Source organism: Leucopleurus acutus (genome assembly GCF_964270905.1).
Source record: "Leucopleurus acutus genome assembly, chromosome: 3".
NCBI lineage: Eukaryota > Metazoa > Chordata > Mammalia > Artiodactyla > Delphinidae > Leucopleurus > Leucopleurus acutus.
In genome coordinates this window covers 3838246-4123160 of record NC_139145.1, presented here as the reverse complement: position 1 = coordinate 4123160, position 284915 = coordinate 3838246, and the positions used below count along the sequence as shown (strand labels likewise).

The 284915-nt window shown below is 54.1% G+C and overlaps 5 protein-coding genes across 13 annotated transcripts in view; 3 read left to right on the top strand and 2 right to left on the bottom strand.

Moving 5' to 3' along the window:
* Positions 1 to 4916, top strand: part of PTPRS (protein tyrosine phosphatase receptor type S) — a gene marked incomplete at its 5' end in the record, with an annotated part of 63626 nt that extends 58710 nt beyond the window's left edge. For both annotated transcript variants that reach the window (XM_082837259.1, XM_082837258.1), the window contains 6 exons: positions 174 to 352; positions 1096 to 1222; positions 1355 to 1480; positions 3429 to 3583; positions 3775 to 3910; positions 4582 to 4916. In XM_082837259.1, coding sequence (XP_082693385.1) covers positions 174 to 352; positions 1096 to 1222; positions 1355 to 1480; positions 3429 to 3583; positions 3775 to 3910; positions 4582 to 4650 — 792 coding nt within the window. In that variant the 3' untranslated portion in view covers positions 4651 to 4916. The remainder of the gene's footprint in view (positions 1 to 173; positions 353 to 1095; positions 1223 to 1354; positions 1481 to 3428; positions 3584 to 3774; positions 3911 to 4581) is intronic.
* A 42691-nt stretch (positions 4917 to 47607) lies between these two features.
* KDM4B (lysine demethylase 4B) lies at positions 47608 to 182271 on the bottom strand. Of its 3 annotated transcripts, XM_082836020.1 has the most exons (24): positions 182184 to 182271; positions 152613 to 152715; positions 141930 to 142095; positions 135875 to 136050; positions 134852 to 134966; positions 127941 to 128134; positions 105916 to 105965; positions 101851 to 101954; positions 97349 to 97486; positions 80101 to 80297; positions 72177 to 72278; positions 71628 to 71827; positions 63245 to 63687; positions 62690 to 62810; positions 60530 to 60708; positions 58026 to 58248; positions 56303 to 56379; positions 55960 to 56015; positions 55671 to 55779; positions 51311 to 51496; positions 51065 to 51229; positions 50499 to 50618; positions 49900 to 49992; positions 47608 to 48923 (listed from the first exon to the last, which is right to left on the bottom strand). In XM_082836020.1, exons 3-24 carry the CDS (start codon positions 142068 to 142070, stop codon positions 48747 to 48749), a joined length of 3366 nt encoding a protein of 1121 aa, XP_082692146.1. In that variant the 5' UTR covers positions 142071 to 142095; positions 152613 to 152715; positions 182184 to 182271; the 3' UTR covers positions 47608 to 48746. The 3 variants fall into 3 exon arrangements, with proteins under 3 accessions (XP_082692146.1, XP_082692147.1, XP_082692148.1); XM_082836021.1 differs by lacking the exon at positions 72177 to 72278; XM_082836022.1 differs by lacking the exons at positions 47608 to 48923; positions 49900 to 49992; positions 50499 to 50618; ... (5 more) ...; positions 58026 to 58248; positions 60530 to 60708 and adding an exon at positions 61496 to 61971.
* An 8780-nt stretch (positions 182272 to 191051) lies between these two features.
* On the bottom strand, positions 191052 to 221152 carry UHRF1 (ubiquitin like with PHD and ring finger domains 1; the record flags this gene model as incomplete). The annotated part of the gene is made up of 16 exons (XM_082835935.1): positions 191052 to 191198; positions 194771 to 194869; positions 196610 to 196776; positions 196854 to 197019; positions 198885 to 199022; positions 199095 to 199257; positions 201633 to 201739; positions 202801 to 202905; positions 203166 to 203273; positions 203365 to 203488; positions 204038 to 204224; positions 204317 to 204417; positions 208755 to 208970; positions 211566 to 211726; positions 212351 to 212626; positions 221000 to 221152. The coding sequence occupies 16 exons, from the start codon at positions 221150 to 221152 to the stop codon at positions 191052 to 191054; spliced, it is 2418 nt and encodes an 805-aa protein (XP_082692061.1).
* Positions 221153 to 225978: 4826 nt separating this feature from the next.
* ARRDC5 (arrestin domain containing 5) lies at positions 225979 to 237336 on the top strand (the record flags this gene model as incomplete). Its single annotated transcript, XM_082836497.1, is given in 4 exon segments — positions 225979 to 226251; positions 226253 to 226286; positions 227688 to 227896; positions 236809 to 237336. Coding segments are annotated over 4 exon segments (1044 nt in total).
* A 15928-nt stretch (positions 237337 to 253264) lies between these two features.
* PLIN3 (perilipin 3) lies at positions 253265 to 278325 on the top strand. 6 transcript variants are annotated; one of them, XM_082837254.1, is made up of 9 exons: positions 253265 to 253315; positions 255886 to 255967; positions 258026 to 258061; positions 259763 to 259961; positions 260131 to 260213; positions 266326 to 266623; positions 272579 to 272778; positions 274579 to 274704; positions 277569 to 278325. In XM_082837254.1, exons 2-9 carry the CDS (start codon positions 255902 to 255904, stop codon positions 277908 to 277910), a joined length of 1350 nt encoding a protein of 449 aa, XP_082693380.1. In that variant the 5' UTR covers positions 253265 to 253315; positions 255886 to 255901; the 3' UTR covers positions 277911 to 278325. The 6 variants fall into 6 exon arrangements, with proteins under 6 accessions (XP_082693380.1, XP_082693378.1, XP_082693383.1 ...); XM_082837252.1 differs by having other exon boundaries at positions 277566 to 278325; XM_082837253.1 differs by lacking the exon at positions 253265 to 253315 and adding an exon at positions 255604 to 255749 and having other exon boundaries at positions 277566 to 278325.
* Positions 278326 to 284915: the final 6590 nt, after the last annotated feature.

Sequence of the window (284915 nt, the reverse complement as noted above, 5' to 3'; positions counted from 1 at the left end):
ACCGGAGTTCCGGGGACCAGAGGGTGGGGGCGGTGGTGTTCCCCTGCCTGCCAGGCCCCTGTTAGCACCCTGGCTGGAAACACACAGCCCACCCCATCCCTGGGGAAAGCAGGTTCCCAGCCTGAGGCTGTCCTGATGGTGGCCCCCCGTCCCCTCGTCCCTCGTCCCCACAGCGGCTGGCCAACTCCAAAGCCCACACATCCCGCTTCATCAGTGCCAATCTGCCTTGTAACAAGTTCAAGAACCGCCTGGTCAACATCATGCCCTACGAGAGCACACGGGTCTGTCTGCAGCCCATCCGGGGTGTGGAGGGCTCCGACTACATTAACGCCAGCTTCATCGATGGCTACAGGTACCTGCCCCTGGCCGCTGCAGGGGCCCTGGCCTTTGCCGGGCCATGCTGAGGCTCCAGAAAGGTCCCAGCCCTGCCCTCGGGGGGGCCTCCAGTCTTGCATGGGAGAGAGCTAGACGGACCTTGCCAGTCTCGGTCACAGCTGAGGTGGAGGGAATCTTTAGACATCTGTTTAAGTGACGGCTGCTGTCCGTAACATGGTTCTATCTGTCCTCCTCTATCAGAGGGTCTCAATCTGGGCAATTCTGCCACCCAGGGGAAATTTGACCGCATCTAGGGACGTTTGGAGGGTCATAACGGGAGTGAGGGAGGAGGATTACTGCTGGCATCTCGGGGGCAGAAGCCAGGGGTGTTGCTTAGCGCCCCACGGTGCACAGAACACGGCCCCGTCACAAAGAATCATGCAGTCCCGAATGTCGGTAGTGCCGAGGCTGAGAAACCCTGGCCAAGGGAGGCTGTTCCAAGGAGGGGGTACTGCCTGTGCATAGCCCTAGGGAGAGCTTGGCCTGTGCAAACAACGGAGATTAGTTTAATGGTACCTGAGTGCGGGCAGAGGGGGGACGCAGGACAGGTCAGCAGGCAGCCCTGCAGCCTCCTGGAGAGGCGGGAATCTATCCTCGGGCTGATGGTCTCTCCATGTGGAAAATGGGATTATATGGAGGGTTGAACTGGACAGGGAGGGAGATGATGCCTGGGCCGGGGTTTCCCCGTGGCCCTGGACTCACACACACCCCGCCCCGCAGGCAGCAAAAGGCCTACATCGCCACGCAGGGGCCGCTGGCGGAAACCACGGAGGACTTCTGGCGCATGCTCTGGGAGAACAACTCAACCATCGTGGTGATGCTGACCAAGCTGCGGGAGATGGGCCGGGTGAGCCGGGGGCCGCGGGGGGAGGGCCAGGGGCGGGGCCAGGGCGGGGGGGGGGCGGGGCGGGGCCGGGGGGGGGCCAGGGGCGGGGGCGGGGGGGGGCAGGGCTGACCATGGCGGCCGCCTCCCCAACAGGAGAAATGTCACCAGTACTGGCCCGCCGAGCGCTCCGCCCGCTACCAGTACTTCGTGGTGGATCCGATGGCGGAATACAACATGCCTCAGTACATCCTGCGGGAGTTCAAGGTCACAGACGCCAGGGTGAGTTTGGGGTCGGAGTGCTGGGAAGGACCAGAACCCGGGCCGGACCCTGTGGGCTGCTCACCGTTCCGCTAGTGGTCCGGAGAGGGCTTCCCTAGTTGGGGGTAGAAGCAAAGGCCCAGGGGAAGGAGAAGCCCCCAGGGCTGGTTGGAAGAAGAGTGAGTTGGCCATTTGGACAGTCACTCCCACCACCGAGTGGGGGGGAAGAGAGGGCCTTGACCCCGCGGCCTCCCCGTTGGAGCGTGCGTCACACCACTCACTAGGGAACACGGCCCAAGGCGATCATGTTCAAGGGAGTGAGTGGGGTGTTTCCCTGGAAGCAACAGCCCGTGGGAGGGTAGTAGCGTTAGAGGGCTGAAAGCGGGCTGGGGGAGAGGTAATGGATTGATGGTGCCGGGTGGTGGTCGACGGAGCCGTAGATGGAAAAGAGCAGAGAATCCACGGGTAGCGTGATGGGGCGTGGGAATGTCAGTCAAGATGTTGCCAGTGGATGGCAAAGCCCGATGGGTAAAGAGCATCGTTAGTCGTCATGCGTGGGTAGCGCATACAGCGCTGTTGGATTGGTGGAGTGGGGGGATTGGAGAATCAGTGGAAGATGTTGCTGTTGGGTGGTAGCGGAGGAGGGTGGTAAACAAGGATGGTGTTGGGCAGGAGGAAGGTGGGACTGGAGATTGGAACGTATGGATAACAGGATGGAGAATGCCAACAGAACATGGGTCACTACGGGTTAGTGAAGGGGTGACGTGTTATCAGCAACGGGTGGAGGAAGATGAGGTTGGAGAGGGCAGATGTTTGGCCGGTGGCGGATGGAGACGATCAATGGGAAATGACTTTGGAGAGAGTAAAGAATGACGAACATTCAGCGATCAATGGTAGTAGTGCTGCTGCTGGTATAAAGTAGAGGAAGGTGGGGTTGGAGGAAGGAAGTGTTAGGTGGTGGAGGATGGAGACCATCAGGGTAAGACGGCATCACTGGATGGTACCATTTTGACGTAGAGACCGTGACTGGGAAAAGGTAGATGATGAGTAAGGGACGGTGGTGAACGTCAGTGGAAGATGGTCCCTAGAGGGGGGAGAGTGCTGAATTCCTAGGGGCGGATTATGGAAGATGGTACCATTGGGTCGTGATGAATGGAAGGTGGCAGAGAGCCATGATGTTGGATGGCCCTGCTGGGTCGTGGGAAGATGGGATTGGCGAGAAGGACGGTTGAGTGGTAGGGATGGAGTACGTCAGTGGGAGGGGGCATCGTGGGATGCTCAAGGACTGAGTCACCCGCGGTGGATGGTGAAGGTTAGGAGGTAACGGTGTTGGGTAGCGCGGGTAGAAGGTGAGCTTCCGGTGGTGGCTGGTGGAAGATGGCGCCCTGGGGTGGTGAAGGATGGTAGATGCTGGCGCTGGTGGGTGGTCGAAGACAATGGGCAGTCAGTGGTGGGGGATGGAACACGGCACCACTGGAAGGTGAGGGTACGGGGCAGTGCTCTTGTACTCTGAGATGGTGCAGAGAGGAGGATGCCAGGGAGCTGGAGAATGGGACCAAGAAGGGCAGATGTTGGGTGCACTCCGGGACGGCACAGGATGGAAGACGGCAGACAGCAGTGGTGGATGGGATTGGAGCTGTGCAGAGAGGAGCAGTTCGGGGGTGGGGGGTGAACGATGGCCATATAAGGTGGTGTCACTGGATGGTGAAGTTAGAGGATGAGCATGGCATCCTCGGGTGGTGAAGACGAGATTGGAGCATCTCAGTGAAAGATGGTGCCCTTAGACAGTGTAGGACAAGGAGTCGTCAGGGTGGATGGCAGAAAATGGGGTGGAGGATGGGGAAGGACGGAGGGTGGTGTTGGCTGGTGGTGGAGGATGGGACTTTGGCGAGGGTGGGAAAACAACCGTGACCACCACTGACCTTGATAACAAGACTGGGCTCTCTCTCTTGCTCTCTCTTTGTTCCAGGATGGACAGTCCCGGACTGTCCGGCAGTTCCAGTTCACGGACTGGCCGGAACAGGGCGTGCCCAAGTCGGGGGAGGGCTTCATAGACTTCATCGGCCAGGTGCACAAGACCAAGGAACAGTTTGGCCAGGACGGCCCCATCTCTGTCCACTGCAGGTGAGCTGCTCCCTGAGCCCTGGCCCATGGCCCGGCTAGGGAAACCGAGGCCTCGTGAGGACAGCCTCAGGCACTCCCGTTTGGGCTCTTTCCATCCCTGGGAGGCATCAGAGCAGGAGGGACGGGAATCGGGCAGTTAGGTCAGGCTCCCCCAAGCACCCGCCCCTGAACTCCCACACTGTCCCCAACAGCGCCGGCGTGGGCAGGACGGGTGTCTTCATCACGCTCAGCATTGTGCTGGAGCGGATGCGGTACGAAGGCGTGGTGGACATCTTCCAGACCGTGAAGATGCTGCGGACCCAGAGGCCAGCCATGGTGCAGATGGAGGTGAGGGCGGGACGGGAGGCGGCAGCCGGGCCCCGTGCTGGCGCTGGCCCAGGCCTCTGTTCTCTCCCCTGTGAGATGAGCACAGCCACCCTCCACTCTCTGGGCGCTTGTGGGTGGAAGGTCCTCAGCCCCTCCTGCTTTGGGCTGACCTGGGATGCGTCCATCCCGGCCCCAGAGTCACAGCAAGGTCAGGCTCAGCCAGGACCCCGGCACGGGCCACGAATCCTGAAGTGAGGCCCAGAGCAGGGAGGGGCTTCCTGCCATCGAGTTCACAGGGACATTTTAACAATGTCCTCCAGAGACTTCTGTGGCAGTCCCATGGTTAAGACTGCGCTCCCAATGCAGGGAATATGGGTTGGATCCCTGGTTGGGGAACTAAGAGCCCACATGCCGTGCGGCACGGCCAAAAAAAAAGAAAAAAATTAAAAGCAAAAGAAAAACCAATGTGCTCCAAACTCTCCCGTCTCTGGGGAGACAGAGCTGGAGTGGCAGCCTGCCAGCCCCCCGGGGGGTGTCGCAGGGCATGGCCAAGCGGCCGCCGTCCTAAGAGATGAGAAGGCAGATGGAGCCCAGCGAAGGCGCAGGCTGCTCTGGGGGTCCCGGGGAGGCCTGGGCGGCTTCAGAGCAGGAGAGGCGCTGACAGAGGCCCACCCCTCCCCTCCCCCACGCAGGACGAGTACCAGTTCTGCTACCAGGCGGCTCTGGAGTACCTCGGGAGCTTTGACCACTATGCAACCTAGAGCCTTGTCGGCCCGGCCCGACTCCAGCGGCCCCGACGCCTCCCATGCCGGGCGGGCCCCGAGGCCTGGACCCCGGCGGCCGGGACAGGAGGCGGCGGCCGTGTTTCCGCAGGGTCTCCGGGAGCGACGCGGCCCCTCGAGCCCCCAACCCCCGCGTGGGCCCAGCCACCCCCCCTGGACCGGCCACCGCCTTCGCTACTCAGCACATTCCTCATTTCCTTCCAGAACGAGATTCCAAAACGAGAGATTCCGGGGTGGGGGGAGGGGGGAGGCGGTGAGCAAAAGGGGGCTCTTCCCCAGAACCGGAGAAGGGCGGGGGCTGTGAACTTGGCCCTCGTCCTTCCCCGGGGAGCCTTCCTGCCCCACAGCCTGGAGGGCGCCGGGGATGGGGACCCGATGCAGCTCTCTTTCGAACGCAGTGTAACTATCCAGTGACATTTCCTGTTTTTTTAATAGTGTATTTTTTTTCCTTTTTTTTTTTTTTAAAGAAGAAACAAACGGGGGGGAAAACAAAGAAGACTTGACAGTCAACGGATTTAAAAGGAAAAACTTGGCTTATTCCTATTCTGTTCACAGACAGTCGGTCTATTTTTTCACTGTAGCAGCCGTTCTCGTGCACCAGCTGTGTTGGCAGGCGTGCGCGGGCTTAAGCTTGCCCCTGTGGCTTGCTTTTTTTTTTTTTTTTTTCCCTACCATCTGAAGGTGTGCCTCACTCAAGGATAGGACCTTTTGCTCCTGATTTTTCTTTTTTTTTTTTTTTTGCTTCTTTTATAATGAAATTCTCAGACATATCCAGAAGGGTGAGGGTGGAGAGCAGGGGGACTCGGGCCCACCAGCGTCAGGTCTCGAGCCCACGGGCTGGGCGCTGCCACAGAGGAGATGGCAGCGACCCCCCTCCCCGCAGCCTCAGCCCCCATCCCCCGGTCTCCTACCCCGAGGAGAAGGACTGAACAAAACGGGAGGTTCTCACTTCTTTGGGGAGAGAGAAGGCATGTGCTGCCCCAGATCAGGGACCCTTTCCGCCCCCTGGGACCATGGGGCAAGTTTTGGGGCAGAAGGATGGGATTTCCCCCCCCCCCGCCCCCACCCCTGAGCAAGTAAGTTTTTCTCTTTGTACAAGAGCAGATCTGCCGTTGCTTTCAACACTGTTTATTCAAACGGAAGCAGCTGGGTGGTTTTCCCACCTCTGTGTATGTAGATAAATCGACTTTGTATTAAAGGAAGATCGTCTGACCCCGGCCAGTGGTGGAGTCTTTGTCAAGCCCCCACCTCGTCTACCCCATCTCCCTGGGGCAGCCGGGGGCCTGGAGAGCTTGAACGCAAACCCCAAGCCCTGGCCCTGCAGGGGCTGCCTCATTGATAATAGTTACTCTTGTTGATAACTGTGACCACCACTGAGCATCTACGATGGGCCAGCCCTCTGAGGTGGGAGTCAACCCAATTTATAGCTGAGGAAACAGAGAGGGCAGGCACCAATGCAAAGGCACACAGTGGTTTGAAGTGGACCTGGGATTCATACCCCAGCCAGTCTCATCCACAGCCCACAGAAGGGTCAGTGATAAAGCTGAGTTCATGGAGGGCTATTCTTCCCCACGCTCTAGGCCACCCAGTGAGTGGACCCTACTCTGAGCCAGAGTCAGACCCTGGAGGGTGGAGGGTGAGCCATTCTGGGTCTACAGCCATGCTTGGGGCCCTTCCCCGTCTGGCTTAAGACCCTGAGATGGATGAAAGATGCCCCCTGTTCTCAGAGATGCTTCAGGGATGAGAAGAGGGTCTTAGGGAAGGGGCCCAGCCTAGGAAAGGGTGGGGTCATCCCTTTTAGACGCAGTCAGATCCGGCAGTCAGTAAGTAAATCAAAAAAGTGATCACCACCATTAATAAGCTCAAATAGATTTACCAAACCCTATATCCCCACCCCTAAAATTCTCAAACACATACGGAACATTTATAAAAATCATCGTTAATAAAAACCAGCAGTGGAGACGTTCATAAATTTCAAGGAACAAATGTTAGATAAGATAACCTGATCTTGGCCCCAGGATTAGATTCTGTAATAGCTAGACTACCCTGAAAAGGCCTACAATGAGAAATTTTAAAAGCATGTTTCTAAACGAGGCATGAGTTAAAGAAGGAATCAACATAGAAATTACAAGAAACTGAACGATTCAGATAGTACCTTGTGTAATGAAACCTGTGGGATGCAGCCAAAGGGATACCCAGAGGAAAACCATAGCCTTGAACATGTTGATAAGAAAACAAATTCTGAGAACAAGTCCACTTTTAAAATATGTGAACCAAACTTTCAGTTCCAGTAACTCTAATTGGGCATGACTGAGGTTCTTTTGCATTAACAGAATAAAAACCTTTCTTTAAAAACAGCATAATAGATAAGTCTCGGGCAAGTACAGTCAAGAAAAGAGAGCATTCAAGTCCAGGAAAATGGGGGAAAAACTACAGATTGAAGCTTTTTTAAAATTGTGAGATGAGTATCAGGGGAGACAAGCAGGAAAGACAGTAGAGAGGGAGGGATAGCGGGAGTGACAACAGAGCTGACATGGGAAAAAAGTCCCTCACTCTCCCCCTGTGGGATGGTGGGAAGAGCAGGCAGTAAAGAGAGGAAGGTGAAGAAATAGCACGTAAAGGACTACATTGAGTAGCCTCTGAGTTCTGAATTCAAGAAGTAGTGGAGGGGTCCTCTTCTTAGTAATAGACTGGGGGACCAAAGGGATAGAAAAGTCAGAGTCTAACCCAAGCCTGGTCCTCCCTAAATTATCCAAGACTTTATCAACAGGCTTCTCTGCCCACAGGACTTCTACTCAGTCCTCAAAGCCCAGTACTAAAAGCTCCTCTAAGAATGCATCTCTCATTTCCCTTCTCTGTTTCACTCAAGCCCACTGAGGCTAAGGTGTCTGAATAGGATCTACCTTGCCCTCCTTGAGTGTGTGACCCTTAGTTCTGAGGTTCCTCCCTTGGGATGCTCATGGCTATAGTTGGGGGGTAGGTGGTGGCAGACGGGGATTTATGTGACGAATTCCTGGAAGAGGAAGGCCCTGAGGAATTGCCTCAACCCACTAACAGGAACACCAAGACCTTGACCCTCCATAGGATTCCATAACAGCCATCCCCCATTTATTGGGCATTTACTGTATGCTTGGCTCGTACAATCTCAACCCTTCTGACAGTGCACCAATGGACAGGTGGGAAAACTGAGGCTCAAATGGGCCAGGTTTCTCACCCAAGATCACACAGATGGTAAGTAGTGGAACCTGGACGTGGGCCCAGATCTGGCCAGTTCCCACGGTGGTAGTGAGAAAGTTCAAGACGTCTAGGAGCTCCTCCAGACCACAGTCACATCAGCACCAAGCTGAGAGGGACAGGGTCCTAGAACAGCCCCACCTCCCATCAGCAAGGACCTATGAGGGGCCCGAGCATTCTAGTGCTCTGGAAAGCGCAAATACCCTAAATACACACTTTGTCCCTAACGAATAACGTCACTTTGAAATGTTTAAAACTAAAATACCCATGAGGAGAAATGAACAGAACTACAGTGATGCTGGATGCTGACGCTAACTCAGAAATGGAAAGACCAAACTGACAAAATAATAAGGATCTTGAGATGAATAATGCAATAGCAAACTCGAGCAAATAGATACGTACAGGACTATGTGCCCAGCAAATAAAGAATGTATGTTCTGTCCAAACACTAAGAGCCCATCGCCAAAAGAAAGGACCATGAATTAGACCATTAGAAAAAAAAAGTTCAGGCTTCACTCACTAGCCACAATGCAATAAAATTATAAATCAGTGACGACATGTAGCTCCTCAAATTTACGTAGGTGGAAGTGTTAACAAATGAGTCAAAGATAAGCCATACATAAATTACAAAGCATTTAGAACTGAAGGATAAGACAACTGCAAATTAAAACCTTTGGGATGTAACCAAAAATGTACTCGGAGGTAGATTCAAAGTTGTAAGTGCATTTATGGAGGGAGGGAGATCACTGCATATAAATGAAATATGTAGTCAAAGCAAGTACTTGGAAAATACATAGCCTTGTATGAATTTATGAGGAAAATAACTGAAAATAAACTAGTTAAGCTTTCAACTCAAGCACCCACAAAAGGACAGATAAACCCAAGGAAAGTCAAGGGAAAACATTATTAAGAAAATCTGAAATTAATGAAACGGGAAAGTACAGTAACAATAACAAAATAATATAAAAAGCCGGATCTTTGGAAACACCCGTAAAAGAGGTAAACCTTTGGCAAGAAGACAGCACAAATAAATGTTCAGGATGACAGAGGGACCAACAGTTCTTACAAGGGAGATATTTTAAAGGATGAGCATATATTATATATACAACTTTATACCACTAACTGTATAAATGATAAAACAGGAAAAAATCTAAGAAAAGCAAGTCATTAAAAAGTGAATAACCTTCAAAAACATGGAAGTGATGGTCAAAGATCTAGCCGCCGTACCAGGCACCTTCCCAGATGGTTTTTCAGGTGAGTTTTGCCAAATCTTCAAGAAAAAGATGATTTGCATCTTTTATAAGCTATGTCAGCTTACAGAGGGAAAAAAAGAGATAGTACTCAAACTGTACAGGACAAGCCAAGAAAAAAGAAATCTACCCCACTTACGTGCCTAGATTCAAAAAGGCTAAGAAAATCCTAGCGATGCAAATCTAGCGTCTCTTCAAAAGAGTAGGATGTTACGACTCAATACGGAAGGATTTATGGAATGCAAGGATGGTTTAACATTAGAAAGCCCACTCAAATTAAAGTTAGAATAAATTGCTACCTTGGAGAGCAAATTGACAGCCTCTAGTAAGCTGAAAATGTACATAGTCTTTTGACTCGATAATTCCACTCCTACACATCTTACAGAGACTTGTCTTGGGCAGATGTGGCCAAGGAGACATGCAGAGGTTTGTCCATAGTGGAATTTTTGTTTTTAAAGGACACTGTATAATACATTTTTATTATAAACAAAAAATAAATTTAAAACCTGGAAATAATATTTTTATTTTATAAAGGATTGGAATCAAATACCCACCAGCAGGAAGGGGGTGTGGAGAAAAGGGAACCCTCCTACACTGCTGGTGGGAATGTAAACTGGTGCAGCCGCTATGGAAAAACAGTATGGAGGTTCTTCAAAAATCTAAAAACAGAGTTGCCATATGACCCAGCAATCCCACTCCTGGGCATATACCCAGACAAAACTCTAATTCGAAAAGATCATTCACCCCTATGTTCATAGCTGTACTACTTTACCATAGCCAAGACATGGAAACAACCTAAATGTCCATCAACAGATGAATGGATAAAAAAGATGGGATACACACACACACAAACCTAAACGTCCATCAACAGATGAATGGATAAAAAAGATGTGATACGCACACACACACACACACACACACACACACAAGAATATTAGCCATAAAAAAGAATGAAATAACGCCATTTGCAGCAACATGGATGGACCTAGAGATTATCATCCTAGGTGAAGTAAATCAGAAAGAAAAAGACAGATACTGTATGATATCACTTATATGTGGAATCTAAAATATAACACAGGGACTTCCCTGATGGTGCAGTGGTAAAAAATCTGCCTGCCAATGCAGGGGACACAGGTTTGAGCCCTGGTCCGGGAAGATCCTACATGCCACAGAGCAACTAAGCCTGTACACCACAACTACTGAGCCCACATGCCACAACTACTGAAGCCTGAGTGCCTAGAGCCTGTGCTCTGCAACAAGAGAAGCCACCGCAATGAGAAGCTCACACGCCGCAACAAACAGTAGCCCCTGCTCGCCACAACTAGAGAAGGCCCGCGCGCAGCAACAAAGACCCAACACAGCCAAAAATAAATAAATAAATAAATTTTAAAAAATAAAATATAACAGAAATGAACATGTCTATGAAACAGAAACAAACTCACAGATGTAGAGAACAGGCCTGTGGTTGCCAAGGGGGAGGGGGGTGGGGGAGGGAAGGATTAGGAGTTTGGGATTAGCAGATGCAAACTATTATATATAGAATGGATAAACAGCAAGGTCATACTATATAGCACAGGGAACTATATTCAATATCTTGTGATAAACCATAATGGAAAAGAATATGAAAAAATATACATATATAATATATATATAACTAAATCACTTTGCTATACAGCGGAAATTAACACAACATTGCAAATCAAACTATACTCCAATAAAAGTTTTTTAAAATAACCACTAGCAGGAGAATGTATAAAGAACTCTGTTTGGTCATACAATGAAATACTATACAGCAATGAACACGAAGCAATTGGAACTCTGCGCCACAATATAAACAAATCTCAAATACACTAAGCAAAAACAAGCGGGCCACAGGAAGAAAAGTTAGTGTAACTCCATTATAGAACATTTTAAAACACAAAGCAAGAATATATTGGAGATAAATGCATAAGCGGCAAATATATAAAACTCATCTATATGGCAATACTACTCAAAGCAATCTACAGAGTCAATGCAACACCTATCAAAATCCCAATGATGATTTTTTTGCAGAAATGGCAAAGTTAATCCTCAAATTTATATGGAAGTAAGTGCAGAGAAATCTGAAGAGCAAAACAATCTTGAAAAGGGACAATAAAGTTGGAAGACACACTCCCCGATTTCAAAATTTACTACAAAGCTACAGTAATCAAAACACTGTGATAAAGCATAAGGATAGACATACTGATCAATGGAATAGAAATGACAATCCAGAAATCAACCCATACATCTGTGACCAACTGATTTTGACAAGGGTGCCAAGACCATTCAATGAAAAAGGAAAAGTCTCTTCAGCTAATGGTGCTGGAACAACTGCATATCCACACGCAAAAGAATGAAATTTTACCCCTGCCTCACACAATATATGAAAATTAACTCAAAATGGATCAAAGACCTAGATGTAAAAGAGTTAAAACTATAAAACTCTTAGAAAAACTCATCTGTAAACAAATTCAGGGTAATTGTTCCCTCTGGGCAGGAGTAAGTGGAATGCATTCAGCAAAGGGTACACATGTAAATCCAACTCAATGTATATGTTTTAATTTTCAACTTGGGTGTTAATGATATGGTGTCCATTATATCACTTTTGTATATCTGAAATAAAAAATCAATCCATGGAAAAAAGAAATATCACCCCAAAGCATTTGATTAAAAAAATAAACAACCGTTCCTTAATTTGATAAAGTAATTGACAATGCTGAAACTTTAGAACAAAAGTGGGCAAACAGTTTAGGTTTTGCAGGCCAGAAGGTCTCTGTTGCAACTACTCAGCTGGGCTGCTACAGCACACATGCAGCCATAGACAAAACAAATGGGTGTGGCTGTGTTTCAATAAAACTTTATTTATAAAAACAGGTAGTGAACTGGATTTGGCCCACAGGCCATAGTGAGCCAGTCTCTGATCTAGAAACATATCCAGTGAACTTGGAAATGATTCAAGGAATTCCATTATCATAACAATCATTTCACATAATACTAGGGACCCCAGCCAGTGCAACAAGACAAGAGCAAGAAATGAGTTACAAGTATGATAGGAGAATGACAAAGCTTTCGTTATTGCAAGAAATACGACTGCCTACCAGACAACTTGAACGAATCATCTTAAACTGTACTATAAGTAAGAAGAAAATCCAACAAAATACCAGTTAACAAAGCCAGCATGAAAAGTCATTGGCCTGGGACTTCCCTGATGGTGCAGTGGTTAAGAATCCGCCTGCCAATACAGGGGACACGGGTTCGAGACCTGGTCCGGGAAGATCCTACATGCTGCAGAGCAACAAAGCCTGTGCGCCACAACTACGGAGCCTGCACTCTAGAGCCCGCGAGCCACAACTACCTAGCCGCATGCCACAACTACTGGAGCCCACGCACCTAGAGCCCGCGCACTGCAACAAAAGCCACCGCAATGAGGAGCCTGTGCACCGCAATGAAGAGTAGCCCCCACTCCCCACAACTAGAGAAAGCCCGTGCACAGCAACAAAGACCCAACACAGCCCAAAAAAAAAAAAAAATTAATGGGTGAAAAGAAAAGGATTAAAAACAGGGTATTTGCATAGTCTCAAAGTATCTCCATACATGTTATTTTTTTAATTACAAAGGGGAAAACAGTAACTTTACAATAGAGAAATCTGGCCAACAGGACCTTAACCAAGTGATCAAGGTCAAGGCCCCCAGTGATGAGACATATCAACATCATTGCCTCCCGATATACCAACTGAGAAGGACACAACATCACTTTTGTGATATTCTTGCCCCCGAATGCATAACCTCAATCTAATCATGAGAAAGCAGACAAACTCAGCTTGAGGGACTTTCTACAAAATAACTGACCAGTACCCTTTCACGTACCCAAGAACATAAAAGACAAAGAATGAGAATCTTATCTATCACTTAGGGAATGTGATGACTAAATGCAACATGGGTCCTGGATTGATTATGGACCAGAAAAAGGACTTGAGAGTCAAAATTGCTTACATTTGGGGGCTTCCCTGGTGGCGCAGTGGTTAAGAATCCACCTGCCAATGCAGGGGACACAGGTTCGAACCCTGGTCTGGGAAGAGCCCACATGCCGCGGAGCAAGTAAGCCCGTGCGCCACAACTACTGAGCCTGCTGTGCTCTAGAGCTTGTGAGCCACAACTACTGAGCCCACGTGCCACAACTACTGAAGTCCATGTGCCTACAGCCCATGCTCCACAACAAGAGAAACCACTGCAATAAGAAGCCCGCGTACCGCAATGAAGAGTAGCCCCTGCTCGCCGCAACTAGAGAAAGCCCGTGGGCAGCAACGAAGACACAATGCAGCCAAAAATAAATAAATAAATAAATGTATTTAAAAAAAAAAAAAACTGCTTACATCTGAATAAGGTCTGTAAGTCAGTGCTAGTATTGTATCAATGTTAATTTTCTGGTTTCAATAAATGTACTGTGTTTATGTAAGATGCTAACATTAGGAGAAGCTGGGTAAAGGTTACACAGGAATTTTTGCAACTTCTCTGTGGGTCTAACATTCAAAATAAAAAGTTATAATAATTTTTTTAAAGTCATCAGCCGGTTGTACTATCAGCAATAACCAATTAGAAACTGTAAATAAAAAAAGACACTACATCATAATGGTGATTGCCAGGGGCTGGGAGGTGGGGAGAATGGGGAATTAGTGTTTATTAGGGTCAGAATTTCAGATTTACAAGAAGAAAAGAGTTATGGGGATGTGCATATATTTCACGCCACTGAGCTGTACACTTTTTTTGAGATGCACACTTTAAAATTATTACAATGGTAAATTTTATGTTATTTTAACACAATAAGAAAAGAAAGATTGTAAATGAGGTCATATAAGGCTATCGGCTTCCACCTGGTTCCCTTGAGACATTCACTTCTTGGAAGCATCTTCTCAGGATGCTCTCTTGGATCCCCACCATATTGTGAGGAAGCCCAGGCCACACAGAGAGGCCACATATGGCTGCCCTGGTCTGCAGTCCTAGCCTCCTAGCTCAGGTCCCAGAGGTCACGTAATGGAAACAAGTCATCCCCACCACTCTTGGTCCAAATGACTGAACCATGAGCATAACAAAATGACTGAAGCTTACAACAGGAGGTTGGGGGTGGAGGTTGTACAGCAATATAAACTAGAACAGAGGGCAAAGACCAGACTAGGATGAAAGATGAGTGAAAGAGAACTTTAGTTCTTATAATAATTTTGTTTTTATGATGGAAAATGCATTTATACGGTAATTGTGATTAAAATGAATTAAAAAAAAATAAAGCCCTTCCATCCAGAGACTTAGCTCATCATGGGCAGACAGCAGCAGCCCGCAAACATGAGAGCACAGCTAAATCTTGCTAACTATGCCATCTTCCCTGGGGTCCCTGTCACAATCATAGAAAAACAGCTCCTGTTTATTGAGTGGTAACTGTGGTGTTTTTACACCACAGTGACAAAGTAGTATTATCACCCCCTTTTTGCAGATGAGAAACCTGAGGCACAGAGAGGTTAAGTAACTTGCCCAAGGTTACACAGCCTGAAAAATGGCAGGGCCAGGAATTGAACAAACATTGCACTGGGAACTGGATATTTAAGAATGCATAAGATATAACCCCTGCCTTCATAGGTTTGTTGCCAAGTTGGGGAGACAGACCCATAAACAGGACATTTCTGTTCTTTTCTGCCAGGTGGAATACATGGGGTCAATGGGTACATAGTTGGGAGGGTGGTCAGGAAAGTCTTCCCAGAGGTCAAGGCGAGAAGGATTTTAATTTCTTCACTGTGGAGAGGAAAGATTCCTGGAAGAAGGCACAACTCATGCAAGGACCAGTCAGAGAGCATGGCATTTGAAAACAGCACGGCAGATGCAACACATTTTGATTGATGTGAGGGGCCCAGACAGGCTGACAATGGGCCCTCCCCTCCAAAGGACAGTTTTAATGTTCATACACCCCAGCCAGGGTTGGGGGAGCTGGACACAGACTCCTAGAGGAGGAAGAGGACTGGTGGCTGTGCCCTTGACTGACAGCTGTTATCCCAGCAATTCCACTCAGGCCCAACTTGCAGGCTCCTCCACCAGATGAATCTTTGGGAGATCATAGAGCCATCTTGAGCCAGCTCCAGGGGGTGTCAACCTTCCCCCACTATTCCATAGACTACAAACAGCTGTTTCTGAAGTGAGGGAAGTACTGCCAGGATGATTTGCCCCACCCACTTGGAGACTGCCCCTGCTCAAGCCTTTGTCCAGCCAGCTGAATCTTTCTTCTGGTTCTACACTGAGTTAAACCAGCTGGTTATGGGCTGAATTGTGTCCCTGAAAAGTCATATGTTGAAGTCCTAACCCCCAGGACCTCAGAATGTGGCTCTTTGGAGATACTGTCTTTAAAGAGGTGATTCGGTTAAAAATGAGGTTATTAGGGTGGGCCCTACTCTAGTATGACTGGTGTCCTTAAAAGAAGAGGAGATTAGGATAGGGGTCCCCAACCCCCAGGCCATGGACCAGTACCAGTCCACGGCCTGTTAGGAACTGGGCCACACAGCAGAAGGTGCACGGCGGGCAAGCAAGCAAAGCTTCATCTGCCGCTCCCCATTGCTCCCCATTGCTCACATTACCATCTGAACCATCCCCCCCATCTCCACACCCCACCCCACCACCCACCCCGTCCATGGAAAAATTGTCTTCCACGAACCTGGTCCCTGATGCCAAAAAGGTTGGGGACCGCTGGATTAGGATACAGACCCACACAGAAGGATGACCATGTGAGGACACAGGGAGAAGACAGCCATCTGCAAGCCAAGGAGAGACGCATCAGAGGGAACCAACCCTGCCGACAGCTTGATCTTGGACTTCCAGCCTCCAGACTGTGAGACAATAAATGTCTATTATTTAAGCTGCCCCACCAGTGGGGCTTTGCTACAGCAGCACAAGCAAACCAGTGTACCTGGTTTCCCAAGTTTGGGAACCAAAGCACAGAAGGTAAGTAGAATCTGTGGGAAGGGGGATGATTTTAGATGGCCCAGGGAATGGCACTAGATAACTCTGAATTGAAAATAAGGACATTCTGTTTTAATTCTCTCTTAATTCTACTGTTCAGGTCCAGGCAAAAATACACAGTTGAGTGTTACTTATCACAACCACCCCACCTCTTGCTAACCTCCTCTTATCTTTTTAAAAAATTGAGGTATAATTTACACACCATCAAAGTCCAAATATTAAGTGTACAGCTGGATGAATGTTTACATCTACTTACCCACCCAGATCAAGATAATTAGAATGTTTCCAGCTTGCTATATAGTCTGTATGTGCCCCCTCCCTTGTTATATTGAACCCCACCCCAATGTGATGGTATGTGGAGGTGGAGCCTTTAGGAGGTGATTATGTCATGAGGGTGGAGCCCTCGTGTAGGGGATTAGTGCCCTTAAAACGGAGACCTCAGAGAGCTCCCTCACTCCTTCTACCATATGAGGACAAAGTGAGAGGATGGCCATCTATGAACCAGGAGGTAGGTTCTCACCAGGCACCAGTTCTGCCAGTGCCTTGATCTTGGACTTCCAGTCTTTTCTTTGGGCCATGACCAGGGAATCCTGTCTCCCTTGCCACCCCCATATCCAGTCCCTCACCACATCCTTCATCCCATGACTCTCCATCCCCACTCCTCCCTGGTAACTGCTCCTGCTTCCTGTTCCCAGCCTCCACCTCCTCCTGTACTTTATCCATGCAAAAGTCAGAATGATCTTTTAAAAACTGATTATATTTCTCTGTTGCTAGAATGTCAGCTTTAGGAGAGTAAGGATTTTGCTCTGATTTGACCACTGCTGATGTCAAGTGGCTGGTACACTAGTAGGAGCCTTGATCTTGGACTCCCACCCTCTAGAACTTTGAGGAATAAATGCCTGTTGTTCATAAGTCACCCAGCCTCTGGTATTCTGTGAGACAGCACCATCCCCAAGAAGGTTCCCTCACACCCCCTCCCAGGCAATGCTCCCACCCCAGGAAGAATGGCTGTTCTGATTTATATCACCATAAATTAGTCTTGCCTGTTCTTGAGATTCATAGAAATGAAATCATGTAGCACATTCTCCTTGGGGTCTGGCTTCTTTCTTTAGCATGCAGTTGTGTGTTGCTCTTATTATGTGATTCCTTCTTTTTTCGATTCATCATTGTAGTATCATCCAGGATAGTTTCACCAACCTAAAAATCCCATGCACTCCACCTACTCACCCCTCCTCATCTAACCCCCAGTAACCACTGATCTTCTTACTGTCTCCACAGTTTTGCCTTTTCTAGAATGTCCTATAGTTGGAATCATAGTGTATGTAGCCTTTTCAGATTGGTTTCTTTCACTTAGTAACGTGCATTTAAGTTTCCTCCATGTCTTTCCATGGCTTGATAGCTCATTTCTTTTTAGCACCGAATAACATTCCATTGTCTGGATGTCCCACAGTTTATCCATTCACCAACTGAAGGACATCTTGGTAGCTTCAAGTTTTGGCAATTATGAATAAAGCTGCTATAAACATCCATGTGCAGTTATTTTGTGGACATACATTTTCAACTCCTTCGGATAAATACCAAGGAACACGATGGATGGATCGTGTAGTTGAGTATGTTTAGTTTTGTAACCTGCCTTCCAAAATGTCTGGAGCATTTTGCATTCCCACCAGCAATGAATGAGCGTTCCTGTTGCTCCACATCCTCGCCAGCATTTGGTGTTATCAGTGTTTTGGATTTTGGCCATTTCAATGGGTGTGTGGTGATACCTCATTGTGCATTTGATATGCATTTCCCTGATGACGTACAATGTGGAGCATCTTTTCATGTGCTGATTTGCCATCTGTGTATTTTCTTTGATGAGGTGTCTGTTCCGGTCTTTGGCCCAATTTTTAATTGGATTGTTTGTTTTCTTACTGTTTTTTTCCCCCCACATCTTTTTTTTTTTTTTTTTTTTTGCAGTACGTGGGCCTCTCACTGTTGTGGCCTCTCCCACTGCGGAGCACAGGCTCCGGACGCACAGGCTCAGCGGCCATGGCTCACGGGCCTAGCCGCTCCACGTCATGTGGGATCTTCCCGGACTGGGGCACGAACCCGTGTCCCCTGCATCGGCAGGCGGACTCTCAACCACTGTGCCACCAGGGAAGGCCCCCCGCCCCACATCTTTATTGAGGTATAATTGACAAATAAAGATTGTATATACTTAAGGTTACAACAGTGATGTTCTGATACAAGTTGCATTGTGAAATAATTACAACAATCAAGCTAATTTACATATCCAGCCCCTCACATGGTTGCTTTTTCTTGTGTGTGGTGAGAACACTTGAACTTTGCTAAGAGAGTAAATCTTAAGTATCTGATACACTATTGCTAATTATATTTGCCACTCTGTACATTAGATCCACAGAACCTATTCATCCTTAATAACTGAAACTTTGTACCCCTTGACCAATATCTCCCCTTCCCCCTCCCTGCCCCTGGCCACCACCATTCTACTCTGCTTTTATGAGTTTAACTTTTTTTTATAAGTGAGATCATACAGTATTTATCTTTCTGTGACTGGCTTATTTCATTTAGCATAATGTCCTCAAAGTCCATCCATATTATTCCAGGGATCTGGAGCAAGATGGCAGAGTAGAAGGACCTTGAGCTCACCTTCTCTCATGAGCACACAAAAATCACAACTAACTGCTGAACAACCATCAAAAAGAAAAAGACTGGAACCATCCATGTTGTTCCAAATGGCAGGATATCCTTCCTTTTTAAGGTTGAATAATATTCCATTGTATTTATACACCACATTGTCTTTATCCATTCATCCATGATGGACACTTAGGTTGTTTCCATGCCTTGGTTATTGTAAATAATGCTGCAATGAACACTGGGGTGCAGATATCTCTTCAAGATCCTGTTTTTATTTTATTTCAATGCATACCCACTTAGGATTGCTGGATCATAAGGTAGTTTTATTTCCATTTTTTTTGAAGAACCTCCATATTGTTTTCTATGGTGGCTGCAACCAGTTGACATTCCCACCAACAGTGCACAAGGGTTCCCCTTTCTCCTCATCCTGGCCAACACTTGTTATCTCTTGGCTTTTTGATAATAGCTATCCTGATAGGTGTGAGGTGATATCCCGTGGTTTTAATTTGCATTTCCCTGCTGACTAGTCACGTTGAGTGCCTTTTCGTGTACCTGTTGGCCATGAGAAATGTCTATTCAGGTCCTTTGCCCATTTTTAAAGTGAGTTATTTGGGTGTTTTTGCTATTGAGCTAAGTTCCTCATATACTTTGGATATTAACCCATCAGATTATTGTTGGCAAATATTTTCTCCAATCCCATAGGTGGTTGCTTCACTCTGTTGATTAGTTCCTTCACTGGGTAAAAGCTTTTTAGTCTGATATAATCCCACTTGTCTATTTTTGCTTTTGGGGTCATATGGAAAAAAATCATCACCTAGACCAATGTCAAGAAGATTTTCCCCGGTGTTTTCTTCTGGTCTCTTACAATTTCAGGTCTTGTATTTAGGTTTTTAATCCATTTTGAGTTGATTTTTATATGTGCTGTGAGATAAGAGTCCCATTTCATTCTTCTGCATTTGGACATCCAGCTTCCCAAAACCATTTATTGAAAAGACTGTCCTCTCCCCATTCTGTGTTATTAGCCCCCCATCAAAGATGAGTTAGCCATTGGTGCGTGGACTTATTTCTGGACTCTCCATTCTTTTTTTTTTTTTGCATTGTGCAGCATGTGGGATCTTAGTTCCCAAACAGGGATCAAACCAGTGCCCCGTGCAATGGAAGCACGGAGTCTTAACCACTGGACCACCAGAGAAGTCCCTGGGCTCTCCATTCTGTTCCATTGGTCTTTATGTCTGTTTTTAATGCCAGTACCATACTGTTTTGATTACTGTAGCTTTGTAATACAGTTTGAAATCATGAAGTGTGATGTCTCCACCTTTGTTCTTCTGGTCCAAGATTGCTTCATTATTCAGGGTCTTTTGTGATTCCATATAAATTTTAGGATTGTCTTTTCCTATTTCTGAGAAAAATGCCACTGGAATTTTGATAGAGATTGCATTGAACCTATAGGTCATTTTAGGTAATATGGACATTTTAACAATATTAGTTCTTTTTTTTCATATATATATATTTTTTAATAAATTTATTTATTTATTTTTGGCTGCGTTGGGTCTTTGTTGCTATGCGCAGGCTTTCTCTAGCTGCGGCGAGTGGGGGCTACTCTTCATTGTGTTGGCAGGCAGATTCTTAACCACTGCACCACCAGAGAAGTCCCAGGACTATTTTAAACAGAGATGCCAAAAGTGGGCACCCTTTTCTTGTTCCTGATCTTAGAGGAAAAGCTTTCAGCTTGTCACCATTGAGTCTGAGGTGAGCTTATTGTTGAGTTTTAAGAGTTCTTTGTATATTCTGGACAACAGTTCTTGGTCAGCTGTGTCTTTTGCAAATACATTCTCCCATATATGTATTTTCCTGATGATCTGTCTCGTAAACAGGTGACACAATTTGTGGCTCTTTAAGTCAGCTTATGAATCAGAAGGAGAAGGGAGTTGGTGGATCGGGAAAGAGCTGCCCAGACCCTTAAACTTGGGAGGAACATTCTGCCGAATGAAGTTGAACGCGAGGACCAGCCTGGAAACAAAAATTGTTCTTTTGAAAAACATTTCAAAAGCCATTTTCTTCACCTGCTCGGCCTGTAACCGCTGAATTCATTAAAATCCAGAAGAAAGAGGGGAAAGGAAGCTGGTGAATTCTAATTTTCTCTTTGCATTTCAATCACGGCAAACAATGGGCGTCTGCAGCCAGAGGGCTTCAGGCGAGGCTGTCCCCACCCCCGCAGTGTCCCAAATGGAGAGCAGAGCTGGACCCTACAAAGGAAGGAATGAGGTCGCTCCATCTCAGAGTTTTGTTTGCAGGGAGCAGCAGGGCCTCCCTCCCTCTCCAGCCATATTAGAAAGGGGCTCCGGCTGAATAAGCCTCTTGAATAGCAAACCTTGCTGTCTTGGGGCCCTGCTGATGGTTCCCAGTCCTGGGAGGACTGGGTTGGCTTAACTCCCTCCCTCCCACCCACCCTCGGAGTCCTCACAATGGACACCAGGCAGGAGAGCACCAGAGAGCTGGGGGCACTTGCAAGTTTCATCCTCTCTCGGAACCCAGTGGCTTTATCAACTAGATCTGAGCTCTGTCTGCAGTGACTTCCTACCTCCAGTGTCCCTCCAGGCTTATAACCCATGAGAACCACAGTGAGCGAACCCACACTACATACACTAGGATGGCTAACTTAAAAAAAAAAATATATATATATATATACGGTAACAAGCATCGACGAGAATGAGGAGAAACTGGAGCCTTCATACACTACTGGTGGGATAAGAAAATGTACAGCTACTTAGGAGAACAGTTTGGAAGTTCCTCCAAAGGTTAAACGTAGAATTATCATAGAATCTAGCCATTCTCCTAGGTATCTACCCAAGAGCGTTGAAAACATATGTTTGCACAAAAACGTACACGGAAATGTTTATAGCAGCATGATTCACAATAGCCAAAGGTGGAAGTAACCATAATGTCCATCAATGCCAAATGGATAAACAAAATGTGGGATAACCCTACAATGCAGCATTACTCAACCATGAAAAGGAGGGAAGCACTGATACTCACTACAACATGGATAAACCTCGAAAACACGGTGCTCAATGAGAGAAGCCAGACACATAAGGCCGCATAGTGTGTGATTCCACTGATGTGAAACGTCCAGAACAGACAAATCCACAGAGACAGGAAGTGGATCCGTGGTTATCAGGGGCTGGGGAGAGGGAATGGGGACAGCGTTTCCTTCTGGGGTGATGAGAATGTTCTGAAAACAGATACTGGTGATAGTTGCACAACTCTGTGACTATACTGAAAACCACTGAATTGTATAAAGCAGTGAGTTTTAGGCTATGTAATTAACTCAATTTTTAAAAAAAATTTATTTTATTTATTTATTTGGCTGCACCTGGTCTTAGTTGCGGCGTGCGGGATCTAGTTCCCTGACCAGGGATCGAACACAGGCCCCCTGCATTGGGAGCACAGAGCCTTAGCCACTGGACCCTCAGAGAAGTCCCAGTAATTAACTCAATTTAAAAAACTTTTTTTTTAAAAGACAAATACCATATGATATCACTTACATGTGGAATCTAAAATATGACACAAATGAGTATATCTGTGAAACAGAAACAGATGCACAGACATAGAGAACAGACTTGTGGTTGCCAAGGGGGAGGAAGGGGGAGGGAGGGATGGATTGGGAGTTTGGGATTAGCAGATGCAAACTATTATATATAGGATAGATAAAAAGGTCCTACTGTATAGCACAGGAAACTATATTCAATATCCTGTGATAAACCATAATGGAAAAGAATATGAAAAAGAATGTATATATATGTATAACTGAGTCAATTTAATGTACAGCAGAAATTAACACAACATTGTAAGTCAACTATACTCCAATAAAACTACAAAAAAAGGAAATTCGCTGGTGGTCCGGTGGCTAGGACTCAGCACTTTCAGCACTATCACTGCTGAGGCCCTGGGTTCGATCCCTGGTCAGGGAGCTAGGATCCCACAAGCTGTGAGCAATGCAGCCAAAAAAGAAAAAAAAAAAAATTACTTTTTTTTAACCTTCAGGGCCTCCTGAGGCAAACTCCTAACCCTCGGCCTCCCTCCAGCCCCTCTTCCTGTCCCACCTCGGGGCCTTTGCCCGAGCTGTCCCCTCTGTCTGGCGCACTCCTCTCTGGCCTGTCCAGCCTCATACCCCACACGCATCCTTCAGCTCCCAGCTCAAACTTCTTCCAGAAGTCTTCACTGACCCCCCAGACCAGGTCGGTCTCCCTTAAACCATCCTCCTAACCCGCTGTTCCTTCCCAGTGGTGCTCACAGTTGTGATTTTATATTTCGGTGCGTGGTTATTTATTGAACGTTGGTCTCCCCCTACTAGATCGTGAGGTGCCTAAAGGTAGGGATCTGGTCTCTCTTGGTCACTGCTGGGTCCTCAGCACCCAGCAGAGGCCTGGCACATAGTAGTTGCACAATAAGTATCTGTCGACTAGGTGAATGAATTGTTACTGAACCGATTTTGGGTCCCCTCGCCCGTGCACAGCAAAACCAGTCTACTGGGTTTTGGTTGAAACCAGCAGGACTCTCCTGGGTACAAAATCCCCTCTGTGTCCCCTGCTTCTTGTTTGGGAAAGCTCTAGTCTCCTAGGCTTTCCCCGAGTTCCAAAGAGCTGGCACAGCGGTTATTAATTAGGGAAGTAAGGGGATGCAGAAACAAAGGAAAAACAGTCAAGCAAGAAAAGTAATAATAGCTTAAACAATACTTCAGTGATAAAACAGTGTCTTCGTTCCTCCTCAAGGGATATACATAACAACCTGACACAATATCTTTGAGTTGTTTTGCAGAAACTAAGACCCCCACCCAGGTGGAGGATGGTGACTACATGCTGACCACAAGCACTAGACCCCAGACTGGCTGGAACCAGAAGGCTGATGACTGAAATTCCTGAAACATCACCCTGTTACCTCACCACCAACCAATCAGAAGAAGGTCCACAAGCTGATCCTACACACCACAACCCACACCCCTGACGTTGCCTTTAAAAGCCCTTCCCCGAAAGCCACTGGGGAGTTCGGGTCTTTTGAACATGAACTGCCCATTCTCCTCACCTGGCACCTACAATAAACACTGTACTCTCCTTGCCTCACCACGTTACCAAATTGACCTTGGGTCCGTTTGCCTGTCACACAGCAATGCCAATCTACTGACACCGGGTTGTGGCCCACAGCCAGCAAGGAACTGAGGCCCTCAGTCCCACAGCCCACGAGGACTGAATCCTGCCAACAGCCGTGGAGGAAGCTTGGAAGCAGCTCCTTGCCAGTTGAGCCTTTAGATGAGGTGGCAGCCCCTGACCAACACCTTGTTATAACCCGTAAGACCCTCAAGCAGGGCACCTACTTGAGCTGCACCCAGAGCCCTGCCCACAGAGATTGTGAGATAAGAAATATTGTTTTTCAAGCTGTTAAGTTCTGGGATTACTAGTTATGCAGCAATAGCTGACTGATACACTGACCACAGTGTCAGATGCACAGAAGGGGGCTCAATGGTTTTGATTATTCCTGTCATTGTGGCAGTGATGAGCCCACTCCTGAGGAATAGATGTTCTGACTGGGGACCACCCTCCACCACAACCAGACCACCACCACCCTCCACCACAACCCTCCCTTCAAAGAGCCTGCAGCAAGTCCCGCAGCAGAGTCGTCATTTGGGACCTAAGCAGTCATGTTTAATTGCACCTGGCTTCCATTTCAGGGAGCCTCTCGCTGCCTGTGGCTTCAGGGTGCCATGATGCCCTCTTTCAGTGAAGGATCTGGTCCTCCCCTGACCCCTTACAAAGGTGTGTGAGGAGCAGTCCTGGGTTGAGGCTGGGTCACCCTCTCCTGGGGCTTTGAAACTGGAACAGGTGACAGGAGGGGAGGGAGACATCATGAGGCCATGCAGCAAACCTGACTGCCCCTTATTTCCATTCTGTAAGTCCCCCTCCATATCCTACCACTCAATCCCATCCCCTCCAAGACAGCCAGAAGTGGTTTCTGTCACTTGCCCCCAAACAATCCTGTGAGATACAAGCCCATCCTAATCACAGGGTTCAGTGACCAGGAGACAGAAGCCAAGTGGACCCTAAATATTCCTGCACCGTGGGGCTGCAAGTGGCTCTGAGGGAGGCAGGGGGCCCTAAATGATCCCAATCTGCAGAGAAGAAAGGGCATCCCCTGTGGCAGCACCAGCCAGTCCCAAGTCCAAGAGGCTGGCTCAGGGCAGAACTGGACACAGTCTCCTGCTATTACACTGCATTTTCTCATCTTGAACCCTCCTCCTTCAGCCTCCTACATTTATTTTTTTCTAAATTGACGTTACTATTGCACCAGGATAAAAACAGCCCCCAATGGTGGCCCAGGTTTTTTTTTTATAAATAATCTAAATAATGTTTTGGATTTTTTTTTTTTTAAGTGGGAAGAAAAAAACTAATTACATCTTTGAGGGAGGAAAATCGTAAATCACGGAGCTACAGTGACAACATGGGGGACTCAGGCCAGGACCGCAAGACGGCAACAACTTCTTATCTCATTACAGTTTAATTAAGAATTATGTTTGAGCATCTTCTGTTTCATTATCATCGGGCCCAGCTTACTTCTAATCTTTTTTTTACCCGGCGTACAGGAGGGTCTGGTCCAAGATGCGCGCTAATGAATTTACAATTCTCTCTTTGGGGAACTTTAATAAAATTAGCCCGTGAAGAAGATGAACACAGATATGGTAAACTTCTGGAGGGAACATTTGCTTTCAATTACAGGAGTTCTGGAGTAAAGGGCCAAGGGGGTCCCCAGGGGGACTGTGGAAGCAGCAGGAAGGATGCCAGCGGGCCCTGCTGTGTGATCCGGGCCACACTTCACTCCCCTGGCAGAGGAAGGTAGGCACTCATGAGCTTCCCTATAGATTGAGCATCTGCTGTATACCAGGCCCCAGGCTGGGTGCCCCAGATACAGCGAGGCACCTTTGGGGGAGCAGGCAGATGAGACAAACGCTATTATCAGGTCCAAATAATTGTATAAGTATGGCTATGAGAATTTCTCCCAAGGCGAGCACAGGAAGGATGCAGGAAGCTGGACCAGGGGGTTCAAACTGGATGGGGGCATCAGGAGAGGCTTCTGGAGGAGGTGGCATTTAAGCTGAGACCCAAAGGATGAGCTGGAGTTGGCCAGGAGAACGGGGGGTGGAAGGTACTCCAGGGAGCAGCCCAGGGAAAGGCCTGCGAGGTGGAAGGGGCTTGGTGCCTTTGAAGAATTTGGGGGTGAAGAGTGTGGCGTGGAACAAGGTCCAAGAGGTGAAGGCAATGGATGCTGGACCTTGAAACTGACACTGAGGAGTCTTTCCTAAGAAGAATAGGGGGCCTTGTGGACGAGGGTGTGGAAGTCCCAAAAAGCACTATTTACTAGAACTTTCTGCAGTGATGGAAATGGTCTCTATCTGTGCTGTTCAATACAGTAGCTTCTAGATACATATGGCCATTGAACACATAAAATGTGACCAGCATGACTGAAGAGGTGGATTTTCAATTCTATTTAATTTGAATTAATTTGAATTTAAATAGTCACATGTGAGCACAGCGAATGGAGTCAATAGTTTATTGTAACTTTGTATGGAATATACTCTATAAAGATATCAAATTACTATGTGGTACACCTGAAACCAATATAGTATTTTAGGTCAACCATACTTCAATTTAAAATAAATAAATAGGGACTTCCCTGGTGGCACAGTGGTTAAGAATCTGCCTGCCAATGCAGGGGACACGGGCTTGAGCCCTGGTCTGGGAAGATCCCACATGTCGCGGAGCAACAAAGCCCGTGCGCCACAACTACTGAGCCTGCATTCTACAGCCGGCAAGCCACAACTACTGTGCCCGTGTGCCACAACTACTGAGGCCCATGTTCCACAACAAGAGAAGCCACCGCAATGAGAAGCCTGCACACTGCAACGAAGAGTAGCCCCCACTGGCTGCAACTAGAGAAAGTCCACGTGCAGAAACAAAGACCCAATGCAGCCAAAAAATAAATAAATAAAAAGACATACATTGAAGATATGCACTCTTTACTGTATGGAAAGCCTCAGTTAATTTTTTTTTTGCTTTTGGAAAAAGAGAATGATCTGATGCCAAAAAAGCACATGAAAAGATGTTCAGCATCATTAGACATTAGGGAAACGTAAACTAAAACCACAATGAGGGGCTTCCCTGGTGGCGCAGTGGTTGAGGGTCCGCCTGCCAATGCAGGGGACGCGGGTTCGCGCCCTGGTCCGGGAAGATCCCACATGCCGCGGAGCGGCTGGGCCCGTGAGCCATGGCTGCTGAGCCTGCGCGTCCAGAGCCTGTGCTCCGCAACGGGAGAGGCCACAACAGTGAGAGGCCCGCGTACCGCAAAAAAAAAAAAAACTAAAACCACAATGAGATACCATTACACGTATTAGAAGAGCTAAAACAGAAAATGGTGACGATACCAGATGCTGGGGAGGCTGCAGGAAAACTGGATCTCTCACTTGTTACTGGTGGGGATGTAAAATGGTAGAGCGACTTTGGACCTTGGATCGGCAATTTCTTTAAAAACCAAACATGTGGCTGCCATACAGCTTGACAAATGCATTCCTGGGCATTTATCCCAGAGCAATGAAAACATATGTTCATACCAAAAAGTGTACACAAATATTCATAACAGCTTCACTCATACGAGCAAAATACTGGAAACCAAATGTCCTTCAGTGATTGAACGGGTGAACAAATGTTGGCAAACCGATACCTGGAATATTACTCGGCCATAAAAAGGGAAAACTGATCGATACACACAGCAACCTGCACAGACCTCAGGGCAGTCACGCAGAGCAAAGACAGTCGATCACGGAAGGTTATGTGCTGTCTGATTTCATTTATACAATATTCTCAAAATGACAAAACCAAAGAGATGGAGAGCAGATTAGTGTTTCCTGGGGGCAGGGGAGCACAGGTGGGGTTAATATAAAAAACTAGTGTGAGAACATGACCCAGCAATCCCACTCCTGGGCATAGACCCAGACAAAACTATAATTCGAAAAGATACATGCACCCTTATGTTCAGAGCAAGACTGTTCACGATAGCCAAGACATGGAAACAACCTAAATGTCCATCGACAGATGAATGGGTAAAGAAGATGTGGTACATATATACAATGGAATACTACTCAGCCATAAAAAAGAATGAAATAACACCATTTGCAGCAACATGGATGGACCTAGAGATTATCATACTGAGTGAAGTAAGTCAGACGGAGAAAGACAAATACCATATGCTATCACTTATATGTGGAATCTAAAATATGACCTAAATGAACTTATCTATGAAACAGAAATAGACTCACAGACACAGAGAACAGCCAAGGGGGAGAGGGGATGGGGAAGGGAAGGATTGGGAGTTTGGTGTTAGCAGATGTAAACTATTATATATAGGATGCATAAACAACAAGGTCCTAGGGACTTTCCCGGTGGCGCAGTGGTTACGAATCCGCCTGCCAGTGCACGGGACGGGTTTGAGCCCTGGTCTGGGAAGATCCCACATGCTGTGGAGCAACTAAGCCTGTGAGCCACAACTACTGAAGCCCATACGCCTAGAGTCCGTGCTCCGCAACAAGAGAAGCCACCGCAATGAGAAGCTTGTGCACTGCAACGAAGAGTAGCCCCTGCTCGCCGCAACTAGAGAGAGCCGCGTGCAACAACAGAGACCCAACGCAGCCAAAAAAAAAACCACCAAGGTCCTACTGTATAGCACAGTGAATTATATTCAATATCCTGTGATAAACCATAATGGAAAAGAATATGAAAAGAATATATATATGTATAAATGAGTCACTTTGCTGTACAGCAGAAATTAACACAATATTGTCAATCAACTATACTTCCATAAAATTAAAAAAAAAAAAAGAAATATTATGAGAGAATTGCTTTGTGGAGTTGGAGAAGTAGAAGTCCTGGATCTTGACAGTGTTGATGGGTACACAAATCCATCTATGGAATAAAACTGCATACACACACACAGGTCAAAAAATCAATGAAATCTGAATATCATCATCTAATTAACAGTACTATCCCAATGTCAATTTCCTGGATTTGATATTGCCCTAGAGCCATAAAAAAATGTCAGCACTGAGGGAAGCTGGGTGAAGGGTACACAGGACTCTATGTACCATTTTTGCAACTTCCTGTCCATCTATAATTATTATTAAAAAAAAAGTTAAAAACCCAAAAGATTAGATATGATTAGCAATGGGTTAAGAAACAGAGGCTCTTGGCAAGACTAATAGACCCTCACGTGTGTGTGTGCGTGTGTGTGTGTGTGCAAAAAGTCCCTGTGATTATTAGCACCATAAAATCAAAGAGGCAGAGAGAGGTGTGTGCAGAGAGAGGGTGCAATATGTTGGGAGAAAAATATGCCAAAATTGTCCCCAACAGTTGATGGTTTCTTTTACTTTACTTAAAGATTCGCGCATAGCTGCAAGACTAAAACTGTACGGACCATAGGATAAAACAAATTGCATATTTTGTTTTCTAAGATAAATTCCTTAGTGAATGCCTGCAATTATGTGTTTCAAATTCTGGCACCTGATTTGTGTGGATGTTCTGTCTGGTGGTTGGTAGCATCTTGGATCCTAGATTGCTTAGGAAGGCTCAGAGCTCCAGGGGCTGGGAGCTTTCCAACTTGTCCTAGTCGGCTTGAGCTGCCATAACAAAATACCATCGACTGGGCGGCTTAATTCCTCACAGTTTTGGAGGCTGGAAGTCCGAGATCAGGGTGCCAGCATGGTTGGGTTCTGGCAAGAGCCCTCTCCCTGGCTTGCAGATGGCCTCTTTCTTGCTGTGTCCTCACATGGCCCAGAGAGAGAGAGAGAGAGAGAGAGCTCTGGTCCCTTCAGCTCCTTAGAAGGACACTAATCCCATCATGGGGGCATCACCCTCATGACCTCATCCAAACCCAATTAATTACCTCTAAAAGGCTCCACCTCCAAATACCATTACACTGGGGATTAGTGTTTCAAAATAGGGATTCGGGAGTGGGGGATGGACACATTCAGTCCATGGCAGAATTCACCCTGAAATAGAATCACAGGCCCACATTCTCCCTCTCTTCCAAGGGCTGTCCCTGGGGCCCAGGAAACCACCTCTGAAAACAAAAACAAAACAAAACAAAACACCCTGGGATGTGGGGTTTCCAGGACAAGCCTGAATGGAGATCAAAGATGCTCTGAGGGGCTTCCCTGGTGGCACAGTGGTTAAGAATCCACCTGCCAATGCAGGGGATACGGGTTCAAGCCCTGGTCCGGGAAGATCCCACATGCCTCAGAGCAACTAAGCCCGTGCACCACAACTACTGAGACTGCACTCTAGAGCCCACATGCCACAACTAATGAAGCCCGTGCACCTAGAGCCTGTGCTCTGCACACAAGAGAAGCCACCGCAATGAGAAACCCGTGCAACGCAACAAAGAGTAGCCCCCGCTCATCGCAACTAGAGAAAGCCCCATGCGCAGCAACGAAGACTCAATGCAGCCAAAATAAATTAATTAATTTTTTTTAAAAAAATTAAAAAAAAACAAAGCTGCTCTGAGTACAGAGAAACTGGATCTCATGTTCTGTTGGTGAGAATGTATAATGGTACAGCCCCTGTGGGACACAGCTCAGCAGCTTCTTAAAACACAACACATTTACCATACGATCCAGCAATTGTACTCCTGGGCATTTATCCCAGAGAAATAAAAACTTATGTCCTTGCAAAAACCTGGACATGAGTGTTTGTTGCTGCTTTATTCATAATAGACAAAAACTGGGAACAACCCCGATGTCCTGCAACAGGGATTCACCCATTAAGCAAACCATGGTCCATCCACACCAGGGAATACTACTCAGTAAAGAAAAGGCACAGACGCTTAGATGAACCTCAAGGGCATTACTCCGAGTAAAAACAGCAATCTCAAAGCACAACGTACTGTACTTTTGCCTTTATACAACATTCTTGAAATAACCAAAATTATAGAGATGGAGGAGAGATCTTTGTGGATATGGAACAGATCTGTATCCAGATGGTGGTTACAAGAGTCAACACACGTGTGTGATACAATTGCACAGAATGAGACACAATGTACCCATGTCAGTTTCCTGGTTTGGATATTATACTAAGGGTGGGTTATGTAAGATACATATAATCATATACATAATTGTATACTGTTTCTCTCTGTACAATCTTGGCAACTTCCTTTGGATCTAGAATCATTCCAAAATAAAAAGTTAAAAAAAAACAAAAAAGAATGGGCTGAGGTCTGTGGTCTTATATATGACAAATCTTCCCAGCAGCAAAGACTCACCCGAGATCACATGACTCCCTGGGAGACCCCAAGCACTAAGAGCGAGGCAGCTCGGGTACCTCTGCAGAAGCCACTGCCCCATCTGCCCATAAGGGGCGCACGGAACTTCAAGGGTTAGGAACCGACGCCTCCTGCATTGCCCATGACCCTGGCAGAAGCTGAATTGAAACAATCAGCCTTACCAACCACAGGGTGGGCAGAAGCACGATCTACATTCGCTGACTGTTCTCACCATGCTCCAGGGCCCCGGCGAGCGGCCACGAGGCACACATGTGCAGTGTGATGGGGGCAGAGTGACGGGCACCTCCAATGATTCACGTGTGCTGCGTCCAGACACACGGAGACCACAGACCGCTTGCCCGAAAGCCTATTCTGGCAAGTCCTGCCTCCAGGCCTTTGCTCGGGCTGGTCCTTCTGCCTGATAGCCCTTCTCCTGTCCCACCAAGCCTTTTCTGGCTTGCATCCTGGTCTACAGATGCATCTTCCTCTAAGGATTTCAGACTACCTTCGCACAGTCAATCAACACACCCACAGACTGAGATCTAAGCAGTGAACACAGCTGTCCTCGGCAACCAGGGCACACAGAGAGAAGGGTACATAACACAGCAAAATCAGGGGGCAGGGCAGGCTTCCTGGAGGAGGTGACCTCCAATTGAGAGCCAAAGGAGAAACAGGAGAGAGATAGGTAAAGATGAGGGGTCCAGCATCCCAGGCAGAGGGAACAGCAAGTGCAAAGGTCCGGAGGAGGTGAGTTTGGGGGCCTGCAAGTCTTGCCTGGAGTATAAAAGCAGAGAAACAGGGAGGTGACGCCACCCAGATAGTGACATAGTTCATTCCCGACTTTGCTCCCTGTCACAAAAACAACAACTAACAGCTATTCATGGAGAAGGAACCATTGAGAATATCCTAGAACATCCAGTTAAGGCTGAGCATATCCTGCGCCACAGAGACCAAGACAGGCTGCATCAGAGGGTAAGAGAAGCAGCGGCATACCAACCGCATTGCCCCTCCCTCCAGCCAGCACAGTACCAACCAAGCGGGCTCCTCCAGTGGGCTCAGAGAACCCAGGGTGGACACCCAGCTCCCCCAGCGTTGTGGGTTGCTTCTTGGGAGCCCCCGCTTTGGTCTCGCCCCACGGAGACTGCAGGGGCATCTTCAGGGCTTGACCGCGGGGAATAGGACCAAGATGGAGAAGGGGGGAGGGGCTTGCAACAATCAGCCCTGGGATCTCGGCAAACAGAGTTCCTACCTGCGGCGTCCAAGTAGTCATCTCAGCCAGCAGCTTTGCTCATCTGCAGAACCAGGATGGTGACAGTGTGACCAAGGAACTTGGCGGGATGCAGGTCAGCCTGACGTGGACCCTCAAAGGAGGAGCCCTGCGGGCCCTGGAGCCTCGTCTGGCCCGCTCCTGCTCAGGCAGGGATGCTAATTAATAGCCCTGCCCACCACTGCGTGGTGCTGGGGCGGGGGCCCTGTGGACCAGAAGGCCTGACTGGTAACAGCTGTGGGGCTGTGAAACCCAGCAAGGCTGGAGGGGAGGGTCTGGTAGGCAGAGCTGATGGTCTGCAGAGCAAAGCCAGTGGCCCCGTACATACATACAAGGGAACCGCCATAACACTATAGGTGGATATCTCCACAAAAACTTTTCAAGCCAGGAGAGAATGGGATGACAGATTCAAAATATTGAAAGAAAAAAAAAATGTCAACCAAGAATTCTGTATCCGGCAAAGCTGTCCTTCAGAAATGAAGAAGAGATAAAGACACCCACAAAATGGACAACAGCTGAGGGAGTTATCACCGGGACACCTGCCTTACAAGAAATGTTAAAGGGAGTTAAGTGGCAACAAAAGCTACTAATGGGAAAAAAAAAAAAAAAAAAAAAGCTACTAATGGGGCTTCCCTGGTGGCGCAGTGGTTGAGGGTCCGCCTGCCAATGCAGGGGACACGGGTTCGTGCCCCGGTCCGGGAGGATCCCACTTGCCGCGGAGCGGCTGGGCCCGTGAGCCATGGCCGCTGAGCCTGTGCGTCCGGAGCCTGTGCTCCACAACGGGAGAGGCCACAACAGTGAGAGGCCCGCGTACCACAAAAAAAAAAAAAAAAAAGATACTAATGAACATCATTAAAGCATAAGGAGGTAGCATACAACTCACTGGTAATGGTAAAAATATGGTCAAAGATTCTGTGATATGGTAAGGCTGTGTGTAATTCACAGAAAAGTTGAGTTTAAAAATTAAAAAGCAAACGTGAAAAACTAATCACAACTATAATAATCTTTTATTGGATACACAATATAAAAAATATGTAAACTGTAACTTGAAAGGTGAAGGGGAAAGTAAAAGTGTAAGGCTTAGGAATGCCATCTAGGTTCAGTTATTTTCAGTTTAAAAGTAGCTGTTACAGTTTGAAGACACTTTATGTAAGCCATGTGGTAATGAAAGGGGAAAAACCTGTCGTAGTTACACACAAGAACCGGATAAAGAAATCAAAGCGTACTGATACCAAGGCCTCAAAACACACAAAAAGACAGCTGGTTAAGAAGCAAGATCTAAAAAAGAGCTAGAAAACGATGAACAAATTGGCAATAGTAAGTCCTTACCTGTCAGTAACGATTTTAAACGGAAATGGATTAAAAGCAGAGAGGTGGGGGGCAGGGGAAGGCCAATAGGGACCAGAGGCTGAAGGCCCTTTTAAGCTATGTTCATAATATCAATAGTTTGGACTTTATCCTGGGGGCAATGGAGAGCCAAGGAAGGTTACTGAGTAATGGAGGGGCACTACCAGCTTTGTGATGTCGATGGCTCTCTGTCACTCTTGGGTTGTGGTGTACACGCTTGACAAGGGGTTCAAGATACAGCAGCATCTCTGGCTGCTTCAAGCTCTGATCGCCTCACCCCACCTGACACAGTGGTATCTTTGTACCTTTGACTCTCCCCAGAGAACTCCTGTCCTCCAAAGCCTGGTTCCATCAGCAGCTCCCCAACCAGCCTTCTGGGGTCCCCACTGCAGTCTGCTCTGGCCTCCCCAAGCTCTGACCCCAAAGGACTAGAGGTGTCTGGTTCTAGCTTGATCTCCCCCAGTCTGGGGGCTCCACAGAAGCCAGCCTGAGGCCCCCATTTCAACCAGCACAGGAAGGACATAGGGGGACATGGTTATATAACTATTGCATAAAGAAATGACTGACCAGAAATTTGCCTGTTATTGTGTGAGCCAAGGAGGAGAACATTAGCTTTGTGACCTTGGGCACAGCTCTTGACCTCTCTGAGTCTCAGAGCATGAAGGAGGCCCACCCGTTGGGGGTCAGCAAACATTTTTTGTAAAGAGCAGGGGAATAAATATTTTAGGCTTGATGGGCCAGAGGGTCTCTGTCACAACTTCTCAGCAATGTCCCTGTCATTCGAAGACAGCCACAGATAATACACAAACAAATGGGCATGGCCGTGTTTCAGTAAAACTTTACTTATGGCACAGAAATGGGAATTTCATACAATTGTCATGTGTGGTGATGTATTAGTCACCTCTTGGTTTTTAAAAATTCATTTAAGAATGTAAAAACAGGGCTTCCCTGGTGGCGCAGTGGTTGAGAGTCCGCCTGCCGATGCAGGGGACACGGGTTCGTGCCCCGGTCCGGGAAGATCCCACATGCAGCGGAGCGGCTGGGCCCGTGAGCCATGGCCGTTGAGCCTGCGCGTCCGGAGCCTGTGCTCCGCAACGGGAGAGGCCACAACAGTGAGAGGCCCGCGTACCGCAAAAAAAAAAAAAAAAAAAAAGAGAATGTAAAAACAGGACTTGCCTGGCAGTTCAGTGGTTAAGACTCCGCACTTCCAATGCAAGGGGCGCGGTTTCGTTCCCTGGTCGGGGAACTAAGATCCCACATGCCAAGGGGCGCGGCCAAAAAAAAAAAGAATGTAAAAACACCCTTACTCCCCAGGCCATACAAAAACAGACATGGGGCTGGATCTGGCTGGTGAGCTAGGGTTTGCCAACCCGTGTTCTACTTGTTTGGGTGGTGGTAACCCAGGTGTTTCTCTCTATATGCAAAACCATCAAGTTGTACTCTTAAGGTTGTAGCATCATTTTATAGTTAAGCGATAACTCAATTTGTAAAAGCAAAAGGGAAAAATAAATGCGGGTAATTCTATGGGGATTTTCTAGAAAAACAAACAAGGAACAAGGCCAAATTTCATTAGAACTGAGATTTCATCTTTGTGAAAACAGTCTCAAGACACAGTGACTGCATCTCCCTGGGGACGTGTGGACATCAGTCAACACACAGAGAACAGCGTGTAGGAGGGCCCCCCGCCAAAATGTGATAGGGTCTGACCTCTGAGAGGAGGGTCCTGGCTGAGGAAAGAGGCAGAGGGTGGAGAAAGATTTAGCTTTATGCCTAGTGTTCAGTGGCATATTTGCATTTGATGTGTGCAATTAAAAATGAATACAAAAAAAAAAATGAATACAGACCCAAGACAATTGAAAACATACATTCATTCACGAACTTGCCCACAAAAAGGAGAGGAGCCCTGACACTCGCTACAACGTGGATGGACCCTGAGAACACGATGCTCAGTGAGAGAAGCCAGACACAGAAGGACCCACAGTGTGTGATTCCATTGACGGGAAATGTCCAGGACAGGCAGATCCACAGACACAGAGAGTGGGTTCGTGGTTGTCAGGGGCTGGGGGAGGGGGAAAGGGGATGATGCTAATGAGGACGGGGTTTCTTTCTGGGGTGATAAAATGTTCTGGAATTAGAGGCGATGGCTGCACAACCTTGTAAACACAATAAAAGCCACTGAACTGTACACTTTAAAAGGCTGAGCTTGCTGACATGTGACATATTCCCATATAAACTCTAAAAGGAAAACGGTGAAATCAGAATAAGCCTTGTGCCTGAGTTAACTGTATGATGCCAATTTGGTTTGGATAAGGTAGAACAGCTCTGTAAAATAGGATGATAGGGGAGCTTGGGTGAAGGGGACATAGGACTTCTCTGTACTATTTCTGGTAACTTCTTTTTTTTTTTTTTTTTTTTTTTTTGCAGTACGCAGGCCTCTCACTGCTGTGGCCTCTCCCGTTGCGGAGCACAGGCTCCGGACACGCAGGCTCAGCGGCCATGGCTCACGGGCCCAGCCGCTCCACGGCATGTGGGATCCTCCCAGACCGGGGCACGAACCCGCGTCCCCTGCATCAGCAGGCGGACTCTCAACCACTGCGCCACCAGGGAAGCCTATTTCTGGTAACTTCTTTTGTCTTAAGCGATTTCAAAATAAAAGGTAATAATAATTATTATTATTATGGAAATAGATCTGAGATTCGGCCAGGTCTGTCTGTTCCCTGGAACAGCCTCTGGGCAGCGGAGGGTGAACCAGATCAGGAGGACAAATGGCCCCCAGACCCGCCCCCCCCTCACCTCGCCAACCCCACCCCCTGCCAGGAACAGAGGACCCAGGACCTTAAAATGGAAACACTCAGACACGCAGCAAACACCTTTTAATTCAACAGCCCAAATGGCATGAGGAGATTATTAGTTTTCTGTAAGATTTGATTCAATTAATTAGTTCCCAAATATCTGCCTATCCATGCAAGCAAAGGCAAACAGAGATAAATCCCAGCCCGGCCTTGCTTCATCTTTTAAAGGCAATTAACTCTTCATTATTAGCTTTTAATTAGGGAGTAATAATGGCCTCATTAATACGCTTTATTATACTTGTCACCAGGCAGCTGTTCTGAACGGATTCTGTTATCAGATGGTCATGACCCTGGTGTCAATATGTTTAATCCAGCGGAGGCAGGGGTTCAAGGGCTGCTCTCCACCCCTTTCCCGGGGGATGCAGGGCTAGTCCATCAGCCCCGCCTAGTTGTTTTTTTTTTTTTTGCGGTACGCGGGCCTCTCACTGCCGTGGCCTCTCCCGTTGCGGAGCACAGGCTCCGGACGCGCAGGCTCAGCGGCCATGGCTCACGGGCCCAGCAGCTCCGCGGCTTGTGGGATCTTCCCTGACCGGGGCACGAACCCACGTCGCCTGCATCGGCAGGTGGACTCCCAACCACTGCGCCACCAGGGAAGCCCCCCCCTAGTTTTACTATCGTGGCCCTTCAGGGGATTCACAGGGTCTCCTGACTCCCACTCTGGGCTGATCCTAACATTTCCCCACTCAGAATCCTTCCAGAGATCCCAGTCCTCTTCCAGCAAAATGCACAAAAGCCAAGCTCCTCCCTGGGGCAAGCTCCCTCTGTCTCCTCCCGCCCTCCCATCACTCACCCTGTTCCAGCCACACTGGTGGCTGTGAATGTCCCTGGCCCGCCCGTGCATTGTCCCTCCTCTGCTCTGCAATTAGATACAATGTTAATCATTGCAACTTTCTTTGAAAGAGCTCCATGCTGGAAACCCCAGGTGGAGAAGGTTCAGTAAGAAGCAGTGAAAGCTGAGGATAATAGTCTCATGAAATACCCACAAGCAGCTGTGGGTATGAATGAATTCATGTGGCTTCACTTGCAATCACGTATGTCCACTGACTGGTGAGCATACAAAACAAACTGCGGTCCAGACCTGCGTGGAATACTATACAGCTACGAAAAAGGAACTCCCTGCTGAAACACGCAATGAGGGTGGATCTCAAGTGCACTGTGCTGAGACAAAGAAGCCAGACACACATGGCTACATTCTGCAGGATTCCATTTACAGAAAGTTCTAGAACAGGTCACACTAATCTAGAGGAGTAGAAAACAGATCAACAGTTGCCTTGGAGCTTGGAGGGTGATGAGGCAATACTGTGGAGGGAGGGAGATGTTCTATATCATGTTTTGGGTAGTGGTTATTCATGAGAATGCATTTGCCAAACTTATAGAACTGTGAGAGTGAAGATATGTTTATGGTACGTAAATGATGGCTTAATAAAAAAGAAATTTAAAAATTGTACCAGTGGCTTGGAAGTGGTTCATTGAGGTGTAAAAACTGTGCTAAAATCGTAAGGTAAATACCTAGAAAGATGCTGTTAGCGTGAGTGGTAGTTACAGGTCAGCCCAAACAGGAAACAGAGAATCTGTATGTGCCAGGACTCATCAAGTCGTGAGCGTGAGGAATTCTCACAAGCACTGGAAAGAGTGTGAATGGAAAGTACAGCAATCGACTGGCATTTATTAGCTCTGTGGTCACTCGAGCCCTGTTCCTGGTGTTAACGGTTAGGAAATGCTCTTGAAAGATGATGTGGGGCCCCTAGCAATCTGAGCCACAAAAAAATATAACAGAACCGGACGAAATACTTTTCAAACAAAACTCAGGGACCTTTGGGCTCAGCCAAACGTTTTTATCCCACTCTCAAACTTGAGCAAAATAAGGCAATTATTGTTGTGAACTGGTTGTTAAACACAGCCATTATGAAAAATAAAATTATATAAACTTCCAATGAAATAAACTATATTAAAAACAAAGCAATAGGGACTTCCCTGGTGGCACAGTGTTTAAAAATCCGCCTGCCAATGCAGCGGACATGGGTTCAAGCCCTAGTCCGGGAAGATCCCACATGCCGCGGAGCAACTAAGCCCGTGCGCCACAACTACTGAGCCTGCACTCTAGAGGCCGCGAGCCACAACTACTGAAGCCTGTGTGCCTAGAGCCTGTGCTCCGCAACAAGAGAAGCCACCACAATGAGAAGCCCACGCGCTGCAACGAAGAGTAGCCCCCGCTCGCCGCAACCAGAGAAAGTCTGCGTGCAGCAACGAAGACCCAACGCAGACATAAATAAATAATAAATTTATAAAAAAAAAAACACAACAAAGCAATAAATATTCAAAACTCATCACTTGCTACTTATTTTACCGTGTTTTGCTATCATGTGTGTTCTTCAGGTTTTTTATATTTATTGTATCTGGTGGAAACACTATATAATGGTGGGCTACTGTGCTTCTTTTTATGATTCTGCAATCAGTGACATCAGGTTGCTAGCTTGAATTCAGCGGTGACAGTATTTACACCCTGTAAATAAGCAAATACTACCAATCCAAAGAATGAATGAAGGAAGGAAGGATGTCAAGGACATCGCTCAGCCTCTCTCTTGTAAAATGGCTGCTGTGGCTCTGGCCATCATGCCCACATTCCATATGGGAGGAAGAGGTAAGAGGAATGGGAAAAAAGGGCAGCATCAGCCTTGACTGTCCCTTTCACGAGGAAGTAAAAAACTTCTCCAGAATTCCCTGCCTATGTCTCATTGCCCAGAACCATGTCATATGACCATATATAGCTGCCAGGGAGGCTGGGAAGGCAAGTACTTTGACTTCCCAGCCTTTAATGTAAAGGAGGAGGACAAGGGAGAAGCAATTGGGGATGTCTGCTGGGTTTTTCCACCAACAGCATCTGCCTTGTTTAATCACTAAAAACTTTTTCTCTAAGGAAGGATCTTTACAATTAAGTATTTCTTTGTGAGCCACAGGGTAGCCAGGGGAAGGCGAGGTGGGGTGGGTACTCAAGGGCCACCAGCTTGGGGGACAACCAGGAGGAGCTCTGGCTACATAAATAGGCGGTCGCTCATAAACTACAAATTCCACACAGCTTTATATAGCAAAAACAGCCAGGAGCAGTGACTCGCCTTCTCATGGGGACACAGCAATGAAAATGATTATGAAACCAGTCCCATCACCCTCTTCAAGCTGAGCAGCGGCAACAAGACTCTGTCCACTGAAGGACGCAGGCATTCCTGGGAAAAAGTGCTCACGTGCATTTTTGAAACATGCGTATTGAGATATTTCTCTGCAACACTGATCATGCTGCCCACGTCTGCGGCTGTTATTTCAGGCGGCTGCTCACCAGGAGTGTGGCCGGGAGGTGTTCAGCCACTCAGGAAGCCCGGGGCAATCCCTTTGGGGCTGCCATTCCTAACTCTGAGAACAAATTGGGGTTTCTTAAGAAAATGGAGCTCCGTCACCAGAGGTCTGAGCCTTCAGTGATGATTTTCTTTTCCTGCTGGAGAAGAAGATGGATGATTCATCATGGGGGTATATTTTAAAACCACATCCAAACACTTCAGCAGACACAAATGTGGGATTCTTTGCAGCGTTAACACAACCAAACTTGGGGTGTGGAGTGTGTGGTCCTTCCCCAAATGGCAAGGACCAGTTTTTTCCAGCCTGCAGTGATAGACAGGGGTCTTTGGCAAGACATGCCTGCATTTTCCCCGTCCTAGTTTGAGATGATGTCCAGCCACCAGCCGTTTGCTGACAGTCTCACTACTTAGTAATTATGGGCTTGGTTTTTCTAATTTCACAGAATCAAATAAGAGAAGGGTAAGCCTGGGTGTGGCCCCTGACCCACAGCTCAGCCAGTGACGCGGGGCTGGATGGATACAGCACGGTGAAAGATTGAACATCAAATCAGCCCTCTCGCTGGCAGGGAATGGTCATCGGGGAATTTTAAAATTCTGTGTTTCAAGACAGTTCTGACAAAAGGCTTTTAATCATCTGAAAGGATGCTCAACCTGACTCATTATAAAAGGAATAAATGTTAAGGCCATGATCAGATATAGCTTTTTACCGATCCGATAGATGGGGATCACAGGCTAGGTGAGAGCTTTCATCCTGGAAGGTACAGGGAGGAGGCATCCTCCTCCAATGCACGTCGGGGTGCACAAGGTATTTGGGGGGGTCACCTGGCTGCAGGAATTAAAAGTAAAACGACAGAAGCTTCCACATATCAGTCCTCCCCTCCCCACCCCCGTTTTTAGATATTTATTCTAGAGAAACATGCACACGTGAGTAATAACAAAACTGCTTTGCTATAGCATAGCTCATAATTGGGAAAAATTGTAAATAACCTCCGAGTCCATCAATAGGGTATTGATCAAACAAATTAACAGTCCATTTGCACTATGGAATATTACTTTTTACCAAAGAACAGGGCAATTCTTTGTGTAAAAATGTGGACCCTTCTCCAACCAGTCATTCATGCCCCTGCTCTACTCTAACTGCCCCTTTTCAGGGTCAGCAGGGACCCCCACGCTGTTAAACCCAAAGAATGGTCATTCTGGGGCTTCCCTGGTGGCGCAGTGGTTGGGGGTCCGCCTGCCGATGCAGGGGACGCGGGTTCGTGCCCCGGTCCGGGAAGATCCCACATGCCGCGGAGCGGCTGGGCCCTTGAGCCACGGCTGCTGGGCCTGCGCGTCCGGAGCCTGTGCTCCGCAACGGAAGAGGCCACAATAGTGAGAGGCACGCTTACCGCAAAAAAAAAAAAAAAAAAAAAAGAATGGTCATTCTGATTCCACCTGATCCAGCCCCCATCATTACCTATCTGGACCAACTCACTTGCCTCCACCCTGGTTCCAGGCTCCTGACCTGGCCACCTACAGTCTGTCCTCCCCGCCGCAGCCACCAGAGGGAGCCTGTGGGCACCTGAATAAGGTCCTGCCCCTCCTTTGCCCCAGCCCTCCAGGACTCCCACCTTCCTGGGGGTAAAAGCCCGAGTCCTCCCCGCGGCCCACAAGGCCCTGCACGACCTGCCCCGGCCCCTCCCTGCCCTCTCCTCCTCCCTCTCTCCCCCTCGCTCACTCTGCTCCAGAAACACGGGCCTCCTCACTGTCCCTCCGATGAACCAGTTATGGTCCTGCCCCAGGGCCTTTGCACAGGCTATGCCCTGCACCGGGAGCTCTCTTCCCCTAGATGTACACCTGACTCACTCCCTCACTTCCTTCAGGTCTTTGCTCAAATGTCACCTTCTCAGTGAGACTCTGAACATTCTATATAAAATAGTAACCCGACTCTCCACCCTCATCTCTCTTACTTTCTTTTCTTCATGTAGCATTTATAGTCTTCTAACCTGTTCCATAGTTTGGTTATTCACACTATCTGCCTCTCCTGAGAGGCAGTAAGCTCCCATGGACAGGATTTTTTTTTGCCTATCTTCTTCCCCCGTATAGCCCAAGCTCCCAGAACAGAGCCAGGACAGCAAAGGCCCTCCGCCAGCATTTGCTGAGTGACTGAGTGTGAACGGTTTGAACGTAAACTTTCACCCCTACGTTAACTGATCAGAATTCATCTGTAAGGAAGAGCTGTCCCTTCTCCGCCAGTCCATGTATGTATTAATTCAGTTATTTATTCTATTCTATTAGGTTATAATCCAATACTATCATTTATTTTATTGTTCAAATTCTTCTAGTGTTGGTTATTGGGAGTGGCTTTGGTTTGAGTTCTGTGTCCCATATATATATTTATAAAATTTTTTAGTATTTCCTTCCTTTCTGGCAACTCAATATGCACCAGACTTGTGTTTTGCCTGCCCCAGGCATAAAGTTAATGGCTTCTCCAAGGAGTTCTGGTTCCGTTTTTTAGAGAATGGTACTTAGAAACCAAAGTCCAGGTGCCAGGTGTGCTCTTTGCTATCGGGGCATCAGAGTATCCAAGCATACACACACACCTATATTTACTATTTACTTCTGTGTCTAACTGTACTATCTGACTCTATCTACCTACCTATCTATCTATCTACCTATCTATCTATCTAATCTTTCTCTCTATATTGAGGACCATGAATTAATACTGGGACTTCTGATTCCAGCCTAGCACAAGGTTTGTTCTAGCTTCCCATCCTCTTGACTTACTTGTAATTGCTTTCTCTGAGAGGAACCTGGCTCTCATCACCTACAATTTATTTACTCATTTGTTCAACCCCGGGATTCAGATAAATGAGCTACAGCATAGCTTACCTGGGAGAACCAGTTTCTACTGGAATACAGCATTGGTGTATAGGTATCTTTGTTTCTAGCCTAACAGTATCCAGTCAAAACATTGTTTTCCAAGTTACTTTGATCAGCTCCTTTCTCTCTCCCTCCCCCTTCATTTAGAGCACAGTTGGGTTCATGTGTTACTGTTTTCCATTTGGGGGTTCCCACCACATTCTGATTGACATTAGTTAGTTATTGTTTGGGGTATGTGAGACAGGACTGTGATTGTAAGAGCCAGAGCTATTTCAAAAAGGTGTACTCAGAGCGAGTCACCCCCACTTCATTCCAGCTACTATGTTCCCCTTCCCCCTAATTCTTTTATACCCTCTCCCACCAGCCCTTGTAGGTCACCAACCATGTTCCTCAGGATCCATCTGCCTGTCAGGCCCGTGGGGGGGTGCTGATGGCACCGAGACTGTGTCCTTAGGCTCACGGGGCTCACGATCAAGTAGGGGGATGGTCATGGGACCAGAGAGCTACAGCAGGGGTCCCTGGGGCTGTGGTGGGGGAGGAGACCGGAGTGGCTTGCCTGGGGCCTCCCAACAAAATACTCTCACACCCTACTTCCCAGAACCTGTGACTATGACCTTATTTGGAAAAAGTGCCTTTGCAGATATAACTATGTTAAGGGTTCTGAGATGATGAGGCGGTCCTGGATTATCCGGGTGGCCCTAAATCCAGTGACTGGCATGCTTGTACGAGAAAGGCTGAGGGACATCGGAGACAGAGAAAAGACACGGACACATAGAGAGACGGCCGTGTGAAGACATAGGGTGGAGAGGGATGCGGCCATAGCCAAGGGACACCTGGGGCAACCAGAAGCTGGAAGAGGCAGGAAGGATTCTCCCCTGGAGCATCCGGAGAGAGCGTGGCCCTGTGACAGCTTGGTCTCGGACTTCCGACCTCCTCCAGGACCGGAAGGAATAAATGTCTGTTGTTTTAAGCCACCAGTTAATGGTCCTTTGAAACTAAGCTGAGGGCAACAGAGCACTTAAGTGTTCTGGGGCCAGTGGAGGCCACCTGGAAGAGGAGGGAGGGAGGCTGTCTTGCCTGGGAGGCCCCTCCCCATCCCCCGGAAGCTGCTGGGAGGGGAGCCATCTGTCCCCGTCACCTCAGGGAGACGCCAGGCGCCCACTCACTTCTCCTGGCCTCGCCTCCGCCGGCCGCTGTGTCACCCCTCAGGCTGGCCGTCCGTGGCAGCAAATAATTCTTACTTTCTCCATTAAGGGAGCAAAAGCACGATGTAAATCTAACCCATAGATAACGCTCCCTAGCACAGGTGCCGGAGCTCCGAGGTGAGTCTCCCAGCCCAGCCGAGGGCTGCAGGGCTCTCTGAGCCTGGCTTCAGAAAGCTTTGGGAGCTTTTCTCCCTGGTGGTGATCTCGGGGCTGTGACTCTGTCCCCGAGCAGCCTCACCGGGGTGGGGGGGCAGCCAGAATGGGTGGCCAGGAGAGTAGGGGGGGACAGCTGGTGACGGGGAGATGGGGCAGCAGGCATGCAGATTTCAGCACTGTCATAAAAGCTGTGAATCGTGACAGCGGGGGTTAGAGCCAGGACTCGCAGGCTGCAGAGGCCAAGGGAGGCCTAAATTCGCTGTCCTTCTCTGCACTGGGGTGACCTGAGGGGGTGGGGGCAGCCTGAGGGGTTGAACACAGTGGGTGTTTGGTCCTCCTGCCAGCAATCAGCAGGATGAGCAGAGATGTTCCAGGTGTGGAGGAAACAGCCCCCAGTGGATGGATGACAATTGGATGGAAGGGCCCAGGCCAAAGTCCCTTTCTTCTCACCAAGCTCTTTGTGGGGTGTGTGTGTGTGGGGGGGGAGGTGCGCTAGGTACAGAGCGCCTCATCAGGGGCCTTTGAGGGACAAGGTGGATCTGGGCACTGAGGGATGCCCCATGAGAGAACGATTCTGTCGCAGGAACAGAGCGGGTATATGGAGGCTGTCACCTCTCACTGTCTCTAAGTCTGAAATGAGCACAATTTTTTTCTGTAAAGGGCCAAATACTCTATGTCTAGCTTTTGGGCTGCCAGGTGGTCTCTGCTCAGCCCTCCCTTGTAGAGCAAAAGCCGCCATAGATGGTACTCAATGAATGGGCGTGCCTGTGCCAATAAAACTTTATTTATAAAAACAAGTGGAGGACCGGATTTGGACTGAGGGCTGTAGGTTGCGGGGGCCTTGCCCTAAGAGGCTGCGGTATTCAACACCACGCACCCCTGGCCCAAATCTGATCGACCTCCCTTGAGGGGTCGGGTCTAAACATCACCTCTTTAGGATCCTGACATCCCATCTGACAGGTCTCTGAGACCACGGCTTACCCTCTGTCTCTGCCCTCCTTCTTGTCCTTTAGGACACATGTCAAAGCTGTATATAGGGTCCCTTACATTTCCATCATTTGCCTGCTTTCCCGAACTCTAAATTCCAGAGAAGCAGCGACCGTGTGCCCCTCTTCCTCAGCCACCTTCCAGGTCCTGGCACAGGGCGGTTGATATTGGCCACCTGATAAATGACTCAAACTCCAGGGCTGGGCACAGAGCCCAGCACCACATGGACCCCGCCGCTCCATGTGGCCGCACGGTTGGGGATCCAGCCTGGTGTCTTAGCCCTGGCCTCAGTCCACGATGGCCTGTCCCGAACTGCCTCCCCATTTTATGACGTTTCAGAGAGCGCTGGGAACAGCGGGCCATCTATAGCCTTGCTGAGATCACCTGGGTCAGCCACTTGCACTGCTGTTGTCTGTGGCCCCCTCCTTGGGGCTGAGGACCGACCATGTCCGCCAGGCCCCAGGCAGGCTCAGAACATGCTGACTCACCTGGTCGATGTCACAGAGACTCCCCCGCAGCAATGGGGAAACTGAGTCCCGGTGGCTCTGTTGAGGGTGCTGGAAGCAGCATCTCTATGAAAGGGGGTCTGGGAAGTGGGGTGATGGTGGCAATGACTGGATGGAGATTTCGGGACACAGCACCCTGAAGGACACCCGTTCTGCAGAAGAAACACTGAGGCCCAGGGGGGCGCCCTGTCCACGGCCCCATGCTCCTGACTTCCCCCACGTCACTGTCTTGCACAGACACTCCAGGGCCCACCTATCCAGTAAGTATATCCCCTGGGTGCTGATTTCTCCTAAAGGCCCTCCTCTGGCCCTTGGCCCCATGTCCAGCCATGTACCTTCATATGGGGGGGATCGTGCTCAAAGCTGAGCTCCTGGCCTCTCCCCACCCCGAGCCTACCCATCTCAGGTCATGGCAAAAGCCATCTATCCAGATGCTCAGCACAGCCCCCTCTGTCCTGGTCCCCAGCTCCCACCTCACCCTACGGTCTGTCCTCCTCTCAGTAGCCAGAGGGCGCCTCCTCTCAGTAGCCAGAGGGCGCCCCTCCTCCTCGGCCCACAGCCCTCCAGGGTCCCACCTCCCTGGGGGTAAAAGCCCGAGTCCTCCCCGCGGCCCACAAGGCCCTGCACGGCCTGCTCCTGTCCCCTCCCTGCCCTCACCTCCTCCCTCTCTCCCCCTCGCTCACTCTGCTCCTGACACACGGGCCTCCTCGCTGTCCCTCCAAACAGCCAGGCCCGGTGCTGCCCCAGGGCCTCTGCACGGGCCGTGTCCCAAGAAGTCCCCATGGCTCAACCTCTCATCTCCTTCAGGACTCCCAGCTCTTCACATCACAGCTGACATCCCATTTTACGTACTGTCTAACTCTCCCACTGGTGACACACCTACTGCTGTATCCCCAGTATTGGCTGGACAAGCGACACGGTCATGAATACGGGGGTCCCAGCCTCACCCCACTGTGGGAGACCCCACTGTCTCCCATATGCCCAGCGGCCGCCCACCACAAGATACGCTCCCCGGCTCAGATGTCACAAGAACTGGGTTGAGGCTGGGAGGGCCGGGGGAGAGGGTGGCCGCAGGCTCCTGACAAGCAAGGGGTGGGTCAGACGAAGAGGGTCCCTGACTGCCTCTGATGCTGGGGGCCTGTGTGGGGCCAAGCTTCAGATGTCCAGCTCAGGAAGGAAACTTCTTCCACCCTGGAGGCGGGGAGCAGGGGCTGCGGCGCCAGGCCGCGCGCCCCAACCCCCGCCCCGCCTCCGGGTAGGCTCCTCGCCTGTTCCACCCTGGAGGGGGAGACCGGAGCCCACCCCTGCCGGAGAACGCCGAACGCCGACCGCCGACCGCCGACCGCCGACCGCCTTCCCGGCGCCCACTCAGAAAAGAAGACACTGCAAAGACCTGGAGCTGTAATTCGCAGTGCTCGCGAGCCTTTAATTCATTATGAACCTAGAGGCAGGGGAATTAGGCAAAAATACAGCGCGCATCCTTAATCTCAGGTGGGAAAAAAACCAGGGTGGGTGGGTTTGTTTTTTGCTTTCGCACACAGACACGGATGTTATCTTCGTGGGGGAAGTGTGCGTTCCCCTTTGCTGTGAGACCATCTGTCTGCACGAGTTGTCTGGGAACCCACGACCGACGGACGGGGTGCAGCAACCCAGAGGGACCGGCCACGGGGGCCGGCCCACCGCCCAACCCAGGGCCGCAGGGGCGTCTGCCCGCTTCCTTTTATTCTCTTTACAATATAAATAGCATTTTCAAACTACATATGAACACAGTGACAGCGCCCTGGGGCAGGGGCTGCTGCATGCAGAGGAAACCCAGACATTCCGCTGACTCCCCTGGCACCTCCCGCCCCACCCGCCCCTCCGGGTCACCTGCCCCCTCCCCACCAAGGAAGTTGCTCTCTGCTTCCCTTACATGGTTCTCTCTGGCCTGGCAACCGTTAGAGCCTCTTTTTTTAAATTAAAAAAAGTTCTATACAAGCAAATGACGCCCTCAATCCCCCTACAGGGGACAGCGGGCTAGCTGAGAGGCGGGGGGCTAAGAAGCACGTTTTTGCCTGGAAACTCAACCCACAACCCTTACGAGGCAGATTTCCTCTGAGCTGAAAACGATTCCCTGTCGCGCTCTCTCTCTCCCGGACACACAAATCCACGCGTCACAGAGAGGATACAGGATGTGCCAGCCCCTCGGGTTCCCGGGAAGACCCCCTGCACACCTGGGCCGTAGCCGGACCCCCCGAGGACCGCCCACCCGAGGCCTCAGCTGGGGGATGGGTCTCTCGAGGGGAAGAAGCAAAAGATGGAGCCACCAGAGGAGAGAGCGTTTATTTTGCAAAAGGCCACGCAGACAAGGGGCAGGCCACCCAGGGAGCTGCCGGTCTCCTCCCATTGGGCGCTGGCGGCGGTGCCAGCCACCTGGACCTTCTCGATCTCACGACTGGGAGAGAGTGAGTGACCAGGCGCCACCGTCCGGGATCCCTGGATGCCCCCAGGCCTCACCGCAGCTACAGTGCATCCCCGCCACTCACAGACCAGCGAGACCAGAAAACACAACAAACGAAAAGACGAGCTGCTTTCATCTCCCGCAGCAATCTTGGTTCTGAGAAAAAGGACATTTTGTCTTGTTGTTTTTAAAGCCACAAATCTAGAAAACAACTTTGGGGCTTGTTTTTCCGTTTCTTTCCTTTTCTTCCTGCATTTTTTTTAAACAATAGGTATTTATAGAAAGAACCTCACAAAGGTGATTTATGTACAGAAGTCACAATCTCAAAGGCTGCTCAGGAGGCAGGCAATGCAGTAGCACCTTTTCGAGAAGAAGAGCTTACGTGGTTTACGAATCTGGGTTGAGGGGGTGGCGCGTGCCCCCGCCGGCCCCCCAGAGCCCACGTGGCCCTGCTCCCTGAGTCCGGGGGCGCGTGTGGCGTCCTGCTCGCTCCTGTCGCCGAGGTAGCCTCTCGGGCCACGGAGGCGAGGACAGGGATTCACAGCAAGCAAATGCCTGGGCCCGCCGCGCCTGCCTTGCTGGGCCAAGGGGTCGCCGGGCGGCCGGCTGTCCTAGAACGGGGCTCCGGGCCAGCACTGCGCCTGCAGGAGGCTCTCCATGAAGGCCGGGTAGTCTGGGTTCCGCCCCGAGTCCTCCGCGGCGCGAGGGGTGCCCACCCGCGGGCGCTTGGCGGCCTTCACCTCTTCTCCCGAGAAGACATTTTCCTGCGGGGCCCCCGTGGTGACCGACTGCAGGAGATCAGATGGCACTGGGGTTAGTGCGGATGGGGTGCTGCGGCCTTTAGGTCTGTGTCCCCCCCCCCAGAGTCCTGTGTTGAAGCCCTACCCTGCCACAGTGTGATGGTATCAGGAGGTGATGAGGTCATGAGGGTGCAGCCCTTGCGAATGGGATCAGTGCCCTTATAAAGGGATCCCAGAGAGCTCTCTCTCGCTCTCTCTCTCCACCATGTGAGCACACCAGAAGGCAGGTGTCTGTAAGCCAGGATCCAGCCCTCACCAGGCGCCGAATCTGCTGATACCTTGATCTTGAACTTCCAGCCTCCAGGACTGTGAGAGATAGCTTGTTGTGTTAGTTCCAGTCTGTAATATTTTGTTATCACAGCCGGAACAGACTGAAATACAGGCTCTGCTCGGGGGCCTGGCTGGAGGAGATGCCTGCCCTGCTGGGGGTCAAGGGCCCTGGGCTGCTGACCCTCAGCCAATGACAATGTTCTGAGAAACAATGCTCACTGAGTGAGCCCCCCATCAGGCAGAGGAGGGGCCCTAAGCTCTCAGTCACTGGCTCCCTAGCAGGACGGGCGCCCTGCCATCCACAGAGTGCAGGAGGCAAGGCCAGGGTGCACACAGGCCACTCGTCTGCCTGGCAGCTCCTGTCCGTCCCCCAAGGGAACCTGGCATCTGAGACCCCCACCAGCTCTGACTCAGCTCTTCCACCCATGGCCACAGCCCCCAATCCTCAAAACCTTGGATTAAACACAAAAGAAAGAAGACAGTGAAAGGCTGTGAGAAGAGGCCAGTCTCCCCTGTTCCTTTGTGCATTGCTGACCTGCAGCTCAGATCCACGTGCAGGCGCTTCTGTCTCCTCCTCGCCGGCCGGGCTAACCCTCCCGCCCCAGACCAGGCAAAGGCCGAGGCAGGAGGTCAAGGCCACCCGACGGGTCACTCTCCCAGGCAGCAGCGCTCACCCCCACCCCCAGCCACTTACCAGCCGGGACCGGACCCTCTTGGGGAGCTCCTCGTCCAGGGTGAAGATGTCACCACGCTTCACCGTCAGCTGGGACCCATCCTCGAACTCCACCTGCCAAGGGGACACAGTTCAGCTTGCTGGCTGCTCAGCCTGGCTGGCTGAGGCCCGACACCCGCACTCTCACGGCCTGCTTGCCAGACAAGCCACGGGAAGCAGCACAGGGTCAGCAGCTATCATCTTTCTCGCTGGGATACGGGTGGTTTCTCGTCAAAGATTCCACCCCTTTCAATAACTTCTTTTCCACAATTACGGTGAGAAACTCACAACCAACTTGGTTTTTAAAAAAAACAAGGGCACTGAATTGTACGCTTAAAAATTGGTTAAAACAGTAAATTTTATGTTATGTATGTTCTACCACACACACACACACACACACACACACACACACACACACACCGGGAAGACACCTCCAAAGGGGATAATATTGGACAGTTGGACAACCTTCCAGCTTGTGCTGACCTTCTCAGTTAGTGGGCAAACGCCATCATCCCCAGCAGGACCTCGTCGAGGGCCCCGCCCCAGCCCATCCCTGTACCTGGTAGACAGGACCCCCTCACCTGGTAGATGTGACTGGTCACAGAGGAAATGAACTTGGCCCTGTAGATGTTGCCATCAGTCCACCGGAGCTCAACAAACTCGCCCTCCGGCGGGGGACCCAGCCGGGCACAGTCTCTACTCTGTGGAAGGAAGGACAGGCGGGGGGTAAGGGGCGCCCTCGGCCTCGGTCACCGCGCTCGCCTGGGCTAAGAAAGGTCCCATCTGGTAGATCTTGCCACCGGGAAGAAGGCAATGCTCTCAGCTTGAACTATCAAGGGGAGCTGTGGGCAGGTGCCCAGGCCGGGGGTGCCGTGGCCATCCCAGCCCTGGGGTATCGCCCGCCTGCAGGCGTATCTAGACTGGCCTGGCTCTCTTCTGTTTCTACAGAAACAGGTGGCGCTTTCTAGCAGGGGCCCTACAGCCTGGGCCTGTCCATCAGGGACAATGGTGACCCTGGATACAGGGGACCCCTGTGAGGGATCCGGCTACCTCCCTTCCTAAGGGCAACGCTTGCCCTGCGCCTGTGCCCGCCCCTCGCCCCACCCACCGCCACTGGCCCCGCCCCCTTCGGCCCTGCGCTGCTCACGGTGATGCTCTCTGGGTACAGGTTATCGCTGTAAGACCCGTCGTCAAAGTTCACTTCGTAAAAGGTCTGCGTGGTGGTGCCGATGACGCGGCACCGGTAGTAAAGCCCGTTGCGGTTCTTGGTGATGACCACCTGCCCTAAGGACACGGCCCTCAGGATCTGGACCTAGAGGCGGAGGGGGTGTCAGAACACAGCGGGGCGGGTGGACGGACAGGGAAACAGGGCGGAGGGCAGGAGGGCACTCACAGTGTGACCCCCCGACTTGTGCTTGAAGCAGGTGATGGAGACAACGTAGGGCCAGTCGTCTGGCTCCATGAGGACGCCAGCGGCGTGGGCGCAGGTCACGTGGAAGGAGGTGGAGCAGTGCTCGCAGGAGCACTGGATGCAGGCGCCCGACACCTTCTTCATCCGCTTCCGGCAGTACACACATTTCTGCGGGGACACGGCGGTGGGAATGGGGCTCTGGCCGGTGCCTCTGCCCCCGCCCCCTGGGGCTGGAGGCCTCCTGCCGGGCCCCCAGGTCTGTCTCCTGGGAGTGACTCTGAGACCCAGGGCTGGAGTGCGGAGTCCCGGCAGCCGGCCTTGAGTGGAGGCATCCTGGGAGAGTCTTGACCGCGATGTAGAGCCCCCCACAAACCACCCCAGGCCCACCAACCTGGCCTGCAGCTGCCCCCCAGGAGCACTTCCAAGACTGGAATAGGCACCAACAATCACACAGTGAAACGTGATTCATCCATGAAAAGGAGAGAGGCACTGACACTCGCTACAACGTGGATGGACCCTGAGAACACGATGCTCAGCGAGAGAAGCCAGGCACAGAAGGACACACAGGGTGTGATTCCACTGATGGGAAACGTCCAGAACAGGCAGGCAGATCCACAGAGACAGCCAGTGCGTTAGGGGTTGTCAGGGGCTGGGGAGGGAGATGGCAGTCACCCGATAGGGAGGGGGTTTCTTTCTGGGGTGATGGAATGTTCTGGAACTACATAGAGATGATGGTTGCCTAACTCTGTGAATGTAGTAAAAGGAAAATGTTCTCTTTAAAATGGGGGATTTTTTTTAAAAAAGAAAATAAATATATAAATAAAATGGGGGATTTTATCTTAATTTTGAATGAGAGACGCTGCAGTGTAGCCCTTCATAAGGAGGGGCAGAGGGCCCACACCGTGGGAACGCCCTGCCTGGGTGACCTGCTCTGCTGGGCATCAGCTCCCAGGCCGCCGATGCTGCACCTACGCCCACGCCCTGCCACCACTCAGCAACCACCAGCCCGTCACTCTGGGCGTTTAATAAGCGGGCCTTTACTGCTTTGTAAACCGCATTCAAAAGCCAGAGAAGCCCCACAGCAAAGGCGCTGCAGGAGTGCTGCCCGGCGCCAATCGATGGCAATGATATCTCATTATTAAACCGTCGATGCCTGATTCTCCAGCCGGCCCGCGGGGACAGGTGCAGAAGCACAACACGGCCCTTGAGGACTGTGCTCTGCGTGGCTCCACGGGGAGCGGAAGGTGGAGCACAGCTGCCCTGGCGACCGGGCGGCCGCGACCCCACAGCCGAGGCCCGGGAGAAACCTGACAGCCAGGCCTGACACGCAGCTCGTTCAATCCAGCCTCCGGTGGCAGCTCATTATTCCGAGTTTACACGTCATGAGGAATACAGGCCAGGCCCCCATCGGGCCATTTATCAAGGGCTGAGCTCGGGCTGCCTTAAGGGTAAGTCCTGTGTCTGGGACTCCCTCACTGGAGGCAGTGAGGCGGGGGTGGGGATGGGGGGTGGTACAGGGTGGGGTGTGGACATTGGTGGAGAACAGTGGCCAAGAGGAGGCCAAGGGCTACGGCTGGGTGTGCCATCAGCCATGGAGGCCGCAAGGCACCATGTCCTATGCCTCCGGCCTCCCCTCTTCCCCACCGGCCCCTGCCGTCATCCCTCACCGCCTGCCTGCCAGCCCACCCTCCCTCCCATCAGGATGTGACACCGGCCTCTACACCTCACGGCAGGGCCAACGAGAGGGCAGAGCTGGTTCGAGGCACCCGCCCCGGCAGCCTCGCAACCTGACCTGGCCTGGTGAGAGGGTGAGCGCGAGGCTCAGGCCGCCGGCAGGCTGGGGCCACCCCCGCTCACCAGGACCAGTGGCCAGGGAGTCACGGGGACAGAAAGTTGGGCGGGTGACCAGGCGTGACCGTCCCCGAGGCTGCGGCCTGCACATGCCCCAGGAAGGCAGGCGGGCGGCGGGCACGCAGGAGTTAACCACCGGCTTCCGTGCGAGGCTCCATTAGGCAGTACAAGCGAGCCTCGTGTAAAAAGATTTTTAATTCGTCGTTACAAGTGCTGGTAATGAAGAGGCTGCAAGCTGGAAATGTCAGATGATCCATAAGGCGTCTGGGAGGGAGGATCTATCACGGCAGAGCGCACCGCACCATCACTCCACCTGAATAATGAGGCCTTTCCCGCCCGTGCTCCTGGAGGAATCACCCGCAGGCGCCAGCCTCTTCCTAACACCCGTCCTTGCTGGGCGGGGCTGGCGCTGGCCCCAGTGCCCCCCGTTTCCTGACCAAGCCCCGTCCGTCCCCTCCCACACGGCTCCAGCTGGCTGCCCACTCAGCCCTGCCCGGGGGCCCCGCACCTGTGGGCTCCGCGGTCGGTGTCTTTGTGCCTTCGCTGGGACTCCCCGCTGGGTTCAGTGCCCGCAGCCCCATTTCTTTGCCTCCTGCCCACTAGAGGCCTGGAGGAGCGTCACTAGCCAGGCCTGCCCCAGGCAGCTGGGAAATAAACCAGGCAGGAAAAGCAGCCAGGATGCTGTCCATACCCCTGGGCCAAGGACCCAGCTCCCAGATGCCACAAGACACATCCCATCACCCACATGTCCCCCACACGGCCACCTGCAAACTCACAGGTGGTGATGACCTGAGAGCACATGCTGGTGCTCAGATGGCATGATTAGCGCTTTCTGTTGTGGCCCAGCTGATGCTCCCCACACAGGGGACTGTTAGCAGCCCCATTTTACGGAGGGGAAGGCTGAGGCACAGAGAGGTCAAGGAATCTGTCCAGTGTCACACAACTGGCTGGTGGCCGAGTTGGGAAGGGAAGCCAGTGTTTGCTCACTGTCTGCCTACTGCCCACTGAGCCAAAGGCTCTCCCAGATGGGGGAGGGGTGTGTGTGTTACCAGCAAGAGCAGGAGGCGTGAGCCTTGCAAGACCACACCTGCCCAAGGATGGCCGTGCTCCTTAGAGGGGCCAGTGATGGTACTCCTACAACTTAGGAGCAAAAAAGCCACCAGCCCAGTTCAAAAATAGGCAAAGGACTTGAATAGACGTTTCCCTAAAGAAAACATATAGAGGGGGCTTCCCTGGTGGCGCAGTGGTTAAGAATCCGCCTGCCAATGCAGGGAACACGGCTTCGAGCGCTGTCCGGGAAGATCTCACATGCCGCAGAGCAGCTAAGCCTGTACGCCACAACTACTGAGCCTGCGCTCTAGAGCCCGTGAGCCACAACTACTGAGCTTGCATGCCACAACTACTGAAGCCCGTGCACCTAGAGCCCGTGCTCCGCAAGGAGAAGCCCATGCACCACAATGAAGAGCAGCCCCTGTTTGCTGCAGCTAGAGAAAGCCTGTGCACAGCAACGAAGACCCAACGTAGCCAAAAATAAATTTAAAAAGAAAGAAAACATACAGATGGGCAACAGGTACACGAACAGATGTCAACATCACTTAATCATCAGGGAAATGCAAATCAAAACCACCTGTTAGAATGTCTATCATCAAGAAGACAAGAGGTATTGTTGAGGACAGAAAGAAAAGGGAACCCACATGCACTGTTGGTGGGAATGTAAATTGGTGTAGCTGCTGTGGAGAACAGTATGGTGGTTCCTCAAAAAATTAAAAATAGAACTACCATACCATCTGGCAATTTCACTCCTGAGTTTTTGTCTGAAGGAAAAAAAAATCACTATCTTGAAAAGACACCTACACCCCCATGTTCACTGCAGCATCGTTTACAATAGCCAAGACCTGGAAGCAACCTAAGTGTCCCTTGACAGAAAACGGATAAAGAAGATGTGATGCAGAAATACAATGGAATATTACTCAGCTATGAAAGAGAAGGCAATCCTGCCATTTGCAGCAATGTGAATGGATGTTGAGAACATTCTGCTCCGTGAAAAAAGCCAGACACAGAAGGACCCATGCTGCGTGGTTCCACTTCCACAAGGCATAGGAAACAAACTCACAAAAGCAGACAGCAGAGTGATGGTCGCAAGGGTGGGGGAGGGGAAATAGGGAGCTGCCGTTTAACGTGTGAGAAGTTTCAGTTAGGCATGATGAAGACATTCTAGAGCCCTGCTCGATGACCACTGTAACTGGATTGGGTACTTAAAATTCTGTTTGGCGGCATATCGCAGGTTAGCCAAGAAAGAACTGGGCAGAGTGCGGGTGGCTTCCTCTGTGTGAAAAGCTGGAAATAGAGACGGGGAGGGGCGCCCTGCTTTTCTCCGGGTACTCCCATGGCTATTCAAAGAGTAACTGCTGGCCAAACTGAAATCGCGACTTCTGCTTCCCTGGCAGCTACCCTGCATCCCTGGGGCCTAGGGACTCTCCAGGGCCCCTACCAGCTTCCACCGCTGCTCGGGGATGGCGCTGATGTCCACGGGGTGGCGCTCCATCACGTTCAGGAACCGCACTTCCGGGACGGCGATGGCGCAGATCACGTGGATCCACCTGGGGGGACGGAGCGGGTGGGGTCAGGGGTCACAGGTGCGCTCCGTCCCCTTGGGGTCATCTCACGATTGTGCGCACCGGCTGGCCAGGCGGAGGGGACCTCGTCTGCTCCTGCCGGTCCGGCCCCCGCCCCGAATCGCCCCTCAGGACACCCCAGGAGGAGAGTCCCTTCTAACGCACCTCCTGTCAGTCGTCATCTGCAGGGCGCCTCCCCGGAGGTTGCACAGGCAGCACTCCTACAGGGACCAGACAACAGCCAGGTGAGGGGTGTGCAGGGCGGCGCCGCCCGCCTGCTGCTCCGGGACCTGCTCCGTCCCCCGCCCACGGTCCTTACATTTCAAACTAGCGGCCACAGGAAGCGATGGGCCGAGAGAGTGCGTCGGGCTCCACCCGAGACCCAGGGAGGTGAGGCCGCCAGCCCAAGGTCACCCTGCGGGATCGGGCGAGCCCGGGGCCCAGGACCGGCTCCCCCACGGGCCGCGCCGGCTTTCAGAGCACCACCCCAGCTGCAGGGGCGAGTTACCGCAGTCCAGGCGTGGGCCGCGCACCGGGAACACGTCCAGCCCTCGTTGACCAGCTCTGGGCGGATGCCGTAGCAACCTGGAAGACAGGGGCCAGCGCATCTGTCACCGCGGCTGCCCGCGGGCTGCACGGAGCCCCCTCCCCCCGCCCCCCACCCCCCCGGGCGGGGTGAAGGGCGGCTGCGGCATTGAGGGTAATTGTGCTCACCAACCGCTCTACCTCAATCCGGGCCACTGCACACAGAGCCGGAGAAAGTCTGGAAACTGACGCGGGGAAGGAGAGCTGGACCCCAAGCGGGAGCCCTGCCGGGTCTGGAGGCTCAGCCTGGCCCTCGCCCCCCCCCCCCACCAGTCTGGGAGGCTCGCCCAGGCTCTTCTGAGCTGAGAGAGAGGAAGGTGGCCGAGCGGTAGTGTGAGATGCAAGGTGGGCCTCGGGGAGCCCTGAGTTCAGAGCAGCAGAGCTGGGCCCAGAGTCCACTGTTTCCAAAAGCGCAGCCAGAGGCTCTGGGTTACCAAGGTGTTGGCTTTGGGATGTGGTCCGGGTTTACAGTCGCAGAGGGAGCATGGGGGAGGGGGCATGGAGGAGGGGCGGAGGACCATGCCTCAGAGCAAGGGCAGAAGGCACAGCCTGCCCCAGGACCCTGCCTCCCCCGGGGTCACTGCCCAGCAGTCCTGCGGGGACCCTGAGCCAGCCGGGGCTCGCTACCCACCAAACGGGCTCTGTGGGCTAGAGGGGCCATTAGCCAGTGCTGAGAGGTCCCTGGGGAAAGGACAGGGAGAAAGCAAGGCAGCGGGAAGGGGGCACCCTGAGGGACGGCAAGGTACCCGAGAGCCCACACCTGGCCCCCTGCTCCATCCCCTGGGGCCCTCAGCCAAGGTCAGGCCTGGGGGTGGGCCCCTCTGTCTGGTGCCAGGGCTCAAGGAAGATGCCTGTGCTGAGGACTCTGCCTCCCAAGGGCAATGAGGGAGGTTCCTCTCCCCCTGCGTGGCTGGACCTCAGGCCCCTCGAGAGCGGCAGGGTGGTGAGCTTGGCTGCTGCCCACCCCTCCCCCCCAAGCCCGACCCCGGGGGGCCCGTCTGCCCAGAAGCACGTCTCACAGCCGGGCCCGGCCGGGCAGAGCAGACGGGTTCCCAGCCAAGAGACAGTGAGCTCCGGGCAGACCTCTGCAGGGTGGGCGCTGGACAGAGATGTACACACGCAAAATTAAGCGGCTCCAGGAAGCTTTCTCCCTGTCCTGGGAGCTTAATCTCACATTCGCTGCCCCCTCCCACCCAAGAAGGGGACAGACATCCATCTTCCTGTCTCAGGCTATGGTTGGGCCTTCAGGGGTTGGGGGAGGGTAGTCACCGATGGCAGAGATAAATCCACCCCCTGAACCACTCTAGAACCTCAGCTCTACCATCAGTTCCAACTCTGGCCCCAAAGTGTGGAGTTTAAAAGCATCACAGCCCCTGACAGGTACCTGATCTCCTGCGGCCTCCCAGGCCCTGGGCGGGGAGGGCAGGCCTCGGTGGAACCTCCCAGAAGGAGGCTGACCAGGCAGTCCTGCCTTGGCCAGGGGGAAGGGCAGGACACCTGCCCCCAAAGGTCAAGACCCCCACCCCATGACGCCAGGTCCCGCTATAGGCCAGCAGCCAGAGGAAGGGGCGAGGGTGGCCGTCTCGGGAGGGTGAAGCGGGGCTGTGTGGTGGACCCCTCGGCTCTCCCCCCTCCCCAGCACTCACTGGCATGGACCTGCAGGCAGCACTTAGCACAGGAGATCAGCAGGCTGGTCCCGTCGTCGCCAATGTAGGAATTGGCGGGGAGCGGCTCTGTGTTCTCCCCGCTGGAGGTGAAGCACATCTCGGGGATCAGCGGCCGCGTCTTCTGACCGCTTTTGGAAGGCGGTGTGGCCGAGGGGCCCTCCCCGAGGGAGGCCTGGGGAGTCTCCTTCTCGGTCTGTAGGGACTGCAGGAGGAGGGCCGCCATCAGTGGAGAGCCCAGCGTGGGGCGGGCAGGGACCCCTGACATCCTTGAGTCTATCCTCCGCCCCTCCGTCCCCAAGCAGCACACCCCAGGCTACTCTTTGCGGCACTAGCACCCCTACCAGGACACCTGCAACTGCCCCACCATGGGTGTCCCTGACGTACCCTCCCAGCCCCCAACCCTGCTTCAGAAGCCCCCGAGAGATCCTCCCCAAAGGCAGTCCGACTCTGTCCCATCCACCCAGAAGCCCTCCCACTTAGGGTTACTTGCAGACAGCACAGACACTGCCCTGCTGCCCTCATCCCTCTCGCCCTCATCCCACTGCCCCTGGCTCGCTCTGCTCCGGCCACGAGGGCCCCCTCACGGTTCCTCCCAAACGCCAGGCATGGTCCTGCCCAGGGGCCTTTGTATGTGCCGTTCCCACTGCCTGGGGCGCTCAGATCTCTGCTCACATAACCAGCGGCCCCCAGGCCTTCCTTGCTCTGTCTGTCCTCGTGGTCCTGACCATCACCTGACGCCGTGTTATCTGTGTATCTATGTGGGGCGTTCTCCCCACCTGTGACTCACACGCGCCCCATGACGGCTGTACCCCAGTCCCCCCAAATCCAATCAGATGAAGAGACTGTGATGAAAACATCCTGCCCATGGCACCGGGATCCAGCAACCCTGGGCCTGTCACAGGGTGGTGGGGCTCCCAGACGAGCCTCCCCAGCACCCAGTGACGGAAGGACTCTGACTGGCTCAGGGCATAAGGAAAGAGGCCACCAGAGACCACTGGCCTGATGCACTGTGTGTGTGTGGTGGTGGGGCCCTGGGGCGCCCCATGTGGCAACTTGGATTAGGGGACCGGCTGGTTTCCAAACAGGCAGAATGTCCAGCCACAGCCCTTCCCATGATATGGGACAAGCGAAGCCTGGTCCCCGACTCTGAGGGCTCCGGACTGCGGAAGCGGCAGCCCCGCAAGGCCCGCTGATACCGTGGACGTGATTAAGCTGAGTCACAATGCTTCACTTAGCAACTGGGATTAAGGAGATTCGCCTCTTAAGCCAGTGTTCCCAGTGATGACTTCCAGCGGCGCTGAGGAGGGGCGTGCCTAGAGAAGACGTCTGTCTGGACGTTTTGTCTTACTTGTTTGCACGACCAGATGTTGGCTCACTTAGGGACCACAGGTTCTGGCAGCTCTGAGTGGCAGAGCCCTCGAGATGGGTGTGCTGCCCTCAGCACGGGGCACAGAGCTCGGCTAGCTCAGCTAATACGTGGAAGATGCCAGGCACTAGGCTGGAAGCCGGCGACCCCAAAACAAGTGAGACCCGGCCCTGTCCTCCAAGGGCTGATAAACAGAGGGCAGGAGCAAGAGCAGAGGCGGGTGGGGGAAGCTGGGGGGCATGCCAGAGTCAGCTTGGGATAGCAGGTCCAGGAAGGCTTCCTGGAAGAGGTGGCAGCTGGGTGGAATCAAAGAGTGAACAGAAATCCATCTGGCGAGGGAGAGGCCTGGGTGGGTGTGTGGGAGATGCTGGGGGACAGCACGGAGCATGCTATGTGTGCGTGCGGGGGCAGATATCACAGGAGAGGATGGCTGTGGGGCATGTGCAGAGGCCGGGGGCCGTGGTGAGCCTGGCGGGCTTTCCAGCTGGGCCGTGCGTGGCTGTGGTGAGGTGCTAACAGGAAGGGCAGGAGGCAGGCAGTGGTCAGGGCTGGGGGAGGGGGACACGGCAGGAAACCGGTTAAGGAGGAAACCGGGAGGACGTGGTGGTGGATGGTACAGGGCAGAGTGCGGGGAAAGGCCACGATCACAACTTGGAAACTCAGGACAGAGCTGGTGGCCGCGTGGCGCCAGGCCATGCGTGGGTCTTCGCCCAGCCCCAGCCCCCCGCCGCCAGACCCCGTTCACCACGCAGGCGCCTACCTGGACCCACCCCCGGGCCCCCTGCCTGCGCTGCCCGCTGGGCTGGGCTGAGGGCCTCTCAGAGGACAGCCATCTGAGATGCTTCCTTACACTCTCATCCTCTTTGAGGCACATTGATAAATTACCTTCCAATGAAACGCAGACCCTGGGTTCTCTCCCCGCAGCCCTCACAGGGGCCTTCGTCGGGCTCTCCACCGAGCCCGCTGTGGCTCCAACAGCAAATGGGTTCTTGGTCCCCATCACCCTCCCTTCAGGGGGAAGGGACTCCCTTCAGGCAGAGCGAGCCCTGGCGCCACCGGGAGCAGGCGGATGCTGCCCAGCCCGGCATGGCCTGGGGGTCCCTCGGCACCGGCTCACCTGGCTGTACGGGTAGAAGAGGGTGCAGATGGCACAGTAGGGCTCCGTCAGGGCGGCCGCCGCGTTGAACTTCCTCTCAGCCTGGAAGCTGGCCGCCTTGTTCTTCCACTGCAGGGACAGCAAAGACCTCAAGGCCTCGGGGTCACCCACGTCCTCGTCCCCAGAGAAAGGGAAGGCTTCTGGAGTAAAGTGGGAGGGGGGAGGAGCTTCAGCACCCAGGACCCCACCCCACCCAGTGCGCACTCGAGGGGATGGGTCCCCGCTTCTCGGCCCCTGAGCCCCTCCGCAGGGAGGTGCCCTGGCCCCCCTCAGCTCAGGGCTGATCCCATCTGGGGACAGGAGATGGGATGGTCAGGCCTTGGCAGGTCAGGCACAGACTCCCCTGGGAGTCGGGCGGGGGCACTGCTGCCCCAATGTCCTGTAAGATGGAGGCCACTGACAGATGTCCCTCCCATCACCTGTCACCGGGCTGGCCTCCGCCGGCCTCGACTCCCAGCTCACTGTCCGCAATCCTCCACATCCCATTCCTGCACTTCCTGAGGACACAGGGGTGCCATCTGCCCTGGCATCAGCGTCAGCAGTCCCCAGGAACCTGCCCAAGGAGGAGGGTCCTCATCCCTGGGGCCCCAACCTTCCCAGCAGCTGGGCCAGCATGGCTGGTACCACAGCCGTCCCAGCTGTAAGGCCAGAGGCTGCCTCAATGCACGGGGACCCTGGGGCCGCATCTGATCTCCAGAGAGGCCCCTCCTGCTCCCAGAGCTCCAGCCCGAGACCCGCTTCTAGAACCCTCCGCGTCCTCGCCCTCAAATTAGGTTCAGAATCAAAGAAGCCACCCAGGCACTTTTCACACTCCGCGTGCGTCTTAAACGGAAGGCTGAAGCGGAAGATGATAAATGGGCTTAGCAGGATTTCTGCACGTAAGACAATCACTCCGACTTTCAGCCGAGTGTTAAATAGAAGCTTCTCTGTCTCTGCCCCTCCAGCTCCAGTGCCACCGCCTCTTGTTCCAACTTCTCCCAGGCGCACGCTGGGTTCAGGCAGGCAGGGTCACTTCTGTTGGGACTGGCCGCTCCCCAGTCCGGCGCTGACTTTCCCTGAGGGCAGCTTGGCCTCAGGTCGGAGATCAGAGCCCGGAGCATCGTGAGTCACAGGTGTCTGCGGGGTGACGGCCAAGGGCGAGGTTTCCTCTGTTCTCGAAGCAGCTTCTCCCACTTCGGGGTCACGCGGCCCTGTCTCCGGTGCAGGGAGCGCAGGGCCAGGACGTCTCTGCTGGAAATGGACTTGGAAATGGGCCAGTTCCAGGCCCCATGCTGCTCCATGATCCTCTAACTCTGAATCCATTTCTCAAGTCTCTCCCTGGGGGATGTGGCCGGCACCTCTACCATCGTTCGTTGCTGCCCTCTGGAAACGCTCTGCGCCAGGCATCCAAACAGATCCCGAGGCTGTGAGAGGATGAGGTGTGGTCCTCGCTCACCTGGAGGGCCAGGAAGGGACACAAACGCACAAGGGCCACGGCAAGTGTGCTGGGGGTCGTGGGCAGGAGCCTCTGCTGACGGCATCTTCTCAGTTCTCACAGGATAAGGAGGGGGCAGAGGTTACCACGGAGACTGTGAAAGCATCGCACCAGGAGCTCTGGGTGACAACTGGCCTCGGCGTTCCCGGCATTCCCAGCACCCACCGTGTGCCTGGCACCAGGCCACACACTTCACAGGCCTCAGCCCCGTGCACCTCCCTGGCAGGACCCCTTGAGGGGGGCCAGAAGACCCCATTTTACAGACGGGAAAACCGAGTCACAGAAAGGCAAACGGCACCACGGTCCCCGGCTCCGGCAGTGGGCTGGGGTGTTAGCCCAGGTGGCTGCACCTGCCCCTCAGAGGCCCCACTCGACATCTGAGGCCCTGGGCCCAGTAGGGCAAGCACCCCCGGGGAAATGGAGCAAACAAGGGCAGGGCAGGCCTGGGGGCGGCCGGGCCTGACCTCGGGAGCTGTGGGCTGGGCAGGGGGCACCTCGGCCCCACAGCATTTGGGGAGGGTCTGAGGCTGTGCCGGGGGGGTCTGCAGGCCCGACCTCGGCTGGGGGTGGCGGGAGTGGGCAAGCCGGGCGGGTGGCAGAGGAAGGCAGGGCAGGGGCGCAGCAGAGCCAGGGGCACCCTTGCTCACCCTCGTCACTTGAGGCCTCCTGCTTGACCACAGACAGCGGGGACCGGGTGGGTGGCCTGCCCAGAGGGTGGCGCCGGCTCTTCTTGATCTCCATCTTCAACTTGGAAAAGGTCGACGGAGCCTAAAATGGCACAGGAGGCCTCTGTGGGAGCAGCTCTGGGGCCGGAAGTAGAGGCAGTGGAGCCCAGCTCAGAGGGACCCCAGTGTCCTCAGTCAGGGGCAAAAGACCCCAGGCAGCGGGCAGCCAACACCCACAGTGGTTTCTTTTCTTTTCTTTTCTTTTAAATATTCGTTTGTTTATTTGGCTGTGCTGGGTCCTCGATGTGGCACATGGGATCTAGTTCCCTGACCAGGAATCAAACCCGGGCCCCCTGCCTTGGGAACGCAGTTTTAACCACTGGACCGCCAGGGAAGTTCCCCCAAAGGTGGCTTCTAAACCACGTACGTGCCGTTGGCCTCCGGGACAGGATCCACAGGGGCCGTTCGGACGAGCGGGGCTGTGGCCAGCACGTGGGGCAGGGGGACCCCCGGCCCCAGGGACCCAGTGCCCCCTACCTGCACCTCGCCGGCTCCGCTCTCCTCCTCGGGCCCTGTCAGCTCCATGGGGGCCACCTGCTCCTTCCAGGTGGGGCCCTTCTGGGCAAAGTGCTCAGAGGCCTGCTGGCAGGACACGCGGCCCTTGTCGCCTGCCGCCGGGCCGGGCCGCGGCACCACGAACAGCATGGGGATGATGGGGCGCAGCTTCACCTCTGGCTCCTCGCTGGGTGCTTCGGGGGGCACCACGTTGAGAGGCGGTGGCGGGGGGTTCTCCTCGGCGGCCTCAGGGCCAGTGGCTGGTGCCGGGATCTCTAGCAGGGGCACCTCTTCGGTGGGGAACTGGGTGGGCGGGGGCGGCGGCAGCTGGGGCATGAGCGGGTGGTGGAGGTGCAGAGGGCCATAGCTCTTCTTCTTCCGGTCGCTCTTGGCCTTGGCTGGCCGCAGCTTGCCCCTCCCGTCCTCTGTGGGGACAGAAGAGAGATGAGTCAGAGGCGGGGGCCGGGGCACCCCAGGGGCCAGTGGCCAGGCACCCCCTTCGAGCCCCCCAGCCCGAGTGGGAGCCGGCTGCACTAGTTGAGGGCCCCTTCTGGCCCAGACAGGCCTTCCCCCAAGGAACCCGGGCTTCGGGCAGTTGTCACTGCTGCCAGGTCCCCCTGCCAGGCGGCCGAGCCCTGGAGCAGCAGCACCCTGGCCTCAAGAGTCCTGCCACACGCTCAGAGCACCTTCTGGAATGAGCACGGGGCGCCGAGGCGAGCTTTCCGAAAGCAGCTGGGAAGAGACCGGCTCTGAACATCCTTTCTGAGGGGAGGGGGGAGGAGGTGGGATGCATTTTCTTTTCATGTGTCTGAGTTTCCTTTATTTCTACAGTAAACGCACACGGTTTGTGGAATTTTTAAAAAGCAAAACCTTAGACAACAAACCATAAACAAGTGGTTCTACTTGTGTGAAACAGAAGTGCCAGAGGGGCCTGCAGGGCCCGGAAGACGCGAGGGCCGGCGCTGCGGGGCTTCCTGACAGGTGACGGGGTGGGGAGGGAGGTGGACAGGGAGTGTCTTCAGCAGTATCTTAATTCAGGACCACAGCGGGCGTGCAGCTCGTCAAATAAACGGAGATGGGCGGTGTGGTTGGAGGGGTCATGGCCCCCAAAGACGCCCACACTGTAGCCCCGGGACCTGTGCATGCGGAACCTGACATGGCAGCAGGGATTCTGCAGATGAGGTTGAGCTGAGGATCCCAAGGCGGACCCCACGTACTAACAGGGATCCTTAAAAGCAGGGGATCCGGGCTTCCCTGGTGGCGCAGTGGTTGGGAGTCCGCCTGCCAATGCAGGGGACGCGGGTTCGTGCCCTGGTCCGGGAGGATCCCACATGCCGTGGAGCGGCTGGGCCCATGAGCCATGGCCACTGGGCCTGCGTGTCCGGAGCCCGTGCTCCGCAACGGAAGAGGTCACAACAGTGAGAGGCCCACGTATTGCAAAAAAAAAAAAAAAAAAAAAAGCAGGGGATCCAGCTGGGGCCAAGGGAGCCATGACTATGGAAGAAGCCAGAGAGATGCTGCACTGCTGGCTGTGAGGATGGAGGACGGGGCCGAGAGCCAGGGATGCGGCACCTCTAGAAGCTGGAAAAGGCAGGGAATGACTCTCCCCTGGAGCCTCCAGAGGAGCCAGCCCTGCCCATGCCTGGATTTTAGTCCAGCGGGACCCATGTCGGACTCCTGGCCCCTAGAAATGTCGGAGAATAAGACTGTTGCTTTCAGCCACTGGGTCTCTGTGGTCACATCACACAGCCACTGGGGATGCATGCGGGCGGGGGGCTCCACGAGGCCTGCTGTGCTCAGGGCGAGGTGTGCACAGCCTCAGGGATGCCCGCCCACAAGGACCAGCGGCTCAGAGCACAGCCTTCGGGCCTTCCCTGCCCACCTGGAGAATGGGCACATGAGCTCAGGCCCTCACTGCCTGTCCCGGGTCCCCACAGGCTCAGGACGTCACATGAGGTGTGACAGCAGCTGATACCCGGGGACGTACTGGTCATCCTACTGATGGTACCCGTGAACTGTTGGTTCCAATGCCACAGTCACAGTCTGGGTCTCTGAGGGCCGGGAAAGTAAGGACAACTCGCAGAAAAGCAGTGGTCCCTCTCCCGGCTAAACCTGTTACCACGTGACACGTGACCGGGTCTGCTGGTCCCCGCGGCATCCACACTTACCTCCTGCTATAAAAACCTGTCCGTGTCTCACCCCCGTCCCTCAGCCAAAGATAACGACACAGGTGGGATGATGCTCCCAAGGGCATGGCCATCACTTAGTCCTTGACCGGCCCTGACCCAGGAAGGGGTCAAGCAAGGGCCCTCCCTCCCTTCCTCCAGGCAGATCCCCGGCCCTGAGCGCTAGGAGGGAGCCGACCCCCACCCGCGGCCCCCACTAGGCAAGCTACAGAGGCTTGAGCCAGCCTGGCCTTCGTGGAGGGGCCCCTCTGGTCGCTGCAGCCCGCAGGGTCCGGAGCAGGCAGCCGAGCTTTTCAAGAGAGGCTCAGAGGAGGGAGCGCTTGCCAGCGCCCCCCATGCCCTCTGGCCCTGAGCCTTCCAAGGGCAAGGGTGCAGTCAGGATCCCTCCTGTGCCTTTGCTCACCTGGAGGAGCCCAGCACGCTCCCCAGGACCCCCCAACTGACAGCACCCCAGGGATAGTTATCCGGCCGAGGAAAGGAAATGGGCATTCCGCAGACAAAGCTGCTTCTCCTCTACAGATGCTGGACTTGGATGGTCCTGGCCACTAAAGGTCACCTCCCTGTCCCAGGAGACGTGGGAGAGGGGGGATGGGGGGCGCTGAAAGGTGGGGGGCGGGGAGAGGTGTGGGGTAAACACTGCTCATAAGGTTTGGTGACAGCAGCCCAGCCCCAGGAGGTGACCAAGGCCCAAGAGATCAGGCTCTTTCCTGCCGCTTCTACTGATTTATAGAAATGGCGCTGAGGCAGCCCAGAGCCCCATTCTGACACGGCAGCAGGGACTTCCGGAGAAACGGCTTTGTTCTCTAAGGAAATCCACTATGCCCTCCTCCCTGACAGCGCGGCCACCCAAATGGAAGTCCAACGACGGCCTCCCGGGCCTCAGGACAGCAGAGCCTGCGAGCTGCCCGGCTCCAGATGCTGCTGGGGAAGGACACGTCCCCGGCTCCTTCCTCACGGCCACTAGGCCCTGGGAAGCTGACGGGGGCGCACTCAGAGGCCCCTGTTAGGGGACAAGCCCAAGGGCACTAGGGACGCTGGGGGGCCCGGGCCCCGTCTGTCCTCACGCCGTGGGGACCACCGCAGGCCTAGGGCAGGCAGGCCGCACTTGGAAAGCCCCTTGGTTGGCCCGCCTGAAGGAGCCTCGAAATGGAGCTGGAGCGGTGGCTCGGACCCGAGCCGGGCCCCTCCCCAGCACACAGGGCCTCTCACCACCCCCGGTGTGCAAGGGGCGCAGAATGGCAGGGAGCCCCTCTGCCCAGCAGGGTTGCTGGGGCCCGTCTGGCACTTGTTTTCCGCGGGGAGACACAGCCAAGAACCCCCCGCTGCCGACGGATGCTACGGCCGCGCCAGCTCCCGCGGCCCCCATGCCTCCTCTCCCACCGAAGCTCTCCCAGGGGGGAGCAGGGGTGCAGGGCTGCTGCCTGGCTTAGGGACCCTGCCCTGCCTGGCCCAGCCAGCCCGCATCCCTCCCGAGCGGAGCCCAGGCCAGGCCAGGGGACTGTGGCGTGAGTGTCAATGCCCCGCCCAGCCTGCTGCTCCCCGCTGGGTGCAGCCGCCCCGGTCTTGTCCTAAAGCCGTCAAAAAAGGTGCGTGAGGGAGGGGGAAGTGACCCAGGGCGGCTGCACACCCATCCCCGGCCCTGCTCTGCCCTGCGGGGGACCACGTACTCTGGGACCAGCCCTCCTGGGGCCCTGCCACTGCCCCTGCCACCCCCAGCTCCAGAGCTGCCAGAAGGGACAGTGGCCGTGCTTGGCCAGAGCTGGCCAGGGCCAGGCAGGAGGAGGGAGCCCTTGCGGTCCCAGCAAGCCAGGTGGACACGGGCTGCCTTCCCGCCAGGACCAGGGCTTGCTGTGCCGGAGGCTGCTGATCCCATCCTGGGCCAGGCCACAGGGCAGCTGCTCTTGCAGACCCCCGGCAGCGGGAGCTGGTGGGACCTGGCAGCCAGGAGGGGAAGCAGCCCCCCTCCCCAGGCCAAGGGACCCGCAGCCAGCCGGGCCCCCTCCTGCCCCTGTAGGGTCCGGACACCTCCATCCTGCCCGCCTCCGCCTACTCCAGTCAGGGAGCTTCCTACGTGAGCAGCGGCGTCAAGCACACGCCCTCCCGACGCAAACCTAAAACAAAATGTCCTGTCCTCGCGCCCGAACGCCCCTCACACTCACAGCTCTGAGGGGCAGGAAGCTGGCGTTAAAGGGAATCTAGAAACCACTTTAACGTCTTCCACTCGTTCCCCAGACGTGTTTGCTGTCACCCCCGACTGTGAGCACTTATTTATTTGATGCATTCAGAGCGATCTTCCTCCAAGGGCTTGAGGGACAGCCCCCGACCGGGGCGTGTGGCTCCCCAGCTGTGGCAGCCTCCCTCTGTCCCCTGAAGGGACCCCTTCCCCTCTAGAGGGGCTGATGTTCCAGGAGATGTCCCAACACCCCAACTCCTCCTTCTTGGGAACCAGGTTCTGGAGTGGAACAGGGACGGGGTGTCTGGAAAAGGGAAGCAGCCGGCCGTGAGCAGAGGTGCCTCCTTGGGAACGTCCCCGCTCTGCCTGGGGTCCACAGTCACGTGACACTGAGCCCACCACAGAGCACGGAGCCTGCAGGCCTTTTGGAGAAGCCCTGGGGGTCCTGGGCTGAGGCCCTGGAAGGGGGACAGAGTGGCTGCAGATGCCAGGAAGGAGGGCACACATCCTGCAGGGTTTGGTCTACAGCAGCATGTTTTACTCTCAGTGGACACAGAGACCACCCCCCACCCCGCCCCGTTTAGGTAACAATCTGCTTAGAAAAGGGAAAACCGGAGAGGAACCGGGCCTTCGCCGTGCGTGAGCCTGCGGCCACCTCTTGGGATCCCGAGACGCCAAGGCACAGTGTCCCTGTGACGGGGCCGGGCCCAAGCAGGGGGTGACGGGGCATGGGGGTGCGGCTGTCTCTATGAACAGTCGATGGGTTTGGGCGAAGGTTCATTTTAACGCAACTCAATTAACGAAAAGAGAGCCATTATTCCTTTGCTAAGCAGTTGGGTAAACAGTGCGGCTACTCTCGCTGGCTGCCCTGCATCCGGCCTCAGGCCGGCAGCCCCTTGCGCCTGCTCGAGAGGGAGGAGAGATGCCCCTGGTCGCAAGGCATCCTTCCCACCCTTCCCAGGAGGGGTTCCGCTAAAACCCTTGTCTCTCGGGACTGTCTGAACTGGTCGGGCCCAGGAGCCCCCGCCCTGGCTGGCCCCCGACGGGCTGACTCCGCTCCTGGGAAAAGCCGCTTCGGGCTGAAGCCAAGACCCTGGGGACAGGCGTCCTCCCACAGGCCCTGAGCGGGGTGTGCGTCCTCTCCTTTTACCCTCCAGCAACCCCACTGGCCTGCCGAGGTGGCGTCCAGGGCCCGGTCCCCAGGTTTCAACCTGGACTCTTTATTTCCACCTGCTTTTTCTCCCACTTACCCCGCCCCCGTGAGAGCACCGATGCCCCCTGGCAACTTTACAAGGTGCCACCTGGGGCGGCCCGGGTGCAGGGCCCAGCCTGCTCCTGCCCCGCCCCACGCAGCCCACCCTGGGGCAGGGCAGTCACCACCCCAGTCCTTGCCAGTCACACCAGGGACACCTGCCGAGTCTCCCAACCTCTTGGGCCAGAACCCCAACCTAGCCATGTCAACAACCACTGTCCTAACCTCCCTACAGCTCACCTCCATGGCCTCTGGAGTCAGATGCAAACGCCTCACCTGTTGATGGGACTCGGGGCCCTGGATCCCGGAGCCCACAGCAGAGGGTCCATCATTCATTCACCCACCGCAGCCCATGCTCTGACTCGCCCCACGGAACTGGGGCCCGGAGCACTCACGACACAGGCACAGAGCCGGAAGGACCACGTGCCCCTCCCAGCTGCAGACCACCCGCTCCGAGGGAGCCCCTCTTGGTTTTGGCACGTTTACCTGTGCCAAACCTGTGTCTGGGGGACACAGGCTAACCTGTGTCCCCCAGATTCCTATGTGGAAGTCCTAACCCCGGGGCCTCAGAATGCAGCCACATTTGGAAACAGTCATTGCTAATGTCATGAGTTAATAAGATGAGGTCATTAGGGTGGGCCCTCATCCAATGTGACCGGTGTCCTTCTGAAAGGCAAAATGCAGACAGACTGGCACACAGGGAGAGGCCGTGTGAGCGTGAAGGTGGCCGTCTACGAGCCAAGGAGAGAAGCCTGGCACAGACCCTCCCTCGCGGTCTCAGAAGGAACCAGCCTTGCCCACACCCTGACCTCGGACTTCCGGCCTCCAGACCGAGAGACAATGAACCTCGGTTCCTGAAGCCCTGTGTCGGGTACTTTGTCGCACGGCAGCCCCAGCAGATTCGGATGCTTCCCTAAACAGTCCAGTGTCTGCCTGGCGTGTTTTCTGAACTTTAAGTAAACGGGACATGGGGCGTGGGTGCCCGTGTGACATTTGGGGCTGCATGTGAGGGTCGCCCCGGGGAAGAGCGGTGGCCTTCACTGCAGCCCCGGACAGCGTCCTTGCTCCTGCCTGCAAGCCGGCCGGTCGCGTAGCCCTGGCCTCTCCTGACCCCTGTTCCTCGGGCCTTGCTCCCTCCAGCTGTATTGAAGTCAACATCCCCCAAGGCCGCTGGCCAGCACCTTTGCAGGGAGCCCCCCCTAACACATGCAGCCCCGTTTATGTTACAGCTCCTCCTCGTCTTTCAAAAACGTCTCTTAATTTTCTCCATAAAGGTCTTTTATCTTCTGTTAGATCTGCTCCAGCCTGCATCACCCTCTGGATGCTCTCATTATAGGTAGGATTTTCTTCAAAACCATGTGTTCTGTGAACACCCACATGTGACAAGTGTGGGGCGGCTCTGTGTGTCCAGCCCGTTTCTGGCAACTCCGCTAGCTCCCTGCGTCACCAGGCCTCAGCCTCTGGGTCCATTTCCACGGGGTGATTGTGCCTGCGCACAGACTGTGCCGACGCACACCCCCTCCCCGCCCCCCGCCGCCTGTGTCTTGCCTCCCCAGACTGTCCAGACCCTCCCGTGTGGACCGGGCTGTTTCGTGATGCCCACCAGGCAAGTGTCATGCCAGGCTGTCTGGGACAGGCCAGCACGCAATTTACCCAGGAAACGTTCCAGTCTTCCCTGCCTCCAGCTCCTGGGGGCCCCGCAGGGACACTCCCCCTTCCAGCCGGTGGGAACATCAGAGGCATGCGCCTGCCCCTCTCGGTGCCTGGTGGAATGCCACATCATCTGGGACACCAGCCACGAGCACCCCGGGGAGGGCCTGACCCCGAGCCAGGCAGAGCTGTGCCGGCTCACCTGCTCCAAGACACAGTCCCGAAGAGGAACCCTCCAGCGACCTATGGCCTGTGATGGGGGCCCGAGGCACTGCTGCCTGGCAATCTGCCACCAGCCCCCCAGCCCCGCCCGGCCCCTCCTTTACACCTGGGGGGCAGCTGCTAGGTGCCAACGTGTGAGCAGCTGAAGCTGCAAATTAGGAAAGTGAAACCAGCCGTGGAAAAGAAAAAGGAGCACCATAAAACATGGGAGTGGGGAACGTTCAAACGCTCACGGAGTCATGTTCCACGACTAACGGGCCCCAGGCAGTGTAAAGGGTACGGTTCTGAGACACACCCACCGTGGTGCCCAGATACAGTTTTTTTGTTCAACGCCAGCCTGCAGGTGGGGCATCCCCACTGCAGGCACGTCCAGCATCTGGCTGCAAACAGCAGACCATCCCCTTTCCCAACCGAGCAGAGAACACCTCTGTTACGGACTGTTTCTGTGTCCCCCCAGGTTCATGCTGAACCCCGCCCCGCAGTGGGCTGGTTGGGAGGTGACTGGGTCATGAGGGTGGGGCCCTGGCTAAGGATCAGTGACCTTAGAGGCCAGAGGGCTCACTGGCTCTCTCTTCCCCCTGAGGACATAGTGACAGAGGGTCACATACAAACCGGGAGGTGGGCCCTCGCCAGCACCAGGGCACACCAGCACCCTGATCTCCCAGCCTCCAGCACCGAGGAATAAAGCCCGTTGTTTCAAGCTGCCCACCTGTGGATTCTGTTTCAGCAGCTGGATGGACTTCAGTTTCTGGGAGAAGAGGGACTTCTCACAGCACTCCCAGAATGCACATTTTTAGAAAACGCCCTCCCTGCCCACAAGACACATGGATGGGATTCTGAAGGCGCGGGGCCTGGCCAGCACAGGCACCGAGCAGGACTGACCTTCGGAGCCCTCGGCCTCCCGGCCCTGCGGCAGTGGCTGGGATTCCTCCTCCTCCTCCTCGGGGTCAGCCTCTGGTGTGGCCTCCTCCTTCATGCCGCCACCAGCCTCCTCCAGGAGGGCCGTTCCAGCTGCCCCCTCGCCAGGAGACTTGGGGTCGTCCGGCTTGGGCTTCTTGGGCTGGCTCCGCTTCCGGTGAGACCTGGAGAGGGAGGCTCATCAGACGGGAGGCGAAACAACGGAAGGGAGAAGCCCTGGGCTGTGCGCCCTGTCCAGCAGACAGAGCCCCCCAGGAGGCCCGGGGAAGCGGGGGCCCTGGGTGGGGTTGGCTCCTGGGGGCAGGGGTGGTGGAGGGAGAGAGGCCTGGGGGAGGGGAGGGGATGGCAAGGTGGGTGTCAAGCGCGTGCCGATGGCAGCTGGAGATGGGATGGCGGGACGGACGGGCTCCAGGAGCCTCTGTGTGGTGGGGCGGGAGACACGGGGAGCGTGGGCTCAGATGGAAACAGAAGCTCGTGGAAAATGCCTGCGCGACAGACAAAAGGTGCACTTACGACAGCCCCGGCCTCCTGGTCTGCTCTTTCTTCCTCTCTAGACTTGGTTTCCTCTCCTCCTCAGTCTTTTTCCAGTGTCTGTTTTCTTTCAGACTAATTTGTCTAGAACGTAAATGTCAGGGGGTTTTTCTCTAGGACTTGTGTTAACTCCCTAGACGCTTCGCCGCAGGGCCTCGCGGGGCCCCGGGCTCTCCCTGCATCCTCTCCACCTGCAGGAGCTCCGAGCCCAGAGCCCGCGGTGGCCCTTTCTCTAAGCTGCGCCCCGGCCCCCCTCACCTCCTGCCCACGCCGGCCTCAGGGGCTGCGACAGTCCCCGGACGGGATGGAGGGCGGTCCTCAGGCCCCAAGTGAGAATCCCAGCTGACGCTGAGCTGTGGCTTCTCAGTGAAAATGAGGGGGAATTGGGATTAAAAAGGAAGAAAGGAAAGCGACAAGGGGAGGGGGGCTGCAGGTTAGTGGCCAGGGCACCCCTGCCGGGTCCTGGTGGGACGTCCTTGCCGGTTCCTGGAAACTTTCCAGGGAGAGGGCAGTGCAGCTTTGAGACCTCAGGAGGTGTGTGACTGGCTCGGGAGCTGATGCAGGGGCCAGGGCGGTGGAGAGGCTCAACCTTGGGCAGGGGACACCAGGACAGCCACAGGCTCCGGGTCTCACAGCCGAGGGGTTGTTTTGGAGAGCTGTTGGCGCTGGCCGTGGCTTCCCTCCCCCAGGGAGCTCTCCATGTGGCCCCAGTGGGGTCAGACACCAAGACCTTATAGGAGACCCTACAGGGTCCCTGGCAGCCGCACCTCCAAGGACCAAGTGCTCACCAAGGGGAAGCAGGGCTGTCTGACTGGGGACGGGTGGGCAGGGAGGCCCGAAGGGCTCCAGATGCCAGGACCCGCATCTCCTCCCAGGGGCATCTGCAGCAGGACGCTGGGGGCTCACGGCTTCCTTGCTGCCTCCCTGCCCAACGCTGCTGGCCCCTGGGGTGCCTCCTTCTAACTGTCCCCTGACGCTAACCGCTAACCACTGCCGGTCCCTTGCTGATCCGCTGCCTAACTTGAGGGCCCCTGGCTCTGTGCCCTGAGCCCAGGCAATGCCTGGCACACGACAAGCCCTACTTGATGTCTGCAGCATGAACCACCCTGATGACCAAAGGTGGAAAGCAGGGAGCATTCCAGGGAGGGCGCGTCATGGGCAGAGGCATGGCATCACACACAGCATGGCGTGCAAGGGCGCACTGCGAGGGGGAGGGGTGCAGGAGGACAGGCGGGCGGGGACAGGGCAGGGGAGTCGGCAACAGATGGGGGCGGGAAGGGGCACGAAAGACTCAGGCCTCCCCTGGTACACTCTCCACACCGAGCGAGTTTGGGAAATGCCAGGTGCAGCCCCGACGCGGACACAGGCGGGAAGCTCTGGGCTTTTCCCCAGCTGTCATCGGGAGGCTTCTCTCGGCGTCTGGGAATGCTGCAGGGCCGGGTGCCCACAAGCGAACCCCCATGCTGGCCCCAGCACCCAGCAGAGGGGCACCCTCCTACCGTCAACTCACCTGGCCTCGGTTTCCGGCAGCTGCCCCACTCCTCACCCCCTCTCCGGCCCTCCCCCACCCCCACCAACCCGGAACTGGCCCGGAGGCCACTTCTGCCCCTGCCCGCCTTAGGGTCCCCAGAGAGCCCAAGCCTTCCTCGGCCCCCGACACACCAGTGGGCTCAGAGCTCTGCCCCCAGCACCAAACCCCCAGCAGCCACTGGGCCGCACCAACGCAGGGACCCCCCCCACCCCCTCAACGGGTGGAACTAGGTGCAGAGACGTAGACGAAGGGACAGGCCCTACTGCAGAGGGGAAAGCGAGGTGAACGTCGGCATGCAAAGGAGGATCTGTTCTGTGAGAACATAAGCTGGGAAATAACACCGGGGTAATCTGGGGTTGACTTGCTGACCGCTGTGGGGAGCTGTGCGCACACCCTAATCGCAGTCTGGCCGTAACAGCATCCTCTGGGCCCACTCCCCAGATGCGACGCCTTCCCCTCTTTTAGCCATTTCTTCTTGTATTGACTTGCATGTGTCTCCTCACGCTGCTGCTGTTTTTTGGTTCTGGCTTCTCTGCTGAGTTGCCAGCACAGACACTTAGGCTGTGGCCATCCTGCCCACCTCAACCCCTCCTGGCTTCTCTCCCATTTTGGTTGTGGTGAGATTCTATATTACATTTTTCTGATTCTGTAAATATAGTTCATCCGTGAGCAACAGAGCTGCTCGCACTGCATTCTTTGCTCGCTCCTTCTGGAGTCAGTAACTGGCCCCCTCTCTTAGACGCTTAGCTTTCCTGGTTTTCTCCAAGATCTTGGTGTGGCCTCCTAGGCAGGGGTCACATGCTCCTCAATGACACCCTGAGGCCCTCCTCTTATCTTGAGACTGCCTTGGACACTCCTGAGTTGGATCTGGTTTCCTTGATCCCATGTCTTCCTTGGTTGATGCCCTTGTTTAGCTGGAACACATCCTCCAGCAGCTTTCTCAGAAAGGAGGGGGAACCTGGGACTTTGCTTGTCTAAAAAGATCTTTATTCCCTTCCCATACGAAGTTGGTAATTTGGCTGGGTATTTCTGGGCTGAAATGATTGCTCCCCTGACCTTTAAGACCCTTGTCCTTTGTCTATTAGCTTGTAGCATCATGATCGCCAAGTCCAGTGCTGTTTGGGCCCCATTGACCTGTTTGTTTGTTCCAGAGGCTTTGCAATCTTCTGTTTAACCTGAGTTGTGAAAAGTCTGCATTCTAGATTTCCTCAAGCTGGCTCCCAACCCACCTCGGACATTTCTTTGCTCTTTTAAAGTTTTTTTTTTTAGTTTCGTTGGGTCTTCATTGCTGTGCATGGGCTCCCTCTAGCTGCAGCGAGTGGGGGCCACTCCTCACCATGGTGCGCGGGCCTCTCACTGCAGCGGCCCCTCCTCGTTGTGGAGCACAGGCTCCAGGCGTGTGGATCTCAGCAGTTGTGGCTTGCAGGCTCCAGGGCACAGGCTCAGTAGTTGTGGTGCACAACAAGGCACAGCCTCAACAGTTGTGGCTCAGCTGTTCCGTGACATGTGGGATCCTCCCGGACCAGGGAACGAACCCGTGCCCCCTGCAATGGCAGGCAGACTCCCAACCACTGCACCACCAGGGAAGTCCTTTGCTCCCTTTTAAATGTCCAAGAGCCATCTCTTTCCTAAAAGCCTTTTTGTTTATACAGCAGGTTCTTCCATAAATGCCAAGTCACCTGCCCTCTCGCAGAAGTTAGTTTTCTTCTGCTCACTGCATGGCCTCTCCTGTGGGGTCCTGCTTTTTTTTGTTTGAGACTCTTTCACACTGAGTTTCCTCAGGGGTTTAGGGACCCCTGGCTGTGACGTACAAGGGACTAAGATGTTCGCTGGTAGCTGTGTGTGAGCAGGGCTCCTAGAAGGGGAGCGGGCAGGTGGGAGCCCTGTCACTTCACGGGGGACCCCCAATATCACATGTGTGGCTTTGTTCCGTTGGGCCACTCTGAACCGGCCCTGCAGTTGGGGATATGTGAGGCTGGCACGTATGATCTCCCCAGCAGTAGGGCCAGCGCCTTCTGCTGGGGGATGGGGTGGAGGAGGAGGCCCTGAGCTCAGCGATGCCTCCAGCACACCGCGGTCCCCGCCCCAGCAGGCGCCCGTGCCTGAGTCCCAGGCCTTGTGGCCTGAACCAGCCCGCTCCCCGTCTGCAGGTCCACAGACTCGAGTTTTCTCTGTGCTGCAAAGTCAGGTGTCACTTGCCCCTCTTTTCCTTCCTTGAGAGTCTGTCGATGCTGTTCGTACCCTCTCCTCTTCCCTGTCCCTCCTTTACAGTCGTTTTCATGGTGTTTCAGAGGAGGGTGGACATAAACGTGCACTTTACTTGCCAGGCTTAACAGGATGTCACTTGGCGAAGATGATAAGAATCAGGTATTGGTACTGAGTCCAAATCCCTACACCGATATTTCCAAGATGGGAGCAGGTGTCCTTGGACCTCAGGTGGCAGGAGAGGCAGAGTGAGGGGGCTCACTGAGGGGCCCAGGACACACAGTCCCTTGGGCATCCCAAGGTGGGGCTGTCCCAGAACTTCTGACTCCCCGGGGGGGATCTGGGGCTTCCTGGCCAGGAGTCGCAGCCCCTTCCTCCAGTGTTCCCTGACCCACGGCGAGTAGGTGTGGCCTTCAGTGGGTTTTCTGGTGAAGTCACAGGGACAACAAGCTCTTGGGGCCGCAGGGGCTGGCAGGCCCCATAGTCATGGCCCCTTCTGAGCGGACAGGAGCTGCACCGGAGGAAAGGGCTCAGGAGCGCGCAGGGTCAGGGTGGCTGGAAGGAGTGGGTCGGAGGTGCAGTCGTGTACAGCCTGGCCAGGGCATCAGGTACAGGGGGAGAGGCGAGACCAAACTGGCTCCTGGTGGGTCTGGGGGCAGCAGAGGGGGCAGGGGTGTGCTCCCTGGCTCCTTGTTTCCATGGTGACCGAGGATGGGAGGTGGAGAGGTGGTGGGCGGGAGCTGCTGGGCTGGGCGAGCAGGGCTAGCGGGCTCTAGCCTCCTGTGTGGGCAGCTGGAGGTCCCGCCAGGGGGAGCAGCAGAAGCTGGGGAGGGACGGGCCCCGTGGGTCTGGAGAGGAGCACACTTCCCCTCCCCCACTTCCCTCCAAGCCCGGCTGCTCAGATGCTCTGCACAGAGTGCGTGTGAGTGTCCAGCAGAGCACACACCTGCTGGAACACGTGGGCAACGTGGAGCATTCCTTGAAGCTCTCTTTGAAAATAATCAGGAGCCGAGAAGAAAACGCAGCCTGCATATGGAGGAAGGCTGCTCAGGCAGGCAGGCAGGAGCGGGGGAGGGGAGCAAGGCGAAGACGCCAGCTGGGCAGGGGTCCCACCTGGCGGCGATGGCGAGGGGGCCACGCAGCACGGACAAGAAGGTCACAGGTGGCGGGGCCAGTTCACCTGACAAGATCTAGGCGTGGAAGGAAAATCCACGGGAGGGCATCCTTTTCTCCCAAAGGAGCCAACACCTGCCTCTGCTCTCAGGTGACATCTGGAGCGGGGTGCAGGGGGCCGTCAGGAAGGCTGGGCCCTCGAGGGGCGGGGGCCTGGCTGAGCCTGTCTGATTGAGGACCAAGGAACGGATGCAGCATCCCAGAGGAGAAGGCAAGGTTGCACAGGGATGGGGGCGCGGGAGGGTGCCCACAGCAGGCAGACGAGGAGCCCACCCCAATGCCAAGCCCTTGGGGAGGGACACTGGGAGATGTCTGGGGACATCTGTGGTGGTCTCACTGGAGGGCTGCTCCTGGCATCAAGTGGGCGGGGGTGGGGAAGCTGCTCAACCCCCCACAGTGCCTGGGACAGCCGCCCACAGAGGACGTCAGCGGTGCCGAGGGGAGACCCTGGTCTAGGGACAGAGCCAGATTTGCCCCCATCCCCTATCCGGCAGGAGTCAAGGATGCTAGGGTGGTGCTGCCCCTCCCCCCAAACCAACTCTCCGACGGGGGAGCCGGCAGCCCTGGAGACAAGGCACAGCTGGGCGAGGACAGGTTGGCCACGTGGCCAGGAGAGAAAGTCACCAGGGACTCCTGAGGGCCACTGCCACTGGGGGTGGGGCGGGGGCAGCGGCTTCCAGCTTGGCATTGGGCCTCCAAATGTGAGTCCCCAGTCAGCCTCTTGGGAGGAAGCCCCCCCAACCAGCGACTTTTTAAAAAGGTGGGGGAGTCAGCCTTCTTTTACATACTAAAGGCTTTAAAGAAAATTGCATCCTTGGGAACACGACTGAATTTGTTATTCAGTCCCAGGTCTGCACACAGGGAGGGGAGGTGGGAGAGAGGGACATTCCAGAAAGGAGGTGTGCTGTGCAACACGATGAGGGGACAGGGAGGGGGTATGGGGCGCTTTGTGTACAGAAGGTTCCGGCCAAGGCCCGGCGGCCAGGTCCCCGTCCTCTGGGCAGGCTCGTCTGACAGCCTCTAATCCCATTCCATCCTGGAATGACGCCCCAGTCCTTGGCTGTCACTCTGTTGACCAATTAGTCTGAGCCATCACCAGTCAACCATTATGCAAATGCAGGATCACTCTGCTCCCTCCCTCGGGAAAGACCGGGAAAGAGCGGGAGCTGCAGCAGATCAGCCTCACCGAGAAGGTGCTTTTCGTGAGGAACACACAGGACAGCAGAAAGTCAAAAGGAGAGACAACAAAAGAAATCAGAAAAGAGAGACACCTTCAAGCGGGCTGCCAGGAGCAGATGGGAAAGCACCCTGGAGCTGAGAGAACATTCTCAGAGAGGGGCCTCGGATGGGGAAAACACGCGGATGAGGGTGCGCAGAGAGGAGAACAGGCCCAGCGGGGAGAAGGTTCTGGGCTGGGAGTGACCGCTTGGCCAGGATGATTTCTCCCAGTTTCTGCAGAGCGCTGGGGTGCCACCAAGGATGCACTGCCCAAGGAACACACTGGCCAAGGCCCCACCCCTCAGGGACCAGGTCCTGGGGGAAGCGCCGTCCTTGACCAGTGCGGACAAGACCCGCCAGCAGTGACCAAGGGCTACAGATGGAAACCTCGCCCGAGGCCCAGATCCGACTGCAGCCTGTTTGTGCCGCCCACAAGCTAAGCATGATGTTTACGTTTTTAAATGGTTCAAAAGTTAAAAGAGGGCTTCCCTGGTGGCGCAGTGGTGGAGAGTCCACCTGCCGATGCAGGGGACACGGGTTCGTGCCCCGGTCCGGGAAGATCCCACATGCCGCGGAGCGGCTGGGCCCGTGAGCCACGGCCACTGTGCCTGCGCGTCCGGAGCCTGTGCTCTGCAACGGAAGAGGCCACGGCAGTGAGAGGCCCACGTACCGAAAAAAAAAAAAAAAAAAGTTAAAAGAATAATAACGTTTTGTGGCATGTGAAAATGATATGAAATTCCCACTCCAGTGTCCTTAGATAAAGTTTTATTGACACTCACCACGCTCATTGTTTACGGGATGTCTTACTGTCCAGGGCATCCGCCGTGGAGCCAAGTGGTCAAGGGAGAGCCTCCTGAGCCCCTGAAGCCCTAACACCAACACGAGGATGCTCTGGGCCGCCCCGCCCACTCCAGCCATACCCCAGGCCCAGCGAGGACCTGCCGACCGTTCCTTGGGCACCAAGAAGGAATCTGTTTGAAACCTGTCCACAGATAGCTCAGGCCCTGAGAGCCTGGACGTTTCCCAGAGAAAGAGCATGATGGAGTCGGACGCTTCCGAGGCCGCACGGCACTGCCCCTCACTCCCCAGCTCCGCCACCCACATCCCTGTGGCCTCGGCACAGATGCCAAGAGGGGCAGCCACTCTGCCCTCTCCTTCCCCGCCGGACACCAGGCAGTGGCCGGGCAGGGACCACGCTGGGTGGAAGGTGGGCCGGGAGGGGGGCCTCTGAGATGGAAAGGGGTGGCAGAGGGCGTCCGGGGGACAGGTCTCTGTAGTCACCTTCGTGTCCGCGGATTCAAGCAACCCGTTATCCGAGGCACCAGAACAAGCATCTACAGATGCAAAGGGGCAGGGGCGTGGCTCTCATGGAGGGAGCTCGGGGCCTGTGCCCCACGGCTCCTGCCATAGCTCAGAGTCAAGAAGGGCCACGCGGCCCCGACGCAGAAACGGGGCTCTCACACCGGGGATGGCGCGATAGTGAGCCAGAAGCCTGAGAGGGACAGTGTGCGGGGTCCTGAGAGGGCAAAAAGGGCCCACCTCCCAGGAGCTGGTAGACAAGGAGTGGGTGGGAGCCTGAGTCCCCTGACAACACAGGCAGCGACGGCGGTGAGTCCCCAACAGCCCGTGGAGGAAGTTAGACCCGAGAAACACTCTGCCTCTGAAAGAGGGAGAAGTGGAGGAGGGAGGGGAGGGGAGAGAGAGGAGAGGAGAGAGGTGGGCGACAGCCTGCAGCCCCACCAGCGCGGAGCCGTGGGCCGGGCTCGCTGGGTGGCTCACCTGCGCAGGAGCTTGGCCTTGAGCGAGGCCCGGGAGGCGCTCCAGGTGCTCAGCTCGGGGCTGCTCAGGGCCGTGGGCCGTGTGTGGTCCAGCACCGTGAGGTCCTTGCCCTGCTTCCACAGCTCGTAGCGCTCCGGCTGCAGGATGCGCACAAAGACGTCCATGGAGATCTTGACCATGTCCTTCCGGCATGTGCACTGCATGTGGGCAGGAGAGAGACCACTGAGCCCGCGGGCCAGTCACCCCACACCGCGCAGGGCGCCTCGAGCCTACCCCATCCTCCCTAGAAATTCTCTCACGAGACAGGAAAGGGGGTCTTCTCACCCCGATGCGGGGGAAGGGGAGGCTGCTGCATCCCCGCAGTGGGAGCCTCTGGCCTTCCCCATGGAGTCGCAGCCCCCCACCTGACCGTGGTCCACCACGGTGCCCCCAGCCGCTCAGGAGCCGAGGCCACATGCTCTGAGCTTCGGCCGCCTCCAGTCAGTTCAAACCAAAATCTGCCTCCTGTCAGACATGCGTACCCCCGACCAGGTAAAATGCACATGGAATGTCTTACAACAGCGGTAATTCCAAAGGTTAGTTAGGAAGAGAGAAAAAGCTGGCAGCCCCCAAAGAGCAAACAAGGAAACAAATGTGATCTGGAGAAGGTGCTCCCCCACCCCCGTGTGCCTGCCTTGGGCTTCGGGAGAGGAGGCTGGGGACCCAGGAGACTCAGCACCTGGCCCCAGGGCGCCCGGAACTCGCCTCAAGCCAATGCTGGCCTGGCTAGTAGAGTCCCTTGTGCCTGGGAGCTCCAAGCGTGGGACAAACAAGCATAACGAGGACGGGCTGAAATGGGTCCTTCCTCCCCATCCTCTGCTGTCTAGACCCTGAAGACGTCTCCACATGCAAACCCCGCGTCCCGGGAGCCTGTCCCTCTATGCCACAGGGTCACCGTGGCCCCCAGGACTGGGTCCCGTGCAGGAGGCACTGCAGCCATCCCAGAGGAGTTGGGAGCCAGAGAAGCCGGGCAAGGATTGCAGAAGCCAGGCTCGGGACGGCGAGCCCTCGGTCAAGGGGAGGAAATCAGACAGCCCTGGTGTCCTAGTTACCTGCGGGCTAAGGCCAAGAGCGAGAGGGAAGGAGAGACTGAGGGGACCACTGGTCTAGGGCAGGGCTGGCGAGCTGCCCACAAAGGACCAAGCAGTATAGATGCTTCCAGCTGTGCGGGTCACTGATCTCTGTTAACAATCTCTCAGCTCTGTCGTCACTTGGGAGCAGCAAGGCCGACTCGTAAACAAATGGGTGTAGACGAGTGCAGATAAAACTTTATTTACAAAAAAGGCAGAGGGCCGGATGTGGCACAGGCCGAGGTTTGCCGGCTCTTGGTCTAGACTCTAGAGGACAAAGCATCACCTGGAGGTGGGCAGCCACCTTCTGAGAGATGAGCTTCCCCAGGGATGGCTCCACGAGGGACCTCGGGGTGGACCTGACCCTGGGGGCCGAGCTCGCCTCCCTCTGAAGGGGCACTGTCCTTGCCTCCTTAGGGGGACGAACCTGTCCTGAGCATTGCGACAGGAGGCCGAGGGGCAGTCGCCCCTCAGGGGCACCCGCACTGCAGCCCCTGCAGCTCTGACTCTAAACACCCCCGTGTCAGATAAACAGGCTTATCCCTTTTTAAGCCGTTCCCCAAACCACAGCTTAAAAAGTGTCTCTGGATTTTTTTTTTCCAGGCTGCGTGTGTGTGCGTGTGTGTGTGCACGCGCGTGTATGTATTTAGAATTGCGTATGTGTTCATTTTCCATCCCATGCAATTTCAAAGGACATTATGAACGTGTCTCCGTTTTAAATGCACATCTTGCCTCTGTTTACAACCACCCGTCACTGTCACTTTCTCAAAGGAAATGAAGGAAGCGGAAGGAAAAGACTTAATCGAATGCAGCGATTATGTATCTTGCCCCGAAGAGCCCCTCCCGACTTCCCTCAATTGGCTCAGAAACAGCGAGATATTTATGACCCGGAGCCTGAGGCTGCTGGGGGAGGGTCCGTGTCTCCTGCAGCCCCAGTGCCCCCATCCTGCCTGCTCCCAGGCCGCATCCGGGAGCTCCGCCTGGGGACAGCAGTAGCCTGACCACACCAAGTGGGAGGGAATATTTATGACCCAGCGACTCCCCGCAAACTCAATTCAGTTAATGAGAAACCGCGCAGCAGAGAAAGGCTGGCGGTGTAATTTGGCTGTGGAGTGGCGAGAGCACAGATGGCGCCCGGGTTCCAGATTCCTGGCTGGCCACGGCCTCCCTGGCGTCGACACCAACAGCAGCTTAAGGGATTTGTATCAAGCGGCCTTGCAATTGCTTTTCCTTAAGTAATTAAAAAAAGCACCTGTGTGCGCCGCGGAGGGGATGGAGGGGACCCGGAGCACATTGCCTGTGTCCCGGAGCCCGGCCTGTGCCCGGGCTGGGAGCAGGGCTGGGAACACTCACCCTCACGTCTCCGTGGGGTTCTGCCTGCGGTGGGGTTTGTCGCTGGTGGGGACCGAGGTGTGGGGGGCATGGGCACCAGGGAGGAAACGGTGGGAAGAAGCCAAGGCCCCTTGGGTCGTGGGGGACAGGAGGGACAGCCCCCGGTGCAGGACACAGCAACAGTCACCTCCGTGGGCTAAGCCGCTGAGCACCACAGACCCATCGCCTTGTTTCAGCTCACAGTTTGGCAAAAGAATTTGCTAAGACCAGCGAAAAGATCCAGCTACTTAAAAGCAACTTCCAGGGGCTGAGCGCGCCAGACCCCCGCCACGGACCCTGTACCACTGTCTTCTGATTTGTGGCCCCTGCCCAGCAGAACTGCCCCCGCCGCTGTTTCACTTCAGGCCTGCGAGTAAGCACAGGGGCTCTGAGCTGCAGGGCCGTCCTGGAAATGTGGCTCAGGGAGGGCGGGAGGCTGGAGGCCTGGGGCACAACCCTCGGGGCAGTGCCCAGGGAGGGACTGGTCTTCCCCTCCAGCCCGGCGGGCTCCCAGCCCTTCCTGAGGACCTGCTGGAGTCACTGCGGCTGAGTGTCTGCTGCTTGCTCTCCAGCTCCTGAGCTCAGCAGCCCCACCAGCCGGAGACCAGCCGGAGTGTGCTCTCCCTGGGACCTGGCCTGGCCATTAGTTCTGATGGGGAAACCGGGCTCGAAGGGGAGGGAGGAGGCCTGAGGGCCCCCTGCAGCCTGAGCGCACCCCGGGGCCCTCTGTACCTTCAAGACTCAGCCAGCAGAACCGCGTGGGGCAGGGCTCCCGCTCCACGAGCAACTAGGTAATGAGGACGCTGAGCACCCTGTTCAGATCAGCCAAGGCGGGGTGGCTGGTGGTCCCATTAGTGCCGAGGGGCCATCTGGGGACAGAAGGAGTAAAGGAAGAGGAGGGGGACTGTGGCGGGGGGGGACATGCGCTGCGCATGGCCTGGGACCCAGCACCAGCCTCTGTGGATGCGAGACAGGCTGTGCTCTCTGTGGGACCCCACCCTGGGCCTGCCTGCCTGGCTGGGGGTCGAGCTCCAGCCCCCATTGGCTCAGCCCCACCCCCAGATTCTGGGCCTGGAACGGTGGTCTCCCCAGGTGATGCGAGCAGAGGGAGGTGGCGCCCCGACGCTCAGAGCAGAACTGGCTCCCTGATGCAGCCGCTCATCAAGGGGGGTCTGACAGCCCCAAAAAGTGCACCTCAAAGAGCCCCTGACGGGCCCCCCATGGAGCTGCTGGCGCCAAGTTAATTAACACGGGAGGAACGAGCTGTTCAAAGTGACAGTGGAGAGGAGACACGAGCTCCGCCCCCGCACCCCCCACAAGAGGAGGGGGGACAGGATGCCCCCCAGAAGCAGACACCAGCTGCCTGCCGAGCAAAAGGCTGGCAAGCAGGGCAAGGGCGCAGCCCTGACAAGCCACGGGCGAGCCAGCGAGGCCCTTTGCTCCCCGGGGATCTCACCCAAGGATGTGAGAAATCCAGACAAAGACCGTCTCTGCTTCATCACAGAGAGAAAAACGTGCGCATGCACACACGCATGCACAGGCCTCAGGAAAACTCTAACCACAGGGCTACCTCTGTGGACCCCCTGGGTAGGTGACAGAGCCACCCGACGGCCCTGCGCGGGGCTGGTGATCCTTGGTCCTAAGCACCGATTCAACTACAGAAACGGTCTTACAATGGATCTGTTGTCAGAAGAAATACAAAACTCACAGTCAAGAATACATTAAAGCCTCAACTGCGACCAAAGACCTTTAGGGAAAGTCAAGGTTATTCATCAAAACCAACCACGGTTCTTTCAGTGGAGGGAGGGGGGGTGTCAAAAAATTTTGTAGTATTTGTTTTTCTAAATCTCTTTACTGAGCAAGTATATCATTTAAGTTGGTTGGGGGTGGGCAGATTATGAAATCTGGCCCACCAACCTGTTTTTGTAAATAAAGTTTTATTGGCACACAGCCCGGCACACGGCCCTGCCCACGGCCACACTGGTGCTGCTACAGCAGAGCTGAGCAATTACACAGCAACTGGATGGCCCCCAAATCCACAAATATCCACTATCTTGTCCTTTACAGAGTTTGCCAAACCTTGAGTAAGTCACAAAATCATTTTCACAAGGTATCTTGAAGCCCTGACCCCACCAGTGTATCTGTATCTGCAGAGAAGGAATTAGGAGGTGATGAAGGTTAAATGAGATCATAAGGGTGGAGTCCTAATCCTGTAGGACTAGTGTCCTTTTCAGAAGAGTAACAGAGACAGATCTGACCCCTGCCCCCGCTGCCCCCATGTGCGGACACAGCAGGAAGCTGGCGGTCCACATACCAGGACTAGAGTCTTCACGGGAAGCTGACCCCAGTGGCACCCTGATCTCAGGCTCCCAGCCTCCAGAAGTGCAAGGAATAAATGCCTGTTGTTTAAGCCGCCCAGTCCCTGGTACCATATTTCTGCAGTCTGAGCCGACAGAAGACAGGTGTCTGCCTGGAAACTTACTGCAGTCCCGCTTTTTACCGAGCATAGCAAGCTGCACATCCCCACCACCTGCTGCCCGAATCTGACTCTCACCAGGTGCCAGGAAGCACCTAGAACCTGGCACATGGAGGCCTGGCCTTGGGCTCCACCTCCTCAAGGCTGCACCTGCTTTCACACCTGCAGCCCGAGCCGACCACTCTCGGGGGAACGTGCCCCCCACCAGAGCCCCTGGGGACCTGAGCAGTGGGCCTGGGCCAGCTATGCACACCCCCAGCCGGGCTGGGCCCGGACCCCACTTCAAAGGGGACCCGGGGGCCCAACAAGGGACCAGCCCCATGCTGTCTGGGGTTGCCAAGTCTCCTTCCTACAGAGGTACCAGCTCCTAACCCTGAGCCACGGATCTCACACGTTGTGCCGGGGACGGCCATAGGTTTTCTGGTTTGTTTTGGCCGCGCCGCAGCATGCGAGATCTTAGTTCCCTGGCCAGGGATCGAACCCATGCCCCCTGAAGTGGAAGCGTGGAGTCTTAACCACTGGACTGCCGGGGAAGTCCCGGTTTTCCGTTTTAATGAACTCAGGTGCTCGTAAATGGAGGAACGCGGTAATGAAGTTCCCTGAAATGACACCTAAGGAATGAAGGGGTCAGATCCTTGGTCACCTCGCCAGGGCCTATGGCAGGAGACGCAAAAGGGCCAGCCTTGGGGGTGACTTTCTCTTCTATTTTTCGTGGTGGTAGGTGTGCAGGTGGGCCCTTTTTCTTACTGAACCCATCCCAATACGCTACACCTACCAGCAGTCACATTCTGTACGCAGCTCAGAGACACGTCTAAGATGTGGCCCAAGTTCCAGGCAGGATGGATATAAGACTTCCTAGAGCTTCCGAACAGCCTGGCCCGCAGTGGAAGCATACTTTAAGGGCTTCAATTTCCCAAGGTTTGGTTGTTTAAAAAGAAAGGCACTGGGCTTCCCTGGTGGCGCAGTGGTTGGGAGTCCGCCTGCTTATGCAGGGGACGCGGGTTCGTGCCCCGGTCCGGGAGGATCCCGCATGCCGCGGGGCGGCTGGGCCCGTGAGCCATGGCCGCTGAGCCTGCGCGTCCGGAGCCTGTGCTCTGCAACGGGAGAGGCCACAGCGGTGAGAGCCTCGCGTACCGGAAAAAAAAAAAAAAAAAAAAAGAAAGGCACTGATCCTAGATTGGATCCAGCAATTGAAACCATAAAATCCCAGAGCAAAATGGTTTCTCACTTTTAGCTCACGGAGTCTGTCTTCCACGTCTGAACCATTACATGCTCCAAACTAATCAGGTTCAAGGGCTGTGGCCTCACGGCCCAGCGCCAGGCCCGGCCCTGCAGCAGCTGACAGTGAGATGGGGAGAAATAAACACACGCGAGGGGGTAGAAACACGGGAGCAGAGAAGGGCCACACCCACCCGAGGTCCGCCAGAGCCTTCCTCTTGGCTGCCAGGAACAAGCACCTACTGCGTGCTCTTCTGGTCCTGCTCATGTCAGATGGCAAAGCGGGAGAGAGGAGGCCCAGCAACCAGCCTGAAGACTATTAAACATGGTTCACTGAGATCATCCCCGACAGCTTTGTGGTTGGTGAGGCCGCAGCGCTGACTCCCTGCCCTCGGGGCTCCTGCCTGCCCTGCTGTGTGCGTGTGAGGCCAGCCGGCTGGGCCGGAGGCCTCAGGATCGCAGACCCGACGTGGGGAGGCTGGGCCAGGTGCGGGCCTGTCTTCCAGCCCACGGCTCGCTGCGGCTGGGCCCCGAGCTGCAGACCCCTGAATGTTCGCTGCCCGAGGCACCTCCACGAGGGGCCTCCTCGCACAGTTGAAATGTCCTACGTCTATGTTGTCCCCGAGATCACCACCGGCCCACGTGGCTATGAACTAGTACTTGCTGGTGTGACCGAGGTACAGGACACGTAATTACTTCACTTTAACTAACTTGTGGTTAAAGGGCTGTGCGGACCGGTGGCTTCGTGCTGGGCAGTGTGGCCGGGCAGCCCCACATCCCTTCTGCTGCCAGCCCCACAGGCACTGTACCTAAAACCCAGACCCAAACTGTCTCTCCCGTCCACCCCACTTTCTGCTCCTTGGTGTGGACTAACGCTCCTACCCCACTGCTCCCCAGGGGACAGGGCTCAACAGTGTCCCCCAATGCATGTCCGCCAGGGACCTCAGAATGAGACCTTATTTGGAAAGAGGGTCTTTGCAGACAAGTTGGCCAAGGTGAGGTCACGCTGGAGCAGGGTGGGTTCTAAATCCAGTGACCGAGGCCCTTGTAAGAAGAGTGGAAGTTGGATCCCGACAGGGGGACAGAGTCACATGAAGATGGGCAGAGACTGGAGGGATGCGTCTACAAACCAGGGACACCAAGGATTACCGGCCAAGCCAGAGGCTGGAAAGGGCGGGAAGGACCATCCCCTGGAGCCTTCAGCCACGCCACACCTCCATCTCAGACTTCTGGCCTCCAGGGCAGGGCAGGGACGCCTTCCTGTTGCTTTCAGCACCCCTCCCCTGCTGATGGCATTTTGTGACCTGAAAACACCAAGGTCTAGAACCGCCCCGCCCCCCAAGAAGCCCCTGCTGGTTGACGCTGCCTGCCTGCCCGCTGTGCCCTTCGCGGTCTCCCTGGGTCGGAGCGCTCCTGGGCGTCCTGTCCCTCATCTGTGTCCTCTGCACCTCGCCGACTTGTTCCCGTCTCCCAGCAACTTGCCGATGACCGGTGCTGAGCAGATGCTGATGTGGGAGCGACACACATGCTTCCTAGGGAACAATCCCGGGGGCAGGGGGCGCTTCAGCCCACAAAGTGTTAAGCACCCAGAGACGGGGCAGAAACCACCCTCCCAGGAGCCTGCATCTGTCAGGACCAGAGCCGGCCCCCTGTTGCTGATGTAATTACCCACACGGCAGCGGGGTACGCGATAACAAACCAGTTCATTAGGAAATCCACTGGAAGCCCTCGGAAGCGCTTCATAAACAAAACCATTAGGCGCAGGGCTCCCGGGGGCTCCCCCATCCTGGCTGGCGGGGCTGCTTCCCAGGGCTGGGCAAGGTCACAGGCCTTTGATCTGCAGGATGCTGCCCACCACCCCTCCAAGGTCACTCTCTTTCTTCCTCCACACAAAGGAAGCCTCTTCCCTGGGGCACTGTGGCTGCAGCCCGGCAGCCTAGACAGTTCTCCTGCCTGCTGTGAAGGGCCCTCCCACCTCCCCCTCTGCGCCGATGATGCTGAACCCAGGCCCTAGGTGCCAGGCACTTCCCAAGGGCGCTCTGCCCGAGGGCCCCACCAGCCCCTCAGCTCTCTCCCTTCACCCACAGCCCCTCCTGCTGACCAGGACCCATGGAGTCCCTCTCCCTCTGTTCTCCAGGCTCCGAGGGGAGCCAGCCCGCCTGACCTCTGTAACAACCTCGTCATCCGAAGCCGCAAGCCGTTTACCACGGCCAAGAAACGAACTCCATTCACAGGCAGGACGGCAGAAAAGCCCAGACTGAGACTGTGGACTCAACACATGTGGTGTGAGGGAAGCAGAACGAAAAGGAAAAAGCAGGTCACTGCCCTCTGGAGCGGACCTGCAGGTGGCATCCCTGGGCGACACGCGCTGGAGACTGTGGCAGCGTGAAGGTGACCCTCGAGGAACCTCGCCAGCCCAGGGCTCTTACCCAGGGGGAAGCCGTCCCAGGGGACACTGGGCGATGTCTAGGAACACCCGTGGCTATCATGCTGGGGGGGGGGCTCCTGGGATTGAGTGGGTGGGGCAGGGAGGCTGCTCCACACTCCGCAGCGCCCAGGACGGCCCCCAGAGATGGTTCAGCCCCAGGGTCCACAGTGCCGAGGGGGAGAAACTCTGATCTGTGGATTTTAATCACAAGCTCCCCGTTCCACCAGGAAAAGCAGCAAAGCCATGTGACAAGGGGCAGTGGGCCCATCAGTGTGAGCGAGCCCGGCGGCAGCCAGCACCCTTCTCCCAGAGCTGTGTGGCCACGTGTCTGCCAGTGGGGACCCCCCAGCGCTGGGAACCCACCAGGGAGGCGGCCGGCGGAAGCTGTACCGTGATGAGCGGGCAGCACCCCCTCCAGAGAGACTGAGGTGCGAGCACTCGTGTGCATTTCCAGGGCCCACCCTCTGGGCGGGAAGCCTGAACATAGTTGCCTGCAACCCAGGCAGACAACCCCAGGCGCGGGGACAGGAGGGGAAGTAGGAAGGAAGAGACAGGGGCTTTGGGCCGAGGGGGCTGGGATGCCCGCCCATCGCCCACCTGGGGAGAGCCGAGGTCGGCCACATGCTGAGCCACCGGCTCTCCCAGAACTACAGCAGGCGCCAGCGCTCGGCGGATGCACTCAGAACCCCGTGAAGCCAGGGAGCAGGGAAGACGCGACGGGCTGGTGTGTTCAATTGGGGGGGAGGGGGAGGCCTGCAACTACGCTTGAGATTCTTTGCAAGCGTTTCCCAAAGAGACAAACAGGAGGCTCATCAGCTGCAAAGCTGTATTGGAGCGGCTTGGGCCACGGGCAACTCCCACCAGCCCTCCCAGCCACGGCAGCGGGGAGCAGGGTGGCCTCTGAACCCCGGCCCGGGGGAAGTCCCCCCCCGAAGGGGCCCACCACGCACTCGAGTCCTGCCCACGTCCGAGCTGGCGGGAGCCCCTCTCTGCTGCCAAGGCTGCTCCCCTAGACCCGTCCTCTAGGGTGTTTTCACTCGGGGGACACTGCCCCTAAGGGGGTGAAAACTCCTTCTTGGGGGCAGAAAAGCTTCACTGTCTTTGAACAGACATGTGGTGTACCCACGGTGTTAGAATCTCACAGAGGGGCAATGGGAAAGAAAGTATTGAAGTGTTCTGTGGGTGGGTGGGTGGGGGTGACAGTGAAAAAGGCGGCGGAGGAACGGCCTGCAACCCGCCCTCTAGACCAGGCTCTCATCCAGGACCTGCCCCAGGGGGCACCAGGCCACGACTGGGGAAGCGAAGGGGCTCCTGGCATTGGGAGGGGGTGGGCCCGGGGATGCCAATGCCCAGGCCGCACGAGGCTGCTGTGCTGTGGGGAGCCCTTGCCTGAGACCCATCCTTCCAGATCCGGTGGCGCCTGTTCTAGATGGTCAGAGTTTAAGCCAACACAAAACCAAGCCGGAAGGCAGAGCCATGGCACCGTGCTCTCCACTCCGACCCTCACCGCTATGCTACTGTACGCATCTGGGCTTGAAGCCACTGCCAGGCTGCCAGGGACAGAGTGACAGGAAGCTCTGGGGGAGGCTCCAGGGGAAGCACATTTTATACGGCAATTGACTGCGAACCCCGCGCACCGGCCACCACCAGCGCCATAAATCAGGGAGCCAGCAAGGCGCAGCAGTGCGCAGGCCGGCACCGCGGAGGCGGGTGGGCCCGAGGAGCGTCCGGGCTGCAGCTCTGTTCCTGCCCTCCTCCGCCCAGCCCCCACTGTCGCCCCACCTTCTGTCACCTCCCCTCGGGCTCCAAGTTAATCGCCCAGAGCAGGCAGCAGCGTTACTGAACAGAAGGCACGCGGTCTGGAGCAGCGGAAACAGTTTGGTTCACATTTCACAGCAGTGAAGTTCAAGGTGGCCCAGGCTGAGGGGCGGGGGGCGATTTTCAGGAGAGGCCCCCCACCCTGGATGCGCAAGTGGGGGGACGTGGGGGCCGGCCCTGGAAGCGCTGCATCTGGGGACGGGCCTCCCCACCTTCCACGATCAGCAGAAGCCATGGGGGCGCAGACTTTCCCGGAGGCTGAGGGCTGGCAGGCGGCGGCCCAGACAGCGGCGGAAAACCAGCTAAGTGCGCCGGGCTCCTGGCCATTCAAGCCGGCTTCTAAATCTCTCTCGCTCTGTTTAATCCGAAGTCATCTCCTGTACCTTGTGGGGTGGCCGGGATGCCAGTGTGCCCTCGGTGGAGGAAAGAGGCCCTTGTCAGGCTTCACCCGGCGCCACCCACCGGGGGAGCTGGGAGGGACTCGTGAGCTAATCCAACGTGGCGTGCAGTCTTATAGGACTAATTTGAGCTCAGACCTAAAAAGGCTGACGTGTGCACACTTTATTTTCTCCAGTGAAGCCGGAGCATCCCTCTGATCTCTCTGGTTGGTAATCCCACTACAGAGCCTGCCTGGCCGAGCATGTGCCTGGGGAAACGGAGCACAGGCCTCTGGAGGTGGCCCCTGCAGCCACAGCGGAACCCCGGACGCCCGCCTGGGGGAGGCCGCCAGCCTGCGAGACACGCGCGGACAGAGAGAGCATCTCCCAGAAGCCCCAGCTAATTCACTTAACCTCCCTCTGGTCCTTGCAAGGTCACGAGGCCCAGAGTCAGAGCTTGATGCAGGCAAGAGCCATCAGTAAAGCTGGAGACAGACAGAGCGGGGTGGGGGGAGCCCAGGGAGCAGGGGTAGAGGGAAGGGACCGCTCACAACAAAAGCAGCAGCATGTGACCAGAGGCAGGCGTGAGGATGCACATGGCCAGTCGGGGACTTGCCCACTGCCGGCTCTGATCTCAGGCCCTGTAGAGTCCTTGTTTTTAAGGTGTCCCAAATTCCACCCCACAGACCTAATATTGACCAACATTTTGGGCAAATCCCCCACCACACACACACACAATGGGATTATACATTCATGATCGAAAACCTAGTTTTTCCACCCAAAATGCCATGCCCATCTTTGCACACCAATAAATAGTGAAACCATTTTTGTGGCTGCGTAATATTACATGGTTCACCCAGACCCCCAGCCATGGGTATAAATTTTCCACTGTGAAAATCAACAATGCAATGACTGTCCCCGTATGAGGAAGGCCTGAGGACCGGCAGAGAGAGACGCACGTGTCCCACTGACGGCAGACACCCTCTGGGAGCTGCCCCCACGGGTCCCCCCAGTGGCCCATAAAGGGGCCTCCCGGTTCCAAAACCCCTTTCCCAATGCTGTCTCCTGCTTCACAGGCTCCCTAGTGTTTGTGGACCAAGGAAGGGAGGTCTGCTTGGTGAGCACGGCATCCCCCGTGGACCCCGTGGACCCACCCACACCCTGTGCGCTGATAACCTGGTAATCCAGGCGGTAGGATTTCTTTAACAGCTTCACTGAGCTATAATTCGCATGCCCTACAATCCACCTCCACTCACAGAGCTGTGCATCCATTGCCACGATCAATTTTCGAACCTTTTCATCACCCCAAAAAGAAACCCTGTACCACTTAGCAGTCCTCCCCAGCGCCTGGCAACCACTAACCCACTGTCTCTGTGGATCTACCTGTTGTGGACAATTCCCGTCGATGGAATCACTCACTATGTGGCCTTTTGTGTCGGCTTCTCTCACCGAGCATCATGTGTTTGAGGTCCATGCACGGGGCAGCACCGTTCCGGACCAAGGGGGTGGGAATGGAAGGCCAAGTCGTGTGTGTTCTTCTTCCCACATCTCCCAAACTGGAGGATGAAGCCAGCAGGAAGTCCCCGCCCCCTCCCAGAGTCTGTAAAAGCCTCCATCTGCCATCCTGTCCCTATAGCTACCGCCTCCTCCTCTGGGGCCCAGAGCAGCCCTGCAGCCTCGCCCCTCACCCTCCCCCCACGGACTCGGGTGGTCTCTGCCTGCCCCGGCCCCACGGGCTTGGGTTCTAATTCCTTCCACCGACCCCCACTCCACATGGAGGCCCAGCCCCGGCTCCACTACCAGCTCTGCCATGTGTCCAGAAGCCCAGGAAGCAAGGGGTTCATCCACGTGCCACGGGGCTAGGGCCATGTGGTCCAGAACCCTCGGTGGGAGTCCAGGAGGAAGAAACGGGCAGCCCTGTCATCAGGGTGCGCTTTCGCAGGAGCTGTTGGGCGCTGGTTTGGGTGTGAGTGTGGATGCCGCCCAGCCCCGAGGAGGCTCAGGGTCCACTCGGGACACGGCACCCCTCCTACCCATGGGGGCAGGGGCCCAGCTCCCTCATACCCCGAACGACCCCAGGATCGGGGGCCTCTCTGTCCACGGGCTTGGTAGAGAACTTCAGATTCCTCGGGGGCAGTCACCTCTCCAACAGCTAGTTCCTGAAAGAGGACCGGTTCCTACAGAGCAGATACATCGACGCCCTGCAGAGTCCCGGTTCCCACAACCCTGCTGTCGGCCCAGCCCCCCAACCCCTGCCCCAGAGAAGAGAGGCACGTGGAGATAACGTACCCACAGCCCCAGAGGTCCATCCCTCGCTCCCTGTTAAGTGCGGGTTTGTGGCCCTGGCAACAGCTAGCATCTGTCGTGCTTAAGGGACTCCAAAACCCAAGGCTGTGGACCACGGCCACGAAAACTGCCTTTCAGTAGGAAAAGGCGGCGGGCAGATGCAAGGGCTCGCACACATGCCCGGGGGAGAGGAACTAAACTGAGCTGACGAAGCCTCACTACCAGAGTCCAAAAAGCACAGCCATACTAACCAACCACCCTCTGCGCCGGAGAGAGAAAGGTCAGCCAGGGCCCTCAGCTAGGGCTGATCCTGTCCCCAGGAGACACATGGCAATGCCTGGGGATGTCTGTGGCTGTCACACTGGGGGCTCGTGGCATCGAGGGGGTGGGGCCGGGGAGGCTGCTCCACACCCCACAGCTCCCGGGACGGCCCCCCAGAGGGTGACCTGGTCCCAAGTGTCACAGCGCCACAGCGGGTGGGAGTGAGGGTGGGCCAGAGTCCGAGGGACCAGGGCCATTTGCACCCAGAGCTCTGCTGGATCCTTATCCATTTCACCCCCTTTGTAGGCGGGGATGGTCGCTGGCCACAAGGAAGGCAGGGCCATTCCCCCTGGCGCCGGGGCACGGACACGGCGGGCGCCCCCCACTGCAGGGCGCGTCAGGCAGGGAGCAGGTGGCCACGAGGCTTTCCTCCCATGCACAGAGGGCTGACGAGGGTTAGCATCAGCGATGGGGAAGGAAGACCATCCTGGAGAAGAAGCTCTACCTCAACTTGCCAGTGCACACAGAGTGCAGACTGCAAGTGGGACGAGCGTGCTGTGCTCAGCAGAGAGGGTGGGAGAGGGCAGCCCTCTGCAGCCTCTGTCAGGTAGACGGGGACCAGAGGTGCTCCTTCCAAGGGGCTCTGGCAAGAGGCCACAAGCCTATTTTCTCCAGAGTTTTAGAGCCAGGAGGATGCTGGGCACCCCTGTGGCCTGCAGGGCAGACCTGAGCCCGAGGACTGGGCACCCTGCCCGCAGTGGGGAAGTCGGGTGGGCTCTGCAGGGGGCCGGCAGTGGCACATCGGCATTTGGCCTGGCCTGCCGGGCACCAAAGCCACCAGCGCCCTCACTGGACCCTCCGGAACCTCCAGAGACAGTGGCTGGGAGCCAACCTGCTGGAGGGAACAGCCCCTCTGATGCCGGAGACTCTGTGGGCTGCAAAGAAAAGAGCAAAGGAGGTGACCTTCAGCCCTGACGGGCTGGAGCCAGAGCGCCTGCACCCTCGATTCTCTAGACCAGGGACTGCAAACTTCCTAGTAAGGACCAAACGGCAAATATTTTCCACTTTGCAGGCCAGACGGTCCTGTTACGACTACTCAATTCCACTGCTGCAGGCAAGCAGCCCTGCAGGGCACGTGAATGAATGGGCGCATCTGTGCCAATAAAACTACTTATCAACGTGAAATGTGAGTTTCATCTAGTTTTCAATTGTCACACACTCTTCCTTTGATTTTTTTCTCCCCCAGCTCTTTAAAAATCTAAATATTATTCTTTTTGCAGACCATACAAAAATAGTCGACCTGCCAGGTTTGGCCTGTGGGCCCCCGTTTGCCGATCCTGCTCTAGAAGAAAGCACAGGAACACCTGAAATTCACACAGGCTGGCGAGCGTGAGAGCTTAGCCTTTAATGCGTCAGCAGAGGGAGAATGACAGAAACGGACGGTGCGGGGAGTGAGGGGCTCGCTGGGTGCCTGAAGAGGTAACGAACCAACAAGTACAGAAGTCTAGAATCTGGGAAGTGGACGTTCTCTCCCTTGGCTGCATTCCGAGGAATGTGCTGGAAGGCGATGCAGACGGGACGGGGCACTCAGGCTGCAGGGAGAGGCCCCTGCTCAGCGGGAAGGGGCCCTGGTCCCCCCGTGCCCCACCCCACCCCCCTCCCTTAAGTCCACAGGCCCAGCACCCCGGGAACCGAACAGTCCCCTGCCGCCAATGCCCTCAGCTTGTCCCCTGCGAGGCCAGGCGCCTGGCGGCCTCTCCAGCCCAGACTCGTTACGGGGGCAGCGGAGCTTGGAGGTCTAAACCTGCTGTCCCGTTCCACCACCTAAAGGCCTGGAGGCTGACATCAGGTGGCAACGGACGGGTGCCCTGTGGCCAATGGCCACTCCTGGCAGAAGCCGCCGGGCACCCCAGAACCCGGGCCGGCTCAGAGCAACGGTTGTCACTTGTTCGGTAATTTCACGCTCCGCCGCCTGGCGATATGAGGGTGGAGCCCCATCTAAGGCTGCGCTTCCCAAGTGCCACTTGTTTGTGAACACATGGCTGAACCCAAAATTGCTTTTAATATCCGGGCAATCCCCGCTGGCCCCGCAGCAGGGTCGGCTCCAGCAGCGCCTCCGGGACCAGCCCCGGGGCCAGGCTGATAACTCAATCGCACAAAACTCCCTGCAAACATACCCCTGTGGATCTAAAGGGACAATCCTGACACCCCCGTCTCTCCTCTTGCAGCGAAGCCAGAGGCTCTGCCAAAGACAATCCCCCCACAGTTTCCTGAATTAAGTATAAAAAGCCCAGCACTTTAAATCCCGGGGCGCCTCTCCAGTCTTCCTGGCTACAAAACCCATTTCCTTTTCTCAACTGCACTGACACAGCGAAGTTAAGAGAAACAGATCATTAGAAAGACAGAGACGAGCCAGCCCGTCTAGACCGCGCTGCCCAGTGGAGACGTGACGCAAAGCCACCTGTGAAGCTTAATTTTTCACCCCATTCAAACGTGGAAAGAAGCAGGCGACATTTGCTATAAGGATGGATCTTGTTTAACCTCACCTGTTCAAAAGCATCAGTCTGTAACCCCCCTGAACACCCCTGGTGCGGGGTTTCCTGCTCTTTGCCACGTGCCCTGCCGTGGACTCGGGATGTTGCACGCCACCGGCTCCCCTCCACTCCATCGGGCCACGTCTCCAGGCTGTGATGCCCGATTGTCACGGCCTAGACCCTCTTTTGCAAGGGTCCAAGGTCTGGGAAACACTGAAGGAATCAGGATCCGGGCTCCAAGTCCTCCAGGTCCACACTGCTCCCACTTCCGGGCCTGGGAGAAACCCACCATCTGTCCCAACCCTGGGTCCTAACTCATAACGGCTGAGAAATTCCACGGAGGAACCCCAAGGCTCTGGCTTGGGAGGCTGGTAGGAAGCTCAGCAGGAGAGGCCTCTCCTGTCCCATGACCCAAGTACCACAGTGGATGCTTGTGAAGAGCCAGGCCCCCTTTTGCAGTGGAGAGAAGGTTAAAGGGACTGAAACCTGAGAGCCGGGGCCGCTTGGCCTGAGCCCAGCTCAGACCTGGGCAGAGCTCGCCGGCTTCCTCCACGGCATGCGTGGTACCAGTCTTGGGTAGAAGTCCCCTGGTCCCGGCAGCCAAGGAAGGGCTGGGCCTGCTGCCTGCCCGACAGCCCTCCCAGCAGCTTCTCCCTCCCAGGGCCCTGCCCAGTGCTCAGCCGCTCCCTGGACTCACCACTACGGGGCCTCGTGCCCCCAAAGCTGCCCGTCAAAACCACAGACAGGTGAGTGCAGGAGAAAAGGAATTTGAGAAGGAGCGCTTGGCTCAGATGTCAAATCTATTGGCCAATAATCGGCCCTCTGGGACCAGAACGGCAAATTACTGAGGAAAATCAAAGGAGTCTTCCGGCCTTTCAGTGACCTCTCAATGTGGATAGCAAGGCAGCAGGAAGCCCTCAGGCTCGAGCGCAGGGTCTGCTCTGCCAGGGTTCTGCGCCCTCTCTCTCTCCCCCTGTCTTTCTTGCACCCTGCAGCAGAAAAGCCCAGATGGGGAAGCTGGAGGGGGGCAAAGGCGCTGGGGCCCAAGCAGATCCCATGCCTGGCCAGGTGGCCTCCAAGGGGTCAACTAACAAGGAACAAATCTTCCCTGATCCCCAGACGAGGGGGAACACACCTGGGGTCTGCCAGGAGGAGGGGAGACCCGACCCCAGGCCTGCCCAGACTCCCTTCCCCTGCCTCCAGGTGAGGAACATTCTGGGGACAAGTTTGCTGAGGATCCAGAAACAGACCCTTATGGAGAATCCCAGCCTCCGGTCGAATATAAACGGCTGCCATCCAGGCCCTGGGCTGGGTGAGCAGGTGGGGGCCGGCCCCCTTTAGACCCTTCCCCAGGGTCTGCGGGCACTCACCTGGGTGGCCACCTTGCCGTAATCAATCCACCGCAGGGTGGCAAAGTTGGTAGATTCCGCGCAGTTGAATCCGTGGTTGAATCCGGCGTGGTAGCCGTAGGGGAACGTGATCATGAACTCCCCAGCCTCCTGCGTGATCTGAGGGGCAAGAGGCCAACAGGTGAGGGGCGAGGCCCGACACAGGGCATCACGGGCTGATGGCAAAGCCACAAGAAGCCACCGAGGAGCACAGCAGGGGGACGTGGGCTCGAGGACGTCCCAACAAGTGCCAGGGAGCCTGACTTTAGGAGCCAAAGGAGTCGGCCAAGTGACAGGCTGTGCCCTGGTGCTCGCAAGGCTTGGGAAGTAGGTGAGGCGAGTGGCCAGGGCGGCAACTGGCTCCCAGCCCCGCCACTCACTGAGACCCCACTGGGCCCCGAGGGGACAGTCTGCACTCTCCAGACGGGTGAGCAGCAATGCTAGGATTCTAGGTACTGCTCATTTGGCGGGGGGGGGGGGGGGGGGGTCTCCTGCTTTGGGGGTAGGTGGCCTGGCAAGCGTCCATCCACTGTGAGATGTTCCCACACGGCGCCGGGGCTGGCGAGGAGGGCCGGTCGGCACTGGCGGAGCTCTTGGAGCCCAGGGCGGGTTCGAGCCGGTAGCACGGCGCCCAGCCCTCATGCGAGGAAGGAGCAGGCCCACCCCCAAAACGTCCCCAGAAGCTGGCCTAAGTGGCCCCGCCACTGTGAGCAGAGAATCTGTCCACTACATCCCAAGACATGGGTCCTTCCAAGTGAGGGCAAAGAGACTGAAGCGACACGTCAGTGGGCCGGGAGGACACGTGTCAAGGTCACGACACTGCAGGACGAGCGTGTTTCCAGGCCTATTCAAAATGGTCTGGACGGCCAGACTCTGGTCCAGCCTCTGCGACAGAGGCCCCAAACCAAGAAGCTGGGCGTGAGGGACCGGGGTGGGGGACCCACAGTGATGCCAGACAGAGGCTTCCAGAGGTGCCAGCCCGAGGCCTGGAGAAAGAGGCTGCAGCCTCCTCACCGGGCCCCTCCCCACTCTGCACTGACTACCCCCGGCCATCAGCAAGCGCTCCAACAGACCAGTGTCCGGCAGACGGGTGACAAAGAGCAGCGGCCGCCACCCCCACTCGCTGTGTCCCGGGACGGGAGGCGGGGCTGCTGGACTAGAGGCTGTGACGCGGGAGTGACCCTCTGGGGTCAGGAGGGCCAGTCTTCTCCTAGGCTGAGCACGTGGTGCACATCAGGTTGTCTGGAGTTCTGAGAATGGGGCCCAAATGCACCCGCCCCGCCCCCCCCCCGCCCCTCGACGATGTTTCTCTCTTGGGTTGCACAGACACGGACCGCGCTGCCCATGCTCTGCGTCTGGCCTCTTCCGCTCGGCACATCCTCGGGGTTTATCCGTCCCGCCGGGCACATGGGTCGTCTGCTCCTTTTCGTTCCTGAAGGGGTCTCCTGCTATGAGGATGTGTTGCTATTTGTTCATCTAGCCTCCTGCTCACAGGCCTGTGGCTGTTCCTGGTCTGAGGCTCTGTGAGCAGAGCTGGGGGCACCTGTGGATTCATCTTCTCCCGGTGGTTGCTTGCACTTCTCCGGAGTAAACAGACTCCGGAGGGGGCACCGTGGGGCCCCAGGAAACTGCCCAGCGGCTCTTCGCAGTGGCCGCCCGTTTTGCACCCACGTGGTGGGAAGGGCGAGTTCCCCCGCCCCCTCGGCGGCATATGGGGTATGGGGTATTCGCACGCAGTGGCCCTGTGGGGTGGGTGTGATGCTCCGGCCCCCTCCCTGAGGTCTGTGGATGCCGCCCACTGCGTCCTGCCGGTGCCTGCGCACGCCTCCTTCTGCAAAGTGTGTCTGCTCAAGCCTTCTGCCCCACTTAGAGGCTCTTCACCACTCTGTCGTAGTTTTCGGGGCCTGCTAATAACCCCAGAGAGAGGAGCAGAAATCACTGGATTCATCTAAGTAACCAACGAGGAGTTAAACCCTGGCAGGGGAGGGTGGGTGGCGGGAGGTGGCGACCGGGGGTGGGGTGAGGTGGAGGTGGGGAGACTTCCAGAAGCCAACCACAGAGTCAGAAATCAATCAAAACTGACGTAGCCTGGAGAAAAGCCAGTCCTTAAGAACACGGAGATATCTTTCTTTGCAAATAATGAATTGTACCCATCAAGGGAAGTCAGTGTGCATTAAGTAATATTTTTAAATTCCTGTCCAAGTGACAGCCGCATGCAGGGATGAAGCGACAGCAGAAGATGGGGGAGGAGGGGACATGTAGTGTCCCCAGGGCCCAGCGGCCAGCATCCTTGTTCTCAGGAAGGGTCCCCTGGGCCAGCTTCTGCTGCAGGACTCGGAGCCTCGTCAAATGAGATAAGTAAAATTCAGGTTTGGGGATGTGCTTTTAAATGCAATTACTGATGTTCTTATCCTACTTGAGCTGATTCTGTAAAGTGCTATCTCGCTTTCCAGAACGCCTCCGTGCGTGCACTGGCCTGCTTGAGCTCAGGGACGCAGCAGGGTCCCTGTCACCGAGCTGGAGCCCCCGTGGGGAGAGGCATGCTGAGGGCCTGGTCCCCCGCCCGATCCGGCCCATAAATCAAGCCCCAGAACAGGAGACGTGCTCACTTAGAGCAACAAGAAGATTATGTCCCTGTCAGAAAATCTACATCCTGGTGGCTCCATTTCAAACCCACGGTGTCTGTCCTCCGTGTCACCACCATCAACATTATCCCAACAATAAATTAGAGGGCGCTTGGGATGACGGATAGGCCGTGACGCAAAGCAATCAGTAGTGGAGGGAGCGCCAGCCCCAGACGCCAGTCACAGAGGAAGCCCGGTGGTCGGCTGCTTGTGCGAGCTCTCCAAGAATAAATGAGGAAGTCCGTGGCAGATCACAGAAATACACACTTTTAATTATTAAAAAGCTCTGCTATCGATCTGCTTTTTCTTCTAGAAGTAAATACCATTACAAAGATTTATAAGTGGAGTGCGGGGCGTCACTCTGAACGCCGCCAGGAATTCAGATGAGGGGCTCCACGTGGAGCATGACGCTGCAGGGCCCGGAGCCTGGTCCTGAGTGAGCCGGCGGCCCACGGAGGGCTCCCTGCTGCTGGACAAGGGCCTTGGGACGAAGCTCTGTCTGGGCCCCGTGGGCAGCCGCGGTGGCTGCGGAGCCCGGCCTCTCTCCAGTCACCAGCAGCCCCTCTGGGCCAGGAGGCCGCCGCCGCCTTGGGTCACGCTCAGGCATTTCGTATACAAGCTGCAGGGCCACACTGGCACTGACCCGGGAGAACGAGGGTGCCCGCCAGCTGACTCCTGCGACCAGCATCCCTCTCCAGGAAGCACCACTCTGGAGAACGTCCGCGACAAAGGGATGCGAGAGCAAGTACCTCTCACTTCCGTGAGCAATGCCGTGATCTGTCTGTGAGGTTCCTGGCAAGGAATGATGTTCCAACCAGAAGACGGGGGCGGGTGGGGTGGGTGGGAAGAGGGAAGCATGGAAAGCTGCGTTTCTCAGAGCGAAATATCCCGCTACCTAATAAGCATGAGCAGCAGCTGCGGCCCCGATAGAAAGGCGAATCCCCGATCTGTGTGCTGATGCTGCAGGTGGTTTGACTGAAATGTCAGAACAATTTCTGACCTGCTGACACCCTTGGCCAGAGAGAGGCACGAAGGTCCGCCCCCAGAACTCGCTCCTGCGCCTGACGAAGCCCTCTTCGGGGAAACCTGCAGAAGCCGGGTTCCCGGACAGTCCCCTCTGCCCCCTGCCCTCGGTGCCACGGCCCACATGCCTGTCCGGTAAGTTCCGGGCACAGGCCTCTCACCTGGACCCACGCAGGGACCAGGGCGCAGACTCCCCCGTCCAGGAGGGCTGTCTGCGGGGAAGGACCAGCCTGGAGTGACAACAGCTGGGCCCACTTCCGGGACAGAGGCGGCCTGGCCCCGGTGCTCAGCCCCCGCCCGCCCTCCGCAGGCAGTGGGGTCCCTGCCAACCCGGCTCCCAGCGTGGCCTCACCCCTCACAGCCCCACGCGGACCAGTGGAGCAGCCTCTGGAGCAGGAAACTGCATGAGTTCACAGCCTTCACCATGCGAGGGAGCCAGGCGTTTCATTTCTAAACAGGTATTTGCTCTCTCAAAGGCGTCTGCCCGGGCACGGGTGGGCAGGAAGGGACTCCCACGGGGAGCACCGGCTCCTCAGCGCTTCCTGCCGGGTCAGCAGGCGCTGCCCCGACCGTCCACTCCCCAGCCCGGCGCACAGGACCTGCCAACATTCGGGTCTGGGCAGGAAGGAAAGTCAAGGCCCCTCCTGACGGCCCCTCTTCCATCCTCACTCCCCACCCTGGAAGAGCTGGAGGCTGATGGCCCTGCCCTGGCTTGCCATCGTCCTAGAACCTTCTCCAGGGTTAAGACGCCAGTTTCCTGGGGCACTCGTGGTCACCAGGGCACAGGCCCCAGAAGCCCCTCCACGAGCAGGTGGTCTGTGCTCAGCCCCTACGTACCCGGCTGAATGGGATCCCATACTTCTTGAGGATGATGGGCGAGATGAGGGTCATCTTGTGCCGAAGGAAAGCGTCGCAGCCCTGGGAGCTCCCGGGGAAGAAGCCTAGAGCAGAGAAGACCAGCATCAGCCTGGCGGGACAGGGCGGGGCCTGCCCGGTGGGACGGGGCAGCAGGGCAGCCGGGACACCTCTCTCCGGGCAGCCCTTTCCTCCGAGGCCCCGAGGGAACGAAACACACAGGGGACTGCGGGACGGGGTCCTGGGTGACGAGGGGCGCACCCACAGCACACACCCGTGGTCGCAGACAGGGTGCGGCTGCCCAGAGACCACTGCCCACCCCGAGCTCCCCTCAGACAAAAGCCACTGCGTTGCTTCCACACAGTCACTCGGCCACGTGAGAGCGCAGCCCGGACACAAGACAGGGGAGCTGCTGCTCTTGACCAGACACACGGTGACCACGGTGAGTGGGGTCCCCCACCACCCCCCAACACTGAGGAGTCCGCAACAAAGAGGGGGGCCACCTGAGTGGCGCAGGCTCTCCACCCACGTGGTCCCACCGCCACCAGGCAGGTGAGGACACGGAGGCCCGGGAGACAACCTGCCCACCTCGGCCCCAGACACACGGGGCCAACGCAGGCTGCGCCCACAGCCCCTAACCCTCTGTCTGTGCTCACAGCCCCTATGCTCTCTGCCCCACGATGCGCCACGTAACTAATTTACAACAGGGATAGCCTCCGCGAGCCTACGGAAAGCCCACCATCAGCTCTACCTGCCCAGAAACCGTGCTTCACTAACGCAGTTCAGGGACGTTCCCACATCGCCTGTTGGCTGAAACTCAAGTCAATGACACGTGTGTCTCGTGGTTAAGAAAAAGCCTGTCCCAGGTTCTGCCCAGGGTGGCCAGGCGCCTCAGCTCAAACCCGCACAGAGAGTGGGCACAGGAGGGCTGCCACACGGCTCCTCGAGGTGTGGGATGAGTCCCCACGGCAGCGGCACCAGCACGCGCTCCCGAGCGGCCACCTCCCTCTGGGACTGATCCCCAGACGCAGGCAGCCCCAGGGCCCTTCTGGAAGCCGATCCAGACCGGGCCCAGCCTCCAGGCCAGTGCGCACCCTCGAGGGCTGCTGGTTAAAGAGGGCACGTGTGTGTGTATGCACGTGCGCACCCGCGTGGCCCCACCCACACGCCAAGGCTGCAAGAGGCTCCTAACCGCAAGGACACAATGGCAAGGCTCTGGAAGGTGCCAGGGCTGACTGAATCCAGCAACTCTGCTCTGCACTAGAAGCATTTCAATTAGAGTTACGGCTGCCTGCCGCCCGGCCCGCCGGCCTCTCTGCAGTTCCTCTTTTTAATGCACAGTTTAAGTGGCTCTCATTAAAGCTCTAATAAAGAAGCACATTTTAAGTGATTAGCACCAATAACGCGCCAACACATTAATGCTCTCCCCGTGGGCTGCACAACTCTCCCAGCGAGCCCATTCGGAGCACGGCTATTCATTTTCCATATTAATCGCAAACCCATTCCGCCCATCTCAGTAATGGAGCCCCTGACGCACACCCCCAAAAAGTTTGGAAGGGACGCCTAGGAGGGCAGTGAGTCACTTGCCCTGGAGCCTCCCCCATCCTTCCTCCGAGGAAGGGAGAGCAGTCCTGAGTGAGGGGCTGCAGAGGAAGCAGGAGGCTCCTGCCCCTCCTCCAGAGCTGACAGCCCCTTTCCTGAATTCCAGGAGTCGCTTGACTTAATGAGTCTGGATTTTTCAAGAAGCAAGGACGGGGCGGCCTCCCTGCTAGCCGACTCTTCCTCTCCCAGCCCCGGCCACTGAGCCTCCCTCAGATGCCCAGGAAGCGAGCCAGCATCCAGGTCGGGGCATCAGAAAGGACCCGGCAGCAGCTCCGGCTGCGGGAACGGAGCACAGGGCGAGCTCCAGGGACAGCGGCTGTGGCACTGTCTGGGCTCGGCGGGGGGCCCCAGAGGATCCTGCATCCGGCTTCTCTTGCTTCTCTAGTTGGTGCTCCGATCACCCAAAACTTTTCTAGTAGAAAAGGCATACTGAGGGAGAACAGCCGGGCATGGCTAAGTGCAACCCCCTCTGAACAGGAAGAACAGAGAAGCTGCAGGCAAGGCCCGGGGGTGTCACGGACGTGGTCCCCAGAGAGCGCCCGCACTGATCCCCGTGGCTCTGCAGGTATGGGGGGCTGAACAGTGACCCCCAAGACGTCCATGTCCTGATCCCCGCAACCTGTGGAAGGTCCCCCCTCAGTGGTAAGAGGAACTCTGCAGACGGGATAAAGTTCAGGCCCCTGAGATGGGGATGGGCCTGGACCACCCAGGGGGCTGGTGTCATCCGGAGGGTCCTTATAAGAGGGGGTCAGAGGGACACTCGACCACAGACCAGGGAGACAGAAATGAGAGCGACGCGGCCCCACGCCCAGGATGCAGCTCCTCCAAAAGCCATAGAAGCCAGGAACCGGGCTCTCCTCCGGGGCTTCCTGAAGGAGCCAGCCCTGCGGATGCCGTGACTTTTAGCCCCTAGAGGCTCGCTGTGGGCTTCTGGCCTCCAGAGGTGTAAGAAGATAAACCTGTGGGTTAATGGGTGTTTGCGTGGTTTGAGGTTCACGGCAAAACGGAGGGGACGTGTGTTGTTTTAAGCCACTGAGTTTGTGGTAACTTGTTACATCAACAGGAAGCTAATACAATAGGAAAAGACATTTTAAATTTGCATTTTAAAAAACGTAATGGGAACAAAATTAATTGGGTTTTATTTTCGAGCTCAGTAAGTAAGTTAAATCAGCCTTTGCCATGCCCGCCTGCACTGGAATTTCTCCCGGGAGAAGCATGTTCCTGAGAGCGGCTCCAGCCCTGTCCATGAGGTCAAGGTCCAAGTTTCCAACATAAAAGGTGACATGACAATGGCCTCTGCAGAGGAACTGGGCCCGGGGGCACCCGCTCAACTCACCTGACGGCCTCCCTCCCACCCGGGACTCTGCCGACCCCGCCAACCCGCTGTGAGAATCTGCTGGGCAGAAAGATGGGCCGTTCCCACCCCCAAGTCAAGTGCAGGCAGGGAGGCGCCCACAGAGGCCGGCAGCCGGCTGGCAGGGAGCCTCACCAACACCAGGCCATGGCTTCGGACGGTTCTGTGGCCACCTGGGGGTGCCAGCTGCCTACTGCTGCCACGGGGGTCGGGGTGGCCTGAGGCCCCGTGCTATCTCCGCAGCAGACTCTCACCCTCACCCGGGTGCTGCCTGAGAGGGAGGGGCTGTTCTTGGCTGCACAGCGAGGGCCCGCCCGCTGGGCCAGCGGGGTCTGTGAACGTCTGTCCAGGCACTGACAGCCGTCCACCCTCAGGACATGGATCTCCATGGGGACAGGACAGGTGCGAGATGAGAGCGATGGGGGGAACAGCCTGGCCCCCCATCGGGGCACACAGAGGCCTCCGCGCCCCCCAGCCTGGGTGTCTGGCTTGTCTCTAAGGATCCCATGCCCTGAGGGCCAGCCTTTACCCGGGTGGTCAGAGCCCCAGACGCAGCCCGGGACCCTCTCCAACAAATCCTGTCAGCCCAAGAGGCCCTAGCGAGGGTCTCAATCCAGGTGGTGGAGGGAGCCTGGGTGACCCGACCCTGCACGGGATTAGCAGATGGCCCTGCAGTCCCCATGCGGCCGCACGGAACAGGTGCGGACCTCCAAACTGGACTTCTCGTGTTCTAGACTGAGCAAAGAGTCCATAAAGACAGAAAAGGGTGGACGCAGCACCAGGTGCTGGGGGGCAAGGGGAGCACGGGCTGCCCCCAGCCAGCAAAGCCTGCGGTCCTGTCCCGAACTCTGGGCCAAGAGGCTAGAAAATGAGAGTGTTGAAGCGACGGCATCCGTGTGGCTTTCGTGAAGTGACAGACCCACAGCGGGGGTCCACGACCTGACCGCCAGGGAAAGGAGTGGAACACAGCCAGGACACCTGGAGCACATCACCCTCCGGGACACCGACCCCCAGACAATAGCGTGAAGCCGGGGAGGGAGAGGCCGCCAGCCCACCGCCCACCCTGGCCCCAGTGGGCCCCAGGCACCTACCGATTGCCAGACGCTCCAGGCGCTTGCCATGCTCTGGGGGGATGGCGTACCTACGAGAGAAGGGAGGCACGTCAGAGGGGAGAGCGTGTGGCCACTGCACAGCTGAGGGCCCCAGGAGACACGTGGGCCCGGCACAGGGCAGAGCCGGGCGGCTGCGGTCGGCGTAAGGGAGGGGCTGTCGGGGTCGGGGGATGCCACACGGATAGGAAGAGGGGTGAGGTGGAGGCCCAGGACCCAGGACTTGGGGGGCAGTGACACACCCTCGGAATGCCAGGAGTGGAGACATTCCCAGTTAGGCGGCTTCGAAAGCAAAGCATAAAGTAAAGAGCACTGGATTGGAACCAAGGAGGAGGACGGAAGCATCCCGGGCTGTCCCCCCAGCCCCAGGAGCCGAGGGGAAAGAAGCTTCAAGAAGGAGCAAGACTCCACTCGTCACCCACTTTCATAAGTTGTATTTTCACACGTTTTTACGTTTGAAAGATGATTGCGGCTGTCATAAATAAAAAAAGATGTAAGGTGAAAGTCTGCAAACAGATGAAGCGAGAGTGTCACCTGCTGATGCGAGCCAGCGTGTCGGGATACCAGAACGCTTTCCTGGCAGAGGGCGGTGCCAGGAGGGACAGCCAGGGGCCAGGGGTCCAGAAGTCCCAACCCAACCGACGTGCCACCCCCAGACCACCCAAGGGCACTTGGGCAAGACGGAAACCTCCAGTTTCTTTTTTTTTGGCTGCACCACGAGGTATGCGGGGATCTTAGTTCCCCGACCAGGGATCGAACCCTCGCCCCCTGCAGTGGAAGCACAGTCTTAACCACTGGACCTCCAAGGAAGTCCAGGAAACCTCCATTTTCAAGCAAAGGCGAGGCATGGTAGGGCCACTGTCCAGAGGAGGAGGGAGGGTGGTAAAGCGTCCAACGGTAGAGCTACTAGAGCATCTGAGTCCCGTCCCATCTGGGAGAAACTCCAGGATCCGGCAATCCTGCCCCCTGGGAACACTGGGCCACGTCTGACACATTTCTAGTTGTCACGACTGGGGGAGTGGTCCTGGCATCGAGGGGGTTGGGGGGATGCTGCTCCACACCCCACAGTGCCCAGGATGCGCCCTAGTAGAGAATGACCCACCCGATGTCAGCAGTGCTGCAGGGCGCGGGGACCGTGCTCCAGAATAACAACGGCAATCTCTGGAATTCTAGAACGAGGCCACAGGAGGATGTTCCCCACGGCTGCGCCCTCCTCCCCCACAGGGCAGGAAGCCAAATGGGGAGGGACACGGAACATGGAAGATCGCCCAGGCTCGGTAGCTGGCTGAGTCCACTCCAGCTGAAAGGTTTATCGTTACTTTTAATAAAATAAAAGGGGGCAAGGGTAGGAGATAAGGTGAACATTGTGCTGTCTCTAATCTAACACGATAAAAATAATTAATTTCTGGCATGTTTCATGGCCCTGGAGGTGGCCGTGGCACCTTTAATTCTGCTGTCGTCAGAGAATTGCCCATTATCTGGACAAAGAGGAGGTGACTCTTTTTTAAATGGCCTTTTATCACTTACATAAAGATGATAAAAATTAATCCCAATCCAAAGCACCTCTGTGGGATTAAGGTCCCCCCACCAAACAGGGAAATGAAACATTCTGTCCCTTCTGGGAAGATGCCCGAGGACAGGAAGGAACTTACGGCTCCAAGGCTGTGATGATTAACGCAATATCGCCAGTCTACAATGCTGCTTTCACTTAATTACAGCCTGTAATTGGGAGTTGTAAAGATAAGATTAATTGAATCTGGTGGATGTTAAAAGTTTAAAACATTGGAACGTGGCTCCTCTGTTATCGGAAAGTACAAACTGCAGGACACTGGGCTGAGTGTTCAGATGAGCAGCCCCTGGAGAGATTAGAAAGGACTCGTGGATGGGAAGCCGGCAGCCAAGGGGGACATCTGGACCCCGACGGCCAAGAGCACGCTGAGCCTCCCACGGTTTGGAATGACCCGGCGACAGCCTGGGAGATGCTGAGAGGCCCCTGTGCTCCCCCAGCCCACACCCAGGGACTCAGCAAGCTGAAAACCTCAGACTTTGGGGGAAGGCGGGCAGAACTGGGGTCCTGGTCCTTAACGAAACACACGCTGAGCGTGGGCCGTCCATTCAAAGGAGGCAGGGAGGGCGGCAGAGGCTCCATCTGTGCAGTTGTAACGGCTCCCCGAGTTCGGGCGGCAGGTACCCACAGAGCCCCCTCTCTGCCATGGCCCTCCCCTCCGGGGCCCCAGGCAAGCCCAGAGCAATGGAGGCCCAGGTGAGCCAGTCTCCCAGCAGGACCGACATTCACCACTGAAGGAAAAGTCCCCAGACAGAGGGGCCTCCATGGCAGAGCCTTGCATAGTCTCCAGCCTGGGGCCGGGGCGCGCTAACCTTGTTACAGCCCCGCCTGGCGTCACACCACTGGGTCGGGGCATCCCTGACTCTCAGGCTTGGCTCTGGGAGGAAATAAAAGAAGGCAAAGCAGCTCTTTGGGTTGAGCAGGGCTGCTCGCTAACTCTCGAAGTAGGCAAGCATCTGTCTGGCCATTAGTAAGCAGGTTCTGGGGCCGTAAAACAGAGTCGGTTTTACTGGTCGCCAATATGGGGGCAGTTTGTCTTGCTCCCTGGGAACTCCGTCCCCAACACAAGGTCAAACCTCACGGCCAAAATCAATCTGCTTTGCCCGCCTGCGACCCCAGGCAGCTGCTCTCTGTACGTGGCAGCCCGGGTCGCCTGGGAGGCAAAGGGTGCTTGCATGTTTCCTTGGACAGACGGCCTGCCCGGGTCCACGTCCATCTCACGACTGGGCCGGTGCGAGGTTTCCCAGCCGGCGGTCAGCCCTGCCCAAGCCCACACAGAGCCCCCGTGGCTCCCCCATCCCGCTCACTGCCAGCACGAGGCTGGTTTCCCACGTGTTCTGCTACACGGTGGCCGTCTCCTTGGTCCACCAGCCCCCGCCTCCTCCTGGGCTGACCACATCCCACCCCCAGATGGCCCCCGTCACCATGCTCCTCCCCAGGGACTGGGCTGCAGCTGGGTGCCTCCTGGTGGTCAACTCACTCCAGGCCAGCACAGAAGTCATGGCAGAAGAATCTGGACGTGTCGGATACAGGAAAGGGCAGAGCCACTCCCAGAATCCAGGGAGGGATGGGAGGGACAACAGACCAGGGGCTTCAGGGGGCAGAGTCAGAAATGGGGGAAACCCCTTGGAGGAGTCTGCAGAGGGTCGGGCTGCCCACACGGGGTCACGCAGGTCCCTCCGGCCACAGCACACGAGCCCCGGTCCTGAGACCGGCCAGGCAGGCCCCTCTGGACCTTCTCCACGTATGTTACCAGCCCATCATGTGCGCCCCTCCCTCTGCCCTTTCTCTCCTCTGGTCAACGTTTTACACAAAGCACTTCTGGATGACACTCAACCGGAAAGTCATGGAAAATTCGGCGCTGTCAGCTCGGTGTCCCTGGCAACCGCTCCAGGTTACCCCGCAGAGGCTGCAGCAGGACTGGACAGGCTCCATAACTCCGGGTTTAATGTTGTGGAATCGCCGAGGAGGCCGAGAGAGACGAATTCAGGCATCGTTTGCCAGACACCTTTTTCAGAAAGGCAGTCGTCTGCAAATACCAGGGGCTTCGGCGAGAAAATAAAGCAATCTTAGATCCTCTATACAGCCCAGGAGGTAACGGCAGAGGACACGAGACGCATGCAAAGCCACACAACGGTAAAGAGACCGTCCCAGTCCAGCAGTTTCACTGTTCAAACGACCGGCTGACGGGAAGGCTTCCGGAGGTGACCAGAGTCCAGAGGCCACGTTCCAGAAGGAAGTGACCCCCTGGTCTGGGGAGAGATGGGAGGGCTGGCCCTGCCAGGTGGGCGTCCCCCAGCCTCTCCTTTCCAGGTTTCTTCTTTCACACTTGATGTCTGGAGTAGTGGATGCACCCCCTCCAATCACAGCCACCCCAAAAAAGGCAACGTGGAAACCTGCACACCTGGCATAGGCCAAGAGGGAGGCCTGGGGCCAGAGCGGCCAGCGATCGCGTCCAAGACCAGCGTCCTGACACGTGTGCAGGGGTCAGACGTGCTTACAGGGGGCCAGGGACGGACTGAGGCTGGACGCTGGAGGGGTGCAACCCTGGCCAGAGGTGGGCATCCCGCGGGCCCTGCTGAGGCCAGGCCGGAGTCCAGTCACGAAGCTCTGGAAGCCAGGGGGCCGTGGGTGCTGTTTGGGCAGAGGCCTCAGTCCAGCAGGAGGGAGGCTCTTGGGCCCAGAAGCAGAGGTAGTTGAAAGGAAAACACATCCTCTGCGGGCAGGCTCTCGCCTTGGGCAGGGGACAGGCTGCGTCCATCCTCCCAAGACGCTGCCCTGGGAAAGGCTTCCTGTCTGCAGTGGAGGATGCTATTAATGGTGTCATTTTCTTGGTGTTTTGTTTATTCCCCTGGAATGGCTTGATGGATGTGAATAATTATCAGACTATAAAAGCCAGCAAATGTGCTATTTTCTATTGCTCTAAATCATCAAACAAATAAAGTGTGAAACAGCATTTCTGAATATAATTTTCCCCTCTAATGGCTTAGAATTATTATCAAGAACAATGAAAATAAATAAGTAAACGCCTTGTGAGTTAAAAATTAAATGAGTGTGTCAGGAAGAGGAACATGGGCCATAGTGGAGAGCAGGGACCTGCTCGGGGCCATTGGTTCTGCAGAAGAAGCAAGGGGCTTCAGGCTATGCAGGAGCCCGGGCCTCTGGGTGTGGACTCCCACCGCCCAGTGCCCTCTGGCCCAGGGAGTGGGTGTCCGGGACCACCTCCCAGGGGGGAGGGCTGTGCTGAGTGAGGGGTGTGCACCACGGTACCTTGTGCCCAGCTGACCCCCGGGAGGTCCAGGGAGCCCGTGTACCATTGCCCTGAGACGGCCACACGAGACCTCGGGAGGCAAGGTGGGTGGGGCTGGCCACTGCCCTTCCTCTCCCGGGCCAGGGACAGACAATGCCAGATGGGCCGCTGCCTCTCAGGCCAGCAAGAAAACCTGTGGTCCCAGGGCAAGTTGTCAAGACGAGGAACGGGACACTCCAGTGGAAGGCATCACACCCCCGACGGGGCCCGGTTGCTCGGCTGGCCGGCCACCCTGGGCTACACGACCCGTCAGAGTGTATGGAGTTCCCTGTGAGGAGGGTGTGTTGCCACGGTAACGAGGTAATTCCCACACGCTCCCGCCAGCTGCAAGGGTAATGAGAGTTGATGGGGTCCTGACTCTCAAACCCTGCTGCCCATCCCCGAGAGGCCCCCTTGGCCTCTGCCAGGGCCCTGCAGAACCGTTTTGCTCAGAGCCAGGTATGAAGCGCTATAATACGGACTGTATCTGTTCCCCAAGATGCGTGTGACTCTCCTCCGGGTGACAAGAGCACTCAGGACTTCTTCCATCGCCCAGCCTGACAGCTTCCACCGGCGCGAGGCTCGGCTCCCCGCCCTTCCTCTCTGCTGAGGAGAGCGTGCCAAGAGCAGGGGTCCAGCCAGGAGCCCTTTGGAAATGTCAGTTCAGCCCAACGCGAGTTGGAGGGTGAGGAAGTTAATTTCACAGTGTCTGCACAAGGCCGGGGCAGACAGGCCCCTTGCCGTTTAACATGCTATAATGACAGTGACGGAAACAAGAAGGCAGAGTCCACGGGAAGTGCCGAGACCACATGTCACGTTGGAGGCCACCTGGCACGAGTGAGCCGCCGGCACGGGCCCAGGAGGCCATGGCAGCTCCGAATGCCAGCGGCCCCCAGCACCCCGTGTGCTGGGCATAGGGAAAAACCGTTTCTACTGCAATCCTCAAACACACGCCCTCTCTAGCCATGCGTCAGTGGGACAGTCCTGGCGCGCTGCCCCGTGGTCTGGGCAGCCAAGCAGAACGAGCTGGTCACAGAGCAGGCTTCCCCTCGCCCCCGAGTTGCCCAGGTGCCATCTCTGCGCTGGTCAGAGATGAGCTGGGCCAGAGCAGCCTCTCGCTCTGCTCCTCCGCAGGGAGGAGTGAAAGGGCCCAGAGAAGCACGGTCACAGGCGGTGTCCCCTAATGTGATCACCACGGAGACGAGCCACGACGCGTCCAAGCACTGCAGGTGCAGCATCTACATTAAATTCCAAACCATTCTGTATAAAAAATTCTTAGGACTGCCCTGGTGGCGTGGTGGTTGGGAGTCCAGCTGCCAATGCAAGGGACACGGGTTCGAGCCCTGGTCCAGGAAGATCCTACATGCTACGGAGCAACTAAGCCTGTGCGCCACAGCTACTGAGCCTGCGAGCCACAACTACTGAGCCCGCGTGCCGCAACTACTGAAGCCTGTGCACCTAGAGCCCATGCTCCACAAGAGAAACCGCCACAGTGAGAAGCCCGCGCACCACAACAAAGAGTAGCCCCTGCTCGCCACAACTAGAGACAGCCCGCGCACAGCAACGAAGACCCAAAGCAGCCAAAGATAATAAATTTAAAAAAAAAATTTTTTTTTTTAGAAGAAATACATTAAAAAAAAAAATTCTTAGCCATCCAGGACTAGGAGGGACCTTCCCACTGTCACAGTTCAGAGGGAGGCAAGAGAGGTACTCTGGAAAGTTAGGGGCAAGGCAATCCACAGCACGGCACTGAAGACACTAGCCAGTGTAATAAGTCAAGAAAAAGATATAAGGGGACTAACAATCAAAAGGGAGGAGACAAACTTTTTCATGTCAAGTAGTATAACCTTCTACCAGGGAAAACTAAAAGAATGAGCTGGTGAATTAAGAACTAAACAGTCCAGCAAGGATGCAGAATAAAAAAATAAATAAAAATCAACAGACAGCCAGGCTTCCTCTGCACCAGAAAGACATTCACAGAAGACTATAAAACCCACTAAGGTGAACCTATCCCTTGTCTAGCGGTCCAGAGGCAGGAATTCCTCACCACAAACGAAGGCAAACATAAACCTGGGCGCATGCTGGCCACTGACAGAATCGCAGAGTCTGGTCCAGGAGACGGAAGTGCTCTCTGGGAGGCTGACACCGCCGGGAGATGCAGCCCCTTGGTGTCTCTGTCTGGAGTAGGACAGTGCAACAAACACACAGGCAGGCCTCAGAGTCGCGGCGGGCTCAGTTCCAGACCACCGCAATAAAGCGAATGCTACAATAAAGCGAGTCACACGAAGTTTTTGGTTTCCCAGTGCATAAAAAAAGTTACGTTCACAGTACTGTACCATACCATAGTCTAACAGTGTGCAATAACAGCATTATGTCTAAAAAAATAGTGCATATACCTTAATTTTAAAATGCTTTACTGGTGTAGAGTGCTAACCATCAACTGACAATGCAGGGTTGCCACAAACCTTCCATTTGTAAAAAATGAAGCATCTAAGAAGCGCAATAAAACAAGGCATGCCTGTACAGCAAAAAAAAACCTTGCCCCTGCCCACATCTTTCAGTAAAGGAGGTAACAGGTGTGACTGTGACATCGCCAGGTGACTCCAGGTACACACGTGGGCAGGACTAGTTTGTCAGGTACGAGCAGGCCTCACCATGACAGTTCAAACGTGAAAGACGGACAACTAACAGTCACGCTGACGGCAGGGTTAAAGGGGCACAAGTGGTCACCCGGTACCAGGCTGGAGAAATAAAAGATGTTAGAAAAAGCAGACAGGCTCGTCCTTGAAACATGAGGGAGCAGGTCCAAAGGCCGAGTAGGACAGCCCTGGGACCACCGAGATACCCCGCAGTCCCCTGCCCCACTGGGAGGGGAGGAAGAAGAGCTGTCACCTGCCCAGTCTGCCCGGGAGGGGAGGCTGCAGGGCACCTGGCCCAGGGGAAGAAGGGGAGACTGAGCCCTTTCCTAAATACTCAGGAGAGCAACCCAGCCTGGTGGGGTGGGTCCCCTCTGCATCCCCCCCATCCCGTGCACCCCAATCTGGCCACCACTGCACAAAGGAGCTCGACCTGGGTGGCATGGCTCCCTCCCTGAGAGCAACTGAAACTGCCTGACAGCAAAAGGATGCCTGCCCTGTTTCTACCAGGAAATCCCATCTCACCCTCCGAGGAGGCTGTTCTGCGGGGGACCGCCCCCCTCATTTGTCCAAGTGTCGGGGCCCTTTATGTGACAGATACGAACACTTGCTGGGGAGATAGGATCAGCCCAGGACCAGGGTGGCTTGTCTCCAGGATAGAACCTTATTGAGCTGCGGTGGTTTTATCTTTAATGGATCGTTTTACGGGACAATAGGTGATGGAATTTGGTATCTCACACCAGCAGTGTCAATGATTTCAAGTAATGACATTTTTATTGAAACGTGCAAGAGATAAACAGAGTCCAGGGAGCATCCACTCAGAGAAAATGGGGCGTCTCAGATGGGGATGCCAGCTGACGGGGATGCCAAAGGACCAGCCTGCTGGCAGGACTAGGTGCTCTGCAGCCAGAGGGGCCGCCCAGGCTCCTCAGGGGGCTGGGGAAGGGGGGACGGGCCCTGGGCTCCACGCTCGCTGGCTTGCAGGCCGCCCCCACCTCCCCGAGGTTCCCAGGGAAACGGAGTGGGTGAGCATCCTGAAGGCCCCCCAGCTCTAGGGCCCAGTTCACGGGAGCCCATAAGCCCACTTTAATTAAGGAACAGACTTTACAGGGTGAGCAGTGTCGAGCTGCAATGAAATGCTGAAGTGGAGGTACCTGATCCCTGGTCCGGGTTTATTTCAGGCCCGTGAATTCTTTTTGTTATAGATAGGACCGAAAATGCCAAGTCACGTGTGGGCTGGGTTTTGACGTTGCTTTTGAAGCTGTGGGGGGCGCTTCTCAGGTAAGGTTTTAAAAGGCAGGCGGGGGCTTCCCTGGTGGCGCAGAGGTTGGGAACCCACCTGCCAATGCGGGGGACACGGGTTCGAGCCCTAGTCCAGGAAGTTCCCACGTGCCGCGGAGCAACTAAGCCCGCGAGCCACAACTACTGAGCCTGCGCTCTAGAGCCCGCGAGCCACAACTACTGGAGCCCGTGCTCCGCAACAGGAGAAGCCACCGCACAACAACGAAGAGTAGCCCCAACTCACCACAACTAGAGAAAGCCCGCGCGCAGCAACGAGGACCCAATGCAGCCAAAAATAAATAAATAAATGAATAATTTTTTTTTTAAAAGGCAGGCGCCCATCAACACAATCAAAGCAGTCTCTAGTGGGAGCTGGGGAAGGGCCTTGTGCTGCCAGCGGGGGGGTGGAGGGGTGCGTGCAGGGGGTCCATTTGTGGGGATGCAGTGCCGGTGAGCGCCCGGTGCTGCTGGTAAAGCCACCGCTACCTCCCCCTCGTCGAACTGGCCTCAATTTCCACCTGTAAACTGACGGGCAGGCAGCTCCCATTTCGCCCAGGGCCCACGGCCTGCTTATGCTCCCCCGCCCCAGATTTATTTCTGCTGAAACACACAGGAGGGTGGGAACAGGAAAGAACAGAGGGTGGTCCGCTGAGAGTGCACGAGCAGGACTTAAACAGCACGGGCCACGCCAGGACATGGGGGCTAGCTGCGGGGAACTGGGGAGGGTGGCTGTGAGTCCAGGTCTGCCCTCGGGCTGAGAGAGCCAGGGCAGCTTCAATGCGGGGAGGCGCCAGGCCTATTAGATCACTTCCCGTGTCCTTGATGCTTTTGTGCTCATCAGCATGCACACCCACAGATGCATGAGGCCGCTGAACCTCGTGTGGACACACACCGACAGTGGAGGCCCCCGGCGATCGGGAGGACAGGCCCGGAACTCTCCCTGCCCCACCAGAGGGGGCCCTGGGTGACCGTGACTTGCCCCTTAGCTACGGGACTGGCTCTGGAGAGCATTCAGGTGACGGTATCTTCACAAGCAGGTCCCGTGACCAGCAGTTCCAGTCTCCACGTGTAAGACCATCAGGGTCTCAGCTGATTGCCAAGAAGGTGAAGGGCACAGGGCCCTCGGGGTCACTCTCGGGGTGGCTCTGGGCCCTGGTGCTTTGAGGAGGGTTAAGCTCACACATGGGTTAAGCAAGGAAGAGCAAACAGACCAAGCCGGAGGGGAGCTGCTGAAAGAGGGCCTTCAGCACGTCTCATCCTGGTGATGAGCCTGCTGGTCCCCACTCCCCAGCTCCCGCTGCTGCGCCCACGTGAGGGGAAAACACACCCTTAGCCAGATTTTGAAGCAAAGCTAACAAAGACTCCCTCAACTCACAGATTTGCAGGAATTTCCCTTCTGGGGAGCTGAAATTGGCCGACAGCAATCTCTCCAACACGGGAGAGATCTGCCATGAAAACCAGACCCTGCGCACAGAGCAGGAATCTACAGAATGGATGGGGAGGGTGAGTGACTCCAGGCCAGGACCGCATCGGCCACAGACCCCCGACACTTCAAGCAACCCCTCATCCAAACACAGCCAGTGGGAGGATCTCAAGATGGGAACAATGCCCGGCGAAGCCACTTCTCTCAGAAGAACTGACGGTTTCTTAGAGTGGTGGGATGGGGAAGGATTCTGGCGACTGGCCTGGTGCTCCAGACTGGAGCCAGGAACGCCGGGTGGGCTGGTTTGGCTCCTGCTGCCCTAAAGCAAAAGTCCTGCAGTCTCACAAGCGGCCTGAGCCAGCAGAGTGCTATATCGTTCCAACCCCAAAGCGCCCACTTTGAACAAAAGACTCCAAAATGAAGGGCCATCTGCTCCTGCCAGACCAAGCCAGCAGGCTGTGTGACAGGCCAGCCACGCCTGCGGCCACGAGTAACACACACACAGGAGACGACGGCGCCCACAGAGGCAGGAGGGCTACCCCGACCTGCCTGCCCAGGGCTCCCACACCCATGCCCTGGACCTTCCGTCCCGCGGCTAACATCCCCCTGGAACGGTAGAGTAACATGCGTCTCCCTGCTCCTGGCCTGGCCACCTGCCCTCCAGCGGAGCCCCTCCACGGGCTGCCCTGCTGCCTCTCCTCCCACAGGTCTCAGCCCAGCGCCTTCCCTGCCTCCATCTCGGGGGTCCCGCTGCCGCGTGCCACCCACCTGGCCCTCCATGCCCACTGCGGGGGGGGGAGTGGGGGGGCACACCATAAGCTCCTGCCCTGACACGCGGTGTCTGCCCTGGAGTGGTTCACGCTGGGTCCAGAGCGGGCACTTGGCCAGGGTTTGAGCTGACCCATCTCCTTCTACAACCTTGAAGCCACCTTCGTCCAGCACAACCACGGTAGCAAAGCTACGGCTCACCTGCCCCCTTCCAGCCCCCTACCCCCATACACGCAGTCAGACTACGTTTCCCAGGCTCCCGTGCTGGAAGGTGTGGCCACGTGACCTGGCGCTGGCCAATGAGATGTGGGCAGAAGCCACGGGCCTGCCTCCCTGGCCCACCCATCAAAGTTTCAGGAACACGGCCTCCCCCTGCCCCAACTAGACGCCTATGCCCAGGGTGACCTCGGAAGCCATGCGCTGAAGGTGGCAGAGCCTCTGGTGGCCTGGGTCCCTGGGTTTCTGTAGCATCTCCTCCATCTCCCACAAGAACCTGCCGTCTTTGATTTCAGCTCGGCAGGGCTTCGTTCAATGATGTTTTGGGGACTCTAAGAAAAGGGTCCACCCTCTCCCACACCTGCAAGCTCAGGCCACCTTTGCCAACTGGGACGCCCCCTGTCCCCACGGGGGAGCGCCTGCCCAGGCACGCACTCCCAGAACCCGCCGCCCCTTTTGATTTGCAGGAGGACACTCCGAGGGGCAGGGCGAAGCAGTGGTCAGGAATGCGGGCTCACACCCGTAGCCTGGGCCCAGCCCTACCACTCCCCAGCTCTCTCAAACCACGGTCTCACCAGTCTGGTCCCACGTGTGAAGGAGGACGGCGTGGGGCAGTGGGCGAGACCAGGAGTCACTCCAAGCATAGCCTGGCACACAAGCAGCATCGGAACGTGGCCACTGCTACCACCGTATCTTCTCACACTGTCACACTGTCACGTACAGTGACAGATTCTTACACAAGCAGCAGGTAAAAGATGACACGACGTGTGCCCCAAAGTGGAAACGGCCCAAATGTCCACCAGCAGTGGAACACGTAAACAGGTGGAGGCGTGGTCACACAGCAGAAAACGCTGCAGCGTGAAAACGGATAAACTATCACCACGCACGCCAGGGACGAATCCTCCTCGCAGACAGAGCAGAAACACAAGAGACAAACCAGTCCGTGTGTGTGGGGTTCAAACCCAGCCAGCACTCAGCCGTGTCTCCCAGGGACACAGACACACAAAGACAACGGCCCAGAGAAGCAGTGACACGCGGGCCATCAGAAGCAGCTCCGTGGGGTGGGGGGAATGGGGCCACAAAGGAAGGGGGGCCGGGACAGAGAACGAAGGGGTTCATTTCCCAGCAGCGTTGACTGGGGAGTCATTCGATAAACTGTATGTATGTATTCATCTTTCAGCCAAGTACAATATTTCACGTATTTTTCTGTACCACGTAACGTCTTAGGATAAAAACATTTACCGAAAAGGGAACACACCATGACAGACATAGTCCTCAGGTGCCCCTGAGGCTCACATCCCTGCTCTCAGTCATTCCAACGTCCCTCTCGGTGCTGCTGGGAGGGGATCTGGCTGTTATAATTAAGGCCCCAAATCAGCAGATCCTATAATTGGGAGGTTACTCTGGGTGGGCCTGACCTAATCTGGTGGGCCCTGGAAAGGCATCGGTCCCTAAGTCAGAGGGGCCAAGTGTGAGGGGACCCTCGGTACCAAATGGACCTTCCCCAGAGCTCCGGGTATGGGTCCGGCCTGCCGACACTCGACTCTGCCTCTGAGGCCCTAAACCGAGGCCCTGGCAGGCCCATGCCTGGGCGCTGAGAGCCGGTCACCTCAAGCCATCTGTCTATGGGATCAGCTATGCAGCAGCAGAGAACTAAGACTGCCCAGCTGGAGGGAAGAGCAAAGAGATCAAAACTATCTGACAGAAGGACGCCAGATCGTCCACATCTGCCCAATTTGGGTACTGGGCACTGTTCTGTTAATTATTCTCTTTCCTTTTCCGAAATTTGAAGTATTAAAAAAAAAAAGAAAGAAAGAGTACACTCCAAAGAGGACAGTACAGAAAGGGGGGAGGTGTGACTTTCCAGTAGAGACACCTGAGCAGCACGACCTCAGCCAGGGGACCGAGGTCGACACCAGCAGTGATGAGTCATGTTGACGGCAGGCACCCCGAGACAATGGACGAGATGGCCCCTCATGCTTGGTCCTCCTCCCAGCACCCAGAGCCCCAGCTGTGGGAGAAAAACACCAGACAAGTTCCCACTGAGGAATATTCTACAAAATCTCTGACCACAGTCCTCCTCAAACCCATCAAGGGCATCGAGAACAAGGAAAGTCTGGGAACCCTCCTACACAGCTGGTGGGAATATAAACTGGTGTAGTCACTATGGAAAACAGTATGGAGGTTCCTCAAAAAACTAACAGTAGAGCTACCATATGATCCTGCAATCCCACTCCTGGGCATATATCCAGAGAAAACTCTAATTCAAAAAGATACATGCACCCCTATGTTCATAACAGCACTATTCACAATAGCCAGGACATGGAAACAATCTGAATACCCATCAACAGATGAATGGATAAAGAAGATGTGGTACATATACACACTGGAATATTACTCAGCCATACAAAAGAATGAAATAATGTCATTTTCAGCAACATAGACGCAACTAGACATTATCATACCAAGTTAAGTAAGTCAGAAAGAGAAAGACATACCATACGCTATCACTTGTATGTGAAATCTAAAATACGACACAAATGAACTTATCTGTGAAACAAAAACAGACTCACAGACATAGAGAACAGACTGGTGGCTGCCGGGGGGGGGGCGGGGAGGGAAAGATTGGGAGTTTGGGGTTAGCAGATGCAAACTATTACATATAGAATGGATAAACAACAAGGTCTTACTGTTTAGCACAGGGAACTATATTCAATACCATGTGATACACCATAATGGAAAAGAATATGAAAAAGAAAATATATATGTATAACTGAATCACTTTGCTGTACAGCAGAAATCAACACAACATTGTAAATCAACCATACTTCAATAAAATAAATTTTAAAAAAATTAAAAAGAACAAGGAAAGTCTGAGGAACCATCACAGCCCACAGGAGCCTGAGGAGATGGGATACCTCAGTGTCACAGGGAACCTGGATGGGGTCCTGGGACAGAAGGCGACACCAGGGACAAACAAGGCAAACTGAATGAAGCAGGACCCTAGTCAACAAGAATGTACCCATAAGGTTCATTAACTGCAACAAATGTCCCAGCCTCGTGTAAACTAATAAGGAGGCTGGGTGTGGGGTGCATGGGAACTCTCTGTACTGTCTTCTCAGTTTTGCTGTAAAATCTAAAACAGTTCTGAAAAATAAACTCTTTCAAAAGGAGAGAGAGGGAGTACACCACCAAAACAGTGGATAAACGGACCAGCCTGTGACAAACACAGAAGGAACAAGGAAACAGTGGACCGTTCGCACCGGGCACCCTCCGTCATGAACCCTCCCACCCCTGCTCACCAAGAAGCCAATTTCCAAATCCATCAGCTGCACCGCTGCCCGGCTGCCCAGGCTCACGGGAAGGCATCAGAGCATCGGGAATATCAGCAGATCCCCCACTCAGCCTCATCGGCTCTGGAGGAGAGCATATGGTGAGATTTTCCGTCGCAGAAGGCTGACCTTCCTCTGCCGAGCGGGATGTTAAAATCACTTCGTGTTCCCTGAACAAACACCAACTGTGCCTGTCCCCACCAGCACTGTGAGATTCAAGGAGGCAGCCTGCGGGAACGGACCCTGCTGCCTGGTGAGCAGAGCCCTTGGGGGAGCACTGGGATTCCCAGGTCCACGATCTGCCCCGAGCTGCACGCAGCACAGGTTGTCACCTGACGCAACTGTCTGGCTTTGCTGGGGCAGCACCAGGCTACTGAGTTTAGTGTGGGCGAGGCTGGCAAGAAGCAGTCAGATGTTTGGGCTGATCTGTGATTCAAGCCATGCTGTGTCACGCTGCACAAAAATCCTCTGAAGTTGCCTGTTGTCGCACCCGCCAGGTTAATTAATGATGCAATCCTATCCTCATAGCCTGATGACACAATGCCCCAATTTGAGACTCCAGCATCAGGAGTTAATTTTCAAATGCCACAGCCAGCTTCCAGTTTCAGATTTCCGGCACAATCCTGACAAGCAGAAAGGCTGGGCTGTTGGCATCGGGGACGACAGTGTGGTCCCGACAAGAGCGGACCGAGGGCTCTATGAGGAGGGCGGGGAGGGGTCCCGGGGTGGGGGGGTAGTAACACGGCTGTGCTTCCCATAAGCCCCCGGGTGCTCAGGCCCTCCTGGGCACGTGCTAAACCACTTCTCCCAACGCTGCGCCAGCGTCCCCGTGCTGCTGAGCTCCAGGGTGTGTGCGCGGCTGCAAAGCCCAGCTGGAAGTGACAGCTCCCAGCAGGGGCTCTCGGTCACCTCGCAGAACGCCAGGTCTCCAGTCTTCTGGGCATGGTCCCCGGGGGTGGCGGACGGGACCCTGGAGGCCAGACTCACGAACTGCCTGAGTGAGGAGACACACTGTCCTTTCCTGACTAGATGCATGCATGTGTGCTGCCACACACACACGTGCACACTCCAGGGTAACCAAGCACCGAGGGCCCCCCGGGTCTGAGAGGGTTTCCAGGATGCGAGACTTCCGGCTCTGAAGCTAGGAAAGTTGCGCTGGTCACCCTAACGCCAAGGTCACCGCGCACCCTGGAAGGAGGCAGTGGGCACACAGGTCAGGCACACAGGGAATAAACGACAAGCAGGCCTGCTGCTGTGGCCAGAGCCACCGTCAAAAGAGGTGACGGAGAAGGTGCCCCTTGCTGCCCACAGCCCTTTGCATCAAACAGTGAGTGCACAGCAAGCTCCGGACCAAGGACCCATGAGCCGGGAAGACGGGCCTCGGCTGGTTGTGCTGTTTAGGACAACAGCCATCTTCTCTCAGAAGGAGGATCCTTCTGCAGAGACGCGACCACCCCCATCATAAAACCTCCGACGAGCAGCTTCAGGCAAGGCTGCGTGGACGGAGGACAGACTCCGCCAGGGATGCTGGGTCTGGTATCTCCGCAAACAGATTCAAGAAAGCTCGGGGCCTTGGACAGCACGACCCTGCCACCTTATCTGTTGTCTTTTAATAAACAGGGGTCCTGACACCTCTCTACTCTCCAGCAGTCTGCTCTCAGGAAGAGCTCTCTGCTCAGAAACATTCTTTTTGTTGCTGGATTTCTGGTCACCATGGCCCAGAAGGCAGGGCAGAGGAAGGAGTCGTCTGCTGGTCTCCCCAGTGTGTTCACGAGGTACACCCCGAGCCTCCCTGCACCATCCCGATGGGTCTCTCCCCCGGCCCCCAGGTGCTGCGGCCACGTGGAGCTGCTGAGCGAAGCCGCTTGGCTCAGCTGCGGCGCCTCTCCCCCCAGAGACCGAGGAGGAAAGGAGGCAGCGCCTCTATCTCACGTTGGCATCCTGTATGGGGACGGGGCGCAGTGCTGGGAAGCTAAGTACCAAAGCCAATCTGTGCAGCCGTCACACTCCTACCAATCTCCACTCCAGACGGTGCCCAGCCAGCCCTCCCGCCGCCGTGGGGCAAGGCGGGGCCGCGCCTGAGTCAGGGAATGGCCCTGCTCCCCGCTGTGCCAGGCTCTCAGAAGCCACGAGGTCACCCAGGGACCTCCTCTGGGAGTCACCAGCGCTCTCCACCACGGGCCTTCAGAGCTGCTGCCTGCGGTCGCTTTGCTCGGCTCCATCAATCACCAGAATTCCCAATTCTGCCACCGGGGACAAAGCAGAGGCCCTGGTGGCCGCCCGGCATTGTGGTCCAGCAGTGCCACCTGTAGCCAGAGCCAGGGAGTCTACGGCCGGGAGGAGGGCAGGAGGCGCCTGTCCCCTGGGGCTCACTGGGGTGATTAATCAACGCCCGCAGGGAGCATGTCTGGGCAGTGGGCTGAAGCCGCCTGGGGTGGGCCTGCAGGGAGGTCCCGAGGGGCCGGGAGGGCACCCATCAAGGGGGAAGGGAGCAGCCCAGCAGTCTCACCCCGCCCCCAAAGGAGCAATAGACCCCTGAATCCTGAGGCCAGCACATCCAGCCTCTCTCCCAAGCTGCAGCCAGAGGCTGCAGGGGCTGGACCACATCTGCACAACAGCTCACGCCCCTCCCGTGCCCCACGGCAGGGAGCACATGCCCTCAAACGTGCACGTGCGCACACACACACATACCCATGCCCACGCACGCACACACACTCACACACGCGCAGGCACACCTCCGGAGTACCAAGTGCAGGCTGAGATGACTGCCTGCTGGGTGTCAAGTTTCCCGGCAGCAAAAGAAAGGCTGCCCGTTCCCTCTCCTGTGAAAACCCCTGAGTGAAAATGCCGAAGAAAAACTGTAGGTGCAATGGAATCAAAAGGAGAAATTCTCAACGCACCCTGGTGCAGTGCTCAGGCTTCTTAAAGGTCAGGGAGGGAGCGAAGCTCTGGGAAAGGCTCCCCGGCCCCCTCACCAGCAGCCCCTCCACCGACTGCCCTCAGGGATCCGCCCATCACACCCCAGGACCATCCACGTGCCCTTTGTGGGAGCACAATCCGAGAGACCCTCTCCCCTGCCCCCGCCTCAGGGCACCTGACACCCAGGCCAACAGAAGCCAGAGGGCGGGAGGGGCTGGGGAAGCAGAGAGAAAACCAACTGCGGGACCTGCCTGACGGCCAAGGTCACGGCCCAGACAATCCCCACGGGGAACACTGTCTGTCCCGTCCTGGGGCTCTCTGGTGGCACGTCCTCCACCCACCCGCATGTGGGCACACGGCAGCTGCTGCGTGTGGATACGGAGCCCTGCATCTGGGCAACAGCGTGAAACGACCCCAGGTGGGTGTGTCATGCGCTCATCTACGGATACAGTTCCTGGTGACATGCTACCCACAGGGACCCGAAGGGGCCGTACCAGGGGTGGGTATCGAGAGAGGCCCGGCAGACGGAGCAGCCCCGGGAAGGCTGACCCAGCGCCACCCACGGGCTCCAGGGGGTCCGCGGCCCTGCGGGAGGAGGCACTCTGAACCAGGCGGAGCTGCTCTGCCTGCCTCCCCAGGCCCACGACCTCCTGGCCCCGATGACCAACCATCCGGGCCGCTGCAAGGCTGGGTCTATCTTAAATCCCCGTCTCCAAAGCGATCTGAAGCTCCCACGTGCTGCGGGTATTCTTAGCCTGGCTGCCAGAGAGCGCCGCACAATGCCGGCCTTTCGGAGCAAATGCCATGCTGTTATCGACACAGGGCTGTGCGCGTCACTCTGACACACAAATCACACCACCAAAGTAGCAACAGACCCAGAAAGGCTCCAGAAGACGCCGTAAACCTGAGTAAGTCGACACTTTCAAAAAAAAAAAAGTGCTACTGAAACACCCCGGAATGGTTGTGATCAAGCTACTGCAGACGCAAGAGCACGGTGTGATTCGGGAGACAGACGTGGGAACAGATCTGCCGGAGAGCCCCGCCCCACAGGGTCCAGGGGAAGGCAGGGAGCAGGGGCACCACCTTCCCGGGCATCCTGAGTGGCTCCCTGCACCCCCAGCCCAGGGACAAGAGGACACCTCACCAGCCCCCGCACCCCACCCCTGCAGAGGTCCACGTTGACCCAAGAGGGAGTGCGGCCTCCACACAACGTAAACGTCTGTGCACGGGGGCTCCCAGGGCTACGGGGTCGCTGTGCTCCCAGAACCCCAGTCTCCTAACAGCAGGGGCCACCCGAGCAAACCAGGGGTGCAGCTCAGGGGGCAGGGGTGCTGCGGGCTGTCCTGGGGGACAGGCAAGCGAGGGGAGCAAGGTGTCGGCCCTGTCACCCAGGGGCCGCTGGCCCTCATGTTCCCAGCACCCTCTCTCTGGGGGACATTCCTCAAACCCAGTCCCACTGTCTTCCATCTGCCCTCGGTCCCAGCCGCTTCTCAGAGGCCCCCAGCCGCTCACTCCTCCCTGCCCCCCCAGAGAACACACGAGGGCCCCAGTCTCCCGAGGCCTCCCCACCCCCGGGCAGGCCTGCATCTGAAAGCCCAACCTTCCTCGCCCAGCAAGTGCGGGGACCCAGCAGCGCCTGCTTGCTTACTTGTTCTTTCTTTCTTTTTTTTTTAAGGAAAAGGTGGGTTTTCTCCCCTTTGTACCCCTCTGGCTGGGAGGCCCTGACCAAACCCAGGGCTAAGAGCTCCCACCGCCCAAGGGCAGCGGCTCCGTCTCCCCCTGCTGCTGCTTCCAGGGGGCCTTCAGAATATCACTGCCACTGCCGCTCAGAGGAATCTACAAAAGGATGAAAGAACCTGGGAAATTTCCAGCAGCGCACAGAGCCAAGCCAGAGGGAAGCGCAGGAGCGCCATCTAGCAGCCCTCGGGGGAGCCGCGCTGGGGCAGGACTGGGACAAGGCCACTCAGAGACCCGGGCAGACGTCCCTCCCGCCACCACCCCACCCCATGAGACACGGCCCAGGCCAGCGAGCTGGGCCCAGTAGTGTACGCGCGCGCGCACGCACGCACACACACACACACACACACACACACACACACACACACACAGGTACCCCACACAGATATCTGACACTCGTCGCACACTGGTACCTGATCCACACATATACACATTTATATACGCAATACAAACATATAGATACCTGACACACACAACACACACACAGATACCTAACACTCATACACACACATAGGTACCTGAGACACATATATACACACTTATACAACACACACATACATACGCTCATATGCATACTCAGACACACACACCCATGTATATACACACACACACTCATACACACTGACACACTCATTTGTATACACACATACACACACAAACACAAATATACACACAAACACACACACATACATATACGCAGAAACATACACTCACATACCCCCTCGGACACTCACACACACACACCCTCACATGCACGCACGCAGCCCCAGCCTGCAGATCTATCTGCACGGGGAGCCCGAAGGCCACTCACCGGCACTCAGCCCGCCAGGCCCACGGGGAGGACGCTGCTGTGCGGAGCGGTGGGCAGAGCCCCCAGGGAAGCACCCCACAGGTGTGGGCCTGGCGCAGAGCAAGGGCCCCTCCCGCCAGGCCTGGACTGGGGCCTCCATGCTGTCCCGGCCCAGCCTTGCCATGGGGAGTTAGGGGGACGGGGCGGCCACGCAGTCACTGGGGCCTCCTGGGCAGCTCGGGGACGGCACCCTGACCAGGAAACCCCTCCACTCGGTGCGCAGGACCACACTGCAGGCATGAGGCTCAGGCCTTTGTTCAACCACCATCACCAAATATACCAATCTCTCTCCAAATCTTTCCCCAAAAGCAAATACTTCCCCACCCAGAGGTTCCAATGATCAAAGGCTCACGTAAAGCCACAGAAGGCCACAAAAGGGGAGGAGTGGATTGAAAACAGGAAGCCCGTGGAATTGTAACAGGATCCCAGCAAACGCACAAAGTAGCACCACGCGAAGGCCAGGGGGTCTGTGGCCAGCAGAATAACGGCCCCAAAGATGGCCACGGCCTAATCCCAAGACCTGTGGACATATCACCTCATGTGGCAAAGGGGACTTTGCAGGAGGGATTAAGTTAAGGTCCCTGAGACAGGGATGACCCTGGATTACCCGGGGAGCCCGGTGTCATCACAGGGTCCCTCATAAGAGGAGGCAGGAGGGTCAGAGGCAGAGAGAGACGGGAGATGCTGCGCTGCTGGCCGTGAGGGTGGAGGAGGGGCCGCGAGCCAGGGATGCGGCGCCTCTAGAAGCTGGAAAAGGCGGGCACCGATGCTCCCCTGGAGCCTCCGGAAGGACCAGCCCTGCCCACGCCCGGATTTAGCCCCGTGAGGCAGTCAGCCTCCTGGCTCCAGGACTGTCAGAGAACCAATGTGAGCTGAGTTAAAACCGCCAGATCTGCAGTCCTTTGTTACAGCAGCCCTGGGAAACTCACACGTGTCCCCAGCCTTCCCTGCCCATCTGAGTGGGAACCGCTGCCAGACAGCGGGGCAGGGGCTTCACTCGGTCCACAGCAGAGGCGAGGAGAGGGTGGTCACACAGCCGACGGCCGACAGGGCGACCTGGCTTCCTACCCGGGTCCGCTGCTCAGAGGGCCTGCTCCCGCCCCTCAGCAAAGGGCCCCAGAACGTCCCTGTTGACTTAAGGGGGTAGGGGGCCCTCCCCCAGGCCGGCAGGCACAGGCTCAGCCACGTGGGGCTCAGCTCTCTGTTGGGACAAGACAGGGGCGCCTTGGCCAGGGTCCGCCTGGGTCCCTGCTGGGTGGCCCCCCCAATACAAAGGTGAGGGTTCACTGGCTGAGCTCCTGAGTGCCTCTCTGCTCCCCTGAGCCGCGATGATTATTGTGACAACAGAACCTTCTAACAGCTGGGGAGAGGCAGGGCGATGCGAAGCCCCCAGCTCAGAAGTCTCTGCTAGAAACACAGCGAACAAAGACGGCCTCCTGCCGGCCCCCTGGCAGAAGCTGCGTGTCAGGGGAGTGATCAGCTGGGAAATTCCAGAACACGACCGCCTTGGCAATCTGCCCCAGCCTGGGGGGCCCATTGCTCACAGAGTGCCCTGCAGGGCCCAGCATGCCCGCCCACACCCTGCCAACGGCTAACACCACCCCCCAATCTGGAGGCCAAGAGGGAGGCGAGGGGAGGCGAGGGGAGGCTCAGGCACAAGGCCGCCCACTCCCCAGGCCCGCGGCCCCAAAGCCCCCAGCACAGCGCGGCCCTGAGAGGCGTCACCGGAAGCCTGGCAGCAGCCACGTTCAGTGTAAGGTGCTCTGAGCGCAAACCACAGGCTCCGGGGATCTGTAAGCGCGTTTCTGGGGGGCGTGCGTGCCCTCAGCTAGCGGGGGCTGGGCCAGCGGAGCCCCCAACCCCGACCTCTGCCTGCCCTGCCCGACAGCCCCAGGTGCAGCCCCAGGAGCCACTACAGCCCCCACCCTCGCCCATTGGGCAGTCCCGCCTCCCTCAGCAGCGGCCGGCGGGGCTGCGGCCGCCCCTCACCAGGACTTGGGCTCCCCGAAGTGCAGGTAGTTGATGCTGTACAGGTCCATGTCCTCCGTGTGCCAGGCGAAGGTGGTCTTCCACATGCCGAAGTACAGGTAGGGGGTGTTGACGCCCTCGATGATGGTGCCACACTCGCGCTCCACCATGTCCAGGATGGTCCGCAGGTTCCCGATGTTCCACTGGGCCACGTCCTGCATGGCGGCGAGCACACGGTCAGCCTGCCGGCCACCCCGGCCCCCAGCCTCCCCCACCGTCACTCGCCCCCAGACGCCGGCCGTGAGACACCTGCGTCATTCCCTCGGAGCCCGGGCTGCGGTGTGACCCCCCTGCCCAGGGCCCAAACAGCATTCTGCCCCACACCTGCCTGCTTCCGAGCCTCGCCCACCCCAGGGGTCCAAAACCCACCCTGGGCTGCGCACACCCGACAGGCACAGGCCCCCTGCCCCGGGCCAGGCGGCCAGGCAACGCTTCCCCTGGACCCCACGTTGAGCTGTGTGTGAATCATGGGCGGGGAAGGCCTCGCTGCGGCCACGCTTCTTGGTGAATAATTCACGTGCCGGGAAGTCAGTGACACAGAGGAGGAAGAACATGCCGAGCGGGGCTCCCAGCGACGTGCCAGACAGGCCTTCCCGCACCTTCCCACAGCGGAGACGGGGACGGCACTCAGAGCCAGGCAAACGAGCGAGGGATCCCCACCCACCAGGCTCATCTATTCCTAACGCCACGAGCAAACAAACCCTGTCTTGTCATAAGAGCTCGTAAAACATGCTTTCATTGACTTCCAGTCCCCGGGGAAGCCTCGGGGCTGCTGAGATGCTGAATGCACGGCAGCGTTCCTTGATGCCCCAGATCCACCCAGTGCCACCCACCGCGTCCACGTTTTAGGCCCGACTTGGCAGGTCGGTCTTTGCAAGGTGAGCTGTGGCCAGAGCCCAGGACATGGAGGAGGGCCACGATCAGACCCCCACCGCGAGCATGAGAAGCCCAGGGTCGCCTCAAGTGGAAGATGCCCAAGACTGGGGGCACCAGCAACCAGTCGCCTCCCCAAAGCCCTGTCCATTTGCCACCCGCCCCCATCCAGCCCGCATGGACAGGGGACCCAGGGTCTAGACTAAGCTGGGTGATAACTCATCATGGGCCAAGGCATTCTCTGCTCTGGGCCTCAGTTTCCCCTCAGTACAAGGAGACTGTGGTACTAGGTCAGGCACGGCAAACACATGGCGCCAAAGCCCCAAATCCTCTTCCAGAACCCAGGGCAGGCTCACCCACTGAGCTTTGCCTCGGCCCCGCTGAGCTTGCACTGGGCCTTGGAGCCCTTCGCGGGGCCGTCACTACAACCGTCGGCAGCACGTGAGAGCAAACCCAGAGGTTCTCTAGGGACAAGCCTCCAATTTTTGAATTTTTATTTAAAAACAAAATTTGGGGTCCTCAAGAGAATGAGAATATAAGCCATAGACTTGGAGAAAATCTTTGTAAAACATAAACAACTGTTGTCCAAAATATACAAAGAACTCTTAAAACTCAACAATGAGAAAGCAAACAACCCACATAAACACTGGGCCGAAGACCTGAACAGACACTTCACCCAAGAAGATACACTGATGGCAAATCAGCACATGAAAAGATGCTCCACATCATCAGGGAAATGCACATCGAAACCACAACGAGGTACCACCACACACAGATAAGAATGGCCAAAATCCAGAACACTGACGACACCAGATGCTGGCGAGGATGTGGAGCAATAGGAACCCTCATTCATTGCTGGTGGGAATGCAAAATGCTCCAGCCACTCCGGAAGGCAGGTTACAAAACTAAACATACTCTTACCATACGCTGCAGCAATTACGCTCCTTGGTATTCACCCAAAGGAGTCGAACGAAAACTTAGGTGCACACAAAAATCTGCAACGGCTGTTTACAGCAGCCTTATTCGTAATTGCCCAACCTTGGAAGCAACCAAGATGTCCTTCAGTAGGTGAACGGTTAGAATAAACCACGATATATCCAGACAATGGAATGTTATTCAGATCTAAAAAGACATGAGCTGTCAAGCCATGACAAGACACGGTAGACCCGTAAATACTGGGTTGGCCAAAAAGGTCGTTCGGGTTTTTCCATAAGATGTTACATGTGACTAAGTGGAAAAAGCCAATCTGAAAAGATTATATACTGTATGATTCCAGTTATAAGACATTCTGGAAAAAGGCAAAACTATGGAGACAGTAAAAAGATCAGTGGCTGCCAGGGCTTGGGGGAAGTGGAGTGACGAACAGCTGGAGCACAGAGGCCTTTTAGGGCAGTGACACTATTCTGTATGACACCATAACGGCAGAGACTTGCCATTATACACCTGTCCAAAGCCATAGAAGGTATGACACCAAGAGTGAGCCTGAATGTCAACTACGGACCCTGGGATCAGAGTCGCAGACAAGGGACTCAATGTAACAAACACACGGACAAGGCATCAGTGTAGCAAACGCACAGCTCTGGTGGGGACGCTGACAGACAGCGAGGCTGAGGGTGCAGGGGAGCAAAGCACGTGTGGGGACTCTCTGCACCCTCCTCTCGACTGCGCCGTGAATCTGAAACTGCCCTAAAAAAGATACCTATTTAAAACTAACAACAATTATTATTATTACTATTATTATTCAGGATCCCACCTAGCACCAAGACTACACAGTGGGGGAAAGAATAGTCTTTTCAATAAATAGTGTTGGAACAAATGGTTGTCCACATGAAAAAGAATGAATTTGGACTCCCTCTTCATACCATATAAAAAAACTAACTCAAAATGGATCATAGACCTAAATGTAAGAGCCAAAATTATAAAATTCTTCGAAGAAAACATAGGGGCAAATCTTCACGACCTTGGAACTGGCAAAGGATTCTTAAATAAGACACCCAAAGCACAAGAAATAAAAGAAAAAATAACAGAAAAATTGGACTTTATTAAAATAAAAACTGCCGTGCTTCAAAGAACACAACCAAGAAGGTAAAAAGACAACCCACAGAACGGGAGAAAATACTCACTAATCATTTACCAAGTGAGGGACTTGTATCCTGAATGCATGAAAAATTCTTACAACTCGATAATGAGAAGACAAATAACCCAATTAAATATGGGCAAAAGATCTGAATAGACATTTCTCCAAAGATATACAAATGGTCAATCAGCACATGAAAAGACCCTCAACATCATTACCACCAGGAAATGCAAATCAAAGCTACAATGAGATACTACTTCACACACACCAGGATGGCTAAAATAAAAAATACAGAATATAACGAGTGTGGGTGAGGATATGGAAAAATCAGAGCCCTCAGGCTTGCCTGGTGGAAACGGAAAATGGGGCAACTGCTTAGGAAAAAAGTCTGGCAGGTCCTCAAAAAGTTAAACATGGGGTTACCATGTGACCTGCAATTCGCCCCTGGGTAGCTGTCCAAGAGAAATGAAAACACATGTCCACACACAGACTTGCACGTGAATATTCAGAGCAACATTATTCCTAATAGCTAAAAAGTGGAAACAAGCCAAATGTCCATCAGCTGGTGAATGGATAAAGAATATATGGTCCACCCATACAGTGGCATATTATTTGGCCATGAAAAGGAGAGAAGCACTGATACTCACTACAACGTGGGTGGACCCTGAGAACACAACGCTTGCTCAGTGAGAAAGCCAGACACAGAAGGACACACAGTGTGTGATTCCATTCATGCGAAACGTCCAGAACAGGCAAATCCACAGAGACAGACAGTGGGTTCGTCATTGTCAGGGACTGAGGAGGGGGATGGGAGTGACTGCTAACGGGGATGGGGTTTCTTCTGGGGATGGTAAGAATGTTCTAAAATTGTGGTGATGGCTGCACAACTCCGTGAATATACCAAAAAACACTGAATTACACGCTTTAAATGGGCAAATTGTGTGGTATGTGAATTATATCTCAATAACGCTTAAAAAAAAACAGTAAGTATGATAATCAACAAATAAATAAAACCAATCCAACTAGCACTAACTTTCCAAAACTCTACATGGAAAAGGACAGGTCATTTGACAATCAGGCATCTGACTCCACGCCCACCTGTACACGAGCACATGAACTTCAGTTATTCCATCCCATCAGGCTGCTGGGGTCTAATTCCCTTCCAAGAAGTCACGATCCATAAACCGAGCAGCAGAGCCGCAAGCTGGGATCGGGCTGGCGGGAGGAGCTGGGCAACACCAACCCCCAGGCACCAAGGTCCACACTGTGGCCAAGTCAAGAGGACAGCTGGCCGAGGTCACAGGGCATAGCCAGCTGGGGCCACCGGTCAGACAGCCTAGATTCTAACACCTGTTTGGGACTGGACACAGAGAGTGGGACTCAGCAAGTTTCCCAGCCACGGAGCCTCGATGTCCCCACTTGGAGTTGCGGGGAAATCGCCCGGTTGCTCTAAGGACTAAACATGGTGTTTAAAGAACAGAGGCGCGGGACTTCCCTGGTGGCCCAGCGGTTAAGAATCCGCCTGAAAATGCAGGGGACACAGGTTCGAGCCCTGGTCTGGAAAGATCCCACAAGCCTTGGGGCAACGAAGCCAGTGCACCACAACTACTGAGCCTGTGCTCTAGAGTCCGCAAGCCGCAACTACTAAGCCTGCAAGCCACAACTACTGAGCCTGTGTGCTGCAACTACTGAGCCCACATGCTGCAACTGCTGAAGCCTGCACACCTAGAGCCCGCGCTCCGCAATGAGACTCCACCGCAATGAGAAGCCCACGCACCACAACCAAGAGTAGCCCCCGCTCGCCGCAACTAGAGAAAGCCCGTGCACAGCAACGAAGACCCAACGCAGCCAAAAATAAATTAATTTAATTTAATTTAAAAAAAAGAACAGAGGTGCCTTCCTGCCCAGGACTGCGCCAGGCCCTGCCTGCTGAGGCCCAGGGGAAACAGCCCTCCTTGTGTTCAGAGACCAGACGTGTCCCTGGGGACACGCACAGCGGTCCTCCTGCCCGAGCAGCTTCCAGGAGGAGCCGCAAACACAATGAAACCGGAGAGAGTTGGAAGCCCAGCACTGATCCTGGGCTGCCAGGGAGGGTGGTCCAGGCCTCGGCGACCTGGCATGGGAAATGGGGGCCCTGGAGGTTGGCCCCTCTCCCCGGGCCTGGAGGCCCTTGAAGAAAGCAGAGAAGCAGGGGGAGCAGTAGACAGGCCCCAAGAGGCCCCAGAAAGCCCTGGGGCCACAGCCCCGCCAGGCCCCCCCGTCAACCCGACCCAGGAACTTCTGCACTGGCCCAAGGGCGAGCTGGCCCACGGTGCTAAAACACACCTGTGTAACCACAAAACCTGCCACGAACAAGGTGACCAGTCCTGGCATTTAGAGGTGCGTAGCCGGGAGATGGGGGAGGTGCGCCCGGGTGCAGGTGCGGGTGCCGGCGGGAGTCGACGGTTAGGGACCTGGGCTGCAGAGCGTGCAACAGGGCCTCTGGGGCCGCGTCCTCCGAGCAGGTGCAGCCCTGCTCCCAGGGGCTGCGTGCTCGCTGGGAGAAGGCCTGGCCTTGCAGGTCATCTGACCCTTTGGGATCAAGGCCAAGAGTGTGAGCTCAGGGTCCGGGACACGCCCACTGAAGGACTGCCATGCGCCCGCCAGGCCCCATGTTATTGATGGGGAAACCGAGGCCCAGGAAGGAGGAAGCAGGACAGGGGCAAACTCGGTCTGGACCCCCGGGGTGAGGGCATCTCCCTGTGGTTCTGGGGGCAGTGGGTGAGCTCACTTCGAGCTTGACCTGCATCTTCCAGGTAACAAACTAAAGCCCTCGGCACCATGCACCACAAAGTGGACCCACTAACGGAAGGTCCGGGCCCAGGTCAGCTGGGCTCCGTGAAGCCGGTGAAGTGAAGCACTGGCAGCGATCCGTGCTGGGACCTGAGCGGCAGTCGTGTGTTTCCCACGCCTTTTGGGAATCACAAGCCGCCTGTTCTAACAGGCTCCTCCCCTGGGTGCCAAGGAAGGTCCCAACCCTCTCAGGAGGGGACTTTATTCCTGCCCCCACCTCCCCGCTACCCAAGAACAGGTGGCAGCTGCCCTCAGGGGAGAAGGGCTGAGCCGACAAGAGTCATCCCCCCAGGTGACCTTCAGAGGAACAACCGGGGGGAGCACGCAGGGAGGCAGAGGGGGCCCCTGGGGAGTGGAGAGGGCCAGATCCTAGCCCAGGGTACCCCGTGCAGAACACACCCAGGAGAGATTCAGGCTTCAGAGCTTTGGAATTAACCCCGGTAGATCCATCCCAGGGTTATCCGAGGTCCCATAAGTATTTATAAATTGTCCCCCCAAAACACGATCCCACTCAAACCTCCCTCTGCTTGATGCCAGCACCCTCGGGGACCTCGGCATCAAGCCTCGACCAGGGCCTGTCTCGCCCTTGGACAGGCCGCGGGCGGCAGAGGCCCAAAGGCCGAGGAGCAGGGCCCTCCCAGCCCAGCAGAGGGACTGGACGTGAGTGGACCCAGGGGTGGCCTGGATGGCTGAGAACTCGGGCTCCCAGGTTTCCAGGAAGATGGAGTGACAGAAACTTGAGAAGAAAAGCACTCAAACAACCGAGAATTTAGAGAGACCCCTGGGAGAAGGGACGGAACGCTCGATGTCATCTTTTTAGAACTGCGTTGTGGCCAGGCCGCTAGGTCAGCGGCCAAGTGTGGGATCAGGGGCAGGGGCAGGGGCAGCACTATGACCTGGTAGGGAAGATTCTGCAAACCTCTGGCTTCTTCCTTTCATCCTGAGCTGGCATGTGCCTGCAACCAGAGCCCAAAGAGAAGGCCCCGTGGAGCGTTCCGTGTCACCCCAGCCTCTGTGGTCCAAGGTGGAGCCCGCTCGCCCCCTCCACACCTCCACATCCACCGGGACGCCTAGGGGCCTCAGTACTTACGTCATCATACAAGGAGCCACTGATGTCAGCCCCATAGATGGGCGACACGAAGGTGAGGTTCTTCCAGTACTTGCGCTCCAGGTCATCGAAGTCCTGGTGCCGGGGGGTGCAGTACCTGGGGACAAACCGAGCATGTGGGGCTCAGGGCACCTGCCAGACAGACCGAGGGAGGGGCTCCGCTCAGATACCCGCCCTCCCGGCAAGGGCACGGCCCCGGAGCCCACGGATGAGCTGTGGTGACTGCCAGGCGGTGAGGTGGATGGACGGCGGGGGGGCAGCCCTGCCTGGAACGGTACCCAGGGGTCCCGTCTCGCCAGCTATCAGGGCCCGGGGCCCCCAGGTCAGACCACACGCCAGGGCCACGGGAGCCGGAGGAGGGACCTGGGTTTTGACGGTTCTTGTCCTCCTACCACCCTGCAGACACCGACAGGCACCGTGGTGGCCAGGGACAGCGCATGAGGGGACAGACAACGCCTGCTCTCACAGGACGCTTGTTTGAGAGCAAAGAGACTGCCAGAGACGCACAGAAGACTTCAGCGACTGAGGGGGGCTGGGAGCTACGCAGAACAGGGGGAGTGAACAGCGGTGCTGTGTGCCAGGGAGCGTGCCCGCGTGCCATGAGTGCCCACGACACGCCCGTGAGCTCCCGGGAGTGTGTGCGCATGCCCAAGTATGCCATGGTGAACCAGGCACTTGGGGAGACGTGCCAGGAAGCCCCTCTCTGGGGAGGTGCTGTCAGAGCTGAGACGTCCTGGGGCGAGGAGGTGCTCCGGGGACAGGGGACACGGGCAGGCCCTGAGGGGCTGGCCCCGCAGCCAGCGCTGAGGGCAGCGTGAGGTGGACAGCGTGACCCTGGGTCGGGTGAAGGTCTGGATTTTGCCCCTAAGAACCAGGGGACTGTGAACTGGGGGGTGCTGAGGCCCACCCAGGAAACACAGAGCGGGCTTTGTGGGGGCTGCGTGCGCCCCGCCCTCCGCACCCCGAGCTGGCATTTCGCCCGCCACGCCACCCAGGCCCGCGTACTTCTCGCTATTGGCCAGGCGCCGGTACTCCCCAACCGTCATGGCCTTCTTCTGGATGTTATACTGCGTGAAGAGGCCCGACTGGCCCGTCACCACTTGCTGGATGGGCGCCGGGATGACCACGTCGTCAATGTCGTCGTATGTCTGCCGTGGCTTCCACTCCTTCGGGGGGATGATCTGCGAGATGGAGCGGGAGGGTGGTCAGCGGCGCCTCCCCTGGGCTCGGCCGCTTGGGACTGGGTGAGGGGCAGGGAGAGCCTGGGGGCACCTAGCACCCCCTGTCCGTGTCACCGAGCTCCCAGGAGACCCGGGGCCAGGCCTATCTAGGCACCACCCAGCAGGGTAGGGGGCTGTGCCTGCCTCTGCACGGGGCCAGGGCCTGGAGAAGTGGGAGCAGCCCCAGAGGACGTGCGCGATCACAGAGTCAGCAGATGTGGGCAGGCTGGGCTGTGTGCGCCCCTCGGCCTGGGATGCACTCGCTATGTCCCGGGGGCTCTGCTACCGCGCCCTCTGGCCACCACGTGCCCGGCTCGGGACTCCGCGCAGATGAGGCCCCAGAGCAGAGACCCTGGTGCCGCAGTGCACACTCATTCCAGCGCCCTCGCTCCAGTGACACCTACTGGGGGCGATCGCAGCTCTAGGTGGTGGGGAGACATGGGGACACAAAGGACTCAGGCGAGGGCCTGAGTCCTGACTGGAGGGCGCAGGTGATAAATCCCGGCGAGAAAAGGAAATTGTAGGACAGTAATAAGGGTAAAGCGGGGCTGGGTGAGCCGCCCAGAGGCAGGAGGTGGGGGGCGGGCAGTGGGGGGTGACAATTCCAAGTAGGAGGAGGCCTGAGAAGGTCACACTGCAGCCCCCACCACAGCAGGCGCCACCACGCCCCTCCCCCAGCAGGTGGCGGCACCCCGGCCCACCCACCCCCACCCCAGGAGGGTGCCACGGATGGGGATGGACCTCCCCCTCCACGTTTCCTCTCCACCAGTCGGGGGTGACCTCTGTGCAAGCCCCACGGGCCCAGGTGGGTATTTGCAAGCCCCGAACCTCCTTCCAGGGCGTCCAGTGGGCCACCCACCCAACAGCTCTGGGAAAAGGAACTAAACCAACCCATTTTTGGTGCATCAGCCACGCACCCTGGGGGAGCCGAACCCTCTCCCAGCTCAGGGCCACCAGGGAAGCACACGGCGCTGAGGCCCGAGTTGGCCGACAGCTCGGGAGCGGCTAAGTCCACTCACCATCCCCAGGATCCCGCTGTCACATGGGTGCAAAGAAATGTTTTGCTTGGCGACGAAAACACTGACTCTCCAGTTCCTGCTAAAAAGGGTGCTGCCCACCCACGACTAGCACGCATGGGGGTGTCCACCCACATAAATCAGTAACAACGACAGCAGCGACGATGAGAAAGTCAGCGCTCCTCACCCGGGCAGTCCCGCCCCACGGGGAACACTGGGCCATGTCTGGGGACGTCTGTGGTTGTCAGGACTGGGGGAGCTCCTGGCATCGAGGAGGTGGGGGCAGGGAGGCTGCTCCACACCCCACAGCACCCAGGACGGCCCCCCAGAGAATGACCTAGCCCTCATGTCAGCAGTGCCAGCAGGACCCTCATTTAGAGTTAGATGGGGACGAGCCCCCTCCCAGAAGACACAGCTGTTCAGTCACAATGCCACAGGCGCCTGGCGTTGACAACAGGGTGCTGGGCTCAGCCTGCCCGTCGACCGTTTTGTTAGATTCCCAGTGAGAAATCTGAGGAGTCAGGTGATGAACTAAAACACTCAAGGCTAGAAATGCAAAAAATAAAAAGGAGAGAGGGGGACTTCCCTGGTGGCACAGCGGTTAAGACTCCACGCTCCCAATGCAGGGGACCTGGGTTCAGTCCCTGATCAGGGAACTAAGATCCCACACACATGCTGCAACTAAGAGTTCGCAAGCCACAACTAAGGAGCCCACCTGCTGCAACTAAGACCCGGCGCAACCAAATAAATGAATATTTAAAAAAAAAAAAAAAGAAAAGGAGAAGAGGGCCCATGCCTCCAGGATACGGGATGTTCTTGCAGGGAAACGGGTTGTGGGCTGAGGGATCCGGGACCCCGAGCTGCTCTTTAACTACGTGGCTGATGCCTCCTCGTTGCAGAAAAGCCTGAGTTTCCTCCTGGGGAAAGCGCAGTGACCCTGGACCGGCTCCCCCGCCCCAAGTCTGTTGGAGAAACGCCTCCCTAACCAGGCTGCGGGATGAATGGACCACTCCTCAGCCCTCCGCTCTCAGGGGAGAGCCTCGGGCTCAGTCCTGTCCCCTCGGGCTCTGCTGTGTGACATCTGGACACTGGGGAGGAGCCGGCAGATGCTCCCGACACCTGGCTCACACGTGTGAACTGCACTTTCCCAGGCACATGCTAAGCGGGTTCTGGAAAGGCGCATGAACAGAAGGCCACTGGTCTGGAACCCGAAGCTTCTGGAAAAATCCCTCGGCCTAACACCCTCAAGTCTCCGCAGAGCAGGATTTGAAAAGAGGCTCTCCAAGCAGAGGACACCTGAAGGATGTCCCCTAAAGGCCCATGAGCATCCCCACTGTGTGGCCCTGGACGGACCCTGACTCGAAGCTGCTAGGGGGCAACTCAGCCAAGGCCAGGAGGACCGAGAGGCCACACACCCAAGGGAGCGGCGTGACACCAGGGAGGTGGCCAGCTTGGCAGGCAGCTGGGGCAGGTGTGGGAGACCCTTCTAGAGGGAAGGAAGTGAGGGGCCGGCCTCTGCCCCCCAGAACCAGCTGGACCCAAAGCCATTCTGCTGGCAGCAGGCCTGGAGGCTAAGAAGAGCCAGGGCACCGCCTGGCTGCAGGGCACTGAGAGCACTGACGCCCCTTGACCCCTCCCCAGGACCCTAAGCCACGCCCCTTCCTGGCTCCCTCCCTCCCCCAGCCCTTCCCAAGCAGCCTGAGGGGGAAGGAGCCCAGCTGGACACTGGTCCCAGAGCACACTCAGGGTGGGTGAGGAATGTGACCCACCACCCCGATGGCCCCAGGGTGGGAGCCCCCGTACCCAGAGCCCCCTCAGCTCCGGGCCCCGGCCCAGCCGTGCCTGCTGAGTGCCCACCCCGACCTAGCTGCCCCAGGCCCGACAGAGCTTTTGTCGGGGGGCTATCAAATGTAGCTTTGATGAAAAAAGAAACCTCAACACCACACACACACACACACACACACACACATACACACACACACAGAAGGGCGGTCAAGGCTGATGAGACCAGGGTGAGGGGGACCCCAGCAACTACAGAACTCGTTCAGGCCAGCAGGACACCGTGTCCCTTCTCCAAAGAGGCTGGCAGCCCTCAGGGCTGACGGCCCGCGTCGGAAGGAATTGGGGGCACCGAGGGCCGTGGCACATGCCTCCCTGGACCCGTCTGCCCCCGCAGTAGCCGGGAGGCCCCAAGGGGCTAGAGGCACCTACACGCCGTCCCTGCCTGACGGGAGCAGGGATGCTGGTGCACGCGTGTGTGTCAGCGTGACTGTCCCCACAGGATCTCTCAGCGACAGCGGGGGAGCTGCTCCCAGCAGCCCCTGCCCGCCCTCACCGTGCCCTTCCAGAGAGAATTGCCCTTGCCAGAGAGAAAACAGCAAAGAAAATACCACTTAAGAAGAGTGGAATGGAACATGCAAACAAAGGGCAGAGGGGGACTTCCCTGGTGGCGCAGTGGTTAAGAATCCGCCTGCCAATGCAGGGGACATGGGTTCGAGCCCTGGTCCAGGAAGATCCCACATGCTGCGGAGCAACTAAGCCTGTGCGCCACAACTACTGAGCCCTCGTGCCACAACTACTGAAGCCCGCATGCCTGTGCTCCGCAATAAGAGGAGCCACCGCAACGAGAAGCCCGCACACCTCAGCGAAGAGTAGCCTCCGCTCACTACAGCTAGAGAAAGCCCGCACGCAGCAACGAAGACCCAACACAGCCAAAAAAACAAACAAAGGGCAGAGTGAAAATGTGCCCTGAAAACATCTGCCTCACAAAAACATCCAGTCCGAATGGTTTCCCGTCGATTCAAGTAAGTTAGTGGAAAACTGGTCCACGGGAATTAAAGGCTTAAAAGCAGAGGCATGGGGCTCAAAGGAAAGGCAGGAGCCGGCAAAGGAGAAGAAAAGGGAAGGAGCAGAGCCGGGGTGAGGACGTGCAGGGGAGACTCGGTGACGCCACACGAGGCTGCACCCAAAGCAGCCCAGGGACAGAAGGTGCTGGCAACAGCCCGGAAGCCGAAGCCGGAGATGACAGAGGAGGAGGGAAAGGAGAGGGGCCGGGGGAAGTGGCAGGTGCTGCCAGCGGAGCACTCCACGAGGTTACCAAGACTCCTGGCACAGGGGACAACTTGGATCCAAAAACAGAACTGGCGCTGCATCCCGGCAAACGCGGAACGAGGTGAGGAACAGGACACATTCCAGGTGAACGGGGGCCCCCCACGCCCAGCCCCACGGGCACCAGGCCTCTGAGTCCCCCGCACCGCCCCCAGCTGGGGCACCTGAGGGAAAGGGGCACCTGACAACCGACCCCAGCCAATCGGTCCAGCCCAGAGGGAGGCTCCGAACCTGCAAGAACCTAGGCCCGGGGCTTCCAGAGCCACAGACCCCGATGAGAAGGCTCTGCTGGGTGTGTGCTGTCATGGGGCCCAAGGAACGAAAACCAAGGAGAGGGGAGAGGAGGTAAGATGTTGCAGGCCCACCTCTCTCCTCATCTGCGTGGCTGAGATTAAAGGCATGGATGTCACACAGCCAACCAAACCCGGCAGGGGAGGTGGGCAGAGGAAGGCCAGCACACCTGTCCCCTCGCTGCAGACACCGTCTGGGGACAGACCACCGTGACGCGCGGCCCAATACCACCCACCACCTGCTTCCGTCCAGCCACGGAGCTGATGCTGGCATTCTTTCTGGGGTTTTTTTCATTTTTTGAAAAGAAATTTTTAAATTCTTTTTTACTTTTTAAAATTTTACTTAACTTATTTATTTTTTGGCCACCCCACGCGGCTTGTGGGATCCTAGTTCCCCGACCAGGGATCGAACCCAGGCCCTCGGCAGTGAAAGTGCAGAGCCCTCACCACTAGACCACCAGGGAATTCCTTTTTTAAAATTTTTAAATGGTTGAGGGAAAATAACAAACGAAGACTGTTTCAGGACAGGTGAAAATTCTACGAAATGCACATTTCGGTGTCTATAAATCAGGTTTCATGTGCTCACAGCCATGCTTGTGGGGTTGTGGGTCATCCCCGGCCGCAGAGCTGAGTGGTGGCCACAGACAGTCCAGCCCAAGAAGCTGAAAATATTTACTATCTGGCTCTTTGCAGAAAAGGCTTAGCGAACCCCAGCTTAAATAATAGAGGGCTGGGTATTAGACAAAGTGCCGGTCATACAGGAAGCAACTAGAAGAACCCAAATCAGGTGACAAATCTCCCAGATTATGTGGTGAGCAGACCCTCACACACACAGGTTCACGTGCACATGAAGAAACTCGGCACCCGTCCCCAAGGTCTGTTCCCCGCACAGAAGAGGCGTGGGCAGGCATGCTATCTGCCGGTGTTCACACACGCACACACGCACATGCACGTCCACGTGTGATGCTCCGTGAAAAGAGACACGAGGAATCAGTGCCGTGCCGCTCCAGGCAGAGGAGCCGGGGTCAGGGTGGGTGGAGGGGGAACTCATTCTCCCTCCTACCCTGTCGCAATGCTTGAACTCGCTTCATACGTGCATTACAGTCTCAAAAAAATGTGTTTAAGTAGGAATATAAAGGCAAAAAGTAAGCCCTCCCCAGCACCGACTCCCCTGGGACCCCCCTGACGGGGTGAGACGGCTGCTGGTCCCACCATGATGCTCTGTGTCCCACCCAGGATCAGCGCCCTCGGGGACCCCGGTGCCCAGAACTGTGCCTGGCTTGGGGAAAGAACATATGTTCATGGATAAATTAGGTCAGAGGGGCTCAATGAGCAGAGTAACGGGTGCCTCTCGGGCCCCTTGCCCCTGGGTGGGCACAGGGTAGCGGCCGGGGAGAGCTGCACGGGGGCCTGGGGCATCACCCACCTTGGCCAGGCCTGCCCGGTGGGCCCCCTGGGACTCGATGTAGGCCACATATTTGTTGAAGTCCTTAAACTCCTCCATCGTTGGGCGAAACGTCATGATTTTACAACTTGGGTTCTGGGCCCCATGATCCTCGGACCCCATGGCTGCAGCAGAGAGACGGCCACACCTGCAAGGGAGACAAGAGAGCGTCAGCACCTCCATCACTGCCACGGGCCGGTTCCCTTCTCCCCAGGAGGCACCCAAACTACCCGGCCCCAAGGACAGAGGCCGCGCAGCCGAGCAGGGCCAAGGGGAGCCTGGGGGCCACTTCATCACTCTCTCTGGCACAAAAGACCAAATGACTGCAATGAATTACTAACAGAGGTAGCCCGTTCTAAGAGCCCATGCGATGCTGGAGGCCAGAGCACACATTTCAAACAAGGGGCCTCAGAAATAAAACCTTTTCTTATCAGGGCCTCATCCAGATGCACTGGCATTGACCTCACAGCTGGAATCCAGAGGCAGAAGCACGGGAGGGGCTGGGAAGGTGAGTGAGGTCCTGTGTGTTTCACTAGCAGGGAACCCCTCCTCGGGCGGGGCCGCCACAAGCAGGGGAACAGTGTGTGGGTCCCTCCAGTACTGGCCCGGCTGCTGTCAGCGAACCCAGGCCCCAGTGACCACAGGCTGCCCAAGGCCGGGACCTGGAACCAGGAGAGCAGGAGGTCCGGCCAGAGAGGCTCGTTTCCCGCCGTGTTTCACCCTGGGCTATAACCACGCCTGGCCGACCCAGCACAGAGCGTGGCACGGAGCATGGCAGGGATCGGGCTCCTCTAGGGGACAAGGCTGCAGGCTGGAGAGGCCCCCGCCCATCCCAAGAGTTACGAGAGTTAGGGGGGCCCAGTGGGGTGGCTGGTGACCCACCCCAATGAGGAAGAGGCTTAGGGGACAGACTCTAGGGAAGGGTCCCTGCTGTGACAAGAGGAGACCAGACTCCCTCCAGGACTGGAAAGAGGTCAGAACCCAAGTGCACGCAGACCCAGAACTTGGAGGACAATTAACCAAGTCCACCTCCCCCCACCCCAAAGTGAGCTGGGGAGTGAGAAAGGCAGGAAGCCCACCAGTCCAGGAAGTAGAGAGTGGGGGGGGGGGGTCCATGTCGCCAAGACGCAGCCACTGGCTCCCCAAAGGCGCTCTCCCGGCGGGCGCTAGAGGGCAGCACGAGCCCGGGAATGGGAGCCGAGGCAGGCAGCTGCCTGGGACAGACCTGGAGGCCCAGGCGGATATCAGACCAGGTCCAGGTCCTGCCCTCAACCACCCCATGCCTGGGCGCACAGGGCAGCGGGCAGGCAGCTAAGGCCGCGCTCTGAAGGTCACACTCACGGCTGGACTGCTGGGGACCCCGGAGGTCCTGGCACACACGGGGTCACCACTGCATCCGGGCTGGGACCCCTGGGCCCCTCCACCCTGTGTGCACAGGAGCCTCTGTCGCTCCTCCTCGCAGGGCAGCCAAAGCTGCGGTCCACAGGGCAGGCCACGGGTGCCCGGGACCATGTGACAACAGCTCTGAGGGGGATCACAGGGAACCACCGAGGTCACACGGGTTTATAAAGGGGAAGGGTCATCACAAACCCCCCTGCGGACCAGCAGGCACCAGAGGGCCCAGGCTGCGGCCAGGCTGACCAGCCCTCGGGATGGACCACCACGCCGTCCCCCCCCGCCCCGCTCCCCACCCCACAGCCGGGGCCCAGCGCCTGACTCCCCACCTGAGCCCCCAGAAGCCAGCGGCCCTCTCCCCTCCAGCCCAGACCCAGCCACACGGGGCTCACCCAGGGCCTCTGCTGTCCTGAGGGAGCTCAAGGCCCCGGGGGGACAGGCCTGACCCGATGATCTGGGAACATGGGTGTGGACCTGAGCTGGGCTAAGGGCTGTGAAGGGAGGCACAGGGGCGTAGGGAGGGAGGCCTCCCGGGGCAGGGATCCAGGACAGGACACAGCGGGGACAGGACAGATGACCAGCCGCAGCCATCGCTCGCCAGCCTTCCTCGTGCGCCTGCCACCCGAGCTGCCCAGTCCTGTCAACCCCACCTCCCCACCCGCCCAGATTCCCTGTACCCACCACCCCTGCCCGCACAGAGCAGCAGAGGGGGTCCGTGCCGCCCACCCGTCTTGCATGGCCATCAAACCTGTCCTCTGAGGCCTGCAGCCGGAACACGATCACCCGGGTCTCAGCTCCTCGTCCCAAGCCCCCGACGGCCGCGCAAAGGGCCATAGGTCAGCTCCGCAGCCCACCACGGATGGTGCCCAGATTCGGAAGCGGTGGACACATCAGCGCTTAACAGCCCCGGCCCTGTTCTCCACGTTTTATGTGGGTGGTGTGTCCACTCTGCACAGTTCACGAGGGGGCATCACGCGTGCCTGGAAGCCCGGCTCTGCTGCGACCATGCCAGTCTCCCAACACATCGCCACCCGCTGTGGGTGATGGGCACCAGGACCACCTGCAACAGCAACTCTCCTCTTGGCCAGGCCGGTCCCAGCAGGGGAGGAGGACACAGGCTCCCCCTCAAGGCCAGCTGTGTCACCACGAGAGAGGCCCACCCTGCCACGGATGCTGCCGCCTGCCCTCCCACAAGGCACTGTTGGTGGGAAATGAGGTGGGGCAGGACACCCGCCTCCCCCCAAGACCAGCCTGTCCTGGGCAGACGGAGGGCAGCCCCGGGGTCCTGCGCACACGAGTTCTCTCGCCCATTAAACATAACCGCAGGAGCGCTTTTCCCTGGGGGGCAGGGGGAGCAAGCAGGTGATACGACAGCAGGTAGTTTCCTGCACTGCACCTGGCATGATATGCTTCTCCGGCCACCGCTGTCATCCAGATTCGGCTCAGCAGTGGATCATGTGCAGTTTTCTTTTTTTTTTTTTTTTTGTCTTATTCATGCCGGTTGCAGTAAAGTTTTTAGTAGGTAAATATAAAGAAAAAAATTCAAATGGTTTATAATCCCAACACTCCATAACCCTTGACACGTTTTTTGAAGGAGGGCAAATAAAAATCAGACGTGCACATACTTTAAAAATAGCAAAAGGAATGTGCTCTTAACGAGACAGTGCCACGCCCAAAATGCGAGGTTCTAACAACTTCATCGTAAAAAGACAAGCAGCACAATTAAAAAGTGGGCCAACGACTTGAATAGACATTTCTCCAAAGAGGAGACTCAAACGGCCAGTAAGCACATGAAAAGATGCTTGAGGTGATCAGCCATCAGAGGAATGCAAATCTAAACTAGAGTGACACACACCTCCCCCAGCTGGGGCGGCTAGAGTGAAAAAGCAGATAACAACAAGTGTTGGTGAGAAACTGGAACCCTGACTCCCAGCTGGTGGGAACGTAAAAATGGGGCAGTCCCCCAAAAAGTTAAACATGGAACTGACCACACAAGCCAGCAACCCCACTCCTAGGTATACATCCAAGAGAAATGAAAACATATGTCCGCACAAAAACTTGTACACAAATGTTCACAGCAGCATGATCCCCAACAGCCAAAAGGTGGAAACAACCCAAGTGTCCATCAACAGATGACGGTACACAAACTGGTCCCTCCACACACGGGCACATCACTCAGCCATGAAAGGGAGAGAAGTACTGACACTCACTACAACATGGATGGACCCTGAGAACACGATGCTCAGCGAGAGAAGCCAGGCACAGAAGGCCACCGCAGGCTAAGAGGTCTGGGTTTCTTTATGGAGTGATGGGAATGTTCCAAAGTTGATTGTGGTAAAGGCTGCAGGACTCTGAATTCGCTAAAAAAAAATCGTGTGCTGTAAGTGGGAGAACTGGTTGGCGGGTGGATTCTATCTCAATACAGCTGCTACCCCCAGAAAAGAAACAGAGATTAGGGTAGGGGAGAAGGAAAGAAGAAAGTTCTGCACTTGCCAAAAAAAAAAATAATAAATAAACAAAACCTCTGGCTGCCTGGCAGCGTGGACGCCTGGAGCCTTCAACTCCTCAGCCCGCAGAAGGGCTCCCCCAGAGCCAAGCCCCCACCCCATGAGAGACGGAGGACACCCCGCAGCCCGGCCACGGAGGAGGCGTCTGCTGGGTTCCTTCTCTAACAGGAAGTGCGGCCTCCAGAGACACTTGGTGGGTCCCTGTCCCTGCCCCCGCCCCGGCCCAGCCCTTGAAGCCTCTAACAGGAAAGAGAGCGGCCCTTTCTTCCCACTCCTGATTCTGAGGCTGAGAGCAGGCATGCCTATAGGCTGCAACCACTGAATTTTACACATTCTAAATGGATGGAACTGTCTGCTTTGTGAATTACCTCTCAATAAAGCGATGATTTTTCTTAAGTTCTGTGTACGGGGAGACCCTGCACGCCTTGGCCTTCCTGGCCTGACGCTCGCCCAGCCCTCGCAGCCCGCCGCCTGGGACGGATGAGCGTGATCACACGTGGAGGGGCAGTTCCCCAGCTGTCCTGGACGGCTCCTCCTCACCCAGAGACAGGTGACAGGAGGGCTCCACCCGCTCTCTGGGTCCCAACAAATGAGTCCAGCCCAGAGAGGCTCTCCTGGGCTGCTGCACCGGCACCTCCCCCAGCGGCCTTCAAACTGAGGGACTCACGGGCTGGGCTATGGGGGACACTCTGGCCACCCCCGTGGAGGCTACCACCCGACCTGTGCTGCAGCACGGTGACCAGGTCGGGGGGTCGTTCCCGCCCCAACCTGACAGCTGCTCCTCCCGGGGGCAGAAGGCTCTCCAGATCTGGACTCCGGCCTTGGGCTGATGCCCCCCCGCCAGGAGCCCGACAGAGCGGGGTGCGCTGAGCCTGCGAGCCTCAGGGCGGGGGGGGGTGAGAGACACCCCAAGGCGTGGGTCTCCCACAGCCGGGTGCACTCTGTCCGTCCGTGAGCCAGAATTCAGAACTAAGATGACTGGTAAGGGACGCCATTTCCCCAACAGGCAGCCACATCCTCCTGGCTGAGGGGCTCTGGGGACTAAGGGTTTCTGAGGTCCAATGGCAGATGTTTTCCAGAAACTGGATGGCTGGAATCTGCAACTCTGGGGTTTTGACAAGAATACAGTATTCAATATGCAGGAAGGTGCGTCCTCTGAAAAGAATGTCACCCTACTAAAAGCTTTACTCTGAGGGGTGCACTGTTTTTGAAAAGGATTCGGGGGCTCTCTGAGCACAATGCCCCCAGTTCTTCTCTGCGGGGCCTGTGCCCCAGCCCCGGGGGCGTCTCTCCCCCAGCTCTTTCCTCCCGGGCCCTCCCCTCCACCTGCCATCAGGTGAAGCCCCAAGCCTCCCCGTGACTCCCAGCCAGCCCCGGGCCCTGCTCCCATCTCAGCCCAGTTCCTGCCACCACAGCCCAGTTCCCAACAGGAGACGATGACTGAGGGGCCCCTGAGCGGGCTCAGGCCCCAGGAGGAGCCAGCACCCCTCCACCAAGACTCAAGAGGAAACCCACCGTGAAGGCAGCACGGGAGGCCCCCAGCCCCTGTCCCCGGCCCCCGGGTGTGGGCCTGGCACTCCATCCCCGTGTCCCGAGAGCAGCTCATCAGGTGCCCTCATACAGGGAAAAGCTTGGCGGTAGAACGTCCTCCACTTCATCCTTCTCTGCTGGGAGCACCCCCTACGCCCCAGGTTCCCTGCAAGCTGGGCATGCTCCCTGATCACACAGAGCCTGAAGCCCAGGGGGCGCTCGGGGCAACTAGTGCTGCCCCACCGTACCCGCCAGCCCCAGTGTCAGAGAACCCTTTGTCCCCCCTGCCCCCTGGCCTGTGGAGCCAGATCGGCGTTGGGGGGGGGGGGTGTCATCGTGCTGGGCCCACGGAGCAGGAGAGCCCGGGCCGGGGGCAGAGCACAGGCTCCAGGAGCAGCCCGCGAAGGACGCAAGGATGCCAGCCTTGATCTGGCTCTACCCCATGGAACTGGCTGGACTGAAACAGTCCACAGTGACGAGAGGGACAAAGCAGGCAGAGAGCCCAGAGCCAGGAAGGCGGGAGGCCAAGGTCAGAAGGGCCAACTGAGAAATGTGAGGACAAGAGATGTGAGGAAGGCAGCTTGGCCGGACGGGGCTGTGTGGGCACGGGGGGGAGTGGATGGGTAGCCCCGCGCACAAGGCCAGGACCATGCTAACATTTATCTGAGCAACGCCAACTCCGAAAGGCACAAAGGAAGAATCGCCCGCAGCCCTGCACGTTGGTTCCCTACTGCTGCCGAACGAATCTCCACAAACCTAGTGGCTGAAACAGCACAACTTTATCTCCGAGTTCTGGAGGCCAGGAGTCCCTCCCGGATCTCAAGTGGGCTGTGCTCCTTCTGGAGGTTTCCTGCCTTTTCCAGCTTCTAGAGGCACCGCATCCCTGGCTCGAGGCCCCTTCCTGCATACTCACAGCATCTCCGGTCTCTCTCTGCCTCTCTTCTCTGACCACTGCTTCCATCACCACATCCCCTTCTCTGACTCTGACCCCCCTGCCTCCCTCTTAGAAGGACCCCTGTGATGACATTGGACCGCCTGGCTAATCCAGGGTGAGCACCCATCTCCAGATCTTTAACTTCATCCAGGCTGCAGAGTCCCTCTCATGTCAGGGAGCATCTTCACGGGTTCCACAATTAGGGTGTGGGCACCTCAAGGAGCGCTATTCCCTCTGCCTCAAAAGCCACATGAAAAATCCATCACACAAAGAGATAAGTGACAGTCACCATGCCCCTCCCACAGGGGACCGCTGCTGTGAGATGCGTCCTGGAAAGACAAGCACATTTGCCTAGTCGCTCAGACAAAAGCACAGTTTCGAGAAGAGGACGAAGGGGACCAAGCGATACCCAGTGGGCTGCAACATGACCCCCACGTCCTCCCCACGACTCAGACATGCACAGCGCTCCAGAGCACAGAGCCTGGAGCCACCCTCTGGCTGCAGAGCTGACTCATGGGCACAGCCAGAGGCCCCAGTGATGCCAAAGGAGCCCTTTCTGGCCGCTCGCGCCCCAGACAACCTTGGCCTGCATCTTCACGTTGGTGCCAATGCTCACACCTTGTCAGCCCCCAGGACACTCGGCCGAGCTGTGGGGAGGAGCCAGGAGGCGTGAACCACAAGCTGGGTTGCATGATGGCCTGGGGAGCCCCCGGGAGCCCCATCCCCAGGAGGCCTGGGCATGGGAAGGGCAGGCCCTGGGAATCCCCAGGGGCCCGGCTCGGCCCAATCCCCCCACACTGCCAGAGCCCCTTCACTAATCCCAGAGCAAGTGTGCGACACCTGGGGACCACGACGATCAGGGCCACGCTTTTGGAAGATGCCGCAGGGCCAACAGCGCTGGCCACGGAAGCCTCAAGAAGCCACATGGGGCAAAGTCCCGTGAATATCGTGGTCTGAGTCACAACCTCGCGTGACTCTAAAATGACAGTGTCCTGGTTCAACACCCAATCCTTCCACCTAGGTACCCCCCAAACTGCAGAGAGAGAATGAATGAATAAATAGCAACTTGTCCCCCGTGGTCGGGGGCCTTGCTCAAAACAGACAGAGGCAAACGAGGAACATTTATCACGCCTCTCCTCCTAAAAACTGGCGCTGAGGCCACCTTCTTCTCTTGATCTTTAGTATACCTTTGAACTTTAAAGAAAAAAGCTCTCTCTGTCACAACCCTCCCGGAGGAAGTGCCCACGGCGGGGCCGCCCACAGCCCATGACAGGGGCATCTTTTATTAGCCCGGAGACGTCACCTGTCTGTGCTCATAGATGCAAAACTGGGTGCTTTTTTCACACACACAAAAAAAAAGGCAGGAAAAAGCTACCAGACCTGAAAAAACAGGCCAAGCAATATGTTGAGGAGGAAGAAATCCTTACAATGAAGTAAATGAGCGAAAAAGCAAAGAGCCAGGAGGGCTCGGGGCAGGAAGAAGGCTGGGTGAGAAGCCCACCCACGGCCTGGGGCGGCCTGCACTCTCCCTCCCGCGTGGAGCTATTCTGCTTGGAACTGAACCCGCATGTCTCCAGCTCAGATCCTGCTCCTAACAAGACAGGGTGGAGCGGGACCTGCTGGGAGAGGCTTCTTCACACTCACAGGAACCCAACCACAGGGGCCAGGAGCATGAAAGGCGAAGCATGGAGCCACCATCTGACCCAGCCATCCCACCCCTAGGTGTCGTCCACCAAGACACCTGAACGTTCACGGCAGCGTCATTCATAAAACCCCAAAAGCGGAGACAACACGACTGCCCATCTACGGATGACAGATACACCAAATGTGGTCCCTCCACACACGGGCACATCACTCAGCCATGAAAAGGAGAGAGGCACTGACACTCACTGCAACGTGGATGGAGCCTGAGAACACAATGCTCGGTGAGAGAAGCCAGACGGAGGAGGACACACAGCATGTGATTCCAATGATGGGAAACGTCCAGAACAGGCCGATCCACAGACACAGAGAGTGGGTTCCTGGTTGTCAGGGCCTGAGGGAGGGAGAGGGAGTGCCTGCTGAATGTACAGTGGTTCTGGGGAGTTGATAACGGTGTTCTGGAGTTAGATGGAGTTAGATGGTGGGGTGGCGGCACAGCTCTGTGAACGTACTAAAAACCACTAAATTGCACGCTTTATTTTAATTAATTAATTAGTCCACTCCATTGTGTGGCTTGTGAGATCTTAGTTCCCTGACCAGGGATTGAACCTGTGCCCATGGCAGTGAAAGTGCGGAGTCCTAACCACTGGACCACCAGGGAATTCCCTGAATTGTATACTTGGAGGTGTGACCATTATGGCATGTAATTACATCTCTATAAAACTTAATTTTTTTGAAGTCCAAGGCAGCCTGTTTGGCACCTGCCAGACCGCAGTCAACCTGTCCCATCTGTCACGAGCACCCTGATCTCCGCGAACGCCCGAGGCCTTTTGGGGAAGGTGCCCGTGGCCTCACTCATTTCCGCCTCCCACTCTTCCCCCAGCCCAGAACATTCTCACGCCTTTCAGGGCTGGTGCTCAGTCTCTCCAGCTATAAAATGGGTTGACAGAGGGAGATGACTAGCATCCTGGTGAGGGATTACTAAAAAGTTAACCGCACAGGGCGAGCTACGTACGCAGAATGTGTCGTGCAGATGGGGATACAGAGAGGATAACCGAGTTTCAGGGACTTGACGGTCTTGTAAGAAAGCATAAGCTTTAAGGGTAAAGCAACGCTTTGGGACACACAGTCAGAACTGACCATTTCTAAACCAGTCGACGAGGACCTGGTCCACCCAGCCCCAGACAGTGACAAGCTGGCAGGGACTGGGGACGGCCCACCTTCTCTGTGCAGGACCACACGGTAAACATTTGCAGCTTTGCAGGCACGCGGCTCTGTCACAACCACGCAATTCCACCACCGTGAGGAGGAAGGCGCAAGTGAACAGAAGCAGCTGTGCGCCGATAAGGCTTTATTTACAAGAACACACAATAGGCCGAGTGGGCCGAGTGGGCCGAGTGGTCCTCGGGCCACAGTTTGCCGGCCCCGGACCCAGATGCCTGAAATCTCCCCTTTAAGGAACAAACCCTGCACTCCACCGCTTGTAAAGGGGAACCTGAGCTCCACGGCCCAATTCCTGGGTTTCTAAATCATGGCAGAACAGACAAGGCCACGTTCTAGTCCACACTGAGCCCTCATTAGCCACGTGGTCTTGGGAGGAGGCTTCGCCCAAGGTCAACACTGAACACAAGCCCTTCTCGCTCAGCCAGCTCTCCTCGCTGTGGCCAGGAGCACGGGAACTGCTTGTCCCATGCTGAGCGCCCCTCCACCTGGGTGCCCCTGCCCGTGGGTGCCAGCCATGAGGGGCTCAGGCTGCTCCCTGTTTTCTTACCAGTGACCCCCCACCTTGGGCCACCTCCAGAGGCCACCTCTGTGAACCCTCTGTCCCTGCTTAATTAGAAAAGTCCAGGAGAAGGGGGACACCGTGGAGCTGAAACCCAGAAGCAGCTGGGTCATGGGATTCTTTTCAAAGCATTGAAAAATAATCCTCCAGGGTTTCCCTGGTGACACAGTGGTTAAGAACCCGCCTGCCAATGCAGGGGACACGGGTTCAAACCCTGGTCCGGGAAGATCTCACATGCCACGGAGCAACTAAGCCCGTGAGCCACAACTACTGGAGCCCACGAGCCACAACTACTGAAGCCCGCACACCTACAGCCCGTGCTCCGCAACAAGAAGCCACCGCAGTGAGAAGCCCGCGCACCGCAACGAAGAGTAGGCCCCGCTCGCCTCAACTAGAGAAAGCCCGCACACAGCAACGAAGACCCAATGCAACCAAAAATAATTAACTAATTAATTTTTAAAAATAATAATAATAATCCTCCATTTTTGAAGACCCTCCCCTCTCCCTGTGACTGGTCATCATCTCCCACAGGGTGTGAGGTGGGGTGAACATGCCCCCTGGGGTGAACACCACTTCTGAAGCCAGAAGTGGTGTCCTGCCCAGGGACACGACACAGATAGGGCAGCTCATCCTGGGCCACCCGGGAGTCCCCCCAAACCCACTATGGTTCTCAGGGCTTCTAGAAGTGAGGGACAGGTGTTCAGATGCTGAGGGGCCAGAGTGCAGACGCGGAGAGAAGGCACATCCAGCACAGCCACGCTGAGGGGTCCAGGCTCCTCTAGGGGCATCTGGCCCCTGGACACCCCAGGAGCTCAGAACCAAACAGGGCCGCCTTCTCCACCAGCAGCCCTGGGGCCGGGGGCCCGCACACTTACTGCAAGGTTCCTGGTACACAGTGGGGAGTGAGGCTGCGGGGAGATGGTCCAATAACCGGCTTCTGTTAGGGTTTCCGTCAGGTTCCAGCAATAGCGATGGTTCCTAAAATGTGCAAAACAAAAGCACAATTAACTAAAACGATGGCCTGATTAAGTCTTAACTCCAAATTACATTCCTAGCAGCAGCGTTTAGCCCAGGGATGCCTGCCTCTGTTGCGATGTTTCCAAGAACATGAAAATCCACAACCATGAGCACCCGCCCCACTAAAGGCTTCCAGCGATGGCCCATTTTAAGCTCTCAGCTCCTAAACATCGGTAGCTGAGGAAGCAAGAGCCTCCAAACACAATCAAATCAGACCAATGATGCTTCTGGAAACCTTAAGGTACAGGCGCTCCTGGGAGGTTTACAGGAAGTTCTGCCTCTTCCGAACCCCCCTGCAGGCAGGGAAGGTGCCGCTCCAAGGAGGACAGTCGGACAGGAACTGCCGCGTGGTGACCGCCATCTACACTCCCGGGGGGCAGAGAGCACAGGGCAGAGCGTGGCAGGCATCGTGCAGCTGAGACCCCACGGGGGGCAGGGTCCCCACCACAGCATTCACAGCCAGGCTCAGGGTCACTTGCTGAATGGACACAGGACAAGACTCTAAACGTGGGGTGTGGCCCCAGGGCCTCTGACAATCTGGGCTCCAGCTGCCCCGACTCACTGGGCTCCCCGCCCCTACCTCCCGCACACCTGAGCTGAGCTGACGGCTCGGCGTCTGCCGGACCCTCCCTGCCCCTGTGCCTTTGCACATGCTGCCTAAAGCTGGACTAGCTGCTGGGGGCGGACCTGGCTGCAGGGCAGCTCAGCCAGGGTGCCCTGGGGGTGTGGAACTTGGTCCTGCACACCTTCCCTAACTCACCAGGAGCTCTAAATAGCACGAGTCCCAAAAACAGGCAACGTGTGCTGACCTTTTCTACCTTTTTTTTTAATCAGGTTTTTAAAATTACTGGGCACAACCCACTACATTGATTTCACTGTCTTCTAACAGGTGCCAGCCCCCGGGCTGAAAGGCCACACTGAGCTGTGGAATGACTGGCCCTCGGGCATTCGCCTCTTCCTCTGGACCAGCTAAGCCGCCCAGGGCCACATGTAGTCCCAAGGGCTCCTCGGCCGCTGCCACCTGCCCTGCTCCGCAGCCCCGCCAGCCCCTGACAGCGACGAGAGCAGAAGTCTGGGGGTTCAGTTAATCTGGCATGTCTCCACATGGCTGTGGCTGGTGGAACAATGGCCCCCAAGGATGTCCCCATCCTAATCCCCGGGAGCTGTGACTATGCTCTCCTTGGTGACAAAAGACTGCAGATGGGATGAAGTTAAGGATGGTTTTTTTTACATCTTTTTTCTTCTTTTTTTTGGTCGCGCCGCACGTGGGATCTTAGCTTCCCGACCAGGGATCAAACCCGGCCCCCTGCATTGGAAGTGCAGTCTTATCCGCTGGACCGCTGGGAAGTCCAAGTTAAGGATCTCGAGATGGAAGATGATCCTGCGTTATCAGGGGGCCCAGTGTCATCCCCAGAGTCCTTCTAAGAGGGAGGCGAGAGGGTGAGAGTCAGAGAAGAACTGATGACAGAGGCAGAGGTCAGAGCCATGTGCTCTGAAGACGGAGGAGGGGCCACCAGCCGAGGGTGCGGCACCTCCAGAAGCCGGAAATGGCGAAGAACCGATTCTTCCCTGGCACCTCCAGAGGATCAGTCAGCCCTGCCCACACCTTGATCCTAGCCCAGTGAGACCCATGTCGGACTTCTGGCGGCCAGGGCGGTGAGATGATAAATGCGCATTGTTTTAAGTCACTGAGTCTGTGGTCGTTTGTTACCGTAGCAAAGGGAGACTGATCCGGCGGCTTCCACGTACATCACCCGATGACAGAGGAGAAGGACCTTCTCACCCCCACTGCCCACAGGCCTCCCTGCTGAGAATAGTTGGCCTGACTTTCACTCACATCTGATGGGGTCATGTGTCTCCCTGGTCACTTGTCACTACCTCTTTGCACACTGTCTCCCCAGGTGGACGATGGGCCACCCCCACGTACAGCACGTGGGCTGCAAGGCAAAGGCCACCCGAGCCTGTGGTCCTCGGCTGGACAGACCCCAGTCTGCTGCTGCCCATGGCTGCGGGGTCCTCCTGCCCTCGTGCTCTGGGGGATGACAGCATTGACCCCAAAATAGGAGGCTGGAAGCCCTGGGGTTGAGGTTAAGGCTCAGCCCTCAGGCCACAGCCAAGGCAAGGCCTCTGTCCACCCTGACCTATGTCCACGCGGGGCTAGGTTCACCCGCCTCCCCTGCTCCCGCAAGGACTGAGGGCTCCCCGTAGCCAGCCTGTCACCACCCTGGAGGCCCTGAGACACCAGGGGCCTGGCCACAGCCCACTTGGCACAGGGCAGCCAGGGCTGAGGCATCAGGGGGCCCTTAAGTGTGGGCTGGGCACAGTGACTTCCTTTCAAGAGGGACAGTATGGAAAGGGGGGAGGTGTGACCTTCCAGTGGAGACACCTGAGCAGCACGACCTCAGCCAGGGGACCAAGGTCAACACCAGCAGTGATGAGTCACGTTGACGGCAGGCACCCCGAGATGAAGGATGAGACGGCCCTTCACAGGTGGTCCTCCTCCCAGCACCCAGTGCCCCAGTGTAACCGTGAGAAAAACAGCAGACAAGTTCCTACTGAGGGAGATTCTACAAAATCTCTGGCCACAGCCCTCCTCAAACCCGTCAAGGGCATCGAGAACAAGGAAAGTCTGAGGAACCATCACAGCCCAGAGGAGCCCGAGGAGACGAGACACCTGAATGTCACGGGGGTCCCAGATGGGGTCCTGGGACAGAAGAGGACAACAGGGGCAAACAAGGCAAACGGAATGAAGCAGGACCCTAGTCAACGAGAATGTACTCATAAGATTCACTGATTGCAACAAACGAATCTGCCTCATGTAAAACGGAATAACGGGAGACTGGGTGTCGGGGTCAGGGGGGTAGGGAACTCTCCCTAGAGCTCTCAATTTCTCTATAAATCTACAACTGTTTAAACGATAAAGTCTATGTAATTTTTAAAAGGAAAACAAAACAGAAAGGCCCTGGTGCCTCCTGCTGCCCAGGCTGGCAGGGCTGGGCCGCTGGCCTGGTAGCGGTTCCCAGGAAAGCCAGGCGCCGAGAAGAGAACTCGGGGTGGGCAGGAGGCGTCCAGCTGCACTGAGGGGACAGACTGAGCGGCGACCCAAGGCCTCAGACAGCACCACCCCAAAGAGGCACACTCTGACCATTTCTCCTTTAAAAAGGCGCCGTCTGACAGTCGGATGATGTCGCTCTTCCGAGGTGCCCGCCCCGCAGACGCTGATGGCTCCTCCACCCTCTGCAAAAGGCAGGCAGGTGGGCCAGGAAGAAGCAGCAGGAACAGGGGGAAGAGCCAGCTGTCTCCACACGCTGAGGCACCAGGAACTGCCACCGGCTGCTGGCACCTGTGGGACCCCACAGGCCTGGCCTCCCCACCCCGGGCAGGGGTGGCTGGGCCCCTGGTCCTATCAGCTCTGGGCCACCTAGGGCTAGCCCTCGGGATGGGTCCACCCACACCGCCCACGGTGGCCCGGGAGCTGGGCCCGGGGTCCGAGAGGCAGAGAGCTGACGGGCAGCTTCTGCCCACAAAGGCAGGGAGCCCTCCTCGCCTGTGTATGTTATCTGATCCAGGAGGGCTCAGCACCCAACTTGGCCTGCTCCCCGCTGCTCCCAAGGTGAGCTGGAGCCCCTCGTGGGAGCAGGGAGGGTGGAAATACTCATAGAAGATGGGGACTCCCAGGAGGACGTGAGCGCCGTGAAGGGGCACCGGACGACCAAAGCAAGGACAGCGAGGCCAACAAGTGGAAGTGACAGGCCCGACTATAAACCCACAGAGTGCCATAAACACATGCTGGCCCTTACTGGTGTGAGAGTCAAAATGTAACGGAAGTGGGGGAGAAGGGATAGCTCTCTTCCACAAAAAATTCTAGATCATAATGCAGACGGAGTGAAGGCAACATAAATGCGCCGTGAGATCTGTACGGTAATCCCTGCTGCAGGAAAGATCCACCGCAGACGCTGAAACTGACAGGCAAATGTTTATGAGAAGCAGGTGTGCTGTCGCGAGGTCCCAGAGGAAGAACCTGCAACCTTCCGGCAGAGGCTCCAAGCAGGTGCCACCTTAACCGAGGGGTGAAGGTTGACCCCACAGGCAAAGAGACACATCAGCACATCGCCCTGGGGCAGCCTCCCTCAAATGCATAACCTTCGTGTCACCATGAGAAACAAAGCCAAGGAGAGGGACGCTACAAAATCCCCCACCAGTGCTCTCCGGAAGTGTCAAGGTCACGACACACAAGGAAAGACTGAGACACAGCCCCAGTCCGGAAGAGCCTAAGGAGCCTGACGCCTGCACCGTGTGGTCCCGAGTTGGGTCCTGGGCAGAAAAGGGGCTGAGAGGGACAACCAGTGGGATCCTAATAAAATCTGTTGTTATTACTTCAGGTCATCCTTCTGCAGTTACGTTAGGCGTTAGTATCAGGGCAACGTGGCTGAAGGGTACATGAGAACTCTTTGTACTGTCTCGGCAACATTTCAATGCCTCCTAAATTATTTCAAAATAAAATATCAAAAGCAAAAAAAAAACACTAAAACAAAAAAAACACAACAACCTCTATCTCCGTCCTCTGAAGTTCACTGCACAGCAGGTTTTAGCTGGAAGAGGAGAGTCTGGCTGTAAAAAGATCCAAACCGATAAGAAAAGAGAAAGCAAGTTGACGCCAGCCTGCAATCCAGTTTCAGGACTGATTAAAGACCCAACCTGCCGAACGCAAGTTTCAGATGCTTCCTGTTTGAGAGACCTGAAGAGCTGACATTTTCATCAGTCTTTACAGACTGGGAAAAGAGCCTCTCGTTTACAAATATCTCACCAAATCCTCTGTATCCTCACAGACAACAAAATCCAACTGCGGAAGTGGCAATGGCTCAGCTAGGGAGGTGGCGGGCACCCTGTGTTGTCTGGATCCCAACCCCAGGAAGGCTCTGATCTCATCTCCTGGAAATGTAAGAACCATATCATTTTTCTTTAATGTCCGCCCCAGAGACTAGATATAAAATAACTCGGGGTGACAAAGCTACAGTGATCAAGCCAATGTGGTCCTGGCCTCAGGATGTACAGAGAGCTCAATGGATGAGAGAGGGCAGTCCAGAAATAAACCTGCACATTTAAAGTTAGTTGGTTTTCAGTGAGGTTGCCAAGACGGTCCGAGGGGTAAGGAGCAGTCTTTACCACAGTTGTGCTGGCACAACTGGATGTCCACGTGCAAAAGAAAGAAGCTGGACCCCTACCTCACACCAGACAGAAATTAACTCAAAATTAACTCACATACCTAAACGTTAGAGCTAAACCTCTAAAACTCCTAGAAGAAAACACACGAATTAATCTTTGTGACCTGGGATTAGGCAACGGTTTCTAGATACAACACCAAAAGAACGAGTGACAAAAGAAAAAATAAATAAACTGACTTTGTGCTTCGAAGGACATAATCAACAAAGTAAAGACGACCCACAGGATAGGTGAAGATATCTGCAAACCTTAGATCTCAAAAGGGACTTGTATCCGGAATAGAAAAAGAACTCTTATGGGTCAACAACAACAAAGACAACCTAATTCACAAGTGGGTAAAGGAACTGAATGGACACCTCCCTGCAGGAGATATACAAACAGCTAGCAAGCACCTGAGAAGACGCTCAACGTTACAGCAATGGAGTGAGGGACAAAAAGAGGCTAAACCCCAGAGAGGGGGCTCCCAAGCCCGCTCCCCAGTGGCAGAGCCTCACACACAGTTCTGTGATCACATTTCCCATGGTACATCCTACTCCATTCTCTGGAGACCATGGCGGGGCTGCAGAGACCAGCACAGATGCCCCCGAGGGGTCCCAGCCGGCCGTGTGACCTGGGGCAAGTTCCTAACCTCTGCACCTCGGTTTCTTCATCTGTCAAGTGGGGGTCACCGTGCCCTACTGTGGGGTTGCAGGAGGTTAAACAAGGCCACAGACAAAAGCACCGGAAGGAGACCCTGGCACACAGTAAACCCTCGTATATGGCAGCTGTCATGGGCTTTGTCATTTAAGAGCTTCACTCGGGCAAGGAAGGCAGATCTGGTGACATGCCCCCAGTGGCCACCCAGGACTGCTCCCAAGGGCAGTCTGGCAAGGTCTCTTTTTAAAAAAATACCCGCCTTCTTCCACCGGCTGTTCTTAGGCCTTTATGCTCTGGACACACAGCCCACCTGTCCACCCCAACTCCTCTGCAGGACCTGCCTCTGCAGGGTCGGGAGCACCGGGATGGGAAGGTTCCAGCTGGATCTTGAGAACCTGAGATGCCTGGAAGCGATCAACCATGACCTGCGGGGCACACTTCGGATCAACCATGTCCTGCGGGGCACACTTCGGATCAACCATGTCCTGCGAGGCACACCTAGCACGCTGGAAAGGAAAGCGTGTGCATGTGTCTTTCTAGAGCCTGACCTCCTCCAGGGGCTGGGGGAATCACAGATCAGGGAGTGGGGGGAGACAAGGGTGGCACCTCAAAGCACTGGGTAAGGGTGGAATTGAATCAATGAGGAAACATCAAAAATCCAACTGAAAAGTGGGTGAAAAGCATAAACAGGCTATTCACAGAAAAGATATCAAACTGGCTTTTAACACATGAAATGATGCTCGACCTCACTCCTAATTTCAGAAATGCTCACTGAAACTACACTGAGACCCCGGGACCACACTGGTGGCGCAGTGGTTAAGAATCCGCCTGTCAATGCAGGGGACACGGGTTCGAGTCCTGGTCCAGGAAGATCCCACATGCCGCGAACAACTAAGCCCGTGTGCCACAACGACTGAGCCTGTGCTCTAGAGCCCGCGAGCCACAACTACTGAGCCTGCGTGCCACAACTACTGAAGCCCGCGCACCTAGAGCCCATGCTCCGCAACAAGAGAGGCCACCAAAATGAGAAGCCCGTGCACCACAACAAAGAGTAGCCCCCGCTCACCACAACTAGAGACAGCCTGCGCACAGCAACGAAGACCCAATGCAGCCAAAAATAAATTTAAAATAAATAAATAAATAAAAGTAACTACACTGAGACCCCATCTCTCACGGCTCAGATCAGCAAGTACGTTTCCACTAGAAGAGCACACCCTGCTAGTGAGCCTGTGGGACCAGATCCTCTCGGTGCTAGTGAGAGTAAACCCATCCGCCACCCCAGGAGGGAACGTGCCAGAAGCTAACACACATCTTGGCACTTATCTTTTGAGCCAGCAATCCCACTTCTAGAAATCGACCCTGAAGATACTCTTCCAAGAATATGAAGATACCTCTACACCAGGGCATTCACTGCTGCACCGTTTGTACCAGCAAGATACTGGAAACAAGCCCAACGCACGTACAGGGGAGAGGCTGGGCTAACTGTGCTGCAGCCCCCAGTGGACACCACACAGCTGTGCAGGAGGGCGGGCACATCTCCATGGCCAGATGAAGCTGTTTCCAGGACACGCTGCGCAGTGAAAAGAGAAAAGTGCAAGAGTGATCCCCACTGTGCCACCTTCCATGTATAAGAAAACATACTTGGGACTTCCCTGGCATTCCAGTGGTTAGGACTCCGTGCTTTCACTGCCGGGGGCATGGTTTCAATCCCTGGTTGGGGAACTAAGATCCACAAGCTGCAAGGCGTGGGCAAAAAAAATATATATATATATATACACACACACACACACACACACACACACACAATTCTGCATTTCTGAGACATAAACTAATGAGATCATTTCCTGCAGGAGGGAGGGCGAGGAAGGGTGATGATGCATCTCTCCAGACACCTTTCTGACCCTTGAACCATGCTAATGTCCCACATACTAAATGAATGAGGGAATGAATGAAATCAATAAGAACTGTGGGGGGCTGGGGGGAAGAATCCTACAATGAAATACAAACAGTATTTCAAGTACATAATACAACCACAATAAAGAGAAAAGAAAGAACTAAGCCATGTCACTTTTAAGCATGGTTTTGGAACTATGTGCTTTTGAGATAAAGATAAAGCAAATATTGACTTACTCCAGGGGCTTCTTTTACTGTGGGTGACGCAGGGCTCTCACTGACAGAGACAGAGTTACAGAAAAGGGAAGGGGAGGCCGGTAAGCAGCCTGCACGAACAAAGGGCTGGAAGTGGAGGTGTCGGTGTGAACTCGTGGGCACTAGTGTGTATAGGTAGAAGCAGAAATGGATGTGGGTGTCTGTGCGATACATGTACACACAGACACACTAATGTATGCACATGTGTATTTATTTACACACCTATTTCCCGGGCAAAAGGGCCCAGAGGCAAAGACACCCCCTTGGCAATGAGCAACTGAACACCCAGATCTTGGTTTCTAAATGCACTGTCCACAAGAAGAACCAGGGCTCCTTGGAGAAGCAGTCAAGCCTGGAGTTGAGGTGGGAGCTCACAGCATGGGCCTGGACCACCTCACTGTGCCCGAAAGTAGGGAAGTGCCCAGAGACTGGTGGGCACGTGCCTGAAGGACACGAGGAGCCAGCAGGAGGGAGCTCTACCTCTGGATCAATCTGGGACCACTAAAGCATCCGAAAACAATGACAGCAATGGATTACAATCTACTGAATCAGTTAAGGACCCATGCGTCCTCGCTGATATAAGTAAACAGATGGGGAAGAAGCGACAGCTGTTCTTCACAGTAGAAAGCCAACTAATAAATGCAGAAGGAATGGTGGAATTAGACGATCTCTACTTGGCGAGAACCAACAACGGCTGCCCAAACAAACAGTGAATGTTGGGGGAACAACGCGGTGTTTACAAGGTCCCCAAGGACCTCCCGCAAGAAACTTACCAATTACAAATGGTAAAATTGTAACTTCAAGGACCTCCCGCAAGAAACTTACCAATTACAAATGGTAAAATTGTAACTTCAGGGTGGAGAAATCTGGAAGACACCCCCTTACCCAAGTGGGCCAGGTTGATGCCACCAGATGTGGGCTCCAGAGACAATACTCCGAGAAGGACACCAGACTGCTTCTGGCATGTTCCTGCCAGACGTGAGAGGACCAGCAGACAAACCCACACCGAGCGACGCCCCACAGGATAACGGGCCTGTACTCTCCCAACGTCCAAGCCATGAGCCAGAAGGACAGACTCAGGAACTGATCCAGATGAACAGAAACAAAAGCGACGTGACGTATTAACGCGGTGTGTGAGCCTGGCCTCTGAGAATTTTGAGAATTAACTTCCTGGTTCTGATAATTTGATAAGAGAATCCCTTGTTCAGAAGAGATGCCCACTGAGGTATTTAGAGGTAAAGAGGCATGTATGTGGAACAGTTCAGGAAGAAATGCGCAGACAGAGAGGACGAGAGAGAGAAAAGGAACAGGAGCAGCTGCATTGAAAGGTTAACTCCTAGGGGCCAGGTGAGAGGTGTCTGGGAATTCTTCGTGCCATTCTTGCAACTTTTCTGGAAATCTGAAATTACGTCTCTGAAAGTTTTTATTCAAAAAGGACAAAAAAGAGAAAGGAAGCACTTGGATTGAAAAGACAAAAACAAACAAAAAAAGGAAGCACGTGGGTGAAAGGCCAGGGAGCCAAGGAGGCTGCCAGCACCTGCTTTTGGAACATCGTGGACAAGAACAGGGCCTGCCAGCCCACCTACGTCTTTACTAGGCTCGGGGGGTCAGGGACGCAGCCTGGGCAAAGGTCACCACCTGTCCCCAGCCCACAGCCCAGGCAAGGGGCTGGCGCCACACAGAGAGCAGGGCGGACACCGGCACCCTGGGAGGGGGTGTGGCACCCCAGCAAGCTCCCCACACGGCCAGAAGGCCACCCCTGCAGACGCTCAAGACACCAGCCCATTCTTTACTCGTGTGTACAGGTCTTCAATGTTCCATGACTAACCATTTAAAACCATAATCACTGACAAAATAATCTTCCTATTTCTCTGCAAAGGTACCTCGTAATTTTGTGGGGCCGGACGACGCAGGTGTGCTCACGTTCTGAGCCCGGAGAGGACCCTGCCCCTCACCCACGGCCCTGGGGACCCTGGACAGGTTCCCTGACCTCCCCAAACAGCGTTGCCCTTCTAGAGCTTGCCTGGAGCTTCCCCTGGAGCTAGTGCGAGGCTCAGGGATGACCAGGACAGATAAAAAGGCCGATGATGGGGGCACAGGTCACCATGTGCAGGCCCGGCTCTAAGCACCTGGCATGTCTGATCAGCCCCAAAACCCTAGGAAGCAGGTACTGCTCTCACAGCCCATTTCACAGATGAGCAAGCTGAGGCACGGGGCAGTGATCACACAGCTAGCAACAGGGGAGCCCAGCTCGAGATCCGTGTCCCAACCACGAGCCTCACCAGCCTGTGCAGACTACAGGAGAGCAGCGTGGAAAGCACACAGCTCTGTCCCCACCCGGGGCCTCCAGACTGTGGGTCCTTCTAAAATCCATAAAAATGCAGGAGAAAAAAAAGTGGGCCAGTGTTTTGGTAATCTCAGGGAAGGGAAGACCTCTCTGGGCAGGTCACAAGACCAGGCGCTTTAAAGGAAATGACAAATTTGGCAATAAGCTTTAAAATATTCTATGTAACAACACATCAAAAATAAAGCCGGGAGATAAATTGAGAAACTGAGAAAAAACGTATAATGCTGAAGATGCTAACAGCCCTAATATAGAAAGGGTTATAATAAAACACTGGTTCTCAACCAGAGGCGAGTCTGTCCCCCAGCGGACACCTGGTGACATCTGGGGACATCTGTGCTTGTCAGGACTGGGGGAGGGAAGGGGCTCCTGGCATCGAGGGGATGGGGGTCAGGGATGCTGCTCAACACCTCCCCGTGCCCGGGGCGGCCCCCGCAGGAGGATCCAGCTCAGAGATATCAACAGTGCTGAGGGTGAGAAACCCTGTTATAAGTCAAGAAAAAAACACCCCAGTGTAACACATGGGCGAGGGCTATGAACTGGCATTTCAAAAAAAAGCAGTGACTAGGAGGTGACAGATTAGAAGGAGGCACAAAAGCGGGGGCTGTCGCCAGGATGATGAGAGCCCCCAGCTGTCGTAGGAGCATCCAAGCAGACCACCTTTCTGGGGATAACTGAAAAACACCCTTCAAAATAGAAGGGTGTCCGCTGGGGAGTGTGGAGTCAACAAACTAGAAAGACCTCCACCTGACACACGGCAATGACCAGGGAGCCTTCACCACGATGTCAAGAACGGTTCTATCCGGGTGGCAGGATCTGGGGAAATCTGTAATTCACACAGGCTTCTGTCTCTGCTGACAACACTTATGTACCACTTTTATAAAAACAAAGGGGACGCAGAGCCGCCTCGAGAGCCGTGCCAGGACCCAGAGGTCCCACCCCTTCAGCTCCATTCCCAGAGGTCCCATTCCCAGCAGCTCCCTGGCTGGTCCATCTGGGTGGATGGGTGCTGATCTCAGGGCAAAGAGGCAGCGCGTCCTGGGATTAAACCATCACCAAAATGATTATGGTCCCCAACCTAATTCAAATTTAAAAATACCAAGCCACACTGGAACCCTCGTACACTGCTGGTGGGACTGTATCACAGTGTAGCCACTGTGAAAGACAATCTGGCAGTTTCCTAAAGCCTCAAACACGGACCTTCCGTCTGGCCCAGCAATTCCACTCCTAGGTGTCTACCCAAGAGAAATGAAACGTGTCCACATAGAATCTTGTACATGAATGTGCATCATAGGCATTATTCACAATAGACAAAAAAGGTGGAAACAGCCCTAACGTCCATTGATGGATGAACAGATAAACTAAATGTGGTCCATTCATACAGTGGAATATTACGCAGCCATGGAAGGAGTGAAGCACTGACCCTCGCTACAACACAGATCCTCTGAGAACATGATGGTCAGGGAGAGAAGCCAGACACTGAAGGCCACACAATGTGTGACTCCCTTTATATAAAGCCTCCAGAACAGGCAAATCCAGAGACACTACAGCATTTGGTTGTCTGGGCTGGGGAATGGAGAGTGATTATTTAATAGGTATGGGGTTTCCTTCTGGAGTGATGAAAATGTTCTAGACTTCAATGGTGGTGATGGCTGCACATCCTGTAAATATACTAACAACCACTGAATTGTACATTTTAAAAGGGTGAATTGTATGGCATGTGAATTATACTTAATAAAGTTGCTATTAAAAAAATATATACCAAGCCAGAAAAAAAAATAGCACGAGAGCTCCTCAACGTTTGATCAAAACTTTGATGCTGTTTTGAAGCTTCAACTAAATGCATCCAGAACACTGGGGCTGCCCACGCTGTTGGTGACCAGAGGCACCCACTCGGTCTGCTCCTGGTTCTCTGCCCGGTGCCATCCTGACCACCACCCCTCAGGCCGCCCACCTGGGCTGTCACAAAAAGAGTGACAGCTAACAACCAAGTCACAGCCCAACCATCTTGCTGGCCTTCGCAGACTTATCTCGAGGCTGACCTGGGCCTCCCTGCACCGGGTACTCCTTAACCCCAAAGACCTGCCTCCGAGTGGGCATGACACACTGACGCAGATTTGGAATCCTGAGGCAGGATCAGGGCTACAAACCAGTCAGCTTAGATGGGGCAAAGGAGAAGAAAAGGCCAAAACTACAAGGAGAGCGATGACACAGGAGTTGGGGCCTTCCCAAGCCTGATCCTGAGAAGGCAGGGCTTCACAAATATTTTTGATCATTACAGATCCTTTGAGACGTTCATTTCACCAAATGTGAAAAGGAATAAACAAAAGAAGGGCGCCATTGAGGCCAACAGACACATCAGCATCCTTGAAAAACCCAAGTCACCCAAGCCATTTCATTGATCAAATGAGTTTAATCCTAATTAATCCTGTTCAAATGGAATCAGTATAAACTTGCTTCAAATAATACTGGGAATCAGAAGTAGATTCTGGTAAGTTAAGATGTATATGATAAGACCTAGAACAACCACTAAGAATATACTTCCAAAAATATAATGAAAAAAATCATTAAAGGAATTAAAATGTTACACTAGAAAATATTCACTTAATGCAAAAGAAAGCAGTAAAGGAGGAAGAGAGAAACAAAAGACGTTGGACAGAAAGCAAAAAGGAAAATGGAAGACGTAAATCCAACTATATTAATAATGACTTAAATGTAACTAAACAATCCAATCAATAGAGATTATCAGATTGGAAAAAGAAAAAGATCTTACTATATGTTGTCTATACTCTTTAGATTCAAAAACATAAATAGGCTGAAAATAAAAGGACAGAAAGGGGTCTAACATGCAAATAGCAACCATAAGAAAGCGGGAGTGGTTATACTAATATCACACAAAATAGACTTCAAAATAAAAGTGTCATTAGAGATAAAGATGGCCATTTTATAAAGATAAAAGGGCCACTCCATCAGGAAGATATAACAATTATAAACATATAAGAACCTAATAACAGAACCCCAAAATAAATGAAGCAAAAACTGACAGAAATGAAGGGGAAAATAGACAATTCAATAATAACAGTTGGAGACAGCAATATCTCACTTTCAATAATGAATAAAACAAGGAAGATAAAGAAACAGAAGACTTGAACAACACTACAAACCAACAGACATCTATAGAAATCCCCATCCAAGAGCAGCCAAATATCCTTTCTTCTCAGGACATATGGAACATTTTCCAGGATACACCAAATACCAGGCTACAAAAAGCCTCATCAAATTAACAAGAATTCAAATCATACACAGTAGGTTCTCTGACCTCAATGGAAATTAGAGGTCAATAACAGAAGGAAATGTGGGGAGTCACAAATATGTGAAAATTAAACAACACACTCCTAAATAACCAATGGGTCACAGAAGAAATCAAAAGTGAAATTAGAAAATACTTTGAGGTGAATGAGAATGAAGACACGACAAACCAGAACTTATACAGTGCAGCTAAAGCAGAACTGAGAGGTAAATTTATAGCTGCCTATATGAAAAACAGATGAAAGCTCTCAAATCAATAATCTCAACTTCTACCTTATGGCACTGGAAAGAGAAGAGCAAACTGAACCTAAAGCAAGCAGAAGGAAGGAAATAATAAAGATCAGAGCAGAAATTAACAAAATAGAAAATAGAAAAAAATTAACTAAACCAAAAGCTGGTTCTTTGAAAAGATCAACAAAATGGACAAACCTTTAGGTAGAATGATCAAGAAAAACAAGAGAGAAGACTCAAAGTGCTAAAATCAGGAATGTCAAATGGGACATTACTACTACTACCCACCTTATAGAAATAAAAAGGATGATAAAATAATATTGGATAATTAGAGTTACTACTGAGCAATAAAAAGGAATAAACTGTTGATACACACAACAGGTCAGATGGATCTTATGTGAAAAAGCCAATCCCATAAGGTTACATATGATTCCCTAACACTGTCGAAATGACAAGGTTATAGAGCTGGAAAACAGACCAGTGGTTGCCGGGGGCTGAAGGTGGGAGGTGGGGGTGACTTTAAAGGGGGATCACGAGGGAATTGGTCTGTGTTGACAAGACAGGTCTGTATCTTTTTTTTTTTTTTGACAGTTCTGTATTTTTATTGTGATGGTGGTTACACAAATCTACACGGCTGATAAGAGATCACACAGACATACCAAAAACTGAGTGCATACTAAAACTAGTGAAATCTGAGTAAGGCCTGTAGTGTACTGTGCCAACATCAACTTCCTAGTTTTGACAGTGGACTGTGGTCGTGTAAAATGTCACCACTGGGGGAAGAGCGCGTGGGACTTCTCCATACTATTTTTGCAACTCCTTGGGAGTCTGCAATTCTTTAAAAACAAAATGTTTTGGGAATTCCCTGGCAGTCCAGTGGTTAAGACTCAGTGCTTCCAGGACTTACCTGGCGGTCCAGTGGTAAAGAATCCGCCTTACAATGCAGGGGACACAGATTTGATCCCTGGTCAGGGAACTAAGATCCCACATGCTGTGGGGCATCTAAGCCTGTGCGCCGATCTCACGCACCTAAACTAGAGCCCGCGTGATGCTAACTACAGAGCCCACGTTCTCTGGAACTCGCGCACCACAACTAGAGAAGAGAAAAAAACCCACACACCACAACTAGAGAGAAGCCCGCACACCGCAACAAAGAGGCCCACGTGCCACAACTAAGACTTGATGCAGCCAAAAATAAATAAAATAAATAATAATAAATCTTAAAAAAAAAAAAACAAAAAAAGTCAGTGCTTCCACTGCAGGGGGCCCAGGTTCAATCCTCCCATAAGCTGTGAGGCCTAAATAACTTTAAAAATAAAAAAAACTAAAACCAAAATATATAAAAAACAATATGGGGGATATTTCATCATGGACAGGAGGGCATTCTGCCATATGGGCTGATGGTTTGGGGCTGGGTGATGAGCATGTGGGGTTCTTTACCCTATTTTGTCTACCTTTGCGTGTGTTCAAATTCCCCGTAATGAAAAGTTCAAAAAATAAACAAAGGGAACCAGCACAAGGATGGCCACTAACAAGTGCCTTCCCCATCCAGATTTACAAATATGCTTCAGAATGTTCCATCGTCAGGACTGCATGCCATCTTGTCTGATACCCTCCCCAAAACGATGGCCAGAGAGGAGACCAGGGCCGCCTGAGTGTTTTCACAACACAGATCATAACAAGACGCGGGACTGTCCAAACACCACCTTGAAGAATGGAAGTATTACAAAAAGCATTTGAGATGGGGCGGCGGGGGGGTGGGGGGGCACCCTAGGTTCTACAAGAGGTTTCTCCATTTCAAAGTCCTTGTTTCTGGGTGGAAATGATCTGCTCCAATACCAAGGTCTTGATTCTTTCCAAACAGGAAGCTTAAAAAGGCAGAACAATAAAGAAAGAGAAGACCAGTTGACACAACCAACAGAACGAACTAATACGGTCCAAGAACCGGTGCTCCCCCCGGACCTTCTACACTGGGCCAGTCACCCGAACCACAACACGAGCACTCAAGGGAGCTGAGCCCATCTCTTCACACGTAATCACTCTCTTCCTCTCTGGCATTTCCGCCTCAGGACCTTTGCACGTGCTCCTTGTGCTTCCATGTGGAGCTTCTTGTACCTTCAAGTCATTCAGACCTCTGCCCAAACGTCCCCTGGGAGGGGCCTTCCCTGTCTGCCCATGAAGGAAGCACTGCTCCCCCAGTTCTGCAATGACACCCCCCTCTGGTCCCCATCACACAGGCGCCATGGCTCCTTGCTGGCTCCTGGGCTCCTGGCCTGCAGGATAAACACGGAGCTGGCTGACAGCACAGAGCCCAGGCTTTGGGGGCTGCGGCGAGCCTGCTGTCTTCTCTGCCGCAGTCCACTGTAAGCCGAAGCTTCTCGCTGGCAGCTGGAGTGCGAGCCGAGCACTTATTAACATACGTGCCCCGTTTACAGCTCACTGGCACCTAACAAGGAGAGCGGGAGAGGACACCGAGGCCCCAAGTCGGTGGCAGTGACAGGGTTCGGGAGCTCGGGTCCCATTCTGAGCTCTGGCTCTAGACTCCAAACCAATTGCTGCCTGGGGCAGAGGCCCGGGAAAGCCCTGGAGGCTGTGGAGAGGCTGGTCACCCCCAAAGTCCCCTGGTCTTCCTGAGCGCCCAGACAGCTGGTGGGGGTGGTCCCTGTAAGGCAGGACTAGGGGACCCCAGCGCAGCCCCGCTTTCCAGGGAAGCCTTTATTTGCCATCAATGCCTCCCGTGCCAGCCTCCGCCGATAGCTGCAAGGGGGTGAGCACCTGAGGGTGCGACACCGGCACTTAGGGGACCCAGGCGAGGAGCTCCCTACCCCAGGGGAGGGGCGTGGAGCCACTCCACACCCAGCGGGGACATCCCGAATGCAGATCCATGGAGGCAGACAGCCGAGGGTTCTGGCAGGTGCCCGAGACACCCATTCTAGCCAGGCCCATCTCCACAGTCCCGACCCAAGTTCACAGGCTGAGCCCCGAGCCCGGCAGGGCTCAGACGAAACCACGGGTCTGGCGGACAAACGTTCTCAGCCGACGCTGCAGGCAGACGAAGGGGAGAGTGGGTTCAGGCTCTCTCCCCTGTGCGGCGCGGGGTGGGTCACTTAGCAACGCCCACTCCCTCGCCCTTGACCAATCCCAGCCACGCTGGGGTCCCAGCCCTCCCAGGCTCCCAGCCTGTGTGACAGGACCCCTGCCTGTCGGTCACAGGGCCGCAACGCAGGTCCCACACTAGGGTCCTTGCATCCCCGACTACCGCATCAGCCTCTCGGGGTCCTATCAGCCCCGAGCCGACCGCTGGACCCCAGGAGCACACAGAGGCCCTCACGAATCCCACGCCACTTGGACACGCGTCAGGGGCTCAGCAGGGGCCACAAGCAGCCTTCACTGTCTTGGTTTTGCCTCCAGTAACGGCTGTTTTTTACACTGGGAGGATAAATTATTTTTACAGTGAATATCCCTCTAGGAGGCTTGTTAGGAAAACAGCCACTGCAGCTTGGTCGATCCAAAGTTTTCAGGCCTTCTTTTGGCTAAAGGCCAAATTAACACACACAGGGCCTCGGGAGCACAGGTGCTGGAACCCAAGGCAGCAGCTCCGGGTCCCCCTGTCTCGGCGGCCGCACGGAGGACACCTAACCCAGTCCTCCTCCCCACCCGGAGCTGATCGGCAAACTCCACTGTCCCGCCAGGGCCCTGGCGAGGGCCTGGAGCACCGCTCACCCCAGGACCACGGTCTTCCAGCAGGTGGCCCACAGCAGACCCCAAGTCACCAGAGGAGGACCCCGAACGAGGCATGCAGAACAGGCCGCGGGGCTCTGAGCTGTGGACTGGCTGCTCCAGTCCAGCCACCCCCAGGACCACCACCCTGGCAGCGTGGTCCACAAAACCCCAGCCAAACCCTCTGACCCACCCCTTTAAAATAAAGAAGCTCCAGGAGAAGAAGAAACCAGCTTATTTTCAAGGTGCCTTCTAATAACCCTGCTTGTTCCCCAACTCTCTTCCCTAGACAAACATGGAACAGCAGCGTAAAAACCGCGGACTATTCTGGAATGCAGAGTGATTTCAGAAACTCCTCTTGCAACATCTTGATTCACATTCAAGGAAAGACAGAAGCCCAGAGAAAAATCACCCCTGTAGTCTCTGAACGCTCTCCCTGGGCCAGGGAGACACTGGGACATCAGAGCCAGGTCACTCTCCATGCAGGGCTGTCCTGGGCGCTGTGGGGTGCTGAGCAACTGCCCCAGTCCCCCCCCCCCGATGCCAGGAGCCCCCCCCCCCAGGTTGTGACAACCACAGATGTCCCCAGACACTGCCCAGTGTCCCCTGGGGACAGAATTACCCCCAGGGTGGGAACTACTTCACTCAGGGATTTTCACGGATTAACTCAGTTAATCTCATCCACCCTTGAAGCAGAGATCTCCACTGTCATCCCCATTTTGGAGATAAGGACACACACCCAGCAGAGGCGGGCTCTGAGCCCAGGCAGGCCAGGCACGTGGGTACCAGCCTCCAACTGCCGACCCCACTGGCCATTGTACCTTGAGACCTCAGGCCATTTAAGACCGTCTGCAGCTGTGGGATGTTATTTCCAAACTATGCTTGTACACGGGTCTCAGCTTTCCTGTGGCCAAAGAAGCATCCCAAGTTCCTGCAAGTCCCTTCACAGAAACATCTCAGGTCCCAAATTCAGAGCCCCCCAGTACGGCCAGCATCCATGCCACAAACGCACTGCCCTGAGCTCAGCCACAGGACCCATCAGCCTTCACAGCCAGGCCAAGGTTTCAAGCTCCCGTTAAAGATGAGAGGCTGCGTACAAGGCTCCACAGGAAGGATTGAGGCCACGGCCACACCACCCTGCCCATTGGTGCTGGCCCTCCAGTTGACATCCTGCAGGCCAGGCTGGTGCACTGGCCCCTCACATGGCCCTAGCTGCTTCATGTTGCGTCTGTCTCGTCTCCCCAGCTAGAGGCTAACAGATCCATAACTTCTGATGGGCTGGGCAGGCAGGCGGGAATGCGATGGGGGGATGGCGGGGCCCAGCCTCCACTGAGCACCAGGCATCCCCTTTATAGCATTCCCGGCCCCAACACAGCACTCAGCTCACCCAGGACCAGCGCTAGGTGTGAAATGCACATAGGATGTCAAAGACAGCGCCACAAAAAAAAATTTTTAAAAAAGAGTGGAAAATAACTCATTAGCAACTTTTATAATGATTACACGTTGAAATGATAACATTTTGGGTATACTGGGTTCAATAAAATACATTACTCAAATTAATTTCCCCCGCTTCTTTTCACCTAGAAAACTTTAAAGGACACATGGGGCTTGCTTTGCGTCTTTACTGGGCAGCGCTGCCTTAGAAAAGCTGTCGGTTTACACTTTCGCCTGTTTTCTTCTGAGGGTTTTGTCGTCTCAGTTCTCACATTCAGGTCTTAGATCCACTGGAGTTTGTTTTGGTGCCTGGCGGGGAGGGGCGGGGGGCACCGTACAGAGCCTGACGTTTCACCAGGTGACATTCCGTTAGCGTCCACCTGTGTCTCCCCTGGTGTCCTCCCGGTGCCACGAGCAGCTCCCTGGCACTTGGGACCCCCCCGGGTCTCCCGTATCCTCTGCTAAGGGGACAGCAAGTCTCTCACACATGTCACTGTCCTCAACACCAGTGGGAGGGCCAGAGCTGGCTGGGCTCTGCCCCGCTATGAGGCCACACCCCATCTGTCCCCTCACGGTCCCCGGAGAGCCCAGCTGCATTTCCAAATGGCCCAGCATGGTGACGGCACTTCCCCTGGAGGGCAAGGGGGCAGCCGGCTGCCTCTTTATCCACTGAGGATGCTGGATGCCTGGGCAGGAGCCATGGCCACCTGCAGAACTCTGCTTGGTGGCTCTGTGGGGATGTTCACAACCCGGTGGCTGCCTTCTAAGGTACAACCCACAACCGTGCCTGGGCCGGGCAGACCAGGGAAGGGAAGTGGCCCAGGAAGCAGCTCGCGTTCAGACCTACTGGCCAGACACGTGGGGGCTTGCGGGGGGTGGGGCTTGGAAAGGAGGGCACGTGTGGTCTAATCCCGAGCCACGTGAAGCTCTCGGGGAGCCCGCTCAGGGCTTGGACCACACTCAGCCAATCAGGCCAGCAGGGGGGCAGGCAGCAAACAGGACACCCCCTTTCTGGCCCTGGGGGACTCTGGGGCAGGGAACCCCAGCGCTGCCCACCGGGAGGAGAACGCACAGGAAACAGACAAGCCCAGGCGGCGGGGGCCGGGGCCACGCTGCTCCGCGGAGCGGACGCACAGAGAGGTACTACAGGGGACCGAGCCACCAAGCGAGGCTAGGCCAGCACAGCCCACCCCCTGGGGGCCCTGCCCAGCACCAGCTGGAGGCAACGGAGGGCAGAGAGGTGAGGATCACTGGTGAACGCTGGAGTCCAGAACCGGCGCATGCAAAGGGCGGCCTGAGCGCCTCCTGCAGGTGAGCTGGGGCAGCACGCCTGACGGTCGGGCCTCCTGACTCTGGCCTCCCTCTCCGACCCCTCCCCACCCCAGCCCTCAGGCTGTAGCCTCACAGAGTGTTTTGGTGCTGCCTCTGCTGGGGGCCGACTGGATGAGCATTCTGCCCGCCACAGCCCTGGAATTCTGGAACTCCAGTGCGGGGGGGGGGGGAGAAGGGGCAGGAAAACGTAGAAACTACTAGATCCCCACAGCAGGTAGTGGATACACAGCATGTCCACCCACACACGGGCACATCACTCTGCCGTGAAGAGGAGAGAAGCCCTGACACTCGCTACCATGTGGACGGACCTTGAGGACACGATGCTCAGTGAGAGAAGCCAGACACAGAAGGACACACAGTGTGTGATTCCATTCACATGAAACATCCAGAACAGGCAGATCCACAGACACAGAGAGTGGGTTCCTGGTTGCCAAGGAGGACGGGGAATGGTGAGTGACTGTTAAACAGGTATGGGGTTTCCTTTTGGGGTGAGGGAAGTGTCCTGGAATTTGATAAAGGTGATGGTTGCACAACTCTGTAAATGTTCTAAAAACCACTGAACTGTCCCCTTTAAAAGGATGAATTTTATGGTATATGAATATTATTATACAATTAAAAATATATTTTTAAAAAGGCAGGGCAGGAGCATTTGAAGAGGGGCTGTCCTAGAAAACTTGGGATCTAGTCGGCAGCACACCAGAGCCAATCTCTGGGCAGCCGTCCGTGGCTCCCACGTGACTTGAACACCTCTGGTCTGGCCTTGCTGACTAGACTCTACGCTCCTTGAGGGCAGAGCTGCTGGCCCCTTCCACTTTACCCCTTGGAGCCTGGCACAGGGGGGCCCCAAAGCTGCCCGAGAGACAGACTGGAGGGCTACCCCAGCTTCCCCTGCTTCCTCCGCGAGGGTATCCCAGGCAGTGCGCTGAGTGTCCCCTCCAAGTCCTTGCTCCTCTGCCTGCTGTTCACCTCACCCATGACAACAAGGCTCGACCCAGGTGGCAACTCTTCTGTCGCTCCCGGGCCACCACCCGAGCCACCAAGCACGGCCCCGGCCCTGTGTTTGGTTTGCATCTGTCCCGGCAGTTCTGCTCCCCCAGGCCCTGCCGTCCCCACTGCTCTCGGGATCCCGGCTCTAGGCTTTCATCACAGGCTGGGACCCGCTGTGGGCAAGAGACACTGAGCCGCTGGCCTCGTGCATGCGGGCCAGACGACTAGCGCTCTCCGCTGGGTGACAGCAGACGCACTGATAGGCCCAGGCTCGGTGCACGCCCGACGGCGGCGGATCTGCTGCAAACTCAGCCCTGGTGGATCGCGCAACCAAGCTGCTGACCACCTGGCCGAGAGCCACATGGGAGGCCTGCTGGCGGTTCCCGATTTCCTATCTTCACCTCGAGGCTGGCGGACAGCATGGCTGGGCATTTACAGAGGCCACTCCACCCCTGCTCCCCGCCGCAGCCAGCCTGGATCTACCTACGCCACACACCCCAGCCGCAGCTTGTCCACCGGCCGGCTGACCACCCTTCCTTCCGTGGGGCCCGGCACAGGGGTCTGGACGTGCAGAGACGCCCGTTTCTCGAGGACAGCGCTGCCCCTCAGTCTCCAGCTCAGAATGGGCTCAGGTTGCCCATGGAGCAGCCAGGACACGAGGAGGCGGGCAAACCAGAGCCTTCCTTCCCGAGAGGGTGTCAGAGAGCTCGCTTTCTTCACCGGCTCCCTCCTCTTCCTTGGGGGAAGGAGCTGGAACGAAGCAGGGAAGCCGGAGTTTCAACTCCAGGGCCTTCACTCACACGCAAGCTGGAGACAGCAAGGCTCTCTCCCGACCCCGTGGCAGAGATAATCAGATCCATGCAGCTCCAGGGCCGAGGTAGGAAGCTGGCCCGCGGATGCTGGCCTTTCTGATGGAGGGGGGTTTAAAGCACAGAACGGAGGACTTCCCTGGCGGTCCGGTGTTTAGGACTCCACGCTTCCATACCAGGGGTCCGGGTTCAATCCCTAGTCAGGAGACTAAGATCCCACAGCCGAGCGGTGTGGCCAAAAAAATAAGAAATAAAATAAACGACAGAACGGGCAAAGAGTGGGATCTGAAGGGGCCAGCGGCAACTCCCAGTCCAGCTGCCTGGCCAGGGTCCTGCATGCATCCTGGAGGCAGCTCCCAGGCTGCCGCCTTCCCAAGTGGGCCGCCCAGCACACGGCCCCTCTCCACCCGACGCGTGGTCCGGGGCACCCCCGGCACAGCCCTGTCGCCGTCACCGCGCCGGCTGGCGGCTTCAGGCTGGCTCCTGCTCAAAGGAGGCCTCCGGGATCCCTGCTCTCCTTCTGCACAAAGCACAATTCCGGATCCCCTGCCAGCTCATCCTCCACGAATCACTTCTCTCCACGTTCTCTCCCGAGACTGGAGCGAGCAGCCACGAAACCATGAAGGTGGGCCCACCTCCACCCCTACCTGCCCAGAAGGTGCCGTCACTTGGGTGCAACTGCAAACACAGGAGGGAAGTGGGTCCTGGGACAGATCCTGCCGCCCCACCCGCAGATCACCTCTTCACAGCTCGCTGTACAGGTTCATCTGAGAATAGGAGCCGTGATCGCTAGTGCTGGCAGCCGGGGCCAAACCCACATTAGCTCTGGTGCCGCTCTGTACCCAGAGACCCATTCGGGGTGCAGCAGCCCTTGGCGCCTTGCTTTCTGATTCTTATTCTTTGTCCACTGAACAAAACACACCCGAGGCCCAGAGCAACTCCGCTTCACCAGAGCTACAGGCCTCCCGTGGGGCAAAGACGGCAAAGCAAACTTTTCATCAATGCCCTCGGGTCCACGGGAGCCACTGAGGTGGGATGAGAAAAGAAAAGAGGGGAGGGAAGGAAGGAGGAAGGGGGAGATGGAGGAGGAACAAAGAAAGACAGAGACCAGCAAAAAAAAAAAAAAAGGACAGCAACTTTGGAAAGCCAAGAAGTTCTGAGTAATCCTCTCCAGGTTGTTTATTTCAATCAGCTAGAGAAGGCATGACCGTAAATTAACGGTATGCTTCCTTGACAAGTCAGAACACTCCTGGGACAGACCCAGATCTAAGACGCTAACAATCTGCCTGGCTGGGAAATCACTCGTCAGCCAGTGTCCACGGTGGGGAGCAAGGCCAAGGGCACGAGGTCGGCACAGTCCCGCTCCCGACACAGGCCGGCGCACTGCCCCACAGCCGTCTCCCATCCACTCACCCCACAAAGCTCAACTGTCACACACACAAGAGCCATCTCTCCACGAGTGTTCCCGGGCAGGCCAGCGGCCGGAAGGCCGCAGCAACCTCCTCTCAGGACTCCGCTGCCCCTTCGGAAGGGGCACTGGTGTTGGTAAAGAGGATGGGCCAGATGCTTACAAAACAAGAGGATTGGGAAACAGTGTCTTCCTTTTAAACCCTCAGCTTCTGTGAGGTCAAAACAAACTCCTTAGGCCCAGAACACTCCTCAATCTTCTGCCTGCGCAGGTGCAGTACAAAGGGGGCATCACGGAAAGGTGGGGCACTGCCAGCAATGAAGTATTTGCCCCTGTTTACATCTACTTTTTTTTTTTTGGCCGCACCATGTGGCACGAGGGATCTTAGTTCCCCGACCAGGGATGGAACCCGCACCCCCGGCAGCTGAAGCGCAGAGTCCTAACCACTGGACCACCAGGGAAGTCCCTACATCTACTCTTTTCTCAATTTTGAGATTGTTTTGGTGAATGGGATCATAGCATTTTCTTATATTCCCTGCACTTTAAATTTCCTCAAAACAATCCAGGATCCGTTTTTTAACAGACAGAGTATGATTCTAAATACTTGGATGCAGGAAAGATGGAAATTCATTCATCCAACAAATGAATGCTTACTGAACACCCGTTGCGGGCAGAAACTGCCTGAGGTGCTGGGGATACACACAGCGACCAAGACAGATGTCGCTCCCACAGCGGGAACCTCACACCCTACTGCAGGTGCTCCCACACTATGGCCCACAGGTCAAATCCAGCCCACTGCCTGTTTCCGTATGGCCCACAAGCCCAGAATGGTTCTGACGGTTTTTAATGGTTCGATGGGGGGAAAAAAAAATCAAAAGAAGAAAAATAGTTCATCGTATGTGAAAAGTATGTGAAATTCACATTTCCGTGTCCATAAATAAAGTTTTATGGGAACAAAGGCACAGTTGTTGGTTTCTGTACTTTTGTATTACAACAGCAGAGCGGAGAGGTCAGGTCTGAGACAGTCCCACCTACAAAGCGGAAAATAGTTACTTTCTAACTCTTTACAGGAAAAGCTGCTGCCCTAGTGGATGAGATGGACAATAAGTACATAAACAGATTGATACAAATTTCTGGTAGTGCTGAATGCAAAGAATAAAAGGCAGGTTGGGGAGAGAGAGTGGATGGAAGGGTGAATTTGGGCAGTGAGGTCAGGGATGGCCTCTCTGAGCCGAGACCTGAGTGACAAAGAGACCTGAGGGGACAACACTGTGGCAGAGGGAACAGCAAGTGCAAAGGCCCTGAGGTGGGGAAAAGTAGGCAGGTAAAGTGGTTTCGACTGAAGGGAGCAGGCACGGGGCTTGGGGGGGGAGGGTGGTGTGGAGAGCACCTCATAGGACAGAACAGGGAGGCCATGGAAAGGGTCTGCAGCCTTTCCCAAGGACAACAGGAAGCCACTGGAGGGTCCGAGCAAAGGAAGACCGTTTTTCAAGTTTTTAAAAGTCCCTTGAGGGAGCAATAGTGAGAACTGACAGATTAGTAAGGACGCCTTATCCAGCCCCCAAGATGCTCCCAGAACAAATCAAAGCAGGGAGTAAACTCAAAAACCAATCCATGGGACTTCCCTGGGGGCGCAGTGCTTAAGAATCCACCTGCCAATGCAGGGACACGGGTTCGAGCCCTGGTCCGGGAAGATCCCACATGCCGCGGAGCAACTAAGCCCATGCGCCACAACTACTGAGCCTGCGCTCTAGCACCCACGAGCCACAACTAGTGAGCCCGTGTGCCACAACTACTGAAGCCCCCACAGCTAGAGCCCGTGCTCCCCAACAAAGACAAGCTACCTCAATGAGAAGCCTGCGCACTGCAAGGAAGAACAGCCCCCGCTCACCTCAACTAGAGAAAGCCCACGTGCAGCAACAAAGACCCAATGCAGGCAAAACTCAATCAATCAATAAATATAAATAAATAAATAAAATATATGATCGCCTTAAAAAAAAAAATCCATCCAACCCCACAATCATCAGTTCATGGCCCCGCTCAGGCCTTAGTCTTGAGGCGGCACAGGCTTTTCTAAGTATTGTAGTTAAATTCATTTCATTATGTAAAAGTGCCTGCACCCGGCACAGTAACAGTCCCATGACCTCAGGCATCATTGCTCATGAAGAGGGAAGATGAAAGGGGCGAGTCACCTCAAAGCCGACTTGAAGCAAACTGTTAAAGCCGATGGACAGGCAGGGGTCACACAGCGCTAAACCTGCCCACCACGCTTCCAGATCCCGGGAGCATGTTTCCACATGGCCTGTGGGGGGCCCTGCAGGGGCTCGGGAGACCCCCACACCACGCCTGACGGCCCGTGGTGGGCACGTTTGCAGGCGAGCACCTCTCCTCCAGGAGACAGAGTAGGAAAGACCTGGACAGCCAGGCCGAGGAGTGTGCGCCAGACATAGTTTGCAAATATGAGCCCCTCCCTTTTAGACGGGGGAGGGGAGGAAAGGGACAAACGGACCTGGAACTTGAGGTCAATCAGGGTCATGGCCAAATATCAGGCTGCCGTGGACTTAAAGGGGGCTTAAAGGTTAAGTGAGAGAGGGCCACCTGGGGGCAACTGCACCCTCCAGGGGACACTGGGCTATGTCTGGGGACATCGGTGGTTGTCACAACTGTGGGGGTAAGGCTGCTCCTGGCATCAACAGGGTGGGAGCCAGGGATGCTGCTCCACACCCCACAGTGCCCGGGACAGACCCCCACAGAGAACGACCCAGCCCTGAACGTGAATGGGGCAGAGTAGGAAGGGACCTGACGTTAGTAAGAAATCAGCGCCAGGTTCAGAGCACCCTGTCACTGTGTGAAGCCACAGTGACTCTCATCCCCTTTGACCCCCTCAATGACCCAGCATGGGCTCTTATTATACCCATTTTACAGATGAGGAAAGCGAGGCCCAGAGTCATGCCCCAGAGGAGGGATGTGAACCCGGATCTTTCAGACTCTGTTTGGGGAATGGAGTCAAGGACAGGAATCCAGGGGCACCAACAAGAACACAGGTCAGAAAGGAGTCCAGGTTCAGCCCCTCTCCTCCGTCCGGTGTCCTCAGCCAGAAGTGGAGGGACCGGGGCAGGGCAGGTCAGAGCTGTGGGGGTGAGGTCCCACTGAGCAGCCCGGGGGGTGGGGGGACAGGTATCTGGAGCGCAGCCAGGAACCCCCCAGGAACTGGCAGAGAAGCATGGGGTGGGGGCGGAGGGGGTGACCTCACAGTCGTGCAGTCTGCCCGCAGTTCCTTTGCTTTCTGCGCCCTTCCCCCAGCCCCTGCCCAGTGGGCTTGGGAAGGTTTAGTGACTGCCCCCCCGCCCAGCTTTGTTCTTGAGCAAGTGACTGGCGCAGGGTCTCACAGCTCTGACCCTGCCCCCCACAATTCCAGATCCCGGGAAGAGAGACAGCCGGAAATGGTCATTTGCCCACACCTCGGCCCTCACCCCTCTCACCCCGTGCTGCCCACTCCGAGCCAGGCCCCTTGGGGCAGTGGGCACCACACCGCCAGCACAGTTGTGCCCACACCTCGGGACACCCATCTCTCCCTTTCCCCCACTAGACCCAAAGCCCCCTGAAGTTAGGGGCTTCCTGCAACCTGCCCCAGTGCTCAAAACTCAATGTCCGCAGGCCAGGTGAGTGTCAGATGGAACCAAGGAACAGATGGGCTCCCCAGGGCTGAGGCCCCGGCTGGGCCGGGCCAGGGGAAGGGGCGGGGCTCAGGAGGGCAGGGGCAAGACGCTACAGAGGAGGAGGGGAAATGCAGGGTCAAGTATAGCAGAGCAGCCAGGCAGGGAGAGAGGGGATGGAGGGCCACCGGACCACCCCAGAGGCACTGGGGAAGGGTCTTTACTAGGAGACAGAAAAGTACAACAAAGGCAGGGCGGGGTCCTAAATGACTGATCAGCCACACCTTTAAGCTCTTAACACCTCCTTAGCAGCCCACTCCCCAAAGTGGCAAGGATTAGAAAATGCGAGAAAAACAATTGTTACTAAGACCTGTATAGAAATTGTCTCGACAACGACACACAATCGCGCGCGCGCGCACACGCACGCACACACAGCGCGTGACACAGTATCTGCTTGAATCACCGCAAAACCTGGGAGCATTTATGCAACTGCACCTCTGCTCGCGGAGGTGACCTCCCCCAGGGCAGGGCGGTCTGACCGCGGAGGTGCCCCCGGCACAAAAGGGGAGCACCAACGTTTGCCAAGCGTCCAATCAGAAACACGGAAAGAGGGCCAGCGAGTTTCGGAAACCCTCCCCTCAGATGATCACAAGTTGACTCCAGACTTTTACACTCTGTCCTTTGGGATTCCAAAAAGCAAACTACAAAGACCACAGAGGCTGCCCACTGCTTTTGCGAGGGTGGTGAGGAAAAGCTGACCGGGGAGTTGACAAACCCTCCCGACGCCTCATAAGGAAGCTATTATTGGAGAATTAGGGGAGTCACCGGCTCTTGCACGGCAGCGCGGAAAGCCCAGAGGAGTCATGGAGTGAGCCCCTTTTAGGGGCTTTCTCCAGCCTGGGGACAGCCGGATAAATGGCTGCTGAGGCAGAGGGGTGAGGCAAGCAACCTCAGACCCTAAGACAGCGCTGGCAGCCAGTGGGAGCCACGGGAGCTTGCTGAATAAATGCCACGGACAGAAACACATGGAAAAGGACACACTCTTTACATATCACAGGATTGTTGGGCTCCATTGCACAGAACAACCTTCTCACTAGTTTCATAACTCGGGAAACAGTTCCCAGGTGCACCTGAATCATTAAAACAAAAGCATCCTCCCCCAACCAAACAGATGGGACACACCAAGAAGCAGTCCACGTCTCCCCAGACCCCAAGGGAAAAAAATCCCCTATAAAACCTTCCACCCTGGCCCCGGCAGACGCGCACCCCATTCTGCCTGGTGTCATTGCGCCCACTGGGCGGAGACCCAGGCCCTTGCAGATCTGGGGCAGGTCCCTTTCAGAATGAATCCGTCCCCCAGATCCCACGGGGCTGGAGAGGACAGCCCAAGGGGTCCCCGCGGGAGCGACACCAGGATTTATTTCTACAGAGAAGGGGCCTTCGAGATGGCGATCGGGCAGAGAGGGGAAGGCCGTGGGGGCACGCGTCTGGAAACTGCTATGTGCATATCAAGTGGATAATTTTTTTATAGGAAATTCTGATTGCATGCTTATTTTGGGGGGGCTCAGGGAAATGGGGTGCGAGTTTGGACGCCGCGATGGCACGGCGGTTGACTCGGGCAGTGGGGTGGGATGCAGTGATGGACATTTCGGGGGACACCGCTGGGAAGCGCCCCGTTAACCCCACCAGTGCCCAAGGGGCCGGAAATGGAGGCGGGTTTCACCCAGGGCCTGGGATATCTCTCTCTCTTTCTCTTTACTATTATTATTTCTTTTAATTATTAGGATTGTTGTGAATAATGGAAGGTGAGGGCCCCGCCAGGCAGGGCCAGCCGGGCCGGGCCACCCACGCTGTCATCTTTTGTGCGGGGCCGGAGGGGACGCCCCGGCCCAGCCCCCGCGCGCCCCCGGCCCGGGCAGGGCGCCCCCGCCTACCGCCCCCGGCCCCGCCATTGTCCGGCCGCGCCGCCCCCGCCCGAGGCCCGGCAAGCGCCCGGGGCCGGGCGGTTAACGCCCCCAACCGCCTCGCGGGCCGGGACAAAGCACTGCGGCCGCGGCCCGAGCAGGCCGCGCCCGAGGCCTGGGCCTCGAGTCCCGGGCGCCCGCCCGCCCGCAGCCCCAGGCGCGGCGCGGGGGCGGCGGCGGCGACGGGGCCCGCGCTCGGACGCGGCGGCCGCCTCCCCGCGGGCTCACCTGAGGCGGCGCGCGCGGCCCGGTCCGGAGCTGCGGCGCGCGCTCCCCCGCCCTCGGCGTCGCACCCCCAGGCCCTGCTCGGGCCGGGCCCCGCTCGGTCGCTGGCGGCCGAGCCCTCCGCGAGCGTCCCGGGCGGGGCTTATAAGGCCGCTCGCCAGCTCCGCCCCGGCTGCCATTGGCCACCGAGCCCACGCCCGCGCACCCATTGGCTGCCGCTGACAGCTCCGCCCCTCCCCTCCGCGGGGCCCACCAACACCGCACGGCCCGCCCCCTGCGCGCCTCGATTGGGCGGGCGCAGGCGCCGGTCTCGCCTCGCCACTGGCCGGCCGGCTAGGACACGGCGGCGCCCACCCACGTGCCCGCTGACCGGCTTGGTTCTCATTGCAGGCTGCGCACGCCAGACAAGAGGCCGCGACCAACAGGACGGCGCTAGGCCTCAGATTGACAAGGGCGCCTCGGGGACCGCCCAACGACCGCACGGGGGCAAGAGAATATTGGCTTACGGGGTCAGCCCCAGGCGCGGACTGGCTGGGGCGGGTGCCAATCACGGTCCGGGCCCCGCCCTGGTTATCAGGCTGCAGCTGAGTACGTGAGATCCAGCACAACATCAGCACCGCGCCTGGCAGGCTCGAAGAGGGGGTTCGAGACCCAGAGCCGGAAATTGGGTTCAGCGTTCTCCAATTCGCAAAGTCCCGAGTTAGGAAACATAGCTCCAACGTAACTCAATTTGCAAAGGAGGAGAACTGAGAACTGGTGAAATAAAAGTCAAGCAGAAAAAATAAAAAAAAGTCAAGCAGCAAGAGCCCCTGCCTCCCCTTCCCCCCTCCCCCCCAAAAAAATTCCAAGTTCATTTCCGTTGCAATGGACAAAACTTTGCAAAGGCGCCAGGCCTTCAGGGTAAAGCTAGGTGACCTTCGCCGACTTCCCTAAAACGTAAGGGAGGCAAGGAGTTTGGTGCCTCCTGACTTAGGTCCAAAGCTCAGCTGGGCCCACATGCCTCACTGTGGTTGGCCTCCAGCGAAGTAACCTCGCTGGGCCGCAGTTTCGCCTGTGGAATGGATATGACGGCGATACAACCCCTCACCGTCGGCCCCTCTCCTGGGAAGTTTGCGCGAATTGGTGAGAGGAGGCACGTAAAGCCTTTGACCATGTGACTTCGCGAAGTGAGCATTTAATTAAGGTTTGCCATTATCATCATCATCATGATTATTAATTGCATACCAGGCAGTAGGCTGGGCACGCCCCCATTTCGTCTGCAGGAATGTAAATCGGACAATTCGATATTTCCCAGTAACGTGGCGAGTGCATCTACGCTCTATTCCTGGAGGTCCTGTACCCTGAGAAAGGGTCCGGAGCGTGGAGCTTGCCTGGTTCAAGTATGCGGCTGCAGCGCTGTACACAATTGTTTCCAGATTATATAGATAGCTTGTCAGGGTACTCTGGAATACTTTTAACTATGTAGCGGTTGAAAAGGGGGTAGATCTACATGTACTGTCATGGAATGATTCCCCTACAAGCCATGTGGAGAGCTGCAGAATGGTCCAGAATTCTGAACAATACCGTTATGGAAAGGAACGCAGAGCAAATATCCTGTGGTTTCTAAGAGCCCATACCTGTGGCAATGCGCAGAACAAGGCCGTCCCCAAACTGAGTAAACTAAATCTTTGTGGAGAGGAGGGATCCACGTTGGTAAAAAGTGTAGTTGGTGAGGAGTTTAATCTGCTCTAGGGTGATTTACATCGTCATGGGGCCATATTCAGATATTCCCTCAAGCAGTTAAAATTTAACTTAAAAAGTAGGAACCAGTAACTGCTCCCAAGGAACTCCCTAACCCGTGGGAAAGACAGAAATGTAATCTGGTAGCAGTAATATAGACTCAAAAGTGCAATCGTATGGGGATCCCCCTATCCCAAGCCTTTTTCTTCTCTACTTCCCAGTTAACCCCGTTAGACAGTGAATTCCAGGTGTTTGGATTTCACAGACTCTGGAATTTTTTTTTTTTTTTAATTGGGGGACCTAAATAGGTTGTCAGCTTTCCAATTTTGCTTAGGGGGACTTTTTATAATTTTTTCTCAAGTTCCTTTTTTTTAAAATTTTAATTCCAGTATGGTTGATTTACAATGTTATATTAGTTTCTGGTGTACAGCGAAATGATTCAGTTTTAATACGTATACATACATAAATATATATATATATTCTTTTTCATATTCTTTTCCATTATGGTTTATTGCAGCATATTGAATATAGTTTCCTGTGCTATATGGTAGGACCTTGTTGTTTATCTATTTTATATATAATAGCTTGTATCTGCTAATCCCAAACTCCTAATTTACCCCCTCCCCCACCCCCTTTTCCCTTTGGTAACCATAAATTTGTTTTCTAAATCTGTGAGTCTGTTTCTGTTTTGTGAATAAGTTCATTTGTAGCATATTTTAGATTTCACATATAAGTGATATCATATGTTATTTGTCTTTGTCTGGCTTACTTCACTCAGTATGAGAATCTCTAGGTCCATCCATGTTGCTGCAAATGGCATTATTTCATTCTTTTTTACGGCTAATATCCCGTTGTATATATGTACTGTATCTTCTTTATCCATTCATCTGCCGATGGACATTTAAGTTGCTTCCATGTCTTGGCTATTGTAAATAGTGCTGCTATGAACATTGGGGTGCATGTATATTTTCAAATTAGAGTTTTCTCTGGATATATGCCCAGGAGTGGGATTGCTGGATCATATGGTAACTCTATTTTTAGCTTTTTAAGGAAACTCCGTACTGTTCATCACAGTGGTACACCAATTCACCAATTTACATTCCCACCAGCAGTGTAGGAGGGTTCTTAGGGGGACTTTTTAAAATGCCATCTATATGTTAAGAAACTTCACAGTTGTGGAATCCAGACAGGAAGTATATTTGACGGTTCACCATACAGTCCTTTCAACTTTTCTACGTTTGAGAGTTTTCATAACAAAATGTTAGGACAGAAAACTACAATCTGTCATTTAATTAAAAGGTGTCCTATGCAAAGCAGGAAGGACTCAGTCTCAGAATTTTCAAATTAACTTGAGAACAACTCACTAATCATTTTCCAGTCTTTGCAGACATGTGCAGATCTCACAAAGGGCTGGGGCTGGGAATCACAGGCATCTGTCCCTAAGTAAGGTCAGGAGGACCTCTGGCACTGGCCTTCAGATGACCCAAGGCCAGCTCATTTCTAACTGTTCTTCACATTCCTCTGCTTTCCTAAAACTCCCCTCCAGCTTCCACTTATGGGCTAGTCTGATGCATAAAAGATAGAGATGGACAGAAAAATAGACCCTCCTATGTCTTTATTTTTATCTTTTGGCTGCACCACATGGCTTGCGGCTTAGTTCCCCGAGCAGGGATCGAACCCGTGCCCCCCTGCAGTGGAAGCACAGAGTCTTAACCACTGGCCTGCCAGGGAGGTCCCTAGATCTTCCTATGTCTCTAAAAAATAAATTTTTAGAAATACATTTGGGGGGTAGATCCTTGGTGGTCCAATGGTTAGGACTCGGCACTTTCACCGCCGTGGCCCGGGTTCAATCCCTGGTCAGGGAACTACGATTCTGCAAGACACGTGGTACAGACAAAATAAACATAAAAATTTAAAAGAAAATTTTTTTAACAAAAAAATTTTTTAGAAAACAAATACATTTGGAGGAGGAATGCTAACATTCCATTTCACGCCAAGCAGATATCGCTAGACACGTGTAGTATACGTTTCACTTTTATGAGCACAGACACATAATGCAAACACCAGACCACGGCTCATGTGTTTGTTTAGGTGCTAGACAAAGCAGGCTACCCCACCAATGAACTGAATAGAAAAGAAAAACCGGCACAAAATAGTATATACACTACTGTCCTAATGTCATTCTTTAAATTTGTATATAAAACAAATACTTGGAGGGACTTCCCGGCGGCACAGTGGATAGGACTCCTCTATCCCAATGCAGGGGGCCTGGGTTCGATCCCTGGTCAGGGAACTAGATCCCACATGCATGCTGCAGCTGAGAGTTCGCATGCCACAACTAAGGAGCCTGCCTGTTGCAACTAAGACCCCACGCAACCAAATAAATAAATGTTTAAAAAGTAATAAATACATGGAGAAACATCTGTAAACAAATATGTACCATGGCTTTGCCGTGTCCTCGAGTAAGCCACTTGTCTATGCCTCAGTTGTTCTGAGGTTGAATGTTGCAGTACCAACACACACGTATAAATAAAGCCTAAAAATATTAACCCTTTCGGGGGCAGGATTATGTGCTTTGGCTTTTTCTTCACATATTCAGTTTCCAAATGTTCTGAAGGGATTATGTATTAATTTTATAACGTGCGGTAGAGGGAGAGAAGGAAGTTTTACATTAAGAAAAAAAAAAACAACCAGGTAGATTTTAAAAGGTGGTCCATCCACACCCTGGAATATTACTCAGCCATAAGAAGCAGTGAAGTGCTGACACTTGCTACAACGTTGGATGGACCTTGAAAACACCAGGGTCAGTGAGAGAAGCCAGACACAAAAAAACTATGTGTTGTATGAATTTATTTATATGAAACATCCAGAACAGGCAAATCCACAGACAGAAAGTAGGTTAATGGTTGCCAGAGGCTGGGGAGGGGTGGGAAGTGACTGCTAACGGGGATCGGGCTTCTTTCGAGGGGGGATGAAATTCTGGAACCAGACAGAGGTGATGATTGCACAACTGTGCAAATATACTAAAACCCACTGAACTGTATACTTTAAGTGGGTGTTATGGCATGTGCAATATATCTCAATAAAACTGCTTTAAAAAAATTAAAACTACCAAAAGTCTACCAGGAAATGAATACACCTTACATTGTGATTATTTCTGCATAGCAGTGCACATACACTTTTCTGGGGTTTGCTCATTTTTAACAATGACACTGTTCTTAACTTTTATGTGAGAAACAAAATAATTCCACAATTAACGCACCTCAGCGTGTTCTGCCCCTGTGTGCGGCCCACTTGGGGACACTTAGGGAGTTCCCTCTGATCCTCATAGCTGGGCATCTTTCCTATTTTTATTTCATGTTCACACTTTGATTTTTTTTTTTGAGATATAACTCATATACTGTACAGTTCAAAGGATTTTAGTACCTCCACAGGTTATGTGCAATCGTCACCAAATTTAGAACATTTTCATCTCCCCGAAAAGAACCCCGCACCCTCTAGCTCTCACCCCCTCTCCCTCCCTACTGGCTAAGCATCGCTACACTAATCTGCTTTCTGTCCCTACAGATCCCTGTGTTGAGCATTTCATGTGAATGAGATCATATCACATACGATCTTTTGTGATTGCCCTCTTTCACTTAGCATAATGTTTTCAAGGACATACTTGACATATTTGAAGGTCCAAAAGAGGCAGAGCTTTATTGTTTTTGTTTAAGATTTTTTTTTGACGTGGACCATTTTTAAAGTCTTTATTGAATTCACTACAATATTGCTTCTGTTTTACGTTTTGATTTTTTGGCCATGAGGCATGCGGGATCTTAGTTCCCCGACCAGAGATCAAACCCGTGTCCCCTCCATTGGAAGGCTAAGTCCCAACCACCGGACTGCCAGGGAAGTCCCTGTTTCTTAAATCAGATCTGCCCACGTCATTGTCTAACCATCCGTACAAAGTGCCAGTGATAGGTTGGTGTGAGTAATGGCATCTGCAGAACTCGGCACTATCACCTCCCCTGGAGTTGATTGTTAAACTTGCCTCATCCTTGGGGAATTCCCTGGTGGTCCAGTGGTTAGGACTTCACACTTCTATTGCAGGGGGCATGAGTTTGATGCCTGGTCAGGAAACTAAGATCCTGCAAGCCAAACCGTGCAGCATGGCCAAAAAAAAAAAAAAAAAAAGAATGAAAGAAACAAGACAACAAACAAAAAAACAAACAAAAACCAAAAAAAAGCCATAAACGAGACAAAAAGACAACCCTCAGAATGGGAGAAAATATTTGCAAACAAAGCAACGGACAAAGGATTAATCTCCGAAATATATAAGCAGCTCATACAGGTCAATATCAAAAAAACAAACAACCCAATCAAAAAATGAGAAGACCTAAATAGACATTTCTCCAAAGAAGACATACAGATGGCCAAGAGGCACATGAAAAGCTGCTCAACATCACTAATTATTGGAGAAATGCAAATCAAAACTACAATGAAGTATTACCTCACACCAGTTAGAATGGGCATCATCAGAAAATCCACAAACAACAAATGCTAGAGAGGGTGTGGAGAAAAGGGAACCCTCTTGCACTGGTGGTGGGAATGTAAGTTGGTACAGCCACCATGGAGAACAGTATGGAGGTTCCTTAAAAAACTAAAAATAGAACTACCATATGATCCAGCAATCCCACTACTGGGCATATACCCTGAGAAAACCATAATTCAAAAAAACACGTGCACTCCAATGTTCACAGCAGCACTATTTACAATAGCCAGGGCATGGAAGCAACCTAAATGTCCATTAACAGAGGAATGGATAAAGATGTGGTACATATATACAATGGAATATTACTCAGCCATAAAAAGGAATGAAATTGGGTCATTTGTGGATGGACCTAGAGAATGTCATACAGAGTGAAGTAAGTCAGAAAGAGAAAAGCAAATATCGTATAATAACACACATATGTGGAATCTAGAAAAAGGTACAGATGATCTTATTTGCAAAGCAGAAATGGAGACACAGATGTAGAGAACAAATGTATGGATACCAAGGGGGAAAGGGGTGGGGTGCGAGGAACTGGGAGACTGGGATTGACACATATACGCTATTGATACTATGTATAAAATAGACAAATGATGGGAACATGCTATATAGCACAGGGAACTCTTCCTAATGCACTGTGGTAAATGCGAAGGAAATCCAAAAGGGAGGGGATATCTGTATGTGTGTGGCTGATTCATTTTGTGTGCAGCGGAGGCTAACACACCATTGTAAAGCAACTATACTCCAATAAAAATTAATTAAAAAAATAAAAACAAAAGAACCTTGCCTCATCCTTGGTCTCTGACTCCTGCTGGAAACAGCATTTCAGGTCACCAGCCTCCACACCCCCACGTACCCCCATCTCCCCAGGCCTGCAGAGGGCCCCCTGGGGCCAAGCAGCTCCTTAGTTGATGATTCAGGCTGCTGACACCCACTCAAGGCAGAGCCAGTCTCCTAGTGGGGGACCACAACAGCCTCCGTTTCTTCTAATGTAAATGGGGACAGTGCCACGCACCTTGGTTAACACTAAGTGACGTCTGGCTCCAAGCTAGAAGGCCTGGTTTGGCCCCTATGGACCGCTGCACGTCACTTGGACCTTGTGGGCCTCAGTTTTCTCATCTGCAAAGTGGGAACGATGTCACCTGCCTAGTCTGACTCCGGGGTTTTTGTAAGGAGAAAATGTGTTACTAGCTATAAAAGTGCCTGGTGGGCTACAAAGCACTTTGCAAATAGAAGACACAACCAAATTCATCTGTAAAAGGCATTTATTCTGAGAATCTAAAACCTGGACAGAGAATATTGAACTTCATAGAAAAAGCCTACACAGGATTTCGTCGTTTATTCCTAATACATTAACCACCTAATAATAAGGAAAAAAAGAGAAACTTTTAAAACAATATCGCTCCAGTCTGTCTGCAGTTATGTGATTTAAAATATCCCTGTTCTGTTGAGGTATAAGCTGCAAACTTTGGTCAAGTTAGAAACATTAACAAATCATTCCAAAAAACACAAAACTCCCCCCCCCCCAAAAAAAACACAACCAAACCCTAAGTTATTAGCTTCCTCGGTACATATACAGTAACTACAAAAAAAAAATTTCATTTAGAAAGGTTTTTTTTTTTTTTTTAAAGTTTCCCTCTTGTAATTCCCAATTGGCGAGTTGAAAATTCAACTTCGAGGATCGACAAAAGTCCCATCGTCCCCACTCGCTCACCCGGGGTCTCCAGGGAGGCACTGGAGGACTGCAGTTTGAGATTCTGGTTGGCACTGTCAACAATTCAGTGCTGAGAAAGAGCCCCGTGTTGAAGAAGGAAGGAGGGACCAAAGGCACTTGAACGTGGCCCCAGGCGTTTGCTTCCGTGGCGTCCAGAGGGGACGTCGCTGGGCCGCCCATCGGCCCCCATGGAGGGGAAGAGTCCAGCGGAGGTAGCTTCAGTGTGGCCCCAGCTCTCTGCTCGGGTGGCTGGTGGGGACGCAGAAGCAGCCCAGTGGGGGATGGCTTGGAGGCGGGGGCGGGGGGGGGGTTCAACCGGGCCCAACGGGACTTCTTCGCTTTTCCTTTGAACAGCTTTTCCTTTGAACACTTTCCTGCCGGCAATGCAGGGCCAACACCACACCCAGGGCCACCGCCAGGCGGGATTTCACCTCTGGGGGCCTGACCCACCAACCTTGAAAAGATTGTTCTAGGCAGCCCGGCGCCGTCTTGCGAGTCAGTGGCCAGAACAGCTGAGAACCTGATGCTGGGAATTTCAGTGGCCTTCACGCCAAGTTGTTTCTAATTCCATCCTCAGAAGAAAAACAAATTTTTTTTTTTGTTTTGTTTTTTTTCCGCTGATAAATTGCAGGCTTTTTATTTATTTATTTATTTTTAAAACCAAAATAAAAACACGGAGAAGTCCGACTTTCTTCCTTCCTTTGAGCCATAATACAAATTCCTGAAAATTTTATAGATTAAAAAAAAACAACCCAAACCGGGAAGACGAGGCTTTTTTTTTTTTTTTTAGGGAGTGGAGGAAAAACTACATGTTTAAGTTAAGCTCACTAACAACAAAATGGGGGCCACAGACCCCCCCCCGATAACGTTTTATTAAAAAAAACACACGGCGAGAAGTGCTTGAGGATCACCGTCCGCTCCCGTAGCCAGGGAAGAGCTGGTTGAGGACGGCCTGCAGTGGCTGGTTCACGTGCATGGTGTAGCTCCGGCCCAGGTCATAGCGGCAGGCCGGGCAGCTGAACACCTGGGCCCGGAAGGACCTGTCCAGGCAATCCTGCGGGAGAGCGGGTGGTGAGAGATGCTCCTGGCCACCCACCATCCCCCCGGGGCGGTGTCGGCAGCCCAGAGGCCCCTCCTGACCCTCAGTCTCACTTGCCACTGCTGGCTGCCCATCACCAGCCCGGCTGCCCCAGGCTCAAAGACTCAAGGTCGGGAATTCCCTGGCGGTCCAGTGGTTAGGACTCCGCACTTTCACTGCTATGGGAGCGGGTTCAATCCTTGGTCAGGGAACTAAGATCCCACAAGCCGAGCGGTGTGGCAAAAAAAAAAAAAGACTCCAAGGTCATCCCGGCCACCAGGCCCGTCACATTAACCACATAATAATAACCACCAGGCCCTGCAGGTCACACCACCTGACAGGTCCATGCCCTGGCTCTCTTGTCACCGTGCCTCAGCTCAAGTCCCCTCCTCAGAGGACCCCTCCTCGAAGCCCCTGGAACATCCCCGCCTCACCTCACCCTGCCTGCTTTCAAAACAGTACCTTCCGCCTTCTGGAATCATCTTGTCGACTAACCCGCTGGTGTGTAACACACCAGACACTCCCCAGGATGGGGGCTGTGTCTCCCTGAATCTCCCGGCACCAAGCACAGGACCCAACCCAGAGTAGATGCTCAAGGAACATGTGTCGGTGAGAAGACGGGAGAAGAGGGAGGAAGGAGGGGGTCTGGATGCTGAGCCAGACTTCTGGGTTTGAACCCACTTGTCAACCCAGTGACGCCAGGGGAAGAGCCAGGTGGAGCCCGAGCTGTGAGGCTGACAGGCCCTACCTCCCCGTTGGAGCCACAGGCCGAAGACGCCATGGGGAGCGGGCACCTGCACAGGCGCACACACCTGAAGGATGGCGCCAGGCAGCTGGGTGAGGGGCAACACCAAGCTGGTGAAAACCTACTGCTGCCACGTCACGCTACCGCTGGACGCAGACGGCTGCTTTTGATCCCTATTTTTAAAAAGTCCTGGACTTCCCTCGTGGTCCAGTGGTTAAAAATCCACCTGTCGATGCCGGGGACACGGGTTCCAGTCCTGGTCCGGGAAGATCCCACATGCCGCGGAGCAACTAAGCCAGTGCGCCACAACTACTGAGCCTGTGCTCTAGAGCCCGCGTGCCACAACTATGGAGCCCACGGGCCACAACTACTGAAGCCCGTGTGCCACAACTACTAAGCCCGCCCTCCTAGAGCCCGTGCTCTGAAACAAAAGAAGCCACTGCAATGAGAAGCCTGTGCACCACAACAAAGAGTAGCCCCCGCTCGCCACAGCTAGAGAAAGTGCAAGCACAGCAATGAAGACCCAGCACAGTCAAAAAAATACAACAAAGACAAAAAAAAAACAAACTCCTGTGTTCTTGTCCAATATCAAGTCTATAGCCTAATCCCAGGCACAAGAGGTAGTGCTTTCTGCTCGACACACTAAGACTTGGGTTCAAAATCAGGTTCTGGATCGCTGCACGATTCACAATGGCCAAAAGGTGGGAACACCGAGTCCATCCACGGATGATGGCTAAACACAATGTGGCCCGTCCGCGCGCTGCCATGTGACTCAGCCTTCAAAAGGGGAGACGTTCTGACACACGTGACAACATGGATGAGCCTGAACACGGTGCTCAGTGAGAGAAGCCAGACACAGAAGGACCCACACGGTCTGATTCCACTCATGCAAGGTCCCTAGAGAGTGAGATCCACAGAGACAGGAAGTAGATGGTTGGGGGCCAGGGGCTGGGGGAGGGGCTGGGGAGTGAGTGTTTCCTGGGGACAGAGTTTCAGTTTGGGAGGATGAGAAAGTTCTGGAGATGGAGGGTGGGGATGGTTGCACAACAGTGTGAGTGTGCTTAACGCCACTGAGCTGTGCACCTAAAAAATAGTTAAAACGGTAAAGGTTATGTTATCTGTATATTACCACAGTAAAAATATCTTAATAGAGTAAAAACAAAATCAAATGCTGGGACGTCAGGGTGGAGGGTCAAAGCCATTTCCCCACAGCCCCTCAGACGCTGAGCTCACTGGAGACGAATGACAGTCGTGAGGATGCCCAGGACAGACACGCACTCACCAGGGCCACCTCCTTCACACTGACGGCACAGCGGCCGCAGGTGTGGTGACTCCCTGAGCCGCTCGGCCTGACCTCGCACGCGCCCCGCGTCTCAGTGTCCAACTGCGCGCTGGCCGGGTACACCTCAAAGCCAGAAGGGTGCTGCGATGCCCCTTTCCACGGGTCAAAGGGGCTCAGCACGGTTACAGGCTTTCCAAGGTCACACGGCCAGAAAGGGCAAAGCCGGAGGTCAAAGCCACACTGCCGACCCCGACGATGTGTCCTCACCCCGCCCCGCCAAGCCTCTGAGCCCCCTCGGGCTCCATACGGCCTCAGACACCCAGGAGCATCTCTCCTGGCCACACAGCTGAAGGGCCTCGGTCAGGCCACATGGCACAACTGCTGCCCAAGTGTCCATGTTCTCAGAGTCCATCCCCTGGTCTGATAAGTGACCTGACGCCCTGGACCAAGACGGCCCCAAGGCGAGAGAGCAGCTCAGACCCAGGGTGACCGGGAGGCAGGGACAGTCCCTTCTAAATTACGTGCCTACACTGTCCATGAGTTCCTACTGACCGACTCTGGCCAGAAGGCACTGCAAAGACACCATACACGCAGACCAGCGCTTCCCAAGTTGGGGGACCCCTGGGACCGAGTGGGTGGGGCCTCAGATGCTGCTCAGCCCCCCAGCACTCAGGACACCCCACGGTGTGTTCACTCTGGTGTTGTTCACCCCACGACAGAGAACGATCCGGCCCCAAACGTCAGCACTGCTTGGGGAGAGACCCTGGTCTGGCCCAATCTCAGCCCCTCCCAATCTCTTCTTTCAAAAGCATCAGATCAGGTACTGTTTCCCTCCTAAGACTGACCACTGGCCGGAACCCTCCAGACCCGCCACCCGGCCCCCCTCCCCTGCCCTTGTCCCCAAGAGGCCCTGGCTACTCCAACATGCCTGTGGGTCTAAGTTTCTGCACAGGTCACTCTGCCTACCTGGGATGCTGCCCCAAGGACCGCCTCAGGTGGCAGGTTAATGCCACCTCCTCCAGGAAGCCTTCCTCCCTGCTCCTCTAGGGGATAAGCGCCTCACGCATCTCCAGCCCAGCCCACTTAGTCATTTAGTATGACCAGATCCCAGGCCAGGACAATAGCCCAACCTCTCCCACACCGGACCTCCAGGCATCTAAGAGGCTGGAGAGGACCAGTGTGTGGCCCCCAAGGAAAGTAGGCGCCGACCTGTTGAAGGCACAGCAGAGCGCCGGTGTGGCTGGAGGTTCGGGACGATGGCAGGGTGGGCAGTGGCTGGGCGAGGAGTTTGCGTTGGATTCCGGGGCACCAGGAGGGTGGGGAGCAGGGAGCGAGTGATGGGCGCCTGTGATTAAGGCTGGGGCGCTACTGTAACCCAGGTCACCTGGAAAAGAGACCCTCAATCCCCTCGAAGGGCCGGGGGCGGGAGGTGCAGAAGCAAAACCGGCAAGCCCAGGTTGGCAGCGTGGGTCCGATCACCCCTCCAGGACCTCCCGTCTGGGGCCCTCAGTGCCCACTCACCTTGCACACGGTGTGCTGGCACACGGTCGTGATCGGGCGGTACACCAACTCCTGGCAACAAATACACTGGAACGCCTCCTCCACTTTGCTTAGGAATTTCTGGAAGCAGAGGAGAGGGTGCATGAGCCCAGCAAAGGCTCAGTTCCCCAGAGTGAACGAGCACAACGGGTCCCCAGACTCCCTGCTTAGCCCTCGCCCCGGCCCGAATCTCATCCTCCGGCACTGGAGCACACGCAGGCTGGAGATCAAGACCGCACTCCATCAGCGCTTCTCTCGGCACAGAGCCCAGCCCTGCGACACACGGCACCGCCTGCCTGCCGCCCACTGCTCAGACCCCGGGCTCCAGCAGCGGATGAGACAGAGAAACGCCTGCCTTCTTGGAGCCTGGGGCCCAGCGGGGAAGACCAGAGATTAAGCAGGTGAAAGACAGAAAGGTCACAGCAGTGCTGGGGAAAGGACAGCAGGGAGCCCCAGAAGGAGGGCGGTCAGAGTCCCCCTGTGGAGAAGGTGACCTGTCAGCAGAGAGACCCGAAGGACGTGGGGCGGCTGAATCACAGCCTCCTAAGATGTCCACGTTCGAAGCCCGGGACCTGTGGACGTGTCACCTCATGGGGCAGAGGGGACTTCGAAGGCGGGGTTAAGGCCCTTGAGACAGGGATGACCCTGGATTCCCCGGGGAGCCCAACGTCATCACAGGGTCCTTATAAGAGGGAGGCGGGAGGGTCAGAGGCAGAGAGAGACGGGAGATGCTGCACTGCTGGATACGACAGAGATACGAGGATAGAGGACGGGGCCGAAAGCCGGGGATGAGGCGCCTCCAGAAGCTGGGAAAGGCGGGCACCGATGCTCCCCTGGAGCCTCCGGAAGGACCAGCCCTGCCCACACTTGGATTTTACCCCTAAAGGCTCACTCGTTAGGGCAGCCACAGTGATTTCACGCCGGAGGGAGACTGAGCCGGGAGCGCTGGGGTGGAGGGTACTTCCCCAAAGAGAAACCCACGAGGGCAGAGGCCGTGCAACGGCATGACCAGGAGGAAGAGTCCAGAAGGAGAGGATGTCAGCAGTAACGGGCCGCTCGCCCAGGGCTCAGAGGATCTGGGTTTGACCCTGACCGTGAGCCATGGAGAGCCAATCCCCACCAGGCAGGGGCAGCCAGAGGACGCTGAGCCACTCACTTCCAGTGACCCACCAATGTCACTCACCCCACTAAGGCAGGAGGATCAAAAAAAAGACAGCGCCGGTTTGGCGGTTCCTCAGAAATTTGAACACAGAATGACTTCATGATCCGGCAATCCCACTTCTGGGTTTATGCCCAAGAGAACTGAAGACAGGGCCGCAGAGACTTGCCCACCTGTGTTCACAGCAGCACTGTTCACAACAGCCAAAAGCTGGAAGCAACCCAAGTGTCCACTGAGAGATGATGGATAAACAAATTCCATCTGTACAGTGGAATATTACACAGCCTTAAAAAAGGAAGGAGAGTCTGACACCTGCCACAATACGGATGGACCCTGAGGACATGATGCTCAGTGAGAGAAACCAGACACAGAAGGACACACACTGTCTGATTCCACTCATGTGAGGTCCCTAGAGGAGTCGGATCCACTGAGACAGGAAGTAGATGGTGGGGGCCAGGGGCTGGGGGAGGGGCTGGGGAGTCAGCGTTTCATGGGGACAGAGTTTCAGTTTGGGAAGATGAGAAAGTTCTGGAGACAATGGTGGGGATGGTTGCATGACAGGCTTAATGCCACTGAGCTGTGCACTTCAAATAGTTCAGATGGTCAGTTTCATGTTTTCTCTATTTTATCACAATGGAAAGAAAGAGGCCCCCGCCAGGCCCGGGCGAGGGTAGGGGGCTCACCGGCCCGTCCTTGAGTGACTTCAGGATCTCCGTCCACAGCTTTGCGTTGCTCTTGTCCTCCTTGATGAGGCTGCTCTGCTGGGTGGTGAGGCTGTAGGGCTCCACCTTGGTCTTCTTGGGTGCCCCTCGCGAGGACCCGTCGCCTCCTGGGACAGAGCAGGGCGGGTGAGGGTGGAGGCCCCCCCACCCCGCCCCCCGAGCACGAGGATGGGGTCCCGAGTACGAGGACGGCCGCTGAGACACCCACCAGCCGACTTGCTTTTCCGCTTGCCCTTCCTGGGGGACGCGAAGTCCTCCTCCCCGTCGTCCTCCTTCTCCAGGGCTTCCGTCTTGCTGTTTTCCTTCTCCTTCTCCCTCCTGGCCAGGGCCTCCAGGTAGCCTTCCGGGTACTGTGAGGAGGAGAAGACAGGACGGTCACCCCTACCCGGTCCCCAGCCGGGCCCCAGAGACGGACTCTGTGCTCCCTTGGCCTCAGCTCAGAGGCCTGCACCAACTTAACTCTGGAGCAGTAACTAGGCACAGAAACGCACAGGAACAAACGTTAATGGCACAGCGGCAGTGAGCGAGGTAACGCACGGTAGAGGCCCACCACCAGATCAAGCAAAGAAGACAGTCTTTTTCCTTTTGTTTTATTTTTTGGGTTTTTTCGGCCGTGCCCCACGGCTTGTAGGATAGGATCTTGGTTCCCTGACCAGGGATTGAACCCTCGGCCTCAGCAGTGAAAGCGTCGAGTCCTAACCACTGGACGGCCAGGGAACTCCCAAGACAGTCTTGGTATCTTTCCGTTTCGATAAGAAGTAGGCAAACTTTTCAAGCCAGGGGCCAGGCAGTAAAAGTTTCGGGCTCTGTGGGGACAAAAGCCGGCCCAGCCCCTGCGGGATTGAATGGGCGTGGCTGGGCCCCGGGAAGACTTCGTTTACTCACCACTGGCCCAGGGCCTTAGCTCCACAACCCGATTCTGATGGGTCTTGGACTCCTCTGAGCCCCATCAGGCATTATCTAATTAGAAATGGGGTTCTAAGGCACCTACAACCACATCCGATTCTCCAGTGTTTCATCGAGAAACCCTCAAGCTTTTCTAGCAACACAAACTTGCAACGAAGGCCTAAGTTCTAAATAAAACATCCTCCTCTCACCAAACAGTGACATGCCTGACCCATGGCTGTCTCTCCCCAGTTCCTCCGCCTCTAAAAGTCCCTGTGTTTGTGACCACCTAGAGGGGTGGGACAGGGAGGGTGGGAGGGAGACGCAAGAGGGAGGAGATATGGGGACATATGTGTATGTATAGCTGATTCACTTTGTTATAAGGCAGAAACTAACACACCATTGTAAAGCAGTTATACTCCAATAAAGATGTTAAAAAATAATAATAATAAATTAATTAATTAATTAAATAAAATACAATTCCCTGTGGAACAACCAGTGTGTTCAAAAGGCAACTCTTTGTGGCCTCCCGGTGGGGGGGCAGGGGGCGGGGTAGGTGCTATCAGACTCTCAACAGCAATTAAGATTCCTTAAATAGTCCCACCACAACTTATCAGCTGGAAATCGGATCACCAGGAGGAACAGAAAACACCATAATTATAGTGCAAAAAAGCTGGGCGAACTCTTGAAGACGGAGGACTCTGCTGCTATAAAGAGGTGAGTGATTGCTCCAGGGGATCAGTCCGCCCTATCTTTACATTTAGACCTTGCTCTATTCTATATTTAGACCAATTTTATTGGTTTGTCTGCTTTGGGGGTAGGGAGAGGTGATGGACAGACAGGAGAAAGAGAGATGGGGGACTTCCCTGGAGGTCCAGTGGTTAAGACTCGCCTTTCAATGAAGGGGGCACAGGTTCAATCCCTGGTCAGAGAGATCCTGCATGCTGCAAGGTGCGGTCAAAAAGAAACAAAAAACCAAAGAGACAGGGAAGAGGGGGAGGAGAAGAGGGGACGGGAGGGGACTGGCCAAGAGAGAGGAGACCGGACTCCAGATTGATTTCGGGTAAGCTCTTCAAACACAGCTCAGATAAGGAAGCCCAGCTCTCAGCTCTAACATCACAAAGCAAAGACACAAACCTGCCTGAGCCACCCCTCCCCTATATCCACTGGCTGAAGGACAGGGATGGTACAGCCAGCGAGGTGTCACCAGCTCACAGCCTGGAAATCGCCCGGGATGAGAAAAACCCCAGAGAGCATGGCTCCCCGCTCAGACGCTCCCGGCCCAGGCCCCGGGCACGAGCTCCAGCTGTGAGCACAGGCCTGGACGCACCTGCATGGTCAGCCCCAGCTTCTTGATCCGGTCCTTCCCCTCCTTGGTCCAGGGCCCCGGCTCGACGTCATCCCTGCGCAGGAGGAAGCGCCACACCAGGAAGCCGGACTTGCCCTTCTCGGGCCAGTACCTCACGACCTGTGGGAAGAAGCGCGGGGTCAGTGACCTGGGGGCCAGGGGCGGGGGGCAGGCACGGGGGCCCCCACTCACCTTGTAGATGCCGTCATACCGGTTGCCCTCGATGGGGGCGTACTTGCTGTGCTTGCGGCCCTTGACGTTCCGCACCACCCGGACCGGCTTCCCTGACCGCCAGTCCTTGGCCTCGGCCCCTTTGAGGTCGTTGATGGGGGCAAAGCAGTTCAGAGCCAGTGCCCTGCGGGGAGAGCCGGGCCCACACGCTGGACTGCATCCCCCAGAGAGAGGGGGTCGCGGCGTCCCAAGCCTCCCCCCGCCCCGTGAACATGTGACCTTTGGAAAGTCAGTGCTTGCAGATGAAGTCAAGTTCGGAGGCGGTTAGAATGGATTAGGGTGGGCCCTAAACCCAATGACTGGTGTCCTTATAAGGAAAGGGAAACTGAGGGAGTTCCCCGGTGGGAACTCAGCGCTCTCACTCTTGAGGGCCCGGGTTCAATTCCATGTCGGGGAACTAAGATCCCACATCCCACAAGCCACACCGAGACATGGCCCCAGAAAAAAGAAGAAAAAAATTTTTAAATAAATAATTAAAAAATAAAAATTAGGACTTCCCTGGTGGCGCAGTGGTTAAGGATCTGCCTGCCAATTCAGGGAACACGGGTTCGAGCCCTGGTCTGGGAAGATCCCACGTGCTGCAGAGTAACTAAGCCCGTGCGCCACAACTACTGAGCCTCCGCTCTAGAGCCTGCAAGCCACAACTACCGAAGCCTGCGTGCCACACCTACTGAAGCCCGCGCACCTAGAGCCCGTGCTCCGCAACAAGGGAAGCCACCGCAATGAGAAGCCCGCGCACCGCAACGAAGAGCAGCCCCCGCTCACCGCAACTAGAGAAAGCCCGCGCGCAGCAACGAAGACCCAACACAGCCAAAAATAAATAAACAATTTTTTAAAAAATAATAAATAAATAAAAATTAAAACTAAATAAAAAAAGAAAACAGACACACTAGGGGACAGGGCCCCATGAAGACTGAGGCAGGGCTTGGAGAGTCACATCTACAAGCCAAGGGACGCCAAGGAAGGACCCTCCCCTGGAGGTTCCAGATGGAGGACGGCCCCGAGACACCTTGACTTTGGACTCTGGGCCTCCGGAATTAGGCAAGAATAAATTCCTGTTGTTCTAAACCACCCAGTTGTGCAGTGTTTTGGTACCAGAGCCACAGGACACTAACACGATGTGGGGGAAGACGTCACCCAGGAGAAAGCAGGTGGCACACAAACGCGGCCTGGGCCGGCAGGCCTGTCCCAACAAGGGGCCCAGCGGCCTGGGGTCGGTGGACTGGAGGTCAGCTCAGCATCTGATGCAACGCCGCCACCTTCCTCAGGTGAGCAAGAAAGAGAGCTGCCACCGCACAGCTGTTCTCCCGTGCAGATGGCGGTTGGTAAAGAACGGATTTCTTAGAGTTTTAAGTCCAGACTTTTATCACTGCTCACGAGCAGCTCCTCACACTGTCAAATCTCCTCCGAAAATGAGATTTTTTTTTTTCTTCTTGGCTGCCCCATGTGGCATGCGGGATCTTAGTTCCCCAACCAGGGATCGAACCTGCGCCCCCTGCAGTGGAAGCACGGAGTCTTAAACCGCTGGATCACCAGAGAAGTCCCCAAAATGAGATTTTTTTTAAATGGCTAGCGAAATTTAAATTGCACGAATACATGCACGAAAATGAACCCTTCCCTCTTTTTTAAAGAAAGATATTTAGGCAAAGAGCTTTCTGGAAAGAAATACCAATTTGTATTTCTACCAACAGTGGAACGCTAGTCTATGCCTTGGCATTTCTCAACACTGGAGAATTTGGGGCCAACTTTACAGGGTAAATAAATAGTATCTCATCATTACTTCAATGTGTTATTTCTTTGATCACTAAAGGTGAACAAATTTTCATGGCCACTGTAGATCTGTGTTACTTGGCAGAATGATTTGCATGTCCTTTGCTTTTTTCTGTTAGTTTTTCTTATTGATTTGCAACACAGCTCTTTACATATAAGGGCATAACCACCATCAGGTGTCATGTTTGTGGCAGACTCTTCCCCCAAGAGTCACCTGCCTTTTCATTGTACTTATGGGTTTTACTGGTATAAGTTATAATACTTAGGTCATCAAATCTCTGTCTTTTCCTTTGGGCTCTGTGATGCTGTATCCCATCCTGTAATCGAGGCTCAGCAAACTCCTGCCCACCTTGTGGTGTTGCAGATAAAGTTCTACTGCAACAGAGCTGTCCACACTCCTACATGTGCTCTGTGGCTGCTCACGTGCTATGACGGCACAACTGAGTGGTTGCCACAGAGACCGTGCGGCCCACAAAGCCAAATACGTTTATTATCTGGCCTTTTGGGGGAAAAGTTTGCTTCAGTGCATCTGACTGACTCACAGGTGGACAGAGTAGGGAAGAGATGGACATTCGTGGTCCCTACGTTCCATCACAATCTTAATGGGAATCTAACTTCCTGCACATGAAAGCCCCAAATGGGACCCATCCCCTCCCCTGTGAAGCCACCAGAGGACAAGGCAGACAGACACGTGCTGGTGAAGATATAGGAACACTCGATTCTGCAAACCTGTTGGTGTTGGTGAGTTTCTGATCACAAGACTGCTCTGCAGTCCGCTTGTTGCCGGAAAGGTCTCGTCCACCGCTACCTGTGTATGTGAACGAGTTCCCGTGGTCCTGAAACAGATACAGAGGGCAGGCTGAACCCTCCGCACAGAGGAGAGGAGAGACCCACTCAAAACAAACCCACACACACCCGTCAGGATGTCAACCGTCAAAGAACCAGGATGTCAGGATCAACTACCAAAGAAACAGATAATAACAAGTGTCGGTGACAGTGTGGAGAAACTGGAACCCTGTGCACAGCTGGTAGGGATGGAACATGGTGCAGCTGCTGTGGAAAACAGTATGGAAGTTCCTCAACAAACTAAAAACAGAATCACCATGGGATCCGGCAATCACACTTCTTTATACCCAGAGAACTGAAAACAGGGACTTGAAGAGATTTTTGCAGATCCAGGCTCATAGCATCACTCACAGTAGCTAAAATGTGGAAACAACCCAGGCATCCACTGACGCATGACTGGATGAACAAAAATGTGGTCCGTCCACACACTGGAATATTGTTAAGCCTTAAAAAGGAAGGAGATTCTGGGCTTCCCTGGTGGCGCAGTGGTTGAGAGTCCGCCTGCCGATGCAGGGGACACGGGTTCGTGCCCCGGTCCGGGAAGATCCCACATGCCGCGGAGCGGCTGGGCCCGTGAGCCATGGCCGCTGAGCCTGCGCGTCCGGAGCCTGTGCTCCACAGCGGGAGAGGCCACAACAGTGAGAGGCCCGCGTACCACAAAAAAAAAAAAATAGGAAGGAGATTCTGACACATGCTACACCGTGGATGGACCTTGAGGACACGATGCTCAGTGAGATAATCCAGACACAAAAGGACGAATACTGTGATTCCACTCACAGGAGGTCCCTAGAGAATCAGATCCACAGAGACAGGAAGCAGATGGTAAGGACAGGGGCTGGGGGAGGGGATGGAGAGTCAGCGTTACCTGGGGACAGAGTCTCAGTTTGGGAAGACGAGAAAGTTCTGGAGATGGACCGTGGGGATTGTTGCACGACAGTGTGAATGTGCTTAATGTCACTGAGCGTGCTCTTAAAAATAATTAAGATGGTTAAGTTTTACACTGAGTATTTGCCACAATTACATAAAAACAAGACCAGCTTCCCACACTCACCACGTCGTCCTCATACCCTCCAGCCAGGACCAGGGAGTACGCCCCATCATTGCTCCGGCCGTGGATGCCTGCCACATGAGGTCGATGGACCCCAGACTCGCTGACCTGTGAACACCACCGAGAAATAAGCGGCACCTCCTGGACCAGCCGCTGCTCGACGGCCCTCTTCGCTCCCGCCTTTGGAGCCAGCGCCTGACTCTTCCACTGAAAGCATCACTTCTGTTATGAGAACCTCTGCCCCCGAGAGATCGAGTCCTGGCTACACCAGGGAAGGACCTGGCGTGAATCCCCAGCCTCTTGCCCTTGGGATAGCCCTCCCCAGTGGAGGGGCTCCTGGAAGGCCGGGGCCCGACGTCTGCAGGTACCTGGACTCTGAACCTCCACATGGTGCCCACGGGGATGCCCGGGATGGGGCCAAAGTGGTTGGACGGCACGATGGTGCACTCCTTGGTGCGGCCCACGCACGCCATGCCCTGTCCATTCCAAAACAGAGGGGAGAGCAGCGTGAACGGCCGCAGGGGCGTGGGGGGCGGCAGGGGCACACGGGGCGCGGGGGCCCCTCACCTTGCCCCAGTCCCGCTGAGAGGACGACGTGGCCGACGCCATCTTCGCCTTCTTCTTACTCTCCTTCAGCTTCTCGCCTGCCTGCACCACCTCGCTGGAGTCGATCCGGCACTCGGGGCAGTACCTGTGACCACAGGGACGTCACCCTCTGCCCGTGGCTGCACGGCCACCTCCTTCCAGCCCCCTGCCGTCCTGTGCATCCAAGACCGGGGTGGCGGCAGGGGGCTGAACTTGAATCCACGAGCGTGACATAAGAAAGCGAGTTCCTCGGTCGCACGGGCCACATCTGAAGTAGCTGCGTGTGGCGAGTGGCGCCCGTGGTGGACGGCGGACCCTGACCCCCTCCCGCTGGTAATGGCAGTGCCTCCCACGGCGAGGCCAAGTCCAGCCGGCACATGGCAAACTCACAGGGCAGCTCGACGGCACCTGCTCCCTGCCGTGGACTCGGTTTCCCCAACTCCACAGGGAGGGGACGGTGCAAACGACAGCCACTGCCGTTAGCAGGTCGGGGTCCTCAGACCACAGCCCAGTGCCACAACCGTCCCCTCCAGCGCTGGGGACACCTGCTGCATTCCTGCCCGCCTTGCCTCCTCCCTGCAGGGAGCCAGGGCCCAGGCCTCGCACCCGCCCCCCACCGTCATCGCGGGGTCACCGGCAGCCTCCGGGCACTCACCACTCCTCCTCGGTGGGGATGCTGCTGAGCGGCGGGCACAGGCAGTACGTGTGGAAGGCCATGTCGCACTCGTCGCACAGCAGCTGCTTGTCGGGGTCCTGCTTGCCCCCGCACAGGTGGCAGGCGCACATGCGGCACGGCTTCCGCTCGTCGTCCTTGCAGTGCTTGCAGGAGGGCCCGCTCTTCCCTGGACACGGGAGGATGGGGTCAGCTCGGGCAGGACCCCGCCACGCCAGGCGCCCTGCCCGCCCACTGCAGAGGGGCGGGATCGGAACTCACTTCTTGTCGGGTTTTCTACCATGGGGTTCCCCTCGCCAGGGCGCTCAATCTTGAAAACCTCGTCCACAAAGATGATCCGACAGTCGTTGAGAGAATCGTCCCTGCGAGAGACGGGCCGTTAGGACATCCCACGGGGCCAGCCCTGCCCAAGCGCCCGAGAAGACTTCGCCACGTCAACACAGTTCTCAGAGCCTGTGAACAGCTCCGCCTCTAACTGCATCAGAGAAGAGGCTTTTGCAGGGCACTGTGAACTCGATTAGCTACTCCCCTTGCAAATTCAAGTCCTACCAAATCAGGAACAAGGTGAAAACAACAGACAAACCAGAGTTTCATCACGCGATGCATTTGAGAGAATTATTTCTAACTTGCGGGTAGACAAGGCCCAATTAACAAGGCCCAACAGGCAAAAGCAACAAAGTAAGGTCTGATCAAAATACAAAAACTCCTCTAAGTTAAAACAACCCCAGGGATCATCTCACCACCTCCATCAGATCATCCCACCACCTACATCATCGGCAACCATCTAGGGAAAGCAAATGCAAGTCAGGTGTATAATTTCACACTGTCTGAGAACCACATTCAAAAAGTAAAAGCAGATGGAATCAATTTGAGGATGTTTTATGTAACCCAATGTATACAAAGTATCATTTCAACATGTAATGAACATTAAGGAATTATTAACAAGCTAGTTTGCATTCTTTTTCAGCGCTACATCTTTGAAATCCATTGTGCATTTTACACTCACGACGCATCTTAATGTGTCCTGGCCACATTTCAAGGGATAGGCAGCATGTGTGGCTCGTGCCTGTGAAGCTAGATGGGAAGGTCCAGATCTACCCACCAGTTCACAGGAAACACAGGGAAAGAGGAACAGAGGAACAGAGGAAATGACACCGTGAGGATGCTGGTGGGAAATCCAGACTGTGCAGATTCTGTGGGACAAACAACCAGGCTTCCCCAACAAATAAATTAGTCTGCCTGCCAATGCAGGGGACAGGGGTTTGAGCCCTGGTCCTGGAGGATCCCACATGCCGCAGAGCAACTAAGCCCATGCACCACAACTACTGAGCCTGTGCTCTAGAGCCCACGAGCCACAACTACTGAGGTCCACGTGCCTAGAGCCCGTGCTCTGCAACAAGAGAGGCCACCACGGTGAGAAGCCCGTGCTCTCCGCAACCAGAGAAAAGCCCATGCGCAGCAGTGAAGACCCAACGCAGCCAAAAATAAAATAAATAATTTTTTTTTTAAAGAAGAGAGAGATATCTGCCAACCTAACTGAAATCTGTGGACGTTATTTAGATCTCAAACAAATAATTCAAAAAAAGAGTGAGCTAATTGGAAGACTGAACAATGACTGGCTATATGTTAAGAAATTAATTTTTATGTTGTAATAATAGCATTAAAACTATGTCCCCTTTTTTAATGTCCCTTTAAAAGAGTCATTTTGAAGAAATATACTTGAAAATATTAACAGATACAATGAGTCGATGTTTGGGAGTTACTTCAATGTAACGGTGGTGGTCATAATCTCAGATGAAGGAAAATTAAAAGAATTCATTTCTAGCCAACACACCTTTATAGAATAATGAAGTTCTTCAAATAGATAGGAAATTAAAAAGGAAAGCATCTTGGAGGAAAAAGAAGGAAGAAAGAATAGAAAGAGCAGAAATATGGGTCCATACAATAAATTATGCAGGGCTTCCCTGGTGGCGCAGTGGCTGGGAGTCCGCCTGCCGATGCAGGGGACACAGGTTCGTGCCCCGGTCCAGGAGGATCCCACATGCCGCGGAGCGGCTGGGCCCGTGAGCCATGGCCACTGAGCCTGCGCGTCCGGAGCCTGTGCTCCGCAACGGGAGAGGCCACAACAGTGAGAGGCCCGCGTACCGCAAAAAGAAAAACAAAAAAATAAAAAAAATAAATTATGCTCCTTATGGGTTTTCTAAATCATATATGATGATTGAAATAAAAACCATAACACCATCTGATGCTCAAGACAGTGACTATAAAGGAATGTGAATGGAAGAAAGATTTCCACACTTCCCTCAAAGTGGGAAAAGAGATACCGGTATGTCACACGTTTATATGATAAAATCCAGAGAAACCACTGAGAAAACCGTATAAAGCAATACACTCCAAAAGACCATCAATAAATCAAGACAGAATCCTAAAAAATGCTTACATAACCCACAGGAAGGACAGAAAAAGAGCAACAGGAAAAAGAAACAGAGAAAACAAATAGAAAACAAATAACAAGATGGCAGGCTCAAGCCCTAACATACTAATAATTACCTTAAATGTAAATGGTCTAAATACAACTGACCCTTGACCAACATGAATTTAAACTGCACGAATCCAGTTATAGGCAGATTTTTTTCAATAGTAAATATGGCAGTACCACACAATCCCCAGTCGGTTGAATCCTCAGATGCGGAACCACGGATACAATGGAACCGCAGAGATGGAAGGCAGGCTGTAAGTTAATGCTCAGATTCTTATTAACTGCACAGGGGTCAGCATCTGTAACCCCCGAGTTGTTCAAGGGTCAACAATGTATGCAAGTGGGACTTCCCTGCTGGTCCAGTAGTTGAGACTCTGGCTTCCACTGCAGGGGGCACAGGTTCGATCCCTGGTCAGGGAACTAGATCCCACACGCATGCCACAACTAAGAGTCCACACGCCGCCACTAAGAAGTCCGCACGCCACAACTAAACGATCCCGCGTGCCACAACTAAGACCCAGCGCAGCCAAAATAAATAAATAAATGTTTAAAAATAAATAAATAAATGCTTATATCAGACCTACAATAATCTAAGTTGCTACCTCAAAAAAAAAAAAAATTACAAAGATGAGACCAGGGAATTCCCTGGTGGTCCGGTCCAGTCCAGTGGTTAGGACTCCGACTTGCACTGCAGGGGGCATGGGTTCGATCCCTGGTCGGGAAGCTAAGATCCCACATGCTGCAGCTATAACTAACTAACTAACTACATAAATAAAAATATTTTTAAAAAAAGAGAGCAGAAATGAAAGAAATGGAAAACAAGAAAACATAAAAAAGAAACCAAACAAAAAGGTTATTTTTAACAATCAAATCACTGTACCAGGGCCGAGCCCTGGGCCCTTGCCCCTCAATGCCCCCATCGGTCTCCTCCCTGGTCTCCCTGCGGCTATGCTGCCCCCTACAGTCCATTCCCAGCTCGGCTGCCCGAGTGATGATTCCTAATCATAGGTCGAAGCCTGTGGCTCCAGTGCTTTCAGATCTGATGGCTGCCAGCAACAGAGAATACACACCAGTTCTGCACCACTCCCGGCCATACCCTGAATGCTTCCTTCCTCCCTCTCTCCCTCCACTCCAGCCCACTGGCCTCCTCGCAAGGCCACAAATGCACCAGGAATGGTCCTGCCCCAGGGCCTTTGCACTTGCTGTGCCTATGCTCAGGACACTGTTGCCCCGATAATCATGTCTATATACAATACATACAATGGAGTATTACTCAGCCACCAAAAAAGACGTTCATCATGAAACATGGACGAACCTTGAGAACATTATACTCGATGAAAAAAGCCTGACACAAAAGGACAAATCCTGTGTGGTCCCACTCATAGGAGGTGCCTAGAGTCATCACATCCACAGAGACGGGAAGTAGATGGTGGGGGCCAGGGGCTGGGGGAGGGGCTGGGGAGTCAGTGTTTCCTGGGGACAGAGTTTCAGTTTGGGAAGATGAGAAAGTTCTGGAGATGGATGGTGGGGATGGTTGTCCAGCAATACATGTGTACTTAATGCCACCAAGCTGTGCACTTAAAAATGGGTAAGATGGTAAGTTTTCTACACACAGAGGCAAGGAAGAACAGGGCTCGGCAAACATTTTCTGCAAAGGGCCAGATGGTAAATATTTTCGGCTCTGTGGGCCACACGGTTTGTTTCACAGTTACCCAGCTGTCCTCTTGGTGTCCTCCTAACACTGAGCAGCCACAGTGAATCAGTGAACAGATGGGCGTGGCCTGGTGCCAATAAAACTTTATTTGCCCACCAGGGGCGGGGCCGGCTCTGGTCTGCGGCCAGCAGCCTGCTGATCCCTGATGTGAAGGGCACCTCCATGTGGGTGTGTGTAGTTTGGTGTACGTTCAGGCCTGTTTGTGCACAGAGTAGCCCTGGAAGGCGCCGGGAACCATCATGTCTCCAGAAAGAGGAGAACCAGGTGACCAGGGGACAGAAGAGAAGGGAGAATATTAACTGTGTGGCCTTCGGTACTTTCTGGATTTTGCCCCTTTTAGACTTTTCACCTGTTTGCCAAATTCAAAACGACAAACAAAAGAGAACAAGGAAGCTTGAAATCTCTGCCTGGGGCCCAGAAAGTTCCCTAGGCGGGGTGAGCAGGTGGGGTGTGGAGACCCAGAGAGGAGGCAGAGACCAGGCAGAGGCCGGCAGGCACTGACTCACCCGATCCTGACGTTGGCGTGCAGCTCCCGCACCGTCCGGGTCTCACGTTTCCGCAGGATCTCCGCATCGTACCAGAAGCCACGATCCTTGGGGTTGTCAGGGTTGTAGTTGACCATGACCATCTGGCCCACCTCCAGGTCCTGCCATTTGATGATGTGTCGGGCGCGAGCCCGGACGTTCCGTGAGTTCATCTGCACCACTCCGTTCTCCGGGTAGCTGGGGGAGGGGGGGAAAGCCCCACGCTCAGACCCCAGGTGCCAGGGGACCTCACTCCCTTGACGAGAGAGAGAAGCCAGGCGGAGAGGGCCGCCGGTGTACGGGTTTGGGTTGTGCTCATCACAGCAGACTGGAAAGCCCCCTCCCCATGATCTCATTTGCTGGTGTCAAAAACACACAGCTAGGGCTTCCCTGGTGGCGCAGTGGTTGAGAGTCTGCCTACCGATGCAGGGGACGCGGGTTCGTGCCCCGGTCCGGGAAGATCCCACAGGCCACGGAGAGGCTGGGCCCGTGAGCCATGGCCGCTGAGCCTGCGCGTCCGGAGCCTGTGCTCCGCAACGGGAGAGGCCACAACAGTGAGAGGCCCGCGTACCGCAAAGAAACAAACAAACAAACAAAAACAAAAAAAACAAAAACACACAGCTATAGTGACACGTTCCAATTACAGAAGGTGTTGTGGGTTGAACTACATCCTCTAAAAACCTATGTTATGATTCCAACCCCTGGCACCTTGGAGTGGGACCTAATTTGGAAATAGGGTCGCTGCAGATATAAGGAGTTCAGATGACATCATAATAGAGTGGCCCTAAACCTAGTGACTGATGTCCTTACAAGAAGAGAGGATGAGACGCAGACAGAGGAGAACGACACAGGAAGAGGAGGCAGAGGCTGGTGGGATGTGGCCACAAGCCAAGGACTGCTGGTCCCACCAGAAGCTGGAAGAGGCAGCAAGGATTCTCCCCTTCAGGTTCCAGAAGATTCACAGCCCTGTCGCCACCTTAGTTTTGGACTCCTGGCCTCCAGGACTGTGAGAGAATAAACTGTCAGAGCAATGCTAGTGGTACTTTGTTACGGCAGCCATAGGAAACTAAGACAGCAGGAAATGCAGGGAGGGAAGAACTTAACTTCTTCCACATACATGTGTTGAAAGTGATTTTTGTAAAGGGATATACATATTTCGTTTATGTAAATGCAACATACTAGAGATTAGAAAATGATAGGAAGTCATTATTCTGGATATGCAGGAATATTCCAGCCGCCTCAAAAAAGGCATAAAATAATTGAGCTAAAAGTAGCATATTCTATTAGCAACAAAGTTAAGCCTCGGCTGTGAGGGGGACAACCCCAAATCTATTGAGACTAGCTCCATAGCCTGGTACTCATTATTTTTCCTAACAAACCACCAAGTACAAGGGCTGCCCAGCTTTTCCTGTGAAGGACCACATAGTCAATATTTTCGGCTTTGTCATCGGAAGGTGTCTGTTGTGAACATTCAACTCGGCTGCTATTACCACGAGAGCAGTCACAGACAAGGTGTAAACGAATGGGTATTGGTGTGTTTCGATAAAGCTTTATTTACAAAAACAGGCTGTGGGCCAGATCTGGTCTGAGAACTAGAGTTTGCAACCCCTGACCAAGAGGATGGGAATGTTGCAAAAACTGCAATTCACTCATCCAATTACTCCCGTAATTCTTAGTGCTAAGCTTAGGATGTGCCAGAAACCGATGTAGACAGTAGGGACCCAGCAGAGAACCACAGAATGTGAGCTCCCTGTAGGCAGGCACGCTTGCCCTCTGTTAGGTACTGAACTGTATCCCCCAAATTCATACACTGAAGCCCTAACACTCAATGTGACTGTATTTGGAGACAGGGCCTTTAGGGGGTGTCATCAAAGTTAAATGAGGTCAAAAAGGCAGGGCCCTAATCTAAGGGGATTGGTGTCCTTATCAGAGGAGGAAAAGACACCAGAGCTCACTTGCTTGCACTCTCTTTCTCTCTCTCTCTCGCTCGCTCGCTCCATGCACACAAAGGCCATGTGAGGATGCAGTGAGAAGACAGCCATCTACAAGCCAGGAGGAGAGCCCTCACTGGAAACTAACCCTGACTGCACACTGATCTTGGGACTCTCAGCCTCCAGAACCGTGAGAAAATAAACATCTGGGCTTCCCTGGTGGCGCAGTAGTTGAGAGTCCGCCTGCCGATGCAGGGGACACGGGTTTGTGCCCTGGTCCGGGAAGATCCCACGTGCCGCGGAGCAGCTGGGCCCGTGAGCCACAGCCGCTGAGCCTGCGCGTCCGGAGCCTGTGCTCCGCAACAGGAGAGGCCACAACAGTGAGAGGCCCGCGTACCGCAAAAAATAAAAAAGTAAAATAAACAGCTAAGGTTGAAGCCGCCCAGCCTGTGGTATGGTATGTTGCTACAGCCGCCAGAGCCCACTCAGACACCCTCTGTGTTCACAGACAGGAATCCCCCATGCCTATCGCAGGGCCTGGCACACAGTGAGTGCTCCATAAGTACTGTGTATTCCGGAGAGGGAGAGAGAGGACACCTAAGATGGTTTCACACAGTGCTATGTGGTATGAAGAAGACGGCACAGGAAACAGGCAGACTGCAACCCTGAGGGGACGACTGGGCAGGGTTTTCCGACGAGGTCCCCACGACGCTGGTCCTCAGGGTGGGGGGGCCTCTGTGTAGTTTGGGAGCACAAGGGTGGGGTCTCGAATTCCAATCATCACCCCCAACGCAGTTCCAAACTCCAGGTCCCACGTCCACAGAGCCGTTGCCCCAGGCCCGCCTGCCCCGTGGATACTCACTCGTCATATTTCACGTGATACACGATATCGTCCTCCAGCTTCGGGCTGGAGGTAGAGCTGCAGGGCTCGTCCTGGGCCGGCACCTTCCTCGTCACCCTGATGACCTTGGCCTCAAACCACGCACCCATGTTCGTGTCCCTCGCGTCCACGTACTCGCCAGCCTGCGGGGGCAGAGAGCTCTCACTCGGCCCAGGGAAGGGATGCCTGACGAGCAAAACCGCCAAGAGCCTGCTTTGGTTCCTGGGCCCGGATGCTTCTCACTGTGGCACTGAGGACACGGGGCCTGGGTCGTTCTCCAGAGGGAGGCGGTCCCGGGCCCTGGGGGGGTCGGAGCAGCATCCCTGGCCCCACCCACCCGATGCCAGGCAACCCCCAAGTCATGATAACCACAGATGTCCCCAGGCACCGCCCAGTGTCCCTGGGGGCAGAACACCCCTGCCGCGTGGCCCAGGGAGGCCAGAACTGCCCATTTTTCCGTAGAAGCTGGGAATCCAGATCCTTCCGTGAAATGTCATGATCTTAGAGGGAGGATGGCAGCGGATCAGGACTTTGACAGCCTCTGCGAGGACCACAGGGAAGACACCCACAGGCCCGGACACGGGATTCTACTTTAGGGGTTAGGAAGGAATCCCTAAGTACCTATGTTTACACCAAGGAACCCTGGGGAGATGGTCACAACAGGACGGGGGTGCCCAGCCTCGGGGATGGAGGGCTGGGGGGCGCTCCCGGGGTACAGGCACCAACTGGGCGGAGCACACCGACCCCGGCCTCCGCGGGAGCCCCACCTTGTAGAGGCCCAGCTCCGTCTCATCCCACTCATCCTCGTCGGCCTTCCCTTCCGGCTCGGCCGCGGCCTCGCCACTGTTGGAGGACTTGTCAGACTCGCTCTGGGCCAGGCAGCAGCCAGAGTCCGTGTCGGAGAGCTCAGAGTCCCTCTCTTTGCTGCCACCGCCTGTGCCACCGCCGCTGGGGGCGGGCAGCACGAGGCTCTGCCGGACCAGCAGCTGGATGGTATCGTTCAGGCGGACGTCATAGTCAAACAGCGTGTGGCCGTCCTCCATCTGCAGGGACACAGGACTAGGTCAGCAGACACAGAGAGCTCACCATGGGCGAAGGACCGCACCAGCCCTCGCGGAGGCCCCGCTCTGGAACAGACCACCGGCAAGTGAAACCTGCCCACGCCCCGGGGTGCCCAGTGACCACTTCCTCAGGGTCCCCAGGCCCTCTCAAGTGAGGACGGCTGCTGCCACTTGGGGAACGTCCCCCGGGAGCACACAGCCTAACCCCGCTGTGCCGTGGCTACGCATCGGGTATCAGGGGAGGTGTTAATACTTTATGTGCTTTGGAACTTCTGTTACAGTAAACACACATCACCTGTACCCCTGGCTCTCAATCGAGGGTGATCCTGCCCCCAGGGGACGCTGGGCGATGCCTTAGGGACATTTTTGGTTGTCATGATGGGGTTGGGGGCGCTAAGGATCCCCAGGACGGCCCCCACAGAGAATGACCTGCCCTGATGTCCACAGTGCCGGGGAGGGCGAGGGGGGGAAGCTGGCCTGCATGAACCAAAGGGTGGGTGCCCCGTGACATCCATCAGGTGCCTTATAAGGCTCTAGCTCAAACCTCATCCACTCAGGCCGCCTCTCTATTAACTCCTTTGTGCTAATGAATTCCACCCACACTAGTCACTGGCTGATGGGTAGCCTGGGAGCCGGTGGGGCATGACTCATCAGGTGTGTGAAGGAGTTTGTCTTCTGAACTGCATCTCTAGGGCACCCCTAGGGCACAAAAGGCTTTGCACTGGGGCTTTTATCAGAAGCTGCCCCAGGGCACTCCACCAACACCCAACGATGGCTGGGTGTTGAAGACCCTAAGGCAGGCTCTGCTGACCTCCGGTGATCACTCTGTTGGGGGGGGGCCATCATGGACACCGCAGGGGGTGAAGGTTGAGCAGCACCCCCTGGATCCTGGGAGCACCCCCCACCCCGGTCGTGACAACCAACTGATGGCCTCAGACATCACCCAGTGCCCCCAGGCAGAACAACCTGGTTCAGAAGCGGTGCCCTAAAGGAAGGAAGAACACACAAAAGATCGGCTTTCCCTCCTTCCCACTTTTCAACCCAAAGCTGGTGGTTCAAAGGGCTGATTGCCATTGATATGCAAACAGCACCTGGGGTCACGGGGAAGACAAGTTCCAGGGCACTTGCTGCAGTAGTTGTTAATCCTTATTCATCTTATTCATTGCAAACCTGAGGATCAGATGGCTGATTGACCCCTCTTCCGGAGAAAGGCACATCTGAACACACCAACACTTGCCTGCAGCTGCAGGGGCCACCAGGGTCCCTCCAGAGCCCACCCTGGACATCCGGGCCCACGCTACCTGTTCACCCGGAGCCCAGCAAGAGCCTCCAATGTGCCCACCACTGCCCAGATGTCAGAGGGGGCCAGGGAGTGAGAGAGCGCCAGCCCTCCAACACGGGGCCGACCCAGGACAGCCGTGACAGCGGGGAGAGATGACACATGTGGTCACAGCAGCATGACGCTCAGAAGCCCAAGGGTGGAGCAACCCAGGGTCCACTGACGGGTGAATGGATCAACACAGGGTGGCCATCCTCCCTAAAAAGGGGTGAAGCACTGACACTTGCTACACTGTGGATGGACCCTGAGAACACGATGCTCAGAGACAGAAGCCAGACACCAAAGGCCACACACTGCCAGAATCCCCGGATAGGACGTCCCTAGAGGAATCAAACAGAAATTGGATTCGCGGTGGCCACGGGCTGGGGAGGGGGGTAAGGGAGCGATCAATAAACGGTGCAGGACTTCCTTTGAAGGTGATGAAAATGTCCCCAAATCGGCTGTGGTGATGGTTCAAGTCCCCGTGAATACACTGAAAACCAGTGAATTGCACACTTTAAATGGGTATATTGTATGGTATGCAAATTATATCCCACTAAAGATTTTTTTTTTTAAAGAAGAATCTGAAAAGGCTACAGACCGTATGATGCCAACTATAAGACGTTCTGGAAGAGGCACGACTATGGAGACATTAAAAGGATCAGTGGCGGCCAGGAGGTAAAGGGAGGGAGGGACGAACAGGCGGAACACAGAGGCTTTTCAGGGCAGTGACACTATTCTGTATGACACCATAACAGTGGCTACACATCATTACACCTTTGTCCAAACCCATAGGGTGTACAACGCCAAGAGTGAACCCAAGTGTAATCTACGGACTCTGGGTGATGTTAATACGTCAACATAGGTTTATCAGTTGCACCAAACGCACCATCTGGTGGGAGACAGCTGTGCACAGTGGTGGGGGGGGCGGGGCAGGGGGTATATGGGCAATCTCTACCTTCCCCTTAATTCTGCTGTGAACCTAAAACTGCTCTAAAATTATAAAGTTTGTTAATTTCTAAAAAAAAAAAAAAAAAGTAGATGGGAAAAATAAAAATAGATGGAGAAAGACAAGTGTCTCCAGCACCACCATCATAAGGAAACCAGCAGAGAGTAAGCCAAATGTCATTAAAAACGATGACAAGATGCAGGCACCCGGTGCCCAGTGCCTCCACAGCCAGGGAGACACCCCTCAGCACTGCGGACATTCGGGGCCGGTCATTCTCTGCGTGGGGCTGTCCTGTGCACCGTGGGGTGTGGAGCAGCCTCCCCAGCCCCATCCACTCAATGCCAGGAGCAGCCTCCCAGTCGTGACAACCACAGACGTCCCCAGACACCACCCAGTGTTCCCAGCGGGGCCGCACGGCCCCGGGTGAGAACCACTGAGCTAGAGGCCCTCAGGTGCGCACCGGAGGGACAGGTAGCCCAGCGCCCACTATGCTCACGGCAGCATCGTTTGCAAGCAAAACCATGACTGGTTCCTACCAAGGCATGTTACACAGCTGCGTGTGACAGTTAAACGCAGGAAAGTAGATGCGTCTGCCACACACGTCAAGGGAGGGAGGATGGTTTCAGAGGATGGGAAATAAATGGAAGCACCCGGGGTGGGGGGCAGGGGGGAGAGCCGGGGCCGGGCTTCTGTTTTGCAAGGAGCACTGGGACGGAGGTCAAGTGGGAGATGGGGCAGCAGAGCTAAGGGGGGAAGCAGAATGCACCAGAATGGCAGCGGGGGGTGTGCAGGGAGCAGCGGGGAGCAGGGGTGGTCAGGACCGGGCCAAGGACCCGCGGCTAAAGACGGCGGCGAGGAATCCTGAGGGAGCCGTGGAGGAGCCGGGTTGCATACCCACTGGTCTCCTCTCTCCCGGCATTTTCTACCCATGATACCAGCCCCACACGTCTGTGACGGGTCTGAGAGCCCGAGAGACAAGAGGCACTCACACCCACACACCCGCACACACACACACTCCCCCCTCCCAGTGCACATTGGACAGAGGCACAAGCAGGGTGGGCTGGGTACGGAAGGGGCCACGTGCTGGGGCAGGCTGGCCCAGGGCTCTGCCTACAGGACGGAATGCACGGGCTGGTCTGACTGCTTCCTGGGACCACCTCTGGAACATTCCAGAAGGGCCCCACAGTGGGCAGGAAGGCGCTCGCACAACCGCTTGCCATGGTGAGAGGGTGTGTGTCGGGTGTCCCTCTCCCCAACGCTGCTGGCCCGAAGCTGTGCACAGCCCCTCGGGAAGCGCAGCGGGGGAGGGCTGGCCCCAGGCAAAGGGACAAAATGTGCCGAGTCTAGGTTCCTTCTAAGACCCTAAAACTCCAACTGAGGCTACAGGCATTAATAAAAGCTGCGCAGAGTGAATGGCAGGCGAGCAGTACCTGAGGTTGCAGGTTCTCACGTTAAAATTAAACGTGCAGTTAAAATCCTGCATAACCAAAATTCCAGGTGAAAATCCCTTAAACTGCCTGTAGTAAAACATATACACATGGTTTGGGGCAGGTGACCCTGCTCCGCAGATTCAGGTGTAAAGGCAAAGCCGTCCAGGGCATTTAGATCACATCCCTCTCTTTTAATCGGGAAGTTTCCCGGACATTGGGAATTCTGGGCACACGCATGGCACAAAGTGGAATAAAACACAGAGACCGCTTTACAACACAGCTTCCTCTCCGAGGCCTGGATTCAAAGTTCACCACAGTGACACTTCCGGCTCACTTTCTGCCCCCTCGGGGCATTTTGTGGGGATACTTTTCAGGTGCTGAGTGCTGCCCAGAGGTAAAGAGCACAGGCTATAAACACCCCTGGGCTTGGCAAGGGGTGGTTCTCCTGCAGGCTTAGAGGCGGCCATCAAGAGCAGTGGAGGGTGTAAACCAGACCGCAGGCCCCCTAGGAGGGCGCGTGAGCTCCAGGCCAAGACGGACCTCCGGCCAGAGGAGGGCAGGGGGGTCTGTAACGCCCGATGGCCGGGCTGGGAGAGAAAGCACGTGAGACACCACACGGCCTCCCCTCCTGGGGCTATGGCCCCAGCCCACACCTTCCTATCTAGGCCTCCAGGCCCCCGCAGCAACCTGGGGTTCAGGCCAGACAGACTGATGGATGGACAGGGAGGGGAGGGAAGAAAAGGTACGAAGCAGGACCCTGGCCATGGCACACGGGCACATTTCCCACCAGGGCGGGGTGGGGGGACACGACACAGAGGCACAACCCTCTCTTCACGTCCCAGCCCATCCATGGGTAGGTCCTGACAAGTGAACTCTGCTCTCTGACCCCACCGGGCCACAGCCGAGGCTATGCCCTGGAGCGGCATTTCGGGGGTCTGCAAGGCCTAGGCTATCTGTCACGTGGTGACATCGTGATGTCACTGGCCATCTTCGGCCTCGTGATCCTGCAGGGGTACCAGAGCCTGTGCCTAAGGGAACGTGCCCTCGTGTTTTCTCGAGCTGTGAACTTTTCTCAGCTTCCAATTTCTAATAGGATACGTGTTTTGTAAATAAAGTTCTACTACGACCTGAATCAGGACACACCCATTCATTTGTGCTCGGGGTTCAGTTCAGGACTTTCGATGGCAGAGGTGAGCGGACAGATCGCACAGCCCACAAAGTTACCACTGGGTCCTTAACAGAAAGGGTCTGCTAATCCCTGACCTAGAGGGCATGTCTCCAGCCAGGAGCTCTGGGGGTGGGGAGGAAGGGACCCTCCGTCATGCAGCCCAGCCGGAAGGACAGGTCTCCAGGAGGAGACTGTCTTATTTGCCGCCTAACCCTGTCCTTTGGGAAAAAGGGCTGACATTCAGGAAAAGCCAACCCAGCAGGGACATCTGGTGAGGCGCTGTGACACGAGTGACCCTCCAAAGGCCACTCCTAGGATGCCATTTCACCTGATCTTTCAGACTGCTTTCCTTAAGTAAATTACCTACTAAATCATCAGTTCTCAACTGGGGACAATTTTGCCCCCAGGGAGCACTTGGCAACATCTGGGGACTTTGTGATCTTTATGACTGGGGGAGGGTTCCTGGCATCAAGTGGGTCAGACCAGGGAGGCTGCTCCACACCCCACAGCGCCCGGGACAGCCCCCCACGGAGGATGATCTGGCCCTGATGTCAGCAGTGCCCGGGAGAAGGCCCTGCACCAAATGATTTATTGCTCCTTTACCGTGAACCAGGCGTGAAGCTCAAACACCAGCCCCCTCCCTGCACGTCCCTGCATCCATGACCTCACTGAATTCTCACCGTGCACATGTGGTGGGTCCGCAATTAGCCCCACCTGATGGGAAAGCACAGAGACTGACCCTGGCCAGAGACACTTGGCCAGGGCACTTGGGAAGATTAAGCGCAACCATTGTACCTGACTGCGTTAAAGGCACCACAAACGACAGCTACTGCTATTTTTCCGGGCAGCCAAAAAAAAAAAAGAGGCGCCAGATGCCTCTCGCCTTCACCCAGGCTGGGCCGGCCGCCTGGCGTCCCTTCCCCCATTCGGCTCCCTGCATTTCCGTCAATCAAGTGACATAACCGCCAACCTATTCAGCCTAAGTGAGCCGCCACGAAACCCTCCCATATCCTGGAGAAAGACTCAACTCTTGTTCTGCATTATTGGCTCCATCGACCTCACTGCAGACCTTGGACTGAGATGCCGTTTCTTTATAAAGGAAAACCAAAAGAAGGGAAAGGATCTCGAACACTCTCTAGAACATTCCGTAAAAACAACAGCTCTCTTGCACCCGCTGGAAATTGCACTGCTTCCTATCGTGACTAGCCCAGTCTGTTTGTAGACCTGACTTGCTTCAAGGTGCTATTGCTGCGTGCCTTTGTTCCCCACCCTCCTGGCACCGTCCACACCTCCGGTGAGGCTGGGCCACTTCCTGGTCGCGCAACCTTGGGGAAATTGCATCACGGCTGAGGCCTGGCCTCCTTACCCGGAAGACAGAACCGGCTACGCATTGGCCCGCTGAGCGGGCTGAACGCAGAGTGAGCGCAGGGAAGGGGGTGAGTGGCAGTTAGAGGTCCCGTGGGAACGTGGAACCTTCTGAGAACTTCAAAAGCTGTGCTACGAGGAGAAAGGCAGGGTTCAGAGCTGTCTCTCAGCGCCGATATCCTGATGATTAGAGGCACGATGCTGATCATCACACTTTTTAACTCACACAGACGTTACGAAGGCTTTCGTTAGCCTTCGTGTGGATCACCTATTATGTTCCTGATGCAGGGAGGCAGCGGTTTGGTTACATGGGTGTAGACGTTTGTCAAAACTCCAAAAAGTCCGCTTAAGACGTGTCTCTCACTATATGCAAATTACATCTAAAGAAACAAGAACCACAAACAAACATTGTACTCTAGTAAAGGACAGGCAATGCTGAAGGGTTTAGGGGGTGACGTGAACCAGTGCCTGGAACTTTCTCTGCAATGCATCCCCCAAAATAAGATGGATTGGTGGACGGATAGAGGCAAGGGAGACAGCTGCAGTGATAAAGCAAACGTGGGAAATGTCAGTGCTAAGAGCCACAGGTAGGTGTTTAGGTGTTCATGGCTCTTTGAACTTTTCTGCATGTCTTTGAATGTAAAGATTAAAATGCACGGTGCCCAGCCCACAGCAGGCACCCAGAAATATTCACTGCCTTGAACTTAAGGGAACTCGATCCAACCCGCCTTTGGATGATGCCACGAACTGTTTAGCCGGTGCCCGCAGGCGGTCTTCAGAAACTCGGTGGAAGGACCTTCTGCTGAACACAAAGACTGAGAGGCAAATCAAAATCAGTTTGGATGCTGCAAAGATGAGCCCCCGCTGGAGGAGAGGGGAGAGAAACAGCATCTCAGGGGAGCTCCACTCGCGGCCCTGCCTTTTCTCCACCAGCGCCACGCACGTGACCGCAGTCAAATCCCCCAGTTCGCCAGCTCGGCTTTCCCTCCCCAAGGCGGGGAGCGTTAACTCAGATGCTTAAGACATTCAAGTCCTCGTATCTCGCAGAGGAAGGAGGTTAAAGGTCTCGGAGGGCCCCTCAAGCCCAAGAAATTAATCATCAGGTCTCATTTTCAGGAGGCAGGCAGGATCCTCCCAGCCCTCAAAAAATCCTGGCCAGGCGGGGAGCATTTATTTTTCGATCTAGACACCAGATGGCGGCAGCACCCAGTTCAAAACGCGAAACAACAAAGTCAGAGAGCCCGACTGAACACTTTTAATCCCATGCGCTGTCTATGCCGAGGTCCCTACAGGCCACCCAACTCCAAGGTGGCCCCAGCAGATGGGAACAACACTTTCTGTCAGACCATCTCCCACTCAGGGAAATCCCACTCACAGCCTGGCCTGCCGTCACCCCGCCCACGCACCAACAAGAATGGACACCCTCAGGGGCGCCGCTAGAGAAAATGTCCCCAAAGTGGGCAGCCCACAAACCAAGGGTGGCCATTTTCAATTGCTACAGGGGCTGGGGGTGGGGTAGGGGAATCTCGAAGAAAGGAAACCTAGGAGCAGGGCCAGCTGAGCCCGCGGAAAGCACAAACCCCTGATCAGGGGCGGCCCCGCTGCCGCCAGAGAGGAGGCCCAGAAGTGGCGGAAATTCCTGATTAGCAAGCACCATCTCCGACTCTGAATAAGCTGATCCAAATTTCTAGAAAACCCTGTGGGGGTCGGAAGCTAAATAGGTGCAGACCGTGGGCCATCAGCGTGCGTGTTTCAAAGAAAAACCTGGTCCCTTCCGTCCTAGCGTCTCAGTATTGATTCTAGGCTCTTCCTCGAGATTCATCAGCCCTCCATCGGCCACCTCCAACTTATTTTTTCTAGAAATTATTTTGAGGGGAGGGTCAAAAAAAAAAAAAAAGGCGGGGGTGGGGGTGGGCTGGGAGTTTAAAAGCCCCCAGACGCAACAGATTCGAGTGCCTGATGTGTCAGTCTAGGAGTCGAGAGCCTTTGTTCCTCGCTCAGACACTGGAGGTTTCTGTGGAGAAGAGGACCGGACGACAGGGGAAGAGTGTGTGTGCGGTGCCTGGATTGAGGCAAGAACAAAGGTGCTGGGCGGGCAGGCGGGCAGCCTGCAGGGCGGGTTTACCTGCTTGCCCCGGTAGAAAAGCCTCTGCAGGCCTGGCTCCACATGGAACAGCTCCTGGATCTTCTTCCTCAGCTCTTCCACTTTAGTCAGCCTGGACAAGGAGTCCACAGTGTGGGCCACCTTCCCATCCATGGTGCGAACCTGGATCCACATGGTGCCTGCTGGTGCTAGGAGGACAAGAGAGCAGGACCCCTCGGTCAGTGCTGCCGTCACCACCACCACCGGGCTGTACCATACTCAGGTCATCCTTGCTATGAATGTCCAGACTGTGGACACCGGGCAACTCTTGGAACGCCCTCCCAGCCCCGTAATCCCCCTAGACTGCCGCGGCTGGCCCAGTGCCTGGCTGAGTGAATTAAGGAGTTAATGCATTAGCACCGGTGGAGGACTGAGGAGGGAGAGGAAATTAGCGGAGAGGAAAAAGCATCCCGGACCACTCAGTCAACCCACCCTGCCTTTCACAGAGGGAAAAAAACACCAGCGTCCAGAGGAGGAAGGGGGACACAGCCAAACGGTCAGGGGCCGAGTTTGTTCATTCATCCATTCATTCATTCCCTGGATGAATACTGACGCAAGAGGAACCCAAAAGTCCGGCTCGGGTTGGAACTTCAGAAGTCCCAGGGAACTCAACTAAGTGTGACCGAAGGGGAAGGAGCCCACCAGAGACCCGGGAGCTCGGGACCCCCGGTGCTCGCGGGCCCCCGCCGCCGCCCCCGCGCGCGTGCGCGACACACCCGCCCCGCGGTGGCCATGGCAACCGGCCGCCCCGTCCCGGTCGCCCCCGCGCGCGCAGCGCTACTCACCTCAGCCCCACGGCTGTCCCGAGCTCCAGCCTGCGTTTCCCGGACCCCGACGCACGGCCCCGGAGCCCCTCTTGTTCTCCCGCCCGCCCGCGCGGGCCAAGCCGGCGAGCCCACGCCCACCCCCACCGCCAGGACCTGCCGAGGGGCCCGCGCGCCAAGTCCCGCCCCCTTCACTTGAGCCGCCTCGATCATTGGCTCCGCCGCGGCCGGCCGCCCCGCCCTGCTCGCTCCCCATTGGCCCAGACGCGCCCGGGGAACTAAGGGCGCGCGAAATCGGGCTCGGGCGCGACAATTGAATCGCGGGGCACCCCGCGCGCAGGCGCGGAGCCTGACATCCTCCCCCGCGGCTCGCCCGGCCCTCCCCCACCCAGCCGGCGCGACCCCCGCGGGGCGCCAGGGATGTTCCGCTCGCCCCTGCCCGAGCCCGGGCTGCCAGGGGCGACTCCTAAGGGCCGGCAGGGCTGGGGGCAGAGCCCGAGACCGCGTGTAGGGCAGCCCCGGCGCGGGGGACGCGTGCGCCCGTGCTGGCCGAGAGTCCCGGAAAGTTTTGCAAAGTCAAGGCGCCGGGTGCGCCGAGTCCTGCCCGCCCCCCACCCCCGCCCACCCGCGCCCTGGCCCGGGCTGGCACCCCAATCCGCCTGACTGCTCACGATTCACTCGCCTGATTTTGCGCCGGCCCTTCTGAGGATGGCAAAGGAACCGCGTGTGTGGCTGGGACCCCGCGCGAACGTGCGTGCGATCCCGAGCGCCCGGACGGCCACCACTGCCCGCTGCGCTGCCAGCTGCTCTGATTTTTTTCCCGCGAAAACTTGGCGTTTGGGAGTTGCGGGGCCACAGGAGGCCGCGCCGGGGGCGGGCGCCTGCCTGGTGATTGGCCGCCGCAGTGGCGGGAAGCGAGAAAGGGGGTGGGGGGCGCCCCCGCCTCTGTCCACCCCCCCCTCCGCCCAGCGGGCCACGGCCCCGCCCAGCCTTGCGCGCTCTGCTGGGCGCGCCCAGCGTGTAATGGGGTCGGGTGGCGGGACCTGAGTCCCCCCCCACCATGGGTGCCCTTCAGGAGCCCTAGGGATCCCCCCGGGGGCAGGGGCCCCCAGCGTAGAGACCCCCGACCTCCTAAGTCCGTTGCTTCAGCCCCTCTCCCCAGGCATGCACTGACCAGTAAGGCAGGAAGGCGGGAATCAATGTCTAAATTCTGCCGGAGAATTTGAGGGGACCCCCCCCAGGAGACCGCCTGCACCCGATGACGGGCCTCATCGCCCCAGCCTGATTTCCTAGCGTCAGGGCTCGCCAGCGCTCCCCACCCTACCCACCCGCAGGGCTTGTTTGCTGGTTTTTCCCGCCTCGTTTTCCCGCCTTCTCCGGGCTGTCCAGGCGGGCAGAGCTGCCCTCCCCCCTCCGCCCTGCCTGCTCTGCTCTGGCCAGTCTTGGCGGGCATACAGTGACCCATGCTAGACACCTACAAAGTGCCTGAACAGGGTGCTCAGAGCTGGGAGCGTAAGAGTGGGCAAGGTCGACCCTGTTGGTGGTCTCCCGGGACGTTACATTCTTATCTGGGGAGACCAGCAAGAAATGAATAAATAAAGCAAATCATTTCAGATACCGCACATGCAATGAAGACAGGACAAGAGCTGGAGAGTGACCAGCGGCCGTATGGGGGGTGGGGAGAGAGGGTACTCTGGTTAAGGTGGAGAGGTGGGCCTCTCTGAGCAGATGACATTTGAGCTGAGATCTGAGATGAGAAACCAAGGACAGATGGGTCAAGGCGGGAAGAGCAAACTCAGAGGCCGGAAAAGGCTTAGCAATGGACGGAGAGCAGGGCAGACACAGCAAAGGGGAGGGCCGGCGGGAGCTGAGGAGGTCAGAGGGGTGTCTATAAGACCTCGCAGGCCACCAGGAGGACTTTGGTCTTTCTCCTGAGAGCAGTGTGTAGCATGGGAGGGCTGTGAGCAGAAAAGCGATGAGCTCCAATTTATGTTTTTACAAGGCTTCTCTCGCCACATGTAGAGTTCCTTCTGTCTTGGCGCTGGTACTTCTGCTTTTGTTTCCCCTGGCGGTAGACAGATTAATGGCCCCCCAAAGATGTCCACATCTTAATCCCTGGAGTCTGTGAATATAGAAGCTTCCATGGCAAAAGGGACTTTGCAGAGGGGATTAAATTAAACATCGTCAGATGGGGAGATTAACCTAGATTATCTGTACTGGCCCAATGTCATCACAAGGGTCCTAATAAATGACAAAGGGCGGGAGGGTCGAGTCAAAGACACAAGGATGGAAAGAGAGGATGGAGTGATGAAACTTAAAGGCAAGGAATGCGAGAAGCCTCTAGAAGCTGGAAAAGGCAAGGGACAGATTCCCTCCTAGAACCCTAGAATGTAATCCTGCCAACACCTTGATTTTACCTCCATTTCAGACTTCTGACCTCCAGAACTGTAAGAGAATTAATTTGTGTTGTTTTAAAGCACGGACTTTGTGGACATTTGTTATAGCAGCCAGAGGAAACTAATACACGAAGTCCAGGTGCTCCTGTTAATTTTCTCCACCTTCAGGACTTCCTCAATGCAACTGATTGCATTTCTGGGTGCTCAGCCATCAGCCACATGGAGACCACGTCACAGAACGGGTAGGCAGGCCTCCCAGAGCTTGTGAGGCAGATGAAATCTTCCACATTGACAACAGCTGCCCCAGGAACCCAGCCTGCTCCTGGCGTGAGCATAGCATCCATTTGTGCCGGCTGTTGCTAAAACTCAACGTGGCCGAAAGAAGAAATAGACCATATATTCTTCATGTACATTTGGTGCAGGGCACAGCCCAGGCTCCTTGGATGAGGTTAAGTGACACAGAAAGAGGTGTCTGGCTTTCCCTGAAGAAAAGACCTGGAGTGGTGGGGATGCAGGGCCCCATTTCTCTAGTCATTTCGAGAAAGTCAGAGGGGTTGCTTGGGTTAATTAACTATGAGCAAGAGACTATGCCAAGCATCTCCAAAAGAAGTTTAGTAACTAGTTAGGAAGACAAGACATCGATGTCTGCAAAAGACATCACATCCAATAAAGCAAGATATGACAAAGAGTAAATGAGGTCTGCCAGAACCTGGAGAACAGATACTTTGTAGAGCCTCTTCTGCTACAGACCCTCCCCCTGCTTAGGCACCGGCCCACGCACGAATTGGACACCACGAATAACTGCTAGGGTGCCAAGGGCCCTAGTTTCCCTTTTGCAGAACAATATGCTCTCGACAGTCATTAAGTCATTCAACAAACTTTAATTGTCCTCCCTTGCCTGAACCAGGCTCTGGGTTTGGCAAACAAATTCCTGCCCTAGAGGGACTTCCCAACCAATGGAGGAGACGCTGGCATAAAGACGAGTGTCAGCTGTGCAGAGAGAGAGAATGCTTCGTGGTGGCATCCGCGTTCACATGGAGCCCACCGCGCTCTGAGCATCTTCAAGACACAGCAGATTCCATGTCCTGGCCATGGCTATCATTTTCCTTCTAACACACACTGATATAAATATAGAACTATTAAGGTGGAAACGACTGGGAATTCCCTGGCAGTCCAGTGGTTAAGACTCCGAGATTTCACTGCTGAGGGCATGGGTTCAATCCCTGCTCTGGGAGCTAAGAGCCCACAAGCTTCATGGTGTGGCCAAAACAAACAAACAGACAAAAGGTGAAAACGATTATCTGTGTAGGACCCAGCATCAATCTGTGAACCCTGAGAAGGGGGTGCACACACCCACATTTGGGGGCCATCGGATGGGGCAGAAAATACCCCTGGGCTCATGCCCTGTGCCTCTCCATCTGTAAATAGAGCTCACGATGCCTGCCTCACCACAGGGCCTGGAAGAATTCTTCCCACCCAGGCCCCTAGACCTCTGGCAGGATGACAGTTGTTCCCTAGTCGCCAGCAATGTTGGGATCTTGTGGTTTTCTTGTTCGTTTGTTCGTTATTTCCTAGGAAAAAGAGGTCAGGCTACCATTTCACCAACCAGTGAGGACTTTGGGATTCCCAAGCAGCCGCCCACTCCCAACAGCCTTGCCTCTCATCCTGGCCATTGGGAAACCCTTCCCGGAACCCTGGCTGGATGATGTCACAGACAGATGACGTCACTGTGGCCAAGGAACCGGGGATCTCAGTGACATGGGGGAGAGGGGAGGATGTTTCTCCGTCACCCCAACCCCCTATGTCTGTGGTGAAGTCCATTGAATTAGTGCTGCCCAAGGATGCGGTCTACCTGGCCGGCTCCAGCATAAAAGGGCAGGTGGTTCTAACTCTGAACAGCACCCTGGTGGACCCCATCGTGAAGGTGGAGCTCGTGGGAAGAGGTTATGTGGAGTGGAATGAAGAAATTGGGGCATCCCGCGATTACAGCCGAGATGTTATTTGCAACAACAAGGCTGACTATGTGCACAAGACAAAGACATTCCCAGTGGAGGGTAAGGACAAGGCCAGCCGCCAACCTTAGCCAGAATAGGAACCGGGGTCTGGAAGGTAAACACATCTGTTAGTCAATCAACAAACCCCCGGGGATATCAGAAATGGGCAGAGGCCTGGTTCCCGTGGTCACAGGGAAAGAGATAGGAGGGAGAAGGCTAGGAAAGCTCTCCGTGGGAAGGACTGACTAGTCCCCAACTCTGCCAGGTTCAAATCTAAAGTCTGGACAGACATCAGGAAGCCTAAGCTACCAGGAAACTATATGTCCTTTCCAAAATATGTCCATGGGGGTGTTTCCGGGTAGTCCACAGTCAAGCAGAACACTTGGCCAATGCTTGACTGAACAAAGTTCAATTGTAGATTTTTTTTTTTAATTTTAGATAGGGTAGCCTGGGAAGGTCTCTCCAAAGAGATGACTACCAAGCTCAGATCTAGTGATGGAAGGGGGACCTGCCCAGATATCCAAGGGAGGAACGGCAACCTGCTGGGCCTTCATACTCAGCAATTAGGCCGCCTCTCTGTGTCCTAGTTAACCCACCTGGAAAATGGGAATAGGAAAAAGTCCTGCCTCCTAAGACTGCCTTGAGGACTTAATGATTTAATGGCATGTCGAGGAGAGGGCTCAGAATAGTGGGGTGGGGGGGAGGGGTATACAGTAATGCTTGTTAGGTGTTCGTTTTTTCAACCAAAACACTCCCCCACCCCTCACCACCCACATTATCAGCTATCACCCTTCTCCATTTCCAAGGGAAGCATCCTTTCCCCTCAGAAGCATCAGCCCCAAGCCTGCGATGGGTTCACTCATTTACTTCACAAACATGTATTAAGCACCTACTGTGCACAACAACCATGGCAGATGCTGGGGATACAACAGCGAAGAAAACAGACAGGGTCCCTGGCGTCGCTGGGGTTGCCATCAGGCAGGGAAAACGCTCTAATAAGGGGGTTTTGGAGAAGTGCAAAAAAAAAATAAAACAGGGAGGTCACAGAGATGGGGGGTAGTGTGAGTCCCTCCCCGGTCTTCCATCACCACTCAGTCAATCAACAAATATTAAGCACCTACTGTATGCTGTGCACTGAAGGCCAAGCTCTGCCAGGGCAGGGAGATTTGCCTGCCTTGGGACCCAAGGTGTGTTTGTTGAATGAATATGCGATCGAATTCTGCAGCCAGACCTCCAGTTTCCCAGGCCCAGAGCACAGGTGAGCAAGTCCTGGTCAGTGGTTTTGAGTGACCACCCCAGTCGCATCACCTACCCAGGGCATCGGTCTCCAGCCCAGCTGAGACCTAATATTTATGGGCCTAGGCTTTTTCGATCCCTAAAAATCACAGAGCTAAGCCTAGCTCAGGGACAAACAGGCCAGGTCCAGAACAAGCTCCCTGCCAAAACAATAAAGAAAGAAAAGAGGGAAGAAAAGATTCTAGAACCTTCTGATGGCATCGGTGTGTTTTGCTTTCAGATAATTGGTTAAGTGCAGGCAGCCGCACCTTTGACTTCCATTTCAACTTACCTGCCAGGCTCCCTTCTACCTTCACCAGCAAAAGTGGCCATGTCTTTTACTTCGTGCAGGCCTCCTGCATGGGTCGGGAGCACATTCTAGCGAAGAAGAGAAGGTACTTGTTGGTTCAAGGGACTTCTTCGGATTTCCACGCAGAAAACCCATTGCAGGTAGTGATGCAGAAGGAGCAGGGGTAGGGCATGTCCTCAAAGCTCCCCGGAGGCAGGGGGAGGCGGGCAGCCAGGAGACAGGGGAGGCCGTGACCCGGAAGAAGGGAAGGTGTTGGCCGCTCCTCCGGCCCAGTGATTTCGCAAACGGGGAATCAGAAACCAGGGCAGGAACTAAACCAGCGGCTCTCAACTGGGGTGATTCTGCCCCTGCGGGGGACACTGGGAGATGTTTGGGAACATTTTTGGTTGTCTCAACTGGGGAGAGGTGATGAGTGGGATCAAGAGAGTGTGGGCCAGGGATGACGCTCCACACCCCGCAGTGCCCCCCACAGGGAATGACATGGGCCCTGAATGTCCTTGACATTCAAGAATCAAGAGTGAGCAGAGGGACTTCCCTGGTGGCGCAGTGGTTAAGAATCCGCCTGCCAATGCAGGGGACACAGGTTTGAGCCCTGTTCTGGGAAAATCCCACATACTGCGGAGCAGCTAAGCCCGTGTGCCACAACTACCGAGCCCACGAGCCACAACTACTAGCCCGCATGCCACAACTACTGAAGCCCTTGAGCCTAGAGCCCATGGTCCGCAACAAAGAGAAGCCACCGCAATGAGAAACCCGTGCACCACGATGAAGAGTAGCCCCCGCTCGCCCCAACTAGAGAAAGTCCGCGTGCAGCAACGAAGACCAAACGCAGCCAAAAATAAGTAAATAAATAAATGTTATTAAAAAAAAAAAAAAAAGAGTGAGCAGAGGCCCCTCTGTGACCCCTGACTGAGGGTCCTGGGCGCTCGGTGACTCTCCAGGAACTGATAATGGAGGTGGTGTCCCCCACCAAGAAGCACGGAAAGGGGATGCAGGGGGAAGGAAGGGCCTTGTGGCATCAGTCACCTGAGCGGAGGAAGTTTTTGGACAGCTTCTGGAGGCCAGGTGCAGAGGTGGAAGTAAGGGAGGGTGGACTTACATTGGCCAAAGTCACTTCACCTCCCTGGGGACCCATTTGTCATCAGAGGGTTGTGGCTGAGAGGGCTGGCATTTTAGTTTTCAACGTCCAAGTTAAAAATCCTAGCATCTCCACCTACCTGTGTGTGACCCTCTGCAAGTGATGTGGCCTCTCTGTGCCTGCATTTCCTCATCTGTCAAATAGGCACAGAGATGGTGCCTGTCCCCTAGATCTCAGAAGGAGCAGTGAGTGGACTTCATGCAAGTTCTGGACCTTGCACAGTGGCCGGCAGTGGTGGTAGGACAGAGCCCCAAAATATTAAGTCCCCATAAATCTTGTCACTGCTGCTGCTGTCACAGGTAGCCTTTTTTTTTTTTTTTTGGCTGCACCACATGGCATGTGGGATCTTAATTCCCTGACCAGGGTTCAGACGTGCACCCCCTGCATTGGAAGCATGGAGTATTAACCACTGGGCTGCCAGGGAAGTCCCGGGTAGTCTTATCTGTGTAACAGGGATCATCTCTAGCCCGGCCTACTTCAGGGGGGTAGATGCTTGGAGGGGTGGATCAGATGAAGCAGACCTGAGCTCAAGGCCCGCTTGGCCACCTGCTCCCTGTGTGACCCAGAGCGGGCTCTGGCCCTTCTCTGGCTCTTCCCTCAAGAGTTAATCTAGGGTGCAGGGGGCACAAGGCAGGAATTGGGGCAAAATGCTGGTATAGGACCACACCTAGCTTGAGATCTCTGCTGCCAGATCCTTCACTAGCCGATGGCCTTGGGCAATTAACAGCACCTCCCAGACCCTCGATTGTCCTGATCTGTACAATGGGAATACTACTACTACTAATCTTTCCTCGATTGTGGGGATCACAAAGCACCCAGCACGATGTGTACACATAGGGGATGCCTAGTAAATGGGAAGAGCTCAAATCGTTATTATAGCAGCAAAGGGAGTTATTACAGATATGTTTTCCTTTTTATTACTTATTTATTTATGGCTACACTGGGTCTTTGTTGCTGCACACGGGCTTTCTCTAGTTGTGGCGAGCAGGGGGCTACTCTTCAGTGCGGTGTGCGGGCTTCTTACTGTGGTGGCTTCTCTTGTTGCGGACCACGGACTTTAGGCATGCGTGCTTCAGTAGTGCGACGCGCGGGCACCATAGCTGTGGCGCGCGGGCTCTAGAGCGCAGGCTCAGTAGTTGTGGCACACGGGCTTAGTTGCTCCGTGGCATGTGGCATCTTCCCGGACCAGGGCTCAAACCCGTGCCCCGTGCACTGGCAGGCAGATTCTTAACCCCTGCACCACCAGGGAAGTCCCTACAGATATGTTTTGAGAGTACAGAAATATGGTGTTTTCTTCAGCTACTCAGTACTGTTTTAATCAGATTGTAGGGGGCAGGGTGAGGGCAGGAGCTGGTGGACCAGGGCAGAAGCTACTGCTCTGGTCCAAGTAGACACGGATTGACTCCTATAATCTGTCCTTCTCATAGCAGCTGAAAGGATTCAGGTGATGACCCTGCTCAGCCTTCCAGAGCTCCCACCTTCCACGGAGTAAAAGCTCAAGGCCTCCCCGCGGCCCCCAAGGCCCTGCACCACCTGCCCTGTCCCCTCCCTGCCCTCCCCTCCTCCCTCTCTCCCCCTCGCTCACTCTGCTCCCGACACACTGGCCTCCTTGCTGTTCCTCCAACATGCCAGGCATGGTGCTGCCCCACGGCCTTTGCACAGGCTGCGCCCTCTGCCTGGAACCCTGTGACAGGATCTTCCTATCCCTCCCCCTCATCCTTCAGATCTTTGCTTGGAAGCCAGGTCTTCAATCACCGGGATTGCTGATGCCCCCATGAACCGCCACAACCCCCACAGAAGGCAATATCCATATTAAAATGAACACGCACTTTGCCCCATCCATTTCCCTTCTAGAAAATTCTCCCATCACTATCCTTTCACGTGTGTGACATGACCTCTCACTGCACTGTTTGTGGTGGTCAGAAACTGGCAACAGCTTAAATGTTTGTTGCTAAGTCAATTAAAGTAGCAGCACACAAAGGTCAACTCTACAGATACAGCAAAGAGAGAAAGAGAGAGAGACCAAGACACAGAGACAGAGAGTGAGGCAGCTCTCCCTCTCAGCACCTCCAAGTTACTGGGTTGAACGAGTAAAGCAAAGTTCAGAACAGCGTGTCTAGCCGTTGGTGGTAAAAACAAAAACTGCACAGAACTTCCTTGCAGGTGTAACAAACAGACGTCTCTTTCCAGAGACCAGAGAAACCGGCAACAGACACTGCCTCCTGGGAGGGAGCAGGGGAGGGGCAAACTTTTCCCCTTCCACTTTTTTTTTTTTTTAACATCTTTATTGATATACACCTCACATACCTTATAATTCACCCCTTTAAAATGTCCAAATCAGGACTTCCCTGGCGGTCCAGCGGTTAAGGTTCCATGCTTCCAACGCAAGGGGCGTGTGTTTGATCCCTCATGGGGGAACTACGATCCCATGTGCTAAGCGGTGCGGCCAAATAAAAAATAAATAAATAAAAATAAAATAAAATGTCCAAGTCAATGGCTTTTAGTGCATTCCCACAGTTGTACAGCCCTCACCACAGTCAGTTTTAGAACACTTTTATTATCCCCCAAAGAAGTCTTGCATCCCTTAGCTGTCACCCCCAAACCTCTCTGTCCCCTCCCCCAGCCACCACTAAATCCATTCTCTGTCTCTGTGGATTTGCCTGGTCTGGACGTCCCTCCCCTCACCTCTTGATGGACCTTGGATTGTTTCCACATTTTGGCTGTTAGGAACGATGCTGCTACTAACATACATGTGCAAGGTTTTACATGGACGCAAGTTTTCATTTCTCGTGGGTAGACACCTAGGAGTGGAACTGGGAAAGATGGTAACTCTATGTTTTACCTTTCGAGGAGCGGCCAGACTCTTTTCTACGGCGGCCACCCCATTTTACATTCCCACCAGCCATGAACGAGGGTTCCAATTTTTCCACATTCACTCCTCTCTGTGTACCTTTAGAATTTTGAAAGACGTGACCCGTTGCCTCTTCCAACAAGCAGTACCATTGGGTAGAGGACATGTCCCCAAGACCTTTCCTAACCAAGAAGTCTGAAAGAGTTGGCATCCTGACTCCCCTTACCTCACCCCCTTGCCTAACCTCATAGCTTATCCCTACCAGAAATGTACCATTAGGGCTTCCCTGGTGGCGCAGTGGTTAAGAATCCGCCTGCCAATGTAGGACACCTGGGTTCGAGCCCTGGTCCGGGAAGATCCCACATGCTACGGAGCAACTAAGCCTGTGCGCCACAACTACTGAGCCTGTGCTCTAGAGCCCATGAGCCACAACTATGGAGCCCATGTGCCTAGGGCCCATGCTCCGCAACAAGAGAAGCCACCGCAATGAGAAGCCCGCGCACCGCAACGAAGAGTAGCCCCCGCTCGCCGCCACTAGAGAAAGCCCGTGCACAGCAACGAAGACCCAAAGCAGTCATAAATAAATAAATAAATAAACAACAACAACAACAAAAGAAATGTACCACTAAAAAAAAAAAAAAAGGAATGTACCATTTATATGTCCATCTCCAGACCAGAGCGGAGACTGGACTGGTCTTCACTGCTGTGGGTTTTCCTTGAACTTTGCACCAAGTTGATACAAACGAATACTGGTTGAATGAATGATTCCCCCCAAAGTTTCATATATGCCAAAGGAATATGGGGTCCCAAAAAACTCCTGGGTATGGAAAATCAATGTTGAGTTTGTGCCCTAATATTCTTGGAAATCAGAGCCCTGTGGCCACCCCACCTGGCCTGGTGCGGGGGTCTCTCTGATGGGCCACCCCTGATGCCTCTCGGCACTTCCTTCAGGACCAGGACAGAACTGCTGGCTTGGCCTTGAGTTAGGGCAGTGAGTCTTTAATGCCTGCAGGGTCCTAACGCATGCAACGAATTTTCGAATAAGACTGGAGGGGTTTAGAATGAAATGGGCTGCAATTAGCCTTCCAAGAGGAGGGAAAGAGTGGGAAGGCTGAAGATAGGCAGAAGCCAGAGGCAGAGGGTAGGAGGTGAGGCTGAAGGGGTCGGGGGGTCAGCCTGAGGTCTCCAAGAGGAAAGGCATTGAACCTAGAACAGTGTTTTTCAAACCTCAGGTCATGACCCGCTAGTGGGGTGCAAAATCCATTTAGCAAGTTGCAAAGCATATTTCTACAAAATGAAAGGATAGGCAGGACCAAAATAGAAAAATATCAAAAAATATCAATTTTGTGGGTTGCAAACGTTGTTGTTCTTAATATAAAATAAGAAAACAGAACAGAGAATAAAATAGGTAGAATAGAAAATATTAGAAAAAGTCCACTTGGTGGGTTGCCATTAATTTTTAAAAATGAAAACAGAGAATAGAATACGTCAGAAAATATAAATTTGGTGGGTTGCAACAGACTTTGTTTTTATAAAATCAATGTGTAGGACTGAATAGAATAGTATTGAATACGTAAAAGGGGATAGAATTTACCAGAAAAAATAAATTTGGTGGGTTACAACATTTTTGTTTTATATAAAACAAAATGATAGAATAGAATAGCGTAAGTAGACTAGAAATACCAGAAAAATCAATTCAGAGGGTCCAATCAACAGTTTTTAAAAGAATAGATTAAATAGAATAGAAGAGGATAGAAGAGGAATTCTCAGCAGGCATGTAGCAAGGATAAGCATTATTTCATGAAACTTATTTCTCTTTCATAGATTTAGATGCCGATGGATATATAGATTTGTGCTTTTCGCCACAATATTAAAATCTACGTTTCAACTATGAGTTGTGGTTTTTTAAAAAAGAATAATATGTAACAAATACTCTATGTGGCCTGCAGAGTCTAAAAGATTCATCATCAGGCTCTTTACAGAAAAAAATTCATCAACTCTATGTCCTAGACCAACTCTTTCTTTTAAATTGTAGTATAGTTGATTTACAATATTACATTAGTTTCTGGTGTATAACAGTGATTCAGTATTTTTATAGACTATACTCCATTTAAAGTTATTACAAAATAATGGCTATATTTCCCTGTGCTGTATAATATATCCTTGTTAATCATTTACTTTGTATATAGTAGCCTGTGTCTCTCTCTTTATTTTTAGTGGAGTATAGCTGCTTTACAATGTTGTGTTAGTTTCTGCTGTACAGCGAAGTGAATCAGCCACATGTATACATGCATCCCTTCTTCCTTGGATTTCCCTCCCGTTTAGGTCAACACAGAGCATTGAGTAGAGTTCCCTGTGCTATACAGCAGGTTCTCATTAGTTATCTATCTTATATCGAGTAGTGTATATATGTCACCCCTAATCTCCCAATCTGTCCCACCCTCCCCTTCCCTCCTTGGTATCCATACGTCTGTTCCCTACGTCTGTGTCTCCATTTCTGCTCTGCAAATAAGTTCATCTATACCATTTTTCTAGATTCCACATATATGCGTTAATATATGATACTTGTTTTTCTCCTACTGACTTACTTCACTCTGTATGACAGTCTCTAGGTCCATCCATGTCTCTGCAAATGGTGCAGTTTCATCCCTTTCTATGACTGAGTAATTTTCCATTGTATATATGTACCACATCTTCTTTATCCATTCCTCTGTTGACGGACATTTAGGTTGCTTCCATGACCTGGTTATTGTAAGTAGTGCTGCAATGACCATTGGGATGCATGTATCTTTTTGAATTATGGCTTTCTCCAGGTATATGCCCAGGAGTGGAATTGCTGGGTCATATAGTAGTTCTATTTTTGGTTTTTTAAGGAAGCACCATACTGCTCTCAATAGTGACTGTATCTATTTACATTCCCACCAACGGTGTAAGTGTGTTCCCTTTTCTCCACACCCTCTCTAGCATTTATTGTTTGTAGACTTTTTAATGATAGCCATTCTTTCTGACTGGTGTGAGGTGATACCTCATGGTAGTTTTGATTTGCATTTCTCTAGTAATTAGTGATGTTGAGCATCTTTTCATGTGTTTGTTGGCCATCTGTATGTCTTCTTTGGAGAAATGTCTATTTAGGTCTTCTGCCCTTTTTTTTTTTTTTTTTGGCGGTACGCGGGCCTCTCACTGTCTTGTCCTCTCCCGTTGCGGAGCACAGGCTCCGGACACACAGGCTCAGCAGCCATGGCTCACGGGCCCAGCCGCTCCGCGGCATGTGGGATCTTCCTGGACCGAGGCACGAACCCGTGTCCCCTGCATCGGCAGGCAGACTCTCAACCACTGTGCCAGCAGGGAAGCCTTACTTTTAGTTTTTTGAGGAACCTCCATACTGTTCTCCACAGCGGCTGCACCAATTTACATTCCCACCAACAGTGTAGGAGGGTTCCCTTTCCTCCACATCCTGGCCAGCATTTGTCATTTGTAGAATTTTTGATGATACCCATTCTGACAGGTGTGAGGTGCTATTTCATTGTGGTTTTGATTTGTATTTCTCTGATGATTGGCCACGTCGAGCCTTTTTTCGTGTGCCTATTGACCATCTGTATATCTTCTTTGGTAGAGCAACTCTTTCTTGTATGTAAGCCCAAGAAGTGTCTTCAGATGCTCCTTCCAGCTCTTTTATGATGTCAAACACACATGGAAACAATATAAATGTCTATCCTTCCCTAGCGGTCCAGTGGTTAGGACTCCATGTTTCCACTGCAGGGGGCGCGGGTTCAATCCCTGGTCAGGGAACTAGGATCCTGCATGCCGCACAGCACGGCAAAAAAAAAAAAAAAAAAAAAATTATATATATACATAAAATATGTATATTTTATTTTTATATATATATATATATATATATATATAAATGTCTATCCTGGAGGGGGAAGGGTAAATTAACTATTTTGCAGCACATTCCATTGCCATCGTGGAAACAAATGAATCAGAATGACAGGCACCAACATGAATGCCTTTCAAACACAGGATGTTAAGCTAGAAAAGCAGGTTGCTGGAAAAGATATGAGGCTTGATTTATTTAAAGCATTCAGATATGTCAAACAATACTGTGTACTTCTACCACAAATAAATAAATGCACTCCTAAACAGTACAAACATTTGCATGAGCATGACAAATGCCACACACACACACACACACACACACACACACACACACACACACACACACACACACACGCTTGTAAAAGTATTAAGTTCCTCTGGAAGAAGATACAGGAAGTCAGCAGAAGTGGAGAGCAAATCATTGGAAGCGCACTCCACCTCACAACAAATCTTTTATTTTATTTCATTTATTTATTTATTTTCTGGTCACATGGCTTGCAGGATCTTAGTTCCCTGGCCAGGGATCCAACGTGGGCCTCGGCAGTGAAAGCGCCAAGTCCTAGCCCCTGGACGGCCAGAGAATTCCCTCGAATCTTTTACAGTAGTACCCACAAATAAAAAGCCAAATGTTACCCAAGCCACACATTAAACATAACGTATATGTGACTTTATTTGCAATCCAGCAGCTAACCAATTGATATAAAGGCTGCTTTTTGAAGCCTTTAGTTAAACACGTTACATAATTTCAACTCTACAGTTTTCATGATTCAGAGCCCATAATATTTTCTCCTTAAGTCTGAACTACTTGGGTAAGCCCTAGGTCTGGGCTTAGACCATAAGACATTCCCTGTCTTCCAGAAAACTAAGACTCAGAGAAGTCAAGGCACTGGTACAAGGTCACACAGCAAGTGAGTTATGGAGCTGGGGATAAAGGCAGGGCCTTGTGAATTTCTTAGGTCTATTTTACAGACAAGGAAATTGACAGTCAGAATGGCAAAGGATTTTGATTAAATGGCAAAGCTGGGAATGACTTTGGGCTGCAAAATCCCCAAGACTCCAGATTCCATCCCAGTGCCTCTTACTAGGAGAGTCCCAAAGGCTCAAGGCTTTGGTGGACTGTTGGGTGAGCAAGTGGATCTTGTGGCCGCAATGCCTCACAATTGTCCATTCCCCCCACCCCCTTCTAGAATCCTCTGGTCGTGGAGGCCAAGAAAAAGATCTACTACAATTGCTGCAGACAGGGCACCATCTGCCTGCAGATCCAGATGGAAAAGAACATCTTCACGCCAGGGGAGAGGGTCATTTTCACCACGGAAATCAACAACCAGACCAGCAAGCGCATCAAGACGGTCATCTTTGCCCTCTACGCCCACGTGCAGTACGAGGGCTTCACACCCAATGCAGAGCGACACTCAAGGGTGGACAGCAGTGAGCTGCTTCGGCAGGAGGCCAACACCCAAATCACACCCTTCAACACCACCAAGATTGTCAGCACTTTCTACCTCCCGCCCGTGCTGTCCGTGAGCTGCGGCACACGGGACAGCGAGATCATGAACACCTACTACGAGCTGGTCAGCACCGTCCACCTGCCCTGGTCCCTGACCAGTGTCAAGGTCAAGGTGCCCATCATTATCACCAGAGCCCCCGTGGACTCAGACAGCTGCGGGCTGCTGGACGGGAGCAGTGTTATCGTGAGCCTGGATCATCAGAATTAAATGCCCAAACGTCTAAATATTTCAAGTTTTATCAAACTCTAAGGCAGGTCCTTCCTTTGCCTCGTGCAGATGGCCTTCAGATGAGTCCAGGCTTGGGCAGCACGTAGTCTGAAACTTGCCAAGCTCCAGCCGTGCGGTCCTCCATTTCTCCCATCCCAAGAAAGATCACTCAATACCAGTAGAGGACAAAGCCTTCCAGGACCGCACCCCAGTTAGCACCCCAGACCCATCTGCTTGCTGGCTCTTACAGTGCCAAGACCAGGGATCCCCAACTGGGAGCGACTCTGCCCTCCAGAGGACACTGGCAAAGCCTGGTTGTATCGGTTATCCCAATTGAGGGGAGCAGGGTGCGCTCCTGGCATCCAGGGGGTGGGGGCTAGGGATGCTGCTCTGTGCCGCACAGTGCCCAGGACGGTCTCCCACAGAGAATGGCCCAGCTCCAGATGTCAGCAGTACCGAGGTGGGGAGACCCGGGCTGGGGCCATGTATGGGGACAGATGGTTGCTGAGTCCCCAGGCTGGGTCTGGGAGCCTCTTATCCAAGTCGTATCCCTCGTCCACTCACAGTCCCCCTCCCCGGCTCCCCCACCACATTCAGGGTAAAAGCCCAAGTCCTCCCAGCACATCCACCCACGTCCAATCTATCAGCAAGCCATAGGGGCCCCTCTCCAAAATGTCCCCAGAATCCGCCTATTTCTCTGCCCTCCTCTGCATCCAGCTTTCCTCCCATCCATCCCCTGGACCAGGGCGGTCACCTGCACCTGGGTCTCCTGACCCCTGACCTGGATCCCCACGTTCTGTCCTTCCTGCAAATAAAAATCCAGGACCCCCAATTAGACTTGCATTTCAGAAGAATAATTTTTTAGCATAAGTATGTCCCTCACCACAGTTGGTATCTACTTATGCTTTAAAAAATCATTCGTTGTTTACCTGATATGCCAGTTTAACTGAACATCCTGTATTTTATCTGGTCATCCGATTCCCCAAGCAACTAAAAGACTCTCCGCACAAGCCGGGCCACCATACTCCTCGGCTTAAAATCTTTTAAACCTCCGTCGGGTCCCCAAAGCATCCGCTGCGGCCCACCAGGTCCTGGGTGGTCAGGAATGAAGGAATGGGCCAGAGTGTTTATTCTGGGCTAATGACTCTGAAATATTTCTCCAAGCACCCGCAGGCGACAAAATACTCAGCACTTGCCTCACCCCTGCCGCGGGCCCTCCGTAAACCATGCAGAGGGGAGGCATATACACTTGAATGGCGGGCCCAAGGCATCCCGGAACATTCTGAGATGCTGTTTCAGATCAAACTTTTTTGAGGGGAGGCGGTGCAGATAGAATGCACAGATTTAATTTGCTATTTCTCTCTTTAAAAAAAATTTTTTTCATGAGAGAGATCTCTCACTTTCAGCCATGTTTACAGGGTGTCTCCAAAAGAGCTTCTGTGGCAGTCCTGGCTCCCTGGCAGGGGTCACTGCTGGGCCTGGGTGGGGATGTACCCCTGCTGATTTGGGTATGTAATCTTCCTTTTGCAGTGGACAAAAGGATCCAACCCTGAGGCGGTGTCATTCCGCTGCCCTGCTTCCCGAAAATTCAAAATGGTTTATTTTAGGGAGGAAGAGGATGATCTTGCTTGCCATAATGTCCTTGGCCCCAGCCTGAGCATCCTTGAGGCTCTGGAGACCAGGTCTGGGCCATCCCCACCTCCCCAGAACTAGATCCAGAAGGGCTGTGCTCTTCAAAGCTGCAGAGCCAATGTCGCCTCCTCCAGGAAGCCTTCCAGCCATGCCTCTTGCCCTCCAAAGGGCTCCCCAGTCCCAGACCCTTCCTCCATCTGGTCCTGACCTCATACACCACAAAGGCCTTTGTCCAGCTCTGTTCCATATGGGGGGGAAATTAAGGTGGGGATATCACAGCAGAGTCCTCCTCAGGGCCCCGGCACCACTCCAGCCCCCAAGTGGTTGTTAAAGCTATAACAAGCGATTGTTAATGTATAACAACAGTGTTCGGGACTCTGCTCCTCTTGGATGGTGGGACAGAGCGTTTCAAGAATCCCAGAGGTGGATCATAAGCCAGCTGGTGACTACCCCTCACAGCTAGGGTGTCATCAGGCCAGAAGGGGGCGTCTGTGAACTCTGGGGGCGCCTCCGATTCTTTCCCACCATACTATCCTTACTTCCTTCTGTTTGGGACAAGGGATTTCTCCTCTCTGGGCCTCAGTTTCCCCATCTGTAAAATGGAAAAAACAAAAGTTGTTAGCCCTAGAGTTTGGAGAAGATTAAAAGGATTAGGGACTTCCCTGGCAGTCCAGTGGTTAAGACTCCATGCTTCCACTGCAGGGGGCAGGGGTTCCATCCCGGTCGGGGAGCTAAGATCCCATATTGCTGTGCGGCCAAAAAATTAAAATAAAAGGGCTAGTATGGGCACCGCTTTTAGGAGAACTTCTGGAACACAGTAAGTGCCAGCCAGATGCTAATTATGAGTTTTAGGATTTATTTCCCTTCCATGGACTCCTCCAACTCCAACAGCTCACCAGTCAGGTCTCAGTGACCTCCAGGTCCCTGCGCCTAGGGTCACCTCACTGTCCTTGTCCTTCTTAGACTTTTTATTTGGAAAAATTCCAATTCCTATGGAAAAAGCTTGAAAGAATTATACAATAGACAGGTGACCATCCACCTCGAGCCTCCAGTTGTTAATTTTGGCCATATTTGCTCTTTTCCTCTTTTTCTCTCTCCCAGATTGCTTTGCAGTAAATTGCAGCATCACGGTGCTGGGTCCCTGTACTTTGCCCTTCTTCCAGTACCCTGAGAATTAGAAGCGTCTAGATAATCACAGTAACACGATCACTCCCAGGGCAGTTCCATCCTCTCACCTCTATATACTCCATATTCCAATATCCTCACTCTTCCGATATGTATCTTTTTTTATTGTGGTAAAATACACGCGGCATGATTTACCATCTTCACCATGTTTTAGGCGTACAGCTCAGTGGCATTAAGCACATTCACACTGTAGTGCAACCACAACTAGCTTTCCTAGCTTCCCAAACTGAAACTCTGTCTCCATTAACCAGTAACTCCCCATTCCCCTCACCACCAGCCCCCCTTGTTTTTAAAGGCTGAATAATATTCCGTTGTCTGTATACGTCACATTTTGTTTATCCATTCACGCATCGGTGGACATGTGTTTCCATCTTTGGGCTACTGTGAAAAACGCTGCTACGAACACGGTACACACATAAATATCTCTTTGAGACCCTGCTTTCCATTATTTTGTGTATATACGCAGAAGTGGCCTTGCTGGATCATATGGCAATGCTATGTTTAATTTTTTGAGGACTTGGTATACTGTTTTCTTTCTTTTTAAAAATGTTTTATTTATTTATTTTTGGCCGTGTTGGGTCTTCATTGCTGCAGGCGGGCTTTCTCTAGTTGCAGGGAGCGGGGCTACTCTTCGTTGCGGTGTGTGGGCTTCTTATTGCGTGGCTCCTCGTTGTGGCGCGTGGGCTTCAGTAGTTGTGGTTTGCGGGCTCTAGAGCGCAGGCTCAGTAGTTGTGGCGCGCGGGCTTAGTCGCTCCGCGGCATGTGGGATCTTCCCGGAGCAGGGTTCCAACCTGTGTCCCCTGCATTGGCAGGCGGATTCTTAACCTCTGCGCCACCAGGTAAGTCCCGACCATTTCCTCTTTATGCAAACATCCACTTCCCTTGATTTCACTGATTCCACACCCTTCTCATTCTTCTCCCGCTCCTCGGATTTCGGATATGGGGCTTCTGCTTTCTTCAAAGTCACAGCACCCAGGTCTCCTCTTCCAGGAAGCCTTCCAGTCCTGCCGAGCAGAGCCTCTCACCCTCCTCTACCAGGTCCTGAAACATAGATGAGCTTCAGGGTTCATTTCTGCAGACATCCATATCCCACTGCTTGGTCAACATTTTGAACTCTGGAAATGCTAGGTCAAGGGCATTGGACTTGATCCTATGGCTTATGCAGAAATGTTTGGAGTACTTTTCTTTGGAGACGGGCTAGAGAGTGAGGATTTGAGAAAGGAGATTTGAAAAATCACTCCACTGATCCTGTGGATGGAATACAATACATCCAGGAAGCCGCTAGTTCGGAATAACATCAGAAATAATGAGGACAATGATAATAATACTGTGGCACAAACTGGCTCCTTTTCCATCCAACTGTTTCCTTCTTCCTCCTGGGGACGTGGCTGGACTACATTTCCCAGCACCCCTTGCACTTAGGCAAACCCATGGGACTGATCTGGCCAATGGGGTGTAAGAGGAAGTGATAAAAGCCACTTCCGGACTGATCCTTTAAAATCTTTCCCTGAGAGACTTGTTTGCTCTTTCCCCTTTTGCCAGCTGCTTGGCGAAGATTGTTTGGAGGCGAGCTGCCCAGGAAACTCGTTCTGTACTTGATTGTTGCATATCCAAGAAATAAAACTTTACTGAATAAACGACCTCCACTGAAGTTGGGATTGTCTTTATTTATTTATTTTTTAATTGAACTATAGTTTGTTGTGCCAGTCTCTACTGTACAACAAAGTGAGTCAGTTACACACATACATTCTTTTTTTTAATATTCTTTTCCATCATGGTTTATACCAGGATGTTGAATACAGTTCCCTGTGCTATAAAGTAGGACCTTGTTGTTTACCCATCTTACATATAATAGTTGGCATCTGCTAATCCCAAACTCCCAATCTCTCCCTCCCCCACCCCCTCCCCCTTGGCAACCACCAGTCCGTTCTCTATGTCTGTGAGTCTGTTTCTGTTTTGTAGATAGGTTCATTTGTGCCATATTTTAGATTCCACATATAAGTGATATCATATGGTATTGGTCTTTCTCTTTCTGACTTACTTCACTTAGTATGATAATCTCTAGTTGCATCCATGTTGCTGCAAATGGCATTATTTTGTTCTTTTTTTTATGGCTGAGTCGTATTCCATTATATATACATATATATACCACATCGTAGATTTTCTTATTCCAGCCATAGGATTTCTCCACCTCCATACAATTGACAGTTGGGGTCAGATAAATCTTTTTATGGGGAGCAGCCCTGTGCATTGTAGGATGTTAAGCAGCATCTCCGGCTTTTAGCCAAGAGACGCCAGTAGCATCCCCACCCACCCTACCCCACCCCCACCCGGCCACAGTTGTGACAACAGAAATTTCCCCAGATGTTGTCAAATGTCCCCTGGGTGGGCAGAATCACCCTTAGTGGAGAGCCTCTAGTCTATTCTTATCATGCAGGTAGCTACGTTTATGGACACCCTTGTACATTTTGGGGACATGGACTCAGTGTGGCCACAGCTAAACCTGCCATCATATCTTCCTCCATCCCTGCCTCCACCTGCGTTTCATTGAAGACCCCACCTGAGGGTCATCACTGACCTTTTATTCTCCCAAGTCCTGTTTGTCTTACTTCCCAAATAACTATTAAATCCGTCCATCTGATTCTCTCCATCTCCTCTGCCACCATCAAGGCTTCCCTGGACTATTGCAGTAGCCACCTCCCAGGTGGCCCTGCTTTCATTCCTGCCCTCTACAGTCCATTCCCCACACAGCAGTCAGAGAGACAGCTTTTCTAAATGCAGTTGTGATTACAGGCTCAGCTGGGTCGGGGAAGCTGCTTCCAAGAAGACTCCCTCACATGGCTGTTGGCGGGAGACCTCAGTTCTTTGCCACCTGGGCTTCTGGGGTATCCTCATAACATTGCACCTGGCTTCCCCTGGAGCGATTGACATGAGAGAGAGAGAGAGAGGGAGAAAAAGAGAGAGCAAGAAGGCTATGGTGCCTTTTATGATCTAGTTTCAGAAGCCTCACGGGTATTGGACACAATCACTTCTGCCATATTTTGTTTGTGAGAAACAATTCCCTAAATTCAGCCCATACTCACAGGGAACAGACTTAGGCTCCACCTTTTAAAGCAGTGTCCAAAATGCGTGGACATATTTTTAAAAACCACATTCCCTTCACGCAGCTCAATATCAAGAAAACAAACAACCCAATCCATAAATGGGCAGAACACCTAAATAGACATTTCTCCAAAGAAGATATACAGATGGCCAACAGACACATGAAAGAATGCTCAACATCATTAATCATTAGAGAAATGCAAATCAAAACTACAATGAGATATCATCTCACACCGGTCAGAATGGCCATCATCAAAAAAATCTAGAAACAATAAATGCTGGAGAGGGTGTGGAGAAAAGGGAACCCTCTTGCACTGTTGGTGGGAATGTGAATTGATACAGCCACTATGGAGAACAGTATGGAGCAACTAAAAATAGAACTACCGTATGACCCAGCAATCCCACTACTGGGCATATACCCTAAGAAAACCATAATTCAAAAAGAGTCATGTACCACAATGTTCACTGCAGTTCTATTTACAATAGCCAGGACATGGAAGCAACCTAAGTGTCCATCAACAGATGAATGGATAAAGAAGATGTGGCACATATATACAATGGAATATTACTCAGCCATAAAAAGAAAGGAAATTGAGTTATTTGTAGTGAGGTGGATGGACCTAGAGTCTGTCATACAGACTAAAGTAAGTCAGAAAGAGAAAAACAAATATCGTATGCTAACACATATACATGGAATCTAAGAAAAAAAAAAAAAGGTCACGAAGAACCTAGGAGCAAGACGGGAATAAAGACATAGACCTACTAGAGAATGGACTTGAGGAAACGGGGAGGGGGAAGGGTAAGCTGTGACAAAGTGAGAGAGTGGCATGGACATATATACGCTACCAAACGTGAAATAGATAGCTAGTGGGAAGCAGCTGCATAGCACAGGGAGATCAGCTCGGTGCTTTGTGACCACCTAGAGGGGTGGGATAGGGAGGGTGGGAGGGAGGGAGATGCAAGAGGGAAGAGATATGGGAACATATGTATATGTATAACTGATTCACTTTGTTATAAAGCAGAAACTAACACACCATTGTAAAGCAATTATACTCCAATAAAGATGTTAAAAAAATAATAATAAAAAAATAAATAAAAACCACATTCCCCAACAATTCCTCGGCAAATTCTATTGAATCCACTTTCAAATTCCTTCTAGACTATTACCCTTTCCCTTAACACCACCCTGGTTCAGCAACCCGAGTGTCCATCAATGGATGAATAAATAAATGCTGTCCATCCGTGCAATGGAATATTACTCAGCTTTAAAAAGGAAATTCTGACACCTGCTACAGCATGGATGATCCTTGAGGACATGATGCTCAGAGAAGTAAGCCAGACACAAAAGGGCAAATACTGTGTGATCCCACTCACAGGAGGTCCCCAGAGGAGTCAGATCCACAGAGACAGGAAGTAGATGGTGGGGGCCGGGGACTGGGGAAGGGGCTGGGGAGTCAGTGTTTCCTGGGGACAGAGTTTCAGTTTGGGAAGATGAGAAAGTTCTGGAGATGGAGGGTGGGGATGGTTGCACAACAATGTAAACGTGCTTAGTGCCACTGAGCTGTGCTCTTTAAAAAGGTTTAAATGATACATTTTGTGTTCTGTGTATTTTACCACAGTTAAAAATTTTCTTTTTTAATATCCGACCCTTATATGGTGCTTCCCATGTCCCAGGCACCATGCTAAGCTATGTGTTACCTCATTTGATCCCCTCCATCATCTGTGAGTTAGGGACAATGATTATCATCCCATTTTACAGTTGAGACAACTGAGGCTCAGAGAAGAGCAGTGATTTGCCCAAGTGCTTGCAGCCAGGATTAGACGCCCTAACCCTTGTACATGCTGCTTCTCCCTGAACCTCGGTGGTTCTCATTACTGCTTCCGCTGAGAAGGAAGACACACAGCTGAGGCTGGTAACGTTGCCTGCTAGGGTCCCCGGGTGTCAGCGAGTGGCTGAGCTGGGATGGGGACCCTGGAGAGTCTGAGTCCACACAGCCACTGCAGGCTCGATTTGTGAGGAGCAGAGGGGCCTGTGCTGGGCTGTGGGTTCCAGTCTTCACTTATATCTCCTCTCTGGGCCTCAGTTTCCCTTACTGCAAAGCTTGAAAGGACAGTAAGGAAGCAGCCAAGGGAAATGGGTACCTGGGGTCCAGGAGTCCAAAACACAGGCTCTCTGGGTCTTGGTTTCCTCATCTTTAAAGTGAAGACTAAGGGGACTTCCCTGGCAGCCCAGCGGTTAAGACTTCGCCTTCCAGTGCAGGGGCTGCAGGTTTGATCCCTGGTCAGGGAGCTAAGATCCCACATGCCTCGCAGCCAAAAAACCAGAACATAAAACAGAAGCAATATTGTAACAAATTCAATAAAGCCTTTTTTTTTTTTTTTTTTTGCGGTATGCGGGCCTCTCCCTGTTGCGGCCTCTCCCGTTGCGGAGCACAGGCTCCGGACGCGCAGGCTCAGCGGCCATGGCTCACGGGCCCAGCCACTCCGCGGCACGCGGGATCCTCCCGGACCGGGGCACGAACCCGTGTCCCCTGCATCGGCAGGCGGACTCTCAGCCACTGCGCCACCAGGGAAGCCCCAATAAAGACTTTAAAAAATAAATAAATAAAATGAAGGTTAGCAAGTTCCCTGGTTGCCTAGGTTCAATGTCTGGTTGTCAGGGAACTGATATCCCACAAGCTGTGAGGTGCGGCCCCCCCAAAAACAAACAAACCTTGTTTAAAAATAAAATAAAATGAAGATTATACTTAATAATAATTAATAATATTATTATTACTTTTCACCTCAGCAAGACTACATTTGGGGCTGGACTGTTTTCTGTGGGAGGCGTCCTGGGCACTGTGGGGTGTGGAGTACCATCCCTGGCTCCCACCCACTGGATGCCAGGTGTACCTCCAACCGAGACAACCAAAAATGTCTCCACACACCCCAAGGATCGCCCTGATTGGGACCCCCTGTCCACACTATCAGGTTGGAGGCCTATGTTGAGTTATTAGTATATCTGATCCTAAACGCTACTGAGATTCCCAGCTCTGCGGTTTCTGTGCTCTGTGACCTCGGGGGAGTCGCTTCTGTTTCTGAGCCTCAGTTTCCTCATCGGTAGAACTCGGATTCATCAATAGCCCCTCCCTCCCGAAGTCTCTGGATTAACGTCTATAACCGGTATCAACCGCAGTAAGCACTCGCTCCAGAGGCAACGTTGCTACCCCAGTGGGGGGGTCTTCTGGAAGATTCTGGCCCACAACAGCGGGCCCCTGCACCCTCCCTGCTGGCCGCCTCCCCTCCGGGCCTCCGACTGGGGGGACCATACAGGCGGGCGTTGGGAACACTTCCTGTGCGGTGGCCGCCAGTGCCCGCTGGGCCAGGTGTGCCAACGGGAGAACGCAGCTGGGGCTGCCCCACTTCCTGCCCTGGGTGGAGGCGCCTCTCACGCTCCTTTGCCGCCACCCCCAAAATAACATGCCCCCCCAAACCAAAGCCACTCGCGCCAGCTGCAGCCTCCAACTTAGGAGACGCAGGACAGGCGGGGGCCAGCAGCTGTCATCACGGCGCCTGTCCCGCTGGGAATGTCCCCCCCCAACCCCCCCGCTGCTGCCACCTCCGGCATTCCAATCCCGAGGGGGTGACCTGGCCTCCCCCAAGGTCCGGACACAGGAGCTCTGAGCAGGCAGGGCTGGCTGGGGGGGAGGGGACTCCTCTGCCACGCTGGGTGACAAGGGACCCTCTCCGGCCAGAACCCCCAGACCCGAGGTGCCTCCGATCTTCACCTCAAGGGACCGTTTGGTGGGGGAGGGGCTGGCTGCCAGGACAAAAGCCCCCTCCTCTTCCCGGGAACAAAGGGGAGGCCGGGAGAGCCAAGGACTGCGTGTTCTTTCCCCGACAACGTGACATCCTGGCAGCTGGCACTCGGAGGGCTGGGCCAGAGCCTCTGGGCCTGGCCACCCGACACAAGGCCACTCAGTATGGGGGCACTGGGATGGAATGGCTGCGGTCCCGAGGGATCTGGTTCCTGATCAGCTGCCCGTAGGCTTCTGTCCTTCCAGTACATTCTGACAAGGAAGTCTGCCGGCTCGGCCTGCAGAACTTCACAGAAAGGCCAGGAGGCCTCCGCTGTCGGGCTCCGAGCTGGATGGGCCACCAGGATGGAGGGGGACAAAGGCCACGTGGACGCCTTGCTGCTGCCCGCACCCCTGGCCCTGCATCCCGGGGCCAGGGGTACCCAGTGGGACCCCACACCCCACCCCACCCCACCCCATCCCGGCCCGGGAGGGGCCGGCCCAGGGGACAGTGGCTCTGGGAGCAGCTCCCCTCCCCCAAGCCACGCACGGGGCAGCGGGCAGCTGGCGCCACCAGGGCGGGGTGAGGGGGGGGCGGGGACAGGCCAGGGCCTGCATGTTAAAAGACCCCCAGCTTCCTGCGGCGAGCGGGACAAGGAGACAAAACCTTGTCTTCCGGCCATTGGGGCCACAATCGGTCAGGCTGTCCACCCACTGGCCGGAGCTGCGGTTTGGGGGGACATCGTGGGCAGATCTGTCCTGGCTGGGGTAGGGTTGCCAGAAAAAAGTACAGGTCCCGCAGGTAAACAAGTAATTACTCAGCGTATGTCCCTTGCAATACTTGGGACATACTTATGCTAAAAAAAATTTCACTGTGTATCTGAAATTCGCATTTAACTGGGGGTCCTATATTTTTACTTGCTAAATCTACTACCCGAGGCCAGGGGCTCTGGGAGAAGCAAAACTGCTTACCAACATCCCCCCAGACTTGCTCCTCTGCTGGTCCCAGCCTCAGGGGTGGTCCCACTGTCCCTCCACCCTCACCCCTCACTGGATTCCCAGCCAGAGGCCCGTATCAGCCTCACCTTCCAAACCATGGCCCGTCACTCTCCCGCTGCAGTCTCTCTCCCATCTGCCCCTCATCCTCAGCAGAGGGGGCCATGAGTTCCTGCCTGCCCCCCAGATATCCAGCCCCTCTTCCCTGAATCTCAAAGGTTCCACGCCTCCATCCCCAGAGATCTGAACGGGGCCCCTCCTCTGCTCTGAGTCCGACAGTTGCTCCCCACTGCTCCCACAATAAAGGCCCAAAACCTCTGCTGGACATTGGAAGCCCCGTCCCCAGCAGGGCTCCAACAAACCCCTATACCCAACTCCCAGCCCCCCTCTCCTCAAACGAGCTGTGGTTTTCCAAAAGCTGCCTGTTCTCTCAGGTCCCCAAGTATGGCCCGTCACCCCCAACCTGAGTCAGGTCCCATCCTTTCTCTGCCCACAGGCCTCCATGGCTCCCACCTTCCTGAGAGTAAAAACCCAAGTCTCCCCGGGGTCCACAATGTCCTGCACGACCTGCCCCTGTCCCCTCCCTGTCCTTACCTCCTCCCTCTTTTCCTCCTTGCTCTCTGCTCCAGACACACAGGTTCCTTGCTGTTCCTCCAACACACCAGGCATAGTCCTGCCCCAGGGCCTTTGCACATGCTGTTACTGCTGCCTGGAGCACACCTCGTCCTAAAAGCTACACAGTCCAACAGCCTTCCCTCCTCCAGGTCTCGGCTCAACTGTCACCTCCTCGGTGAGGTCTCCCTGGTCTACCTTTAAAAAAAAAAAAAAATTATTTATTTAATTTGGGTGCGCCGGGTCTTAGTTGCAGCACCTGGGATCTTTAGTTGCGGCATGCAGACTCTTAGTTGTGGCATACATGCAGGATCTAGTTCCCTGACCAGGGATCGAACCCAGGCCCCCTGCATTAGGAGCTCAGAGTTTTACCCACTGGACCACCAGGAAAGTCCCTGGTCTACCTTATTTAAAACTGTAAACCACCCCGACTCCTCAGCTTCCTTTCCTGCTCTATTTTTCTCCACAACTCTTATCATCTTCTAATATACTATGCATTGACTGTTGCACGTGGTCTGTCTCCCCAACTAGGACATCAGCTCCGTGAGGGCAGGGATGTTCTGTCTGGTTCACTGCTATATCCTGAGCAGGGTACACAAGGGGTGTTTAATAAATACTTCCGGAATGAATAACCATCACTGTTTCTGGAACAGCCTCCTGCACACCCCCCTTCCACCTTTCAAGACTTACCTGAAGCAGGTGGGCTCGTGTTCCTCTCCCAGGTTTCCTTTATCCACAGGATGGCCCAAGATAGCTTTCCAATGCTCCAACATGCCCCTGCTGACCTTACTGCAGAACCTTCTGTGACTCCCCAGTGCCCTCAGGACTCTGTTAGCCTGGCCCTTGCCAACCTGTCTGGCTCCATCTCTCCCCCACCAATACTCCCCATCCCCTGGCCACGGTCTACCCTCCAGCCTCACTCTGCACCTTCACCCTCTCTGTTCCCTCAGCCTGGAACAGCTTCTCCAGTACCTTCACCTGACTTCATCTCTCAGGCCTCAGATTAGACATCACCTCCTCCTAGAAGCCTTCCAGGACCACCACCCACACCTAAGTCCAGCACCTCTTCTGGGCTCCACCATGCCTGAGCATCCCCATCACAGCCCTGACCACTTCTATTTTAACCACCTGGTCACCAGAGGCAACTTGTCATCAGACAAAGGAGACCCCGGGTCCACAGCACTTTCAGGAACCCACAAAATGGCTTCATTTTAATTTCTCTTAAAATCAAAAGAAACAATGAATAAAATAATACCAATTCAATTGTAAGAGATCATTTGTAATATCTTTTCATGAAGGGAGGCGTCAAGTGCCTCAGGCCCGTGAAGGTTTTTTGTTGCTGTTGTTGTTTTGTTTTTTTGGGGTTTTTTTTTTGGTCGTGCCACGTGGCATGTGGGATCCTGGTTCCCTGACCAGGGATTGAACCCTGCAGTGGAAACCTGGAGTCCTACACACTGGACCGCCAGGGAATTCCCCCCCGTGAAGTTCTTAAAGGGGCCCTGCTGATCCCTTGTGGGTCTCCCCACTGGACTATGAGTGCTGCAAAGGCAGAGGTCGAGACTGGGTCCCCACGGCTGCCTGGCAGTGGCCTGGCATACAGCAGGCACTTAATAATTGTTGTGTTGAATAACTGAATATCCAGTGAATCGCTGGGTCCTCACAGCCAGGCCTGGCTCACACATCAGAGGAGATGCTTGATAAATGGATGGATGGATGGATGGATGGATGGATGGTGGATGGATGGATGGATGGACGGAGGGAGGGTCAGAAGGCAGATTGACCAGGACACCAATCTGGGACCAGCAGCGCCGCCTTGTGGCACACTGCTTGCCCGTCTCTCCCTCTCTTAGGTTCCAGTGGAAAAGTTCTGGGGAGTTTTCAGAGCCTTTCCACTGGAAGGGGATGGAGACGAGGAAAAGGAGGAGGAGGAAGCAGCAGGCAGTGAACTTAGAAACAAAGACCTTGGGTCCAAATCCCGCAGCCACCTGTTTGTGGCTGTGTGTCCCAGGGAAAACTACATCACCTCTTAATTCTTCAGCTTCCTCATCCAGAAAATGGGGGAAATCCAAATCTGGCCTCTGAATAACGTAATGAAATAGCTCAGAAACAGCAGCTATTTCTCACCTCCCACCCTAGGACTCCTGGACAGGTGCTGTCCTCAAGGAGCCCCCCAAGGCTGGGAAGTGACAGAGTTTTCATGAAGACATGGCTGGGGCAGAGAAGTGGACATGGGTTTGGGGGTAGGGTTGTCAGGTTTAGTAAAAACAACAAAATAAATAGGATGCCCAGCTCAATTTGAATTTCAGATCAACAATGAATAATTTTCTAGTATAAGTATATACCAAATATTGCATGGAATACACTTAAACCCCCAAAAGGTATTTGTTGTTGACCTGAAATTCAAATTTAATCAGGAATTCTGTATTTTATCTGGCAACCTTAGCCTGGGGGAGCCTGGGGAGGCAGGCAGGAAGGCTTCCAGGAGGAAGGGGCAGTGGTGCTAAGAGCTGATGGTGTGGCCACCTTTCCTTCCCCTCCCCCACCTACACATGCACCCTTGACTGGGTTCACAAGGGACTGGAGGTGGGGTTGATCTCCACACCAGGGAAGAAGGTGAGTGAGGCTGCTCTCCTTTTGTTCAGAAGATGTGGGGCAAAATCATCAGGACTTTATATTCCACATCAAAATTGAGTTACATCCCCTTGACCAGGGATATTTTGACCACATCCCAGCACTGAAGGCCACTTGGAAGCTGAAGGCAACCAGGCATATCTCCTGGTGACTTTCCAGCTGTGTGACCTTGGACAAGTCACTTTACCTCTCTGAGCTCTACACATCGCAGACCTGTTCTCCTCCAGTGCTCTCCCCCCCTCTCACTCTGCCTCAGCCACATAGGGTTTTGGCTGCATCTCCAATTCACCAGGCGTGGTTCAGCCTCAGGGCCTTTGCACGTGCTGTTGCTATCATGAGGAATACTCTTCTCCGGATCTCTATGGGTCTCCCTCCTCTCCTCCCTCATTTATGTACTCAAACGGCACTCTGAAAGGCCACCCCTGACCACCCTACTAAAAAGTGTAGCTCCCACATTCTCAATCCCAGTTCTTTGCTTTTCTTGGTAGCATTTACCAACACCAGACCCGTTATGCATTTCACTCATTTATCTAGTTTATCATCCATTTCCCCACTGGGTGGTTAGCATCACAAGGCTGGGATCTATTTTACTCACTTCTGTGCTCCCCTCCCCAGCACAGCAGCTCAGTAAGAATTGTTGAATGAATGAGTAGGAAAAATGAATGAATGAGTGCGTGGGAAAAAAAGCCTGCCGCAAATGTGAAATTTGTATCTGCTATAATTTTATATAATTGCTTTAATCATTTGGGGGTTTCAGAGTCACTTAGGAATCGGACAGGCTGCATGTGGTTACTTAAATATGTATATTCAGTTTCTTAGTGGGCAACAGCCATATGGTGCCAGGGGCCACTATACTGGGTGGCACAGAGTTCTAGAACATTCCTCTGATCTCAGAAAGCTCTATCACACAATGCTAGTATAGACCCTCTCAAAAAAAAGAAAAGAAAATGCACTAGTCACAGACACCCAATTTTTTCCATGTTCTTTCCGGAGGTTCCAGAATTCCCACCCCAACACAAATAATTTAGCAGAGGTGGCAAACTTGTGGCCCCTGGACTGGATATGGCTCCATTAGGTTTATTTGGTCCAGAGGTTTTTTTTTTTAAAGAGGCAGGACACTTTGTCTACAGTCTGGAATCCCCATGGATCTGTGAATACGTGGGTGGGTCTCCCCCAAGGTAAAGCTCTGCTCCCTCTAGGCAGGACATGCTGTCACTTTTTTAGCAGAGGCATTTACCTCCTGCCTGGCCCCTGGGGCCATCTGAGTTTGAGACCTTGGTTTATAGACGAAGAGAATAAGGGATTTTTTTTTTTGGTGGGGGGTGGTGAAAATCCAAGTGAGCACCTTCAGGAAGGGGTTGATCCAGGAGTCAGAGATCCAAGAGTTGGCCCCTGCACTGTCCCTGGATGACTGTCTCTGGGTCTCGGTTTTCTCATCTGTAAAATGGGGATGATAAAGGGATACACAGTGTTGGGAGGATAAAGTGGCGTGACGCTGGTCAGGGCAAGTTGCTCATAATGCTGGGTCCAGGTTGGCTCCATCACCCTCTCGCGGAGTGGGGAGAGAGGGAGGAGGGGCGGAGGGGGACGAGGGGGGGAGGGCTGGCCCCTGACACGCAGGAGGCATCACGCAATGCTCTCTGAGTTCCCACTGCCTCGATCTGGCCACTGGAGAAAGAAGGGCGGGGGACCCCAGGATCGCACTCACCTCCCAGGGCCGAATTCCTAGGGTCCCTGGCAGGGAGGGGCGTCCCTTGGCTGGATCCAGCGTCGTACAGGGTTCGCCCACTAGGTGCACAATTGGCAGGGCGCGCGCCCGCGAAATTCCAGCCCTTCCCGGACTTCACTTGTTGCTCCAACGTCCGGAGCCGGGCGAGGGGCGTGGCCTAGCGGCGGGCGGCCCCCCCAACAAGATTGGTCCTTCAGCCCGTCAGTCCCGGGTGCCCGCCCCCAAGCATAAAAGCCTGCCTTGGGCTGGCCCAGGACGGTTTTGGAGCTGGCCTTGAAGTAGTGGTCACCGTACCCTGGACGTCCCGTTGACCACGGTGAGAGGCGAGGGCCCCCGATTAAGTGGGGGCGGGGGCCACCGAGTCCTGGGGTGCCCCAGAGGAGGAAGGGCAGGAAGGGTGTTCCTGGGGGCTCTGCTTGTCTTCGCGGCCTGGGGAAGGGTCTCCAGCCTGGGCTGAGCACACCTCCCCCCCCAAAAAAAATACAACTTCTGGAACAGGCTCAGACTTTCAGACTCTCTTCTCTCAATATCTAGGACTTTCGGGGTGGGGTGCGCGAAAGAGCCCCCTAGAAGTGGCAGTATCAAGCGGTGGGGGAGGGTTAAGTCTCCTGTCCCAACCACATCCTCTTGCTTTGCAAACGCACTCTGGAGGCAAGCCACAGCCCATTCCGCCCTCTCTGGGTCTTCAGAGCGGGCCCCCTCCCTCCCCGCACCAGGGGGCAGTCCCTCTGCCTAGCAAAGCCCATTCCCTTCCAAATAGTTTTGCCGCCTGAGGACTCGGCCCCTCCCTTGATCTTCTGACACACCCAGCTGACCCTGGCGAGGTCTTGGGGCAAATCCCGCCCCCTTTTCCTGGGTGGGTATGGCCAGTGGATTGCACGAAGTGGTGGTGGGAAGGCCTACCCCCTTATCTGAGTCCTTGGGACCTCTGTAAAACCAGAGCCTAGGCCTGGGGTCCGTCCCTGGGAACTTCGGAAGTTGGATCTTCACATTCCCTGGCTGCAGCTGGACGACTGCGTGACTCCAGCCAGTTTCAGCCAGTTCTTGCTCTCGCTGCTGGGGCCAGCTGCAGGCAGGTTGCTGACTCCAAGGACTTTAATGGGGGTGCTGACATCTGCAATGGGTGTCCTTGGTTAAACCATTTCCAAAGGAGTTGATGGACAAAAGGGATGGGAGGGAGGACCTCTGAGCTGCCCAGGTGAGCTCAGGCTCCAGGGAAGGTAAGGGGAAGAACAGGGGTCAGGTGATGATCACTAGGGGTAGGTGTGCCTCCTTGCCCCACTTCCCAGTTGGGGGACCTTTGTACCAAGCAGAAGCTCAATCCTGGCTAGTTTCACCCATTTATTTGTGGCAGGCAGAGTGGTGTGAAATGGATCTGTTTATTGAGCACCTACTGTGTGCCAGGCACCAAGCTACGTTCCAGACTCTCCTCCAGTCTACAGGGACTCTGTGCTAGGAATGGTTCTATCCCCATTTCATAGACGTGGCAAGTGAGGCTGCGAGAGGGGGTGCTGCCTTCCCAATCTCCCACAGCTAGGGAGTTGCAAAGCTGGGATTAGAACCCAGTTTGGACTATAGAACTGGTGCTCTCAAAGCATCAGTTTGCTGGGTTCCACTTGGGGGATAGCAAAACACGGTGTCTGGAAGGAAATGCTCAAACTCAAGGTCAGGGGTTCACCACAGGCTTATCCCAGAATGATCTGGGGTGGGCTGGCTTCCATGGCAGTCCAGTGGTTGAGACTCTGTGCTTCCACTGCAGGGGGCATGAGTTCGATCCCTGGTCAGCTAAGATCCCACATGCTGCGTGGTGCAGCCAAAAAAAAAAAAAAAAAGGACCTGGAGAACCAGACTTAAGGCAGGTTTAGCCCCATTTTACAGATAAGAAGACTGAGGCTAGGGGCGAGGAAGCTCCTTGCCCAACATAGCACAGCATGGGTGGAGCTGGGACTCCTGAAATCTAATCTGACAATGCTCTAGGTGTCTCATCTCATTTGGCCAGGAAAATGGAGCATACCTGTGGCTGCCATCTTGCCTGCAAATGTGTGCATTAGATTCACCCAGGGGGCCTCCCTTGCCTTCCCCACATCCCTGAGACTGACTTGACTGTCTGCAGAGGGGCCAGGAATAGTCTCTCTTTTTTTATTTATTTAACTTAAAAAAAAAAAAAAACTTAACTTTTTTTTGAACAGGTAATGTTATCTACCTGGCTCAAAAGTCAGAGGCCTGCCCCAGCTACCCGATCTTCCTCCCTGAAAGGTGGCCACTGTAACAGTTTCCTGTGTCTCTTTAAAGATTCTGTCAAATACAAGCAAAAACTTTAGCCCCAGTCACACCTTTTTGTCTCTTAATATCTTGGTCCCGGTCAATTACATGTAAGCTTCCACACCTAAGCCACTGCCCTGGGCTACCACTTTAGTCCCCTTCTGTTCGGCCACCAGATTGTTTCCAGTGTCTGTGGCCAACACAGGTACACACATCTCTGTCCACGTGGCAGTACCAGTGTGGGACTCTCCTGGCAGTGAGGTTTCTGGGTCAAAGGCAAGATGCCTCTTAAAACCCAGTAGTAATCGACAAATTGCCGTCTACAGGGGTTTTGCACCATAGTATTGATAGAGGTGAGCCCTTGGAGGGCCGCACACAGACCTTGCCCTTTAAGGTGTGGCCCCTGGGATCAGCTGCATGAGCAGCAGCTGGGAGCTTGTTAGACCTTTGCTCTGCTGAATCAGCACCTGTTTTGAGCAGGCTCACAGGTATGTGTCAACAGTTGAGAGGCAGGGCTCTAGGAAATTGGGGGTGGGGGTGGTCAGAGGGCAGGTGTGAACCCGGACATCCCCCTGGAGGGAAGAGAGGAGCAGGCTGTACCCTGACTGGTCCTTCTGCTCACAGTGCCTACTTCTGAGAAATGTCTACCAACGAGACAGAAGCCACTGCCAGCACCCAGGTGTCAGCGGAAGAACCGGTACAGCAGGTGAGGAATTTCTGAGATCTGTGGGATGAGGCTTCCCACCTGGTGGTGCCTTGGCAGGGAGCTGATGCCAGCACAGGGGGGGGTCAAGAGACACCCTTCTGAGTAGGTTGGGCAGAGCCATTATACAAGCCCCTAACAGGTGCCCCTCTAATAGGTGGAGGTGGGAGAGCTGGGGATTCCAAGGGCTCTTGGGAGAGTAGGGGTACAGCTCTGTTTGAAACTGCCTGGCTCCCCCCAGGCAGACCTTCCCTGTCTCTGCAGGTTCTCTTAGGGTCCTCCTTTTAGGAAGCCAGTTTCTATCTCACCTCTTTTCCCCAGTTTAAATAAAAGCCCATTTTAATAAACAGCTTTTTAAAAGTTAGGTATCATTCACATACCATAAAATTCACCCTTATGAAGAGAACTACTCAGTGATTTTTTTAGTAAACTGCCCAGTTATGCAGCCATCACCACCACACCGGAACTTTTTCGTCTCCCCCCAAAGAGACCCCACACCCATTAGCAGTCGCTCCCCATTTTCTCTCCTCCTGGGAACCCCTGGGTTCTGTCTCTGTGCATTTGCCTATTTTGGACATTTCATAGAAATGAAAACATACACTACGAGACCCTTTTGTATCTGGCTTCTCTCACTGAGCGTCATCTTTTTGAGGTTCATCTGCATTGTAATGTCTGTGGTGCTTCGTTCCTTTTTTATTTATTTTTATTTTAAAATTAATTTTTATCGGAGTATAGTTATTTTTACAATGTTATGTTAGTTTCAGGTGTACAGCAAAGTGATTCAGTTATACGTATACATATATCCCCTCTTTTTTAGATTCTATTCCCATTTAAGTCATTACAGAATATTCAGTAGAGTTCCCTGTGCCGTACATTAGGTTCTTATTAATTATCGCGTTCCTTTTTTAAACTTGTGGTAAAATACACATAACATAAAAATATACTATTTTAACTGTTTGGAAGTGTGTAGGTCAGTGGCAGTAAGTATACTCACAGTGTACAACCATCATCAGTATCTAATTCCAGAACTTTTTCATTACCCCAAATCAAAACCCCATACCCATTAATAGTCACGCCCATTCCCCTCTCCCCCAGCCCCTGGCAACCACTCATCTGCTTCCTGCTCATGGATTTACCTTTTCTGGATATCTCATATAAGTAGAATAAGTGGAATCATTTTGTAAAAGTAGAACCTTCTGTGTTAGGTACCACGTAAGTGGAATCATACAGTAGTTGTCCTTTTGTGTCTGGCTTAGTTCACTGAGTATAACGTCCTCAAGGTTCTTCCATGTTGTAGATCTTGTCAGGAGTGCCTTTTTTAAAATAAATTTGTTAATGTATTTATTTTTGGCTGTGTTGGGCCTTCGTTGCTGCCCACGGGCTTTCTCTAGTTGCGGCAAGCAGGGGCTACTCATCGTTGCAGTGCGCGGGCTTCTCATTGCGGTGGCTTCTCTTGTTGCAGAGCACAGGCTCCAGGCGCGCAGGCTTCAGTAGTTGTGGCACACGGGCTCTAGAGCACAAGCTCAGTAGTTGTGGCACACGGGCTTAGTTGCTCCGCAGAATGTGGGATCTTCCCGGACCAGTACTCAAACCTGTGTCCTCTCCATTGGCAGGCGGATTCTTAACGACCGTGCCACCAGGGAAGTCCCTACTTTTAGTTTTTTGAGGAATCACCATAATGTTGTCCATAATGGCCGCACCATTTTGCATTCCCACCAACATCATACAAAGGTTCCAATTCCTCCACATCTTCACCATTACTTTTTAATATCTGTTCATTTGATAGTGGCCATCCCAGTGAGTGCGGGGTGTGAGGTTGTAGCTCATTGTAGTTTTGACTTGCATTTCCCTAATGATCTGTGATGTGGAGAATCTTTTCTTGTACCTGTTAGCCGTTTGGAGACTATATATTTTTAAAAGCATGCTTTAGACCACATTTTCTTTATCCATTCACCAACTGATGGACATTTGGGTTGTTTCCACTTCTTGGCCATTGTGAATAAGGCAGCTACAAACATTCGTGTACAAGTCTTATGTGGACGTGTGTTTTCCTATCTCTAGGGTAGAATCTTAGGAGCAGAATTGCTGGATTGTGTGGTAAGTTTGTCATTAATTTCTGAAGAGACCTCCTGAGCAAACACTGGAGGAGGACTGCCTGAGTCCAAGGTCCAGCTTTGCCACTGGCTTGTTTTGTGATCTTGGGTGGGGGGTGACTTCCTTAGCCTCTCCATGCCTTAGTTTACCCTTCCATAATGTTGGAATAATATTCCCAATCTCCTGGGACTGGCGATTAAGTGAGCTAAAACAAATTCTACAAATAGCCCCTGTGAGAGTTAAGTCTTCTGCCTGCGTCTTCACAGGGGTCATCTTTGCAACTCCTTCAGGACAGAAATGACTTCCCATTTTATGGATTGGAAACCGAGGCTCAGAAGGCCTGTCCTGAGTACTCAGTTCTGCTCTTGTAGGGTAAGAGTGGCCATGTTCAGTATGTAAATGAATGGGTGTGGCCATGTGCCAATAAAACTTTATTTACAAAACCAGGTAGCATAGGATATTTTTCAGCCATGTAACAGAATGAAGTACTGACACACAATGCAATGTGGATAAACCTTGAAGATATGGTCAGTGAGAGAAGCCAGCCACAAATGGACAAATCTTGTGTGATCCCACTCACAGGAGGTCCCTAGAGGATTCAAATCCATAGAGACAGGAAGTAGATGGTTGGGGGCCAAGGGCAGGGGGAGGGGCTTGGGAGTCAGTGTTTCATGGGGACAGAGTTTCAGTTTGGGAAGATGAGGAAGTTCGGGAGACAGATGGTGGGGATGGTTGCACAACAGTGTGAATGTACTTAATACCACTGAGATGTGCGCTTAAAAATGATTTGAATGGTAAATTTTAAGTTATGTGTACTTTGCCACACTTTTTTTTTTTTTTTTTTTTTTGCGATACGTGGGCCTCTCACTGCTGTGGCCTCTCCCGTTGGGGAGCACAGGCTCCGGACGCGCAGGCTCAGTGGCCATGGCTCACGGGCCCACCCGCTCCGCGGCATGTGGGATCTTCCCGGACTGGGGCACGAACCTGTGTTCCCTGCATTGGCAGGCAGACTCTCAACCACTGTGCCACCAGGGAAGCCCTGCCACACTTTTTTTAAAAAAGGAATGAAGCACTGAGACACGCTACTACGTGGGTGAACCTTGAAAATGTTACTCGGTGAAAGAGGCCATACACAAAAGGCCACATGTGTGATTCCATCGGTGTGAAATGTCCAGAACAGGCAAATCCGCAGAGACAGAAAGTGGATTCATGGTTATCAGGGGCTGGGAGGCAGGGGCGTGACAGCCAGTGGGGACAGGGTTTCATTTTGGAGTGATGAAAAAGTTCTAGAATTAGACAGTGAATGTTGCACAACCTTGTGAATACACTAAAAACTTCTGATTTGTGCATTTCAAAATGGTGAAATTTTATGACGTGTGAACTAGATTTCAATAGTGCTGCTAGGAAAAAAAAAAAAACAGGCAAAAAGAAAAAAATCAGGCGGTGGACGGGACTTCGCCCCCAGGGGTCCGTAGTTTCCTGGCTTCAGTTGTAGACCCTGAGCTCCAGGACAATGGGGTTCTTGTGTCATGTCACTGCCTGGCGCACGGTGGGTGGCAAGGTCATGTTCAAACAAGTGGGCTGTGGGGACCAAGATACAGGAAGTGCCCGGCGGAACCCCAGAGTTCCTGAATTGTGCAACCGCGTGGGTGCAGAGGGAGGGGAGGCGAGCTGTTTCCCTGGCCTGAGCTGCCCTGCCCGTAGCCCAGCGTCGTGGACCGCGTGGCTGGCATGCCGCTCATCAGCTCCACCTGCCACATGGTGTCCGCCACCTACATGTCCACCAAGGAGAGCCATCCCCACGTCAAGACTGTGTGCGACGCGGCCGAGAAGGGCGTGAAGACCCTCACAGCGGTCGCCGTCAGCGGGGCGCAGCCCATCCTGTCCAAACTGGAGCCTCAGCGTGAGTGAAGCCTGGGAGAGCCTGGACCCGCCCCTCCTGGCTATTTCCCAGGCCCGGGTAGGGGGGGGGAGGAGGCGGGGCGGTGGTCTGAGGACCTTCCCACCCTGGAGGGATGCGCATGCGCCATAACATCAGCTGTCTGTCTCCCCGCCCCCCCGCTGCTCCGCAGTCACATCGGCCAGTGAATACGCCCACAGGGGGCTGGACAAACTGGAGGAGAATCTGCCCATCTTGCAGCAGCCACCGGAGAAGGTGACCGCCAGTGGGGGGAGGTGAGGAGGGGTGGGATGCTCAGCTGAGACGGGGGCCTGCCTAGGTATCCAGTCTGTGGTCCCACCTTAACCAGAGCAGATGAGTGGGACAGCTTCCTCCCTGACCCCTCCTCTGTCTGTCCCCAGACCCCCACCAGGCAGCTGCAGGAGCATTCTGAACACCAGCCAGATGGGCCCTAAACCCCCTCGTGTCTCCCAGCTGGTGCAGAGCAAAAGCCAAAGCCTTACTCATGGCCCTGCCAGATCTGGCCCCGCTGCCTCTCTGCCCTCCCTGCCCACCTCACTTGCTCCATTCCATCTGCACTGGCCTCCATCCTCCTGTTCAGTCACATCAGTGCCCATAGGTACCAGACACGGTGATGGAAACAGAGTCCTTGCCCTCATGGAACTTTCATACCAGGGAAGCAGGGAAAGCAAATACAGTGAACACACCCATCTCAGTGCTACCCCAGGATCTTTGCACCTGCTGTTCCTTCTTCATGGACCAGGATTCTGGGACTCTGTTCTAATCTCACCTCTTCAGAGGCCTTCCCTTCCCTCTTAAAGAAGGTCCTTCCAGTTCAGTTCTGCCCAGTAGAACTTTTTCTGTACACCTTCTTTCTGTGCACCATCCAGTATGGAAACCAACAACCATATGTGGCTTCTGGGCCCTTAGAATGTGGCGAGTGTGACTGAGGAACTCGAATACTAATTTTAATTATTTTAATTATTTTTTTTAACATTGAGATTATTCTCTTTTTTTATTTTTATTTATTTATTTTTTTGCGGTCCGTGGGCCTCTCACTGTTGTGGCCTCCCCCATTGCGGAGCACAGGCTCTGGACGCGCAGGCTCAGCGGCCATGGCTCACGGGCCCAGCCGCTCCACGGTATGTGGGATCTTCCCGGACCGGGACACGAACCCGTGTCCCCTGCATTGGCAGGCGCACTCTCAACCACTGTGCCACCAGGGAAGCCCTAAAATTTATTTTTATTTATTCTTTTAAATTTAGTTGCACCGGGTCTTAGTTGTAGCAGGTGGGCTCCTTAGTTGTGGCTTGAGGGCTCCTTAGTTGTGGCATGCAAACTCTTAGTTGTGGCATGCATGTGGGATCTAGTTCCCTGACCAGGGATCGAACCCAGGCCCCCCAAATTGGGAGTGCGGAGTCTTAACCCCTGTGCCACCGGGGAAGTCCCTAATTTTAATTATTTTAAAATTTTAAATAGCTAATTTTAATTATTTTAAATTGAAATAGCCACATGTGGCTTGTGGCTCCTGTATTAGCATCATTCACATTACATCAGCTTGTTTGTTTGTTTGTTTTTAATGTTTATTGGAATATAGTTGCTCTACAATGTTGTGTTACTTTCTGCTGTACAGCAGAGTGAATCAGTTATACGTATATCCCCACTTTTTTAGATTTCCTTCCTATTTAGGTCACCACAAAGCACTGAGTAGAGTTCCCTGTGCTGTACAGTAGATCCTCATTAGTTATCTATCTTATACATAGTAGTGTATATATGTCAATCCCAGTCTCCCAATTCATCCCGCCGACCCCCCTCCAGCTTTTTGGTTTAACAGCTTTCACTGAGATGTAATTCATGTACCATACATCTCGCCCATTTAAAATGTACAACCCAGTGGTTGTAGTACATTCAGATTGTGCAGCCACCATCATCCCTTTTAGAACATTTTCATCACCCCAGAAACAAATCCCACATCCCTTAGCTCCTTCCCCTCCCCCAGCCCCTGGCCCCCACCATCTACTTTCTGTCTCTGTGGGTTTGACTCCTCTAGGGACCTCCTGTGAGTGGAATCAGGCAGTATTTGTGCTTTTGTGTCTGGATTATTTCACTAAGGATCACGTCCTCAGGGTTCATCCATGTTGTAGCAGGTGTCAGAATTTCTGGGTGGACCACATTTTGTTTCTCCATACTTCCGTCAGTGAACTCTTGGGTTGTTTTCACCTTTGGGCTGCTATATACCCGTGCTCATTGCAGCAGCATTCACAAGTTGCGTTAACTTTTTTTTTTGGATGTGCCACGCAGCTTGCGAGATCTTAGTTCCCGGACCAGGGATCGAACCCCAGCCCCCTGCAGTGGAAACGCGGAGTCCTAACCACTGGACCACCAGTGAATTCCGTGCATTAATTTTTTGTTTTTGCGGTACGCGGGCCTCTCACTGTTGTGGCCTCTCCCGTTGCGGAGCACAGGCTCCGGACGCGCAGGCTCAGCGGCTATGGCTCACGGGCCTAGCCGCTCTGCGGCATGTGGGATCTTCCCAGACCGGGGCACGAACCCGTGTCCCCTGCATCGGCAGGCAGACTCTCAACCACTGCGCCACCAGGGAAGCCCCATGCATTAACTTTTAAAAAACGTTTCAGATAGTGTGTTACATAACTGCTTATTTGTCTCCCCAGCTGGGATGCGGGCACAGACTGTCTGCTTTGTTGCTGTGCCAAGTGCCCATCATACAGCCTGGCACGTAGGAGATGCTTATTAAACATTCACGTACTTCATCGCCCCTTTTTCCTGGTGGGACGGAAGTGCCGCACTAAGGCAAACCTGTTCACGTTGAGAATCTTCCCACCGGAAATAGGTCGGGGGCAGTGGGACACTCCAGCCACTCCTCCTGTTCCCTTAGGCTTTCTGCTGAGACCACCTACTTTGTCAGGCAGCTTATTCACCCGCTAGCTCTCAAGCGCCTCCTGTCTGCCAGGGACCACGATATGTCCCCCAAGGGCAGCCCCGTTACACAGAAACGGAGTGGGCTGGGGAGAATTGGAACAGAACCCGAACCCATGTCTTACCACAAAGGGTGTTAACAAGTTGGGCATGTGGAAGGTGAAAACGGCCACAAAGGATGGAGAATCATCGCCCAGGAGCCACCTCCTTAGGGCTGAGTGCTTGCATTCTCCTCCTGTCCTGCCGGTGTCACCAGGCCAGCATTCCTTCTGTTTATAGACGGGATGAGCTCAGGGTGACATTGGACAAGGTTGTCCAACAGAGCGGCAGCTCTGAGCTCCTGACTTCCTGGGAGGCTCTCTTCTTCTTCTTCTTTTTTTTTTTTTTGGCCCTGCCTTGCATTTTGTAGGATCTAAGCTCCCCAACCAGGGACTGAACCCAGGCCCTTGGCAGTGAACGCCCCAGGTCCTAACCACTGGACCGCCAGGGAATTCCCATCGTGGGAGGCTCTCCTGATTCTGGGCCTTGTGAGGTTCCCCTTCAGAATGAGGTAGCTCTCCCTGGTCCTGTGGGACAACAGTGTTGTCAGAGCTGGGATTTGAACCCGGGCCAGCGTGAGCTACGTGACAGCCCCACTGTGTGCTCAGTGAGCTTAGGGCTGGTGTTCAAATCTGACAACCGTGCCCTCTCCCCCCAAAAAGTGACTGATTCCCATGAATAGGAGGGTTTAGGTGTTAAGAGGGGCGCCAGCTTAGAAGGGTAGGATGGGAGGGGGCATGGTTTTTAACTTTCCAGAGTGCTCTGTGGGTAGAGATCTATTTAAAGACTTAGATTCAAGAACACCAGGCATGGATCAAGCGGTACCCACTGTGTCCTGAAGCGGCTTCTCCAAGGATGCAATGCAAAGCTAGTCCAGAGGAGGGCAAATCTGGCCTTCTGCCTGTTTTTGTAAATAATGTTTTATGGGCAAACAGTGGCTTACGCATCGTCTATGGCTACTTTTGCCTGAACACCGGCAGGTTTGAGTCGTTGGGACAGAGACCCTCTGGCCTGCAAAGCTGAAAATATTTACCATCTGGCCTTTCCTGGAGAAAGTTGCTGACCCCTTTTAACCAGTCAAGGTTACAGGCAGGAGAATCAAAATACCAGGTTAAAATTCAGGCTCTGCTCCTTAGCAGCTGGACAGCCCTCAACACAAGCTGTTCAGCCTCTCTTGGCCTTGCTTTCTCTTCTGGGGAATGTGTACACTCCTGTGTCTTAGAGATTTGCTGAAGTGGGTTCATCACCTGAAGGCCGAGAACATACTAAGTGTTGGTTCTTTTTTTTTTTTTTTTAATTAATTTTCATTGGAGTATAGTTGATTTACAATGTTGTGTTAGTTTCAGGGGTACAGCAAAGTGAATCAGTTATACATATGCATATATCCACTCTTTTTTAGATTCTTTTCCCATATAGGCCATTACAGAGTATTAAGTAGAGTTCCCTGTACTATACAGTAGGTCCTTACTAGTTATCTGTTTTATATATGGTAGTGTGTATACGTCAATCCCAATCACCCAATTTATTGCCCACCACTGAGTGTTGGTTCTTAACATCTTGATACGAGCTTCGGGGTCCACAAAATGCTCTGATGTTTTGGGCACGTCACCAGTTCACAATGGGGAGTTTAAGGTAGTCAACGTGTTAAATTGGCAGTTAATGGAGACAAAAGGTTTGGTTATTTGGGCATGTGCATAAAATCCCTCCTGTTGCTTTATTTTTGTTTGCTTGTTTGCTTTTGGGTTTTTTTTTTTTTTTTTTGCGGTACGCGGGCCTCTCACTGTTGTGGCCGCTCCCGTTGCGGAGCACAGGCTCCGGACGCACAGGCTCAGCGGCCATGGCTCACGGGCCCAGCCTCTCCACGACATGTGGGATCTTCCCGGACCGGGGAACGAACCCGTGTCCCCTGCATCGGCAGGTGGACTCTCAACCACTGCGCCACCAGGGAAGCCCCTGGGTTTTTTGGGTTTTTTTGGTTGCATTGGGTCTTCGTTGCTGCACGCGGGCTCTGTCTAGTTGTGGTGAGCGGGGGCCACTCTTCGTTGTGGTGTGCAGGCTTCTTATTGCGGTGGCTTCTCTCGTTGCGGAGCATGGGCTCTAGGCGTGCGGGCTTCAGTAGTTGTGGCTCGTGGGCTCTAGAGCGCAGGCCCAGCAGTTGTGGCGCACACGGGCCTAGTTGCTCCGCAGCATATGGGATCCTCCCAGACCAGGGCTCGAACCCATGTCCCCTGCATTGGCAGGCAGATTCTTAACCACTGTGCCGCCAGGGAAGCCCTGCTTTTGCGGTTTTTTTGACCGCACCATGTGGCTTGTGGGATCTTAGTTTCCCAGCCAGGGATTGAACCTGCCCCCTCGGCAGTGAAACATGGAGTCCTAACCACTGGACCACCAGGGAATTCCCCTCCTGTTGCTTTAGTGTAGCTCTAAGCGTCTCACTCTAAAGCGGGGTCCCTCTCCCTCAGCACCACTGACACTGGGGCCAGTCATTCTCTGTGGGGGGCCATCCCAGGAGCTGTAGGGTGTTGAGCAGCATCCCTGGCCCCCACCTGCTCAATGCCAGGAGCCCCTACCCCCGCAAGTCGTGAGGACCACAGATGTCCCCAGACACCGCCCAATGTTCCCTGGGGGCAGAAACACCCTGGATGAGTAGTGCTGTCCTGAGGGACTTAACATACTGATTACCTGTTCAAACAGGATTGCAGTTCTTAGTACAGGATTGGAGTGGTCCCTTCTAGGGATGTCGCTAGTTTCCGGTGTCACACAGGTTCAGTGCTCGAGCCAAGCACTGTTCTAACCCTGTGATTTAGCCGATTAGGGCTGCTGTAACAATTACCCCTAACAACAGACGTTCACGCTTGCACAATTCTGGAGGGTGGAATTCCGAGACAAGGTGTCGGCAGGGCTGGTTTCTCCGGGGCTCCTCTCCTTGGCTTGTAGATGGCCATCTTTTCCCTGTGTCCTCACGTGGTCATCCCTCTGTGCGTGTCTGTGTCCTAATCTCTTTGTATAAAGACACCAGTCAGACTGGATTAGGATCCACTCTAATGGCCTCATTTTACCTTAATTACTGCTTTAAAGGTCTCATCTCCAAATACAGTCACATTCTGAGGTCCTGGGGGTTAGCGCTTCAGCACTGTTCAGCCCATAACACCATGGGGAGAAGAGGTGGAGGCCCAGAGAGGTCGAGTGACTTGCTTGAGGCCACACAGCTAGGATATGTCAAGCCAAGGACTCTAACCAGGCTGTCCGGCTCCAGAGCACATGATCTTAACTGCTTTCACCTTTCAGGGTCATCCTGGAGCTGGAACTCCTCCCTTCGGCCCAGGGTGCAGGGTGGGGGTACCCAGGTACAAAGGGAGGACGGAGATACTGATGCTGTCCTTTCTCGTAGGTCCTGGCAGACACCAAGGAGCTCGTGTCGTCCAAAGTGTCGGGAGCCCGAGAAGCTGTGTCCAACACCGTGTGCAGCGCCAGGGACACCATGGCCTCCCGGGTGACCGAGGCGGTGGAGGTGACCCGGGGTGCTGTGCAGAGTGGCGTGGACATGACCAAGTCCATGTTGACCAGTGGCGTCCACTCGGTCATGGGCTCCCGCGTGGGCCAGATGGTGCTGAGCGGGATGGACACGGTGCTGGGCAAATCGGAGGAGTGGGTAGACAACCACCTGCCCATGACGGACACTGAGCTTGGTGAGTGCAGCCCACAGGGCTGGGACCCTTCCCCAGACCACCCGACGTGTGGTCCCTCTCAGCCACGAGGAGTCAGTCCATCACATGCTGTCATCTCATCCCTGCCCCCTCTTCCCGTCTATCTTAGCCCACCTGGACCAGCTCCGTTCCCTCTGCCCTGGTCTGTGGTGCCTGTCCTCCCTGAAGCAGCCTCCAGAGGGCGCCTGTGAGCACTCAAGTCAGGCCCCTCCAAGCCTCCCACCTCCCGTGGATAAAAGCCCAAATCCTCCTGGAAGCTCCCTTGTACTTACCTGCTTGCCCTCATTCACTCTACTCCAGGCACACTAGCCTTCTTGCCCATCCTGGACCGTGTTCCCACCCCAGGGCCTTTGCACTGGCTGTTTCTTCTACCAGGAACTCTGCCCTGACATCCAGATGTCTCGTTCTTTCTACCTCCAGCTCTGTGCTCAAATGCCACCTCCCAATAAGGCCTCTAAAATTGCACCGTCCCTCATGCATGTTGTGTCCTGAAACCTCCCCCCAGGCCCGGCTCTGATTTTTCTCTTCAGCACTGGTCGTCAGTTCCACAAAGCAGAAGCTGTGTCCTTTCTGAGTCTAGAACGGGGCCTGGCACTTAGCAGGTGCTGAAATCCCCAAATAAAATCACTCAAACTCTTCTCTATCATTCCCCCACCCCACCCTAGGCATATATTTGTTTGTTCAAACGTTCCTTGAGCGCTGGCTGTATGCCAAGCCCTGTCTAGGTCCTAGGGATATGTCAGTGAACAAAGTTCTGCCTTCATAGAACCTAAAGTCTAATGTGTACAGAAATCAGATTTAAGGAGATGTTTCTGAGGAGGTGACTTTTCCCTGTCGTGCATGGAGGGAGGGAACGAGCTGTGCAGATGTCAGGGAAGAGACACAGGGAACACAGACCCGGGTGCAGGGGCGTACCTGGTGTGTTGGAGGGACAGCAAGGAGGCTCGTGTGTCTGGAGCAGTGAGCGAGGGGGAGAGAGGGAGGAGGGGAGGGCAGGGAGGGGACCGGGCAGGTCGTGCAGGGCCTTGTGGACCACGGGGAGGACTTGGGCTATTACCCCAGGGAGGTGGGACCCTGGAGGGCTGTGGGCAGGGGGCGGGGCCGGCGGGGCCTGACTCGGTACTCACTCACGCCCTCTGGTGGCTGCTTTCGGGAGGATAGACTCTGGGTGAGGAGAGGGTGGGAGCCAGGGGAATCCGGGTTCAGGTGAGCTGTGATGGGGCTGGACCAGGTGGTGGTAGGAATAAAGAGAAATAGACAAACTGGGGATAAAAGTGTTGAGACAAAGCAGCCAGTCTTACTCATGGGCTCATACCCATGGCTCTTGGGGTTGGCCTTGACCCCGCCTTCTAGAGATGGCCTTCCTTTGCACACGTACTGGGAACTTCCAGCCTGGCCAGCAGCTGCAGACTCCAGTGCCCACAGCAGCAAGGGCCCACGAGGGCCACGTGTAACCAGACACCATGCTCCGTCCAAAGGGAGCAGCCTCTCGGCTCTGGCCAACTTTACCCAGAGCTGGTTTGTTTGAATGAGATGCCAAATATTTGGGATGACTGGAAAGAAATGACGACAGACTAGATCAGGGTTTCCCAACTGTCATTGGAGTCAGGTCATCCTCTGTGGGGGGCTGTCCTGGGCATTGGGGGGTGTGGAGCAGCCTCCCTGACCCCACCCACTCGATGCCAGGAGCACCCCCAATTGTGACAACCACAGATGTCCCCAGACATCGCCCAGTATACCCTGGGGGCAGGATCACCCCCAGGTGAGAACCAGTGCTTTGCCTGTTCTAGAACTTCATATAAAGGGAATCATGGGAATTCCCTGGCGGTCCAGTGGTTAGGACTCCACGCTTTCACTGCCGAGGGCGTGGGTGCGATCTCTGGTGGTCGGGGAATGCTACAAGCCATGTGGTGCAGCCGAAAAAAAAAAAAAAAGAGGAATCGTGATTCCCTCATGGGTACACAGCTCCTAATCATTATCTCTAATCTCTTTTCCCATTGGGATTGCAACGTGTCACTGTTCTAGCTGTTAGCTGGAAAACTTCCATGGACAAAGTTCTCTGTTGCAATCTTGATTACCCCAAGGTACGGTTTATAGAGGAAAAGCAGGGCAAGTAGTTAACGTTCCCCCTTTTTATTTATTGTGGCATCACAGGCTGGTTCACCAGCACCCTCCAAGAGTGCGTAGTGAGTCTTTATATTATAGTTTGAACACGAAGATTAACAAAACGTGTTGCGATCCGAGGTATTTATTTTATTGATATGTCAGTGAACAAAGTTCTGCCTTCATAGAACCTATGCCCTATTATTTTCGATTGCTTGGAGCCCTCCTTGAGCTGACTCTGAGACCCCATGATTCTCCCTGGGAATCCTCGGCAGAAAGCCATGATCCCTTGCTTTCTGGAGAAACTCGATGTTCTAGGTGGGGTGAGGTTCCTGGTGGGGCAGGATGGGACAGTGTTCCCAGTGGGGCGACGTTCCAGGCAAAGGATCTTAAGCCCTGCGGTGTGTGGCTTGAGCATAGCGTGTCGCTTGTCCTTTGTGTTTTCAAAACCTGACTCCAGACCTCTTGAAGGAAGGGACCTGGCTGATGTCTTCCGTCCTGTATCCCAAGTTCAGTGCCTGCTGGCTTCTTGTAGTGCTCAGACCAAGTCACACTTAGCTATGGGTCTTGGCCCCCAAAAGTAGGGGGAGAAGCAGGGTTTGCTGGGAGGCAGGTTGTGAAGCAAGCCTGGGAGCCACTTCAGAGAACAGGTCTGTCTGAGCAGCTTTGACTTTCCGCTTTCCTTTGTGTCCATCCGCTAAGGGTGAAATCACTGTGCGCAGTGGTGCTTGAGGTACTGGGGAGGTCTGTGAGTAAAGGTGCCATGTTAGAGCTAGGATATTACTCGTGGGCTCGGGGCGGGAGCACAGCCCTGCTCCCCCTCTCTCCCAGTTCTCCCCTTTGCCAAGGGCACCGCCCCCTCCAGGGGCCCTGCCAGCTTGCTCTGACATGACTAGGCTCTGCCAGACATCCTTGGCCTGAATAACAAAGCTGCTTTCACTCACAAGGGCAGAGCTCCCGGGTTCCCAGAGGGCCGTGGAGAAGTTCTGGCCATTAGGATGGGTTCAAAATGTTGCTGCTTTGGGTTTAGTCTTTGCAAACCTGCCTTTGGTGGGAGAATGGGGCAGAGTCTGTTTTTCCCAAGATTCCAGCTTTTATTTTCGCTGCCTCTAAATGTCCCAGGTGTTTGGGGGTTTTGTTCAGTTTTTAATTTATTTTTTAATCTTTTTGTAATTCATTTTTTTAATTAAAATAATTTTTAAATTGAAATTTAGTTGATTTACAATGTTGTGTTAGTTTCAGGTGTACAGCAAAGTGATTCAGTTATATCTATTCTTTTTTAGATTCTTTTCCATTATAGGGTGCTACAAGATATTGAATATAGTTCCCTGTGCTATACCGTAGGTCCTTGTTGGTTATCTATTTTGTTCAGTTTTTAAAATGTCATCATGAAATGACCCTTCTGTGACATCCTTGTCCCCCAGCTGACTATGTTAGACTACCTCGGGCCCACCGCCTGCTTTTGTAAATAAAGTTTTATTGGCACACAGCCACGCCCATTCATTTACATTTACTCTATGGCTGCTTTTGAATACCAATGACAGAGTTGATTAATTGCACAGTAGAGCCTGCAAAGCTGAAAATATTGACTGAACTGGCCTCTTACAGAAAAAGTTTATTAATCCCTGGATAAGAGTATGTTCTTCCAAAATTTTTAATGTTTATAGTGTCAGCGAAAATCAATAAACAGCGAATAATAAGAGAAAAGAGTTTAATTTGAGCCAAACTGAGGACTATACGCCGGAATCCTGCTTCCCAGATAACTCTGAGAAACTGCTCCTGAGAAGCAGAGTTTTCAGCAGTTTTTTATCTTGTCAGAACAAAAAACATTAAACAAGTCAGGGTTACATTTCTTCAAGGTTTCAAAAAAAGAAAGAAAAAAAGGAACAGACCAGCATGTACACGAGTCAGTATGGCCTTGGCACCTAGGAAGGAATCTTATCATCAAAGGAGGACCAGCATTTTGGTGTCCCAGGAAGGGAGGCATTTAATCTTGATTTTGAACATGGACATTCTTTACTTCTGGCCAATGTGCCCTTTTCTTTAATAATTGAAGCAGATGTACAATGTAGGTTTGATAGGCCACAAAAAGGCTATTTTAGGTAGCATCAAATTCAAGTTAACTCAGGTATAAGCCAGAATGACTTCCCTATCTATATCTTAATATGTGAAAATTTCTTCTTATCAATAGAAACAACCGAATTCCCCTGACTGAAGTCTTACCTTGATTGAGCAAGGGGTCGATGGCACCATGTGGGATTTTGTTGCATGATTTTCCCCTTTCTTTCATTTCTGGAACAGTGCCCAATCCAAAGGAGAGGCATATTTAGGTGGCTAAAGTGGAGATCTCACTCATCAGACCAGCCCCACTGTTCCTGCCTGACCAGAGCACATTTCTTGCGTTATCTTGGTCATGTGTACTCCCTGTTCTGTTTATTTGCTATTCTTTCAATCAACTTTGCCAGATTCTTTTAGAAAGGGAACTTTATCACTTACTATAAACAGATAAACCACAAATAGGTAATAAGAATAGCTAAACACTCGTTCATTTGCATGCCTTTCCGAAGGCAGTGAAATCTCGGAGTCCTAACCCCTGGACTTCCAGGGAATTCCCCAGATTTTGGGAAACTGAGGCTTATTGGCCAAATCACTTCTGCATCCAGGGGGCCACAAACATTTTCTTGACAGGCCAGGTAATAAATAATTTTGGCTTTTTAGGGCCATACAGTCTCTGTCGCAACTATGCAATTCTGCCATTGTAGCACAAAAGCATAGACAGTAGGTAAATGAATGGTTGTGATTTTGTGTCAATAAAACTTTATTGGTAAAGGCAGGTGGCATTCAGCCCAGGGGCTATAGTTTGCAGACCCTGCCATAGGGCCTTACAAAGCCAGTGATTTATTAGGACCGAATTTAAACTCAGATCGGGTTACTTACAAAGCTCGAACTTTTATCACTACTATAGTAAAGTCTAAAGGGAGCAGGATAAGATAGGATCAAATTATCAAGACAGGTGGATTTCCATCCTGTTGCCTTGTAACTTTATGAGTATTTTCTGGACTAGATAGTCCGGACTTTCCCTTAACGGCTGTGAAGATGGTTCTCCTATGGCTCAGACTTCTCCTCCCGTCAAGTATCGTGGTTAAGAACGTGGGGCCTGGCTTCAAATCCTGATTTGTGACGTCCCAGCTGTGTGCCCTTCGGCAAGTCGCTTAACCTCTCTGAGTCCCCGTTTCCCCGTCTGTAAAAATGGGATAACGGTGTCTCCCTCTTAGAACTGTTATGATTTAACAAGAATGCCCGCAAAGCACCTAGAACATTGTGAAAGATTGGCCACTATTAATATATGTTAGGCGCTAATACAGGCAGGATTGGCAAACTTTTTTCTGTAAAGGACCAGATAATGAATATTTTATCTCTGCAGGCTAAGAAGCCACATGTTCCAGAGGCCACCTCTGTTGTTTGACAGCAGCCATAGACAACATATAATAAACATAGACGGTTGTATCCATGGGTCGGGTTGTCCCGAGGGCCGTAGTTTTCAGACTCTCACGCCAGTCTCAGGCCTTTTTTTTGGCCATGCCTCACAGCATGTGGGATCTTAGTTCCCTGACCAGGGATCGAACCCGTGCCCCTTGCGTTGGAAGTGTGGAGTCTTAACCACTGGACCGCCAGGGAAGTCCGTAGTATAAGGCCTCTTAATCCTGGGATAGTCAGTCCCTATCATACCCATTTCGCAGATGGGGAAAACCAAGGCAGGGAAATCCTTTTACACTTGAAGACCCGGGGCACAAACTCAGCCTTCACAGTGCTTCTCCTGCCTTCCCCCCGCAGCCCGCCTCGCCACGTCCCTGGAGGGCTTCGACATCGCCTCAGTGGCCCAGCAGCGGCAGGAACAGAGCTACTTTGTGCGTCTGGGCTCCCTGTCAGAGAGGCTGCGCCAGCGTGCCTACGAACACTCTCTGGGAAAACTGCAGAACACCAGGCAGAGGGCCCAGGAGGCCCTGCTACAGCTCTCACAGACGCTCAGCCTGGTGAGGCCCGCGGTGACGGGGGCGCTGGCCAGCAGCGTGTGTGCCAGCAAACCCCTCCGCAGCCTAGTGGCTTATTCCTCCCCACACATCCGCCTGGGCTCACTCACGGGGCTGCGGCCCTGGATGAGTTTGCTGGGGCTGCTGTAACAAAGTCCCACACACTGGGCAGCTTAAACACAGACGTTTATTGCCTCACAGTTCTAGAGGCTGGGAGTCCAAGATCAAGGTGTTGGCACAGTGGTTCCTTTTGAGGCTTCTCTCCTTGGTGTGTAGACGACTGTCTTCTCTCTGTGTTCTCACCTGGTCATCCCTCCATGCATGTCTGTGTCCTAATATCCCCTTTTTATAAGGACACCAGTCATATAGGATTAGGGCCCACCCTAAGGACCTTATTTTAACTTAATTACCTCTTTAAAGACCCATCTCCAAATACAGTCACATCCTGAGGTGCTGGGGGTCAGGGCTCCAACCTGTGAATTTGGAGGGGACACAGTTCAGCCCATGACAGGTTGGCTGGAGGCTGGGTCTCTCGGTGTGGTCTCCTCCTCCATTAGGGTACCTCAGGCTCTCCCCTGGCTGTGGCCTTAGGGATCCAGGTACAGCGGGAACACGTGAGCACTTTTTTTTTTTAATTTATTTTTGGCTGTGTTGGGTCTTTGCGGCACGCAGGATCTTTCGTTGCGGTGCGTGGGCTTCTCTCTAGTTGTGGCACTCGGGATGAGCACTTTTTTTGTTTGTTTAAAGTCAGTTTTATTTGAGGTATAACTTACATTTTACATACAATGAACATCACCCCTTTTAAAGTATACAGTTTGAGGAATTTTACAAATATAAACAGACATGTAACCACCACTGCAGTCAAGATGTGGAACATGTTCATCACCCCAAAAAGTTCCCTCCTGCTTCTTTGCAGTCAAATCCTGCCCCCTGAAGTTTTTAATTTTTCTGTTCTCTAAAGAGGGAAATTTCTAATTTTTTTCCCTGTTTGCTTAGCTTCTACTCAGTATTATCTCCTCTCTCTTTTTAAAAAAATTTTAATTGTGGTAAAACACACATTTTAACCAATTTTTAACCGATTTTAAGTGTATAGTTCAGTGGCATTCAGTACCTTCACATTGTTGTGCAACAGTCCCCACCATCATCTCCAGAACTTTCTCATCCTCCCAAACTGAAACTCTGTCCCCACGAAACACTCACTCCTCAGCCCCTCCCCCAGCCCGTGGCCCCCACCATCTACTTCCTTTCTCAATGGATGTGACTCCTCTAGGGACCTCCTGTGAGTGGAATCAGACAGTATTTGTCCTTCTGTGTCTGGCTTCTCTCACTGAGCATCCTGTCCTCAGGTCCATCCATGTTGTAGTGAGTGTCAGAATCTCGTTCCTTTTTAAGACTGAGTAAAATATTCCATTGCAAGTGCTTTTTAAGCCCCTGCTTGCGCTCCATCTGCTTGTGTCCCATTGGTCAAAGCCCGTCACGTGGCCAGGCCCACTTGCAGGGCGGGGTGGTGGTGGTGGTGGTGGTGGGGAGAAACAGGCAAGATGGGAGGAGCTGCAGAGAATCTGTGGCCACTTTCTTTGCAAGTACCACACGGGGCACAAGCATGTTGGTGACCCTGAAACCCACAGCCTGTGGAAACACTCTGAGAAAAGCAGCGTACCTCCTCCTTCTCTCTCCATCCCAGATGAAAGGACCACCCCCGCTCCCTCTGGAATCCCACATCTAGGATTCCTGTGGATTCCCATGCGCTCTGCTGGTTTTGGTCAAGGGCCAAGGCAGCCACCCTCTCTCTCTCTGCTCCAGATGGAAACCGTCAAGCAGGGTGTCGACCAGAAGCTAGTGGAGGGTCAGGAGAAACTACACCAGATGTGGCTCAGCTGGAACCAGAAGCAGCTCCAGGGCCCAGAGGAGGATGCAGCCAAGCCAGAGGTACCCACCGTGGGGGAGCATGGGATACCTGGGGCCCTGACTTCCCTCTCCCCACCTCTGCTTGATGGACCTACCTGCTCGGAACGCTTTCCCCAGCCTCGCCTCCCATTAACTGCCTTCGGGACCTGATGACACCTCCTCCAGGAAGCCTGCCTGGATTTCCACTCTTGGGTATAGGCGTTGCTTCTGAACCATGGGATGCCTGATAGTGATGGGTCTCAACCTGCTGAATTCTAAGCCATGTCCCATTTACTTGAGTCCTGACTCCTTCCCTGCCCCATCCCAGTGTCCCGTCACATCCTTCAAATTCACCTGCCCGGTTCTGAGTGTCAGCTTCTCACTAACGTGCTCTGGCCCCTCCAATCTATCCCAGGCATTGGCCTCTTGAACGAGCCCTGACTTTTGCCACCTGTGCTGTCACTCATCTAAGCTTTCACTGAATCAGTGCCTTAGACAATTCTCATGCCTCATTCTGAACCATAGTCCCTCTCTCTTAGGGACTCATAATATCCTAGCACAATAGCTTCTCAGCTTTACCTCTCTGGGCCTCGATTTCCCCATCTGTGAATGGGATATAGGACCGTCTGCCAGGTTGTTAAGGTGAAATGAACACGCATGTTCACAGCAGCATGAGTCACGTCAGCCAAAAAAGTGGAAACGGCCCAAATGTCCATCAACAGATGATGGACAAACAAATGTGTCCCTCCACACACGGGCACATCACTCAGCCACGAAAAGGAGAGAAACCCTGACACTCACTACAGCGTGGTTGCAGCCTGAGAACATGATGCTCAGTGAGAGAAGCCAGACACAGAAGGACACACAGTGTGTGATTCCACTGATGGGAAACGTCCAGGACAGGCAAATACATAGACACAGAAAAAGTGGGTTAGTGGTTGTTGGGAGCTGGGAGAGGGGGAATGGAGAGGGAGTTTCTTTTGGGGTGATGGAATGTTCTGGAATTAGAGGTGCTGGTTGCAGAACCTGGTCAACGTACTAAAAACATGTACACTTAAAAGGGTGAGTTTTCTGGTATGTGAGTTATTTTATACACACACACACATTGACATGTAAGGCACATAGTAAGTGCTAAAAAATAATATTTATGAGGTATGGTGAATGTCTCTGTAAATGCAAAACTGTTCAGCATTCAGACCCCAACCGCGGAAAGCCGTCTCCCTTCCCCCCTCAACTGCTGAACGCAGCAGCCAGAAAATAGATATTGATTGTGTCGGCACCTCCCTGCCAGGTCCAAAGCCAGAGTCCTCAGGTGAGCAGGCTCAGGGCAAAGTCTTGCCTCCCAGCCTGCTTTGATCTCCTCCGCGGCCCCGGGGAATTTTCAAGGACCCGATCTCAACTGCAGTCTCCCCCACCGCTTACAACTTCTGCCTAGAAAGTTCTTCCGCACCTTCTCATTTTTTTAAACTTAAAAAAAAACAACAATTTGGGCTTCCTGGTGGCGCAGTGGTTGAGAGTCCGCCTGCCGATGCAGGGGACGCGGGTTCGTGCCCCGGTCCGGGAAGATCCCACGTGCCGCAGAGCGGCTGGGCCCGTGAGCCATGGCCGCTGCGCCTGCACGTCTGGAGCCTGTGCTCCGCGACGGTGAGAGGCCCGCGTACCGCAAAAAAAAACAACAAAAACAATTTTATGGAGATATAAAAGTCAGAATCTTGTACTTTAAAAAAGTTTTGAGGTATAATTCACATACTGTACAATTGACCCATGTAAATTATACAATTCGTGGGTTGTGTGACTATCACTGTAATTCAGAACATCCCCATCACCCCCAAAGGAGATCTTCTCCCCAATAGCAGTCAGGACCCGTTTCCACACCCTCCTCCATTCCTGGCAACCACAAATGTACTTTGTCTCTGTGGACATTTCATGTAAACAGAATCACACCCTGTGTGTCCTGTGTCTGGCTTCTCTCACTGAGCATCGTGTTGTCAGGGTCCATCCACGCTGTAGTGAGTGTCGGTGCTTCACCCCTTTTTATGGCTGAGAGATGTGCCCGTGTGTGGATGGACCACCTTTTGTGTCTCCATTTGCCAGTTGATGGGCATTTGGGTTGTCTCCACTTTCCGCTACTGTGAATAACACCCCTTTAAGCCTTTGTGTACAAGTCTTTGCATGGACGTGTATTTTCGTTTCTCTTGGGTGGATGCCTAGTGGAGTTGCTGGGTCATACGGTAACTCTGCAGCTTACCATTTTGAGGAACTGCTAGACCATCTGCCAAAGTGACTGCACCACAAGATACGAGGGTTCCAGTTTCTCCCCAGCATGGGGGTGAGGGGGTATCTCTGCCTGTGGGTTTGAGTTGCACTTCCCTGATGATTAACGACGTTGAACATCTTTTCACGTGCTTCTTGGCCATCTGCGTATTTCTTTGGAAAAATGTCTATACCTGTTTTTTTTTTTTCTATACCTGTTTTTCAATTTGATCAGTGATTATCTCACACAGTTTGAAACTCAAAGAGCCCGTATTCTTCTTTTTTTTTTTTTTTTTGCGGTACACGGGCCTCTCACTGTTGTGGCCTCTCCCGTTGCAGAGCACAGGCTCCAGATGCGCAGGCCCAGCGGCCATGGCTCACGGGCCCAGCCGCTCCGCGGCATGTGGGATCTTCCCGGACCAGGGCACGAACCCGTGTCCCCTGCATCGGCAGGCGGACTCTCAACCACTGCGCCACCAGGGAAGCCCCAAAGAGCCCGTATTCTGAACCACCTGTGCTCGACATCCTCTCCTGGGGAAAGGTTTTCCCCAAGGTGGGCGGTAGAACCCCCATTTTCTCTTTCCCGGGCTTTGGGTCCAGTTACCCCCTAACTCAGAGGGCCCTGATGGCCACCCTCCACCCCTTCTCAGCAGGTTGAGTCCCAGACGCTCACCATGTTCCGTGACGTCGCCCAGCAGCTGCAGACCACCTGCGCCTCGCTGGGCTCCAGCCTCCAGGGGCTGCCAGCCCACGTCAAGGATCAGGCGCTGCAGGCTCGCCGCCAGGTGGAGGACCTCCAAGCCACCTTCTCCGGCATCCACTCCTTCAAGGACCTGTCCAGCAGCATCCTGACACAGAGCCGCGGGCAGGTGGCCAGGGCCCGAGAGGCCCTTGACCACGTGGTGGAGTATGTGGCCCAGAACACGCCCATCACGTGGCTGGTGGGACCCTTCGCCCCCGGAATCACCGAGAAGGCCCCAGAAGAGAAGAAATAGGAGAAGCAGGAGGGAGGCTCCTAGGGCCCGGGACCCCTCACTGGGAACACACGTCTCTAACCCTTCCAGCTCACCTCTGCTGCCACCTTGGGAAACTGAGGTCCTTAGAACCAACCAGTCCCTCACCCTGTCTGAGCTTGGAGGAAGCATGTCCTGAGCATCACAGCGATCATTAGGATGAGATTTCCAGAAAAAAAAATTTTTTTTTTCTAGAAGGTTCCAAAACTTTTTTTTTTTCTTCCTCCAAAACCAGGAATATAGTTCTTACATCCACTCCTTTTTCTACATCAAGGCTCCTGGATATCAGCCTTGAGCTAAGGGACTTGGACTTCTGTGAAGTGGGCCTCCTGGGGATGGGGTAGGGGCAGAGCAGCTGATACTCATTCTAGAGCTGAAGGGGGTGAGGCCTGCCTGGTGGGGCTTCAGTGTTGCCTTAATAAATTTTACCTGCAGCTAAGTCCAGGTTTGTGTGTGTGTGTGTTTATTTTTCAGCAGCTAAACAACTCTGGAGTCTCTGTGTGACCTTCTCAGCCCCTTCTCTGCTTTGCTCCCAAGGGCGTGAACGGGACAGGGCCGGACCTGAAGGTCTGTACCCAGTGCCTCGGACAAGGCCTGTCTGGGTTGTCAGAAATGCACTCACCACGCTTGCTCGGCTTGGAGAGAACCAGGTTGTGGGGGTCTTTCACCTCCCCCCGCCCACGTGCCAGAGTTTTACCCCCGTGTCGTGTTCTGTTCAGCCAGCAGAAGCGAGGAGCCTGCTGCTTTTCCTGTCCTGGGCCTCCCCGGCCATGTTGGGGAACCGTGTGGCAGGCCGACCCCCAGAGATGTCCACGACCTGATCCCTGGGCCCTGTGACTACATTCCCTCACGTGGCAAAGGAGATTTTGCATGATGGGATTCAGTTAAGGATCTGGAGACAGGGAGATGGTCCTGGATTATCCGGGTGGACCCTAAACATCATCACAAGGGTCCTTTTAAGAGGGAGGCTGGGGGACTTCCCGGGCGGTCCAGTGGTTAAGACGCGTGCTTCCAATGCAGGGGGCGCAAGTTCGATCCCTGGTCAGGAACTAAGATCCCACATGCAAACCGCAACTAAGAGCTCGCATGCCACAACTAAGAAGTCCGCGTGCTGCGACTAATACCTGGTGCAGCCAAAAATAAATACGTAATAAATTAATTTTTTAGAAAAAGATGAACGAGTCTGGGGTTATAAAGTACAGCTTGGTGACTTCAGTTAACAGTCTTGCATTGTGTGTTTGCTAATTTAAAAAAAAATTTTATTTATTTATTTTTGGCCATGTTGGGTCTTTGTTGATGAGCGCGGGCTTTCTCTAGTTGCGGCGAACGGGGGCTACTCTTCCTTGCGGTGCTCGGGCTTCTCATTGCGGAGCATGGGGCTCTAGGCATGCAGGCTTCAGTAGTCACGGCAGGCGGGCTCGGTAGCTGTGGCTCGCGGGCTCTAGAGCTCAGGCTCAGTAGTTGTGGCGCACGGGCTTAGTTGCTCTGTGGCATGTGGGATCTTCCCAGACCAGGGCTCGAACCCGTGTCCCTTGCATTGGCAGGCAGATTCTTAACCACTGCGCCACCAGGGAAATCCCTGCATTGTGTATTTGAAAGTTGCTAAGAGGGTAGGTCTTAAAAGTTCTCATTTCAAGAAAAGAAATATTTGTAACTATGTGAGGTGATGGATGTTAACTAGACTTATTGTGGTCATTTCACAGTGTATATTGAATACATGTATCAAATCATTATCTTGTACACCTAAGACTAATGCTATGTTGTATGTCAATTACATCTCAAAAAAAACCAAACAAAAGGTTAAACATTTGGGGGAAATAGTATGAAAAAGAACATGCAATGACAAATTCAAAATTAGGTGCCACAGAAAACCTGCCTGTCCACACCTAGTGATAGATACTTGCTGTATGTCAGGCACTGCGGTAAAATGATCTAGACTAAAAGTCTGCAAACTATAGCCTGAGGGCCAGAAGTACCCAAAGAGTTGTTTGTTTGTTGGCATGGCTAACGAGCTAAAAGGGTTTTAAAGCAAAGGTACACAACAGAGACCTCCTGTATCCCGCAAAGCTGAAAATATTTACTATCTAACCCTTTATAGGAATAGCTTGCCTACCTGTTTTGAGACCACTGTACAGGACTTCTTCCTGTTACATCTTACTGCTTAGACTTAAATATTTCTCCCAGTCCCTAGAAGATGTGAACAAGGGTGAATTACTGATATTCACAACAATGTGGCTGAAACTCACAAGCATGATGCTGAGTGAGAGGAGGCAGACACAAACGCATCGGCACGCTGATTCTCCTTTGATGAACAAAACTAAACTATGGGACTTTCCTGGTGGTGCAGTAGTTAAGAATCTGCCTGCCAATGTGGCAGGGGACATGGGTTCAAGCCCTGGTCCGGGAAGATCCCCCATGCCGCGGAGCAACTAAGCCCATGCGCCACAACTACTGAAGCCCCCTGGCCTAGAGCCCGTGCTCCGCAACAAGAGAAGCCACCACAACGAGAACCGCTTGCACTGCGACGCAACAGAGAGTAGCCCCTGCTCGCCACAACTAGAGAAAGCCTGCGCACAGCAACGAAGACCCAACGCAGCAAAAATAAATAAATAATTCAATTAATAAAAAAAATAAAAACCTAAACTATGATGAGAAACCAGAAGGGTGGTTTCCCAGTGGGTAGGGATGGAGAAGGGCCCCTTGGGGAATTCTAGGGGATGGAAATGATCTCTATATCTCAATCGGGGAGTTGGCTACAGGGAGTGTGTACATACCCAAAAAAAACCACTGAGCGGTCTGTCCCTTTAAGCTTTATAGACTTTGGTGCCTATGAATTATACGCCAACACAAATTAAGACAGAGAAAGTAGCATGAGGTTGGCGGTGGGGGAAATGAGCCTTTTTGTTCGCTTCCGGGGGGAGTGCAAACAGGTACACTGTTCTGGACAAAATCGGGCGGTGTTTAGTAAGAGTGAGAATGTACTCCACGTCTGAAAAGTCCTAGAAGTTCCCTTTCTCTTCAGCCACCCTAGAGAAACCCTGTCAACGGAGTCACATAATCCTTTTTTTTTTTTTTGGCCCCAAGGCATGCAGGATCTTAGTTCCCAGACTAGGCATGGAACCCGTGCCCCCTGCAGTGGAAGCACAGAGTCTTAACCACTGCACCGCCAGGGAAGTCCCATCACCTAGTCCTTTCTATCAGCTCCAATAGGCAGGTGCTGTAATGATCGCTGTGTTACAAGAGAGTGAAACTGAGGCAGGGTTCAGCGGTCCCCCCTGTGGCCCCACCTCACGGCAAGTGTCAGAATAAGGATTTGAACCCAGCACTCAGTCTACCCTCCCCCTCACGCCATCCCCGCACTGTTCATAACCACCAACTTATAAGGTGTTAATGCCTGCCTGGGGGGAAGAGTGGCAGGAACCAGCATGTCCAACGACAGGGGACTCAACAAACTGTGATATGGCAATGCTTAGTGAGACCATAATACACTTAAAAAGAACAACGTTGGGGGACTTCCCTGGAGGTCCAGTGGTTAGGACTCCATGCTTCCAATGCAGGGGGCACGGGTTCGATCCCCGGTCAGGGAACTAGGATCCCTCAAGCCGCGTGGCACAGCCAAAAAAAGAAAACAAAGAGCAAGGTCGGGCTACATATATTGGCTTAGAAAAATGTTGGAGACATCTTCAACAGAACAAAGCTAAGTATTGATAACACCTATATCCAGGGTCAGCAAACCAGCAAACCACGGCCACTGTCTGGCCTGCGGCGTTGGGTCTTTGTTGCTGTGCGCCAACTTTCTCTAGAGCAGGGGCTACTCTTCGTTGTGGTGTGCAGGCTTCTCATTGCAGTGGCATCTCTTGTTTCGGAGCACGCGCTCTAGGCGCGCGGGTTTCAGCAGTTGTGTGTGGCGCACCAGCGTAGTTGTTTCACAGCATGTGGGATTCCTAGGGATCAAACCTGCATTGGCGGGTGGATTCTTAACCACTGCGCCACGAGGGAAGTCCCTGCCACCTGGTTTTGTAAATAAAGTTTTATTGACACACAGCTGACACCCATTTACTGAGGTATCACCTGTGACTGCTTTGGGGCTACAGCGGCAGCATAGGTAGTTGTAATAAAGACACTATGGTGCCTAAGACCGACAATATTTTACTAGCTGGTCCTTTACAGAAAAAAGTTTGCTGACTTCTGGCCAATTTGAATAAAAAGCAAAGCCAGACCAAAGGATACCAAATATCACATTCATGGATGCGTGTAAACGTGTGTGCCAAAGCGGAAAACGGAACGAATGGGCCCCCAAGTGGGAGTAGGCATGTGGACCTCAACCAGGACCTTCTTTTTTCTTTAAATGAAGGGAGGTGCACAACCACACCTGTCTGCAGGTGGTCAAATTTATCCATCTGCAGCCCATGGCTTCCCATGGAAACCTCGGATGTTCCAGCCGTGCTACCGTCTCTGAGCCTCAGTTTTCTCACCTATAAAATGGACACGGTCAAACCTACCAGGAACAGTTGTTTTAAGACATGGATAAGGATTTCCCTGGCGGTCCCGTGGTTAAGACTCCACAATTCCACTCCAGGGGGCACGAGTTCAATCCCGGGTCGGGGAGCTAAAGATCCCACATGCCACAGAGCGCAACCAAAAAACTAACTAACTAAATAAAAGACATGGATCAGATGACCACCAAGATGTGTTTGGCCTGGGAACAGGCACCTAATGGACGCTCCAAAAATTGGTGATGGGTGTGGGGTGGAGAGGCATATGGGAAGATGGGTTTCATGCCTGCTCCGCCTCCAGCTCAGCAGGCCCTAAAGGCAGGGACCACTTCTTCCCCCACCCCCACCCCATGTATCCCCAGAACCTAGACATGCTTGGCACACAGTAGGCGTTCAAGAAAATTTCTCCCTCACAGGCGACAGGCACTAAGTGAGGCACTGAGGTGGGGGGACAGGGCGGGGGTGGGGGACTTAGCATCCTGATAACTACCATTTGCATTTCCCTCCCAAGAACCTTTCAGTGAACTTTGGCCTGGAGTCCATGCACCGTTTGGGAGAGCTGATGATAAAATTCTGGGTGTCCAATGAACAGACGGGAAAAAACCCTCATATCTTCATTTGCACTGACTCAACTGGTATTTGCCATTTCCTCAATTATGAATGAAGGACTTGTGGCTTTGTTTCTGGTAGAAAGCCACAGGCATTTCCATATCAGATCACACTGCTGCAGGTGGCTCAAAATACAGCTGACCCTCGTTATTACTGAACACTCACTGTGGGGATTGGATTTTGTTAGTTAATGTGGTGATACACACAGAGGTAGAACCCTGAGCCTGTTTGTTTGTTTCGGTATAGCTCTATTTCAAAAGTCTTTTTGAAGTGATTGTCTTGCAAGTATTTGAAAACAATTTTTTGTGGTGGTTAAATATACTAAACATGAAACTTACCTTTTAACCTTTTTTTTTTTTTTTCCGGTTTTGACTGCACGGTGTGGCATATGGGATCTTAGTTCCCCGACCAGGAATTGAACCCACATCCCCTGTGGTGGAAGTAGGAGTCTTAACCAGTGGACCACTAGGGAAGTACCACCTTTTAACCATTTTTAGGTGCACAGCTCAGTGGCATTAAACACATTCACATTGCTGTGCAACCATCCCCACCATCCGTCTCCAGAACTTTCTCATCTTCCCAAACTGAAACTGTCCCCATGAAACACTGTCCTCCTCTTCCGAAGTGGTGGCACCCACCACCTACTTTCTGTTTCTATGAATCTGACCTCCCTAGGGACCTCCTGTGAGTGGAATCACACTGTTTGTCCCTCCCTCTCTGGCTTATCTCACTGAGCACAATGTCTTCAAGGTTTATTCACATTGTAGCTTGTCAGAATTTCCTTCCTTTTTAACATCGAATAATATTCCATTGTGTGGGTGGACCCCATTCATCCAAGGATGGATCACTAAGTTGTTGTTAAAGAAATTTTTAATAAGTATATGTCAACATAATGGACTTCCCTGTAACCTCCTATATTGGGCTTGATGCATCTAACAAATGATATATTTTTTTAATTGAAGTATCGTTGATTTACAATGTCGTGTTAGTTTCAGGTGTACAGCAAACTAATTCAGTTATATATATATATATATTTTTTTTCAGATTCTTTTCCATTATAGGTTATTACAGGATATTGAATATAGTTCCCTGTGCCATACAGTAGGACCTTGTTGGTTATTTATTATTTTAAAAAATATTTATTTATTTTGCTGCTCCAGACCTTAGTTGCGGCACACGGGATCTTCGTCACCTCGTGCGGGATCTTTCGTTGCAGCATGTGGGATCTAATTCCCAGACCAGGGATCGAACAGGGGTCCCCTGCTTTGGGAGCACGAACTCTTAGCAACTGGACCACCAGGGAAGACCTGGTTATCAAACCTGTATTGGCGGGAGGATTCTTAACCACTGCGCCACGAGGGAAGTCCCTGCCACATGGTTTTGTAAATAAAGTTTTATTGACACACAGCTGACATCCATTTACTGAGGTATCACCTGTGACTGCTTTGGGGCTACAGCGGCAGCATAGGTAGTTGTAATAAAGACACTATGGTGCCTAAGACCGACAATATTTTATATATTTATATATAGTAGTGTGTATCTGTTAATCCCAGACTCCTCATTTATCCCTCCCCCCACCCCCTTCCCCTTTGGTAACCAGAAGTTTGTTTTCTATAGAAAACGGTATTTTGACAAGAGGTTCCGGGTGACAAAGGGGCCCAATCAAAGGTATATTATTTATGGCTTTTGTGGGCCTCTTCCTCCACTAAAAAAAAAAAATTAAATTACATTTTACAACTGTGTTGGTATAAAGACACATATAATTCAGGCTGGATTATATTCATTTTCTTTCTTTTTTTTTTTCCTTTCTGATTTTAAGAGAAATGAAAATATTTTCGTGGGTCCCAGAAGTATGACGGGCTCTAAGCACCGTGATTTAACT

Bases quoted from the DNA above. Each gene is read 5' to 3' on its own strand.
- PLIN3 (XM_082837252.1), top strand. From the start codon at position 255,902: ATGTCTACCAACGAGACAGAAGCCACTGCCAGCACCCAGGTGTCAGCG. The intron at 255,968-258,025 runs GTGAGGAATTTC...TCCTATCTCTAG, and splicing joins CGGAAGAACCGGTACAGCAG to GGTAGAATCTTAGGAGCAGA. The intron at 258,062-259,762 runs GTAAGTTTGTCA...CCCTGCCCGTAG, and splicing joins CAGAATTGCTGGATTGTGTG to CCCAGCGTCGTGGACCGCGT.
- KDM4B (XM_082836020.1), bottom strand. From the start codon at position 142,070: ATGGGGTCCGAGGATCATGGGGCCCAGAACCCAAGTTGTAAAATCATG. The intron at 134,967-135,874 runs GTACGCGGGCCT...GTTTGTCCCCAG, and splicing joins CGCCTGGCCAATAGCGAGAA to GTACTGCACCCCCCGGCACC. The intron at 97,487-101,850 runs GTACGTAGGGGC...CTTGCCCCTCAG, and splicing joins ATGGGATCCCATTCAGCCGG to ATCACGCAGGAGGCTGGGGA.